The sequence below is a fragment of the Denticeps clupeoides genome, chromosome 1, assembly GCF_900700375.1.
Source record: "Denticeps clupeoides chromosome 1, fDenClu1.1, whole genome shotgun sequence".
NCBI lineage: Eukaryota > Metazoa > Chordata > Actinopteri > Clupeiformes > Denticipitidae > Denticeps > Denticeps clupeoides.
The window spans coordinates 28,759,128-29,047,485 of record NC_041707.1 but is presented as its reverse complement, the minus strand read 5'-3'; the positions used below and the strand labels follow the sequence as shown (position 1 = coordinate 29,047,485).

Here is a 288,358-nt window from a genome sequence, read left to right as displayed (position 1 = left end):
GGAGGGAGAGGAGCGCAGACGTGTCTTCCGCCTCGGTCACTACCTCGCAGGCTGCGCCATCAGAGCGCGCGACAGCGGTTTAATTAAGCGCTTTAATGAGAAGCTAGTTTGGCAGCGGCGGGCATCATCCTTTATTCATGCGTCCGCGGAGTGGAGGAAAATGAGGTAAGCGGTGCTGTTGCTGCATGCGTCAGCGGTCCAAACGTGACATGAAACCCGGCTTACGGGGTGTGACACGCTGCTCACAATCTCTGACATGATTAAAGTAAATCTGCAGAACAGATGACACTTAACAGGGCAGAAACGTGTAGCGTTTCAGGACAGTAGCTCTACTTCCTCTGAATTTTGCACAGTGGACATAAATCACTGCAAATACAGTGGGCTTGGAACACAGACATCCATGATGTGCGTTCTGTCTGGTTTCTCCAATTCTTCACATCCAGCGTCAGTATTTTATAAAAGGTAGGCATGTGTTCTGAGTGGGAAAACATAACCTCGGTCAGGGCTTATATCTGTTGGATCTGGGAGACAAAAAGAAATAAAAGAAAACAACATGTAGAGCTGAAAGATCTAATATGCAGTCAAAAAAATGGCTACAGAAGAGATCCCTGAATTATTCTGCAAAGGAAGAAAACACCTCCTACTGAATTCTGCTGAATTTGCAGTACTGCGGTCTCTGTTTATAATTATCCCTCATGAAATCCTATCTCTCAAAGACAAGCATTTTCCCAGAATGGCAGGACAAAGTGTAACACGATGATTCCCATTTGTTCTGTATGGGTTCTGTTGTTAGGGTTGTGGAGAACAACCTAAGTTTTCATTTTTTTTAATACACATTGAGTAAAATAATGGCATTGCGTGTTTCCGTGGAATATTTATGGGTTTTTGGATGGTCTGTTTTGTTCCTTTTGAAGCCCTGCATGTGTCCTGGCTGCCTTTCTTGATGCAGATCTTTCATTTCAAGCCAAGAGGAAGTCTTGAATTGTGAACCAGGGTTAGGTGAGTTGGTCACTGTGATGCGGGGGAAACCATTTCTATTGAATGAATTATTCCATACCATGCCATGTTTCCCCCAGTCTGCTCTATTTATAGTGGCCCATTAGTGTTGGTCCACTGCAGGCTGATGCATGACGATTGTTGGGACACCGTCTCATGGAGAATTGCTTTTGCTTTGTTGAGTCATCAGAGGCGTGAAGACGCATGTTCTGCAGGAGGTTTGGTTCAGTCAGTAGCAGTGGCTGTTTCAGGTGCCGGAAGGCAGACAGGATCTGATGAGGTCTGCCTGTGACTGTCACCCCATATGGCACCCTGGTAAATAACAGTTGAGCTTAAATCAGCATGGCTTCGCAGATAAGACACGACTCCGAGCTTAACTTCAGCATTTGCATTTGGACAGATCACTTGATCAGAAAAATGCATTAGGACATGTATCTGTGTACTGTAGGTACCAGCAGTCAACATGTTCCTGTATATTGATGGTCCGTTCTAGAACAACCAGTGCAGTTGGGAATTCTTTCCTCAGGAACACTTATTAAATTATTTATTTAGGTGATGCTTGTTGAAGCTAAGCCGCAAATATAAACTAGACTCAATCCTGTGCTGCTTTGTTTTATTGAAAGATTTCTAGCCTCTGTGCCTGCTATTTGATCCAAATCAGTATAAGCTTGAGAAAAATCATGAAACATGAAAATAAATTAGCAACCGCGCCATGCAGGCCATGTCATCCAGGAGCACTGAGATGAGAGATGCTCACTGGGTGAACAGAGAATGCTAGGCTGTGTGTTTTGCTGACCTTGCTGTGGTAAAGCAGCTTATTGATCTATGTTTGGATCACTAGAGTATCACTGCAGAGGGAATTTAAAGAGTCTTGGCCAATATGCTCCAACATCGAGGAAATGCTTGGGGTGTTTGGGGCTGTAAATCACACGGGTTTGTGCTAAAAGGTGATGCCATATTGTGTGCTGCTGTGTCATCATAGGCAGAAAATTCAGTTCTGAAGTTTGATGTTTAGAGCACTTTGACAAGAAACCTGTGAAATGTCCAATGGTGTGTGAGTGGACATTTTTTTTGTGTGTGTGATTTTAATAGCTGGAGTAACCTTTGTAGAGAAAAAGCCCCGCCCTCCATTCCTTTGAGTGGATGAGAACAGAAGTGGCTTAGGCAACTAGCGACTGGTCTAAACCTGTCACATGCTTCTCTGCTGGATCCTATTTTCTCTCACTCCTCTCTTCTCCCTGTGTCTCTCCTCCTCTCCTTCTCATTCTCCCTGCCTTCCTCTCTCAGGAGTCTTGGTGTGAGGATGGTTTCCACCATGTGAGCTCACGTTTATTTTTCTAGCCTTCGTTCTTTTTTTCTACTTCTTATTTTTTCATGGAATTGTTTTATTTTATTTTTTGAGGGATGAATAACACAACTTGTGTTATGCTGACTCCACTCACCTTTTGACCGGGCACTTTCCTCCACTACCAGAGGATCCTAATCCCATCTGTTCCCAGCCATGTACTCATTTGATGACTATGGGTAAGGGACTCAGCCTTGTGGATTTCCCTGCCTGTTTGAGATTCATGCCTCTTGTGCAAACAGCGATTGCTTTCCGCGTTGGTGGAAAGGAAGTTCAGCTTTGCCAAAACGTCTTCGGCAAAATTCCTCGCAGGGTTGTGGAGCCAGCTGTTCTCTCTGCAGAGCGGTCTGGAAATCTGCACGCACAGACCCAGAGAGCAGAGCAGGCGGTCGTTTGCTAGCGCCACCGGCACGAGGGATCTGAAGAGAAGAGAGTAACGGTGGCCAGTGCTGCTGGGGTCATGTAGGGAATAAACGGCTCATTGTGAACATATTCAGGAGTTTCACTCGGCGTCCTCTGGTTCTGGCTCACGACTGAGAGATGTTGTTTTCACAAAAGTGCTTCAGTAGATGGGGACCAGAAAACTTTGCACTGTGATGACATGTTAATGTGAGTTTGCTGTGGCTGGCTTTAAGTGCAGTGTTCTGCTTTCGGCTTCTCTCTTTCTGAATAGCCAATTACCAGCCCTGACCAAGGGTGTGGGTGTGCAAAGGGTGTGTTTCCCAACGTTTCTGTAACCTATCATTTATTCATCTTCTCAAGAGCAGATGATTGCATCTAGCCTCCAAAAGCACCAGAACGCAGCAGTGCTTCTCGGTGACTCTGAGTAAGGCGGAACCAGTGGTCCTTCCTCTGCCACCCAGAGATGTGACCAGCAGTGCCACCAGAGTGTGCCGGCAGCTTAATGCAGCCGCTTTCCTTTAAGCAGCTGCTTTTCCTGTCGCCATGTGTCTACCGCACTCTTCTCTCCATGGCGACTTGGCAATACCTGTGCCTAATGACAAAGGCTTGGAATGATGTGTGATTGTGTTTGTTGAGTGACTGTTGTTCTCAGGCCATTCCTGAGCAATATAGCATTAAGGCATGTTGACGATGTGTTAATTAGCAGTGACAGAGCATATTACTTCCTGGTTTAATCAGGTCTTTCTTTAGCAATAAGCTTAGCTTTGGTGATGCACATGCTGGATTTGTGATAATAAGAAAATGATCATTAATAAGGTATTTGGCCAGAGGAACCTCAGTTTCAGGATCGTTGTATCTGCTGCTATCTGCTGCTAAATGATTCCGAAGCTATTTGATCTTATGGTTGACATCAGATGAATAAACTCTTGAATGTGGCATACTTACAGCTATCCTCACACATGAGTTTTAAAGCTGAAAGAGAAGGAAGGAGGAATAACAGATTTAAGATTTTCAGCACTTTCTAATCATTTATATTTTGAGTTTATTTGTATTTATTTAAAACTTAATAAAGTCTGTGCATAGCATTGACTTTGTTGGTTTGAATTGCAAAAATGGATTTCATTGTCATGCCAGGCTCACAACTTAACTTAAAACTATTTTGTGGCTAAAAATCTTATCCGCGATGGACATAATACAGAGTGCTTTAACGGAAGTATTGGTACATTTACTCAGTCATAAAATCATGATTTATTGATTATAGGTATTTATATTCACATTGTAATATATAAATTGCAACACTCTATGTTAAAGTTTGGTTCGTTTGGGTGTTCAACGTGGTGCTTGACCAAGTCAGTGTTTATACAGAGACCACTCTGAGGCTTATACATGTCAACAGTGGGGACAGGCAGCAGCTGCTCTCATCTGTCTGCATTTCCGAGCCTCGTTCTGTTTACAGTTACTCATCAGTCAGGATAATTCTCCTGTTACTCCTATGTTAGAGTCCCCGAACGTGACCTGCTTTTTTCTGTGTCATCACAGTGTTCAGCCATCAGCCCGTTCACACACTGCTCCACATTTTAACCGATGGCCTATGCGTTCTTTAAACATGCATTTAACCACATTGCCTCAGGGCACTGTTCAATCAATACCGGCCTCCAGTACATTCTGCAGTGCTGATTTGGCACCATGGCAACCGACAAGATGAGCATGGATTTGAACTGTGGTGGGTGGGGCTGTATTTTTTTTCTGCGTTTGTCCAACATGGGACCAAATGTGACTGTGTACACACATATCTTTTTCCATATGATCTTGCAATGATCACTAAACAAGAAGTTAACTGAGAGTTGGCCGGTTGATACAGTTTTCATCTACAATTTTACTGTGAGTGACAATTAGCGTTGTGGCCTTATTCCTCCAAGGCTGTGATTTTGAAACCAGGGTACTGGTTTTGTATGACCTCCCCATGTTTGCACAGGTTTCCCCCAGGTTGTTCAGTGTTCCACAGCCATCAGAAGTCATGCATTCTATGTGAATTGTCCATAGATGTGAGTGTGTGAATGACTGGTGTGAATCACTGGATGTGTGTCCAATGCCCTGTGCCCAATGCCCTTGGATGCTTAAGAGTAGGCAGTAATGGATAGCGATTGAGCGTGAGTTTTTATTGTGGGTCCTCACAAAGATGTATAATGTCCATGTGTATGTGTGTGTGTGTGTGTGTGTGTGTGCATGCACTTGGTGAGGTAATCTCCCTTGGGCTGTAGGGAGCTGGACAGATGCGCACAGTGGATCAAAGGAGCAGACAGATCACGTCGTTCCAGCCTCTCAGTTCCGCTCTCATCTAATATCTAATATCTGTATCTCATCATCCCCTCGCTTGCTCACTCTCTCTCTGCAGCAGTATGGAGTGTTACTATCCAGTGCGCTAATGTGTAACTAAATGGATATTAGATCACATTGGGAGGCTGTCGGGATGATGACAGAGGGAAGTTTACCTATATGGAGTTCTGGGCACTTCTCCCAGTAATCCTTCCAGACTGATTGATAGGCTGAGAGAAAGACAGATCCGGTGTTTACTTAGCATCATCTTGCAATATGGAGCATTTTCATCCACTGCCTCAAAGCGTCAGTGACTCGGGACTGTTCTTTAGTGGCTACAAAACCAGGTTGGTATTTAAGTATTAATTCGTGTGTGTGTGTGTGTGTTTTAATATATTATTTTACAGAACCATTCAGTCACAACTGTTCCTTACAGCATATCGATCTGTCTCCTGTGATCCTTCTGGATTTTGACAGAACTTGCTCAGATCTGATACAAACACGTCTGCCATTTCAAACATATGTGAGGTCTACCCAACTGCAGGGATCCTGCATAGGCTTTAGTTCACAGCATTTCTGAAGAGAGATCGGCCCTGCGGCAGACTCTTCTGCATGGATTGCTGCTTCTTTTGAAATGATGGGTTTAGTGGTTTGTTGCCCTGAACAGATATAGAAAATGCCAGGGTGGGTTTTCTCTCTTGGTATTATGTAATCCTTTGAGCACCAGACACAAGCTTGTCTTTAAAAAGTCTGTGGTCATTATCACGGTGGATCATAAAAAATGTCATGCCTCATGCATTTAAAAATCCATAAATGAGATAAATAACAATAAATTGTGGTGCTTTTACCAAATTACTACTGCAGGAGTAGTCCATTTGCACAGTACATTCATTTAGGACAAATCAGCAGAGAACAGACTGTCCAAGTATTGTCCCTTCTAAACAAAAACATTTCTGTAGCTAAGCCCATAAGCACATTTATTCAGCAGTAAGGTTTACTATGGCTTATCCACTGGGCTGTATTTCAGATGTTAAGACTGGGCTGAGCAGATGTAGCCTCCTCTAAAGTTAAGTGACGTTTTTTGTAATGTAGGGATTGGCTTAATCTGAGCTGCCTGTGAATTCAAAAAAATAATTTTTGTTATCGCTACAAAGGCGGACATTTTCATGTCATATGATTTTATATCTGTCATGTTTGAGAACTGCATAGAAAAAATTGTGTTGAATATTTGACTATCATTAGAACTTCAATACGTGAATTTTCTCTACTCATTTTCTTGAGATGTATTATGTCTGTGTATTATGTTGGTTAATTTATTTGATTAATCAATATATATTTTAAAATAATTATTGTTTTTTACATTGTTATTCATCTGTATTTATTTTGTTCTGAAATATGACAAAATTGATCCTAGCCAGGGACAATTCCTATAAAGATGGATGATCTTTAGGACAGATTCAGGTGATGCATGTTTTGCCTGTGCATTTAAAATATTTTAAAATTGACTTCTACAAAGGCAAAGATGAAAATATCTAAATAACCACGTGGTTCACAACATGTTAAGGCATATTATCTGAATCAGTCATTTGTACAGTTTTATTTCCATTTAATATTTGCTGAGTGTTTTATTTTTAAAAAAAGTCTTCTCCTCATTACTCCCTGTTTGAGCGTCTATCCCACACTTATCTCTGCCATAGTTTAAATATGCATTATGGCATGATTTAATATTAACAGTCAATTATGATTTAATTTATTAAATTCTGATTTAATTCCTTGTTTTGTTTTCAATCAATTGACAGCCCTAGTATATGTAATATTAAATGTTTACAGCATGCATATACAGTTCATTTAGATTTCCATTTAGTGGCCAAGACCTGGCATGTTTATGAGAGCATTTGTGTAAATATTATTCCTTTTGCATTGTGTATGGTCAAAACATCACATGATAAGCTGCTGACTGCTGTGTGTTTGGAATTGTAGGATAATTTTTTCACCTACATTTTTTCAAATAAGCCAAAAATATTGACCAGATGAAACACAACCGGATGGAAATATTTAACATTTTATATAAGAATATTTTTTTTCTCTAAGGAAATTCTCCTTTTTTGTTATTATTTACACAATACATGGTGAATTTCAATGCCACCAATCCACATTTCTTGTGGATTATTTCATATTTATAATAATAGCTCTATGGCTCTTTAAATAGGCTGTGTTCAGTTAAGCATTTTTGAAATACAGTTCACAAAGTCATTTGTAATTAGGCACTGGAAACAATTAAGCATTCCTCTGCCGTCTGCATGTTATACTTATCCACTAAGATAGACTTTCTCTCAGCAGAGATTACAGCGTAGCAAGGGTGTTAACATCTGGTTAATTTTGATTTCAGACAGGAGCTAATGATATTCCTGGAAACGTCCTGTAATCAAGACTCAGAAACACGTTCCATGATCCCCTCCCTGTTGCCAGACATTTAGCTCCACCAAAGTGGTCACAGATACAGGGATCAAAAACTCACTTGCCCACATGTTCGCTTCTTCTGGTAACTATTAATAACTTCCAACTTCCATGATTAATATACAGAATTTTAAAAGCCTTAAAAATATCATTTTTTTGTGGTGATCATATCATTTTAGCCACACATCAGCATGTGTTAAGGCCTGGGAATCCAGGGTTTAATCTCAACATGGTTCTCAATACAGACCTCACTGGATTTTAAAGTATTCCATCCGTGGAGTTGCTGCAGCATTCCATGTGAATCAAAGAAACACTAAACAGATTTCCAGTTGACAGAAATATTTAGAATTTGTAACACTTTGGTGCCAGACCCCATTGAAAGCGAAAAGGTAAAAGTGATTAGATGTCACAGATGACACACCACAGCACAGCACTCAGTGCATTCAGTGAAATTTAGTGTTTGCATGCAACTCCAGTTGTCCTGACAGAGAGAATCTAGCAAGAGAGAAGGGGTTAAACTATCCTAATCTCCTAATACTGCATCGAGTTAGTTCACCGCACTGGGCTTGTATGACTCAAATCAAGCAAAACTGCTTGAACTGTTTTGGCTCCAAAAGTAAAACGATCAACCAAAAGCCTGGTGAGTTCGGGGTTGTTCTGTAAATGCCTGTCCCTGTAAACAATACACTTTATGAACAAAGGCCACTTTGTTGACCTTTGCCAGTGTCCCTGCCAGAGGCCAATGGTAACTTTCCTGGCAAAGGGTGTTCTGGTCTTTTTTTTTGTCCTGAAACAAGTTTAATCTACCCGTACATATTTATGGTAAGGGTGTACCATATCATGATTTCTATTAGGGAAGAAGACAGCATGCTCCGAAAAGAGCTGTTAACTAATTTCATTTACATTTACAGCATTTAATCAGACGCCCTTATCCAGAGCGACTTACAATCAGTGTACACAATGGTAAGCGGGATTCGAACCTGGGTCTTCTGGTTCATAGGCGAGTGTGTTACCCACTAGGCTACTACCACCCTACACAATTTCCACTTTCAGTCTGAGCTGTGTGACCCACTAAGAGATTTGAGATTTGACTTTTTTTGGTATGTAACACAAACTTTAATGGCACCTTACATTATTATTTCAAACCAAATTGACAATAGTGCCCTTAGTGTCTGCCGCAGTCAAATCGGAAAAGCTCAGAAGAGCATTCTGGAAACAAATCAATGGATGTTTTGACTCAATAATTGGAAATTAATCAAATCTTGAGCCTAATCATAAAAAAATGTCTGATACCCCTATCCAGTATTCCACAGGTTTTCTTTAGCCAGTCATATTAGGTTCAGTATTTTAGCAAACCACTACACAATTGACCTTTGTACTGTATTGACGTTCCTTTGCCTTCCAGTCACCCTTTCACATTCTTTACAGCCTGTACAAGGACAAGGTCAGGTGGCAGCACCAACCCCCAACTACTGCAGAAAGCACTCAGCTAATGGAGTGATGGCTAGAAGGAAGAGAGAGCGGGAGAGTCCGTTTAAGAAAAAGCATTTGTGTGGCTCCTTTCTGCATGCGCCCATGTGTGGCTCATCTTACAGGCCAATGCACTCAGCATGCAGACAGGCTACTGTCTCTCCATATGGCTGGATGACATGAGTGCACATAGCCACTCTCACTTGGGGTAGTTATTACGTCAGCCTTGGCCTGTGGGCCAGTGGATCACGTTGTAGAATTTGACATGATGTTTTTTCTTTGCTTCCTCAATTGAGTTGTCACCTAGCATCCTACGTTTTCATCAGTCAAATGCAGCTAAAGCAAGCTGTGCTGCTCTATATTACTACAACTGGTAAGAGTGCAAAAGCTTCTTATCATACATGAGCTCTGAGTCATTACTTACATTTTGCAGAAAACAGTAATTTATGATTCAGATCTATACCATGATACAGTAGTGCATTAGTTCTTTAGTTATTTTTATGGAAGTTATTTTTACTTAATATTTAAAGAATTTGAAACACATTTATTGTGTCTACAGATGTCCCCTGACCGGAGTCTATTTAGCTTTCTGCACTTAAGACTGGTTTGTCTATTTGCACATTCACATATGACTGTCCAGCACCCTTTTCTTTCTTTCTTTTTTGGGTCATAATTTTGAGTGCTGTTACCTCTGATGTGCATGTGAATGACAGATCTCATGATATCTCTGTATTTTAGGATTATTATTTTAGGATCTGAATCATTCATGGTGGTGGGTATTTATTTAGAAGTCCTTCTCAAGAGATCACTGCTTTAGTGACTCATTCTTTAATGAGCTCTGTACAGGCCTAAAGTGTAGGATGAAGACGATGGTGAGAGAAGCCTGGAGCAATAGATGGTGATGGGTAAACAGCTTGAGCACAGTCAGACTCTTTTAAGTTTTAGCACCCTCTTTGCAGCTGGAAACAGCTGGATGTCTACTGGCCTTCTTAGTGCTGGGGCTAGATGATTCTGCTGTGATTGCAAAGCATTGAGAGCGTCCATTATCAGTTCCCCTTTTGGTGCAACTTATATTTATAGCCAGCTATTAGCAGACATGTGAATGTTGTAGGGTCATATGACTTCCACAGCCCCATCTAAGATGTCTGTTCATCCTGAAACTCAAATAAAGATATTTTCAGGATTTGTTTGTACTACCACTGAACAAGTTTTGCTCCCCCTGACAACATACTACAGAAACAACAACATAATTTTCCACCAAAACAGCACTGTCCCATAAAATATACATTTGGGGCTGTGGTGGCACAGCAGGTAAGGAAGCAAACTCTTAATTGGTTACCGTTTCGAATCCCAAGCAGCCAAGGTGCCACTGAGGTGCCACTGAACAAAGTACCATCCCCACACACTGCTCCCCAGGCGCCTGTCATGGCTGCCCATTGCTCACCAAGGGTGATGGTTTACATGCAGAGGACATGTTTTGTTGTGTGCACTGTGTGCTGTGCTTGTTGTGTATCACAATGACAATCACTTGTCTTTCACTTTCACTAAAGCCATGCAGTTCTCTAGACCTCTAAAGGAATTCCATGGTGTCTGGCACTAAGCCATCAGTAGCAGATACTTTTAGTCCTATCATTTTTGAAGTTATACCTCTGTGGATCATAAAGGTGCTGGATTGGATTGAGCTCTGGAGTTAACCCCTCAAAAATTGTCATCTTCCTCAAACCATTTTTGTGCGCAGGGTAGATTTTCTAGCTAAAAGAGGAAAGTGCCAGCAGCAATGTTTAGGTGGATGGTACATTACAAAAGTTTCCCAACAGAACATTGCCCAAAACATCGCACTACCTCTGGCAGCTTTCCTTTTTCCCGTTGTGTGTCCTGGTGCCATGTCTTCTTAAGGAAAGGGACACACATAGGGCCAGGCCACCTTACTCCATTGCTCCATGGTAACAAGTGTTGGTGCTTTTGGTGATAGACACAGGTTAGCATAACCAGCATAGTAGATTCTGATCATTGCAGACAGGAACATCCCAAGATGAAGATGCTACTCACTACCATGTGCCAAGATAATAAATGAAATTCACTTCACTGATCATAATATTATGGCTGATTGGTTTAAACACTTCACAGGTTAAATCTGTCATACTGGACACTACACAGTATACAGTATAAAGAACACAGACTCTGGGGACAGTTCTGTTTTATTACAGCAGTTGTGCATTAATAACAGCATCTTGTACAGTTTTAACTCATTTAAGATTTAACACAGAGCACTAAAGTTTATTTTAAACAGCTTATTTTAAACAATGTCTTACGTTTGACTCTTTTTCTGAATCGTTATAGAATAAGACAGTATAGTCTTATTCTGAATCATTTTAGAATCCTCCACTTTTGCCTCTCCATGCATCTAATAAGCATTTACAGAAACCGTTTGCATGTAGCAGTCATCTTAGAAGCTCATAGCAAAGTGGGTGTGTGAATGATGAGGAGGTGTGAGGTGACAGTGTTGTGAGGGTGCTGTTGCAGGGTGAGTGGTCACACTGACTCAGAACTGGAGCTAGAGCTATCCATTAACCACAGCCAGAGACCACTCCAGCAGTAACGGTGTAGTGATATTCAAAAGCAGCATGATTTGTATAGACGAGTGTGTGTGCAAGTATTTTACAGAAACATAGCTTATCTTATGTGTGTTACGCAATACACTTTTGTCTATTCCCAAATACTAAGGGGAAGTTGAAGTTAACCAGTGATGTAGTAGACCTGCATGTCGGATTTTTGTATGGCATTTGATAAAATGACAAATAGTTCTTCATTATAGTTTAAATGATGGAATAAAAGCCTAAGAGTTTAAATAGATTTGTATTTTGTTTTGGGGGTTTTTTGCCTTTCATCGGCTCACCTCATAGACTGGCTTATTTCCTGTGCCGCCTGAACTTACTTCCAGTGCCGATTCAGTTGTGTGCTCCATGATAAAGCAGCTTGGGTATTGTTTTTTTTTTGTTTGGGTATTGGCTCGGTATTGTTTTTTTCGTGGGGTCAAATGTCACAAAAGTCAAGGTAAGTCAAATGTGATTTCAAAAGTGAGTTCTGATTTCACATGCCATATATTGTGTTTTTAAAATGTGTAATTTATTAGAAAATGTTTTTTGGTGTGAGCTGGTGTTTGGGTTTTGTGTGGACAGGCTGTACTCTCATATTTTGTTTAATATGGCACATGTGAATGTCAGTGATTTTTTTTATTAAGTACTAAATTTAAGTTGCTTCTGGACCCTTGTGAAAGGCTAGGGTACAGTACCGCACTTATGATGTTGAAACAGTCCAAAATCTGCAATTTGAATAACTGAGAAAATGTGATATGGCATCTACATCATTTTGCTTATATTAAGGATTTAATAATCGATTGATGATTGATCAATTATAGAATAGAAATTTCAGTAATTTTGATCAGTTAATGTTTTGTTCTCCATTCCTCACTTGTCTACAAGGCAAAATATATTCTTTAAGCTTTTTAGGAGAAATGCTTACTCCAGTAACATAAAAAAACTGTCCATTCTCACTTCTCTTTGACTAAACAGTTTCAATGCAGCTGTTCCCTTAACCTGTCATTTTGTATCGCTGTCACTGTGACTGTCTGCTGTCCCACTTTTGTGGAAATGGGACCTAATCATTTATGACAATTAGGCCCAGATTTACCATTTTGGTTTGGGCCATAATCCACCTAAAGCAATTTAACGAACTCTCTGTGCTATAAGTTCATATAAATAATGTATAATCTACCCTTTTAACTACTATAGATAAACTCAATAAATTGATAAGTGGTATTATTTTATACAGTCCCTGACAGGTCTTGTCGCTTATCTATTTAGTAGAAACACCTGCTATTAACCTGACTTTTAATTAATCATTTGGTGTTAGAAATAGCTCATGAAAAGCTAAAACCCTAAGAATGATGTTTAATGCATTGAAATTAATTAGATTCACTGAAATGTAATCAAATTAATAATTTAATCAAGACAGAAAGTTTTGTTGCCTATACAGAATTTGAACAAATTTACTGCAAATACTTCCATGAGCTTGAAGGACTGCATCCATGCAATTTGGCAAGGATTCCTGCAATTTATTGATGAAGTCATCAGAAATAGCAAAGAAAGCAGTCTTGCATGCCTCCCAGAGTTCATCAATATTCTTTGGTTTCGTCTTCCATGCCCAATTGTATTTTTTTTAGTGCTGGATTCTGGGCACTGATTTGACCATGGAGGCCATTTCAAGACAGAATCGGACAAACTGTTCTGGTTGACACAGGGACTTCAGGTGACAATGTCTCATGGAGCTCTGCTGCAGTGGAAAAAGGGACTGGATTTTCGAGCCAACAAACAGTCCTCTTGAGCAGTTGTCTTGCGGGGGTCTGCCTGACCTGGGCTTGTCAAAAACGTCTCCAGTCTCTTCAAATCTTTTGTTTATCCTCTGTACTTGACGCTGAGACACATTGAAGGTGTCTGCCACATCAGCAGTGGATCTGGTTACAAAAGCTATTGGGAATAAAATGGGCCATTTCTTGATTAGAAATATATTTCAGCGGCACTTGAGGTAAATTTGTACACAAGCAACAAGACTTTTGTCAGGGACTGTATTACTAAAATATTTTAGAAGTGAATTATTGTCAGTTTTGTTCTCTTTCTTTCTTTTAATACATGAAATCACTGTTGAACTTTATGTTCATGCAGTTTCTGGGTTTAGCCCTTAAACATGTATGATGCTGTTTCTATATACTGCCCATATAGTTCTGCGCTCCAGTTTCACTCTCTTCCCATTCCCTTTCTGTTCCTGTTTTGTTTTGCAATTCAGTCCTTACTCAGTGACAGCTCTGCTCTGCAGGCATGCAATCACCACCATAGATCTACACTTGCAAGATATGCAAGTAAGGAGGGTCAGTCACAGTATGACTATGTATGATTAAATCGCTGGTAAAATGTACTTCATTAAGTTTTTTTGATAGTCATTACTGCCCAGTCACAGAATGAACTGGTCAACTGAATAGTCAGTCATACTGTGTGTGTTTCAGTTGAGAATATAAATATTAGTCTATGTGGTACATCTGAAGAGCAATTGTCTTTCTGGCCTTTCTTGGTTAATTAAATACTGCATGTCGCACTCAAGATTATTTAAAGAAATGCAGAAATTCAGGCCTGTAATTAAAACACCACATCTATCATCAAGTCATCAGCAGATTCTGTTCCCAGAAGGCCTTTCTCTTCCCACTTGTTTGTGCTTAGCACAGTGTATCATTACCATCGACAGCTGGCACACACCCCTCTATCAGTGTTTCCAAACACCTCTACAGTACAGTTATGATACCACCGATTGCCACAGCTAAGAAAAGTAGGGCATTCTGGTGCTGTTTTTTTTTGGTGTGGGACTTCTTGGCTTGTTGGTGTTGCTAGATTTAGCCAGCACCCCTCCCTCTGGTTCAAAAATTGGTACTTTGTGAGTTATAAGTAGATGGCAGTGGGATGGCATCTCAAATCTGTGGTAGTCCGGCCTTAAAGATGCTATTTTAGAGATTGTTTTATGGTAATCAGCCCATATGAACTCAAACCTTTAACGTGGTTGTGAAAGATAGTCCAGGTATTGCCTTCATGTAGAACCTGAAACCCTGTTTTTCTCCTCTACAGTGAGCAGAGCATATGCCAAGCCCGTGCCTCAGTGATGGTTTATGATGACAGCACCAAGAAGTGGGTGCCTGTCAAGCCAGGGCAGCAGGGCTTCAGTCGAATCAACATCTACCACAACACGGCCAGCAACACCTTCCGCGTCGTCGGGGTCAAGTTGCAGGACCAGCAGGTACACTAGAACAGGAGACCTGGAGCTAAATCCACTCGTGGGTCTTGTGTAGTCCAATGTCATTATAACTAATAATGATGGGTCTCAGGAGTCTCTTACTGACCTATGCAAACATGGAGATATTTTCCATTATATGAACAAAATACAGTGGGTACGGAAAGAATTCAGACCCTTAAATTTTTCACTTTTTGTTATAGTGCAGCCATTTGCTAAAACAATTTTCAAGGTTATCAAGTTCATTTTTCCCTCATTAATGTACACATAGCACCCCATATTGACAGAGGAACACAGAATTCTACTGTCAATATGGAGTGCTATGTGTGCATTGCATTGACATTTTTGAAGATTTATTAACAAAGAAAAACTGAAATATCACATGGTCCTAAGACCCTTTGCTGTGCCACTCATATATTTAACTAAGGTGTTGTCCATTTCTTCTGATCATCCTTGGGATGGTTCTACACCTTCATTTGAGTCCAGCTGTACTGATTGGACCCCTGTCTATATAAGTCCTCACAATGCATGTTAGAGCAAATGAGAATCATGAGGTCAAAGGAACTGTCTGAAGAGCTCAGAGACGGAATTGTGGCAAGGCACAGATCTGGCCAGGGTTACAAAAAAGTTTCTGCTGCAAGATTCCTAAGTGCACAGTGGCCTCCATAATACTTAAATGTAAGACGTTTGGGATGACCAGAACCATTCCTAGAGTTCGCCATCTGGCCAAACTGAGCAAGGGGGGAAGAGCCTTGGTGAGAGAGGTAAAGAAGAACCAGAAGATTACTGTGGCTGAGCTCCAGAGATACAGTCGGGAGAAAGTTGTGGAACATCAACCATCACTGCAGCCCTCCACCAGTCGGGGCTTTATGGCAGTGACCCACCGGAAGCCTCTCCTCACATGGAGTTTGCAAAAAAACGCCTGTAGGACTACAGGATGTTGAGAAATAAGATTCTCTGGTCTGATAAGACTAAGATATAACTTTGGCCTTAATTCTAAGCGGTATGTGTGGAGAAAACCAGCCACTGCTCATCACCTGTCCAATACACAATCCACTGTCCAACAGTTAAGCATGGTGGTGGCAGCATCAAGCTGTAGGGATGTTTTGCAGCTGCAGGGACTGGTTACAATTGAGGGAAAGATGAATGCAGCCAAGGATAGGGATATCCTGGACAAAAACCTTCTCCAGAGTGCTCAGGACCTCAGACTGGGCTGAAAGTTTACCTTCCAACAAGACAATGACCCTAAGCACACAGCTAATGAAGGAGTGGCTTCACAACAATCTGTGACTGTTCTTGAATGGCCCAGCCAAAGCCCTGACTTAAACCCAATTGAGAATCTCTGGAGAGACCTAAAAATGGCTGTCCACCAGCATTTATCATCCAACCTGCCAGAAATGCAAGGAGGAATGGCAGAGGATCCCCAAATCCAGGTGTGAAAAACCTGTTGCAAGACTAATGGCTGTATTAGATCAAAAGGTGCTTTCACTAAACTCTGGTTAAAGGGTCTGAATACTTAGGACCATGTGGTATTTCAGTTTTTCTTTGTTAATAAATCTGCTAAAATTTCAACAATTCTGTGTTTTTCTGTCAATATGGGGTGTTAAATGTACATTAATGATGAAAATCATGTAATGATGAAAAATAACTAGCTAATGGTTGCTGACTGACTGCTGAAATTATGAAATTCTGTTGTGGGAATATAATTGGGAATTTATAAATTGGAATTTATTTGCATTTATTTACATTTTTTAATGCAAAGATACAGGACCTGTTTAGGTGCGGTTGTGATTTTTGTCTTTATTGTTGTTGATTGGTGTTGTATAATTAAAAAAGATGAAGTAGCTGAAGGGTTTTATTGACTATTTGATGGATTTTTAAAAATAATTAATGTCTTTCACGACTCCAACACCCAAGTTAGGAAGACTCCAACACCCAAAACCTTGGTTTCACTTCCTCTGTGTGTTTTCTTCACTCACATCTTTCTGTCATTTTTATCTGGCATGATTTTCTGTTTCTGTTCCTCCTGACTGTCTAACTCACTGCTTTTCTTTTCTTCTAGGTTGTGATAAACTATTCCATAGTAAAGGGCCTGAAATATAATCAAGCCACACCAACGTTCCACCAATGGCGAGATGCACGGCAAGTTTACGGCCTCAATTTTGCCAGCAAAGAAGAGGCCACCACCTTCTCCAATGCCATGCTCTTTGCCCTCAACGTGCTGAACTCACAAGAAGCAGGTGGGCAGCTACTGAAATATTACTTCCTGCACAGGAAGTGCCTTTCAAAGGGTCAGACCAGCCACAAAGACTAATTTAAAGTGGCCAAACCCCATGGAATAACAAATGTTATGTGATCTTAGGAGTTCCAAGTAGAGTGAATTTTGAATAGCGGTTTTGGGAGCCATTCCTAAGATTCCATGTGACCTTGGATTCATGGGGACATTTGCTGTATGTATAATGTTACACATTGTGTGCTCTTCTTTGCCTAGTGCTTCCCTCTGCTGGACTATGTAATAGAACTAAGTGTAGTATTGCTGCTGCTCCATGTGTTTCTTTTTAAAACTCATTTATGTGCATATGTATTGCACAGAAGGCAAGAAAAGCAAACATTTTGAAATGATGACTTCTGCCTAACCACAAGGAGAGCTGGATTTAATTCCTGGGTGCTCATTATGTGGAGTTGAGAAAGAGAGTCATTGTTTTTGTCATTGTTACACACAGCAAGCACAGCACATGATGTGTCCTCTGCATTTAACCCATTAACCTTATCGAGCAGTGGGCAGCCACAAAAGGCACATATGGTGGGGACAGTACCTTGCTGTACCTCAGTGGCACCTTGATAGTTCAGGATTTGAACCCTTGACTTTTCAGTTACACTCCCTTAGCCGCTAGCCCACCTCCCAGTTATGCATGTTCTTCCTGTTTTTAATGGTTTCTTCCCATGTTTTAACTAACCTACAAATTGGTCTCCTGCAATGAACTGGCACACTTTCTAGGAGTCCCTGCATGCAACAGGAGTGAATGGATGTGTGGAATTTTCTGTGCACTACTTTGAGATTCAATACAAAGTATTTTTTACTCTTTAAATGACTGGCTTGCTTATTTAGTTGAATGTGTAAGAATGTGTCATTGTTTGATTGGACACTTTAGAAGTTGAAATTGACTTTGTAATGGCATACTCGAAGAAGCACTACTGTACTACTGTAAGAAGAGAATCATGTGGTTAAATGAAGAGGTTTTGTGTGGTAGCACAGGAGCTTCTACGTACCGTCTATGGGATGCTAGTGGACCTTAAGGTTCAGTCAGACTCAACCCTTGGCCTCTCTGGTTACAGATTGCTGCTACTTATAAGTTTTTTTGGATAGGAGTCCGGTAACAGCCCCCTTTCTTTTCAAGCCATCCTATTGGCTCAGGGTGCAGCTAAAATATCTACGGAGCCGCACAGTCTTTGATGGCCTCTAACTGGGGTGAGCTTTTTTTGGGGTGGCAACGCTTGAAGCAAACATTGTAGGGATTTCAGCATGCAGGCCAGAAGTCCTCTTTTCCTGGACCGCTGGTTTACACCTGCCTGCTGTGTCCACCTCCCGCTGACCTGAGTCTGTCACCTGGAACCTCACCCAGGGGCAGACTGCCCCACCTGCCTGACCAAAAGTACTTTTTTTCTTAAAAGATACAGCACTAAGGGGCTAATGTTAAGTCCTGGGCTCTTCCCGGCTCGAAAGATCAGCTCTGCAGTCATAACACTGAGCAGTAAGTACACAAGCTGAGAGTTGGAAGCACGGTGGATGTGTTGATGTAGTCGGCTCTGTGTCTGGATGTAGTGAATATGTGTGCTTGAATACAATCTGGTTTAGTTGTTTTCTGGTCTGTTTCTGGGTGGGTTTGTGTGTGGATGTACTGATAGACGTTATCTCAGTCATGTGCATCATGACATCACATGTATTTCTCTCCAGCCACTAAAAATATTATGCAAGTGCGTGTTGGCACAATTGCTGGAGTTTTAAATGCGGATGATAGACTGGAGAGATAGAGGCATTTGTCATTATTCTTTTGCATTACTAAGCAGATGTTAGAGTGAGAAATGCAGAGCCTGGGTTTGGCTTGTACTATTTTCATTGTTACACAGAAAATCCATTACTCCTTGTCAGAAAGACTCTGGTGAAGCGGCATGTAACATTGATTGCAGGCCACGGCTGTTGTGCCTAATCGTCATTGTAAACAAATATGGCAGCGATTTACTGGCATGATGGCAGACTGTTCTTTCTCACAGGTGGGGCCAGACCTGCCTTGTTACTTGGCCGTAGCTTCAGGCAGATGTCTAGATGTTCTGGATCATGAAGAAAACTCACTAATTGGCTGTAACTCCAAAAACCAGCTTCATCAAGGACCTGGTTCCAAAAATGCTCCTTGTGTTTTGGCGGGAACACATTTGCAGCATTTGTTACTGTGTCCTCCACAGGCTGTAGGCCATTCAGGTTTTTGGGTTGCTGTCTGGCTTTTTGCATTATGCCAAGCAAAACACAGCCTGTTCACTGGAATGAAGTTGTGAGACCTAAGGACCCATCAGCCCCTTCTTCTAAAACCCAATTGGTTATTGAAAATTCTGTCTGCTACTGCATGGGGCAGCAGTGAGGGGGATTTATGCCTGTTTACTGATGTGCACTTAACTTCTAAAGAGACAATGCAATAAGGTACTCATTTAATAATAACACTCTTCAATTTAGTTTTAATGAGTACTATGCAAATGTTGCTTTAAAATAACCTTGATTGTTTTGTATGTGAATGCTGGTCAAGTATCTGCATCATGAAGCCTTATGGAGCAATCCCCAAATGGAAATAACACCCAGAAATGCTCTAGTGTTACCGCACATACTCTTGTTTATTGGCTGGTATTTTGATGCTGAGACATGCAGTGCCTGTGCTCGTAGTCATGTGATGAGAGAGGAGAAACATTAAAATCTCACCTGCACTTCAGTAGGCTTTAGCAGGTGTGGTTTCACTTGTAGTTTTCTTGAAGTAAAAATAATACATCAATAGTAATAACATACGCAAAATGGCATAGCATTTCATATTAGAAATATTTGAATATTTATGTAGTGACACATGTGACTGGAGCACTTTGCTTTTGAATGGTCACTTGGTTGTGAAATTTATTAATGCACAGTTATCACAGCCAGTTTTTCCCTTAAAAAATAGAGCAGAGGGTGTTCTTGTGTGGCATGGGATATATATTTTTTAATCTTATTTGTTTGACTAGCCAGAGCAGGATGCTAGGTGCACTACAGGCAACTGTGTCATGATAGAGAGGTCAGAGTATATGACCTCTTATGTTCAATTGCACCAGATGACCAAATCTAGTGTTAAAATGGTCAAGTTTACACTTTAAACTTCCTTGAATTTATTTAATTGGCCATTCCAATTCCTTCCGCCATCCAAACACTAATTGACCTTTAAATTGGCCATAAGTGTGTGTGAATGATTGGGATGTGTGTGTCCTGTGGGAGTGTGATGGCTCCAGCAGCCTTGACCCTGATTAGGATTAGCAGTCAGAGATAGTGAGTGAGGGAGGGGAGTGTAGTGTATATTAGCGGGATTAAAGATAAGCAGGTTAATCAAAGGAAAATATGTCACTAGGACCAGCTGAACAAAGAATGTCAAGAGATGTAATGGTGACGGTAGATGGGAACATTTCTGATCAACAGTGAGTAGAATTGTTATATATATATTTAAATATGTATATAGATAAATATATTTGTTAAAATGTAAAAATATAACTAATTTCCCTGAAAAGAGGTATAAGAGTTTAATCACAGGTTTAGGATTTAACTGCTTGTTTCTTGAGAAATGTTTAAAATCATGTGACACAACACAAATGCACGTAAAACCCAGCTTAAGTCTCACCTTGAGTTCATCTGTATTCCTACGAGCTCTGCCATCGACAGGGTAACCTATTACCACCTTTATCCAACCCCTGCCTTTATGGACTCCCCAAGAAACACAAGGAAGGAACCCCACTCAGACCCATTGTCAGCAGCATTATCTCAGTCACGTATAACATTGCTAGACACCTGGGCACAATTCTGGCACCTTTGGATGGACACACAGACCATCACATCCACAATTCAGGAGTTTGCCTCCAAGGTCAGGGAGCAGAAACCGGATACAGATAAAACTATGGTATCCTTTGATGTCACATCGCTCTTCACCAGCATCCCCACCACCGCAGCCTTAACAGCTCTAAGAAGAAGACTGGAAGAAGACAGCGCCCTCACCACCAGAAGCTACCTCAACCCAGACCAAACCTGCCTGCTCCTGGACTTGTGCTTGAGCACAACTTATTTCAATACAAGGGCAACTTCTACAGACAGAGATATGGCTGTGCCATGGGCTAACCTGTGTATTGTTGCCAACCTGTACCTAGAAGAAGTGGAGGAGAAATCACTCAACTTCTTCCCAGGGATGACACCAACCCACTGGTTCAGGTATGTGGATGACACCTGGGTGAAGATCAAGAGCCAGGAAGTACAGGCCTTCACAGATCACTCTGTGGACACAAAACATACAATAACCGGCTGGCCTTCCTGGACTGTGCAGTTATTGTTGGGACTGATAGAAAGCTGAACATAGAAGTTTACAGAAAACCCACCCACAATGACCAGTATCTATCTATTGTTAAGCAGGACACTGTACCATAGAGCAGAGAACATTCCCACCACCACAGAAGCCAGAACTAAGGAAGACAGGCATCTGAAGACAGCCCTTAAAACCTATGGGCCCCAAGTGGGGCCTTTAGTGGGCCTAAGTGGGCCTTTAACAAAGCAGGATCCTCCTTCAAGAAAAGGACCACAGAACAACCTGAATCCCAGGGCCAACGGAAGAACCTGGTCATTCCAAATATGGCTAGTGTGTCCTGAAAAGGATTTTTGGGAAACACCACATACCTGTCCACTTCAATCCTGTGAACACACTGAGACAGAGGCACGTCCATTCCAAAGACTGGATACCAAAACAGAAGAAGAGCAATGTAGTGTATGCTGTCCAGTGCAGTTAAGAGTGCTCTGAGCTGTACATTGGGGAAACCAAACAGCTGCTACACAGGAGGATGGCCCAGCACAGAAGGAGTAACACCTCAGGGCCAGAATCAGCTGTTTACCTTCACCTTAAGGACAAAGGACACTCATTTTAGGATGAAAATGTTAAAATATTGGACAGAGAAGATAGGTGGCTTGAGAGAGGAGTGAGGGAAGCTTTGCATGTGCAAATCAATGAACCCTCACTCAACAGAGGTGGAGGCTTCAGACACAACTTATGTCCAACCTATATCTCTGCCCTTTCCTCCATTTAGAGGAAAATCAGGCCCAATTCACAGGTCCACCAGGTTGGCCACATTTAACGGCCCGCTAAGGAGTGAGGTGAAACCAACCTGGAGGATAAATTTGTGGGCACAAGCCAACTTCCCTCAGATTGACAAAGTTCTGTGGATGCAGAATGAAATGTCTCTACATTAAAGAAAGTCCAGTTGCCATGACTCAACTTTCAGACAATTTCACCTGGATGACTTCACAGACATCTGCCTTTTCAAGTGCTCTCCTGTTTAGCATTGAATTTTTTTCAACCTTTTACCAGTTTGTATTCATGAGAAAGTGTGCATGTGTGTGAGACTTCATGTGTGCATTATTGCATATATTTACTTGTGTGAATCATATTATCTGCCATTTGTATGTGTTTGAGGTCAGTGCAGACATGAAACATTGTGTGATGCGACAGACGGGTCCAGGCTAGATAAACAAGTTATCAATGTTGAGCTGCTGCAGCTGTATGTGAAGAGGTTACTAAATAAGTCTGACCTCCAGTGCCAGAAAAAGTGTGTGAGTGGTGGATTACTTACGACAGTAATCTGAGTACTGGATTTGTTTCACGCATGGTGTTGATGTGAAGAACAGATATCAACATGGGAAATGTTGCTGTCTGTCACTGGAGACATCAATTGAAAAAGGCTGGCAAGAGCTGTTAGAGAGTTCAAACTGATCACATGAGCACCTGCATTTAATCGTGGGATGGTGCTGCACTGAAAACAGTTTTGTTTAGCTTGAAACTGAAATAAATTTAATTAAATTCTGTTCTCTGCTCCAGGTCCAGCTGGTCTTCGCCAGAATGGGCCAGTCTCAGATGACACAGAGGCTCAGAGGAGGTAAGAACTTTTCAGTCATGAGAACATGCACACACACACACACAGGTTAGGAATTGGAATATGAGGCCTGAAGAGCAGAGATTGGTACTGATGTTTTAGTGCCTGTATGAGGATTATGGTTATGATTTCCACAGCTGATGTTCTTTAGTGTTCTCTAGTGGTTAAAATAGGTACTGCTTCTTCAGAAAAAAAAACACATTTATTTACATAGTTCCAGCAACTGTGTGCGTGAAATCACGTAACCAGATGTACATTGCACAGTGCATTTACTTAACAACAACCTTGTAGTATGTTCAACAACATATTACAGTATCCATTCTGTTGACATGGTGGATGGATGAATAAATTATTTGATTTGCTTAATTATTTGTTATTTGTTTAGTTATTTATAATGAAATCATGGGATTTTGTGCTTCTGTTCCTTGCATGTTTGCATGTTTGTCCAAACAAAATTTGATGTCTGCCTTGTGGACTTGGGTTTAAAAAGCGATTTTCTGATTGCCTGTAGTTTGTACAATGTTCTCCATATTTATGCATGTATGATTTTTAAAATTTTCATGTGTTTGTGCTGCAGGCAAGCAATGGAACATCATGTGGAGAGGGAGCGGCGGGCAGCTGCATCTGCAGGTAAGGTCAGAGAAGCACTGCAGTCCCAGAACAGTGATTGTGTTGGTATTATATTGGGACCCTGACAAATTCTCCAGTCAGTCTAAGGTCAGGGCAGTGGTGGCCTAGTAGTTAAGGAAGCAGCCCCGTAATCAGGAGTTTGCTGGTTTGAATCCCGATCCGCCAAGATGCCACTGAGGTGCCACTGAGCAAAGCACTGTCCCCATGCACTGTCCCCCTCAATGGGTGCCTGTCATGGCTGCCCACTGCTCATCAAGGGGAATGGCTTAAATGCAGAGGACACATTTCGTTGTGTCACCATGTGCTGTGCTCCAGTGTTTCACAATGACTTCACTTTCAGTCCTGTATGAACAATATATGAATAAATGCAGTGGGGAAGGGGAAAAACTGGGGAGGCTATATTTTTAGAATAAGTCACACGCAAATTCCATCTCTTCTTCTTTTCTTTCCTCTTGCTCGTTCATGTATGAGGCCAGCCCTTAGGGGCTCTGGTTTGAAGGCTGGCCTAGAATACATGCACTCAGCATCACACTGTCGCCATTTTCTTTTTTTAGTCATGTTGTCTTCCACTTATTTTCATGGTATGTTTGTTGGTCTGAGGTTTTGGGGTCAGTTTGGTTTCAGTGCAGTCATTTCCAGGAACCATATCATTTTTTTTTCCTCCAGTAATGAAAATTGGTGCACTGTGGTTGACTGAATTAAAGCTAGATTGACCTTCCAAACTTCCTTATCATAAATTTTTTTAATGCGCTTAATTTCATAATTTCTCACTTTCTCTTATTTCTTTTGTGCCAACTGTTTCCGTCTTTCTCTGTGTGTGTTCAGTATCAACCCTTCAGTTTAAAGTGTCTGCTCCCTCATCCTCATCTTCCACCCAGTCCAATGCCGCAACACCCGATTATCGCCAGTACAGAGCCAACACTCTACCCCCATCCTATATGCAAGGTCCCCCCTCGGCCTCTCCTCCCAGTTCCTCCTCCTCTTCCTCCTCAGCCTCCTCCCAAGAACGGGAGGGAGGGGCGTGCTGCTCCTGTGACTCCCCGAACAGGAAAGCCCAGCAGCAGCTGTCTCAGCTCTCTACCTCCCTGGCATCTGCTTTTTCTCCGATCCAGCAGGGTGTTAATACGCAGGGGCGCAGGGTCCGCCAGATTCCCCTGTCCCCCCCAACCATGTTGCGCTGTCTGCCCCAGCTGGTGTCAGACCCCCAGGTGCTGCCCACGAAACATAGCACCTGGTCTGCCTCATCAGCTAGTCACATGTTTGCTCCAGTACCCTCCTCAGCATCTCCACCAGTAGTTGTGGGCCTGGCTATTAATCAGGTTTGCCCACAGCCAGTTCTGCCTGTGGCACTGCCCTTGCCCTCACTCAACAGCGGGCGTGGCAAAGCTTCAGCTCTTGAGCCCGTGGTGGCAAAGCAGCATGCCAATGGCCAGCCTGAGGAATACTTTTCCCTTCAGCACCACCCACATACTCAGCAACCACAAACTCAACATTACCAAGCCCAGCCTATTCAGCATCAAGTTCAACTGGGCCCCAACCTCCCACACCCCACTTGTTGTGAGGTAATTGGCCAGGCTGCTCAGATACACACCCACCCACCCCTATTCCCCTCCCCTTCCTCCCTCCAGCAGCAACAGCAGACACTGCAGCAACAGCATCCATGCCAGCTGGTGCCAAATTTTGGTGCCACCCATACTCCCTCTTACTCCACCCTCCCTGAGGGGGGCTTGCCCAAGACGGCCCCCTCTCCTGTCATTCAGGTTTCTCCGCCTGTTATGAGTAAGTACACCAGGATTTCACAGAAGGGCAGTGGTCTGTATGATTTATGTGTGTTTGTGGACCAGTAAAGATCAGCAGGACTGACAATATCTACCCAAATCACCATAAAACAATGAACTTAAAAGGAAATAAAAAATATGTGTGTGTGTATTCACACTCCTTCACACACAGGTGTGATGCAGATCATGCTTAGGCTACTACCTAAGGCTTAGGTTGGTAGTAGCCTAGTGGGTAAAACGCTCGCCTATGAACCAAAAGACACAGGTTCAAATCCCACTTACTACCATTGTGTCCCTGAGCAAGACACTTAACCCTAAGTTGCTCCAGGTTGGACTGTCTCTGTAAATACTGATTGTAAGTCGCTCTGGTTAAGGGCGTCCGATAAATGCTGTAAATGTAAAATCATGCTGTTGAGTGACAGCCCACAAGCCTACATGCCTGAAACCAGCATGACAAGCCTGTTCTGAAACTGCTGACAAGCCGGCTTGACCGGCAGCTTGGTGCTATAAAGGGAATCCTGCGGATCCCGGCTGCTTTAGGCCGCTGGATCAGATTTCCGAGTTGAGAACATTGTGTCGCTCTAACTGTGCTTTAACCACAAAGTACCTCAGTTTCCCACATCTACACATACTTTTTACTCAGCTTTTCATATTTGAATTTGGTGTTTGAATGAGTTAAATATTTTATTTTATGTTTTTAAATAATTCGCACACATACCACATTCATTTCACACATTCTTCACATTTCTTAGAAGACAGTGTGACAACTAATATGAGCTAACCTGTGAAATCATAGCAGCTAAGCTAGCATCAGAGCTAGCTCATGGCCAACGAGATGGCTAAGATCATCTGACACCCTTGGAATGTGCAGAAGCTATATATCTATTTATTTTTTCCACAGGTCCACCCCTCCCACCAGGGCACCCTTCCATGCATGCGTCGACAGCGGCTGGCCCGGTCAACCCCCCGTCTGTGCTCATGAGTGGACCCCCTGCTCCGCCACCCCCACCTGGACCCCCTCCTCCCAGCATAGGACCACCGCACACACCCCCTCCACTGTCAGCCCCTGGAGCAGCGGGTGGGCAGTCAGGGCTGGCTGCGGCCCTCGCTGGAGCTAAGCTGCGGAAGGTGCAAAGGGTGTGTTTTCTGGTCACTTCATTGCATCACTTCGGGTTTCTGATGTTATTTTTAATGTTGCATAAAATCGCACCAGCCTTTGTTCATAAAGCTTCTGCAGATACTTGTCTTTGCTGTTTAATTTAAGAGGATGTTTATTTGCACCTAACAACAATTAGGCATCAGTGCTGTGATGTTTATTTCTAATACTTTTCTTTTTTGAAAAAGCCTGAGGAGAACTCCTCGGCAGGAGCCATTGGTAAGAATGATGCCAGTCGCTCTAGTGGCGGAAGTGGAGGCAGTGGCGAGGGGCTCATGCAGGAGATGAATGCCCTGTTGGCACGAAGGTCTGATTAACCACAACATTCTATCTATGATGCATTCATTTTCTTTTCAACGTACACATTGTACAGATAATATTCAGTGATCAACTACACTGCATATTTGTATAAAAATGAACTTACAGCCTGTTTATATGCACTTGTATGACACGTTTTGGTTCACCCCACACAGAAGGAAAGCCTCAGAGAAACCTGATGAGAAAGATGATGGACAAAAGGTCTGTGTGTGTATGTGTGTGTGTGTTCATGCCATTACCGAACTGTCTGTGTAAATAATTATTTGCAGAAAAAATGAGAAAGAAAATGTGACAATAGTTAATAACATTGTTGCAGCAATTGTCATTGTTCCTGTTTTCTATTTGCAGGAAGAAGCAGATGGCTCACCCATCACACGAGGTGAGGACCACAAACCCTGTTTAGGCAGTACTATTGTAAATAAAATGTTTTATGCAGAATGTCTTCACACACTGCTCAGTAAAATAAAGGGGACACTTAAGTAACACACTATATAACTTCAAGTCAATCAGACTTCTGTGAAATAAAACTGTCCACTTAGGAAGCAACACTGATTGACAATCAATTTCACATGCCATTGTGCAAATGGAATAGACAACAGGTGGAAATTATAGGCAAGGAGTGGTTCTGCAGGTGATGACTACAGACCACTTCTCAGTTCCTGTGCTTTTTGCTGAAAACCTATGATGTTTTGGTCACTATTGAATGCTGGCAGTGCTTTCACTGTAGAGATAGCATGAGACGGGGTCTACAAGCCACACAACGCAGTTTGGCAATTTGATTTCCATCTAGTATTTAATAAGAATATTTCATTAATTTAGATCTAGGATGTAATTTTTTTGTATTCCCTTAATTTTTGGAGCAGTTCATAATATTGTGTCTAACATGAGGTCACTAGGTTTGTAAAGATGAGCTTGGCTCATGGTGTTGTTAATTTGGTGTTGTTAATTTGTCAGCCTGTCTGTGATGGGGCAATTTTCCTTCCTCAGACCCTGTGAAGAAGCCATGGGACCGGGCAAATTCCACAGAAAAGTCAACGGTCATGTCAAAGTGGGTGACTACCAGCACCAATACATCATACCCCTACCCATCCATACACACCACTGGAAACAAAAAATCATGAAAATCTTATGATTTTGTTAAAGCATGTGTAAAAATGATAGTGGGTGTTAACAATCTCGATGAAAATGAAATAATTTCAGTATGAAAAAGGATTTGTCATGAGAGAAATTAACTGAATGTAGACAAAACACTCTAATAAATAAATAAATGCACAGAATGACAGACATGAGGCTGCTGAACCACCTTAATGGAGCAGTGCCTGCATGGTTACTTATAATTACATATGAGGCCTTGGTTCTGTTTGAACTGTCTGATGACCAAGATAACAGCCATTAGCAGCTTTTCTTTCTTTTTAAATTCCATTTTGGACCAAATTGCTAGCTGCTAGTTAACTTTGGTATTTTACTTTGACCTCTTATCTCACCTCTTCAGAAGTAAACCGACTGGTGGTACCATTGATGGGGAGATAGACTTTGACCGAATGAAGCAGGTAAGCCGCTCGCTCCAGTTCCTGTTCTGTGACCAAACATCGTATCCATTTCAGTCACACTGAGTGAAATGCTGAGATTTCATTGTGTGACACTTCCGTGTCTCTCAAAGGAAATCTTGGAGGAAGTGGTACGGGAGCTGCATAAGGTGAAAGATGAGATCATTGATGGTAAGTCGTGCAGAACCAGTTACACATTATACAAATGTGTAGGTTTAGCAGACACCAGTCACTTTATCATGCTACTAAGAATTATGGTTGTTTTAGGGCAGGGGAACAGAGTAATTATATTATTACTATGTGTTAGTAAAATATCTATTTTGCATATTAAAGCCAAGAGTTCTTATTGGCCATCACCATTTTGTGTTCTTTTTCAGCCATTAGAAGAGAGGTGAACCGTATGAGCACAACATAGTCCCTCTGGGACAAACTACAGCAGCAGGCAGTTGCCGGGGGCAACAGGGGAGCGAAGGATGGCCAAGCTGTAGCTGAATGTCCTCACAGCATTTCTGTCATGACATGGAGACACTGCCATGACATGTGAATGTGTTGTGGCAAAAAAGAGCAGAGAGAGACAGAAATGTTGCAAGTCAGTGGATGAATGGATGGTTGACTGTAACACTGAATTTTCTATTTTCCTGTATTGAGAGACTGAGAGCCCAATGAACAGCCTGCTGCCATTTATCCATTGAGTCTTACAGAGAAAAATGTATATGGAATTACTTGGCAAAACTATTTTTTATTTTATAATTTTTGTTGGTTATTACTGTTCTAATTATTTTATGTCTATATATATATATAAAGACACTGCAACAAGACGTTGCACGCCATTCATGTCAGCCTTTTGTATTTTATATTTCTTTAATCTTCAGTTTTTGATAAGCACATATGGCACAAGAGGTGCTTACCAGGCATTGTGAGATTTAAAGGGTTTTTATTTGATTTTGCCAGAAGACGCATGAGATCACTGGAGATTTGGATTTAGAGTTTGCACTTGAATTGTGGTTGCTCTTCAATAGTCTTCAGATGTACCTGTATGAACCTGTCTTTCTCCTGTGACTGCTGAGAAGAGAAACTGGCTGTCAAGATTTTGTCAACTATTGGGCCTTTCCTTTCATGAAGTTATTATTTGTTATGAAACTGTTGATAAAAGCTTTTAAATAAATTTGTCAACACTGTGTCAAATGATTTTATGCTGTTTTAACCGTTTCCCTTCTGAAGGTAAATATAACCAGTGCAATCAGTGGTTGATAGCCTGGTTGAAGAGTGTTCAGATCAGGGAACCAAGCCCCACGATGCACTGCTGCTATACTCACCTGAGCACACTTAATCCTTGATCAGAGAAATTATTTTTTTATGGCCATGTGGGTAGACCAGGGTGACAACATTTAAATTTCAATGTAATTGGAAAGGGGCTGGAGTTATATCTGTTTAATTAAAAAAAAATCCCTCCATATATAATCAAAGTATTTAAAACCAACAGATTTACATTTTAATCACAATTAATACAATATATCTGGGCAGTCAAGCCTTTTTTAATAATTCATTTAGCCCAGCCTATATGCACAACACATAGACTATTAAATAAATAAACATTCAAATGTGACAATAGAATCAGTTTGACATTAAACACTTATTTATGGTATTCATAAATAAAATCAGATGTTTCTGGAAATAAACATCTGATTAAACAGTAAGATATAGTAAACAGCTTCAACGGACCAAATCGATTCCAACTTTTTTTTTTCCCTCAGCAGTTTTCTACATCCCTGTAAAAAAATAATCCTGTGATTATGTGAAATTGACTTGGCCTGAGATATTCATAAGTAGGGCTCTGTAGTCTTGTTTCATTAAGGTTATTACCAAATCAGCATGTATCCAATAATGCTCCCTTATGTTTGTGGTTCATCTCTGTGGTTACTAAACCTGAATCATAACTCTTCAGTGTGCTATACTTTTCCTGTTGCGCCAGTGGTGAAGATGGTAACCACTACATGCAATATTTGGCCTGTGTATATACTGTATATATAAAAGAGCAGTTGTTTGTAATGCTGAAATATGTGTTTATTCCTGTTTGGCTAACTTGTATTGCCGTTTGATTCTGGAGTAAGGCCCAATGTTGTCATCAAATACAAAGTCCCACAAAACCCGAACCCAAGATGTGTGCTGTGGCAGATTGTCGTAGTACTCTGCTGCAATCTTCTTCACCTGGGAACAAAAACCAAAAAAATGTAACATGAACAGATTAGATATCCCAAATGCTGTGATATCAAAAGCTCACATAATGACTGACTAAGCTAATGGTGACTTCCTCACAGTATAATGCGGAAGTGTCAAGGTCCAAAAGCTGTAAAGACTGGGCTGTTCATTTAATTTAGTGTATAAACTGAATTGAGTTCACTCCTCTCACTGATCTCAATGATGTTGAGAGAGAAAATGTCCCTTTTTCTACATCGAATGCACTCCGTGTCAATGTGTTACTAGGTGTATGCTTTCAATCAATATTTGCCATCACAACACCATCGCTGTGACTTCCCTCCCCCTCCATTGGTCAGGAGTCCTAGGGGTTCTGAACTAGTCTGACAAGGTGCACAAACAGGGCTGAGTATCGGTCCTCTTCATCACTTTTATCTCAAGTCGCTGATACAGAAACAAAAAAAGGAACAGGGTGTGTCCCAATGATTAAAAATGATTAAAATGGGTTACGCCATGTGCCTGAGCTGCATTGTTGCAAAGTTAACCAGGCTGATGAGATTGCATTCATTTTCTAAAACATTTTGGGATGAAACACTCAAATAAATTACTGTTCACCAACAGCCATTACTACTACTACTACCTTGTCATCACTTCAGAATTTACTTTCAGAATAATTCAACACAATACTAATACTTTTTTTTTTAGAATTAGCTTTAAATAAACAGGCTGTTTTTCTACATGAGGGTCTCTTACCAGAGGTAGTCTACTGCCAGGGATGCTGGGAAAGTCATGGTGTTCCATGTGGTACCCCACATTAAATGTTATATAGTTCAGAAAGCCATAGTATGAATATGTCTCATAACCTTTGATGAACATGTAATGTTCTGCAATGAAATGTCCTGAGATGGGGTGTAGGCCCATGCAGAGGATGGAGCCAGCAATTAGATAGACAATGGGCTTCAGTCCCCAGAGGTAGTAGATGATGGCGTCAACAACAAACTGCACAGCTGCATTCTGAATCTCCAGTCGGGTTACAGGTTTGGGGTTGACAACTAAAGGTCTCAAAGCATAGAAAAAGGGTTGTAGGATAAGCCACACAACCTTCCGGGATGGTGTGCAGAAGAACCAACCCTCCAGGTCGGTGGGAATGTCTACATCCAACTGATCACCCCCTAGGTAGCGGTGGTGGTCAATGTGGTACTTTTTGAAGGAAGCTGAGTAGGGCAGTCCAATGGGCAGATTGGCAAACATAGCAAACCAGCGGTTCCAGCGTGCCTGCTTGTTGCCAAAGGCCACGTTGTGAGAGATGTCATGGATGGCGAGTGTGAGTGAGTGGTTGATGCAGCCTCCAAAGCCATACGCCCAAAAAAACACCCACTTCCACTGGAGGTCTTGCACCAGGTAGCATGCCAGCAACTGTGTGAGAACCATGCCTGACACCACCCACTTCAGCTGAGGGTCATGGCCCATTAAAGACTTGATCTGTGGATATTTTGCTGTAGAAAAATTGAAAAATAAATTAATATTACATTGAAATCTTGAACAAATTGTGAGATGCTTTGAAAAAAACAGTAATTACTTTTTTCATTAAAAAGTAATTAATTATAATCAAATGTAAAATTTGTCTAAATTAAATTTAACTAAAACAAAATTTTGTGCCTATATCAGACCTGGTTGGTCACGTCAACAGGCTACAGTTCATGCAAATCTACCCTTATTTGCATGGCACCCTGATGTAAAGTATTTAAATATTTGTCTAGGGAATTCTGTTAAATTAAACACTCACATTTGAGTTCATTCAATTTCAAGTTGAAATATGGTAATTGGAACTGTTTTGATACCAAAAGGCCCTGTCTCAGCTGTCATAGTTTGAATGGCCCTCATCGCATTTGTCACAGTGTTGCCACATCAGAATCTGTATATACTGCTCAATTTAGCAGAAGTGTCCATGGCCCAGCCACCCTTCTATCACATGCACCTGCTCTGCTTTTTTGGTGGCCCAAAGAGCTTTCCAGGAGGTAAAGCACACAAGATGGCACCATAGCAACATAGACGTGTCAGCTAAATATGCAAACACAGCTTCAGCGGCTTATTAGCAGGACTAACTTAATTAACGAAGTTGCTATAATATCTCACCTATCTCACCAAGACATATAGGCTTTTGCAGAGTAAGAAATCCTTCCAGCAGACTGACCTCTAGTGCAAATATATTTACAAAGCATTTGACGTTGTTGTTGATGAATCTTATCATAGAATTTGTGACAAAACAATTTTGTACACAAAATTCTTATATGCTGCACTGATTCTTTGCTGGAAAGCTGTCACTCCCACTTTAGGTAGTATTAAATGTTAAGGGGTGTTTTCATTCTTCAAGTACAAGGAATTCATGACACAAGACCATATAGCATGCTGGAAATGCCCCTGCATTCAGGCATTCCGCGTTACATTGACCATAAAAAACAGAGGTGTTTAATATTTAAGAAGCACAGGGTACTAAGCATCACACCTCAACCTGTGCGTTCATGGAAGGGCAAATACCAGGAATTTCCCCTGAGGATTCCTTGATTAAGTATTTCATCATTTGAATATGAGGAAAGCAAGTAAAATCAGTGCAGACACAAGTCACCAAATTCATTAACTGCTGCTACAGTTGGGCAGATAGTAGAATGTGGTCCCAGACCACCAAACTATCATACTATTTCTTCTACCAGGTCACCAGACCGCTAAACTGTGAACTCTGAACACCTTTTGCATACAGTTTTATTGCACACTTTATTGATTTTGTATTCTAGTTTTACATACATACATACATACATACTATGTGTGTGTGTGTGTGTGTGTGTGTGTGTGTGTGTGTATATATATATATACTACAGAATAGTTTTATACTGGACACAATAAAGATGATCTGATTTAACATACAGTAAAGCTGTAAATGTCACATATGTATCTAACAATATAATCTAAACAATGCACCAGTGCAGTTTACAGTCCATCTTTACAAATTTTCCTAAGCATCAGTGAAATGATTCAGATGCAGATGCAGGATAAATGTCTCTTAGCAAAGAGAGGAAGAAATTAAGAGGAACCCCACCTTAATAAGTAAGTAAATGCAACATATAAAAAATACACAGCAGTGCAGACCACAACATTTACGTAATTGCAAATTGAATAGTGTGGCTGCTGAGAAGGATGGTTTTGTCCATAAAACAAGTGCTATGTGGAGAGTATAATGTTAGTCTGAAGTGTTTCTATGCCATGTCACACACTAATGACACCATGACAGTGTGTCACTGACAGGGAACTGTGTCTCATTACAAAACAAACCCACTGGCTTTGTCAACAGCACCTGGATAACACTGACATTGTTCTACAAGAAATTACTGTCTGAAGCTGGGATCGGCTTACATCCCAAACAAAAAGTGTTCCCATAACTACCCACGAAGCACGAGACCCTCCGAAACTGTCGTTACTAAAGGACAGTAAAACAGTCCCATGACGGAGATCATGCGACTCGGTCGTCAGAGCCCACGGAGCCGGTTCTATAAATCCCCTGAAACTTTACAGTCACTTTTACCGACTGTGGTAAAGTTGCGCAATGGAAACGAATCTTTCCACAGGACCTACAGCCTTGCCCACGCGTAACAGGTGCGCTTCACCCTAGTAAAAAATATGAAATAAAAGAAATAATAAAAAACACCTGATTTGCTGATGAACTGAATAAAAAAACGGTCCTGAATATGAATTTTTAACGACGAATCAGAAGTGTCCGTTCATACGCAGGCTGCCAGGTTTAACCCGTGTGCATCATTCCTACCTAATATTTCTTTTCTCCGCCAGGTGTGCGGTTGTTCGGTGTAGACCCACTCGAAATCCACGCGGCCGGCCCGCTTTCCCATGATCACAGGCTGCTGCACTACTGCGTGAAAGTGCGGCTACACGCAGCCGCCGCGGCCACGCCCTCCTGCGCGCAGGTGACAGAGAAGGTGCGACCGAGAGCCCCTCCCAAACCGGGCAAATCACGTTGTAAGTCGCTCTGGATAAGGGCGTCTGCCAAATGCAATAAATGTAAATGTATTTTGTATATTTTATACATCTAGTAGTGAAGCCTGTCAATGCAACATTAATATTCATAGATATCGTTTGTAATATTTAACTCGCCTGAATCACGGAAGTGGCTGGTGAACTCCTTTTTGAACTCATTGAAGGGAAGGGTGGGTTGGGTATTGAGGGAATATTGCGCAAGATGTCCAGAAGATGGTGCGCCACAAGGGAAATGTAAAAATATACTCACGTCAACTACTTTTGTCATTTATACAACCAATTTCGGTTAATTATGATTTAGCTGTCTCGAGCATCATTAGATGTAATCTCGGGGTAATATTATCACGATATTTAATAGTAGCCTAGTGGGTAACACACTCGCCTATGAACCAGAAGACCCAGGTTCAAATCCCACTTACTACCATTGTGTCCCTGTACAAGACACTTAACTCTAAGTTGTTCCAGGGGGACTGTCCCTGTAACTACTGCTTGTAAGTCGCTCTGGATAAGGGCGTCTGGTAAATGTAAAATCATAGTTAATAGAAATACATTTATTAAATCACTTTTTATTCACTACTCAATTTTAATTTACTAATGTACATGTTCTATAAAGAAAAACTTTCTGTGGAGCAATAAGAAGACAAATGTACGCCACAAAATGTTCCAAAGAAGATAAAATTAGTAATGTTGATACTGGTTATACTGTAATCGTGGTCGTTTAATCCGGCTCGTCAAATCACGTTGCTCTAGCGCGCCCCTGAGTTCTCGCGAGAGCATGTGAGCAGCGCGGAGTGGCGACGGGAGTTGGAGTGGGCCGGACGGCGTAGAGTTTGTGTTGGTAGCAGCAGCAGGCGGAAGGTGTTTATGTGTTGGGTAGGTGGGAAGCAGAAACACAGCAGGTAATTTCAGAGCGCAAAATGGCGTCGGGCGAGACTCTGTACATCGAGACCGACGGCGCAGAGATGCCCGCGGAGATCGTGGAGCTGCACGAGATTGAGGTGGAGACCATCGAGACCACGGTGGTCGGGGGAGACGACGAGCACCACCAGCCCCTGATCGCGCTGCAGCCCCTGGTCACGGACGACCCGGATCATGTGCACCACCACCAGGAGGTGATCCTTGTCCAGACCCGGGAGGAGGTGGTCGGCGGGGATGATTCGGAACTGCGCACGGACGACGACTTCGAGGACCAGATCCTGATCCCGGTCCCCGTCCCGGCTGCGGAAGAGGAGTTTATCGAGCAGACTCTGGTGGCCGTGGCGGGGAAGAGCTCTGTGGGCCGCATGAAGAAGGGAGGTGGGAGCGGGAAGAAATCTGGGAAAAAGAGCTTCCTGGCCTCGGCCGAGGCGGGCGGGAGGAAATGGGAGCAGAAACAGGTGCAGATAAAGACCCTGGAGGGGGAGTTTTCGGTGACGATGTGGGCTTCGGGTAAGTCTGAATGTGCAGAAGCAGCGTCTTCTCTCGCGCCGCGTTCTTTGTCTGTGCAGCCAAACGCGGCCTGGCCCGGGCGTTGTCCTCCGCAACCAGCGCCGCTTCTCTCGCTGCGGGGCGGCCGATTTTCGGCTCCCGAAATGTGCTTGGGCGTGCAGCCCCCATTGAAATGTTTTTGTTTTGAAGGGAAGCCATGTTTTTAAGCGATGCAGGGCGCCGCCATATTCCCACAGACCAGTATGGCGGCCCGAAAACATGGCGCTGATTCGGTCGGGGAAGATGGCGGCGGTGCGGTGGAGTAGCGCCGCCGCTGCTGCTGCTGCTGAGTAGACAGGCCAGAGTGGCGCACTTTCACACACACACACACACACAGGCAGGGCAGGGGCCGTGGTGTTTTACTCTGGTTTTATCAATTATTTAGCCCAGTAATGCACTTTAACATGTCATGTTTAGGTGTAATGATAACTATAGTAATGCTGTATAAAAGAAGTATTAATTTTCGGGTCTTGTAAATTAGATTAACTAAATGAACATTTCACACATAAAACTACCAAAAATGGTTACAATACAATTACAATTGATGTTATTAATAAGTACGCGGCCTCTAGCTGTCCAGTTTTATAGTTTTTTTGTTGTTTTAGTCGTTTCGTTCACCCCTGTGTGCGCTGGCGACAGCGCCACCTCGTGGACAAACATCTCCATCTTCCCCAGTACGACGGGAAGCCGTTGCTGGGTGTGAATCATTTATTGAATGATTCTCTGGTTTGGTTAATCGTGTCATTCTGCTATATGAAACCGGACATTGATCATTATCTGCAGGTTTTTCCTGCCGCTTTTCCCAGTGATGCTGCTCTGTTGCTGCATTTCTTATTGATCTTCAGAAATTGTATAAAATAGTTGTGCAGATTGTAGAGTGAATGCAGTGATTTCAGTGGTTGTTTTATGTTTGGCTCTGCAGAAGAAGGAGGCCTTTTCTGTTCAAGTACAAATGTGTTTTTGAACAGTGGAGACACTTTAGAATGGTAGCCTGGTGTGTCATAACCAGCTAAACTTTTCATTCCCGATTACTTTAGCCACACTGCCTACAAAAATTGATGGTGCTTCCTGTTAAAACTAAATTAAAGAACACAAGCATTAAGCAACCAGTGGTCCTGTTTCCCCTGAATGATCAAGTGAGTGCAGTGACCTAAATAGTACATAAAATAAGATTTTGTATATCTATTGTGCTTTCTTAAATTTGTAACTGCAAAAAGGCAAAATCATGTTATGGTGCACATTTGAAGCAAAGGACTGACACATTACTGTTACTCACTGTTAAATCAAATTGTTCTCGTGTTGCATGCTGCATAATTAATACAAGAAGTACAAACAAGTCCAGCTAAGCCTTGTTCATGAACAAGCCACTGTTGCCAAGCAACTTATCACCTAAAGCAACATAAGTGCACTGTTTGGTGTGTTGCTGGGTGCCATGATTGCTGGTTGTTTCTTAAAAGAGAAATGGTCTGAGACAGATATACATAATAATAGATTATGAAAATAGTGAAAGAGTTTCAAGAGAGGAAGCGAAAGTAAGAGCAAGGCTGAATTTGTTTGCAGCTGAAAGAGTTTAACTGTGATCAGCACCGACCTCTGTCTTACCCTAACCTCACCACCTTCTCGCTTCCAGATGATAAAAAGGACATCGATCATGAGACTGTGGTGGAGGAACAGATCATTGGAGAGAATTCCCCGCCAGATTATTCTGAGTACATGACTGGGAAGAAGCTCCCGCCTGGTGGGATTCCAGGGATTGACCTGTCTGATCCCAAACAACTGGCAGAGTTTGCCAGGTGGGCTGGAAGTTGACCCGACTTTATACTATGTACATTCACAAATATCATTCACTGAGCACCTGATTTTGCACAGGATGAAGCCCCGGAAGATTAAAGAAGATGACACTCCCAGGACGATAGCGTGCCCACACAAGGTGTGTGTATTTAATATCATGTTACCATAAGCACACACATTAAATTAATCTAAGCTATGAAACACAGAAATGCAGTTTTTAATGTGACTGAGAAGCTGATTGAGGCAGAGAGAAGACTGGAAGCTGTACAAGTTGTCGCTTGGTAGCCTCTGACAGGCATGCATCTCTATGCTAAGTGACTTAACACATGATAAGCATTTTGTGATCATCTCCAGCTCTGATTACAAGATTAAAAGCGTTCAGGTTATATGTGTTTACTTTGTTTTGTTGGTTGCAAGTTTCTGATTGTGTGTTTCTGTTTAGGGCTGCAGCAAAATGTTCCGGGACAACTCTGCCATGCGGAAGCACCTGCACACTCATGGGCCACGTGTCCACGTGTGTGCAGAATGCGGAAAAGCATTTGTGGAAAGCTCAAAGCTGAAGAGGCACCAGCTTGTTCACACCGGAGAGAAACCTTTTCAGGTGAGTCCATAGAACAGAAAAAGTTGTTGTTTGTTAGATTTGAGATTAAATACATTGCACTTTTAATTAGGCGTGTAAGTATGTCAAATACTGCAACCTACTGATTATTAAGATTACTATTTCAGTTAAATAACCAATAAAGAAACAGTTATTCATTACGGTGCACGCTTAGAATCTAAAATATTTATTCAGGATCATGGATTTTTGTTATTAGTTGCAATGCCAAATTCAAGGCATAGGACTTTGGATTAATACATTAAAAAAATTTATTAAAATGACTGTTAGTAGTAAAGATGTAAACCTTCACTGGTCTCATGATTCAATTATGATTATTGATGCATCACAATACATCCCATTCATTTTTCTACATATCATGTTTCAAAACAAATCAGTGATGAGAGTTCACATGAATGTCCTAACCAGGTGTTTTTCTGCTCATTGAATCAAATCAAGGCATCCACACGGGTGTTCAGCACCAGCTTTTTTAATAAATAATAATAAAGTGAAGTGATTGTCACATGTGATACACAGCAGCACAGCACACGGTGCACACAGTGAAATTTGTCCTCTGCATTTAACCCATCACCCTGAGTGAGCAGTGGGCAGCCATGACCAGCGCCCGGGGAGCAGTGTGTGGGGACGGTGCTTTGCTCAGTGGCACCTCAGTGGCACCTTGGCGGATCGGGATTCGAACCGGCAACCTTCTGATTACGAGGCCGCTTCCTTAACCGCTAGGCCACCACTGCCCCCTGGACTTGTTCTGTTCACATTAAGACACATTAATACCGTCTAGTTTTAAGAAACACATCAGTTTTTGTCACCCCCTGGATGGGTGGCATATTCACAATGAAGCCAAGCACTACATAATCATATTTCCTCATTTTACAATTACCATAATGTATGATCATTTTACCCCTTCATTTTATGTCCAAGCTGTTTCATTAGCACAACCAGGTACAGATCACAGCTTTTAACATTTTCTGAGCAACATCAGAATAGAAATTGTGCGTATTTCTCAAAATACAACACAATACCCTTTTTAGCATTTGTAAACCTTTTGTTAAATGGAGCCATATTTCAGTACAATTTTTGGCTTCTTTATTCGCCTCTGTGGAACATGCTTTTTTGCAGCAAGGCAGAGCCACACATGCAATGATTAGTGTTCTTTGCTTATGAATACATTGCCCCAGAGTGCAGTTTATGTAATACAAGAAACATGGGTTGTCATTTCACCAGTGTTACCATTATGATAATACACAGTAATAGAACTGCTCCAAACCCTATAAATGTCTGCTCTATTTCTGTGGTTTTGTACAATGAACCTTGTACCTTTTGGTTCTGCATTACACTGTCCGGTCTTTGCTGATTCATTGCATATTCTCCATGTAACAAACCCTGACCCCTGTAATGTGACAGTTCAGTGTGGCCTTTAGAACCCTAGCCTTTATAGATAAGTTATTTTCTGCATAGAGGCAGCATTACCAGTTTTGTCAATCAGTTCTTAAGGGTGTAATTTGCTGTACAATGTTCAAATGTCACATTTAATTGTAATTAATTATTAAATTAACAAAAGCTCTTGTCTTGTCCTGCAGTGCACGTTTGAGGGCTGTGGGAAGCGGTTCTCTTTGGACTTTAACTTGAGGACGCATGTGCGTATTCATACTGGGGACCGACCCTATGTTTGCCCATTTGATGGCTGCAACAAGAAGTTTGCTCAGTCAACCAACCTGAAGTCACACATCCTAACACATGCTAAAGCCAAAAACAACCAGTGAATGAGCTTACAGTCCATCTGCAGAGATCAGGGTGTTTCGCTGGACGTTGCCTGTTGGCGATCAGCGGCGGAGCAAAGACACTTAACTTCCTAGAAACAGCTAAGAGCAAATTGCATTACAGACTTTTTGATATGTGGAGATGAGAACAGCAAATACTGTTAGATGATGATTCCCTGCTGTCAGTCTCCTCGAAAGATGTTTATTTGGGGGGCTGGAAATGTGACTGGTTTTAAAAACCAACTGGTTATGAAAGTTTCTTCTTGTGAAGATGTGAAACTGTTGGAGCTGCATTTATTGTCAGGCTTCTTCTAGTGCAGTGCCCAAAGAAAAAACCTCAATATTCATGTTTAATTTCAACCCATCAGATGAACGAAATGCCTTTTAAAAATTGGTTCTCTAAGTGTGCATATTGTACACTTATTTTGGCGTAAAAGTTCTGTTGTATAGTTTGTGTGTGTGTGTGTGTGCGCGTGTGCAGATGTGTGAGTACCCAGAGAATGGAATTTATATTGGCTGTTTTTGTTTGGAGATTTTGGAGATGTTGTTATTATTATAATAATTATTATTATAAATATAGTTTGTAGGGATATCTTTTTGTATAATTATAATACACAGTTGTTTTGAATCATGTAGATATTAGCTATGTGAATTAGGTAGTGTTTAACATATTAAAATGTTTTATATTTGTTATTTTGATGCAAAAAGTTCATGTTCATCACTGAATTTTATTATACGGCACATGTCAATGTTGTCAGAGTTTATTTGTATATTGGTTAATCCTCTCTAATATTAACAACCCTTTTCGGAAGTGGCCAATAATAAACTTAAGGTCCCTGGTTTCAGCACTTACCATGTTTGTTTCTTATACACAATTGTACTGACTGCATCTATAAAAATCTAATTCCACATTTAATTTCAAGGCATATATGATGTCAAGGGACATTTCCAACCAACAGTAAGACCAAAAGTAGCCTGCCCACCACTAGCATAATACATTGTATTGAATGAAATACACACCTTTTTGGCAACTGATGTAAGTTAATATTGCCTTAACTACATTTTTTTAAATTATCCAATGTGTTGGACCTACTGGACTTACAAGACCTCATATGCTGTTTGTAATATTAGTGTAACCCCCACACTTGAGAGAAATACAGATGAATGGTATAGCGGAGGGGATGACTTTGAAATTCCTGACAACCAGCTGGTTTGCACCCCCACACTCCTATTGTCCAATCCAGGTCCTACCACACAAGCACCTCCCACTTCAGATCCTGTCACACAGACACCTCCCCCTCAATCTTGTATCACATCTTGTATTCCATACCTCCTCGCCTGGCCAAAGACAACCCTTTCTACAAAGTGTGACCCATATTCTCTGCTCTAAATGGATTATAAACAATATGGAGGTTATATGCACAATAATGAATTTATGATAAAAAAAAACTTCATTATTCTGTGCTTAGTGGGCACTGCCACAGTTTTAATATTATGATTTAAAGTATGCAAATAGGCTTTGACCAATTTATAAGAACTTGCCCCAAAATTTAAAACTGCATGTTTGTGTGTTCAGGATTGAAAAAAAACTGGGATTAAACTGATTAAAGATTTTAAAATTGACAGGGTTGGGTTAATGAACACTACATTCCAAGGTCAAAATTGATTTAGGGGTTTATTCAAATCAGGCAACTGCTGAATTGATAAATTTCCCAAATTGCATATTCTTCATGGTCTGAACAGAAGAATCTGAAGATAATAATAAAATTTACACAATTTAAAATTCCCTTTAGAAAAAAAGTGTCTGGTGACCGAGATCATACACAGGTAGTCAAAATCAAAAATATTCATATGTACAGTACAGTTTTCATAGTCCCAAATGCATTTGCAATAAACAAAAAAAAAGAGGTTTTTGGATTGCACAGGTCATGGATTATAGTCTCAGTAGGGAAAAAAAGCAAAATGCTTGTCTATTTCTCATTACAACAAAGCACTCAAAAAATAAAAGAGAACTGATGCATTAGTGCAATTCTTCCATTGACATGTCAGATAAATATTAGTCTGGAACCTGAGCAATTGAGACAAATTGGATTAAACTAAAAAAAGTCTGCAGATTATCTGTCCAGTGCATTTCATTAAAATCAATACAAAGTCAGCAAAGGAGGCAGCAAACATCAAGAGTGGTTAGCCAGTAGAAGGGGCTCTATGCATCTAACATGGCTTTCAGAATTTCAGGGTAGTTTGGGGTCCCCCAGCCTGTGACCGGGTCCCATGAAGAAGCAGCACAAAATCCCTGACCCTGAACCAGCTCATCAAAACAACTCATGTGGCAGCCCTCAGTCACCTGTAACAATCAGGACCAGAAAAATAAATAACCAATTAAAAGTAGGTAATGAGTTCCGAATGTATAGGCTTAGTTTGATCCTTATAGTAATAATCCATTATATTAATAATGATATAAATTATAGTAATAATGATATAAATGGTTTTTAAAACCCTGATGCAAAGTGTCTTTTCTGTAGTTCATACCAATCAAATGCAGTTACATCATTTCTAATTCGGGGAGAATCACTTACATCAAACAGAGCTTTTCCCTGTAGCTTGTATAGGCGGGGGTTGAGGAATCCAAGAGCAGAAAGGCCTTTGCGGAAGCGTTGGTCATTAATGAGAGCGAGCATACCCCCAACCACTGGGGTAGAGGCCTACAACACAGCAAACAGAGTCTGTACAAAAAAGCAATGTTGATTACAAACCAATGCAGGAAAAACTTACCGATGTGCCAGACACCCATGGGATAGGGACCCTGTTGGAGACGACCCAATAATTATCTGAGAGTGCTGCTATATCCGGATAGGCCCGACCACTGGCGTTGAAGTAGCCATTTGGAGGAAGAGACTGGGCAGTTTTTAAATAGGAGTTCACTGCAGTCACCTTGAAAAATACCAAGCAACATTTTGCACTCCTTCAGATAAACAAAAGAAGGGGTGAATTTGTTGGTCAGCAATATACAGTGGGTACAGAAAGTATTCAGACCCCCTTAATTTTCACTTTGTTATATTGCAGCCATTTGCTAAAATCATTTAAGTTCATTTTTCTCCTCATTAATGTTCACACAGCACCCCACATTGACTGAAAAAAAAAACTGTTGACATTTTTGAAGATTTATTAACAAAGAAAAACTGAAATATCACATCATGTCCTAAGTATTCAGACCATTTGCTCAGTATTTAATAGTGTCACCATTTTGATCTTTTGAGGAAAAAAAATGGATTTGGTGAATCTCGGCCATTCCTTCTTGCAGATCCTCTCCAGTTCTGGCAGGTTGGATGGTAAATGTTGGTGGACAACCATTATTAGGTCTCTCCAGAGATGCTCAATTGGGTTTAAGTCAGGTCTTTGGCTGGGCCATTCAAGAACAGTCACTCAGTTGTTGTGAAGCCATTCCTTCGTTATTTTAGATGTGTGCTTGGGGTCATTGTCTTGACCTTCGGCCCACACTGAGGTCCTAAGCACTCTGGAGAAGGTTTTCGACCAGTATAGCACTCTACTTTGCCACATTCATATTGCTCTGACAAGCATTGTGAGCTGTGAGCAGGTGTGTGTCTTTCCTAACCAAGTCCAATCAAACACAGCTGGACTCAAATGAAGGTGTAGAACCATCTCAAGGATGATCAGAAGACATGGACAGCAAATGGAGTTAAACATTATTGAGGACTATTTAGGACCATGTGGTATTTCAGTTTTTCTTTGTCAACAATTCTGTGTTTTTATGTCAATATGGGGTGCGGTGTGTATATTAATGAGGGAAAAAATGGCTGAAATATAACAGAGTGAGAATTTTAAGGGGCTCTGACTACTTTCCGTACCCACTGTACCTCTGACATTTCATGTCATGGGCACATTTTGCTGTTTCAGCATTATAGCACAAAAGCCTTAGAGGGGCAGAAAGACAATTAGGAGTGAAATTTACAATGAACTGACCTGGTAGTCAGGCATCTCAAACATGTTGCTAAAGCCACCGCCACTGATATAATCTGTAATCTCATGGGTGACCTTGTATGGGTTCTTGAAAGAGGTTCCACCAACTGTAGTTACATAGGGGCTGAAAAAATGTGTTCATATATGACATAGAAACAGCTATATTAATAATATACACATGCAATTCTCTAGTATCTCAACACCAATACTTTTTTATTCTAGTTTTTATTGTTTTATTCTCATGACTCTGAAGGTGATTATTCAGTCTGTACTAGTTTGAATAGATGTAATAAGAACTGATCTGTGATAAAGCTGTGATACAAACCTTGATGCTGGAAAGCTTGGCCTGAATACATTTTCTTTGGTCAAGTGTCGACATCCAGCTCCACTATCCCCTGAAGAAAAGAAAAAAAGATGCTCAAATTTACGGAGGCTAGTTTAGAATCACCTATTTAACCAATGGCATATCTTTGGTAAAAGGGGAAAAAATAACATATATATATGTTTGTAGACACACCTGAGGCAAAAAGCATGGAAAGGCCTCGGAGGCCAGCCTTCATGAACTCATTGTTGATGCGCATCATATAGGCTGTGGACAGGCTGTCCTCATCATCACCATAGCTGATTGTGTGGACCCATGGCACTGAAGACATGTTGCTAAGCAGAACCATCCACTGCAAGAAGGGCTCCTGGGACTCATGACGTCCTGAGCATGAGAAAAAATGTAAACTATCTGACCTGACAAGTCACCTGACATGGTAGTAGCCTAGCGGTCAACATACTTGCCTATGAACCAGAAGGCAACAAAGACACATATTCAAAGGTCCCTGGTGGTCTAGTGGTTAGGATTCAGCACTTTCACCGCAGCGGCCCGGATAAGTATTAACAGCCTTTGCGCAAAAATGTGCATCGACAAACAGCCTTTGTCGATGCACATTTAGCAATAATTACAGATTCAAGTCTTTTTGAATATAATGCCACAATTCCTCTTTTATTAAATGCCCTTATGCAGTGGCCTAGAGGTTAAGGAAGCGGCCCCGTAATTAGAAGGTTGCCGGTTCGAATCCCAACCTGCCAAGGTGCTACGGAGCAAAGCACTGTTGCCCACTGTCATGGTTGCCCACTGCTCATGGGTTAAATGCAGAGGACAAATTTCACTGTGTGCTGTGCAGCGCTGCTGTGTATCACAAGTGACAATCACTTTATTTTTATTTATGTCTCCAATCAGACTGTCCCTGTAACTACTGATTGTAAGTCACTCTGGATAAAAGTGTCTGATAAATGCCATAATTTTAATGTGTATAAAATGAAAAAATAACAGGGCACAACATTAGAATTTAGCAAGGCCAGAGCCTATAACTTTGAGGGATAACCCTAGTCACTGCATACCTGGATTTGTGAAGACCCATGTTGAGATGTTGGCCCCAGTGCTCATGATGTACTCCACATCAAGACTGGCTTCCAGACCAGCTTTACCTCCCCCCTGGGTGCCCACAACCCGGTCCACTGTAGAGAGGTGCTGGAATCCTCCACCAAAAAGGCTCATGAATTCAGCCAGGTCTGCTGGATGATAGAACTGTTCCAGAAACTAGTAGAAACAAGTAGATTAAAATAACCAAAAGGTGTCCTTTGATTTGACCAATGACAATAAACTGACACATGCCATGGTCTCTGTGAACTGTGAGATCCTCCAATTCACATATTTTTATGGGATTGGTTTTGGTTTCAATCATTTATACTTCAATCGCTGTAACAACGTGTGCCTTATAATGTACTTTATAATGCTTTCAACATTCCATACCTGCGCTACAGCCTGGCTGTTATTCTCCACAGAGCCTACATCTGATGCGCTCAGATTGTAGCGCTCTCTGAGAACTGCAGGAGTCACTCCAAGGTGAAACCCTGCCTCTGCAGGTCCTCTGCTGGTCAAGCTTTTAGCAACTTCCTGTTTCTTGGGTGGAAAGCGGTGAACCCCTCCCACTGTTATAAAAGGGGAAAAAAAGAATATCATGTTAGATTCTGCACAGAATGTCCAGCTAGAATAAAGAAGTCCCTTGTATTTGTACAACCTATTAATATCAACCCAACCTAGTTAATACATTTCTATTCTGTCACAACACTTCATCACCATGTTTCACTAAAAGACATGGAGATTAACATTTACAGCATTTCCTGACAAATGAAAAATGCACACCCACCAAAGTCAAGGTGCTGAGAAATGTCCTCATGAACAGAGTACAGAGCTAATGATCGCACTAAGGACTGGTCATCTCTTCTGAAATAGTGGAATTCACTTCCTTGAAGCAAAGTCTCGGCCACCCTGAGAGCAACAGCAAAAAAATATAAGAACCACTAGAGAAAATTAGACCATGGTTGCAATCAAGTCAATGCTTTTTTTCACTGCAAATGTCACTGCAAATTACTGAAAGTCCATTTGAGCCCATGTATTAAAATTGATCTGAAAACATAAATTAGACACTGCTGATACAGTGAGAAAAAGGTTGTAAGAAGACAAACATGCAGATTAATATGTGGTGCTCCATACTCTACAGTCACAGCACACTGTAGAAAGTCTTGCGAAACAACAGTTTGGCAGTTCTGGACATCATGATGCTGCAGCCAGCTGCCCAGCACCTTCTGAGTCAATTCTGATGGGCGCACCAATGATGCCACTTCTTCCAGGCTTAAATACTTTCCTAAAAGAAAAGAATGAGACAAGTTTCCAAACCCCAGGCAATGCAAAGTAAAGAAAGTAAGAAAAAGAGGATCTGGAAGCATGACAGCAGAAAAACAGAAAAAAAGTACCATATTGCTGTGAGTCAGGGTCTGAGATTCTCTCCAGAAGACTTTTCATATGATCTATATTTTGTTGCTTCAGGGCAAACATGAGCTCCACCTTCACATGAGGAGCAGCTCTTCCAACATGGGTCCAATCTGACGGCACCCTGAAACATTAAGAAAAATTAAAAGAAAATGAGCTCATGATTCATGAGTACAGGCCTCCAATTAGGCACTTTGAGGTCAAAGCCTCAAAGTCCTGCACAGGAGATTAACATTTACAGCATTTAGCAGACACCCTTGTCCAATCAGTAAGTCACTCAGGGTTTAGAGTCTTGTTCGGGGACACAAAGGTAGGATGAGGGGTTTGAACTATGGTATTTTGGTTCATAGGTAAGTGTGTCCACCATTAAACTACTACCAATGAATGAAATTAATTCACACTAGAACCCTTTACACAGAAATGACAAATAATGGACCAGCAGAGTGGACTTGATGCTGAAGAAATGGCACAAGATAATGGTGGCATGTAGGTATGATGCATGTTTTTTATTTAAAGTTGCCTGTTGGGGCAGTGGTGGCCTAGCGGTTAAGGAAGTAGCCCCGTAATCAGAAGGTTGCTGGTTCGAATCCTGATCCACCAAGGTGCCACTGAGGTCAGTGTTTCACAATGACAATCACTTCATTTTCCACTTGAAGTTAGACTATAAGGAGTTCAAAGTTCTTAAATGTTTGGGAGTAAATGTTTGTAAGTGAAGAAATTAAAGTAGTGGGCAAGGCTGATAAAAGCCCTTATATGTGCGGTTCATGACATTGAAAACAGTTGTACTCACGAAGTGTCCTGGTCAGCTTCAAGGTGAAGGAGCTCGGAGCAGACAAGCGCGCAGCAGAGCAGCGCGCAAACGGTCACCCTAAACCAGGAGAAGCACAGACCACCCCATTATTCTCCGCTTCCTGACTCGGCTTCAGTCAGGCTACACATTTTAACTAATTTCTTCGGACGAGGCAACACAACGGGCGACATGCTGCAGCGAAAACGCTACAATATGGCAGTACACGCACGCTGTTATAAAAAAAAAGACTAACACAAAAAAAACACAGAACCAAAGCCGCTGATGAGTGGAGCTAAATTTGTGGAACGAGGAGAAACAGCAAATAAAGCGTCCCGCAGATACTCACAGGAGCCGCATTGTAAAGAACAGCGCAGAGTCGCAAAGGAGAAGCGCGAGACTGGTTTGGAGCGCCGGTCACGTGCCGTGATCACGTGATCCCGTCAGCTGCTGATTCGGGGGAGTAAACAAGGAAGCACAGCCAGCCCCCCGGTGACCTACAGCCTGACGCTATTCATACAAGGCAAACGTGTTGTGTTGTTCTCTGATATCTTTTAGAATTAGGTACTTGTAAACTACACAAAAGTTATATAGATTTGAGGAAGTTGCTCGAAACGTTGTGGTCTTTAGAAATGGTTAGAATATTTTTAAAGAAATGTCATTGTGAAACACACCCATGTTGGGCATCCATGAATGGAGCAGTGTGTGGAGACGGCGCTTTGCTCAGTGGCACCTTGGCGTCTCCTGATTCTTTCTGGCAACCTTCTGATTATGGATCCTCCTGATTATGGATTACCCGCTAGGCCACCACTGACCTTGAGCCGTTATACTCTCCTTTATACTGCCGGTATTTTGTATTGTATATATGCTAGTTGTCTTGTCTACTGTGTGGCTTTTACACACAGTATGTAAGATATCGCTTCAGCTCAGGGACTGCACCTAGTTTTGTTGTACTTGTTACAATGACAAACATATTCTGATTCTGGTATACCCCCAACCCCTATGGAACTAAAACAGGGATTAGATTTTTTTTTTTAAAAATTGTATTTATTATAGAAATATTTTATTAAAACACGAGAGATTTGGGGAAAAAAACTATTGGTACAGTAGTGTCTCAGATTAAGACAGCTGCCAAGGGAAGAATATATATATATTTTAACATTTTAAACAGAACATAAATGGATGAGTTAAAAGAACATTGTTCACTAAAAAAAAAATAACATAATGGACATGTTTACATCTTTATATATTCTAAAACAATAAATCGTCCATCTTTAAAAATCCATATAAAATTTTAAACAGTACAGAATTTACTATATTAATTCAGGCTTCATCCACAAAATAATAGTCTTCTTCCTCACTATCATCACAGGGTCCAGAGGGAAGCTCTTTATCAGAAAACATCTTCCACACAACAAAAGAGTCATTTTCCGCTAGAGAATGAAGAGAATTATTTTGTAATTATTCAAGGTTAAATACACAGTTAAATAGATGATGATGTATTCTATAAACACACCTATAAAGCTCCTTTTAGGTTGGTCCATGGATTTTGGTGTTGAAGGGGCTGAATCATCCTATTGAACAAAGATTCATATATTCATTGCAATAATTAATGTATACTGAGGATAAAGCAATGAATCACACAAACAGCAAAGCTTAGAGTATGCAAACGGCTCACTGCCTCCTTTCTACCTTTGAAGAAGCTTTACCCCGCTTTCCTCTCATTTTCTGGAAGCGGAACATATACCTGTCATTGTCATTCCTTAGAGGGCAGAAAAGAGGGAGAGAAGAATTCAGCTTGGGTGTAATTCATTTTCATCTTTGTTCTAAGGGTAAAGAAGTAAAAAGGGCAACAGAGTCTGAGATTACCTGTTAATGGAATGGATCATGCCAGGGCTGACAAGAAGACACTGCGGCGTTTTCACTCCAGGGAGGATGCTGGAAGTGGGTGTTCTGAGGTTCTGCTCCAGACAGCTCTGCCCAGGCCCCTCTCCATTGTGTGAAAATGAGGGCAACTTTATTGAAACAAAAAAAGTAAACAATTCTAAATTGGTGCGACAATATTTTCAAAATCTGATCCCATAAATGAGTAAAAGGAAATGTGATGCTGTCTAACAAAACTGTGGTTGGACTCCTTCATATTTTCTCCTTCAATGACTTTCCTTACATCACATATTGTTATCACATACAGCATTGTTTACCATTTACACTGTATCATCACTTATAATGTGTAGTACATTCGTCAGAATCAGCCTGATACACAGAGGCCACTTGATCTTTGATGGCTCAAGGAGTTGTCAACAAGGAGATAACAACCCCAACACCTGTGCTGGTGGGGGGGCAGACAGAAGGCGGTCAGAACTTTGATGCAAGATGCTCCATGAATAAATTGCTGTACCTTGTCACTGACCTATAGATTTTCCAAATCCTACACACTTATGATTCTATCTAGACAGTGCTCATTCACAGCGTACAACAGCCCGTGGAAGTGAGGATTCCACCTGTGGCTGAATGAGTCGCTGAGATGCTGCCTCCTAATGGCTGGTTCAGTAAGTAACTGAAGTCACCACATCATGGTACTACTTTGTCATACTTTAGACAGGGGATCAGGGTGGAAGTAGCTTGAGGCTAAGACAAAAATTTGGATTCCCAAAATAATTTCTATTTGCTAAATGTAAAAAAATAATGTGTGAGATTTTTTATAGATTTTTTATTACTTTCTTCAAAGTCAAAAGTTTACATACACTAAGGTTACTATGCATTTAAACTATTTGGCAAAGCCCAGATGATGATGATGTCATGGCTTTGGAAGCACCTGGTAGGTTAACTGACACAACTTGATTTGATAGTGGGTAAGGCTGCTCCTGAGTCCATGAGATGAACATGATCTGGTGCTGAATAAACATATCAATACCAGAACAAAGGCAGATTCTGAACATTCTGGCTGAAGCTGGTAAGAGTGTATCACTATCCACAGTGAAACAAGTCCTGTACAGACATGTGCTGAAAGGCTACTCAGCGAGGAAAAAGCCATTACTCCAAAAGTGACATAAAAAGCCAGATTACACTTTTCAAACACACACAGGGACAAAGACCCTAATTTCTGAAGACATGTCCTGTGGTCTGACGAAGCAAAAATTGAACTGTTGGTCATGATGACCATTGTCATATTTGGAGGGGAAAGGGGGAAGCCTTCAAGCCTGAGAACACAATCCCAACTGTGAAGTATGGAGGTGGCAGCATCATGTTTTGGGGGTGTTTTGCTGCAGGAGGGACTGGTGCACTTCACAAAATAGATGGCATCATGAAGAAACAACAGTATGTGGAAATATTGAAGCAGCGTCTCAAGACATCAGCCAGGAAGTTAAAGATGGGGCACAAATGAGCCTTCCAAATGGACAATGACCCCAAGCATACTGCAAAACTTGTTACAAAGTGGCTTAAGGACAACAAAGTCAATGTTTTGGAGTGGCCATCACAAAGCACTGATCTCAATCACACAGAAAATTTGTGGTCAGAGCTGAAAAGATGTGTGAGAGCAAGGCAGCCTAAAAACCTGACTAAATTACACCAGTTATGTAAGGAAGAATGGGCCTATATTCCATTAAACTATTGTGAGATGCTTTTGGAGGGATACCCAAAGCGTTTGAGTCAAGTCATTCAGTTTAAAGGCAATTCTACCAAATACTAAGTAAATGTATGTAAACCTTTGACTTTGAAGAAAGTAATAAAAAAAATCTTCACACATTATTTTGACATTTAGCCAACAGAAATTATTTCGGGGATCCGAACGGGCCTAAAACTGAAAGGGTTTTGTATGATTTAATATCAGACAGTCAAAAAACGTATGTCTTTTTATACAATGTATGTGAACTTTTGGTATGTAAACTGTATTTTTTAACCCTGGATTTTAATTAACAGCCATTTCAGGTTTGAAGAAATTGACCTTGACACACCTTGACAATTTTGTTCTGTAATGGAGAGCTGCTGAAGATATCATCGTGGTCATCTTTGGGCATGTGGTCTAGGAGTTCTCGGATCTGCCGCTTTCTCTTTAACGTGCCTGCTCTGGCAGTGATCTGAGGTACTTCCTTGGCTATGTGTATAACAACAAAAGACATGTACACAACCAGTGACATTGACCTCAAATTATTGACATCAAAGTATTTTCAGTCCTGCTATGATGTCTTTAGAAGTGGTTAGAGAGCAAGATTTTTTTTGGTAATATATTGTTCATTATTGTATATCTCATATTGTAACATGCATTCATACACTCTTAGCTCAATACAATTCAAGTTCTGTAACCTGGTTCCTCGTTTTTCTGTTTGTTTTTCTTTTGCCCGTGGCTGGCTGAGGGCTGTGTCTGCCATGTCTGTTCTTTTGCAGAGTACTGCTCCTGGCACTCCTCAGGGGAACGCGTGCCCACTGCCATGGCAACATTCAGCCAGAATGTGCTGCTCTGCTTAGGCAGGGAGCAGACAGCACTGAAAATGAGAGAAAGATAGGGAAAATGGCACATTTTACTAATTCATATTTTATTAATACTAATCTATTTATTTTATTAGATATATACAATATAAAAATGCAGCATAGCTTACTCCTGAAGCCTCTGCAGTTCACTCTCCATCCATTTATCATCCAGATCCTCTGGTTGATTCACTTTTTTCATTTTCTTTGTCCCTCCCTTGCTCTTGGATGTGTTTCCTGCTTTGAAATTGCTTAGTTCTTGTTTCTGCCTGCTGTGTCCATTCACTAAAGAAACTGTGGAATTATTACCATCTGGAACAGAATTACTGGACACTGCTGGACGCTTTTTCATAGTGTGTCTGGATTTGGTATTGTCCTTAGTTTTTCGCTGAACATCATCTGTAAAGACATCTTCCACACAATCCTCAGCATTAGCATTGTAGGACAAATTGCAGTTTCTGGGGCTGGTCCTCTTCTTTCTGGCATTGGATTGCTTTTTATTACTCCCCGACTCCGCTTTTGTTGCTGTGGGCTTTGTTTCAGTTTTGTTGCCATTATGCACAGAGGTACGAGGCTGTTCAAGAGATCTGGTTCTTACATGGTATTTACTTCTAAGGGGACGTAGGTCCTCTGGGAATACCTTAGAGGAAACCAGGCAAGAGCTTTGGCCTAAGCTATGTTTGTCTTTAGGGTTTGACCGTATTTTGGACACAGGCTCACTTTGAACCCTATTACGAGTTTTGTCTGTGGGCTGTTCACGCTGGCAGCCTTTCCTGGAGTTACTACGGAGACGTCTGGGCTCTACAAGATCCACAGCTTCAGACAAACGCCCCCCCTTCGAATGAGTCTCAGAGTTCTTGGGATCTGAGATTTCTGTTGTGTTGCCTCCTCTGACTCGAGACCGTCCTCTCCAGGAGTTTGTTGCCCTGGTATGGTTTGTATCTGAATTTTGGTTTGTTTCTGAACTGGGTGTGGCACCAACCAATGTTCCTTTGACTTGCTCGATTGGTGGGTCATCAGGTTTGTTTGAATTTGATTGGAATACAGAGCTGTTCACCACAGATAAATCTTTGTCTGTGGAAGGGAGTGTACGCAACTTACGCTGGTATTTAACTTTCCTTAAAGGAGCTGAATCAGCATCATTGTCACTGAAGAGCGAATCTGCTAGAAAAATATAACATATAATCATTTAAACAAACATAATCTATTTAAAAACAAACCATAAAAATAATCACCTTTTTTGATAGTTGAAAGCAGCACATTTTTCAGTTTCTGGTGCTTCGCCATTTTGTTTCCAGTCAGTGACTGCATAATAACAGCGGAATAACAACAACAACAACTCATACTGTGTTCTGTTCAAACATCAATGAATTCTGGAGAAATTATGTTACAGCCACTGACCACATGTAAAACTGAGTAATCCTCCATGACACTGACATTCATGTCATAGTCCACAATGACACGGCCCCCTTTCCAGAATTCCAGTGGGGGCTTGATGAGGCGCCCACTGCGTGACACCTTTACATTGCTTGGCAGAACAGTCCCAGTGGGTGTGGCCACTCCTAAAACCAAGAATTCCAGGTTATAATACAACACACAAACTGTAACCTTTTACAGAGAATCCCTTCAATGCAGAGGATGTCGTCACACAATACTGCACATCCCCACTGCTTTCTGAGACAATGCACATCTTAACTGTATTAAATGTTTGAGGTATGTATACATACATACATATGTGCCATTTAAAGTCATATTATTAATACAAAAGTTTCCCCTTACATTTAAGTAAAAAAAAATATTCACAGGTCTGTGCACTGTACAATTTTCATCTAATTAAAACACACATAAAAAATGACATTTAAGTTTGTTGAAGAATGAAGGTCAAATTGAAGGTCAAAGGTCAAATGCCTGAATGCAGTGTGTAAAAAATATATACTTCAACAGTTAATGTAATATCAATGTATAGTCCAAGCCTACTAATTCCACCAGCTGTACTCACCCAAGGGGGGGTCTTTCTTGGTAACTTGAGATGGCAAATCAGAAACTTCCTTTTGATTTTTGGCTGATGCAGAGATGTTCATCTTTTTAATGTTCCTCCTACTGTATACAGTAAAGAAAGGAGTGACAATAACCCTGATTTGTACCATCTGATTTACCCCATATACATAAAATGCCCAATTTTTTTTTTTTTTAATGTGAAACATCAGTATTTCAGTTTAAGAGTATTAACAGCACAGCTCTAATTATATCACAACATAACTACCAATACACAGCACGAGAAAATTATTAAAACCTCTTGGATTCTGCTATGAATTTCTCCAGGTGGTCATTCCACATCTTGGGGAAGCCAAAGAGGAACTTGTTCAGAAACCATTTTGGGAACGCTGTCATAAAGAAAACAAGTCACCATGACTGATCAGTAAGAATGATGGTAAACACTCAGTGGCACTTGTCAATACTCACGTGTGTTATAGTCTCTAGCCATCTTTCCTTGCAGGATGTATGTGCTCCCAGAGATTGTTTTCACAATGTTGCTGGCAAGTCGCTCAACAATAACGTTGCTGTGCCAGTGCAGTCTGTTATCACTGTATAATGCAGTAATAAAAAGTAAAGTAACAGACAAAAACCCAATTAACAATATAGGCCAGATGTTTTTGGATGCAGTACTTCAGTTAAAAACTCTGTCTGACTTACACTCGAATTCCATCTACCCAGAGTTGGTTTTGGTTCAGCTTCAAGACCCAGTTTCTGAGATGAATTCCATCAACCTGTGTTAAAAATGTATAACAGCCCATACATACAATACATTAGAAACTGTATTGCTGTATTGTTTGAACATTTACTAGCTATACATTAGTACACTAGGTCTGTCATAATGCACTTTAGTGGCATCACTAAATAAAAAAACTGATTAGAAAAAATCCTTTTAGAAATATAGGTCAAAAGTGAGCGCTCAGTCCAACTAATCCATTACAAAGGCAAAAAAAAGTGACTAATTGGATTATTAAGAGAGAAGTTAGTTGCATGCACTCACATTTTCCTCCTCTTCACTGGCTGCAACTGCCCTCCTCCTTAGCCTGTGGTTCATCACAACCTTCTCCTTCGCCGGGATGGAGAGGCGGGGGGACATATGCAGGAGAGGGTCATGCACTAGCTCAGGGTGCTGCATACATTCACCATTGGCTGCCTTTTCTGGCCGTTGTGGAGATTTGCGCTCTGACTCGCCGACTCCATGCATGGTCTCGTCAGCTCTGTCGCTTGCATCAACATCATCTACATTGATGTCGTGGAAGCTTATTTCCCGAAACACTGGCCCGCAATCTAATCCAATGGCATATAAAAAAACATTCATTCAAACAGTCATTGACATTCAAAAAGTCCACTGATCATATGAGCTAAACATACCACCATGCTGAGCTTGGCATAGCAGATTAACAGCTTGATGCTGTTTTTTTTGTGCCTTCATCATAGCAAATATCTTTGCAGGAGAATTTAGGACAGGTTGCAAGACGTTAGAATCTGTGTATTAAGAGAGTGTATGAGTTGAGATCAGTTGTGTGTACAGGAGGTAGTGATATAGAGCTTGAACTTTTGATATAGAGGTTCCACCTTGCAGAGCTGGTCTGAGTTTCCTTTCCTTTATGTGGTTCACATCTCTGTTGTAGTTCAGCAAATTTTGAGCATCATCTGAATGCCAGCATTTGGCAGGGCTGTTGCGTATAACAATGTTTAGACCTTTTTCAGGGTTAAAGCCCAAAACCTCAGCAGGTTTTGATAAACTGTGTGTCAAGAGAGGAGGCGGACTAGCCTTAGTGCTGGGTTTCTTTATGGGAGTGGAATTATTTGAATGTTTGCCATCCCTATAGAGAAGAGGTGCCATATTTTCGCCTACTTTAGACTTCATCCTCGCAAAGATTTTGGCGGGGGATTCAATGATGGGCTTGACTATGATCCCAGCCGACCTCACGTGCGGTGGAAAGAGATGGAGATCGTGACGTGAACGAGTCCTGCAGTCGTCAGTAATGCTGCTCAGATCGGACGGGATGTTCGGCCCGGTTACTTCGCAGTGCTCCGCCGTCGAGTTCATTAAAGCGAAGTTTCGATTCGGCCGTTCGTACGTCCGAGTTCCAGAGTCTTTGTCCGGCGGGGATATGTTCGGGCCGTGATAGAGCCTGCCTCTCTGATCCGAAACAAACATGACTAAGGCGCATGAAAGAGCAGATCGACTAATTAAAACTCGTTGAAATAAACAGCTAAGCAGCTATATGCAGCCCGAATGATCCATTTAGGAGTCGAGTTGTGCTGAACAACTGAGGGGAGGAAAAAAAAGTTTTTATTTATCACTCATACAGAGAACAGAAAATAAAGTTAGAATCATAACAGCAACATAGTGAATTAAATGCTTATAAACGTAACAAATCACATATTTGGTTCTATGCGAGTTTCCGTTTAAATAATTGTGTCCTTTCGGCGTGCGAGTCGAATACGCGTGAAAGTAAAACAGGCCATTGCTCAAACGAGCAGACGGCCGCAGTCAACACTCACCGTCCGATTTTGAATTTCCCACCCGTTAGTGTGTGCGCGTTTTAATTACGCCACTTCCGTAAACAGTTCAGCCCTGCCACGTCACTAAGATGCGACAAGGCTGCTGCTAACATGTAGCAGTCGCTGGGTTTTAAAGTGTAAGTGACATGTATTTAATAACGATGTTTATGTCGTTTCGTTTCCATCAAAGAAGACCGAAAACGTCATGGCGAGGACGCTGCTGCCGGAGGAGATCTGGCTCCACGTGTTCCAGTACCTCTCAGCCACCGACAAAGGGCACGTGCGGACGTGCTGCAAACATTTTAAACGACTCATAGATCACCATTCGCTTTGGAGAGGCGACGTGGTGGTGCTGAAGGCAATGAGCTCTTACAGCCGTATGTACTGGAACGCGCTCCGTCGCAGGAGGATCCGATCAGTGGTGGTGCAGAAGGCGAGTTTGAAGGAGTGGAAGCTGATTGCCGCGTCTCTGCCTTCGCTCAGGTCCATCACAGTTGATCTGTGTAATGACGTCGCTGGGTTCGCCTTCCTCAGACACTTCGCAGAGTTGGAGAAACTCGTAATCCGGAGGTGTCGCTTGCCGACTGGCCTTGCTGGGATGCTGGCGCCCTTGTCGCAGCTCACGCATCTCTGCATATGCGAGGTCCACTGCGTCCCTAGGTCCGAAATCGTCAGCGCGGTGTCGCGCCTCTCCAACCTGACCGTGCTTCATTACCACGAGGGGAACGCCCCCATCCCCAGACAGACTTTTCATGACATGTTGAGGTGTTTACCAAACCTTACAGAGCTCTCGTTGAAATTCTGGACCATGTTCGGCTCTCTTCCTGACAACTACTTTTCCTTACAAAAAACCTCTCCAGGTGAGCATCACTTTGACTTTTACTCTGTCTTTTCACAATGAGGGCCAGGTGTCCAAGTACCACCATTGTGACACTTGAACACATAAGGTTGGTGTTCTGCACATGGAGTATATTAAGAGTAGAAACTACACTGCATGTAAACATAATCACTTTCACTTCAGTGTACCCCTAGAGGGAGCGTGAGTACCATTTATATTAACTTCCACTCATGACAGACACAGGTCTTTTCTATCTCTACACGTATCAGCACCATCTAATGGGAATTCTTTAATCTGCAAGACATTTACATTTACATTTAAAGACAAAAAGAGAGGACATGCTGGACTAACAAGACTGGAACTGCTAAACTACATGGACCCGGCCCTATCGCCTTTTGCTCTGGAGCACCTCCCTACCCTTCAGCACCTGACAGTGCAGTACAGAGATCGGGCGATGGAGCCCAGTATGTGCCACCTGAAAGTGTGGCTTAACAACCTGACTCATCTGACTGGGCTAAGTGTCACTCGTGAGTTTCCAAGCTAACTTTTCTTTAACTCTGTTTCAAAGCTGCACAGTATGGGACATATCTTGTGTAAAATGTTGGCCAGGGGTTGATATTTGTACAGGGATCTGTATCCAGAACATCATTGGTGCCTGGTGTTTGCTTTTACCTCAGGTAAACTGGTTAAGACAATGTGATGTTTCTGTTTTAAATTGGCATGATGATCTGGTCAGTGTAGGTGTATATATTTTGAATTATTTACTTAAATTATAACATTTGACATTTTAAAGAGCTCTTAAATGAAATGAAACAATATGGACACACAGCTAGCACCATTTTTGTTCTGTCTGTGTTTCAGAGGGATATCCTCTCAGCATATATGCTCAGTCCTTACCGGTAACGTTGAAGTGCCTGACCCTTACAAGAGTGATGGCAGAGCCTGAGGCACTGAGGATCATTGGGAAGGCGGTGCCTGGCCTCCAGCACTTTCACCTGGATCAATGTTCCAGTCACTGCAGCTCCATTAAGGAAATTCCAAAACTCTTCCCCTTGCTTCAGACACTCAACCTACGGTGAGGTTTAGTTTAGTTTACAGTTATTTCTTATATATGATTATATATGATTCTTATATATGATTTCTTATATCTAGCTACCTAAATGTAACTGAGGAGGAGTTTCTAAAACTCAGTGAGCTGCAGAAGATGAAGAAGCTGGTGATTCTGGATGCACATCCTGCGTCTACGCCTTATATGTCACAACTCATTTCCAAATTACGGGTGAAGACAAACTATAGAATGCAAGTGATCACTGCTCGGGACACTATTGATCCGGCAGCCTGCTACTGCAGCCTCTACTAAATTACATTTTTACACTTTTCAGGATTGATAATTATCATTGATTTGCCTTAATATACAGTTTCTCTTTTTCTCAGCATTCCTTTATTAACTTCAGATGTAAATAATCATTTATTATTAAAAATTCTCTTTATCAATCAGTCCTCAATTTAATGATATTATAAAACTGAAAATATAAAATGTTGTACTGTATTGTGCAAAGCTGTCCACAGAGGGCAGTACAAGCTCAAGAATCCTCCATTACTCTGCAGTGTCTGCCTATTGTTTTTAAGCTGAGCTCTGAAAGTTCCAGGCATCTTTATAAACTAATAGGAAAAGCAATATGTTATGCACCATTACCACATGCACACTAACATAATGTTTAGTGAAAGTGATTATTTGTCACACTCACATGTGACACATCACAGCACAAATGTGGTCTCTGCTTTTAACCCAATTTTCTTAAGTATTCCCAGTGCATTTTAAACTTTTTAGGTGTCATTATAGAAGTCCATTGTGCATGAATTCTTTTTATTTTCTTGTTGGCTGTTGACTGTTTTAATTTCCCATAGCTGGTGTTAATTTATTATAGGAACAAATGTTTTAAACTTGCACTGTTATTATTATTATTATTTCACATCACAAGTAAGGAGTTGTACACAAGGGTCCATTGTGTCTAATTTTAATGTACAATGAACATACCCACTGCTGAAATTGACACGTGGCAGTAACACATGCTTCAAAGCCCTTACGATAAATGGTTACTCTCAGGTAAACATGATGTTCTTTTGTGGGGTTGAATAGTTTCACTAATTCCCTTGAATGAATTCGTGAATGTAAATGGGAATGAATTGAATGATGTAAATCACTATTCAAATAAAACAAAATTTCTGTGGTTGCAATGGTTCATTATTCATGATACTTCTTGAACATATTTGATTAGTATTGGACATCATGATGGTACCATGCAGTTTGCTTTGTTTAGCAGTCTGGAAAGTTTCCCTGTAAATCTCAGACAGACATAATAAACAGAATTATGAACAACATGTCTGAAGCCAGTCCAGTGTGAAAAGACATTGTGAAAATTTTGTTAAATGGTGGTGGGGATGTACTTCAGGAGATTTCTTGTGAAAAGAGCCAAGGATGAATAGTCACTAATTAAACAGGAATGTAACTGGTTCATTAATGACCTGAAGTCTAGGGAGCTATCAGGAAAAAATATGGAAAATTACACAGTGTGCACATCACTACAACAACACATTGATGAAGCACCTTTTGATTTAATTACAACATCAGCACAGCAACATGAGCGAAGTATGGAGAGGCCTTAGAACCATCTCTGGCCACAAAGATCAGAACTCTCTGCCAGTGGGGGATATGGAGTGGGCAAATTAACTGAATCACTTCTTTAACTGGGTTTGATTCATCCAGAATGCAGTCTTCAACGTTGGCTGTTCCACCCCAGTCAGCTTAACCACTTTACACCTCATCAACACCCCCTGCTCACTGTTTCCCACCCCTAAACACAACCTCCAGTACACATGCAGCACATGGCTCCAGCCTGTCTGTCTCAACATTCCAGGTCCTGCACAGATCAACTGTGTACAGTGATGGAGCACATTTTCAACCTGAGGCTGGGGAGAGTTCGAGCGCTCTTGAAAATCTCTTGTGTGGTACCGGTGCCAAAAACTCCACGACAGCTACAGGCCGGTGGCTCTGACATCACACCTGATGAAGACTCTGGAGGGGCTGGTCCTGGCTTAGGTTCGGCCCCTGGTGAGCTCATCACTGGACCCACTTCAGTTTGTCAACCAGCCTGGCACTGGAGTGGATGATGCCATCATTCATCTACATCATTCCCTCTCACACCTGGAGACCGCTGAGAGCACTGTGAGAATAAGGGTGTGTGTGTGTGAATCATATTCGTTAATTTCTCCAGAAACGGACTCAGGACTTTGTGGACTGGTGCCAGCAGAACTACAACAACAATAACAACAACATTTATTTCTTATATAGCCCAAAATTATACCGTATGTCTTTGACAAGCCCTACAGTTGACACCCCCCACACTTGACCCTTCTGCACACAAGGAAAAACTCCACACAAAAAAAAACACTAGGAGGGAGACAAAAAAGAAAGGAACCTTGATACTATTCCAGGGTAGAGTGAGTCTGCAAATAGTGTCAGTGCACGTTTTGTGATGGTTAGTCCATTAAGAGAAAAAGTTGTAGAGTCCTACAGTTGTAAATAGGTGGAGAAGTCCAAAGTGTAATCCAGTGTCATTGTGTACATTACGTGTCCATTGATGCTACTGGTCCATTTGTTTCATGCTAAGTCCTTGTTTAGCAGTTGCCAGGAGCAGGATTTATTTACTGGTCTCTTCACTGGAGTCTGCCAGTAGTCCGTGCACTTGATTAGATGTCTCAGAGAGAACAAACAGAGGCAGCGACAAAGGGTGGCATTGTACGACTGATACTGAAATATGTGGTTATAGTGGTATATTTGTGCAACAGTGGCCCGATACCCTAACAAAGACAGCCTAACTAAAGTGAATTTGACACTGTCTGTGCTTAACAGGGTGGCTGTGTGATGAAGTGGACTTAATAATTGTCACTGTGTCTGGGACATTAACAGAAGGCCAGAGAAAACAGATTTGTTTTCAGTATAGATTTAAACACTGAGACTGTGTCTGAGTCCAGAACACTGACCGGCAAGCTGTTCCATAACTGCAGAGCTCTATATGAGAAGGATCTGCTCCCAGCTGTGACCTTCTGTACTTTGGGAACCAGTAGTGACCCCACACCCGTTGATCGCAGGGGGCGTGGCGGGTCGTAAATAACTAAGAGTTCACTCAGGTAGTGCGGGGCGAGACCATTTAGATCTACCTCCAGATCAATACTGGAAAGACCAATGAGCTGGTGGTAGACTTCTTCAGGCACAAACATACTCCACTACATCAACTGAACTTCCAATGTATGGACATTGAGGCTATGTAATAAATAACAATAAACAATAAATTGGACTGGACTCACAACTGATGCCCTCTACAGTAAAGGGCAGAGCAGGCTGTACTTGCTGCAGAGGCTCAGGTCTTTTGGGGTGAAGGGCCCACTCTTGAAGACCTTTTATGACTCAGCCATCTTTTATTGTGTGGTCTGCATCTCTGCTGGGGACAGGAAGAGACTGAACAGGCTGATCCAAAGGACCACCACTGTTCTAGGATGCCCTCTGGACACAGTGGAGGTGGTGAGTGACAGTAGAATGGTGGCTAAGCCAATATAACCACGTGTGCAGCTATATCAGATGGAGTGGTTGGACGCAGACCTTGTGTTGGGTCATATAATGCAGCTCTCATCATAGCCTTCCTTGATTAGCTAAATCAGGTCTGTAGAGCTGATGGTGTGATCTATGTAATAGTTTGGGATAATGTTCTGTTTCATCGTTCTCGAATGGTCCAAGCATGGTTTCAGGCCCATCCACAGTTTCTCGCCCTGCACATACCTCCATACTCCCATTTCCTTAACCCTATTGAGGAGTTTTTCTCCACATGGAGGTGGACGGTCTATGATAGGCACCCTCACGAACAAGTCACTCTTCTCCAGGCCATGGATGATGCTTGCAATGACACCACAGCAGATCAGTGTCTGGCCTGGATTCGCCATGCCAGAAGATTCTTTCCCAGATGTTTGGCAAATGAAAACATCCATTGTGATGTAGATGAGAACCTCTGGCCAAATCCACAAGACCGGGTTGATGGAAACATAGATCCATAGTGCAGTGAAGAACACTTCCGTTTACTATATACAGTATTGTTTTCTGTTATTTTTGTTTTTTTAAGTAATCTACAAATCTTATGTTGTGATTTGATTTGATCAGTAAATTCCACGTTGCAGGATTTAAAAAATGCCACTGTGTCTGTACTATTCTCTCTAGTCTTCAGTAAAATAATGAAACCTGAATCACATATTTTGTACACCTATATTTAATGATTGTACTAACAAATACACAATGAAGCTATGGGTATCTTGTGTATGGGTGATCTAAAGTAATGTTCCTATGATATTTCATAATAAATGGGATTTTTAGAAACAATGCTTCTGCAAAAGCAAGGCTTCTCTAAAGATATGAATGCAATATGCCAAGTTTTGAACACTGCACAGCCTGTGTTAAGAATAATGTCTGTTTTGAGTTTTGTGTCTAGAATTTTGAAAAATTACATGAAGGTTCTGTTATTAGTGCAAAATTGATTGTAAAAAACTGAAAGTGCAATATGTGTATATCTACCCACTTTGTACATATGTAAAATCTCACAAATATATATTTTATGTATATACAGACTATGGCAAGCCTATGGCAAGCCAAACAGGAAATAAATAATATATATATTGACAGGGAACTGAATATGGAATGAAGTCTGAATATATGGAATGAAACCCGAATATATGGAATGAAAGTCTGAATATATGGAATGAAGTCTGAATATATGGAATGAAAGTCTGAATATATGGAATGAAGTCTGAATATATGGAATGAAGTCTGAATATATGGAATGAAAGTCTGAATATATGGAATGAAGTCTGAATATATGGAATGAAAGTCTGAATATATGGAATGAAACCGGAATATATGGAATGAAATCTGACGTCACCAAGCCGTTGGCGCCATTTTGAGAATGTTAGTTAGGTGAATTGTGCTCTACCCAAATTCTCTGCCAAAAATATCTGATGCTTTTTCAGACATTTGATGTTGTATACGTCATTTCATTTACAATTGACAGATACCCTTATCCAGAACAACTTAAAATCAGTAGTTACTTGGACAGTCCCCCTTGAGACACTCAGGGTTAAGTACATTTTTTTTTTTACATTTACAGCATTTATCAGAAAATAAAGCACTGACCGTTAAGTATCCTGCCCAGGGACAAAATGGTAGTAAGTGGGTTTCATAGGCAAGTGTGTTAACTACTAGGTTAATAGCACACCATTTACTCCATCACAGAATGTACAACAGCAAAAAAATGGAAAATGTAATAGTATATTATTTAATGAACAGTCTTATTCCAACACATTTGTACACATTTTTTTTAAATCACATTTCAGTAATTTTCATTAGATTTCATTAGTGCATGCTAATGGTGGTCAGTTGCAGAGCGTATATACACTCCAACCAGACAAAGGGAATATGAAACATATTCTTTTGTTTAGAATTAGTTTGTTAAATGTATTTATTTATTGAATTGGAGTTGTACCAATCTTCCAAAAATAAAAATATTGAAGATTACTCATATTAACTGGTTTGTGTTTATTTGAAATGTTGGGCACAGGGAACAATCAATCAGTGTAAGTATTTTGGAATCAAAAAGGACATTTGCCAAGGAATAATGGAATTACTAAATGACAAATTAAATTTTTGTTATAAGGAAGCAGACTCATAATCAGGAGGTTGCAGGTTCAAATCCAAAAATGATAAAAAAAATCACTTTTATGTCACATCTTATCACAAGTTATATTCAGATTCAGTTACAGGTTTATTCTAAAACAAAATTTGTTACCATCAAGTGTTGTGATGCATGATGCCGCAATAATGCATTACAGTAACAGCAATCTTTCTTTTCTCCCACAAGGCACAAATAGCAGTTATAGTCTTACTGCAGTTGAAAATAGGAAAAAGATTAACACTTGCTCCCTTTCTAATGATATTACTACTGAAGTGTAAAGTAGATTTAGGTTTTGCTGTGGTGCTCTGTTTACCCTTTGAGATCCTTGCCACCACATTGTTCCAGATCATTCTGTTTTATGTGGAGTCCAAGGGGCATGACTTTCAACAGTCTCCACAGAGGATAAGATCTGAACAAAATTAAGAACAAATTTGGATGTCATTTTGCTTTCTTTTTTGTCTTTGTTCTGTTTAATGGGTTCAGGATATTCACTCAACTGTTATTAACTCTAATAAAATATAATATTATTATTTAATGCACTCATCTTTGTGAAGTTCATGTATGGAAAAAAATAACTGTTCACATCTTGGTGTTATTGAGAATATGTGTTATGACTGAGATGTCACTCTGAGACAGGAAACTTCAGAAATCGCCTCATCTGTCTCAGAACCTCACACACCTGCAGATCTGATGAATTGTTGTCTTCCAAGGACTCTCTTGGGCTTGGAGAATCTTGGTGGGGGAAAAAAACAAGGTGCCAGGATAATAACAATCTGTGGATGATGGATTTTTAGAGGTCTGAAAAGAAGACTTTTTCCTCAGTAAGGATGCTTGCAATGCTTCAGCAGCATTGTGCTGAGTAGCTGCATTAAAGAAGCCATTTTAGATCATTTAGATCAAACAGAGATGCCCAATCTAAGCTAAACTGACACATTGTCTTTAATTGCTTCATGGTAATTAATCACTGAAATTGTACACATGAAAGCTGACTGTGTGTTCATACAAATACAGATGTACAGGCCCAAGACACACTAAACGAAAAATCCGTTAAAGCTGAAAGCTCATTGAAATCACAGCTCTGTGAGCTCTTGGTACCTGCTTAAAGAACAGGACATTGATCAACTTCAAATACAAAATATTCACTCGGTAATTTTATGCTTGAAAAGAAAACGAAAAAAAAAATATTGCAGCATATGGCAATGAAAATCCAGTTCTTGCTGTTTTTTGACACTCTAGCCACTAGCCATCTTGAGAACAAATTCACCATTGTGGGCTCTTCATGTCGGCCTCTTGACAAAGTCATTGCTCACTTTGATTGTGATGTGCAGGAAATCCACAATAATGCTACAATGAAATTTTAAGTGACCTACACAGGAGAGTTTATAGTTCATTTTCTTTTATATATATCCAGCCGATTGTTTTACGTTACCCAGATGCAATTTGTCCTTGTTCAGAGCCTGCAGCAGTGAAAAATAGAGAAGAAATAAAGAAAACACAGTCAGCCTTGAAAAAATTACAGGTGAGCATAGAGAATGGCTGGATCTCTCTCGCTATAGTATGAGTAAACAACTTCTCCGTTCTTATCAGAAAGCAATTTGTTCCTGCTCAGAGATAAAGTCTGGCCATTCCATCATTATGAAATGGCTGTCTGCACTTCTGGACACATTGGAAAGTGGCACAGAATTCTGGGAGCAAATAAGAGAGGGAAAAAAGAGAGAAAATAGGCAGAGGGAGGCTGAGATATAATGCTGTGCAGCAAACAGCCAAACTATCTTAAAGACATCTGACTCACTAAGCCAGGATAAACGGAAGTAAGCCAGTGTATCACACGTGCACAGCTCTACTGTGCGGTCTCCATCAGTTAAGAGGAGAAGAGATGAGTAGAGCACAATAGAGCGTCTGTCAGGGGCATGTGCTTCTGACAGGGAAGCGCTATGTGTGTGTGTGTTCTGGGATATCAAAATGACAGATACTTATCAGCAGTGAAGGGTCAAAGAGAACACAATTCCCATTACATTCTCTTATTGGCCAGCTGCTTGGGAATAATAAGTCGTACTATAAAGCATGTTAAAGGATTGTGTCTGACTTGTGAATATCTACGCTTTTGTAAATGCATAAATGTAGCATGATTAAGTGGAAATTTATATACAATACTTCAAAGAAAGATATTCTAAATATTTGATCTTGTTTGTTTGTTTTTTGCATTAGGTTTTGTATTTATTCCAATATGTTGGGTTACCTTAATGATGTAACATTTAACCACATTTTGTATAACTTGTGCATGTCATGCCGAGCAGGGTGAAACACAAGGCATGACATCATGAAACGATGACCGGGACTTCAGTTAGCCTCCTTCTATGGGAACTTAGGCAGCTGCCCTCACCGCTTTCTGCCAGGAGGTGGGCCTGGATACAACACAGTACCTACCCTGCCCTCAGTGTTGGAAACCCTGAGCCAGGGGTGAGCAAACGTTTTAGTGGAGACGTGGACGTGGTGATCAATGGTTTCTGCAGCACAGGAACTGGTGAGCAGGACATCTTGACTTCCAGGCGCCACCAGTCTACCTCCTTGTCCTCTCTGTGTTGGCCCCTTGTTGCTTCACACAGGCGGCTAGGAGGATGGTGCAGAGCATGCACCATGACTGGACTGGACATTGCAGGCACTCATGGGGGCTCTGTCTCTGCGTTATCCTCACACCAGCCCTCCTTGATGCTGTTGTCAGTGTTTTGGTCTTCCTCCCAGTAGCTTGCACACACTTTGAAGTGCCATCCCCATGGCTCGCTTTAGATCGTGTTTTTTGCAGGACGGTGGCTGGCGGAACTCTGGCCCACCCATGCTGAGTCCGAATGAGACACCCTCATCATCTACGCTGGCGTCACCATCTACACTGGCATCGGCTGCATGTCTGGTGAGTCCTGCATTCTGTCATGCCAAGCAGAATGATCCAAGTTATGCTGTGTGTATTGAGTTCCATTGTCTGTGAATTCAGCCATCGTTCCAGGCTTCTTTTTGTTTATTTTAATTCACAGTTTGTTTCACAATGTCATGCTTTTATGCCTCATGTTTCACCCTGCTCGGCATGACATTGCAAAGTAAGAAAATTCATTTGGACAGGCATGCAATTAATTTAACAAAATGTTCAATTTCTATTTTTTACCATGATAGCTTTTTCAGGAGTATGATACCAAAAGCTACATTTTGTTTCACTCACTCACTATCCACTAAATTTACCTTAATCAGGATCATGGCTGCTGGGGCCAATATCGGGTCATTGGATGCTGGGTGGATACTCTCCCTGGGTGGGATGCCGAATCAATGTTGTTGTACTCTTGCACAAACTCCAGTCTTTTTTCTACCTTGTCATCCAAATTGGCTGCTGTCAATAAAGTATCTGAAGGTTTTTTTGGAGACATGATTGCCAAAGATTTATTTCTAACAGAAAGAGAAAGAGTGAAAGTGAAGTGATTGTCATTGTAAAACACTGTGGCAATGCACACGGTGCACACAACAAAATATGTCCTCTGCTTTTAACCCATCACCCTTGAAGAGCAGTGTGCAGCCACTATCCGTGGGGCAACCTCAGAACTGAGAGACACAGTTCTCGGTAACCCGATGAAACAAGAATATGTTTACTTCCAGTGAGTTACAAGCAAGCTAGCAATCAGCAAAAAAGATCATAGCTCATTCCAATCTAAGGAAATGACTGCTCTCAGTAGGAAAGGAGCTCTGTGAAGACAAGCCTGAGGAAAATGGATATCTTTGTTTGAGATAAAACAAATTCCAGGCTAGAAATCCCTTGCTCAAAAGTCCTCCTGAGTGTTCTATAGAGAACAAAGAGAGAAAGCCCAGTTTAATTACACTGCACTGTGGCTTTTAATAATTCACTTTGGCAAGCTTCCAGTGTTTTAATTGGATGGGAGATATGACAGTGATTCCATGATGCTGATGTTGAACTTTGACATGGTTTCTGATCCCCTTTATCCCCACTACAAAACGTGCTTCACGTTTTGAATGATAAAGCATAATCATTGCAAACATGGTGCAAGCATGGCTTGCAGTTGCATGAATGCCAAACTCTTTTTGTAATAAATATTTGTTGCAATAAATACACGTCTTGTTTTGATTGTAGTAATTGACTTCCACAGTCATACCCACTCTGACATAACCTTTATGGAAAAGTCCAATGCACTACAACAACATTTCACAGAAAGGAAACCTGTTGAGGTTTTTTGCATCATGCACTGCTCAGCATGTGAACTTTGAACAAATTTCATGTATTCTGCAAAGAGTTATCAGTGTTTTTCATTATTTATTAAGTATTAATTAATAAAAAGCAGTGAGGAAAATGTACATATATACAGATAGTCTTAAATCAGTATTTCAGTGGGGATGGAACCTAAGGCTTTGTGGTTTTCTGGTTCATCAGGGAGTGTGTTACCCACTAGGCTATCATCTATATCTTCAATCACATTGATTTCTCATAACAAATGTGGTATTTTATTAAGCTTTGACAAGGACTTTGGTCTAAAATACACCTTCACAGCCAACTGTTTGTGCCTTGCACCAAACTACCTATTTCTAATTGTTCAGAACTGAATTCATACAGTATAAAATGAAAAGAAAAGAGAGTCAACTGCAATGGTTACTATTTACTTGTTTCTGGGTACATGCCCAGTTGCACCTTGCATATCCTAGAAATGACAGATAAATAATAATAATAAAATTTTAGAACGACTGGAATCACTGGTCAAAATTCCATTGTGATGGTACAGGCTTCCCACTTTCATAAATAGGAAAAAATAAGCACATTCTGAAGCCTTACCACGTGCTCACAAAACGCAGTCACAATATCTTAGATGTCACCAAAAAAACAGCTTCAAGGACAAATTATATGGAGCGAGAAACATATTCTCCTTGGTGTTTGGTTTCTTCAGAAACACACAAAGATGGCAGAGCATTATAAGAACATTCTTATTTTATAACTCTCTTAAAGCACTGACAATGAATTAATAATATTTTCTCTGAGCATGCCTTCTAATGGTGAATTCCTCAGAGAGACAGCAAAGAAACAGAAAGATTTAATGACTTACTACCTTATAAATAAAATACATGGCGCCTGAACAAATGCTTTAAATAGTATATGATGTTTCCCTGCTGCTAGACATAATGCATCCGCAATATAGCAAATGATGAATATGCACTGCTGGAGTGTTTTACATTAAAGCACTAATAAGAAACAGAAAACATGCTCGCAAGCACAAAATAAGAAAAAAAAGTATTTAGGTGAGTGGGACACAACCGTTCCTGATTACCTACACCTGGTTTCACCTGGACTACCTGGTCCGGGTTTGGTTTTCTTTATCTGTCTGTCCCTTTGTGTGTGCGTGTGGTGTAAGTATTGTGTGTATGTCCTGTGTGTAGTTGGCGGGCTGGCATGGCTGCAGGGAAGACTCCGAGGTCAGAGGTTGGCATCATGGCCTGGGTCGGGCGACTCAGCGTCACATGATTTTAGTTATAGGTGTGTTTTGTATTTTAGGTGTTGTGCATGTGTGGCGTGTCCCCTCCGTGTGAGTGAGCCCCATTTCCACTTACCCTTCCCCAAAGTAGACACCTATATGTTTGTTTGACCCATTCTTCAATAAATTGTTTTTTGTTCAAGCATCTTGCCTAGTGGGTAAAGAAAATGGACCTGTAATCAGAAGGTTGCTGATTTGAATCCCAAGCCTAAAAAAAACTGTGAACCTGACCCATCCAATCTGACAAATACTTGCTAAGTGATGTATTGAATAATGAATATTGAATAGTTCATAGTTACACGCCAACACAAACTGTGCACTGTGTATTGAAAATTAATTATCTTTCAAAGTGGCGGGTGTGTTTATAGGGGAGGGAAGCGCAGAGGCAGGACATACTGGAAAACAGGATTTTATTAATAAACAATAAAGAAACGTGGCCCGGTGGCCAAAAACAGGGAATAACGGGGAAATCACAAACTGACCTGCAGGCGTGTGACGATTGCCAGAACTCAAAGTACACACGTTCACCAAAGGTCATAAAAATGTCGCCACTCCCGAAGGGGTGGAAATCCCCCGCATTTAAAAGATGTCTGGATTGGCCACACCTGGCAACATCAGCTGTGGCCAATCCTGACAGGGCCCCCCCCTCCAAGGGCTACGTCCTCTGAGCCCCGGCAGTATAATCAGTGTAGGCGGCGGGCCGAACGGCAGAAACCACAGGGCTCCTGCCCTGCTGTGGCCGCCCCTTGGAGGACCCGGTCCCTCGAGCTGTCTCCACGGCGTGATGGCCCCGGACCCTCAGGCTGTCTCCCCGGCGTGGTCCTGTGCAACTGTTCCAGGCTAATGCCTTCTGGGAACATGCAGCCCCCTCACTGCGTGTCCCTGGTGCCAAGGTGGGGGCTTTGCCAGACCATCCGGCTAGCCCCTTCTGCGCCCGTTGGGACAAGCAGGCCCTCTTCCTGCCTGTCCCAGCTGGGTCCTCATGCCTACAAGGGGGCTCTATGGCACTCCATGTCTGGACCGCCCTCCGTACTGGCTACTGGAGGATCCAGCTCTGTTGCTTCCCCACCCACCCTTCCCTCAGGAGGAGCCCCCAACCCAAACTGCACCCCCCCAAAATTTCTTTGGGGGAGCACCCCCCCAGGCTGGACTTAGGGGTACCTCGTCCACCTCGTCCTGGACCAGTGCAGTCAGGTTAGGAACTCCCTCCCTGGGTTTTGGCTCCGCTGCTCTGTCATATTCTGGTGGACAAAAAGAGGGGAAATGGGGACGACATATGGACACAAATGCCACACACACACACACAGAAAGAGACAGACAGAAGAGAGGGTCGTCTGGCTCACTCTCTGGGCTCTTCGGGACCTCCTGGCGCTGGATGTAGTGGTGGGGCAGAGTTCGATCCCTGGCTCAGGTTCTGGCCAATCAAACTCCCTCAGTCTCTGCAGGAAGTCACGAAAACTCATTCTGTCTGTCTCTCCCTGCTGCCAGAGGGCAGAGCCCCATGCAGACCCAGTCAGACGCGTGAGGATGGTGGTGATCTTCTCCGCGTCTGAAAGGGACGGACGAGCAACAAAGGACATGCCACAGGATGTTATAAAAGACTGGCATGTACTTGCTGCTCCACTGAAGGGTCCCAGGACCATTGGGATGTCCCACACGGGGCTGAGCGCGTCAGTGGAGATGATGGTGGGTGTGTGGCGTGGAGGGGGGGTGGACATTCTCTACAGCAGGCGGGGGCGCTGGTACTGCGCTGGTGTTCAGCTGGGTAACATCCAGGCAGAGGGAAGGCAGGTCAGCGACCAGAGCTGGAGAGGCAGAGCCGACAGCGCAGTTGCTGGCAGGGACAGTTCCACCAACTGTCCTCACACTGCTGGGAGGGACGTGGGTCTCCACGGACCTTGTGACAATCTGGGACGGGCACGATGGGCGGAGCCCATTTTGCGTCTTTGTCACTCTCGTCATCGTCCGTGTCTCCCTCGTCTTCCTCGTACCCCCAGAAGTCATGTGGGTCATCACGGACGTCGCGACGATCTCGCTCGCAATGGGCGGAGCCATCCCGGCCCCGACTGCCCACCAATGCACGTCATCGCTGCTTTCGGCATCCGTGTCCTCCCACCGGTGACTCAGAGGGTCATCCACCCTGCGGACATCCCAGACCCATGGTGTGATCAGCTCCCACTGCAAAAGGTTTTAGGCTGTGGAGGTTTTAATGTAGTCTGGGTTATGAAAAATGAAAAAGTGAATCCTTAAAAAGGATGCCAACTGTCACATAACCAAAAAAAAATTTTTTCGCATTCTCTGTTAACCCCTAAACGTGATCTGTTCTCTCTAATATCTCATAACTCCTTAAAGGATTGTGTTCTCTTTTCCCACATTAAACTGTCTGATCCAGGGTTGCCTTAACATTTTTGTTTACAATTCTACAGGGTTAACCCTACTCAGCTCAACACCCCTGCAGATACCCTGAACGGTTTAATAGGTTATTTTTGATTAACATCTGTAATTGTTTAAATAAAGCCACACAAAGCCTGGTAAATCATTGCTTTTGTCATTGTGATGCACAGTACAGCACACAAATGTGTCCTCTGCGCTTAACCCATCACCTTTAATGAGCTATGAACAGCGCTTGCGGAGCAGTGTGTGCTTCTTTACTTGCTAGTGTACCACTGTCCTTAACGTGAAACATTCCTAAATAGTCAGAAGTGTAAAATCAGTAAGTGATTTGTTTAATAATGTGTGATTTATACATGCTGACTGTGAGAACTGTTACAGTTTTCACATACTGATGATTTTCATAATTGATATGCCCAGTGCTGGTTATTGACAGTGAGACAGCAGAGTTTCAGATTTCACCCACAGCAGATCAGTAGAGAATGGTGATCGGTGTTGTCGGCCATCATTCAGCAGTGCTCTCATGCCTCAGAAGGGGCTGCACAGCATGCATGTGCTAAGTCACTTCAGACTAATGGTCCTGTCAGAGGGAGAACAATCTGCATTCATCATTTCTTATCTGCTGGGCAAAGGAGCCACTGCTTCCAAGATTCATCTCCCCGCTGCTCCGGGGTCAAGGACTGCGTGATTGAGTTGTCGTATGCTTTGTTAGTGTCTGTTGAACCCTTCCACTGGTCAGAAAAAAACACACCCAAAACCTGATGATTATGTGAACATATATGAGGGATCAAACATACGCAGAAATGTTTTTAATGTCTATAATGCCTACACCTCCAATGCAAGGTTGTTCAGCTACATCAACAGTGATACGTGGTTGCAAGAAAAAGAAGATTTTATACTTCATATTGTGAGTCGACTTGTCAACATGACCTCTTCTGCATTTACCAAGTAACAAATCTATTGCTAATTATAATCTGTATCAGATCAGCTGTTCAGCATTTGTATATCGAACCTGAAACTCACCTACTCCTTGAACCGCATTCAAACCACAGTGTTTGCTCAATAGTTTGTTCAATCTGGCAGCAACTACAACCTCAAGTCTTTTTGAATATGATGCCACAAGCTTGGCACACCTACCCTTGGCCTGTGTTCTTTAAAGCTTTCACTCCAAGCTTACCTGATGTTATTGCACATCCACAGTTCACACCACTGATGGTAATAAAGCCTGACCTTTCATTACATTTTTGGTAGCACTTCAATGACATGACTTCTATTAATGTAATTTAATTAAATTAACAGATATACATTGGATAATGGATAAAGAATCAGGGGGTTGCAGGTTCAAATCCTGGAAAACCAAGGTGTCACTGAGTTGCCCTTGAGCAATGTACAACCCCAACACACTGCTCTCATTGGTACCTTTCATGGGTGATGGATAAAATGCAGAGGACAAATTTCATTGTGTGAACCATGTGCTGTGCTTGCTGTGTATCACAATGACAAAAAAATTCACTTTCCTTAAATATCATTAATATTAAATATTATTATTTTTATAACTAATTTTGGACCAGCCATAACAACTAACGAAGGACTGAGCTTGAGTGAAAAAAAGGGCTGGCAATAAAATTTATGATAATTGCAAGTTCTTACATCAGTTAATTTATGTTCGCTGCATCTACAGAGACAATGATTAGAATTATTAATGGATAAAAAATATATATATTACATTATTAAAGATCTGCCAGGCTGAGCTCTAAAGAGAGCTACACTATATTGTCAAAATTATTGGTATCAGAAGACCGTTTGGATGACGAGAAGGCCTGAGTCAAGAAGACCTCAACAGACATGGCACAGGGTCAGCGCCCAGTTGATACCTTTTGGCTTATCTGTTCACAAGCAGCAACACCCTGCATAGATATGCAATTCGTACAAATGGATCTGCTTAAGCCAGTTTTGGAAAGTTTAAATCAGTTCTCTGAGGTGTAAGTGATGACAATAATACTGCCCTATTTATATGATAGATCTTGAACTAATTAATTTTTTAACCATTAAGTGAACTAGGGCTGCATGGTGACATGGCCTGACACTTCCAAGGTCGTGAGTTTAACTCCTAGCTCTGGCCTTGTGTATGTGGAGTTTGGTGCGACGTCCAAAGGTCCACATACTAGGTGAATTTTATGTAGGTCTAAGTGTGTGAGTCAATGCTGTGCGTGTGTGTGTGTGTGTGTGTGTGTGTGTGTGCACCATACAGTGGCCTTGAGCAACTCCCTTGCTTATGCAAATTTATATAGTTACTCAGGGAAAAGGAAGGCTTTCACATCACTGACCAAACTGAAGGGTCCCACTAAGGTGCTATAAAAAGTCTGTAATGATGTGAAACTTGGCATAACACATCATGATGTGCCCTGTGCTACTCCTTCAGTGGTACAAATATGCCTTGCATCCCTTCCCTCTATTTACCGTGACCCTTCCCTCACTTCACTTTCGATCACTTAGCTATAATGAACAGATGGTCTGCACTGAAAGAGAGACACCTCCAATAGTCCAAAATTCAAAGTTTAAAGTGAAGTGATTGTCACTTGTGACACAGAGCAGCACAGCACACGGTGCACACAGTGAAATTTGTCCTCTGCATTTAACACATCACCCTGATTGAGCAGTGGGCAGCCATGACAGGCGCCCAGGGAGCAGTGTGTGGGGACGGTGCTTTGCTCAGTGGCACCTCAGTGGCACCTCGGCAGATCGGGACTCGATTTGTTGCATACACCAATTAAGCAGAGTTAGAGTATAGAATCTTAAGGAAATAGAAAGCTATTTTTCATGGGGCCAGTGACAAAATCCTCAGGTCTCCTCATAAGCCATTGATTAAGGGAGAGTCGTGGATCTGGTGAGAGGTAATCAGAGTTTAATTGGAATAAACAGGCAGCTGCTGCCACATGCTGGGGCTGTCAGTGAGAATTTGTGGTGTTATCACCCATGTGCAGGTGTGACAGGTGTGTGTCTGGCAGGAATTTTTGGAAAGTGAGATTTCGAATCAGCACACAGCTCATTGATTAATTCTGCCTTGTTTTATGACAGCCATGGAAGTGATCAAATGTTAATTTTTGGGTTAAAAGTAAAATAAGTAAAATCTCTCCTGGCCTTTCTCCAGAGAATTCTTAATTCTTAAACCAGTCTTGAGTTGGCACCAAAGCACATTGAGAAGTGTGCTAGCATGATTTTTATTTTTTTTTTTAGGATGAGAGATAATCATTAACAACCCATGCTCAGCTTCATAACTGTAAGAGACCATTCAGCCATAAAGTCTTTTTCTTAACACATTGTACAACATAAACAAGGTGACAAACACAGCTATCTGTCACATTAATGGCATGGTTTCTGGCATCTAGATTCTTTCTGTCTTTCTCTCCTTTGATGGTTTCTAAGTTAGAGTGCATGGTTCTGCAGTGTGGCTTGTGGCCCCAATTGATCTCCTATTCTCCTCTCTTCTCTCTTAATATACCATATTTATTTAGTATTTTGTATTTCTGTATTTCGTTATAGTTACCATTTAAATGAGTGATAATCAGAATAGTTACTTTTTTAAATAAATGGATTACACTGCGGTCTTTTCTTGTTTTATATGTTTGGCATAAATGGAATTGGCCATTTCAATGGCATATTTTATGTTTGTCTTCCACTTTTCAGCTTTAGGGACTACAACATATTAGGTTAGGGATGACAATATATTAAGTAATCCAAAGTATTCAGAATACGTTGAATCACATTTGAATACCTTACAAACTACATTTTGGGGCATGTATTCTTTAATCTGTAACAGAATACATTTTAAACGTAACCTTCCCAACACTGACCACTGCATGCTATGCTCCATTAGTATGATAGCCTGGGATGCTGGCCTGAAGAAATACTTCATGTTCAATTACAATGGTGCAGTATGGGTGGCACGCTGAGGTCCAATGACAGGGGTGTTGTGTGCAAACTTAGGAGTTTAACAGTTGGGTATATGGAGATACTGTTATTTGGATTGAAGGAGAAGATCAGTAGGGAGACTCCTACTGTGACCTCCCCCAGTCTCACCTGTGGTTCCCTGCCTGTCAAAAAGTTGTTCATCAACTGAAAGAGAGCTGGGTGCTTGGGTGATGTTCACAATATGTTCAGGTCATCAACCAGGTCTTTGTTTACATCAGAAGGGTCCACTTCAGTGAGCCAGCCCAAGGGTCTGGGGCTGCCATGCGGGACCACGCCAGGGGGCCAGCGCCAGGGCCGAACCTTCCGGGTATGTGCGGGCCCTGTCTCCGCACGTCCCCTCTGACACATCTTGCGTCGCTCCATGCACCGCACAGGGAGGTGGTCCCAAAGGTGGTCCCGACTGTTCCCGGCACCCCTGTCTGGTGCCTTCTGGGATCATGCAGCCCCTCTCACTGCACGTCCCCGCTGGCAGAGCGGCCAGCTTCCCTTCCTGTGCGGTGCTTTCAGGGCTCATGCAGCCTCTCTCGCTGCACGTCCCTGGTGCCAAGGTAGGGGCTTTGCCAGTCCATCTGGCTATCCCCTTCTGCGTCCGTTGGGACAAGCAGGCCCTCTTCCTGTCTGTCCCAGCTGGGTCCTCATGCCATCCAGGGGGCTCTAAGGTGCTCCACCCCTCTGGCGGCAGACGCAGGCCCATGCCTGGCCCGCCCTCCTCACCGGCTATCGTAGGATTTATTTGGGGGAGCACCCCTCCCCGGATGGACATAGGCGTATCTTAGGGCTTGTTCACCTCAGGTGGGGTCAGGAACCTCCTCCTTGAGGTTTGGCTCTGCTGCTGGGTCGCCATCTGGTGGACATAAAGAGGGGAAGTGGGGGGCGACATACGGACACAAATGCCACACACACACACACACATAGACAGAGACAGACAGAAGTGAGGGTCGCCTGGATCCCTCTCTGGGCTCTCCAGGACCTCCTCAGGGGGCACAGCGAGGATCACGGGTGGCGCGACCTTCTCGCCGCCTGCCAGTGCTGGGTCTTCTTGCCCCAGATCCTGACTGGTGCTGGATGTGGTGGAGGGGCAGAGTTCAATCCCTGGCTCAGGCTCTGGCCGATCAAACTCCGCCCTCAGTCTCTGCAGGAAGTCCACAAGTCTTTCTGTCTCTCTCTGCTGCCACAGGGCTGCACCCAGTCAGACGCGTGAGGATGGTGGTGATCTTCTCCACATCTGAAAGGAAGGGAAGAGCAGCAAAGTACATGCCACAGGATGTTATAAATGATTGCCATGTACCTGCTGCTCCACTGAAGGGTCCTGAACAAGAGGGCCGTCCCACACAGGGCATGGGGGGTGGTGGACGTCCTCTCCAGCAGGCGGCGGTGCTGGTGCTGTGCTGCAGTTCAGCTGGGGAATGTCCAGGCAGAGGGAAGGCGTGTTGGTGACCGGAGCTGGAGAGGCGGATTCCCCGCGTGTCACGTCCCTGTCTAGGGGTCAGGAAACATGACAACAAACGAGGGGAATGTGTGCAGTGGGAAGACACAGATACCAAGCCCAAGTGAAATATTGTGCTGTTATTTACAGTGAGCGGTGAACAACAAACCAAACCAAAAGTGCTATATACAACAACTACACAATTCACAGGAGGACAACACACCATGAAAGGAGAGACAAAACAACTACACAAAGCCACAACTAACCACACTAATCTCTAACACACAATAAAGGCTAATCCAACTAACACAATCCAAAACTCCAACTCCAAATCTCTCCTCTCGCTTCCTCCTCCTCCGGCTCCACAACAATGAGCCCTGAATGGTGGCTGGAATGGTCCTTATGTACTTCTCTGTTCTGTGCGTTGATTGGCTGCCAGTTGACGAGGGAATTGGTGGGTGGAACCGTAATCCAAATCTCCTCCCCCAGCAAATAGCCTAAAAGAGAACACGCACAAAACAGAGCACCCCAAGCCATTCTACGGCCTAAAGGACGTAACACCGCGAGGCAGCCTCGGCAGCGCAGTTGTCCGTGTCCTCCCATCCCTGTTGACATCCCGGACCCAGGGCGCGATCAACTCCCGTGGGCAGTACTCTGGCCATTCGGGCTGGAGCCCCCCATCTCTCCGCTGGTGGTTTCCGCTTCCTGGGTTCCTGGAGTCTCCCAGGGTCAATGTCATCACATGGCTTGCCGGGAAGAAAGCACTCCACTAGAACGGCAGCACCTGGAGCACCTGGAGCACCGCAGCTGGCTTTGTCTTTTGTGGTGCTCCTTCTCTGCCTTTTTCCTCTGCGCTGTTGGTTGGAGCGACATTGTCATGACAGCAGGTTGATGGGGGACAGAGGAGGGACATCATGGGAACAAGGATTTTATTAATAAACACAAATAAAATGTGGCGTGAAAACAGGGGGAATAACAGGGAGACAAAACAAAAACAGCAAGCAGGTATGTGCCGGTTGCCAGGTACAAAATCACGCACAACTCTTGAAATGTAAAAATTAAAAAGGATTCAAAAGAAAAGCTGCATATTTCACACAATTGAAAAGCTTTTTCATTCATTTTCTCTCATCATGCCTTCAGAATATATTTTCTTTGAGTGTTTGATGCCATAATCCCTGTTAACACACCAACAGGTATCCAAAGTGACAATGCCGTAAATCAAAATCACAGAACCAATGACATTTCACAGCTCTTCTGTTGTTAAATCATCCCTGTAATGAAAGGAAATGACAGGGCATTTTTCCCAATGAAGAAGATTTCAGAATTTGTGTGTGAAAATAACAGTAAGATTCAAAATGCATTGTGTTTTTGTTTATGTATTCATGAGCAATTTGTGTTCTTGAATCCTCCTCAGTCCCAAAGATTTTTGTCACAAGTATCTTATCAGGTTCATGGATATGATTGTTTTATCCATTAATGAAATTTACTGGGTGTATGGAAACCAGTCATTTATTTAAAAAATCCATGTGTTTGACACCTCATACCCCTCGAGAGTCTCGTGGTAAATTTGAATAATACACTGCTCTTAGTAATGTGCAAATAAAGAGGGTATCCCCAGAATTATTCAGGAGTACTAACAAACAATCTTAATATAGAGTTGTCGGAACTTTAGGTGTAGTGACCTTATATTTAAAACAAAGGAAAACTCTGTACACCCTCCAGTAATGTATTTTATGGGTTTTATTAAACAGACAGATCTATTGCTATAACGAACCACATAAAACACAGGAGTATAGAAACTAGAGGAATTTTCTTAATCTAGATTAATCTCACTGTAATCTTGGAATTAATCTAGATTAATCTATAGCAATCTAAATTAATCTAGATGAATCTATAGCAATCTAAATTAATCTAGATTAATCTTAAAAAAAAAATTTCCCTGAAGCAAACCCGGTGGCTTCATAGCTGCATCCATGTTTCCACGACACGTGATGTGGTAATTTCTAGAGCTGTGCGATTCATGACTCACCCGGGTTAATTGCACGGATCCTTTAAATGACTCATGAGTCACGAATCTGAGGTCTCCATTGAACCGAATCCTTCGAGTCCTAACTACACCATGTCTAAATTGTAAACTCCAATATATTGGCTTACATGAGTCCGGTTGTAGAGGAAGTTAACCGCCAGGAGCGCTAACCCGCTCTCTGATCCGGGTGCGTACTGACTCAAGTGACTCACGCACCCGGATCAGAGAGCGGGTTAGCGCTCCACTCAAGTGACTCACACACCCGGATTAGTTTAGTGAGTGACTAAGAGGGAGCCGAATCCAAAAAAGGATCCGAGTATTACAGCTCTAGTAATTTCACAGTTTGAAGACTCGTTCTCGCCCCCTACAGTGCAGGTATACATCTGCTAGGTATACATCCGCTGTAATAAAGGTCTTTAGGAAAGAAGAAACTAAAAGACACAAGAAAGAAGAAATATACTTATAAATCTAGTGTAACCATTTAACTCCGGCACAATAGCTTGAGTAGTATAGACCCAGCTCCCAACCCAACTTTGTGAATAGATTAACGGCGATATTTTTTTTATCGCCAATAAAAGTCTCATGTTAACGCAGCACATTTTAATCGCGCGATGAGATTCTCGCGTTAACGCAGCACGTTAACGCAGCACGTTAACGCTGATAACGGCCCACCACTAATAGAAACGTATGTGTCAAGGTTTCATTCATCCCCTTATTCACACCTAATCATGATAACAGTATAATGATAAGATGGTAGATCTCATTTAATTAGATATCAGGTTAAAACATGTACGAGCAGATGTGTCTGCTTCTTCCTCTGGCCTTTCGCTGGTGGTTGCTGGATGCCATGCCTGGTAGTCGGTGATAGGCTATGAAGTTATACGGGGTGTGACGAATCTAGCCGAAGTTGAGCCGCAGACTTTGAGTGTGGAGTCCGAGCGGTGTCAGGTCAAGGGGATTCAGGCGAGAGACCAGGGGGAAAGACCGGCAGGCAAAGGATCTGTCGAAAGACGGAGTGACCAGCAAAAGACAAAGAACTTGAAGGGGCAGCGCTTTTATACTCACTATTTATCCCCTCCTTGGTGATGGCATGGACCAATAAGTTAAGTTTTAGGGACAGATTTGAACACTCCCACTCTGATATGCGGGATGGGTCTGTAAGATTGGGTGTCGCAGGACCATGCTTTTGTTTTGCATAGTGGCCGTCGCAGGACAATGCTTTTGTTTTGCATAATGGTCGTCTACAAGAAATGTGTCATTCCTGTGCCAATTGTTGTGCATGAAGATTCAACACCTCTGTTTTTCATGGCTTTTGTCGGACGGCAACGTGTGAATTGTCGGTCGTCAGGACCGCCAACTCTCTTTGTCTTCCCCAGATGGGAGGCACCGGGGGGCGTGACATCAGAAACAACAGGTTCTGATTGGTCTGTGACAACTTCCTGTAGGCCAATGACAACTTCCCATATGCCAGTGACAACTTCCTGTAGGCCAGGGGTAAAAAGCTTTCTTGCTCAGGGTTTTTTCCATCGGAAGCCGGAAGGCTTCTGAGTCTTTTTCTCTTCTCACATTTTTTCTCATGGCTTTTTCTCTCCCTCTCTCTCTCCCTCATTACTCTTTCTTCTTATTTTTGTTTTCTCTGTAACATTGTTACCTTTTTACATTCAATATTCACATGTAACTACAATAATTATTTACCGGTGTTAATAAATAAGAAACTGTTCATTTTTAACCTCTATTGTGCCATGCCTCTTTCTGCCACGTAACATCAAGTTGGAGTGGTTGAAAACAGTGCTTTTGTGTGGAGGGAGTTTTTCTACACTCTGCTCTCTCACCCCACCACATGGTCTTTTTTACAGGTCTGTGTCCTTTTTTTACGACCATTTTGAACTGTCTTTATGCACAAAGTTTTCTGCAAACACCATACCATCAAAAATTTATTTCTTTTATCTATTAAACAATTCTGACAAGAAAGATACCAAACATGACCTACTTGTTTCAACATAGCATAAAATATCTTTTACACTAATACATAGACCATCATGGTAAATGAATAAAGTCTGAGGTATCAGGGCTGATGAGGGTGGAATGATTTTGGGTCTTTTTAGAGTCTATCAATCCTTTATCACTCGGTCCATAAGTGAGTTCTGTTCGTAAGCACATTGTAACAGGAGAGGGGGGGGGAAGAGGACCCTCTCAGCATTGCGCCACATCATCTGGTCCATTAGATGGCTAACTCTTGTGATCTTTAAATTACAGCGAGTGGTGGTCTTTCACTCGACATCCAGAGGAGGGTGAGATGTGTCTCCTGAGAGTTGTTAATAAATTGGGGCAGTATGTTCAACCATTTGGATTTTGACCTCTGGTTCTGGGGTGCAGGAGGCCTTATCTACAGTTTCATAAACAACGGAGTGTGAAACAGGTTGATCTGGCTTGATATAGTTGTGATCTCACCAGTGTTTGCTTTCTCAGTGTTTCACCAGGACCTGACATGACTAAAATTGTGATGACACATTACAGGATTGTCACACAGTAACACATTGTAACTAACTTCCGAAGCACAGAGGTAGGCAAGGAGCCAAGTGTGAAGATTGGACCCATTTTTAAAGTTCCACAGTAAACGTTGTCAGACCTGCAATTTTGTCTTCTTAACAATCAAAGGTAGGAAGGGAGGCAAGGCTGCATTTGGAGTTTTACAGGCTGAAAACATATGTAACAATTGGGGAAATGGAATAAAACTAATCATAGTTGAAAAATAAATGCAAATAAAAATTGCAAACAAATGTGCACAGATACAAATAGATACACGTGTTACAGTGATGACATGAAGTTTAATGTTTTTTTTTAATACAATAGTCTATTAGCGAAACTCTCTCTGAGACATTCCTTGGCCTGCAAGAAATATTTTGGAAAACATCTCTGCACAGAATCATTTTATACCATTCATCAACACTAGATATTTAATCAGATACTAAACTACTATATCATGAGTGCCAGTTCTATTTAGAAAAGGCAAGCAGAGGACATGACACCTGACAGTAACAGTAACAAAATGAAATAAAACGAGACACTCTTTCTGTGTTTCACCATTTCTTACGTTTAACAAATAATTTTGATTTATGTTATATTTACATGGCTTTAAAGTTGCAGAAACAGGTGATAATTGTCTAAGCATGTGCACAGGGGAAAATTGCATAATACATTTTCTGGAAATTAATGACTGTCATGATCTGGTCCGAAAGGGGTTACTGTTGTCAGTTTCACTGTTGTCATGTGTAATGTTCCCTAATCGTTTTCACCTGTGTAAAATGTATAAAGCTGCCCTGTTCGTTTCTGTTCACCGTCAGGTCTTTGAAGTTATGTTCCATTTTCACCGGTGTCTCGGATGTCTCCCCTGTCTTGTGCTTCACCCATTAAACCCCGGTTTCGTGATGTCAGCGATTTCGTCCTTCCTTCCTCATCACCTCCATGCACTCCCCGTCATGCCTGCATGGTTGTGACAATGACATTTACTCTATCACATTTGGAAGACCAAACTGATTAATCAGTATCTACACTTTATGTCAAGTTAGGCAGGAGTGCTTTATCCACATTTTGGGACTGATTTGCTAAGACTGACAACACCCAACAAACAAGGCGGTCGCATCCCCCTAAAATTATGTTTCTTAAATGTAGGCAAAGCAATATATGAATGGAAGAAAAAATCAAGAATATCTTGTTCTGAATAAAACTATAACCAATTAAGCATAGTAGAGGCTCAGAGTCATTAGGGCTTCCATCTAACAAACCCATAGAGGTTTGGCTGACTTTTGTAAGTGGCTTTAGTAAGCTTCATCTTCTCAGAATGAACATCTAAACTCTGAAGGTATTATAAACACTGTGGGTTGATTGCCACATGCAATTTCCTTATACCATCAACAATTATTTTAAGTATGATCTATTATGGATATTAAGTTCAACAACATAAACTTCAATTGGTTTAAGATGGGGTCAACAAGGTTGCTGTCTGCCTATAATTAGATTCCACATTATCGTATTGGAAAACTAGGGAGTCACTTAACCTTCAATTTTATACATTAATATGTATGTTTTCCTTGTAGCCTGTCACAAGAGACAAATGGGCTTGATTGTTCGTACCCTCAGACTATAAATTACAAATAATAATGTCAGACACTTAGAAAGTAATCTAATGCATGCATCAGTCATCTGTATTGAAACTGCCCCAAGGACAACTGATGCAAGAACGGAAGACTGTTTTGGGCAGCAGTTAATGGCACTATGGTAGTTCTACAGAAAGACCTCATGATATGACATGATTGGGAAAAGTTTTATGTTGATGCCCTAGTAAGTATTAAATTAAAGATTCATTCAGAAGTTAGAATAAATTCATTAATCAGCTGTCAGTGGACATGAACTCAAATTGCAGATGTGTTTAGTGCTGGGCTACAGAGTCAACTTTCTGAAATGTCTACTGTATAATCCTGGATTTGTCAGAGTTCTTTCAACACTCTCATTTACAGAGCTTTACAGGGAGTTTATCCAAATCAGATAATAGCATTACTCCAAAACCAGAAGGGGCTCATCACACTCAAGGTCAGGAGGGACACCTGCTTTTTCATAACAAAGGATGTATGAATACGTAATGCATTCATTGAATATATTAATCACTTTAATTACACAAAATGATTTGTAGTGTAATTGTTTTGAACTTCAGCCTTAAACATTCCACATATTTTATCCCCATTAGTTGATATCAGGGAGATGTGGTTTGTCAGCACCCAAACCCTTTTTCTCCTTGCTCTAAACTGGTAGCAGAAATGAGTGGGTCTGGGATCAAACAAGGACCTAAGTTCAAAGAATTATAATCTATTTTTGATGAGCCTTCATCTCTATGGCTCCCCGTGGCGAAGCTCCTCAGCCGTCAGAAACGAGAGAAGAGGCTTTGTAGGGATTACAGTCCAGCTCTTCTTCATCTCTCTGCTAAAGTTGTCTGAGTTTTTTTTTTCTCGTGCTCTCTCCTTTTTGGAAGGGATGTGGTGAGATGCTCTTCATGCCCACAAATGGATGAGAGCAATGAAATGCTCATTTGGAATCTTATAAATCATATAATCTTTACATTTTACAGATGACAGTGAGGCTACATTTTTTTGTTTATGGATGTGTGTTAATATCCTTATGGAGATATTTAATAATATTTCCCATTAGTTATGGACTGATCCATGTAAATGACATCCACTACAGGCTATATAGTATACATGACTTTCAGCTTCATTAACAGTGCTGAGGAGTGGCCTCAGCTGCAGGAACAGCACATTGTTCTCAGAAGGGTGAAATGTAAGCACTCGCACGTCATCCTCCATTCCTTCTCTTCCCCTGTCTCATTTCAAGCCATTGCTCATGCAACCCTGGAGGAAGACAGTAGGCAGCAAGGTGTCTGTGCCTAAGCATCCACCTTAACTCATCAATCCACCAACAGTGAGCATCACATTGAAGCTAAGAGGTTCAGCATGCAACACGTCCTTATGTCCTTAGGGGCAGTGGTGGCCTAGCGGTTTAGGAAGCGACCCTGTAATCAGAAGGTTGCAGGTTTGATTCCCGATCCGCCAAGGTGCCACTGAGGTGCCACTGAGCAAAGCACCGTCCCCACACACTGCTCCCCGGGCGCTTGTCATGGCTGCCCACTGCTCACTCAGGGTGATGGGTTAAATGCAGAGGACAAATTTCACTGTGTGCATCGTGTGCTGTGCTGCTGTGTATCACATGTGACAATCACTTCACTTTCACTTATGTGGTGCATGTACAATCTGTGGCATTTGGGGCTATTTTTCTACAGAAGTCCAGAATGGTCAAATCAATTTCTACAGAGTGCTGCTTGCTTTTAGCTTGTGTAGTGGTGCAATGGTGGCCTAGCAGGTAGGGAAGCTGCCGCATAATCAGAAGGTTGCCGGTTCGAATCCCAATCTGTAAAGGTGCCAAGCATCGTCATAACATCTGATTGCCATCAAAGGTTTAACAACCCATGTTGAAAGGTAGAAATATTCATGTGGTTGCAATATACAACCCCAATCCTAGAAATGATGGTGCACCATTAAATAACCATTTCAGAAGGGAACCATTTCAGAATCTATATTAGCAAAAATGATATCCTGGAATTTTACTGGGAAGCTTCAGAATCTGGTTTATTCACTAGTATGTGATGACTATGGCAGAAAAGGGATTTGCTTTAGTCTGGGCTTCAATGACATTTGCCTTTACAGACAATATTCAGTCTTCATCATCAGTCGCATTTATTAGGTTTGCCTAGCCATTCGGCTAATGATGACATTAGCTTGACTGAAAGGCATAAACATGTAATGGTTACACAATTGCTGAATATTAGTCAAAGTGTTGTCTTTTAAGTTGGTTAATAGCTGCACAAAACACTTTAAGATAACTTGTCCATAACATTATGATCAGTTCAAAGAGAAGGACAAAAAAGCTATTTCCAAGAATTGCCATTAGATATGTCAGATTCATCTGATCAGGGGACTGATTGCTTCAGCAAATTAGGACAAGGATGGGGTTTTAGTGGATCCCTATGCTTTTGTACAGGCCTTAAATAAGCATTAAACCTCTGGACAAAGATCACAAATCAATAAAAACACATCAGTGAGCGAATTGATCGCTGTCCCTGGAGAGTCAAAACATTTCAGAATGCATGTGCATTCAGTAGCTCAAACAGCCACATTGAGTACCATATGACAAACCCCCCACAGCAATGGCTACTGCCGAAACACTGGCTTTCGGGACAGACAGTGAAACCTCTGCTCTCAACTGCATCCTCTGGTGCTGCTTTTCCCCAAGGCAAACATTTACCATGTTCTGACATTTACTATCTGAGCCAAATCAATCTGTTTCTGACTCTTCCTGAGAGCAAAAGTGCATCTACCAAATGGTCCCATATTGCACCCATAATCACAGAAGACTGCTTGTGGGATCTGGTCGCTCTCTTGTAAACTTTGCTTTACTTGGTACAGTAAAATTAAACTTCACTAACATCTTCTACCAAGTGCCTAGTTTTGGAGTTTAATAAGGTGCAGGGTTGTAGTAGCCTAATGAGTAACACACTTGCCTATGAACCAGATGACCTCAAGGTCACATTTTTAACCCCCACTTACTACCATTGTGTCCCTGAGCAAGACGCTTAACCTCCTGAGGGACTGTCTTTGTAACTACTGATTGTAAGTCGCTCTGGATAAGGGCGTCTGATAAATGCCATAAATAAATGCAAAGATAATAAAAAGGTAAATTAAATTGTATAATTATGTATACATTTCACATGAATGTACTAATGTATGAGTTAATTTTCTTATTCATACTTAAAAAAGAAAAACCTTTTATAAATGTGTTAAAGAATCAGTTGCAACTCACACAAAATGGAAAACTAAATTTGAAATTTATTTATGATAATCCAATATAGTCAGTGAGGGACTTTTAAATATAATTATGGAAGAGAGGACAATACGCATTACAAAACATGGATTTCATCAAACAAGTTCTTGACAATGTTAGTGTAAGAAATGCCTCAGTTTCTTGTGCTGTTTTGAATTTTCCTTCTGGGCTAAAACAGATTCTGCTTTAGGGCCAACTGAAGTATAGAATTAATCATTTTAGGTTATTCATAAAAACATTGCTGGTATACACTCATGTTAAATGGAGGGTGTCAGGTGAAATAAAGTCTTGTCTCTTCCTCTTCAAACATGAATATGTGTTGGGAAAACCAACTTTTAACTTCAAAAACACTGCCGTCAGATCAGATTTTCTAGCAATACAGGGAAGTAAAAAAGTAATACTTCAAAGAAAAGCAAAACAGTAAAATAAAGCCTGTCAAATAAGATGTCAAATATCATCCAAGTTTTCAAACAGTAAAAACATGCATTATGTCACACAGTACCTGTAAAGCATTTTATTGAACACATACAGAAAATCTCTCCCCTTTCCATCTCAGATAATAGCTGATTATTGTCAGGTGTTATGGACTTCTTTTGTAGTAACATACATCTTGTGCTTTTTATACCAAATAAAAAAGTGACAAATCTCTAATAAATCCCTCTTCTCTTGAGTATTTACGAAATATATTTGCATATGATAATAAATTATAATGTCTTTCTATAATAGTATATATAGTACATGTTTCATATGTTTGTATTATAATGATAATGAATAAAGGGTGAGTACATCTGTTTAGGAAAAAATGATCTTGAGATGAAAAACATTTTTTTGGGTAACAAAATCAACAAGGGTAAATTATAGAAGTAAATGATTGACAGGAACAATAAAAGAGCTGTTTTACAATACATTTCCAAAAACCAGCTGGTTAAGGTAACGCATGGTCTCAGGTAGTTCAGAGTTCTTGTACATTTTTTGTGTAAAACCACAGTCACCCATTTTGAGTAATAAAATATCATTTTTTTGTTGGAGTAATCCCAGTTGGTGGTTCCAAAAAAATTGATTTGTTCTGTCCCTTGATATATATAATTCGGTCCTCACAGTCTGTGGTTGCTGCAGAAATGTCAAATTTCTTTAAAGAACTCAAGTCATAGAGAATTGCAGAGGAGGATCTCAAAGTTAAAGCTCCGAGGCGTCTTTTAATCCAAAGATAGTTCTGGTCCCGGAGGTCCTCCGTCATCATTGCAATAAGGTGTAGACTGCCTCCTATCTCCAAAGAAAGCACCATATTTCCCTCACATCTCTAATACTGCTGTGACCCAGGAGCTTGTCACATGCGTGTTCAGCAGTGGCAGAGGTGAATTCAAAGTTTCTTCAAAAGAACTGGAAAAAAATATTTGGGGGGCAGGGGCTAAATTGTCCAGATAAGATGCAGATTGTACCGTTACTGTAATGGTAATGAAAACTCTTTTGGTGGTTGGCTGTCTGAGTCCTTTGTCTGCATGTAAGGGCCTGCAGATGGTCTGTTGTCTACACTTCTGCGTTCACTGTAGGGTCTGAAGGCACTTGTTTCCAGTAGCTTCTCCATTGCCCTGGTGCAGAAGGTTGACACTCATACAGCTTCAAATGGTTTAATATGCCATGGGCAGCTCATGCAAGAAGAAAAGGTTGACACTGAAGAATTTCTATAGGACTATGTTGGAAAAAAAGGTGAAGAAGATGAAAAGCATGGTCAACATGTCAGTTGTGAGTAAGAGAAAGCCCTATGCCCTCTAAACAAAGTTGTACCAGACAATTATCAAAAGGAAACACATTTAACAACAAATAAAATAGATTTAATGCTACAGTATGGCCAGTCCTCTGTTTTCAGTCATGACTTGTCAGGAATAGATGAACAAACAACAGTCGGTCCACAGACAAACAGGTCAAGTAGCACTGATCCTTTGTTGAGACTGGGTCATGTTTTTGATTAAAAGAAGATATGATTTATGACATAGAAATGCCCTTGTTTCATTATAGGGTAGAGGTAAGTGTTCACAGATGAATGTTTGTATTTTTCTGCACATGTGATAGATTATTCAAGTACTCTTAGCACTCTCAGACTGAGCAAGTACAATTATGTCAGACATCAAAATATATCAAAATTTAAATAATCATAAGTGGCCTTCATTTCTTTTCACCCTTACATGGCTGCAAGTGTACATGAAAACAAAATTTAATAAAAAACATTGTCTGTGTGCTTTCACCTGCTGTATGTTCTGCCATTCCTGCAAGCACACTTTTTGTTCTCATGATTTCCTGATAGTGGTGTCACGCATCTTATCAGCAGCCTTCTGAAGCAGCTCCCATTCTGCATATGAATGTATAGTCATGTGTTTTAATCCTTTTTCCATTAAGCATGAAAAAAGGCCTCATCACTGTCCTGGATGAATCTTTGGTTATGTTTGGACTGTCTGAGTCTCCCAAATGTCTGTGGTCCCACCCACCCCCACCTCTTCAATGCATCTGGGCCAGGCACGTCCTTGCTGGGGGGAGGTCACCTGCGGCAACTGAACAGGACTAAGAGCATGGTGAGGCATAATGGCCATATATGCTTGGAAACAGGCAGGGCAGAGGACATGAGGTCTATGGAACAGGAGATAGAAAGAGAAGAATGATATACATGAGACTAAAATTTTTACAGTACCAACAGGATTTCATAACTGTTCTGGATATCACAATTCTAGAAGCTTTCATGAGTATTACTTTAAACAAAGCAGTCAATCAATTTAAAAATAATCACATATTTTGCAAAAGAATAAAGTGTAATTATTCAATTTGTTTATGCACATTTACTGAATGCATACACTTTGCCCAATCAGTCTGGTTTACTACAGGTTAATGTTAGCCTTAATTTAGCTTAACACATTAAATGTTTTACAGCAACAATTCACAGTATACATTTGATAGGCCAACATAAAAGCTTATAAAACAAAATTAAAATGTACTTTTAAAAATCATTTTCCCTGTGTTCTCCCTGTGCAACACGAGTAAAACATTTTAAAGTGAACAGTGCACTGTCTGAAGTGTGATTTTATCACCATTTGTGATTCTTAATCCTTCTTAATTATGGGAAATTTTGAAGGAGCTGTAAATTATGTTGCCTTCATTTATTCATTAATAGCCAGTTACAATGTCAGAATCGCAATCTCTTTCACCACGCACATTAGAGAGTGTCCTTACTGATGAGTCTGTCTGAGTGAGTAGTCAGTGATGGCTACAATAAGCATGTCATCAACACGGCAAGCCCATTAGTGGCGAAATAAGCATGATGTATGCAGAGCACGTACCGAACAGAAGGTGCCCAGTGTTTCACATGCGATTCACTAATGTATTCATAAATAAGTCAGCAGAATTTCTTTCTTCGCTCTCACTTCTGTCTGTATGATGAAACGTTTGGTACTTGTGGGGAAAACATGCATCTGGAACCACTGGCCTGAGAAGAGGAGTACTTACTGCTGTTGGGAGGAGGGTTTTGGCATTCGCCTTCTTCTATATCCACATTATCAATAGCAATGTCTCCTTCAATGCCAGGGCCACGAACTCCCTCTAAAACAATCTGCAAAAGGTAGAGATGGAAATAGTAATTTGGGCACCATCCTTTCACTATTACAAGCTGACATTTCTGTGTGTACTTTTCTCTTCCCAGCATCTATGGCATCTACTACCAGGGTGGTAGTAGCCTAGAGGGTAACACACTTGCCTATGAACCAGAAGACCCAGACCCAGGTTCAAATCCCAATTAATACCATTGTGTCCCTGAGCAAGACACTTAACCCTAAGTTGCTCCAGGGGGACTGTCCCTGTAACTACTGATTGTAAGTCATGCTGGATAAGGGCGTCTGATAAATGCTGTAAATGTAAATGGTGACAGCTGTACAGATGGTTCATATAGTGGAAGCTCATCTGGCCAGCCCCAAAGGACACGTCACTCACCTGCTCATGGACTTTAAATGGCAACCCATGGATGACTAAATCAAGACCTCCATGCACTGCAATCCTTACAAACAATGTTATTCCAGTCGATAATGTACTTGTCTGTGATTCACTAATGATGGAACAAGTAGTCAAATTTACTATGTACCCGATCTTCTTTGTTTCGTTGAATAGATATAATGCTTATACTAGATATTTATCACTTTTGAAATTAAATTAATATGTAATGATATAGGATAGTTTAACTCTCACAGCCCACCACAACAGTGCCATATACATGGTAGTACAGTTCATTAGTGATTAAAGGTTTAAATAAATCCAGTTAACTGATTTTAAGTAATTGTGGATAAGGGCATCTTCTGAAATGTCATAAATTTAAATGCAGTTTGCCAGTTATTTGAAACTGATGCCACATTCTCTTTGTGGCTTTTTTCTTTTTATTTTAATTTAATAATTTAAATACATTTTTTTAATATACACTTCTTAAAAAAAGTAAGGAAACACAAAAATAAGATATCCTAGATCTGAAATAATGAACTATTAAATACTTTGTGCTGACAACAAAATCACACAGAAATTATTGATGGAAATAAAATGTATCAACCCATGGAGGTCTGGATTTGGAGTCTCAAAAGTAAAGTGGAAAAACACACTACAGGCTGATCCAACTTTGGTGTAATGTCAAAATGAGTCCATAGCATCAATGCCTTCGTCTTGCAGAAACCGCTGACACACTCCAGCCACAAGTCAAGTAATGTCTTGCATTAGGAGGAACCCAGGGCCAAATACACCAGTGTATAGTCTCACAAGGTGTCTGAGGATCTCATCTTGGCACCTAATGGCAGTCATGCTACCTCTGGCGAGCACATGAAGGTCACAAACATAACACTGTCAATCAGTGTTGCTTCTTAAGTGGACAGTTTGAATTTACAGAAGTGTGATTGTCTTGGAGTTACATTATGTTGTTAAGTGTTTTTGAGCAGTGCATTTTTCATGAGTGCTGTTAACACTATATGTGAATAACCTATTTTAAAACACCAGATTTAACAAAAAAGTTTTGGCATATTAAAGCAAATCATCTGAAAAACTTTTTAGTTTTTTAAAACATGGAATTTATAAAAAATGTCACATTTATATCACATTGCCAGCATTTAAAATTTGGTAAGGTATGCCACCCCTACAGAACAGCATGAAGAGCCCTCAGTCCACAGCCACATACCACAATCACACTTTAAAGCTTGGAAACTTTTTCAGTTTAGGTCTGATGGCAGCTCACACAAAAAGCTCAATCTGTCCGAAAGGGGTTACTCCGGTCCAGGATCCGGACCGGAGTTTCACTGTGTCATGTGTAATGTCCCCTAATCGTTTTCACCTGTGTCAAATGTATAAAGCTGCCCTGTTTGTTTCTGTTCACAGTCAGGTCTTTGATGTTATGTTCCATGTTCACCAGTGTCATCGGATGTCTCCCCTGTCCTGTGCTTCACCATTAAACCCTGGTTTCGTGACGGCGTGCGATTGCGTCCTTCCTTCCTCGTCATCTCATCACCTCCTTGTCATCACTTCTGTTCACCTGCCTCGTCATGCCAACATGGTTGTGACACAATCCATCTTTTAGTGGCAGCAACAGATATTACAATACTTTCCTAGTCACAATGAGAGTCCTGGCAAGAGGAGCTCACACAATACAACTGAACAGGAGTTATTGCCATCTCAATTGTATCTTGTATTGTGAACCAGGAAAATTAAATGCATCACAGAAGCATTTAATTTATATCTTCTTCATTTACTTTCGGCTGCTCTTGTTAGGAGTCACCACAGCGGATCGACTGTTTCTATTCCCAATATCTCCCCTAGCCTAGTGGCTAACACACTCACCTATGAACCAGAAGACCCAGGTTCAAATCCCATTTACTACCATTGTGTCCCTTAACCCTACTTAACCCTAAGTTGCTCCAGGGGGCACTGTCCCTGTAACTACTGATTGTAAGTCGCTCTGGATAAGGGTAAATCTGGATAAGTGTAAATCTGCTGTAAATGTAAATATAAACAGAAAACTACAAAGTCACAAATCCCACTTACTACCATTACTACCACATTTAACCCTTTAAGTTGCTCAGGCTAAGGGTGTCTGATAAATGTAAAAATGTAAATGTAACCACCTGCATGTCTTCTATCACCACATCCATAAAACTACTACTAGGTCTTCCTTATATGGGATAGAAAAAAATGCTGTTTGAATAGAGGTAATAATTTCCTGGTTCATTTTCACTGGAGTAACCACATTTAAAATCTTTGAATTAAAAAGAAATGTGCTAGGGACACAGGGGCTTTGAGACACAGAGAAGACAAAAAAAACCTCACCTGGAAGGATGATGTTGGGTGGATGTTTACTTTGGCTTGTTTCCAGCGATCACCCTGGTTACCTTTAAGGGTCCAGATTGAACTGTCTGGGCCTGTTTGACCTTTCTGTCGTAAATAGATATTCAGCATCCCTACAATTGATTCACAAACACAGTTAATTAGAATTATACCCAGATAGTGGCCTAGCAGGTAATGTATTTGTAACCAGAACGTTGCGGGTTTGAATACGGTACATCCCTCACATACCAGCGTGGCATGACACTGGATAGAGCCAACCTGGTTTCTTTTAATGTGTTATCATGTACATTAGTTTAGTATGTTCTCCCATTTATAAATGTGCTATGTTATTTCCCTGACCTGCTTCAATCATTTGCCTAATCTTGGACTTTTTCCAAATCAGCCATGTCCCCTTGGGGCTCAGTCAGTATAAAGATAAACAACAAAGAAACCACTGTATAAACCAAACCAATAATGTAATAAAAACTTAATTCCACCAATATTCACGATTATGTAGAGACATTCTAATAATGATATCAAATGCCTTAAACAATACTCTTATCCTCTATAATAAATAATTACAATAACAGGATGATCTTGATATGATCATATGACCATAATGGTATAATGGTGCAGTACCATGTCAATATTGCTTCATTTTGATAATTATTTTCATATAGGCAATGGTATAACCACATGCTATATTATAATGGTATTTACATGATTGCATTTTATTGTAGTACACAGTGCTGTACTACCATTGGTCTTTGGTGGGAAATCAATTGGCCATACGGTGCTTAAAGGTTGTATAGAACATCTCAGTGTATAAATAACTTTAAAACTGTTAAAGGCAAGTGATTGCCATTGTGATACACAACACAGCACATGGTACACACAACGAAATTTGTCTTCTGCTTTTAACCCATCATCCTTAGTGAGCAGTGAGCAGTGTGTAGGGATTTGAACCAGGATTTGAACCAGCAATCTTCTCACTACTGTCCCAATATACAATAATGTTTAGATCTCCTTAATCCATTTTCTGTAGATTTCTAAATTCCACACCTGTTAAAGTGGGGCAAAAACATATTTGACACCCACCGATTGTGCAAGTTGTCCCACTTAAAAAGATGAGATAGGTAAATCATTTTCATCATAGGTTCACTTCAACTGTGAGAGACGGAATGTAAAAACAAATATAGGAAATAACATGATTTTAAAATAATTAATTATTTTTTTAATGGTCCAGAGAATAAGTATTTGGTCAATAGCAAAAGTTCACCTCAACACTTTGTATTGTAGCCTTGGTTGGCAAGAGTTCAAATGTTTCCTGCAGGTCTTCACCAGATTTGCACACCCTTTAGCTATTTTGGCCCATTCTTCCATGCCAATCTTCTCAAGAGCTGTGATGTTTTAAGGCTGTCGCCGGTCACAGATTATCTATTGGATTAAGGTCTGTAGACTGGCTTGGCCACTCCAGAACCTTGTAATGGTTTTTACGTAGCCACTCCTCCGTTGCCCGGGTGGTGCATTTGGGATGATTGTCATACTGGAAGATCCAGCCTCTCTCTCCAGATCCTCTCTCTCTCTCAGATCCAGTCTGCTCTCACTGCTGGAGGCAGGTATTTGTCCAAAATCTCACAATACATGGTTCCATTTATCCTCAATACGGATCAGTCATCCTGGTCTCATCTGACCACATCACATTCTTCCAATCCTCCTCTGGATCATCCAGATGGTCTCTTGAAATATTTAGACGGGCCTGAACTTGTACTGGCTTAAGCAGGGGGACATTTCGAGTGCTGCAGAATCTTAATCAATGACAGTGTATTCTGTTAGTAATAGTAACCTTTGTTACTGTGGTCCCAGCTGTTTTCAGATCATTGACTGTTTGAAGGTGTGGACAGGTAACAATTTCAAACAGGTGCCATTAATATAGGTAAAGAGTGATGGATAGAAGAGCTTCTGAAATAAGAATTTAGAGGTCTCCCAGAATTCTTGCTTGTTTGTAGGTGCTGAGCACTTATTTTCTACACCATGTACATTTACAGCATTTATCAGATAAAATCAGGCTGTGATAGTTTTTTACATTCTGTCTCTCATATCTTGTGGCTCTTTAGGAGATGGTCCTGGCGCTTGCTGGACTTTCTTGGGAACCCTGAAGCATTCTTCACAACACTTGAACTTCTCTCCTTAAAGTTCATGATGATCTGATAAAATGGTTGATTTAGGTGCAATTTTAGTAGCAGCAATACCCTTGCCTATGAAGCCCTTTTTATGCAACGCCATGATGACTGCATGTGTTTCCTTGCAGGTTACCATGGTTAACAGAGGAAGAACAATGAATTCAAGCATCACCCTCCCTTTAAAGCATCGAGTCTGCATTTCTAATTCAATCAGCATGACAAAATGATCTCCTGCCTTGTGCTCGTCAATATTAACAAGAGCATCACTAAAATGATCTCAGCAGGTCTTTTTCTGGCAGGGCTGAAAAGCAGTGGGGGGATAAAGTTCATTTTTATGGCAAAAAGGGACTTTGCAATTAATCAGATAACTCTTCATAACATTTTGGAGTATATGCAAATTGCCATAATAAAAATGGAAGCAGCAAACTTTGTGAAAACCAGTATTTGTGTTATTCTAAAACGTTTGGCCATGACTACTTGTCCCATTCACCCCAACCTTATAGACTTATAAAATCATCCTTTTTAAGTCAGCAGTGCTTTGTGTACTACATTCCAATAAGTCTAGCCCCTATTGTTGGACAAAAAACATTTGAAGCAGGGGACCTACACCTCAACACGCCCTATCTTATGACTTCATTCAGCTGAGCCTGAAAGTAACCATCTGTGGTCATGCAGCCTTGCAGTTAGAGTCCTGTCTCAAAAGCTAGTAAGGTCTCCTTCAACACTGATGGGCAAGACCAGAGAAAGAAAAGGGAAAAAAAGAGCCATAGACAGGGCAACTGTCAAACAGCTCTTTCCAAACAACATGAACACATTTCTCCTTCAAGTGGTTCTACACAAATTCCTGCAGGGCTTAACAGAATCCAACAAAGCTGACAGAATGACAAGAACCACTTCTGCTTAGCCAGACTTGTTATATTAGCACCTCAAGGTGAAAAAGCTGTATGGATCAGGAAAAATATTACACTGCGACTACAGCATGCTTATCAAGTGTTCCCACTACTTCTTCCTGCAAATAAACTGAGTGAAAACAAAGCAGCTGAAAAATGATCTCTTGGTTAGTATAACATATTAAAACATGTTTGAATGTTTCAGAACCATTTATCTTTCAGCAGATAAATTCAGCATTGCAACTATTTAAACATTTTAAATATAATTTATATTAAAATGCTAATAATGAGAACATTTTTTAACTTACCAATGTGTTTGCCATACATGTGGTAGTAGAAACTGAAGCAGTAGGTGGGGTTTGCAGTAACGGTTCCATAGGGGTTTTTGGGAGCAACATTAAAGGAAGGACTTAACAACTGTGCTTTGTCTCCTTCCACCCGAGGACGTGAAGTCTCAATGTACATGTAGAAACCTGCACCATAAAAAAACAAAATAAGACAAAAAGGTGATCATTCAACCCTTCTAATGGTTCAGTAGTTCAGCTTCGTGTTGGGGATGGAAAGTGAAATTCGTAACTTGAGTGTAAGTTAGAGATTGTCATTTCTACCATCGCTTCATCCGTGGCTACGGTACAGTCGTAGCCCCACTCACTGCTCTCACCAAACCCTCAACACTTCCTTTTAACATGACATCAGATGCCATCCATGCTTTCAAGTCCCTGTGCTATCGTTTCACCACAGCCCTTGTCCTCCAACATTCACTTCCCTTTGTTGTTGATCTTCACCCTTCCCAAATTCTCCCACACCACCCCTCTGCTACGTTCCCTCCACTGGCTCCCAGTAGCTGCACGCATCAGATTCAAAATACTGATGCTGGCCTACAATGCCAAACATGGAGTAGCACCATCCTACCTCACATCCCTTATTACACCTCGCACTGCACATCGTATACTCTGAGCCTCCAGTACTGCTAAACTGGTCCCTCCATCTCTGAAGGTAAAAGGAAGACATTCATCTAGACTCTTCTCCGTCATGGCCCCTCGGTGGTGGAATGAACTTCCCCTTGAGGTCAGAACAGCTCAGTCACTGAGCATTTTTAAACAGCAGCTCAAGACCTTCCTCTTTAGAGAATAGTTGTACTTGTAACTTGTAACCTTCTGATTTATGTATAGAAACTACAACAGAGTGAATAAAAAGATTGTATTCATAGTTGGGGGGTCCTAATGAACCAGATTTGATCACTTCATTGATTGTAACATGAAAGCACATTGTAAGTTGCTCTGGATAAGGGCTAAATGCTAAATGTAAAATGTCTGCTTAATGCCTTAAATGTAAATGTTGTGGAAGTGGACGCATCAGAGGTGGGTGCTGGCACTGTCCTCTCACAACGTGGCCCAAACCAGAAACTGCACCCGTGTTGCTTCTTCTCACGGAAGTTCATTCCGTTGCAGTAGGACCTTGAGCTGCTAGTAGTCAAGTGGGCACTTAAGGAGTGGCAACACTGGCTGCAAAGCTGCAACACCCATGCCGACTGCGCTTCCTAGTGGAACAGAAAGTGTAGCTGTCCCCTCAAGATCTTCGTCTCCAGACCTAGTCACACATACTGTCCCCTCGGTACATCAGGCCGTTCTGAATCCTCAGCTGGCTGAATCCCCTTACCTACGACCTTCAACTACCACCCAATATCTGCACATCCAGTGTTCCAGGTCAACAGACTGAAACCCTTCCTCACATCATCCCTCCATCCACCGGATCCGGAATCGCCACGGATCACCGACGAGGGACCTGCCTATATGGTCTAACGAATCATCGACTCTCAGGGGGGAGTCAGGGGTTCAGTATCTGGTGCACTGGGCCGGACACAGGCCTGAAGAGTGTTTGTGGATCCCAAGTAACAGCATCGTACTGACTCCACTCCAGGGCCGTCAATGACAATATCCATGTGGTGTTGCGGCTCACGCCGGCTCTCATTCGCATTTTCAACCAGAAGAAACTTACCTGCCTTTTTGTGTCCAAGCGCACCGGGGTTTCTTGTTTCCTCAAAGACACGCTCACATTTTGGTCCCAGGCTGGTACCGTGACAATGATTTGTAATGGTTCAAGGCTAATTGAGTTTCACCTAAACTGAGTAGTAAATTAATTATATGGTCCACTTAAGCTTTGTTTTGTGTTTTGTTTTCCTGGTCCTAAACCTTTAATGCAGCTTTTCATCAGTGAAAATGGCAACTCAATTTGTGATAAGACACTTATGGGGACACTTTTCTTTGGAGCATAATTTATAGATGGCTCGTCTCTCCTGTATCTGGAGGAAGCATGTATTTTGCCGGTTGAGATAAAGCATGTCACTGGTGAAATTTCTTTACTCGCTCTTCATGGATTTCATCAGTTTCTGTCATTCAGTTGGAGGGGTATGGGGAGGGTGGTAAGGTATTGCAGCTGCTACTTCAATAAGGTAGAGTGTGTTTATAAATGATGTGTACAGAGAATAGTTTTTTCTTAACCTACTGCAGCAGTTGCTCCAAGATGGATTAAGCACTGATATTCTACACTGCAGCACTCCTATTTCAGGTTGTTAAGACTGGAAAATGAAGTAAATGTGCACCCACACATCTATTACTGTACAAACATAATAATTATTATTAAACAGCATAAAACATAACAAGGGCTTAATTTTAGTCTTCAGAATTGATTAACATACAAAAAAGATGACTGTACTAAAAGTAAACTAGTAAACTAGCTGTCTTTTCACCTTGCTTGGATCCTGCAAAGTCACTGCTGGGCCCCGTATTGGGAGTGTATTTGGTGTCCCTTGTGGCTGCACTGTGTCTGGTCCAGTCAAAGTTGTCTGTCTTCTCCTGGGTGAACATGCAGATGGCCTCATCATCGAAACTGCAGTGAAACTTGCCTGAAGCAAGGAACACAAAACACAAACAATGTTAATAATGATAACATGTTATAATAAATGTTATAATAATAAACAATGTTATAATAATGATAACATATGAAATTAATTACACTGATAACAAAATAGAAATAAGAATAAGAACACTGATAACAGAAAAGAAATAAAGAAATAAACAGTACTAAACAGTAGTTTAGATATAAGAATCTCATATAAAAAAGTCCAAAACAGATTTCAGTACCATTACATAATGCTCATTTCCATTACCCTATGTGAAGATTTACTGTACTATTAATACACTGAATAATAAATGTCTGCCTTCATGTGCTATAGAACAGAACAAGATTATTTGGATGAAGAGGGAGTTAAATATAACAGGCTAATCAGTCAACAAGAAGAAAACACACACTTACTCCAGTGGGGGTTGACTGGTGCTGTGAAGCAAGGGAGGAAAGAAAGACAGAAAAAAAAGACATTAACTTTAGCAGAACAACACTATGAAAAACACAGCCAACACTGCACTGTTATATAACAAAGGCTAGACTGACAATACAAGAGACCAGCATTTGTCTCTCAATCATCATTTTGGTGAGATGCTGTTTGGAAAGAGCATCAGAACACATAGTAGTGATGTTAAATGTGTACACACACACACACACTGCAATAACTTTTTCTCAGAGCAACAGATCAAGATGGAGATAATAAATAAATAAGAGATAAATAAATAAATACATTTATTGAAGGATTGCGTTAGAAAAACCCAGAGAAAAAAAGTGAATGAGGAAGTGACTGTGTGACAGAGTGATTGATAGACAGTGATTAAGTTCCTTTTTCATCAGTTACAGAACATTTGTTTTTTTTAAATGCAAAATTTCTAGAACTCTTAACACATTTTTTATTAGCATGGACACACCTGCGGTCTCGAAGCTCAGCTTATTTGTGGAACTCTTTTGAATATTAATCAGAGATGGAATAACAGTGCTAGTCACATGATGTCAGAATGCTGATTCCCTGTGTCACCTCCTGCCGTGTTGCAGCTCAGCCTATTTGTTTGGGACTCCATACATTTGTATAGGCAAACAAGGAATAACAGTGCCACAAATGCAATCCATAAATGCAAATTGTTATAACTAAAAAAACTGTGATGTAAATATGCAAAATAGAGGTCTTTTGTATTTGGAAAATGAATTGCATTTGAGTAAAAGCTATGTTTTGTATTTGTACAGCATGTTCTGCATATTTCCATATCAAGTTTCATTTGTGGATGCCATGTGGACTATAAATAGCTGGTGGCCATCTTGCTCATTGTTGTTAACCCTCCATTGTTGCAAGCTCTTTTTCCTGCCTGACCAATGCAGCAGCCTCCAAGCAGCTGATGCCCTGGAAGCAAAGGAAGACAGGGTCAGCATCCTAGATAAATCCCCTGGTGCCATGTTGGACACTACTTGCTCATTTGTTTTTTTTCACTTTGCTGCTAAGCCCTCCCAAAGAACCTTTGAATTGATCATGATCCACAAAAAACACCTGTTTCTGACTCCTTTTTTGTATTGCCCTTGTCTGCCCTGATGTTGCCAACCCATCACTCTGCTTCTACTGCCTGTTCCTTTACATCTACACCCTGGTAATGGCAGCTCTTTTTGCTACCTCTTATGCTGCACCACCCACAGCAGGACTGGACAGCATACCTGGATGGGTATGATATGACGATAATAACCTCAGCATTGACAGTGTTGGAGATGATATTGGACATTTTTTGTTTATCTGGAGCTGGAAAGTGGAGAAGCTGAGCAGCTTTAAGTACCTGGGGATCTACATCAGTAAAGACCTCAGCTGGACACTGAACACCACACAGCCGGTCAAGAAGGCTCAACAGTGTCTGTACATCCTGAGGAGGCTGAGGAAGTTTGGCATGTCACCCAAGATCCTCAGCAGCTTCTAGAACTGCATTATAGAGAGCACACTGACCAACTGCATCATCACGTGGTATGGAAACACTACTGCAAACTCCTGCAGAGAGTTATAACATCTACAGAGAAGATCATCAGAACTCTGCCCTCTCTGCAGAGCATCAGCCAGATGAGAACTGCCTCCCTGCTCAAAAACTCCACCCACCCCAACACCAGTGCCCTTGGGATGGAGGTTCAGAAGTGTGAAATCTTTCACTTTGCAAATGCACAGTTAATATTTACTATATATTAATATTTTTTATATTAAACACTTAACTCTGCATTTGTATGTCTATAACAAAGAAAGAATTTCATTGCACAGAGAAATGTACACATGACAATTCCTTGAATTGGTCTGGGGAAGAAATTCATCTTACAGAAATCAGACAGCCTATCCTGGACAATGAAGACATCTTCAACAATGTGGAAGCCTTCAGTTTGCAGACCACTGCACGCATCTTGAAAAGGCACTACCGTGTGCCGTTTAAAAGAAATACAGGTACAATGAAGCAACTGAGATATTGAATATGTTCAGGTATGTTCAATTTCATGATCCATGCTAGTGATATATTTATCCATCATTGCACTTTCATCATCACTTCTTGTGACAGCGTCATGTTGAGTGGATGGACACATCACAAAAGGGGGAGGGAGTTTATTACAAAGAACACAACATAACAGGTCAAGGACCCAACAAAGATATGGCAGACCTTGTGCTGGGTCATTTTGCCTTTCTTTGATGAGCTCATTGAGGTGTTGGTGTGACCTATGTTACTGTATGGGACAATGTCAAGTTTCCCCATGCTCAACTGGTGCAGTTAATCCTGTTATTGTACTAAGGATTTTTTTTCAACTTGGAGTTGGAAAATGTATGATAGGCAGTCACAGGTGTTCCTTGTCCAAGGCATGCAATTATATAATTTCCGACAAGTGTCAGGCAGGCATTGATTCATCATGCCAGAAGATCCTTTCTAAGATGCTTAGTAAGAGAAAACATTCATTGTGATGTGGATGAGAACCTGTGCCCAAATCCACCTGACAAGGGTTGATCGCATAAGGGTGACATGGAGTCCTTTAGTTTGTTTTGTGTAAGGCAGGTTTATTACTTTGCAGGTTACTTTACTTTTTGTTATTTTTGAATTTGTTTAAATGATTCCACTTCGTCTTTACAATGACATTGATTAAAGCACCACAATGAAGCAAATTCTGTCTTACAAAATCTAACACCGATAAGAACAACTAAACCAAAACTATTAGTATTTCATCTGAGGCCATGTAATGGGGGAATGAAGAACCCCCTGTGCAGAACAGCTGAGTGGTGATGGTGGCAGGGAAGATGATACAAAAGTGAAGTAATTTAAAGGCAGACTCTGTTTATTAAATGATATTCCAACAAAAAAGTAAGTCAATCCCTCTCTACAACGTCTCAACGTCTCTCTATGTTACATCCCTGGTCTAGGGTCAGGGACATAACAAATGGGACATAGGAGCAGAAACTACAAAACGATGCGACAACACTTTTTACAACCGTTTTACAAACAAGGACACAGAAACAACAAAACACACACAAAACAGGTCTGGGAAGTCTAAGTTAGTCTTGTCTTCTGGTCACAATCCTTCACTTCATAGCACTTCCTTCTTGCTTCACACCAACAGTCTCTTCGCTTCACCAACAACCGCCTTGCTTCACCAACAAAACCCTCCTCTTGTCCCAAAGCAGATGCCATTTTCAGTCCTCGTCCCTATTACAGCCCACCAATCATAGCAGGAAGTATGAGTCCAATCATGGGCTGATGAGGAGCCACCCTGCAACATTACAGCGAAAGAGACAGAAAGAGCGAGAGACACAAACAAACAGAAAACACCCATACTCTGCCACGGGACGTCACACCCCCACCACCAAAAATCAATGTACTATGTTGACTATGCCCCTCAAGGCTTGGTGCTTGGTCCTCTCCTTTTCTCCCTCTACACGAGATCACTTGGTGAGGTCATTTCCTCACATGGATTATCCTACCACTGCTATGCTGACGACACACAACTCCTCTTCTCCTTTCCTCCCTCTGACCTACATGCTGCTTCCAAAATCTCTGCATGTCTAACCGACATCTCGTCTTGGATGGCAACCCATCACCTCCAACTCAATTCCACCAAAACTGAACTAATATTAATTCCAGCAGATTCTTCACCACATCAGGATCTCGCTATTTACCTAGACAACTCACAGCTCTCTCCTTCTGCAACAGCCCGCAACCTTGGCGTAACAATAGACAACCAACTCTCCTTCTCGACTCACATCAGCAATCTTTCCCGCTCATGTAGATTCCTTCTCTACAATATCAGACAAATCCGCCCTTATCTGTCAACCCAGGCCACCCAACTACTGGTTCAGTCCTTAGTAATCTCAAGACTGGATTACTGCAACACCCTTCTAGCTGGTCTACCACTATGTACCATCCGACCTCTACAACTAATACAAAATGCAGCAGCACGACTAATCTTCAACCTTCCCAAATTCTCCCACACCACCCCTCTGCTACGCTCCCTCCACTGGCTCCCAGTAGCTGCACGCATCAGGTTCAAAATACTGATGCTGGCCTACAAAGTCAAACATGGAGTAGCACCATCCTACATCACAGCCCTTATTACACCTCGCACTGCACCTTGTATACTCCGAGCCTCCAGTACTGCTCGCCTGGTCCCTCCATCGCTAAAGTTAAAAGGAAAACATTCATCTAGACTCTTCTCCGTCTTGGCCCCTCGGTGGTGGAATGAACTTCCCTTCGAGGCCAGAACAGCTCAGTCACTGAGCACCTTCAAACGACAGCTCAAGACCTTCCTCTTTAAAGAATATTTAGATTAAATTGTAACTTTGTGGTTGTCGAACTTGTGTACAGAATCTACAACAGAGTGAATAAAAAGATTTATTCATAGTTGGGGTCCTAGTGAACCAGAATTGATCTCTTCATCGATGGTAACTTGAAAGCATGTTGTAAGTTGCCCTGGATAAGGGCGTCTGCCAAATGCCGTAAATGTAAATGATTAACCCAAAACACCTAAAAGGCGGCAGCCAAAACATTGTCCGTACCACGTTTGTATTTAATTTCTAAATTGAAACCGTGTAAAATCAAGGACCAGCGCATAATACGCTGATTTGTGTTTCTCATCTGTGATAAAAACACCAGGGGATTGTGGTCAGTAAAAACTAAAACAGGTTGTGCAGTGGACCCAATGTATACCTCAAAGTGTTGTAATGCTCAGAACTAATGCCTCCATTGGTGCTGTAGTTCACCTGATGCTTTAAGAACTTTTTTGAGAAGAAGCAGATGGGATGATCAACTCCATCTGCATCTTCATGTAACAGCACAGCCCCCGCTCCAACAGCACTGGCATCCACCTCCAGTTTGAAAGGGCACTGGAAGTCGGCGCAGTCGGCACACTTTGCCAAGTTCAAAGTCAGTGATGCATCCTGCAGTCGCTTGAACACAGCAGTCAGAGTGTGGATGTGCTCTCACCATGTGGACGAATAGACAATAATGTCATCTACATAAGCGCCACAGTTTTTAATTCCACAAAGCACTTTAGACATTAGACGCTGAAAAGTCGCTGCCGCATTACGTAACCCAAAAGGCATAACTGTATATTGTAGGAAATTATCCGGTGTGACGAAAGCAGGAACTTCAGCAACTCAGGGAGACAACGGAACCACGAAGCAAGTCTAATTTACTGACAATACGAGCGAACCAACCCTATCAACACAATCTTCCATTCGGGGTAATGGAAATTAATCTAGCCTAATTACTGCATTTACTTTTCTGTAGTCTGTACAGAAACGAACTGTACCATCAGGCTTAGGTACTAACAGACAGGGACTACTCCGTGGACTACAGCTTGGCACAGAGAACCCATGTTCCAACAAATAATCTACCTCAGACTGCATTATCGTACGCTTTGTGGGATTTAGGCATGTTCACCAACATCAATGTCATGTGTTAGCACTGTAGTACATGACATCACCAAACCATGTCTTATATGTCCGAATTAACCTCATAACCTGCTCCCGTTCGTTAAGAGGCAAATGTGACAGATGTGCATCTAAGTTTTGCAAGATCACACTGTTGTGTAATTGGGGCGAACACACACATTTCCCAGATGTAACCCATCCTCCTCAGGAGAAAATATATCCAGCAGGGGCATAGAGGCCACAGATAACACAGCAGCGCCTTTTCCCGGTGGATCTACACTGTCCTGTGTTGCATCACTGTATTTCTTGAGCATGTTCACATGACATACACACACTTTATGTGTTCGCGGTTCGTTTTAGCAATGAGGTGGCCGGTCTCGTGACAATAAAAACTTGCGCGACCATCACTAAAGGAAACGGGAGAAAATCGAAATACATTCCGATCCTGTCGGAAACTCACATCCTGATCTGGTTTTCGTACGACTGAAGAAAACATAACATTATGAGTAAGCACGAATTCATCTGCGCAGACGGCTGCCTGCGCCAACGTTGACACTTTCAGGTTGTTCAGATGAGTGGTAACAGGAATTTAAAAACGCAGTTTTTAAATTCCTACAAAAGGATTAATTCATGAAGCTGTTCCCACGTACTGACTTTACTGGAAACACACCACCTGTTAAACAAAGCTTCTTTCTCTCTGGCAAACTGGCAAGCTCACCTTTCCTAGACTTCCAGAACTTTTGATGGTACAAGTTTGTATGCATTCAGAAGTACACGTTCCGGTACAAGTTCGGTACAAGTTCATTCCGGAACTTTAGGGACAAGTTTGTACGCATTCAGAATTTAAGTCTTTACCACATCATAGTCAGAGCTCGGCTGCACAGAAAGGGAAAAGTAAACTTCCTGAGCCTTCCCCACAAGAACACACTGCAGTAGCAGCATCAAGACAACTTTAGGCCACTATAAAGTTGTTGCTACCTGTTCAAAAATGACTAAAATGTTTTTCAACCTCGTTCTCAGAAAATTGAGCCATATGTCGGCCGACGTCGAAAGCATGTTCTTCCAATTACAATTGCTTGAGTTGAAGCTGATGGTTTAGTTCCTTCTCACGTAGCCCACAAGCTTCTCTGTCAGCCCGCAGTTTTGCTGCTTCAAGCTGCATCTGCTTCTCTTGCAGTGACATTTCCTTTAACCGAAGTTCACTAGCAAAACTCTCAACGGACTCTACCGAGCCCTCAGCAGAGAGTGGACTACCGGATTTACCACACGGAACCCCCTTTTCCACCAACCCGATTTTTGATAAGTCCTTCGACTTTACATTGGCACAGGCAATGGGAATGCCATAGAAGTCAGCTAAACCCAATAGCTGCTCCTTTGTTAACTCTGCTAACAACTCGTCAGAAGGGAACTCAACAAAACCCTCAAAACCTGTAGACAGTCACTAGTAATTCTACCCCCACAGCAAAATATAAATTGAAATACTTGGTGAACCCACCAAATCAAGGAAGAATCCAGCTGGACAGTTCACAAGAAAACCCACATAAACAGACAAAACTCCAACTCACCCAGATGAGAACAGCCGCCAAGGTCCACAGCCTACATGATATACTACCTATGCGATAGGAAATCCCGGACGAGCCCCCAAAATTTGTTACGTCCCTGGTCTAGGGTCAGGTACATAACAAATAGGACATAGGAGCAGAAACTCCAAAACTACGCAACAACACTTATGGCTAACTGTTTATTACAAACAAGGACATAGAAACAACAAAACACACACAAAACAGGTCTGAGCAGGCAAAGTTAGTCTTGTCTTCTGGTCACAATGCTCATCAATGTTAATATGTGCAAGTAACTAAACTTTTACCGTTAACTTAAATATATACTGTATTGTCTGAAAATTAGCACATGTATACATGTCATGGTGTGTACTTCACCATCACACCAACAGAGGGCATGCAAGATCCCCCGCAAGTCTACAATCTACCGTCAAGACAAAGATGAAAAGTACATTTAAAAGTGGCAGTCCATGTGAAGGTCACCCATTCATTGAGCCATATGAAGAAGTGCTACTGGCAATTTTCTGACATTTTCTGCATATGACCCTTTGCTCTTTTTTTGGATTATCCCGGCCTTTTAGTTGGTTTCTCGACTCCTCTCTTTGAATGACCCCACTAACAAATGGACTTTACTGGACTTTGAACTTTTACCTGGCTAACGATTACTCGGTTTGCCTGCCAATTAGAAGGAATTTCTTGACCCTCTGCCCGACCTTGTCTCTCCCCTACAGTGCGCCTCTAGTACTGAATTCTCACCAAAAAATGTAGGCGAATGTGCCACTGGACCACGGCCCTGACAATACATCATTCTGTTACATTTACACATTTTCTAAATGTAGTTTGTTTTCACTGTGTACAGAGAGTGTTATCATTTGGGAAAGTGAGAAAGTTCACCATGATCAAAGAATATGTGATTGGTTTAGTGCTGCACGATTAATCTAATCGCAATCGTAATCGCGATGTCAGTCTGTGCGATTACATGAACGCAAAAAGCTGCGATTTAAATTATTAGTACATGGATTGGATCGGCAACATATCCGATCCATTCTCTCAAAGTTTGCAAGCTGACTGAAGTCTCACTTCAGTCGGATGTGACGTGTTTGGTCACATGACTTTCGATTCGGAGACATATGGTTAGACGCCGCATGACGCGCTGCATCGTACGTCAACGTCGCCGCCATATTGCGAGAGGCTCTGCTGTGACGTGAAGCATATACATGTCTATGGAGAGAAATGCAAAAAAAATGCCTCACTCTTGTGCTGCTTGGGGCTGTACAAACCGCTGTACGCTCCAAACCAGATCCCGGGGGATTACATTTCATAGGTAAGGCTGGACAATTGTTTTGAATATATTTGGCCATTATAAAATCCTGTTTTATAAGTCTTAATCTTAGCTAAGCTAGGCTAAGATAGCGAAGCTATGCATTCCTGTGTTCAAGTCAGCCTCCAAACAACGTTTTGGCTAAACGTAGGCATTAACTATTTAGACTGTTCTTAGCTGTTTAGTTAACTTTTCTCAAACTCTGATGGTTTCCTAAAGAAATTCACCTCAGTTTACAAATGTTAACCTTAGTTAAGCTAGCAAAGCTATGCATCCCTGCATTCCTGTGTTCAAGTCAGCCTCCAAACAACATTTGGCTAAATGTAGGCATTAACTATTTAGACTGTTCTTAGCTGTTTAGTTAACTTTTCTCAAACTCTGAAGGTTTCCTAAAGAAATTCACCTCAGTTTACAAATGTTAACCTTAGTTAAGCTAGCAAAGCTATGCATCCCTGTGTTCAAGTCAGCCTCCAAACAACGTTTTGGACAATGTATGAACTATAATACAGGATTTTATAATGGCCAAATATAATCAAAACAGTTGTTTAGCCTTACCAGGGTTTGTCGTTCGACAGTAATGTAAAAGAGTTTTTTGTGATTTATTTAATTTTGTAGAATATTGTATTTTGAAAGCACTGGGCATTTCAGGTTGTTATAAGTAGTTTGTATGTTTCACTTTGAAATTAAAATTTCACTATTAGTATGCGACTTTTCATTGATATACAAGCAAGTGTCCTTTATCATATCGCAATCGCATATCGCAATATTGATCTTAATAATCGCAATGTGTTTTTCCCCCAAATCGTGCAGCCCTAGATTGGTTTCACTATGAGCAGCATTTGTGAATGTGCTTCTTCCACCATGATCACCGTTTTTAAACCCTATTGATGGAGTTTTCTTGGCATGGAGATAGTAAGTATATGACCCCAACCTATACACACAGGACTGGATTCACCATGCTAAAGGATTCTTTCCTCATTGCATTGCAAGGGAGAACATAGCATGCGAAGTGGATGAAGTTTTCTGAAGACTCACCTAGCACACAGGCGCATATTTATATACACACACACATTTACATTTCATTTACATTTACAGCATTTATCAGACGCCCTTATCCAGAGCGACTTACAATCAGTAGTTACAGGGACAGTCTCCCTGGAGCAACTTAGGGTTAAGTGTCTTGCTCAGGGACACAATGGTAGTAAGTGGGATTCGAACCCGGGTTTTCTGGTTCATAGGCGAGTGTGTTACCCACTAGGCTACTACCACCCAGCACACACGTGTATTTGTGTATATATATATATATACACACACACACACACACACACACACACAAACACACTTTTGCTGTGGTTAATTTGTGTTTGTCTTTTTTTTTCTTTCAGCTTTTATAGGTCTTAGTGGTCCCCTAATACTGTATCTGAAGTCTCTTTTGTTGGCATTTTTCAAAAAAGTCTAGCATGACAGAACTAAAAAAAACATTTTTGCTCATTTTTATATCCAGTCACATAGCAACTGAAACGCTTCACTTGTTTGCATAATGTTTTGTGGAGGGGTGTAACATTCTCTTGGTGGGCAAAGCATGAGAAAAGGGATGTAACCTTTCCCTTTATGACAACATAAGGGGCCAAATTCCAGATCTGGCCATCTGAGCTGTTGCTCTCTGAAAGATGAAGCAGAATGGCCACAGAACTCTTTACACCTATCACCATTTCTAGCCACTGTAGGACCATAGACAGGCTAGGGGAACTGAACCTTTCATGTCATGGGACCTTTAAATGTACAAGAATAAATGAAAAATTAAATATTGTTTTTCTACTATCCTAAAGTATTTTGCATTTATTTATGTAGTGTGTATTCATTGCTAAATTGTTTTTGCACATTGGCTGATTTTGTGTGTTTTTTCACAGTAGTGCTTGATTTTAGTTAAAATAGTTTTGGGTCAAATGTTTGCTTTTGCACAACAAGTCAAAGGTTTTGTGAGTGTAGCTTGGATTTTAGAGTGTGTGTTTATTATTTCTACACAAAGAGATGGTATTTTTAACACTTTAGAAAAACTAATTAACTATGTTAATTTGTTCATTTACAGCATTTATCAGACACTCTTATGTGACTTACAATCAGTAGTTACAGGGACAGTCACTCGGGAGCAATTTAGGGTTAAGTGTCTTGCTCAGGGACACAATGGCAGTAAGTGGGATTTGAACCTGGGTCTTCTGGTTCATAGGCGAGTGTGTTACCCACTAGGCTACTACCACCCTTTTTTAAGAACAATTTGTTCTTAGACGGCCCAATTGCAGACTGTTTATTTTTTCTTAAGGTAAACTACAAAATAGTTGCCATTATATTACTATTGAGTGTTTATTACAGACCTCTGCTACAGGTTGATCAAAACAAAATGTCCTGTAATTCTGTGAGTGTATAAATATGAGAGTTAGATTTGTGTTTTGTTTACAGTTTTAAAATATATCAATGTTCTATAACTAGTGAAAAGGTGGTTGGAAAAAAACTGTAACTAAGGGAGTGACTTGAGTGATTGACTGAGTGAGGGAGTGATTGAGAAAGCGAATGATTGAGTGGAGAGAGAGTGGATGAGTGAGTGAGTAAGAGAATTGGTGAGGAAGTGATTGAGCGAATGAGTCAGGGAATGAGAAAGTGATTGAGAGAGTGAGGTTAGAGCACAGCATGCTCAGCTCAGTGGTTGTGCCTTTTCAGGCTACAATGCCCACGTGAACAGATGAGCGGATCTCTCTCTAATATAATTCACATGCAACCTATCTGCACCCTGCAGGAATGCAGTAACTGACTGAACCTTGTCACAGCTCTGAGCTGTAAATAGCAGGAAAAAGGTTTGGAAAGTGTGGTTGGAAGAGATAGCAGGAGTGTAATGGATCCTAATTTAACCTAGCAAGTCTTTGGTCATAATTGACTGGAATGTTTGTACACACCATCTTGAGTGACAGAGGTAAGGCATATTTATGGAGTTACGGATGGTTCTCTCTATTCATGAGCCTCTCACCCCAACCCAATCAACTCATAAACTTAATTGCTGCCAGTCAAATCCAGTTAGCCATAAAGCAAATTATCAACTTATTCAACATATTTAATTTTATTAAGTCACCCAGCAACAGTTGGCTGTAACAGCTCTGATCAGATGGTGATGATGAAACCAATATGATGCAAAAAAGCAGATGTTCAGGAGAGACTAATGATCACAAAGAATCACAAATTCAATATCTATCGCACATTTAACAAACATTCTCAAAACTGTGTTCACTACATTTTTAAATAAAATATGAATCTATACACCATGTTATTATTAAGTGCCAATTAAGTGTTGAAGTTCTGCTCCCTTCCCTGTAAATCACCCATCTGTTCAGAAATTTAAGAAGGTTGAGAGGGATGTCTGTACTGCAACAAACAGATGTTGCATATTTGGAAACATGCAAGGCATTAGCACTCACACTAATTGATAGGCTCTCTGTGTTCTGTATCTCTCTCTTTTCCATCCCTTTCTCTCTCTGCAAGCTAGATCACAATTAAATACGTAGATACTGGAGGCAAAATCCCAAACACACTCCCAGAAGTGCATTGGGGAATGAAAAAAATAGCTATACAAATATAGCTATAAATACACAAGCAAAATGTGCTTATATTCACACACCCACACAGTGGAAATGCATGCTTACATACACACACAGTGCATCTTTTTCACACATACATATATTTTAATCCTGAAGGGGTGTTTAAAGATTCCTGTGCATATTCCAAATACTGAGACAGATGCATGTAAAATTGACAGATCTAATGCCAGTTGCACTGCAACTCCCTCTGATCTGAGTGCAGCACCCATCCATCTGGATTTTCCTATCTGGTTCCTTAGGCAATAGGCAAACATTCTGTAGCACAGCACCGCTACCACTGGCAAAATTGATATGAGCTCTAAGCATTTCACAAACACAGATTACATAATAATCCTTTCAAATTCCCAACAGTTCAGTACTAAATATTCTTGTTATAACTTTCACTCTGTCATTACAGATTCCTTTACAATGAGGCAGGATTATACCAATCGGCTACACTACCAGTGTTGTGGAACGCACCTACTCTGTGGCAGTTATAGAGACTAAGATGATGGCCATTTTGTAGAATCCAATGCAAGAAACATATTAAGTATTTTGTATCAGAAGAACACAAACTATGTTGGGATCTGTTTTTCAGTTTCCTATTTTTTACCCTTTCTACATTTACATTGTTTATTACATGAGTTATTTCATAGTCCAGTGTCTTCTGTTATGTTCTGTAAGATGGGACATTCTGCAGGACCATGATACTTCTGCAACTTTTGTCTTGTGGAGAGGCAAACACCTCTTTGTTCTCGTGACCATTTGGTAATAATGGTCTGTGGGGGTCAGTCACCTGTTCTTTGTTCTTGCGACCATTTGGTAAATAATAGGTGTGAAGCGGCAGCCATGTGTTTTTGAGATCGCCTGCTCTCTTTGTCTGCCCCAGACGGGAGACTCTGAGGGCGTGACGACAGAAACAACAAATTCTGATTGGTCTGTAGCAACTTCCTGTAAGTCAGATGTATGAAGATTGTTCACTTGTGGTCTTTGGGACTTCCGTGTTCTTTTCCATTGGGAGCTGAGGGGAATTTTCCCATCAGTACCTGAGTCTTTTCTATTTACCTATTTTTCTCATGGCTTTTCTCTCTCTTTCTCTACCTTTTCTCTTTCTTTTCATTTTGGTTTTCTCTGTAACATTGGTACCTTTTTACATATAATGGTACCTTTTATATAATTACATAAATTATTGTAACTGCAATAATAATTTACTGGTGTTAATAAATTAGAAACTGTTCATTCTTTTAACCTCTATTGTGCCATGCCTCTTTCAGCCAGTGGTTGTAGTTGTAGTGGTTTTAATACAGTGCTTTTGTATGTAGAGAGAGATTTTGCTGTAATTAATTCTCCACAGTTTCACAGTTCTATAATGTACAAAACCCATGAGTATACACTGAGTATACACTAAGCCATTTTCCAGTAGTTTGGTAAACACTAACTCCTGGACCTGGATGATAATTTTACAGACTAAATTTCAGATTGTATTCTTGTATCCAACAGAAGTCTGTGTTGACATGCTGACACTATTTGACATGAGAGAGTGGGGAAACACAGTTACTTCCACAACAAAACACTGGAGGATTTGCGTTATATTTATTACCTTTGTCCTGATTCATTTTATGAAACCTGTGTTTTCGCAATTCCCTCCAAGAAGCCACAACAATGTGCAAAAGTAGCACAATGTTATCAACATTAAATCAAACTCTTGAACATCAGTGGAAACATTTGGTTGGCTACCTTTTTTAGAAAAAAAAAAAAATGCAATCGTGCATTGAGCGCAGTCAGGGAAGTCTCATAAAATATACAAATAAATTTAGGGTGTCTGAATGTTGAGTCATGGCAACTGGCTTGTGTTGATTTTCTTTATTCATTTCATTTGCCAGCAAAATAATCAGTGGAAAGTAACAAAGTAGATTTACTGTACTGTACATAAGTAGATTTTTCTGTATAGTTGGTTATAGAGTATTTGTACATAGTTCATTTTCTGAAGTATCTGTGCTTCACTTGAGTAGTAGTTTTGGGCGGAACATATGACTTTCACTTAATTCAATTTGAAAGACCAATACCATACTTCTTACTTCACTACATTTTTATCAAGGGTCTCGTTACTTGTTACTTTTCATTCTGAAATTCCATCCTGATATGTTTTTTTTGTGATAGGCTGTCACCTGGGAATAAACCAATTAGTAATCAGTAGGATCACATCAGATCTGACAATCTAAAAATCATAAAATTAAGTTCAATGCCAGTACTGCATTTCTGCAACATGAGACAATGGATGGAGACAGTGAATCTTTGTGCCATTTTTGCACCCTTGGCCATATCCTGATAAAATATTTACATTTTCCAGAAATATTAAAGGTTCATTTAGTTTGTGTGCATATTGAGGTATGTATCTACAAGTGAAAGTTTGCAATGAAGCTGTCCAAGTTTTTACATAGAGCTCACATACTGGCAAGGCTTGTCTAAATGTAATATATATATATATATATTTTTGCAAAAATGGAGCTACGAAGACATTAATATAATGTTATGTGTAAATAGTTGTTAAGGAGAAAAATTAGCTGTCATCTACATTTACATTTACATTTACGGCATTTGGCAGACACCCTTATCCAGAGCGACTTACAACATGCTTTCAAGTCGATGAAGTTATCAGTTCCAGTTCATTAGGACCCCCAACTATGAATACAACCTTTTTATTCACTCTGTTGTAGATTCTGTACACAAGTTCGACGATAAGAAAGTTACAAGTTAATCTAATGAGGAAGGTCTTGAGCTGCTGTTTGAAATTGCTCAGTGACTGAGTTGTTCTGACCTCAAGGGGAAGTTCATTCCACCACCGAGGGGCCAAGACGGAGAAGAGTCTAGATGAATGTCTTTTTTTTACCTTTAGCGATGGAGGGACCAGGTGCAGTATATGAAGTGCAGTGCGAGGTGTAATAAGGGCTGTGAGGTAGGATGGTGCTACTCCATGTTTGGCTTTGTAGGTCAGCATCAGTATTTTGAACCTAATGCGTGCAGCTACTGGGAGCCAGTGGAGGGAGCGTAGCAGAGGGTGGTGTGGGAGAATTTCGATAGGTTAAAGATCAGTCGTGCTGCTGCATTTTGTATGAGTTGTAGAGGTCGGATGGTACATAGAGGTAGACCAGCTAGAAGGGAGTTGCAGTAGTCTGGATTACTGGTTCTGTCCTTAGTAGATTACTAAGGACAGAACCAGTAGCTGTGTGGTCTGTGTTGACAGATAAGGGCGGATTTGTCTGATATTGTAGAGAAGGAATCTACATGAGCGGGAAAGATTGCTGATGTGAGTCGAGAAGGAGAGTTGAGTTGTCCAGGTAAATAGCAAGATCCTAATGTGGTGAAGAATCTGCTGGAATGAATATTAGTTCAGTTTTGGTGGGTGCACCTGTGTTGTAAAATGTCTTTATTTTTTTGCTGCATGCCAACACACAGGCCATGCCTGGTGCTATATGGTTGATTCATGTACTTAGTACATTGTGACAGAACATCTACCATGCTGTTTCGTGGGCATTGTGTCACAGCGCTGTGGTGTGACGTGATGAAAGACATAACGCAAAGTGGTCAGTGAGTCTCCACCGTTTACTCAGCGAGTGTGGTCAGTGTACACTGCTGCCCCCATGAAGGCTGACGCTCGCATAACAAAACACAACAGTTAAGGAAAGCAGGAGAAAGGATCGGGCGTACTGAAGATCAGGAGAGCTGAGATGAGCAATAGTTGCCACATTTGACTGAGCACTGGCTGAGTAAATAGAAAAAGTGTCAACCAGTTCCGCATTGATGCTGCCACACAACCAAAGTCATGTGACACGTTATACACCTACAGTAATTAACCAATCAGCTTTGAAACCACACCTGTGCAGTCAAATGGCTTCATAACAAAATCTACAGTCAATTGGCTTCCTAACAACATTCAATCAGCAAAAAAAGGCTCCAAGGAACAGGGCACTTGATCACATACGAGGGACAACTGTTACTCTCACCACATTAAAGACAAACCTCAGAAAGAAGATAATAGAAGCTCAAGCTAAGGGGGAAGGCTGCACTGCCAAGTTATTCACAGTGTCTAGGACTGCTGTATGTTGCATAATTGCCGAGCACAAGGAGACAAATTCTCCTTGGCCATGGCCATGAGCACAAGATTTCAAGAACAATAGAGATGAAAATAATCAGAGATTTCAGCAAGGAGCCAAGATGATTGTTGCTGACCTAGCTTCTTCTGGAGTCAGTGTTTCAAGGAACACAGTTGTGAGGACTCTTCATCACGGCCATTATACCTGAAGAACCCCTTTAGTCATTTACATTTAAGACATTTGGCAGACACCCTTATCCATGTTACCATCAATGAAGTGATCAATTATGGGTACAATCTTTTTATTCACTCTATTGTAGTTTTTATACGTAAGTCAGACAAGAAGAAGGTTACTCAAAGAGTGGCACAGCCCCGAGGTTTTCCCGTGAACATTTGAAAGGTAAAGATGAGACTTAAAAGTCTGTTTTGGTCTGATGAAACGTAACTGAAACTGTTTGGTAAAGAAAGGGAGCGGCTTTCAACGCATTAAACATGGTGGTGGAAGCATGACGTTGAGCTGTTTTGCAGCCTCAAGCACAGGAAGCCTTGTTCAGGGCCATGGCATCATGAAAACAATATTCTGTTGAAATTTTGAGGGAAATATGCAGGAATCTGTTCATAGTTTAGGCTTAGGTCATCACTCGGTCTTCCAACAAGACAATGCCTCAAAGCATATATCAAAATTAGTCCAACAGTTTCTCATAGATATATAAAACAAAGATTCTATAGTGGTCATCACAATAATATTATCTCATTTGTGCCCTTTCTTGTTTCAGCTTGTTATATCAATAAAATATCCTAATTAAACTGAGCGGCCATTGTTATTTATAGAGTACTTGTTAAAAAAAAAAAAAAACATTTGATGTTAATGGCCATTTTCATGGATAAATCAAAAGTGTTGTCCAGTGGTTGGCCTAGTGGATTAGGAAATGAACCCATAATCAGTTCGATTCCCATACCTCCAAAGTGCCACTGAGGTGCCACTGAGCAAAGTACCGTCCCCACACACTGCTCCCTGGGCACCTCTCCTAGCTGTCCACTGCTAACCAAGGGTGATGGGTTAACATTTTGGTGTGCACTCTGTGTTCTGTGTTTCACAATGACAATCACTTCACTTTAACCCCCCAATGTTACACCCAAAGTTAGGCCCTTGTTACAAACTGAAGAAGAAGAACTGACATCAGTAGTGATGCTGAACAAAGCCAAATGCACTGCTTTTGCGACCTTCTTCCTCGTCATCTCATCACCTCTTCGTCCTCCTCTCTGTTCACCTGCCTCGTCATGCCTAAAGGTTGTAACAGAAAGACCTGACCGCGCATTTGGACGCAGCAGACGCAGTCCCACTGGGTATGTGGTGATCTGTTTCTGTGTATATGGTGGTGTTAATGTAATCCAGAACAGAGGAAGTGTAGCTGTCTATGTCCGTGAGAGAGCCACAGGTGGCCTGTGAAGCAAATATACTCCAGTCTATGTGTTGGAACCTGTCCTGGAGTGTAATGTCAGCCCCCTCTGGCCACACTTTGATGGTTCTCACTCATGGCTTCACACGGTTGAAGAGGGGGGAATACTTGGGGGTGAGAAACAAAGAAAGGTGATTGTCAGAACGTTGTTTTTAATTCTGCCACGAAGGCTGGCTACGTCAGCGATGGGGAAGTGGGGGTACTCAACTGTTCCGTGAGCTGATCAACAGCAAGAGCAGGAGCGCGATCTGCGACAGGGAAGTGGGGAAATGGGAAAGTGGCGAAACGGTAAGGCTGCAACTCAAAGATGAGAGACACGGTGGTTAGAAGCACCTTGCCGCTCCTCTTGGTACCACTCCAGTGGGGTTCGGACTGGGTTCCGGAACCAAGGGTGGTGGAGACAGAACTTGCACCATGTCTGCTGTGTCATGCCTCCAGCACCCGGCAGCCACCTCATGTAAACGCTGCCGCAGGTGGCTGACCTCCTGCGACAAACATTCAATGAGGGTGGCCTACCGAGCCACTTGCTCACATAACGCGGCATATTCCATGGGGTTAACAGAGGGCTCAGTCATTCTGTCACGGTCCTGGAGAGGGACCAGAACTTGAGCACATGTTGGAAGAAACGGGAAACCCCGGTGCGGTGGGATGCAAGGAGGCAGGTAAGTTTAATATATGATCAACAGCCGGCGTGAGCCGCAACACCACACGGATGTTGTTGTTCTCATTTTCGGTTGAATTGGGGATGGGGCAGAATGAGTGGGAAGAGTTGAGAGGAGAGGACCTGATCAGGATAAGTCTTACTGGTTGGAGATGAAGAAGGAGGCAACGGATGCCAATTGAGTGGCTGGCAGTGACCATCTTGTCGATTTATAGGAGTCACATTACCTCATCTCTGTGTTGCTCCCGGTCACATGGAGGGAATCATGTGACAGTTTGATTATGTGATTGCAGAACAGTCCAAATAAAATTCTGCAAGGAGGCAATGCAATGAGAGGAGAAATTTATAAAAGAATAAAACTTGTTTTTGTTTTTACTGCCGGACTCTCCCAACTGTGCGCCCTTTAACAATAAGTGCAATGGTGCTTTGTAATTCACTGAGGCTAATCTGCTGCCTCACCATTCAAACATGGTCATTCTGCACTCTGCTGAAGATTGCTGTCACTGAGAAGCTCAGTATAATAGTGATACCTGCTAAGCCATTTGTTTTTCTTGCCCGTTTTTAATTTCAGTGTAGGATATTCTACTGCCTCCACAAAACAAGAAGAGTCACACAATTTTAATCGGCTTATTTGGAGCTTATTTAAAAAAGAAATTTTGCAGATGAATTGCCCAACTGACCTTAGTCTTTTTTAGTGGGAACTCTGCATCAATTGAATTAGAATTCTTAACAAGGGTAATATCTTTTATGGGATGAGGGCAGCACTGTAATGTCTGTGGGAACTGCCTTTATTGGAGAGAGAGACTGAAAAAGGAAACAGAACAATCTATTGAATTCTTCCAAAAGTTCCAAATTACCCTCACCAGGACCAAGCAGTTATGGAAAGTGAGTGTGTTAAAAATATAATGTTATTAAAAAAAAATTATATAATGTAATTCATATAGATGGATGCATATTTACTTACCTTTAATCCCAAAACTACATCCCTGTTGTAGTTTTTGTACAAAAACACTTCCAATCAGGAAAACAGGAGCCTGAACTATTCGGACTCAGTGAAACAGTCGTTCTGCAGCAGCACCAGCTCAACTTTCCTCTGTGGAGGCTTTGTGACCAAAGTTGTATGGGGCAAATGACTTCAAAACACCTGGGTCTTTTTTAAATATGTTAAATCAATAAATAGCTCATGTGTGTGGTGACAACACTATGAAAGAAAAATAATCAAAATCAGTTCCTTGACATCTCCAGAGAAATAGTAAGGTGCACAAGTTATTAAATATTAGACATGCACTGATTGCATATTTCACACACCATTAGCATTATATATTTATTCCTTTCTTGATTGCTCTTCCAAAATACTTAACAGCTGTGAGAAGGTGGTAAGCCCTCTGGATTTCTGCATGAATGCCCTTAAAATGGATCCAAACTTCACCAAGTCATAATAGTACACAGTGACTGTAGGAGCCATTTATGATTAACACTTTGGTTATGGTGTGTTGTTTTGTTGATTTTTGCCATTAGGAGGGTGTATTGCACTTGATGGTACAGGTGTATATTTACAAGAGCCTGCACTTTAGTTGACATGGTGTGAAGGGTGGAGGAAACACAATTCTTACAGCAGCCATAGTATAGCTCCACAACATCACACCACCAGCACAGCACAGGGGTTACCAGCACAAAATAGTTGTATATTTAATGAAATATGATAATTGGGAACATCACCTAAATTGGATTGCAAGCATGGACATTCCTTTGATTAAGCTGCGCATTGAGAACGTTCTAACGTCCAGCCCAGAGGCTCAAGTGTACCTCTACAATGACCGTCTCATGTTTCACTGTCACTATGGTGATGCCGTATGAGATGTTCAGCTGTATTAAAATGTTTAAGGAATGTTTGTGAAATCTCATAGGACTGTAAAGTGCTACAAAATGATTTCTGAAGAAAAGAGCCTCTGTTGGTTCAGTCAAGCAAATCATTTACAAATGGAAGAAACGTATCACCTTTTCCACTCTCCCCAGGAGTGGCCACCTCCAAAAGATCAGTGCAATTACAGACTACAGACAAAAGAGCCACAGTCTGACAGCTTGAACATCTTGCACTTGATGATGTTGGAGAGCCTTCCAAAGGAGGAATATTGAACAAGAGTGGCAAAAAAACTTATTTTGTTAACAAGGTATAGCACAACTTCAATCCTAATAGAGAATCATGTCTAAGAATAAAACACTGTTATGGTTTTGCTCAGCAACTGGCATAATTTCTGCATTTTAGAAAGTTTAAAATGGCACATATAACCACTTCAATCTCATTAGATGAAGATTTTTAAGTTATTACATAATGAAGATTTTAAGTATTACGTAACTGAGTATTCTTGATCTCAACTTCAGAACTATTTTATAATCTACTGTAATAATGAGTGATTATGCATCTGACCTGCACCACCAGCAGGGGTCACTCCTACCCAAATTATACACTCAGTCACATGGGACACAGCGTGTGTTCTGTGCAAATGAATTTTTTCATTAAAGGTCCATCTTTGGATCTTTGATCCAAATACAACAAGATATACCTCCAAAATGTGTATTTGCCTGTTAGTATGCAGCCAGATTACATACAGGCTTGTGTTGAAATACATTATTCTACCCTAAAAGCATCCAACATGTCCTCAGCTCTAGAAAAGAAACACTTATGTGTTTCAAAAATTATTCAATGCAATGTGGGCCTTTAAAGCAACTTTGTAAAGAGAAAGACCTGTATACTCACCACTGTACCTGATGATCCTTTCAGCTGAGTCTCCCTCTCCAAGCCGGGTGATGGGGGTCAAGCGTACTTGGTAGGATTCAGGTTTGATGAGCTCAGTGAGGTTGTACGTAATAAGTTCTCCTTTCTGGATCACTCCATCCATTGTGATATCCTGCTCCCACCACCTCTGCTGTCCTGTCTGGGAAGAACAAAGAGGAAGAATGTTAACGCTGATGTTTCTTTCATTTCAAACCACTCCTTACAAGAGTGGAGGTCAACCATAAAAACAAATTATTTTCTCCCCTCTAGTCATCTAATGTTATCAATCATGTTTCACTCAAGTCCTTCTATTTAATAAAATATTTTGATTAGCATCTATTAAATTTAAGCTGACTTTGGCATGAGATTTCCCAAAACGCATAAACTGAAACGTAAACAATGAGCCTAAAAAAACTGAACAATACATCTAATTTTGCATTCTTTCATCATAATAAAATTTAAAGTAAAAACTCATAATGATAAGATTTCTAATTCAATAAGTTTGAATCTGAAATTGTTATGGAAATATAGTCATGGCCAAATACTGGTTTTCTCAAAGATTGCTGCTACAGTGTTTTTAGAATTTTTTTTTTTGGCAGTGGTTTCTGTGGTGTGTAATTAAGTATAATTAAAAGCATTTTATAAGCTTCAAAGGCTTTTATTGACAATTACATCAAGTTTATGCAGAAAAATAAATATTTGCAGTGTTGGACCTTTTTTTCAAGACCTCTGCAATTTGCCCTGGAATGCTGTCAGTCAACTTCTGGGCCAATTCCTGATGCGACCCATTCCTTCATAATCAGTGCTTGGAGTTGGTTAGAATTTGAGGGTTTTTGTTTGTCTACCCACCTCTTAGGGTTTGACTGCAAGTTCTTCAGTGGATTAAGGTCCATGAACCCCAAATTTCAATGTGTTGTTTCCTGAGCTACTTAGTCATCACTTTGGCCTTATGGCACAGTGCTCCATCAGGCTGGAAAAGCATTGTTCTTCACCAAACGTTTCTTGGATGGTTGGGACAAGTTGTCGGAAGATGTTTTGGTACCATTCTTTATTCAAGGTTTTGTCTTAGGCAAAATTGTGAGTGAGATCACTCTCTTGGATGAGAAGCAGCCCCACTTAATGGTCTCAGGATGCATAACTGTCAGCACGAGACAGGACTGATGGTAGCACTCTCCTTTTCTTCCCCCGACAATCATTTTTCCAGATGCCCCAAACAATCAGAAAGAGGCTTCATCAGAGAAAATGACTTTACCCCAGTTCTCAGCAATCTAATCCCTGTCCTTGATGTTTTCCTTGGAGAGAAGTGGTTTCTTTGCTGCCCTTCTTGACACCAGGCAAACCTCCAAAATTTTCCTGTCTGCTGCCATTCCTGAGCAAGCTCTGCCCTGGTGGCACCCCGATCCCACAGCTGAATCATCTTTAGGACTTTCTTGGGAACTTGCAATGCAATAATGACTGCACATTTCCTTGCAGGTAACCATGGTTAACAGAGGAAGAACAATGATTTCAAGCATCATCCTCCTTCAATCAGCATGACAGAATGATCTCCAGCTTTGTGCTCATCAACACTTTCACTTGTGTTAACGAGAGGATCACTGAAATAATCTCAGCAGGTCCTTTTGTGGCAGGGCTAAAATGCAGTGAAAATGTTTTTTCATTAAGTTCATTTTCATGGCGAAGAGAGACTTCTTGCAATTCATCCGATCACTCCTCATAACATTCTGGAGTATATGCAATCCATAATAAAAACAGAAGCAGCAAACTTTGTGAAAACCAGTATTTGTGTCATTCTCAAAACCTTTTGCCACAACTGTACAAAAAAAAAGTATAAAACAAGTATAAATCACATGTTTCAACAAGCAACATTTGCATGTCACATATTTTAAAAAAGGAACATTAATAAAAATGTAATTTTTGCATGATATCTCATTCAAAAATGTCACACAGATGCAGCCAATATTGTTGTCTGTTTTCTACCCTATGTCCATTGGTCCGCTTACTTCAAAGCGCATCAGATCTGGATCAGTCTATGAATGCCAAAGCAACACATGAAACGAATATTCACAGCACTCAGAGTGAGCAATCAAACATGCAAACACAAACAGAATGAAGGTGCCACGCTGACAAGCAAACAGCCTGGGGCAAAGGGAAGTCTTACGCTACACTGATAACAATTACAGTATCTTTGAAAAAAATTGAGCAGATGGGAGAGGGCCCAGTGCTTTAACAGAAAGCCCCCCGGGACGGCAAGCTGATTTTAACTGACCGTGTCAGCATCCTGACCCCTCAATTAGCTGTTATGAAAATGCAGGCACTGTCCATGATGCTCTGTACAGTGAAGGACCCATTCATGCAGCCCTACAAGTAAATGAAACTGTAAATGGAAATCAGTCTGAGCCAACGTTTAGGTCACATCTAATTAAAATCCAGCCACAGCTATTCAACATTCAATTTGTTTCTCTGAGAGATTCGATGCAAATAAATAGCGATTGCAGGAAACCGTGATATGATTCATATTCTGAGGACAGGAGCATACAGAGTTCTAGTCGTTGAGCAGAAGTTTGAGTATTTCCCCATAATTTGAATTTTAAACAGAAGCACTGTCAGCAGGGTGTAAGGGGTGATATCAGTATATTGTGCATGTGCTCTTCCATTTAATCTTGTAAAAATATTAGTGGTATCTAAGGAAGCTAGAAATGACAAAAGTTATTAGTTAAAGGTATAGTTGGGTTTAGGTTTGCTCTACATATATATAAACATTTACATTTAACACAAGTTCTATAATGGAATGAGTAACTGGAGCCAGCTGTAATTGGTGGCTCCATTGTCTCCCAGGAGCCTTCACAGGAGTGGCAGGGCGCTGGGGAGCTCTGGAAGCAGCAGGCTGAGCAGCTTCTAACCTCGCTGGAGTCAAATAGCAGATTATGGCCTATACAGTAGGAGAAGGAAATGGAGCCGGTCGGAAGCCGGGAGCTGGGGAGGTTGAGGGTACTCCCAAGGCAGGAGTACACCTCCACAGCCTCTCTAACAAGATTTCCATCTCCACATCCAATTACTGTTTATTGCTTCTGTTAGATTTATAGGTGTAATTCCATGCCTGCTGATCTCAGAACAGGGGTAGAACTGTACTGTGAGTCTAGAGGTCGATATCATGCAGTGGGATATCAAAAGACTGAAACCATGACAAATGTATATTTTGTTATTTAAGAGAACAAACAGCATGGATATTAACAATAAAATAACTAAAATAACACACAATAAACACATGAACAAATAGTCTTTCAAAGTCCACTTTGAACAAAATAGTCATTCAAAGTCCAAGTCATCTTACTATATACAAGTACACAGAGAGACGAGATTGCGAAATAAATAAAGAGCTTTAGCTCAAGCATTAGCAATGCTGCCTGGTAATGAAGAAACCTGAGAATACTTGTTTATTATTTCTGAGTTAGATAATGATGTGATATGTGGATTTGGTTCAACTGAATAAAACTACAACCCATGTTTGTTCTCAGATCTGATCAGGCTGACGTTGCACATAGTGTTTAACTGCCCATTTGTTTTTTTTATGTGTGTGTGTTCACACTGCAATGTTGTGCTTCCCTTTGTGCACATCTACAACCAAGTTCATTACAGCAGAAAGTCTATTTGGACAGAGCAGGTCTCTTTTCATTTAGCAACAAGAGATTTTACCACTTTACTTCATTATCCTTCTCAGTCAAGTTAAACCATCTGTAAAAATGGTAATTTGTTATCCTGAGCAAAGCCCTCTTTAGGCTAGTCTCCAATAAGACTGTGGTCAAGGCACTGACTGGACTATTGCAGGACATTTTCTTAAGACAGTCCTTGGTTGAGCAGACTGTGAATTTTGGAGTGTTGAAAAGTAAAATTATGAAGGAAAATTCACACAATATTATCACCACCATCCTTGACAGGGATGGTACTGAGGTACTGAGTCAAACTGATTGTGTCAACCATAACATAACATAAACCATAACATATTTCCCACAAGTCCTCCTTTCCTTGTGATAAAAAAGCTTGGCACACAGGGCCTGTTCACTAATGTCATGTGCAATAGATTGGCCAACAGAATGCTTCACTGAAACTGCAGATGATGACAGTGTCTCTGTATCTTTTGAAAAGATTTTAAAACCTTTCTACATCCATTTTCTAACCTGTACTTATCATAAATAATCTTTTATATCTTGTGTCTCTGTCTCATTGTTATAAAAGCAATATATTTAAATGGGCAGGGTTTCCAACTCTCACATATCTGGCAACTTATGGATTCACCATCAGTCTCACAGTCTAATGCTCAGACTTTACATCTAACACATATTCCCAGTCCCTGTTGATCACAATACTACAGAGAAGGTTACTTTGACAACACAAAGAGAGACAAACTATTTTAAACCAACTGCAAGTAACATCTGCTTAGTACTTTTTCAACACTGTTTCCTCTGATTAGTGACTTGACAAAAACCTATGTGTGTAAAGGTGATGGGCATTCACAGGAGCTAAGGTGAGTTTTGAATCCGAATTTGCAGGTAAAAATAACTTGGGTGAGCAACCATAAATTGGATTGTTTTGACGTCTGATGAACAGATACATTTGCATGTTCTTGTATTAGCTAATTAGAAATAAATTGAATAAACACGTCAAATGTTAATACAGACACTGGATAACAACTGTTTAGTGGCTAGACTGAAGCATACATCCAACAAAAAAAGAAAGAAAATGTCCATGGTAAGTCCATGCATGTATGCATTAAAGGGAGTCTTAAAACAAAAAACCGTTGCAGGTTGGCAACAATGAATGGGATGCACAAATATGCAGCTGTTTATTTTCTTGACTTAATTCCTTTCTTTCTGCTTTAATATCAACAGTCATGTTTTGCCAATTGTAATTATTGGAATAAATGCAATGGTGTGATGTACTTCATAATAATCAGTACAACTGAAAAAAACTGAAAGATGAATGAACTTCTTTTGAAAAGACAAAAAGAAATTTACTTACCAAATGACAGAAATTAGGGAAAGATTAAACACACTTTCAGAAGTCACAATGAACATAATTCACCTGCAATATAAGACCACCCCATTTGGATCCAGTTTCCTTATAAATGTGCTAAAAGACCTTCTTGTTCATACATTTAAGCCTTGCAGCTCTGGGGACATGAAGCATATTCTCAGACAGCACTCCAGCTTTCTCACACCCTGCAAACACTATTAAAGCTGAGAGCAGCTGAAGGCCAGGAGAGAGACCACACAGGGTACCGCCGGGAAGAGTGGAGTTACCAGCCATTAGGCATTAAACATCATTGTGTATCTACAGCAGGCTCTGTCTATTCAATGTTTTAGGTCGATTCGATTATAAAAGAGTAAAGTCAGTCCTTGATCAATAAGCGTGTGGCTGGGTTTTTATGAAGACGGATATTTGATCAGAAACAGACGGGGGAAAAAAATGCAGGTAATTTTTTTCCACCTTCATACAAGCTCCTTTTTTTTAAAGTGGGGGGAAATTTTCTGAAATAAATCTTCACAGTGAGCTGGTCCTGAGGACTGCACTTTGGCCCCACCCCCTCCACACACACCATTACAGAAGGAAGAAACTATAACGGGAAATGATGTGTAAGGAGCTTCTGGGAAGGAGAAGAAAGCACAAGCTGCTCCAGCAATGTCCCTGGGCCCAATGCCAGTGGCATTCTCCCAGCCTGCCCTCAAGTGGAACACTATCAAATTTGTATTATATAATTTTCCTTAACTACTCATTATCATAGCCCGAAAATCCATTGGACTGCAGCAAATGTCTGGTGGCCATGCTACCCTCTTCTTCAGCTGGTTGCCACTGGCTCATGGGGGTGGCATATCTTCACTTGTGTTAATCCCAGTGCTGTGGCAGTCTTTGCTAGGATTTGATGTTGATCCTAACTGACGGAGATTATGCCTCTTCCACTGATAATGCTCTCCTTTGCTTTTTGCATACATGTTTTATTTTTTTCCCGGTGGGGCCTTAACCCTGGCATTTTCACCCATATCGTTCTGACCTTTCTTCAAATATCAGCACCTGGAGGATGCGCCTTGTATGGGTTCATCCCCCTTCACCACACACTGGCTAAGGCAGGATTCAGAGTAAGCTCCCTGATCAGTGCTCATCTCTGCCTTGAGCTGTGGTGGGATGGAATCACCTCCACACCATATTCCAGCCAGCTATCAGTGGGGGAGGGAATAATCTACTCTCAGTAAGACACCAGAGCATTATTGAGAAATATTCTTTATTTGATATAATCTCTGGTATATTGAATTGTCCCCTTTTATCCTCTTACATTGTTTAGTTGAAAAATATGTTAACCATAGCACATCCTCAATGCTGCTGGACACCCAGCGGATTACTGTAAGAATACCAGTAACCAGTTTTAAATGGCTGTGAATAAGTATGAGATTGTCACAAATGCCTTCATCTGCAACTGTTTCAGCCAGCTCCAGGAGGTGAATTCCAGTTTCATCAGGACTTTGATCTGAGATATCTCAAATAAGATAAACATTGTGCATTATGAAAACAGCATGTTACTGATGTCACTTTGGTAAAGTCCCATCACCATTAAATTTACAGATGACCTCAGATCAGCAGCCTTCTCAGCCTTCTCAGCCTTTTGTGCCCAGATTCAAAGCAAAATCTTTGGGAGCTTGATTACTATAATTATAACATTTCTGAGTGCACTGGAACCTGGAGGTACCTAAATCTGAAAGCAGGCTGAAGTATTAAAGAATGATTAGTAGTTTTGGATACAGGAAACAGATATCCAATCTGGCAGGATGAGGTTTCAGACACTGTTCATACACACCACGGCCAAGAAAAAAAACTGTCTAAACTGTCTAAAGTCAGGTGGGAGAAAGTTGATAAAAAACAACTGGTTTTAGCAGTAAACTTCAACTCTATGAAATGTAAAAGTGAAATCATATAGTCTCAATCAACAGAGGAAATATTCTGCACACTACTGACCACAGGATATTAAAGTCTGACTAAACAAAAGAGGATCTTGCAATTAAAAGTAATATATTATGTATTTAAACAGAGGGCATTATACTATCTCCCTGTATATGCAAACTCTACATTAAATATGCCATGCTTCATATTACCATTATTAAATTCTGGGAATTCAATGAAACACCAATAAAAGGTTAGATAAACACATACACAGGCATAGTCATATGACCAACCTCAGGCATTCAATAATAAAAAAGAAAAATATATAAAGAGAGAAAATCATAGAAAATAATAGAAAATAAAATTTTAGTTGAAAAAATATTCTGCTATGAAGTAGTTATCCACATTTTGTTCAGCCTTTTGTATTCCGCTTTGTGCGTTGTCGGCTGGAGGTAAAATGTCTTGTTGCTATGGCAACTATTCTCACTTCTCATTCATGTCATCATACTGCAAATCTTGTTGTATAAAGGGAAGGGTCGGGGTGTAGAGAGGACAGAGAGAAAGTAAGCAAGGCATTCCAGCCCATTTTGATGACTCTCTTCAATACAGCAATTCAAGGTCTAGCAAGAGACCACTGCACCCCACCAAAGACCCTGAACAAAACATTTACTTTGTATAAATGGTATTCTGTCCTGCACCTCAATGTGTTTAACATGTAATATAAAAACTCAAATGGTGGCAATTAGGAATAAGGAATCAAAATGGTGTAGTGCCAAAAAGGAAATGAATAGGGAACATTTCATGGTTCTGTTTAAGAACTATATCTGCTGAATGGTCCCTCTGGTTCCTCTAGTGCAGATGGAGGGTGATCCTGTAATGTAAACATGGACTCCTGCTCACCCCAAGGCAGGATGACTCCATAAAGCCCTGTGATAATGTGCAATAAAGCACCTAGCGACTCATTCATAAACACCTTTTTTTTTGGTGTCCAATCACATCCTCAGCCCTCAGGACATGGCAGCTCAGGATTACAACATCTGCTGGGATGTGCTCCCCTCTGCGAACGGAAAAGTGGGCCGGTCTTGAGTGCAGTGCTGGATTGCCCTCTGAAGCGTTAAGTGACTGACTGGTGTTTGGGACTCACAAACACAGGGAAATAAACGGCAGCTGCAGCTCTGAAATTCACACAGAACAGTAATATGTCGACATGGCACCAGCCCATACATGCTTCTGTTTCAAAAACATGTGACATGCAAATGTACCTGTTGGATAGCTGCTGATTAACTGGATATTTGGCAGGAGAGGCAATAAGAGAGTTTATGAGGCAGCGAAGAGGCAGACTGATTTGAAAGATGGACACACACAGTGAATTTCAAGAATGCCCTAGCAGACCTGCAATTGGGTTATCAGAATGCAACAGGGAATATAAGAACGCCTTATAACTAGAGCATACAGAACACACAGAGAGATTTTCACCAGTGATTAGTGATCTCCATACATCTCAGGATCTGGAGTAGCCCCTGCCAGATCGGATCCTGACAGTATACAACTGCCACTGAATAAGTTACCATGAAGTGTGGCATTTGCTTATCAAACAGCTTGTCTGTCCACTTGTCTGTACGAAACATACATTTTCTGTATCATTGCTGTCACAACCTTGATGGCATGAACGGAAGGCAGGTGAACGGAGACGATGAGAATAGATGATGAGGAAGAAGGACGCATTTGCATGATGTCACGAAACTGGGTTTTAATGGATGAAGAACATGACAAAGGAGACATCCAGCAACAGGTGAACGTGTAACACAACAAAGACCTGACGGCAAACAGAAACGAACTGGGCAGCTTTATACATTCGACACAGGTGAAAACAATAAGGGAACATTACACATGACAAACGTGACCCCTTTCGGACCGGATCATGACAGTACCTCCCCTCTTAGGCACGACCCCTAGCGGACCAGGCAAAGCAGTCCATGAAGGAGGGAGGGAAGTCCATACACTGAGTCTTAATGATTCGAGTGGACGATGAGATGAGAAGAGATGAACAGCTGAGATGAATGGTAAATGAATGAATAACTGGTCCAGTATTCATGATGGACGAGTGGCAGAAGTCCTGCACAGACGGCTTCAGGCCAGTGTGGTACCGGCACCTCGTCCGCAGCTGCTCACGGTCAATCTCCGGCTCGCCCCGCTGAATGGCCGCTCCTCACCTTCAACACCACCGGACACGGGACTCTCAGTCAGGCGCCTGAGAGTCAGCGGTCGAGACTCTGCGGAAAATGAAGCCAAGGCTGGCCAGGGACAAGGACAGTGGCGGCGTCCTCAAGGCGAGTCACGGCTCCTTTGGGGCGCAGTCTGCTGCGTCCAAATGCACGGTCAGGTCTTTCTGAAGAAAGAGTGGAGCCGAGTCTCGTTGACGTGTGTCAATCAATGACTAAGCAGCTGGCGGTGGCCATCTTGCCAATTTATAGGAGTCACGTTACCTCATTTTGTGTTGCTCCCAGTCACATGGAAGGAATCATGTGACAATTTTTGGGGGGGTTGGACTTCAGTTTCCCTTACACACTGATTCAAACAATTATAAACCCAAACTTTCTAAACTGTCTAATAATTATTTCCCCAGAGAAAAGGTACAAGGTGGGGCAGACTGTACCGTGCCTTACTGAGGCGAATAAGAACCACAACGTGCAATTCTGGCAACTAAACATAAAAATATTGGTAAATCTGACTCTGAAAGTATCAGTACCATTAACCTCACTGTCCTGCAACCACTTCACGTCACGGTTTTCACGTCACCTGTCAGTGGTCATAATTTTATAGGTGAGAACAGTATGTGGGTCTAGGCTTGTGGGCTACTTTTTCAGTCTTTAAGATGTGAGTGGTAGTAGACTAGTAACTCAATCGCCTATAAAACTAGAAGACCCAGGTTCAAATCCCACTTACTACCATTGTGTCCCTGAGCTAGACACTTAACCCTAAATTGTTCCAGGGGGACTGTCCCTGTAAATACTGATTGTAAGTTGCTCTGGATAAGGGTGTCTGATAAATGCTGTAAATGTAAATATGGGAGGAAACTGGACCACTATTCCTGCAACATTTGATGGTATCCATCTGCCCCTGATGGCAGCATGGAAAAATCATTGAAGTTGAAACATCTTAATTTAGAAGACTGATTGTGGAACACTTCATAAAGAACAGTATGTATGCAGTGTGCCCTAGTAGCTTGGAAAATGGTGTTTATTATGGAACAATCCTCAGCAGAGGATTGTGATTATCACAGAAAAATGCCCTTTTAAAATCTCAATCTCTAGATCTCAAGGAAACAAGCTAAATAAGAGTGTTATTCCAGAAATTACACTCATGCACAATCCCAAACACTACAGCATGTGAGAATACAGTCTCAGCCACCCAGCACACATACACTTATAGACAACCTATACATGCAGCACAAATTCCAATCAACAATGTTAGGCAAGGAAGCATTTTCCCTCCACCAGTCTGCTGCAAGAGTCAAGCAGGATGATGACATAGTTACGATGGGTCTGTAATATGGAATGGAAGGGACCTAGAATCTGGGTCTGATTGGCTGGATGTGATCAGCTGCCACTTTGGATTACACCTCCACTTACTTCCTGCTTGGCATCTTGGGTCAGCCTATCCCTCACGATATGTTCTGGTGCAGAGCAAATGTAGCAGAGAGTCAGCTGAGGTGAAAACAAAAACCAAGCATTGGGGCCGACTGTGCTGACTGCTATTGAAGGAGTGCATTACTCCTCCTAACAGGATCCAGAGGTAAGGGGAGAACAACCAGAAAAGAGGAACAATAATGTGGGAATTTTACACGCTCAGTGCGATTTACTACGCAGTTATTGACAAGGTTCTTTTTCTCTGCATCAAAGCTAATTGTCTCTGTTTATACTTGCAATAATGGAATCTGCAAGGATATGAACATTTCCAAGGCATGGATTGGTCACTGCTGTTTGCCAATGTCTTTTTCATGCCTCATCACAACAAGGTTTGGATTGAATTTGTGAAAAAATAAGCGCCAGCATTTTATTTTTTCAACCAACGTGGCAGTCTGTGAATCTGAGATAGCGGTTTAAACAATGTCATTAAAAGAGATTTAACTCCTATTAAAATAAACTCTACAATCCCTCTAATTAAAAATGAGCAGCTTATGAAATATTTAGAGATGCAATATCTCTATCTACGAATATAAACTTTGCTAAACTGTATTCTGCTTGGTACATTGTTGCCTAAATTAAGTCAAAGACGATGTCTGTTTATCACAGATTCATAGCCGCCTTTGCCAAAGCTGCGCTTAGATCCCAAATGCAGTGCTCTAAAAAATAAAGTGAATTCATTTTAGTGTCTTATGCGATTAACTCCCACCACTACTGTTGAGCAGAAGACTGTCATGCAATGCATTATGGATCTGCAGGCACAGTAGAAGGCCCAGAATCATCCGTAAATGTGATTAAAAATACACTAGATTTATTTACGGCTTGTTGTTTAGACAAACACCAAGTCAATATGAACTCTGCGGTTCTCTGAAGAGTTGGGTTAAAGTGCAAAGAAATAGATAATTGCAGAGTATTGCAGCGACGTTCTTGGAATTTATTGCTAATCAATTTGTAACGAGAATTGCTGGTGTCTTCCTCCTGTAAGTCGCTTTGGATAAAAGCGTCGACAAAATAAAATAAAGTAAAGTAATTTTATTGCAAGATGTTATAAAATATAAATAAAAACAGAGACACATGTGTGGACGAACGGGCCAAAATCACACATGAGCAATGCACTGGGTGCAGGAGTCATCTTGTAGGCTTTTGTGTGAAGTATTAAATAAATGTTTTCTTGTGTCATTCAATTTTATTACACATTACACATAATTTAAGGACATCTATGGTTTCCTTTTTTTGCATATATGGGTTCAATGGATTGTTACCAATGACTTGTGAGAATTTCATGTCAATAGCAAAGTAGTCAGTGTACAGTGTAAGTACAGTGTTTAACAATGTAAATTTACTTTCCACTCAAAACAGCTAATCAAACAGCTAAAACCCCTGTCTAAACCCCTGGCAACAAAAATTGGCCTCCCCACTGTCATGTGACACATTAGTGTTACAAGGTGAAGTGAATGGGGAGTACTTGATGTTAAACTTTGTGTTATCACCACCACATCCTCTACTACACATACTACATTGTATCAAAGTGTCACATTTTCACTGTTGTCCTAAGGAAAGATAAAAAAATATATTTACAAAAATATGAGGGCTGTTCTCACTTTTGTGAGATACTGAATATTTACGTAGAAATTAAAATAAATCTGCTGTATGTGCACTGAATCTGACTTTCATCATCAGATTAGGAAAAACTTTATTCCAAGAAACATTTTGTTTTTGCAATAAAAACCTTTATTTGATCGTTTTTTTCCATGATGAGAACACAATAATGAGCTTAGGAGCTCACTAACTCAGAGGCAGCAGCCAGGCTGACTTAAATTAATAGAGCATTCCTGGTACACATTGTAACAGAGCACTTTAGAAACTGTCAATATTTCAGCAGCACCGACAAATGCAGACATCGACAAGGTATTTGTTGTCAGCACATTCTGTCATCCAATCAAGAGTTCAGCTTCATTGGTATGGCTTTCAAATGAAGAACACAGCCCGTTAGCCCTTTCTCCTCAATGTTTTGCTGCTTGTAATCAAGCTCTTTTCAAAACTTTACCAGTGTGTGCCAGTGTGACATCTAGGCATGCTGATTGCAGCTTTGTGTTTCTGATTAGTCAGATTTAGTTCGCACATCACCACGTTTACATCCTGTCAGTCAACCTGATATTTATTGTCCGTGAAACAAAAAGTTTCAAACACACAATGTCTGTGAAACCATTTTGTTTCACAGACAATAAATGCAAGATTTTTTTTCTCTTGGTATCTGTCCCATGGTCTCTCCCAGAAAGAAGGGTTTGAGAGAAACATAGATTGAGAAAAGTTTGATTGTTATTAGCCTTTGGATGTTCAGTCACATTTTTAGCTCCCCGGTTGGTGGTCAGGGTTCATGTGGTCCTTGTCCTAAAAATGTCATCAATGGAGCTGTGGAGTGGAAGGTCTGGTGCCTTCCACCGACTCAGCAGGCAATGGGGCTGTGGGCTGACAGGTGACCAACTCCTGTGGGGCGACGCTGGAGTGGAACAGGGGGAGGCAGTGCAGTGACACATGAACTGGTGAAAGCTGCTCACAGGGGATCTCTGCAGTCCAGGGAGAGGGGCAGGATGGTCACAATTCACAGTCCTTAAGCTCTAATAGACTCAAATAAAGACTGGAGACAGTGGGGTGAGAGGACTTATGTCTCATCACATAATAACAACACCTAAATGGACACAGACACACAGGTCAACACATGCACAAAGAAAAACTCACTTAAAATAAAACAACATATTTCTATCTATGTCCAGGCATTGACATATTTTTTTATTAAAACTTTATCTTCATAAGCATGGGGGGGCAGAGTGGGACATTAGGAACAGTAACTATCACCACTAGCATTTTTTTTCTATCTTTGTGTATATTCGGACAATTGATGCAAACTAATATGTGCATATTTCTGCACATACATAAAACTTATATATATCTCCTCCTTGAATCAACACCTTATCGTGGTGAAGGAGTTTGAGAACCCTAATTATCCTAGGAGCTATGTTGTCTGGGGCACTTGGTACCCCTGGTAGGGTCTCCCATGACAAATTGGTCTTAGGTAAAGGGTGAGACAAACAACGGTTCAGAAGACCTTTCATGGAAGGAAGAACAAAGAGCCAGTGTACCTGGCCCGGAGGGTTACCGGGGTCCCACCCTGGAGGCAGGCCTGTGGGTGGGGCCAGTGAGCGAGTGCCTTGTGGAGGAAGGAGGAACATGAAGGGTCAGGCGCAATGTGGATCGGGTGGCAGACCAAGGTGGGAGCTTTGGCGGTCCAATCCCCGAACAAGGAAACTGGCTATTGGGACATGTCACCTCTCTGGCAGGGATGGAGCTGGAGCATGTGGAAGAGGTTGAGCGGTACCAGTTAGATACAGTATAGTCGGACTCACCTCGACACATATGATTGGCTCTGGAAGTCCTTGAGAGAGGTTGTACACTCTCCTTTGCTGTAGTTGCTCCGGGTGAAAGGCAGAGGGCTGGGGTTGGCTTTTTGTTAGCTCCAAGACTCTCAGCCTGTTTGTTGGGGTTTACCCCAAGGGATGAGAGGGAAGCTTCCCTTCGCCTTCGGGTCGGGGAATGGGTCCTGACTGTTGTTTGCTCTCATGCTCCAAATAACAGCTCAGAGTACCCACCCTTTTTGGAGTCCCTGGGATGAGTGCTAGATAGTGCTCCAACTGGGAACTTCATTGTCCTGCTGGGGGACTTCAATGCTCACGTGGACAATGACAGCATGACCTGGAGGGCTGTGTTCTGTGTTCCGCTCTGCAGCTGTTGAGGTGGCTGTTGCTACCTGTAGTCACAAGGTGGCAGATAGCAGTCGTGGCGGTAACCCGGTACCCGCTGGTGGACACCAGAGTTTAGGGGAGTCGTCAGGCTGAAGAAGGAGACCTACAGGGCATGGCTGGTCTGTGGGTCTCCAGAAGCAGCAGACAGTTACCAGACAGCCAAGCAGGGTGCAGAAGTGGCAGTCGCTGAGACAAAATCTTGGGCGTGGGAGGAGTTCGGTGAGGCCATGGAGAAAGACTATCAATCGGCTCCAAAGAGGTTCTCTAAAACCATCTGATGCTTCAGGAGAGGAAGGCAGCACTCACTAACACTGTTTACAGTGGGGATAGGGAGCTGCTGACATTAACGGGGGCTATAGGTGGGCGGTGGAAGGAATACTTTGAGGAGCTCCTCAATCCCACCAACGCAAATTCCAAGGAGGAACAAGAGCTGTGATACCTGGGTATGGACTGTCCAATCTCAGGGGCAGAAGTTGCTGAGGTAGTCAAACAGCTAAACAGCGGCGGAGCCACAGGGGTGGATGAGATCCATCCTGGTTATCTCATGGCTATGGATGTTGTAGGGCTGTCGTGGTTAACACAACATTGCGTGGACATCGGGGGCAGTTCCGGTGGAGTGGCAGACTGGGGTGGGGTTCCCTGTTTTTAAGAAGGGGGACCGGAGGATGTGTTCCAACTATAGGGGGATCACACTCCTCAGCCTCCCTGGATAAGTCTACTTCAAGGTACTGGAGAGGAGGGTCCGGTCGATAGTTGAATCTCAGATTGAGGAGGAGCAATGTGTTTTCGTCCTGGCCATGGAACTGTGGACCAGCTCTTTACCCTTGCTGGGTGATGGAGGGGGCATGTATGTCCACGTATGTGTTGTGGATTTGGAGAAGGCTTATGACCGTGTCCTGTAGGGGGGGCACTCCAGAAGTATGGGGTGGATGGCCTTTTGTTAAGGACCATTCAGTCCCTGTACCAGAGGAGCATGAGTTTGGTCCACATAGCCAGCAGTAAGTAGGACCTGTTCCCGTTCAGGGTTGGACTCCGCCAGGGATGCCCTTTGTCACTGGTTCTGTTCATAACCTATTGCTGGGTAGGTTCGCAGCCGAGTGTGAAGCGGCTGGGATGAGGGTCAGCACCTCCAAATCTGAGACCATGGTTCTCGACCGGAAAAGGGTGGCTTGGGAGAGAGGTCCTGCCTCAAGTGGAGGAGTTTAAGTATTTTGGGGTCTTGTTCACGAGTGAGGGAAGAAAGGAGCAGGAGATTGACAGGCGGATTGGGACAGTGTCAGCAGTGATGTGGACGCTGAACTGATCTGTCGTGTTGAAGAGGGAGCTGAGCCAGAAAGAAAGGCTCTCAATTTACCGGTCGATCTACGTCCCAATATGGTCATGAGCTTTGGGTTATGACCGAAATAATGAGATCGCAGATACAAGCGGCCGAAATGCGCACAGTCACCTATGTAGGGTGACTGGGTGCAGCCTTATGGATAGGGTGAAGAGCTCGGACATTTGGGAGGGACTCAGAGTAGAATTGTTGCTCTTCCACATTGAGAGGAGCCAGTTGAGGTGGTTCAGGCATGTCCTGCCAGCAGGAGGCCCCGGGTCAACCCAGGACATGCTGGAGAAATTATATCTCCAGTCTGGTCTGGGAACGCCTTGGGGTCCTGCCAGAGGAGCTGGTGGGGGTGGCTGGGGAGAGGGCTGTCCAACATCAGCAGCATTCATACAGCTCCACATAAGGCCACCATCATATTTCACTGTAGGCACCATGCATTTCCTTCAAGGATGATACCCATGCATGCCATTCCTCTGCAGTGTACGCTGTATGGTGTCACGGGAAACAGTCACTCCAGTTTGGCTTTCTACTGCTTTAGCTAACTGCAGTGAACCTGAGTGCCAATTTTCTTCCACCCTTCTCATCAGAAGATGCTCCTGTTGAGATGTTAAGTTCCATGGACGCCTGGACATCTCTGCAAGATGTTTGCACTTCCATCTTTCTTCAATTTTTTGATCACTTTTGCTATAATGTTTTGACTGATATTGTCACGGCCAACGTGATACTAATGATTTACATTTAGAGCATTTATCAGACGCCCAACTATGTCTGTGAGTGAGTGCCCTACTCGCGCGATGACAGATATGTAAAGCTTTGATCTTCTTGTAGCCCTGATCTTGCTGATCTTTGCTGACCTTCTTGTGTAAAGAAATAATTTCTCAGATTTTGTAACATTTCTCTTCCATGTGGAGCCATTGCTGACAGCATGAAATGGGAAGGCATTTTCTTTGTTAAGTAATGTTCTTTTATTGTCACCTGTCTGCTGGACACCTCTTAAATGAATCCTTAGACTCACCTGTGGTGTAATGCCTCTTAATTCGAATTTTGTAGTCTCAAGTGTGACCTTTTCTCCTAAGACTATAATTGGGGTGTACTAATTTTTGCTTGAAATGGGCTTGAATAATTTTGTTAGGAAAAATCACTTTTTTATGTGTGCAAATTAACATATGTTGTTTGCAATAAATAGCCCACATTTATGGGAGTGTTTTGCAGTATGGTATCTCATAGAAAATAAAGGTTTACCGATAAATGTAGTGGGGTGTACTCATTTATATGAAACACTTAATTGCTTTTAAAATCTCTTAAATTTGGAAATCAGTTAATTAAACAATAAATTACATAATGCTGCTGAAAACAACTTGACAACATTGTAATATAGAGAATCTCAGCTAAAACATGTATCAAATTTCCAGCACACACACACACAGACTCACCTGCATACTTCATCAGAGTGCAGCCTTAACCTCTGCTCTGCTCGGTTGATTTCTCCTGTGCACCTTATCTTATTTGGGCAGCCTTCTCCCCCAAGGCCCAACTGTTAATTAGTTTTCTGCCCCCTCTCCTGTTTTGCTCGCTCCTCTATCCCTACACTACCAGGTGTGCTCTCTGTTAGCCCCTCCAGCCAGGGACACAGAACAGGCCAGCAGGAGGAGACCTGCACATAATGTTCACCCAACAGCCATTTCACGGTTAATATGCCACAATTCATGATTGACATTTCAGGAGTCAATGCAACTCTGAAAATACTTTTGCCTCTGAAATATTTAATTTTATTAATTTAGAATGACTTCAAACATTAACTCTTCATATAGTTTGCTCATTGGATTCACAGCGTCATAATTCCTGCATAAGTCCCCATGACCAACTGAAAAAAAAAAAAAAAAAAAAAAACGCTACCTCATGCTAAAACAGACCCATCATCCATTCTTATGTAGTTAATTTGTTACACACTGACAGTTTTACACTATGCTGTTTATTAAATGCAAAAGCAATAGTGATGTTCATCACATCCAAAAAAACTGTCAGGATTGGCCACAGCTGATGTTGCCAGCTGTAGCCAATCAGGACTGCTTTTAAAAAGCCGGTAATTTCAGCCCCACTGGAGCTCCGACATTTTGGTGAACCTGATGTGACATTGACCTGGCAACACGGGCAAGTTTGTGTTTCCCCTTTTGTCTCACTGTTTTCAGCCATCGTGTTGCAATTATTTGTGTTCCTTAATAAAATCCCTTTCCCAGTATGTCCCGACTCTGTGCTTCCCTCCCCCGTCAGCTCGCCGTCGTGACAAAAACGTAACAGGTCTAAAGCTCAGCACCGTCAGCTAATCCAACAAATCTACGGCCAGGTACACTGGGTCAACTGGACATTGAAGGATTAAAAGTGATTTATATGTTTCAGATCAAACATTTTGATATTTAAATTTTGATTTGTGATTTTACATTTTTCAACAACAGCTGTTGACCAATATTCACACACCACCCTCAGCCCCACCAATCAAACAGCAAGGAGAAGAAAAAATAAAAGAAAAGAAAAAGAAAAAGAGAGGAAAAAAAAGGGGGGGGGGGCAGTCTCATCTCAGTGTTATAGTTTTTTTTTTTTGTATATGCATTAGGATATAACATGCCTATGCTGGACTTAAACTGGATGATTTAAGATAATTAATAAATGGTGATCATAACTCCTTGAACTTTTCCTGATTACCTTGAATGCATCGCAGTTTTTCCAACTGCAACATGGAGAGTATTTCCTTGATCCAAATTCCAACCATTGAAAGAGGGGGGCTTGTCTGATTTCCACAACAAAAGAATAAGTCTTTTGGCCATTAATGAGGCGAAAGTTACCACCTTGGCTTGAGATATCATAAGAATTATATCTGGATGAGGGTTCTCAAAAATAGAGATATGACTGGCATTTCCAGAATATGTGGCCTAAAGTTGCTGGCCCTTGGTGACATTGTAGGTACTTCGAGCTGGTATTAGGAAACATTTTTGATAGCTTATCTGATGAGTAGTATAGACGATGTAGTACATAAAACTGGATCAAACATTGTCTAATACAGACAGAGTAGGTATGAATAGCCTCTAGGCACTGTTGCCAGCTCTCACCTGTAACTGCAATGTTAAGATCCTGTTCCCATGCCCCTCCAGTTTTCTCCCATGAGGGTGAATAAATGTTGTGGATCAGAGTATATAATTTTTATATATTGCCTCTCATGAAGGTGTCCAGCGCAAGAATTTCATCTGCAGCATTTTTAACTGGTAAATGTAGAGATCTTCCAATCTGTAGCAATGTATAGAAATTAGATTTGGGAATATTGTAAATTTTTTGCAATGTTTTGAATGTCTTCAGCTAACACATTCATTTTTGTGCCAGGTTTGAAATGCTGCGTCCGTTTGAGATGGTGAGAAAAGATGGTTATTCAAAAGGGGAGAGAATAAGCTTAGTAGCTTTATACGAAAATGTTTCCTAAAGTGGAGACAAATCTTAAGTGAGTGTTTTACTACAGGATTTAGGACGCGTGTGTACGGCTGCATAGGTGTAGGAGCGCTCATTAAGGAAATAGGAGAAAGCGCTCAATCACGGTGCAATTCCACTAAACCGGGTCACACCTGTAATCCTCTCCTCTTTCCTAAGGGAAATCGCCAAAGGCTCTGTATCTAAATCAAAAAGGAAAGGTGACAGACAGCAACCCTGTCTTGTACCACGATTCAAAGGGAAATAATCTGATATTACAGAGTTAGTTCGTACAGAGGCCAGTGATGAATTATACATTATTTTAACCCATGATATAAATGACCAAAACCAAATCTTTCAAAGACCTCAAATAAATATTCCCACTCAACCCGGTGAAACGCCTTATCATCTAAAGAGATAACGCTTTGTGGCTGGAGAGCAGAGTGAGAAGAATATAACAAATGGTGCCTATTAAAAAATTATTGCCTGCCTGGTATAAAACCTGTTTGGTCCAAGTCAATTATTTTAGGTATCACTGAATCCAGGCGGCAGGACAGTACCTTTTGCATGGAATTTATAGCTTGTGCTATATCTTCGCAAGATATTCCAAGGTCCAAATGAGACAAATCTTCACAGGTAATCTTAGGAATTTCTAAGTGATCAAGAAATGTATGTATTTCAGATGAACTGACATGGACCTGAGAAGTGTATAGTTTGGTATAAAATTCCTTGAATTGTTCATTTATGGTTGTTGGCTGTTACAGTGCCATGTGTCGTGTGAATCTCAGATATTGTGTAGCTAGCCTGAAATTGCTTAAGATGATGAGATAATAACCTGCCGACTTTATCGCTGTGCTCATAGTTTGTGCATCTGGTCTTCAAAAGTAGCCTTTCAATCTCAGCAATAGAAAGATTGTTAAATTCTGCTTGCAAAAGCAGCCTATCCTTGTACAACTTCGGATTAGAGGAACCAGCACATTTTTGGCCTATTTGCAGAATTGTTTTGGACAGGTCCACTAGCTGACTATTATGCATTTTCCTCACATGGGCTGTATATGAAATTATTTGTCCCCTATGCTATCCCAAATAGTGATGAAGGCCAAACCAGGTGTGAGACTGACATCAAGAAAGAAATCAATTTGCTCCGAAATGTGGTCTCGAGATCACGATAGTATGGTATTGACTATTTGTAACAAAAGAGAGAAATCTACTATCAATTAAAAAAATGTATGAATAATGGACAGGCGAAAAAAAAAGAATATTGCTGGGAGGTGGGGTTAGTATACCACCAGGGGTCAAACAATATGTAGGATTCCATAAATGACTGATGGAATGACAGCTGATGCAGACTTGGACACAATCTTGGACAGTGTAGGACCCCCCAGAATTAAGTGATATGTGTCTAGGTTGGGGAGCTTAGCAAAAAAGGTGCAAAAGAACTGTGGGTCATCACAGGTTTACATTTAATGTAAAACTACATTAAATCCAGACAGCTTCCCTATAACTATGACAAACCTGTCTTTGGTATCTGATATTACAGACTCAGTTATAAATGAAACCCCCTTTCTAATCAATATGGTAGTAGCCTAGTGGGTTACACACTTGCCTATGAACCAGAAGACCCGGGTTCGAATCCCACTTACTACCATTGTGTCCCTGAGCAAGACACTTAACCCTAAGTTGCTCCAGGGAGACTGTCCCTGTAACTACTGATTGTAAATTGCTCTGGATAAGGGCGTCTGATAAATGCCATAAATGTAAATGTAAATGTAAATGCTGTAAATGTAATGTAAATGTAAATATAGCTGTGCCCCTTGATCTGTCCCCATATTCAGAGTGGAAGATGTGATCTATCCAGCCACTCTTTAATCCACTCCAGCCACTCTCCTGTAGAAATATCTCAGGTTCCAGGCCTTTCAGATTGGAAAAAACCTGCAATGTTTTATAGGGTGGTGCAAACCTTTAATATTCCATCTTACAAAACGCAGTGAACCCACCCGTTAAGACCAGCCATATCGTGGATAGCCTAATAAATCCCACACATTGAGAAGCAGAAAGGGATAAAGAAGGGGGAGGGAGAGAGAGAAAATAAATAAATAAAACAATAATGATAAAAAAATTAATTCTGAAATGCAAACTTAAAACCCCCAAACCTATGCCGGCCCCACATAAAGCAGGGGACCACATCAACACTCCTAATAAGCGATAAACATGGCACAAAAGTGCTCAGGGTGAACTACCATGCTCTAATATGCACCGCAGAGCAGTAACAGCAAAAAATTATGTCAATTAGGGTAACATCATCAATAACAGGAAAAAGTCAGTAAACAGTAATAACTGATCAAGTACACACCAATAAACCAACTAAAATTTAACATGTACGCAGTCTGAAACTCGGGTGTGATATTTTAACCAGAATTTTGTCAATCGTGAATCAGACCAGTTTTACAGAAAATGCCTAATTAGAGAATACTGTACTTCCTACATGTACAAGATGAATAACTTACTGTTGTCAAAGGATCAGCTGACTTACTTATTCAAAACAGGCAAAAAGAAAAGTCAATCACCACCTGGATGTCCCTCAAAGTGTCGAAAGATGAAGGCTCGAGCCTCCTCCGGAGAGGAGAACGTTTACTTTGAGGATGCCGAACTTCACCCCCTCCATTCTGCGGAGCTGCCGTCTGATGTCATTAAATGCTGCCCGAGCCTTAGTTACATTTATCTTGATACGATGCTTCTCTCTGTAAAGACGCAGGATATTTGCACAGTCCTGGTAGTAGTGGAAGCGGACCACGATGACGCTAGGAGGATTCCCCTGCCTGGGCACTGGAAGAAGAGATTGGTGTGCCCTGTCCAGCAGTGGAGCTTCTTTCAACTCAAAAGCTTGCAGAAGTAGTGCCGAAACGAAAGTTGTGGAGCAGATCTGGGCCTCAGGAACTCATATTATCCTGACGTTGTTCCTCCGTGATCTGGGCTCCATGTCGTCGCGCTTATTTTGCAACATTTCAGTCAGTGTTGTAAGGCGATCTACTTCTTTCTGCAGATGTGTAATATCATCAGTGCATGTTGAGAAGCTTTCTTCCATATTGTTCACTTTAACGCTGAGTCCAGACAGCTCTGTAGTAACAGTCTCCCTGTATTCCTTCAGCTCGGACCTGACCGCTCTTATGTCCGGTTTAATAGAGGCCAGCTCACTCTCTAACACTGTCCGGATGTCGGTTTTTAAGGCATGGACCAAATCCACTTGCAGTGCGGACAGAAGTTTAGCTTTAAAAGACTCGATGTTAGTAGCTAACATGGCTACGTCCGTTACCGCATCTTTGTTTGTCTTCCTCTGAACGATTTACTAGCCATTTCTCCAGATTATATATGTGCAGATTTCTTTCAGACCAAAGCACAAGGGTCAGTTCACCTATGCAATATGCCTAAAATTGTACTATTTAAAACAGGCTCAGCGGAGCGAAACACTAATCTATCTAATCCAAAGCATGCTCAGCAGCGCCCCGATATATCAATTTTTAAGGTAATTAAACTATGGTGGCTAATTTGTAGTTAATTCTCAAACATTCTATATACATTCTGTGCTCAGCAAAAATCCCAATGTTATTGCATTGATTTGTATCGTGCTGAAGCAATAATTTAGCTTTATTTTTGCTAAAGCTCTTCAAAAATGCATCACCTTTGTCTCAAATATATCCTTCATCATTCTCAGCTCTCCAGTGGCTATGTGTGTGGGTGTGTGTGTGCACACACATTTGTGTATGTCTCTCCTGTATTGATTATTGACTTTCTGTTTATCTTTTATGTTAGCCTGCTGAGAAGATGTTTCATGAAAGCCCTGATCTGTTAGGGGACCTGTATCTTCCTGTCCTGTCCTACATGTCCATGACTGTGGTTCAGCTATCTGGTTGTACTCATCTTTATCTTGATAGCTCTCTTGCCCAATCAAAATGTATTCTGCCTTGGTCGGCCCTTTCTTTCTGAATTGAGGAAATGTCTGTGACACATGACACTGAAAAAAATATGTTGCTAAAAAATGTAGAAAATGCAATTCAGGTTGAATGTTCAGTTGAACTCACAGCTAATTTAAATAATAAACGTAAAAACATAAAGAGACCAAAATAGCTCCTTGTCCATAAATCTAGTGCCTTAACAGACTGTTCTCCAACCAGTTTCTCCATCAAATTATTTTGACCAGGATAAATTAGGTTCTAATTCAGAAAGAATGGCTCTGGAAGTACGAAACATATTTTTTACACATGGACAGCAGCCCTACTGAGAATCTTTCAGATTTGCAGGAGAAGACTCAATGCAGTGGTTTGACTTTCGCATTGTGAACATAACATTTCAATAAAAACGAGTAAACCTCTGGATGAAGTAAAGTTGGAGATTGCATCGATTTATCAAAACAAAGCTAAAGGAGGTCCAACCCAATATTCTAGCGGGTAACTTTTTTTGCAAGGTAGCGTAAGTGATAATTCCATTGTAGCTAAAAGGCACTAATGCTTTAACAATGAATTACAACACTAGCCTGTTTTATTTCAACTGAGAACATAGAAATGTTTTGAAGACATTAAATGTTGTTCTATGACTGAAAAACTCTGATTACAAACTTCATCTAACCTTCTCTATCCATTTTACGGAGAGCTTCATGTGGAAAACTACAGCAGTACACCCATGGGATCAACTACAGAGTCATTTCATTATTTATCAGAATGCACAGTTCTCTCCTCATGAGAGAGCTCATGAGAGCCCAGGCTGGGCCAGGCAGCAAACACTCAAGTGAAAATGCCTCGCAGTCCCAAGAGCCTGCGAATCTATATGGGAAGATGCGCTCGGCCGCGCTGAAAAAACATCACCTCATCGCACGCATCCCAGCAGACGCACAGAGTGCAAAGAGAAAAAACAGCCAGTCGCTTTCTGTCATAGTGTGTGTCTGTGTGTGTGTATGTGTTTGTAACATTTCTGAGAAATTTTGCGTCCCTTACATACTTTTGTGTGTTGACATTGAGCACCTGTGGGCGGTCAGTACCAATGACAAACCTTGCAAGAAATAAATCACTCGGCGTGATGTCATTACTAACAGCCCTGGACAGCACCATTCCAGCTGAGCGCCATCAAGTGTGAAGGAGAGACAAAGACCACGGTGATGGGGTAACATCATGTTAGGAAAAAAAAAGAAAAAAAAAACACGTAGTCCTTGCCCAATTCGAACGGTGTCTGGCAAACCAACGAAAAAAGGAATCATGTGACTCCCCTAATATTTATTTAGTTCCAGTCAGACTTCACTAACAGCAACACAAAGGGCACAGAAACTACACACGGTTACGGAGATATTAGTAGCAATTCCTCCTTATAAAGCGCTGTAAGGCTAAAAATTGCAGCTTGAATACAACAAACTAAATATGTTCAGGGCCTATAACGACCGAGACAGCAAATCCTCAGAGATTTCCTGCTAAATCCTGGGACAGCAGGCTGCACCCAAGCAAGAAGTACAAGGCGCGTGCAGTTAATATAGTTGCTAACGTCACATTTGATTTTCAAATAATAAAGCAGCGATTTACCTCCCTGAGGCAATGTTAAGTCTGATTAAACTCCTAAAATAAAGAGAAGAGGCAAGACAGCAGGCTCACATACAACAGGCTGCATTAGAGGTGTTTGTCTGCCTTAACGCAGAAATGAGATTCACTTCAGCAGAGTTTATATATGTAATCCTTCAAAAAATAAAACCACCAACCAGGATGAGATTATTAAACAATATTACAAAAATAATATATAGTGTTCAAATTTTGTGTGTTTATTGGTAAACTGAAAAATGTAGGGTGAAGATTAGAACGCATTGCTACCTAATAATATCAAGAGATCTTCACATTTTATAGTGCTGTGATAAAACCAAGAGATGATATGGATGGATAAAATCATTAGACAGAGACATGCTGGAAACTGTAGACTATATCAATGCTCTGAGGACATTTAACTTTTAGGTTTATATGCAAAACATGTACATATTTATTTTAAACAGAAAAGTTCTCTAAAACACATGAGATATACAACGTGACAAACAACACAACACTTAAAACACACACTCTGGTTTTTATGTTCTTTAGACGTCTTAATGTACTAAGTACTTAGTACTATTCACCCCTGCACTTGCATTCCTTTATTTTGTAAATAGACATTTTGTCCTAGAAGAATAGAAGAAAAGGAAAATGTACTCTCTCTCTCTCTCTCTCTCTCTCTCTCTCTCTCTCACACACACACACACACACACACAGATTAAAAGCAGAGCTGTGTGCTCTGTGTGCTGGGCTGTGTATCACAATGACACTTACACACACACACACTCACCTGCTTGATGCCCAGCCGGTAGGCCATAATGCGGTCCACTGCATTCGGGTTCATTTGTGTCCATTGTAGTTTAAAGCCATATACCCTAGGTTTATTTTGCCACAGGGCAGTGTAGGTGTCATAGTAGAACTCGGGAGGATAAGCCTTACCTGTGTAAAAAAAAGAAGAAAAAAAATTGTAGATAAATAACCAAAGTGACATTAATTAAAGCCTCATTCTGTGCAACAGGCATTATGTTGGCTTGATATGCTAATGGACTTCATTGAAATGTCTTGTTTTGTCTGTAAACACTGTCAATATGGAGAAAACATTATCACCTTTGTATCTGATATCAGTACAATGTCAAACGTTTTAAATGCCCAGGGTAATTAACTGATTCCTCTGGAGCGAAACCTGCTGGGGGATCAAATGGCTGGATAATTGAACGGACACTGTAAAGATATTTTAGGATGCGATGAAAAGAGTGGAGCCTTTTAAAAAATGAAAATAGAAATAAATGGCAAGGCCAGCCTTACACAACTGTTCAAAAGATACAAAACATGCTATCCATGAAGCTGAACGGTGACAAACAATTTTTTTTCTTTAAATGGCAAAGAAGCCTGAAGGGCCGTTCATTCTTTTTCCTACAAAAGCACTAACTTGCTGTCGCTGAGGGGAGGAAAAGTGGGAGCGAAATGCTCATTAGCCACAGAGGAAACAGAATAATGCACATGTAGGCAGCCCAGCCAACATCAGAGACACACACACACACACCTGGCTCAGAGGCCTCGTCTGGGGCGAATAAAGGCCTGTTGGAGAGGTGCACCGTCGCTTGGGTGGGAGCACGCTGGGGCGGAGGGGTAAGTTGCTGATCTCTGCAGGTTAGGGATTAAGCCTGTCATTGGGGGTTATTTTATTATTAAAATGGTTGGAGGAAAAGGCCTATGGGCGAGAAAATAATGGGCCAGCATCATTTACTCTGCTTAAATCTGCAGATAAACTCTGATCCACTGGGGAGACAGCGGGAGGAGCGAAAGGTAAATTTACGAAGAGAGAGGAGGGCGAAATGTACTCCACACAGAAAGAACAAAACAATTTTTTAAGAAAAAAAAATTGCATGTGATTTGCAATTCTCGGCCATTCTCTTGTTGGGTTAGGTTGAATTCTATCAGGCTCATGCCAGGTTATGTCTAACTTTTCAGGCCCAATTACAGCTATAGTAGGCAGCTGCGACACAGCGGGAGGCTTTGAGGAAGCAGCACACAAGCCCCGCCCTGCTAGGGCAGTGGTGGCCTAGCGGTTAAGGAAGCGGCCCCGTAATCAGAAGGTTGCCGGTTCGAATCCCGAGCCGCCAAGGTGCCACTGAGGTGTCACTGAGCAAAGCACCGTGCCCACACACTGCTCCCCGGGCGCTTGTCATGGCTGCCCACTGCTCACTCAGGGTGATGGGTTAAATGCAGAGGACAAATTTCACTGTGTGCACCGTGTGCTGTGCTGCTGTGTATCACATGTGACAATCACTTCACTTTCACTTTCTTTCTCACTTTCTCAACAGAGGTGGCTTAACAGTGGTGGCCTAGCAGTTAAGTAGCAGTTAACCTGCCACGTAATCTGAAGGTAGCCGGTTCGAAATCTGGTCTGCCAAGGTGCCACTTAGGTGCTACTGAGCAAAGCACTGTCCCCACACACTGCTCCCCGAGCAGCCTGTTATGGCTGCCCACTGCTCACCTATGGTGATGGGTTAAACAGCAGAGGTCACATTTCGTTGTGTGTTTCACAATGACAATCACTTCACATTCTTCACTTTTTCAACTCTGCACTCAACAGTTATCATATACTATAGAATTATAGTGATTTTAAAAAGACATTGATTTTTTTAATAAAAAAAAATATATATGGTAAATGTTGTTACTATCATAATATTTGATATTATTAATTAAGATAAATATCATTTTTAGTTGTTTTAAACCATATCATGGTCAGGGGGTTTACGTGGCTCAGTGACTCTAAAATCAAAATCAGTGGAAGGGTAGAGGCCTGACAAAAACAAGCACCCCCACCCTCACTCAACCCATTTCCCACCTCTGTAGCCACTATGTGTGTTATGTCCGTGCCAGCTTCGCCCACCACAACACGCCTCCCCATTAGGGTCTGTGTTTGTGTCTTTGTATTGTGTCATTGGGTAATTCCCAATCCCATATTGTGCACTTGATGTTACCTCTCTCGCCCTTCCGGGTTGTGGGGTCTTAACCCTAGGTCCCTTCGGCATAAATAGGGATCTGCAACTACATCACTTCTATTTTGTTTTATTGTCCATCATTATCATCTGCAACATATTGTGGAATGGAGGATAGGATAGGTTCCCCTTACTGAGCGCTGGTTCCTCTCATGGTTTCTCGTGCCACTGTTGCCTTTGGCTTGCTAACTAGGGCCTTGAAAAGTGCTGTGTAAATTAAATTTGATTGATTCATTGGATACTCACCCCTCATCAAGAATTGTTCAAAACTAAAAGGAAATGATTTTGTGAAGATCATGTTCTTAAGCTGTTAAAATAAAAAATAAGAAATATGTGAAACCTGTCAGTACCCTTTTAAAGAAAACAGCTGGAAACCCTCTTAAGCTAGTGGTTGGTTTTAGATAGATGGTAGTTTTTTTTTTTTTGGTTTTTTTTTTGTCCTAGAGGGGTCTATATTCCCTGCAGTTCAAGAAACGGTCAGCTCATATTTTCACACCTCTATTGTTCTAGCTGAAGGTGTGCTTTGTGTGCGTGTGTGTGTGTCTGTATGCTGTGTGACTCAGTACTAGTTCATGTGTTTGTGACAGGTATTTAATGTGTGTGTAGTTGTAATTTGCACACACAGCTTGAGAGAAACTGATGTGTCAGCATGTCAGTCTTCAAGCACCTTACAGAGCTGCCACTGCCGCAGCAAGTCAATCTGGCCTCAAAAAAAAAATTAATATTTCATCTGGTCAGTGCAACCTGCTGTCGTCATTTGCTTGTGACACAACTTTCATCTCCTGTGAAGAACTCGAAATGACCCCAAACACCCACGCAGGCTTATTTCAGAGAACATACTCATGTTTTTTACCCCATAAAAGCACACAGTGAACATTATTACTGTAACACTCTGGATTTGTGTGACAGTCCTGTCCATAAAGTAAACCCTTCAGAACTTTTCTTCCTAAACCATACTGCTGTGGATACCACCTAAAGACAAACAGGGATTTTCTGGAGCAATGCTTTGAAACTGAGGCATTGCCAAGTAATGGAGTTGAACACGTTTAGTGATAAACCAAATTTTTACTGTTTATAACAACTTTCAAGAAACCCACATTAAAAGATTTACTTTACACTCAAATGGGTTAGAGAAAATGTGAGCTATCAGAATCACAAAAATCAGAAAACAAGAACCCTATTAGATATTTTTTGATGAAATCCAGAGACATAGCATATCTGGAGATATATTAATAATCTGCCACTGAAGTACAGCAAGGAAGTGTCCCCATATACTGCTTTCCGTGGCTGCCCACCAAGGGTGATGGGTTTAATGCAGATGACACATTTCCCTGTGTGCACCAATGATAATCACAGTGTATCACAATGATAATCACTTTGCTTTTACTGAATGCATTATTATTTTAAGGCAAATAATAAACAGCAGTTGTAGGTTTTTCATCCTTAATCACCTTGTTTTACACTGCAGGCTATATAAAGTCTTTATTACCCTAGTTAGGCCTGACACAGCCCGAGCTCAAAAAACTTCAGCCCCAGCCCGACCTGAGCCAACTGTTATGCTGTATGGTGCATTTAAACAAAAGACAGGCACACAGTCTGTGTTTTTACTGCACCATTTCCATACACCCATGACCCTGTGAGCTCTTGCAGTGTTCAGCTTTTTAAAATCCCCGGCTTTGTGTGCACTACAAGGATAGGAAATGTGCAGGTTTTACATGCAAACCACAGGTTGGGAACCAACATTTTGAGGCACCAACATTTTGAGGCACTGAAATTACATCACGCTCTTGACAGATTACCAAAACCAGTGGTATATTATTAAAGAATAATTGGATTTTTTTTTTTTTTTAAGATTTTTTAAAAATTGAATTGACAACAGAGAGGACATCATCTTCAGTCAGCAGTGTGGTGGCCTTCCAAACAGTATTGTTGCTTTTTTGCCTGAATTGTTAAAAATCTCCAGCATTTATTTGTCATTGTCATGTGCTCCTCTTTCCTTTGTTGCATCACTATGCCTAGACTATGGGATGTGACACAGCCATAACCAGATCCAAAAAACACATGGAAGGAAGAGAGGGAGCAGAAAAGACTGCCTCTCTGGTTGATTAGCATCTTGTTACACATATGGGGCTCAACAAACCTGTAACATCCAACTAAATATAAGTAAATTGACACAGATGATGTCCATGTACAACATTCAGACATGGATTTAAGGGCCACAAAAGCCTAAACAAATATCCTAATGTCCCTGATCAATCAAATGTTTCCAATAAAACATCCATTTGTATCACTGCTGTCTATTCCCAGATACACTTTATGTCTTCAGCAGCTCTAAGCGACAGCTTAAAACTTCTCAATCAATATTAACATCAACATGCATTTTTTAAATAAAATAACAAAATGTGGGAAAAGTGATGCGCTGTGAATACTTTCTGGATCCACTGTATGCTGCATGACCAGCTCAAATAGAGGGATATAATTATGGTAAAGGAAAATAGTCAGGTCAGAACTAATTGTGAATATGTGCTGTGGAGATGTGCTGTCTATTTTTTTTCTTAGAATGTAGCTCACAGGTAACTGGGGTGGTAGTAGCCTAGTGGGTAACACCCTCACCTATGAACCAGATGACCCAGGTTCAAACCATTAATGCCATTGTGTCCCTGAGCAAGATATTTAATCCTGAGCATCTCCAGCATTACTGTCCCTTTAACTACTGATCGTAAGTCGCACTGGATAAGGACGTCTGATAAATGCTGTAAATGTAAATGTAACTAGAAGACTGGAGTTTACTTGGTAAGTGATTGTTTAGGTTTTATCTTTAGAGATTTTAGGGCATCAGAAGTATCCAGATATTCATTTCCATTCAGTTACAATAATGATAAAATATCTATGGTGCTGATAATCATGGTTTTTAAGTGGTTAAAAGGGTAACGTCTCAAATATGTTTTAATTTCAGCCTCCCCACAGCACTCTGATGGGCAGGTGCCTGAAAAGTTAATTTGTCTCTCTCAAAGTCAATAAACTGTCACCAGAAATCAAAGTGTGACTCATTGTGGATAAAAGTTATCTTTGTTCTGCCAATGCTTTCAGTGAGCAAGAATCAAATGGCTGTGCACCAATTCAGCAAAATGATGGCAATGTTCTTGTGGGACTCTATAACATGTGACCCATGGAGAGTGTGCAATAATATCACATTAACTAGTTCATCAATCAAAATATTTTGGTTTCATTACATTTGTGATGCCTGCTGACAGCCCCATGTACAAGTGGCATTATGAGCCAAGAAAACTGAGGGAAAAGGAAAAGTGAGCAAACAGACATAGTATGCAAATCAGCAAGTGGGGTGGAAGACCTGCCTCACCTGTAACCAGGAAGGTGCAGCGTCCAGCTCCAGCTTCGTTGGTGATGTCACAGGTATATTCGCCGAAGCCCTCACGATTGAGTGCACGGACGTGATACTCAGTCTCATCACGTGTGTCAAACTGTCCCACTGTCAGCAGTCGTGTGCCCAGCTTCCATTCGTACTTCAGCACGCGGGACGGATGCGCCCGCAGGACACTGCAGGTGAGGGAAAAAGCACGCCCAAGAGCCTGACGAATTTCCGTGTACACTGGCTCCACCACCGGGGGGTCTACAGACAGGAGAAAAGATAAATAGAGATAAGAAAAGTTCAATCAGCTACTGAACAGAAAAATGCTGAAGTATGACAGATGGGATGTCCCTGAAAAGCACATAATTCTTCCTAAAGCCACAAAATCTTTGAGGCAAATCTGAGGAACATGACAAAATATATTTATGATTGTAAGCATTAGAGTGTAGTTATTTCATTTAAATTACTTTCACTCTCACTCACATTGTATTACCACTTACTTTTAAGCAGGGTCACAGCTGCTGCAGTAAAAATGTCATCAGGGTTGTATGTATAACGGTTTTAGGTTTTCATATATCTATCTTTCAATCATGAAATTAGCTTCTTTTTTACAACTAAAATGAGAACTACTTGTTTGCTAAATGTAAATCATCTATCTTTTTTTCCTCATAGAGGACTAGGTATTTCCTGGATGCTGAGTTTGAATGAATTCCTGAATACAATTTCCTGTTTCAAACTTCATCATTATTTAATTTTCTGAACTGCAACCCCTAAATTGACAGTATTTTCCGTACTGAGATACAGGAAAAATATTTTAAAAATTAAATGAGACTGACAAACAAAATAAGAAACTGATTCTTATTTCTTATTAAATATATGCCAAAGGAAATGTCACTGCTATCATTATCCCATGATTTCTAACAAGATTATTTTGAAAATAGTTTTTAAACAAAGCTTGGGTGGAATCACAAAGTTTTGCATGAAATATTATTCATGATGAGGTGCTGGGGAAGTTGCTGCAAGGTCTATTAACAGACTAATAGTTTCTGAACTATTGGCACAGTTGCACAGTCTGCTCCTGAGGCAGATGGTCCAGAGACCTTGTAGAATCTCAGTCCACACAAAAATAGTCCTAGCACCCTCACTACAATTTGCACATCCAAAATCAAAATAAGTTTGATTATGTTTGGATTTGTCAGTAAGAAGATAATGGTAGGAATTTGATTTGACACAGAACATTGAAATCTGTTTTCTTTAAAGCATAGTCTAGGCTGTAGTACAGTTAATGGTAAAGAAGATTAAAAAAAAATGAACAGAAAAAAATGGTTCTTGTAGCATTTTTGATGGAACCCCAAACTAAGTTTCACCAAAGTAAATAAGCAAATCTTCTCTTTCAAAGAAGAGAGAGAAGTCATCTCAAAATCTCCTAACAGTACATCATGCTAAACAGCCAAGATAGGGGACTAATGACTGGAAGGTCATGGGTTTGAATCGATCAACTGTTAAGGTGCCACTGAGATCTCCTTGAGCAAAGTATTATCCCCACACACTGTTCCCTGGCCAGCATTCACAGCCGCCCACTGCTTACAGTTGAAGTTGAGCTTTATTTTCATCTCAGCTAGACAGTACATAGTGAAACGAAACAATGTTTCTCTGGAAGCTGGTGCTATATGAAACATTTGGACAAAGTGCTCAACACAGACAAACTGGGCTACATAAAGTGCAAACAGGGGACACGGGCAGTGTAAGAGTAACATTTAACAAAAAAATGTGCAAAGTAAAATAGTGCAAATACTGTTGTGCAAAATGGAATTCTACATTAATAGATAATATTACAGATATATTACTCACTATAACAGAGTGTGTGTGTCAGTCCAGGGTTCAGTTGTCTGATGGCCTAAGCTATTGAATAGTCTGGCAGTGAGGGTCCGAATGCTTCAGTACCTTTTTCCAGATGGCAGGAGGGTGAAGAGTGTATGTAAGGATTGTGTAGAGCCCTTCACAATGCTGGTGGCTTTCCGGATGCAGCGTGTGTTGTAAATTTATGTTATGGAGGGAAGAGAGACTCCAGTGATCTTCTTAGCTGTCCTCACTTGCCGCTGTACGGTCTTGCGCTCCCAATAGAGTGCAGTTCCCAAACCAGACAGTGAAGTGAAAGTGAAATTAAATGTGAAGTGATTGTCATTGTGATACACAGCACACGTTGCACACAACGAAATGTATTCTCTGCTTTTAATCCATCACCCTTGGTGAGCAGTGGACAGCCATGACAGGCACCCAGGGAGCAGTGTGTGGGGACGGGGCTTTGCTCAGTGGCATCTCAGTGGCACCTTGGCAGATCGGGATATGAACCGACAACCTTCTGATTATGGGGTCTCTTCCTTAACTGGTAGGGCACCACTGCCCAGTGGTGCAAAATGCTCTCAGTAGTCCCTCTATAGAAGGTGGTGAGTATGAGTGGTGGGAGATGGGATTTCCTCAGCTTCCGTGTTGAGAGCCCAGGAGACATTCTCCTCTGGATGAACACAGAGAAACTTTGAGTTCTTGACGATCTCCACACAAGAGCCTTTGATATTCAGTGGAGAGTCGTCCCTCTGTTCTCTTCTGAACATTACACCAGTCCGTCAGTTGTTGCACCTCCTCTCTGTGTGCTGATTCATCGTTCTTATTGATGAGACCCACAACGGTTGTGTCATCGGCAAACTTAATGATGTGGTTGGAGCTATGCATCACACAGCCATGGGTCAGCAGGGTGAACTGCACTGGACTGAGCACACAGCCCTGAGGAGCTCCAGTGTGGTGGTGCTGGAGATGCTGTTCCCGATCTGGACATTCTGAGATCTCTGTCAGGAAGTCCAATATCGAGTTGCAGAGGGAGGTGTTCAGGCCCAGCAGGCTCAGCTTCTCGACTAGGTGCTGAGGAATGATGGTGTTGAATGTTGAACTGAAGTCTATGAACAGCATTCATGTGTATGAGTCCTTATTGTCTAGGTGGGTGAGGGTCAGATGCAGGGTAGTGGCGATGGCATCGTCAGTGGAGTGGTAGTCATTAAGACACGACACTGAAGACTTCTTCGACACGGGTGTCGTGGCCTTGAGACACATTAGAACAACGCCGGTGCCAGCTGGTCTGCACATTCTCTTAGCACTCTTTTTTTGTCTGGTCCAGCAGCCTTTTGTGAGTCGAATCGTGCATAGAAGTCATTCAGCGCATCTGGTAGGGAAGGGTCACTGTCACAGGCAGAGGTCTTAGTCCTGTAGTTTGTGACGGCCTGGATGCCCTGCCACATGCGCCGTGTGTCTCTGCTGTCCTGGAAGTGGCTGTGAATTTTCTGCCTGTGTGCACGCTTTTCTGCTCTAATGGCTCGAGACAGTTTAGCCCTTGCTGATCTAAGGGCAACAAGCTTTGAGCATTCAATGTACATCTGCAGTCATCCACAGCTTCTTGTTGGCTCTTGTGGTGATAAACTTGGTGATTGGTGGTGATTACTTAAATACTGTAACCCAGAGGTGTGGACTCGAGTTACATGACTTGGACTCGAGTCAGACTCGAGTCATGAATTTGATGACTTTAGATTCGACTTGACAAAATGTAAAGAGACTTGCAACTCGACTTGGACTTTAACATCATTGACTCGTGACTTCACTTGGACTTGAGCCTTTTGACTTGACAAGACTTGCTGTTTCCCAGAAAGATTAAAACGTATGTTATTACCGAACGCTCTGTATCTTTCAATGTCTGTGTATATGTGCGTCTGTGCGCATATTTGCTGTCGGCAAGACATCCAATCAAATTAGATCCACGTTGTTTTGAGCCAACAGCATCCATCCAATTAAATTACAGGACAACCAATGCAGTGGAACTCTCAAATAACGCGCCAGTTAGACAAAATGATACGTTTCGTTCGGATATAAAAACTACGAGGTGGTCAACAAAAATCGAATAGCAGTATGCAAAACATGCGGGTCGAAGTTTACAGACGGAGATGCAACAACTTCCAACTTCGTTCGACATTTGAAGTTGCACAAGGAACGGTAAGTTCTGAGTGAATGCCAACGCTTATTTGCTAACTTTTCTTTGCTGTGTTGTTAAATCAGTGAGGCTGTAAACTCACTGTTAACGTCGCAAACTGGTAATCTGTCCACTGCGAGTTCACTCCCTTAATTCGTACACTTATTAAAGTGATTTTTAAACCTGGTAGGATGAGGTACTTATACATAACATTAGTCAATGTACAGTATCGCACACAGTAGACAGCGGTCAGCAGCAACGTGTATTTTAGCCACCTACAAAGACATACAATACATACATATACAAGTCATAACACAATGTTAAGATTGATATTAGTAATAAAAAAAAGTAGTTTGAATACAATTAATTTGTGGCTATGAGGGATTTTCTGACATTAGTTTAATATGCTTACCTCTTACAGATTTGAAGAATACCAGTTGAACAAAAGCATCACAAATAAAACACAATCTCACAATTCCTGGACAATCGTGTCGGACATTACAGCATGAGTCATCAACAGCAGAAAGCTATCACCAATGCAATACTCTCCGACCTGATTATTGATTGCAACTTGCCCCTGTCTATTGTGGAAAACAAAAGTTTTAGGCACTTTCTGACAGTACTTGACAGCAAGTACAACCCAGTGTGTCGCAGAACACTGACATCAAAAACACAGAACCTTGCTGAAGAGAGACGTTCAAAATTAAAATCTCAATTGAGCAACACTGACCATGTTTCAGTCACTGTGGACATTTGGTCTGACCGAAAGATGAGGGGATTCCTGGGTGTCACTGTGCACTGGATAGAGAATGAGGCAGAGAGGATACAGCTAAAGTCCAATCTCTTGGCCTGTGAGCGCTTCAAAGGCTCACACACAGCTGAAAGAATCTGTGACCAATTTGAGTCGATATGTGATGAATACAATATTAATATTAGTGATAATGCTGCTAACATGCGAAAAACATTTACTGTGTGCTTCCCCAGTGAACAAGATGATGGCGATGATGGAGATCATCTTGATGACCCTGAGCTCTGGTGTGACTTAACCCTGGAAGATCAGCAAACAGTAGATGTTGCTATGGCAAAGAAACTGCGCTCGCAGTGTTTTGCACATACTCTTCAGCTGGTGGTGGGAGATGGTTTGAAAGAAACAAAAATGGTATCTCCTTCTCTTTCAAAGTTATCAAAACTCAGCTCACTGCTGCACACAAGCACAACATTAAAAGATGTGTTTGATGCAGAATTTGGGGAACAGAAAAGCATCCCTGCTGCAGTCAACACAAGATGGAACTCAACACTGAGGCAAGTGAAGGCGGTTCTCCAGTGCAATCATCTAAAGCTCTGTGCTATTCTAGAAAAGGCTGGGCACAGGGAGTTGTCATTCAGAGCAAGGGAGTGGAATCTGTTGAAGGTGTTGGTGGACATCTTGAAGCCATTTGGAGAAGCAACTGATTTGACACAGGGAGAGAAGGTAATCACAATCAGTTCTGTTGTTCCATCTGTCTTGTCTCTCAACCACCACCTTGAGAAGCTGAAGCCCTAAGTCTGTTTCCTGAGCAGTCTGGTCAGAAGTCTCCAGGCATCCCTGAACAGAAGATTTCTTGGAATCTTCATCAACGTGAAAATGGCCAGGACACAAGATGGGGTCACTGCTCCCTTTTCAGATCCAGTCTACCTCAAAGCAGCTGCCTTGGATCCAGCCTTTTCTCTGTTGTGGGTGGAGCCCCATGTCCTGGTCAATCGTGATGTCAAGGCAGAGGTGGCACAACGAGTTAAATGTAAATGTTACAGATTCTAATGTAACTTTTTCCCTCATAATCTGACCTAATTGAACAATAAGTGTTCTGTAGTATTTCAGTCTAAGGACTCTATTGTTTCTGCTATTGTTTTTGCATGTTTTGTCAGAATTGATCCTGCAAGATGCTGCAGAGACTGAGCATTCTGTGCCTTTTGTTGATGAAGAAGAGCAAGAGGACCTCAGAGAAGGAGAAGGGCTGTTTGCTGCATACCATAAGAGGCCGAAGAAGGATCTTGGGACTACTCCATCACTGCAGCTAAATCACTACCTTGACATAGCTGAAGGACAGAACGCCCTTTTGTTCTGGGCATTGAACATGAAGACTCTTCCTTCACTGTTCCAAGTGGCCATCAGAGTTTTGGCACTGCCTGCCTCCAGTGCTCCAGTGGAGCGAGTTTTCAGCCATGGTGGCATCATACTACGTCCCCATCGTGCACAAATGACTGACAGACTTTTGGCCAATTTGGTCTTTTGCAAATGCAATGCGGAAAAGGGCTCTGACATGTAAAAAGCACAGCTCTGTTCATTGTTATGTTCATGTATTTGTTATTTGTTACAGGACAGGACAAACTGCTGTGGAACTAATTGAAATGCAATATGTCATGGAAATACAATAGTCACGGGTGGGCTGGACATGGCGGTGAAGGAGGACGCATTCGCACGATCACAGGACAGGGGTTTAATACAAACTTCACAAGACAGGGGAACATGAACACACACAATGACCCGACGGCGAACAGACACGAACAGGATAGTTTTATACAATTATATAAATATACACCAGGTGAACACGATCAGGGAACATTACACAAGACGAACATGAAACTCCGGTCCGGACTCCAGATCCGGAGTAACCCCTGCCGGTCCGAATCATGACAATAATGTTAGCACTTTTTGTTCAAATAATTACAGTTGCACTTGTTTTTGTTTTTTCAGATGCATTTATTCTGTAAAGCAGTGGTTTAAAATGAAGAATATTCTTTAAAAAAATGAGTTAAATGTTAAAAATGAAGTTAATGAAGCAATGTCAGCACCATTTAGCACCATTTATTTCTGCAGTTTCAATTGCACTTGTTTTTAGTAAATACAGATTTTAAAAGCATACACGATCGGTGAAAATATATTATTATTCTGCGGTTGAAAAGACTTGAAAGGACTTGAAACTCAAACTGCAGGACTTAAGACTTGACTTGAGACTTATCAGTCTTGACTTTGGACTTGACTCGACACTTGCCTGTCTTGACTTGGCACTTGACTTGGGACTTGAGGGCAAAGACTTGAGACTTACTTGTGACTTGAAAAGCAATGACTTTGTCCCACTTCTGCTGTAACCTCATCAGTTCATTTGCTTTTGAAGCTGTTCACTGATGTCATGTACTTCTCCAAGTTGACGGTGTTGTCGCCGTTGGTTGCAGCCTCCCTAAACATTTGCCAGTCAGTGAACTCAAAACAAAAATGGCTCCTGCTGCCCAGGCTTTAGAACCAATTTTGTGTGTCTGATGAGCTGTCTGTATGCTGGAATTAGGGTGTAAAATCATGGGTGTACATTCTTGAAAGCAAGAGGTGTCCTCTGCCAATTGTCTCTTTCTCTCTGTGTGTGTGTGTCAGTCTCCCCTTTTGTTCCCTACTTCCGTGTGTCACAGCAGGTATAGAGGCTGCTGAGACACACCCAGTCACCTGTAGGGAACCCACCCAGGTTGAATGCTGCTGCACCACATGCCCATATGGTCTGATTATTCATTAAGGGATCTATCAGCTGAAATCAGCCCTTCCTTTATCGCATTCCATGATTTATGGATCTGGGATCCAAAAGACCTCTCTCGACCAGCGATCCAGGGAGACCTATCTCTTGAGTGACACCCAGAGAGACACATCTGCCCCTCTATTCATACAAAGTTAAAGCAGAACCTGGCATAATTCAAAGATCGGGGATTAACCATCTACAGGTCCCTGAGATAACTATGGAAGGGCCAGAAGACGTAGACTACATGGCACCAAGATGCCCCCCCCCCCTCTTGACATAGTCTGCCCACAAGGAGAACTTACTTACAGACAATGCATGAATTCAATAAAACAACGCACACACTGTTACCTTAAAAACTCACATCATCCTCATAATTACTGGTGCATCTGACATGTTCATTTAACCGTCCTGTTCATTAACTGTTCCTATTTAATTGTAATAGTGTAAAAGGTATTTTATGCTATGGTAGGTCATGTTTGGCATCCATCACTTCATGGTGTGTAAAGAATGTACAATGTAAATGTGTCTGAATGAAATGTAATAGATTTTTGGAGTGTTTGGTCATTAGATCATCATTCAGGGTCACAAAAGGGACATGACCCACTTCCACAGCAATGCGGGAAGTGACGCCAATATAATTCAAAATCATGCTCTCAAACTCTTGATTGTTGGTCTACGCCATGTCCAGGCAGGACCAATACTGGAGATAACAATACAGACCCTTCCAGATACTCCCAGTCATTTGTTTCTCTGCCTTCCAGACTTTTCAAGCTTAAAACCATTCTATTAGTCAACGCTTGACCTGCCTCTGCTCGATCCTCACAGATCAGAAGTCTGTGGCTCAACTTTGGCTGTGTCACCTGGACACATCACCTGTGCCCAATCTTCTGCCCCTCCGCACCGGCGGCATTTTCATGAACTTGACCTGGCAACGGTGTATGTGTTTATATTTTAAGTTCTGGCAAACGCCACACGCCTGCGGGCCAGTTTGTTTTTTGCCCATTATTCCCCGCTTTCGCCCACCGTGCCGCGTTTATTTGTGTTTGCTAAATAAAATCCCTTTCCCAGCATGTCCCGCCTCTGCGCTTCCTTCCCTTGCTCGCGGTCATGACAGGCTCAACTTGTAGCTTATCACTTACCAAGGTGTGGTATGCACCAACCACCAAAACGCATCCTTCCAGCATTAGTGGAGTTATGGGCCTGCATATGGACTTGGTTGGCTGCGTGATCCTCTTGTTACACTTTGTGCTGCCCTGTAGATCCTCTTTACGTTAATTACTGTTCACTGTAAATACACGGAATAAACCTCCAAGACAATTTGTCACTGTTTTGTCTCCCCCCCTAGACATGGGGACGTGACAATTCCTCTATCTACGTTTCATGTAGTTCGTGTAGCAATATACTTGTCTAGAACCCCTAAAAGACATTTTATTGCAGGAGTTGAAATATAAGGTACCTGCACCTTAAAGATTCCAACAGCTCTTTATTAAGATATTTTATTAGTAATAGTGATTTAGTGAATAGTGAAGTCTTTATAGTGAAGTGAAAACTGAAAGATAAAATTAAGCATGAAACTCTCGGCAGATGATTGGTCAAGCAGGTGGAATTATTAATAATTTACTGAACTTCATATTCATAAATTTAATTAATTAATTAATAATCACATAATTGTTTTCAATTTACCCTACACACCAGAGCGGACATGCAGGGACAAGGACAGCAAGATCCCCGAACCTCCATTACAGATTTGGGGAGGGAGGCCACCAGATTTGGGGAGGGGTGTCTAGGTGTGCGATCCAGTAGGGCAGTTTGAGACTGAGTTGCACAATCAATGGCTTGTGACTTGAGTTTAGACTTGGATGTTGTGACTTGTGAGTTCTAACTAATAAACAATGTTTATTTATGTTACCAAGTGGAGGTAACTCTCTTACATTATTTCATTATTTCATGCATTTAAATCCAATGCGTTGCCTAGAATTAAGGGAAAACAGAAGGCAGAACGATTTTCCCTCCCTGATAAACCACGCAACCACACGCACGCGTGCAGCCACTGATGGTGATGGCCATTTGTGCCATTTGTTATTGCATTCAGCAATAAATCTTTCACACAGATAGCTAACAAGCAAACGACAACTTGCAAAAAGTATGCCATCAGGATAAATGATGGCGGTGTTTCAACAGATCAGTATATATCAGAATAGCATACCCTTTTGTGTATTGTGTCGTGCAATCACAGACATGTTTTGGTCTATCATACCACCAAATAAAGGTATGAAACAGTACATAACGTCAGTGTACATGTGGGTAGGGTTAGGGTTCTCTCAGAATTAAAACTACGTGCCTAAACAATGTCCAACTACATCAGGCATCTACAAAAACATAAGGATAGGCCAGTGGGTCAGGTGAAAAGGGGAAATTATCATTTATGGGAAGGTAAAGTTGTGTCCTCTACTTCTAACTCGTCCCGACTGACCGGAGCGGCAGGCACTTGTAGATGGCGGACAGGATGCTGGTCCCACACAGATGGGCCGTTCTTTGGCCCTGGCCTGAGACCGTTGGCGCAAAATCCCTTCATGGACTGTTTTTAGTGGCATGCCGGGAGAAGGGTCTAGGGGGGGAGGGTACTGCCTGTATAAAGCTGCCTTGTTAATTTCTGTTTGCAGTCAGGTTGTTGTTTGGTGATGCCCTGTTGTGTGCGCCATGTAATAAATCCCCTCTCTTGTGATGTGGTGTATATGCATCCTCCTCCCTTGCCATGTCCGGTGAACTTCATATGGTAATATGACATGAGATATTACAGCACAGCCATAGACCCAAGGCTCAAGCTCAATGATCAGCATGTCAATGTCAAATCACAGATCCCGGCACTACTTCAACTGTATAACTACAAATAACACCACAGTTTATCCTTTTAATTTGCTGTTTTGAAATTACCTAGACATTGTTAGGATACAGTTATATAATAGATATATACAGACTCAGCATTTGTATTACATATCCAAATTGGAGCAAGGGTTTAGGAATTAATGCTCTGTAAGAGCTTTTTTCAATGTACCAAATGTAATTGGACAATTCACTCAGAAGGCTGCCAAAAAATAACAAGGTTGCATGGGCCCTTGTCAACCTGTCATCAATTAAGCAGTTAAAAGGTCTGGTGTTCATTCCAGGTGTCGCGTTTGCATTTGGAAGTTGTTGCTGTGAACACACAACACACAGTCAAAGGAGCTCTCGAAGGAGGTGAAACAGACCATCCTGAGGCTGAAAACCTTGGGGACTCAAAAAGGCCTGGACGTCCATGTAAGACAACAGTGGTGGATGATCCTTTTCATGGTGAAGAAAGACCCCTTCACAACATCCACTCAAGTGAATAAAATTCTCCAGGAAATAGGTGTGTCAGTGTATAAGTCTTCCATAAAGAGAAGACTTCACCAGAGTAAATACAAAGGAGTCACCACAAGATAAAAACTATTAGCCTCAAAAATAGAAAGGTCAGAATTGACTTTGCCAAAAAAACTCAAGAAGAAGCCAGCCCAGTTCTTGAACAGCATTCTTTGGACAGATGAGACCAAGATCAACATGTAACAGAAAGATGGGAAGAAGAAAGTTTGGAGAAGAATTGGAACAGCTCATCATTCTGCTCAGATTCAGCCAAATTCAGAATCTGTTGGTATAAAAATAACAACAATTCCTGCATGTTTAATCATATGTTTTTGTTCAACCCCTTGAATTAATCAGAATCACCTTTATTAATCCCGAAGGAAATTGCTTTAAATTAAACCTTAAAGTCTGCAATTCTGTTGTAGTTGTTTTATTTCAAATCCAGTGTGATGGCATGCAGAGCCCAAACCATGAAAATTGTGTCACTGTCCAAATATTTTTGGGCCTAACTCCTGCATGTCTACTAGACCACAACTGACCCGTGTGTTCTGCACATGCTTTACATTCATATTGGGACAAGTACAAATAATAAACTGTAATTTGACTAAACAAACCATTGAAATCTACAGTAAAAAGATGACATGACAATTACATGTTTGTGAAAAAGTTATTTTGCCCAACCGAAATGCCAGATCAGAACTAACTAAAATATGTATATTGTGTCCATCTTTTAACTGAAATGGAGACCTCAGTTGTCAGCCTGGAAAGCTAATGGAAGAAATACAGTGAGCCAAACCAGCAGTTGTCTGCTACAAAAAAACTGCGAAACCCTTGTACCTGAAGTGGTATACACAAGTGGCTACATGGGAGTGCAGGCGTCTGCTGAGGCAGGGTTGAGAAAGTAAGGAAGTGTAATGTTGCGTGGCCCCACTTAGAAATTCTGTGAACCAAGCTTTTCTCTCTCACTCTCTCTCTGAGAATAGGGCTGCCGCTGTGGGCCCTGCACTGCGCCAGTCTGCTTAAGGGGCAGAAAATGCAATAGGCTGTTTTTTTTTCTCCTGGGCCTCAAACCTGTATGCCTGTTAAAATAAAAAAAATGACCCAACTAGCAAACAGAGATTGGTTGATTTGATCTGTCACAACAGCAGTGTGTGGGGCTGCTCTTGTACCTGCAGAGGCAGGTTCTCTCTACCAGAGATGTTCACAAGTAAGTGAAGTGAAAAGTGAAGTTTTTGTACTTGAGTCCAAATCAAGTACATGTAATTTAATTTACTAGCTAAATTTAATTTACTAGCTACTAATATTGTCATTTATTTAAAATTACTGCATGTAGGGAAAATTATGCTGTTTTATGTTTTATTTTATGTTAACTGCTTTTCTGCAATATTTGCAGTAGACTGTGCTATTTTGTACGGAATCCGAGAGTGGTCATGATAGTGAATATTTTTATTGCATTCCTCACAATATTTATTATTATTAGTAGTAGTAGTAGTATATTTGTTGATATCCATCAGGATACACTGTAACAAGTCAGCAGTGGCTGAATCCTAAATGGCTCTGAATCTATCTGAGTTCACTAAGAATGTGGAACAAGCACATCTCCTCTCATTCAAACTGATGACTAACTAATGGCAAACTAATTGTAGCATACAAGATAGTGCGATTTGACCTCTTTTCACTAGTAACATTAGCTAGAAAATTAATAAACAGTTTTTAAAAGACAATACAAACATACCATTCGACTATCTATCCACCAAATATTTCCTTTGTTTGTTTGAATAACAAAACTAGGGCTGCACGATTTGGGGAAAAAGACATATTGCGATTATTGAGATCAATATTGCGATATGCGATTGCGATATGATAAACATACAAACTACTTATAACCTGAAATGCCCAGTGCTTTCAAAATACAATATTCTACAAAATTAAATAAATCACAAAAAAACCTTTTACATTACTGTCGAACGACAAACCCTGGTAAGGCTAAACAACTGTTTTGATTATATTTGGCCATTATAAAATCCTGTATTATAGTTCTTACGTTTAACCAAAACGTTGTTTGGAGGCTGACTTGAACACAGGGATGCATAGCTTTGCTAGCTTAGCTAAGGTTAAGAATTTGTAAACAGAGGTGAATTTCTTTAGGAAACCTTCAAAGTTTGAGAAAAGTTAACTAAACAGCTAAGAACAGTCTAAATAGTTCATGCCTAAGTTTAGCCAAAACGTTGTTTGGAGGCTGACTTGAACACAGGAATGCATAGCTTCGCTAGCTTAGCCAATCTTAGCTAAGGTTAAGACTTATAAAACAGGGATTTTATAATGGCCAAATATATTAAAAACAATTGTCCAGCCTTACCTATGAAATGTAATCCCTGGTTTGGAGCATACAGCGGTTTGTACAGCCCCAAGCAGCACAAGAGTGAGGCATTTTTATGCACTTCTCTCCATAGACATGTACATGCTTCACGCCACAGCAGAGCCTATCGCAATATGGCGGCGACGTTGACGTACGATGCGTCTAACCATGTCTCCGAATCGAAAGTCATGTGACCAAATACGTCACATCCGACTGAAGTGGGACTCGCAAACTTTGAGAGAATGAGAGAATGGATCGGATATGTTGCCGATCCAATCCATGTACTAATCATTTAAATAGCAGCTTTTTGCGTTCATGTAATCGCACAGACTGACATCGCGATTACGATTGCGATTAGATTAATCGTGCAGCACTAAACAAAACACATTACATAATATTCTAAGCATAAAGCTTAGATGCATGGTAATGTGTATGTCTCCATAGGCTGAAAATATGAAGCCCTGGGAGGAGGGGAGCAAAATATACATTCAGTTTGTTACTGTCCTAGACAAAATATCATTAGGGTACCAGGTGCACTGATTAATCCTAAGTGTTAAGTAAGTGATGTCAGTACATACATGTAAAACATGAAATTGAAATTAATTTAAACAAAAAATTGAATTAAATGTTAAAATTGGGAGGGTAACAATAAAGCGCTAATCTATGTGTAACTGTGGTATTATTCTTTACCAAGTGATTCTTGTGCTAATGGAGTATAGCCAGTTTCACATTTAAACTCTTATTAGATTGAATTCATCATTAATCATCATGAGACAGAAATCAGACAGTAATTGCTTTAGCAAAACAGAGTCTATTTAGAGCCCAACAAAAAAGCTGACCAGACAAGCATCTCACTGCTGCATTAACCATGCACCTCGAAGCTGCATATAAATTATGAATCGCCTCAAGATAAAACAGTCATTAATCATGGCATGGTTGTCCGGGCAACCATCAGGCCTCACTCATGTAGGATGTCACATCACTATACCCAATACTCCTTTGTAAATGTTGTCTATAGTACATAACAGTGTCATAAGATCAAGCTTCATAATGACTCTATGAAGGATTAAAGACTTTTCAAAAACAAGTTAAATAGATTTCAGCAGACTGATGTGTGTGGCCACTAATTACTAATCAAGCTTTTAAACAGACAGAACACATCAAGCCTGTAATATCCACATTTAAATGCATGCTGTTAAACGAGGTTAGGGGATGGCTTCAGTCAAACCAGCTTTCTGCCAGCTGCTGTGATGTGACAGAAAATTTAAGAGAAGTTTTAATCTAGATGTTAGCATTATGCCATACTGACATTTATTTTCTCCTTTTCCAAGCTTTATTAAAAAAAATCCACAGAAGCAACTCTCTGGCAAGCATGACAAACTCAAATCTCATTTTAACCATCCTTATAACAAATACCGTTAAACCAGCAATCACAGCAGATTCATAGTGAAACCCAAACAATATCTCACTGTCGAGGTGTGCACTTCACTATCAAGATTGAATTTGCACAGCCAATGAGGCATAGCATTCCACACATTGTCATTCTAAATTTCATGGATCGCTCACAGAAATTGAACGATTCCACAGAAGCGTGTGGCCACTGGGTAAGGTTATAAACTGCAGAGTGAAGTAATAGCAGCCATATCATGTTGCCATCCCCATCACATCTTCTGGTATCATGTCAAACGATCAAACCACAGCAGGTTTGCTATTCTACCTCAGCTCCAATCCTACAACAATCATGGCCCAGAACCCAGCCTACACATCTACAGGAAGAATCATTCTCTGTGAGACAGCAGCATGACTGAAAGACGTGTCAGACTGTTCAAACATAAGCAAACATAAATGGACGAACACATTAATGAATCAAGCATTTCAGTACTTTGTTTTTTAAATGTAAGCTTCTTTGCACTTTATAAGGGCTTGAGATGGTATCTAACTGCTGTTGAACAGCATTTGCTCATTTAAGCTTAGATATACAGGTCTGAAGACATGGAATGCAAAGCACTGATGAATGTCACACTGGACAAGAGCATCAAATAAATGTAATAAATGTTCATGTAAATTAAAAAATAATGCTGCCTAATGATTAAAATAGTCTGATGTCAGAGATATTTTGATGAGTGAGTGGCCACTGGACAGTGGATGAGTGGAAGCAATTAGCTGCAAGAGTGATTGCAGAAACAGACTAAGCCTTTCTGGGACTCTAATCAGAAAACCCTATTAAGGCCATCTGAGTGCAAATGGACATTTATAGGTGGAGGAAAATGCCATACACTGCTCCAAATAATACATAACAAGCAAAAGCATCATCAGTGTCCCTATTTTGTTGATCCCTGAGCTCTGTCTTCATATCTAGTCAACAGTGGCCAGAAGTAGACTATCGATGAATTGGGAGGTGGGAGGCTGCCTTATTCTAGCTTGAAACTACACATCTATAGAGTAGATTTAAAGTGTGCAAGTGACTGTGTAGCTGTGCAAATCTGAACATTATCAATTCTATGTGCATAATACATGCATCACACCAACAGTATTTTATTTCCCAGACTATCTTTTTAAATGAAAGTATTCATTTTAATTTAAATGAATACTAGTGGGGATAAATTAGCTCTCAGCTAATTAGGCTTGAGGCCAGCTCTGAATGTCATGCTTAGTGAACAGTGAGTATTAAACACTGGCATTGTGTCAGCACTCCCATCTTTGGGAACGAAGCAGTCTTCAATAACTGTCATCCCATCCCCCCCTTTTGCTAATCAGAATGCCAAATTTATAGCCTTGCGACAAGGGCCTGCGTCTGTCTGTATCACATTCTGTCACTCCCTTTCTCCTGGCCCCATCCTGTTTTAATCTCGCCACTTGCATGCACTCATCTCATTCTCTCTCACTGCAACAAAAAGGAGCTTCCATTTCTGAAATACTCATTAAAACCTATGGAGCCTTAGTCATGGGGTTTACATCAATATTCTTCAGAACATGCTGGGGATGTAATTACACATCACCAAGAGAGGAGGAAAAAGTCATTGGGTACGAGGGTGTAAAACCAGCAATTTCCAGCTTTTTACAAATGAGAGCAGATAGATCGCCACCAGATTTTTCTGCACCATACTTGACTTCTCTTGAGGCGCTGCAGGCTTGACTTATGAGCACGGGTGCAGTTATTCCTTCATTAAACGTTAATGGTCAATAATATTCACTGCACCCATATAAAACCGGGAGCTGGGTAATTATGGTTTCTTGTCAGAGCTGTCCTGTAGCCAGCGTTTTGCCATTTGGATGATTCTAATTTAATCAACTCCTGACAGCCTGTGATATGTAATGTGTACATTTTGCTCAGTGCTGTGGCATAAGAGCTGAATGACCAAGAAAATAATGTCATAGAAAATATTGTAGAATCTAGGGTTGAACAAATGATGAGAATTTTGTGCAGGTATGCTGTTAGAGACCATTAGAGGTTCGCAAGAGAATGTGTCCCCTGAATTGAAATCTTTCCAGAACCATCAGGACAAGGATTTTGTGGAGGACATCAGTGATTCCGCATGGCCTAATGAAACAGAATCAGCCAACTGCAGAGCTTAGAGACAGAAACAGCAAATGAGACAAAGAAAGAGTGAAAGGGTAGAAGAATCGTTCTCCAGAGAAAATGATAACACATTTTCCAATGACCTTGCATCACCTTCCTCGCACTCAATCCCTCTTACGCTCTCCCCCTGCAAAAGCTTCAGAAGAAGGTGAAAAATTAACAAGTGTGCCAGTTGACCTTTTCAGAGCAGCAGCATGCTCCTGTTGACCCAGCATAGCTGCCATGGCCATGACTGAATGTCAGCCACCTACTGAACCCAACCAATTGCTGTGTGCTTAATTGTGTAACCAGCAATTTTGACAGCAATTGCCAAAGCAATGAAAGCCATTAATCCTGTCCAGGAGAGCATCTTGGACTGACAAAAGTTGGACTCTGGGATCAAGAGTGTCATCTGAGTGCACTCAATTAAGAACCAGTGCATGTGGGTAACCCAGACTCTTGGTAAAATCGTTACTGGGTGAGACAAGATGACTCAGCATTTACAATAGTGTGCATTTATATATGGGTTATATATACAATATAGAGAAAGCGACTCTATAGCAAGAGATCAATCCTAGTCATAGTAGCACATCTCTAGATATCAAAAGTTTTTCCGAAATCCCTATTTCACTTTTTAATTGTTCAGGAAGGACTATTTGAAAGTGACTGTTGGGAAGATGGAAAACCTTTTATTAGTTTTACTACTGCCTAAAAATGTTTGTATAACTGTATAACTTTTGGTCTGTATAAGGGGGCATCTCTTAAGATGTTGGTCTTACTTGCTGATAGTTTGCTACTCTCCTACTAATTTGTATTGTTTATCAGTACCCTTGAGGAGGAGATATGTGGAGGAAAATAGAACAGACGTGAAGATTCTTACTAAACTTTCAGTATCTAAGTTTACTGAATAACAAAGATCCTGATATATATATATATATATATATATATATATATATATATATATATATATATATATATATATTTTTTTTTTTTTTTTTTTTTTTTTTTTTTTTTTTTTTTTTTTTTTTTTTACAAAAGGAGTCATGCAGTGGGACCATTTTGTGTCAACTGCATCCTCTGGCAGACTGAACTCAGTTCGAAAAAGACACTCCGCAGAGGTCAAGGTTGTCCAGTTCTTTTTAGCGCTTTTCATTACATGAACTGCAAGCTATTAAACAGCAGCACAACAACATGAAGTCTAAAACGAGGGGGCGGGGAATTTCACTAACACTGAAACATGGGTTGTCATGGTATCACAGCCATAAGCAGACCTGTCCAGAGCTATTGTCATCACACTGTATGGGGAAGGCACTTTCAGCGTTCACAGCTCCCCCCCACTCAGGCTGTAGGTCCTTTTTATTTAAAAATTATTTTCACACTCTTGTTGGTTAAGCGCATCTGGCTGCATGGCCATTCCGTAATAACAGAAAATGATGCTCAGAATTTAAAAAAGCAGGCAGAAAAAGGAAAGCACAAGGGACTGGTCAACAGATGGTCAATCAGGTTGAGGTAAAAAAAAATGTTGAAAATTAAAAAATGTTAGTTTCATTACCAATATAACATAGCCACGCTAGGGGAAAATCCAGGGTAATCTCAGTGTTGGCCAGATTTGCTCTCTCTCTCTTGCTATCTGAAGCTGCCTCACTTTTTTCATTTCTCTCCTTTGCTAATCCCTCTTTTCCCTCCTCTCACTTCCTCTCTCCCGACCGATCCTCCCTCCCTCACTTCCTGTCCATCCAACCTTTGCTCTCTTCTCCTCCCTGCAGAGCTACTTCAGCTATCATACATATCACCACACGTTATCCACTGGCATACATTTGTGACCTGGTCTTCAGCAGGCCCGGGATTACCTCCAAACACACATACACACGTTCGTCACTATAATCATCCCACTCTTCAGAGGAGGAAAAGAACTGGAGTATATTGAGGAGGAAAAGGGTTTTTCTTTGCTTGTATTACATAAGAATATGACTCCATTGATAGGTTGTGACTCATCAGAATCTCATTCTGCTGTGCGATATGAGGCACTGGACTCTCTTCAGCAAGATGCAGCCCCTCCACCCCCTCACCCAAAACACATTCTATTATAGGGTCTGTGGAACCAATGAGAGAAAATATGTTCCAGACAGACCCCTTTGATAATGCTGGATGAACCTAACCCACACCATTACCCTCTTTGAGGGATGGAGCGATTGCCTGGAGACAGGACAGAATGGAACATGTTAACAGCAGGGCAGGAGAGAACAGACATGCGTAATGCAATGTCAGACAGATGGGGACCAAATTACAGTATCGGAGTGTCAGTCAATGCGCACCACACATATAAACTAAGACTCACTTTCTGCGGTGCGCTGATGTATGAAAAGCAGCACATTTACAGAGTCCAGGTACACTTCAAGCATCAGCACTTCCTAAATGATTCATGAGATACTTGACAGCACTAGACAATCATATTTCCACATTTCCAAGAGAAGTTTGACATACACGCAGCGTGAAACATACTACATACCTACAACTAAGAAACATACGGTCAAAATGTAATGAAATGAATTGCGGGTTCAAATTACCACCACATTTAGATGTTTGCTCCAGCCAGCAACTACAACAGAACGCACCCAGAAAGAACACTAATGTGCAGTATCTTGTCAGTGGATATTTGCTGAGCAGTTGTCATGCCGGCGAACTGACGAGGGAAGTAAGCGCAGAGGCAGTACATACTGGGAACAGGGATTTATAAATAAAAACATATCAAAATGGCACGATGGCCAAAAACAGGGAAAAAGGAGAGAACTTAAATCCGGAGGAGTGTTGCGATTGCAGAACTGAAAACTATAAACATCAAGTACATCGTTTCACAAAGCTGTCAGTTCACAAAAGAATGTTGCCGCTCTCGACGAGCGGTTGCATGGCACCTTTTAACTCCTGTCTGGATTGGCCACAGGTGATGTCTCCAGCTGATGCTAATCTTAACAGAGCCCCCCCTCCAAGGGCTACGTCCTCGGAGCCCCAGCAGTACCATCAGTGGAGGAGGTGGGGCAGACAGCGGCAACCACAGGGCTCCTGCCCTGCAGTGTCCTCCCACTGGCGGACCTGGACCCTCTGGCTGGCTCCCAGACGTGGTCCCGCATGGCGGCCTCGGTCCCTCCAACCTGCACACAGAAAACCGTTCCGGGTATGTGCGGGCCCGGTCTCCGCACGTCCCCTTTGATGCTTCCTGCGTCATTCCCTGCCCCGTGCAGGGAGGCGATCCCGGACCCTCCGGCAACCGTATACGGCACCCCTGTCTGGTGCCTTTTGGGCACATGCAGCCCATCTCGCAGCACGTCCCTGCTGGCAGAGCAAACAGCTGGACTTAGCCAGACCCCGGCTGGACTTTGGTGCTCATCCACCTCATCCTGGAGCAGTGCAGTGAGATCAGGAACTTCCTCCCTGGGGTTCTTCTCCGCTGCTCCCTGGGGTTCTCCCAGGATCATGGGACGCGCGACCTTCTCACCGCCTGCCAGTGCTGGATCTTTTTGCACCGGATTCTGACTGGTGTTGGGTGTGGTGGTGGGACAGAGTACAATCCCTGGCTCAGGCTCTGGCCGATGGAAACCTTAGTCTCTCCAGGAAGTCCCGATAACCCATCTTGTCTGTATCTCCCTGCTGCCAAAGGGCTGCGCCTCAGCCCCATGCTGACCCAGTCAGACGCGTGCAGATGGTGGTGATTTTGTTGCCGTCTGAGAGGGACGGAAGAGCAGCAAAGTACACGCCACAGGATGTTAAAGACTGGCATTTACCTGCTGCTCCAGAGAAGGGTCCTGGGACCATGGGTATGTCCCACATGGGGCTGGACATGTTGCTGGAGATGGTGGTGGTGTTCACATCCTCGCTCTCGTCGTCCGTGTCCTCCCACCGGTAGTCCCATGGGTCGTCCACCCTACTAACATCCTGGACCCAGGGTGCGATCAGCTCCCAAGGGCAGTACTCTGGCCATTCTGGCTGGAGCTGGCGGAATGCCTCCATTGCCACTTCCGGGTTTCGCAGATTCTCCAGGGGTCAATGTCATAACTTGGCGCTGCTCGCCCACGGCTCGACCCCCACATCACCGGAAGAAATCGCTCAAACAGTACGTTGGGGTGGTATCCCAGTCGTGGCGTGTCTCGCTGCGGATCTCCCAGACCCCACGGATGACCATCCAGCACTCCTGGCTGGTGCCCGCACTTGCCACAGCTGACTGAGTCCTTCTCCATGTCTTCCTTCTCTGCTGTTTTGTCTCTGCGCTTTTGGTAGGACATTCTGTCACGCCAGCGAGCTCACGAGGTAAGTAAGCGTATAGGCGGGACATACTGGGAACACGCATTTATTAATAAACACAAATCAAAATGGCACGATGGCTGAAAAAGGAGAGAACTTAAACAAACCCACAGGCATGTGGTGATTGGCAGAACTGAAAACTCTAAACGTCAAGTACATCGGTTCACAAAGCTGTCAGTTCACAAAAGAATGTTGCCACTCCCGACGGACGGCTGCATGGCGCCTTTTAACTCCTGTCTGGATTGGCCACAGGTGATGTCTCCAGCTGACACCAATCCTGACAGCAGTGTTCTTAATTATTTGTTATATAATAATATACTCTTACAAAGATAGAGAAATGCTGATCTAGTCACCAGTATTACATAAACTAATTTCCAATGATGGCTATTTTATGGTATAGTAGTTGCCCATTAAATCGAAGGGTGTATTTCCATGCAAAAACTGTTACAAACTTGCGTGTGTGAATCACAACAACCAAACCTCACAGACCTACCTAGATCTCTTGAAATGTGCATTTCTGCAGCTTTTTCCATTAATCTATGTATTATTTATATAGAATATGTTGGGGTGATATTATATTGCTGCTAACTATTTTAAAACATATCGGCCATTGTCACAGAAAGTCAGCCTTATTGATTAAAAGAACAAAACCAATAAAAAGAAAAATCTCAAGGGCTGTTATGCACAGAAGCAGACTTGCAAGACATGCATACACATTTTTAGACACCTGCTGTAACCATATATGTCAGACAAATTTTTGTTTTTGTTTCTACTGGAAAAAACATTAAAGGCCTTAGGACTCATATTTTGAAGTATTTTACAGGAATTTAAAATAGATGTAACCATTTTCGCAGTCAAGGAAAAAATAGAAGCAGATGCCTTGTATGGGTTGAAATACGAGTTGGAGTCAGAGTGTGCTATTGGTATAAAAGGTTTCAGTCAGATGTTTTCAATCGTCAGGACTGGCCACAGCTGATGTTGCATTTTGGTGAACTTGATGTGACCTTGACCTGGCAACTTTGTGTAGTTTTGGAGTTCTGGCAATCGCCACATGCCTGCGGGCAAGTTTGTGTTTTCTCACAGTGTGTCTCACAGTTTTCGGACATCGTGCCGTGTTTATTTGTGTTACTTAATAAAATCCCTTTCCCAGTATGTCCCGACTCTGCACTTCCCTCACCCACCAGCTCGCCGACGTGACATTTTTCTTGTGGCCCAGGCCAGTGGGGGCTCTGCACCCAGGCCGGATGGCACAGGAGTCAACAACTGTGAATTATCTTAATTTTCTGCTCTAACTTTCATATGAGTTCATTTTTATGAACAAGGTCAATTATTAATGCAAGATCTCAAATGGATACAGGGATCAAAGTGTTTTATGGTGGTTTGTGGCCAAAATCTAGTGGCCAAAAGTAGTATTGCATGTTTTGTCAAAAGACAGGGTACGATGAAAATCTGTAGCTTGCTCCTATAACAAATTATTCTAATTAATGACACATTACAGTCTCTGTCCTTAGCTCCTCATCATCAAAGTCTGCAAAATGTAACCATTTCATATGCCATTTGTGTGTTGCTATGTCAAAGTCCCTTTAAATAATTTCATTCCAGCCTGAGGAGAGAATGCAGAATTCATCACGTTGCATTAACCTCTACACCTGCACAAATTGAATCCTGCAGTACTAATGATTAGGGGGAAGCAAAAGACTGACAGTATATTTTGAATTGTGGGGCAATGGGGTAATTATAACTAATGACGTCCGTGTGCTCCCGTGATTTTCATACCATATTTCCCTCAAAAATGAATCACTGTGTTTAAACCCACACACTGGGAAGCATTAAGTGTTCTCTGGCCCCAGCCAAATAATTAAAATCAGTAATCACAACCCTCATATGTACACACAACACGTTCAAACACACACAATAACCTGTATCTACACTTACTTTATACATTTGAACACATTAATCAATAGTATACTCATTTCCCTCCATCCCTTTCATTTGAGTATAATCATTATTTTCCAATGCACCCAAATTTGTGGACAGCTTGAGCCATGTTCCCTCCTTCTCCCAACTAACAGCACTTATGCTGATGTATACTGCCCATCACTGCCTCATGTATACTGCCCCAACAGAAGGATGTTGAGCTGCCACATGCCAATGACATTGTGGCAATGCTTCTCTAATATATATTTTTGTTCTTTATATTTTGTCTGGTCAGTATGTTCTTTCCATTCACACACACACAAACACACAGCGCAAAGTGTAACTTACACTGCACTATGAGCTCTATGATAGCCTCGCGTGGTTTCACGTTGAAGCCGTTGTACTGACTGGTCTGGCAGCGGTAGGAGCCACTCATCTCACGTGATACATTCACGAAGCGCAGGACACCATCGTAACTCTCTGTCTGCATGCTGCCGTCGGGCATCGGGGCTTCTTTGTCAGCACGAGACCAAAGGATTATGGGTTTGGGTTTCCCAGAGACAAGACACTGTAGGTCCACGGTGTCCCCCTCCTGTGTCACCAAGGGGGACTTCCCTCGCGGGACCGTCAGGTTGGGTGGCACTACAAGAAAAAGTACAGAAAGTGAAATAACTGTGTTGTGAGGACTGGAGTCCCTTTGGGGACACAGGAATGGAAGAGAAAGAGCACAGAACAGCATGAGGTACATTTTGCTGAAAAGTGTCATGTGACATGTTATAACCAGAAGTATTTTCTGCTTGTGGGAAATCGAGATGCTAATTCAGTGTTTTGAACCGTGAAGGCATTGCATTGCATGCAGCAAAAGAATTATTGTTCCTTACACTGCATCCCAGAAACATATTTACATATGCATTTTGCAGTAACAACCAGGAAAGGTTTAAGCCTTGCAGAACTCTGAATGGGCTTTAAATAGGACACCCTGGGTGGGAGGGTCCAGAAATTCTCATCACAGCAAATGCCTAAAAAATAAAAATTCCAGCGTCACACCTGCGCTACTAAAAATAGACACCAGCTCAGCCCAGAGACTTCCTACATTAACCATGAAGCTTTTGGTCTATGTATAACCCAGAAGACATTATAAGCAATGGATGGGACACATCCTCTTTATTTGCCAAAGCCTCTACATGGCAGATAAGTTCAATTGGCCCCTGCCTTGCCGTCTCCTGTCCTACTGGACTGCTGCTGACAAGCAATTCTGTATATGTTTAAATATTGCAGCAGACCCGCAGATGTGAGTGCTGTTAGTCTTATATGTGTCTTTGTGATTAACAGCAAGACTCCAGGACAAGGGCAAAAAGCAGGCAGAGGCGATGCAGAGCAGCAGCAGTACAGGCTTTTTGAATAAATGGTCTTTATTTTTAATCTGTATTCCTCTTTGCTGCACCAAAGGCCAAAGTCCTTTACAAGGAGTTGGCTGTTTCTGCTGAGTATTTTCAAGACTGGAGCACTTGACTAAGTTGTGAATGGCTGCTTTTAGTGATTAAGTGATTTAATATACATGAACTGGGTGCCAGAACTCTGCTCCACAAGACACTTAGGAAGCTACACTGGAACAACAAAGTGGCATGATCTAGAAGTGCATTTGTAGGTCAATGGAACCCGCTGTTCCTTCTGCAGAGTTTGGAGCGAACTCCAGTTTTACTCCAGTCATTCGTGGATATTGTATTTCCCATACAGAGGATGGCCTCATCTTAAAACCCATTTAGCTAATGCCATCATAATGTTTATGCGCCTTAATGCACACGGCATGTTTGTAATATCAATACTGCAGAAGTAAGATGCATTACCTTGCATATAAATGGTGCCCAGTGGTGTGTGGACAAAGAAAAAAATTGTACTGCTGGAACGCTATATTACATTTTGTTACAATAAACTCATGTTATCAGTCAATAAATAATTGTTAAGACTTTGATTACAGCATTTTAACATCCCACAAATCATTACAGGCCTATCCAGATCAATTAGTTCCCATTTAGTGCAAAATGCATGGATGAGCACAGTGAATGATTTTCCAGCAGCAGGCTGGTGTTGACATTGGACCCTGCAGTCAATATGCAAACATGCTCTCAATCAAATAACACATACAGGGTGGTGTTTGTTAGTTTGCTATTCTTCTGTCTTGGTTCTCGTGTTTCAGATATACACTCCCCTGGGCCAGATTGGCATTATCCATAACAGAAAACGGCTCAAACAGTGCATTAATCTCAGTGTGTCTGTGTGTGTGTTAGTTTGGGAATGTGTGGAAATAAAAGTCTTAACTCATAATAAATAACCTAAGTAGCTTTATCACAGATTCCAGCACTTTCTCCCAAATCCTGCTTTAAAATCACAATTATATTTTCCCCAGTTGAGGCCGGGATAAAAGTACAGATCCAACATTGTGCTGCCATTTTAAAACACAAAAGTAAAAAGTTAGAAAAGCCGGTCTGAGTGGCCTGAAGATTTAGGGCCATTTAGAAAATTGTTCTCCTCATACAACTGTAGCTCCATGTGACTCACCTGTGGTGGAGGAGATGTTGACGTCGATGCTGATCTCTTGGATGCCTCCATTCTTCAGCGAGGCCATGCAGGTGTAGGTGCCAAAGTCAGTGAACTTGAGGTCAATGATGTCCAAGTTGGTGGTGCCAGGGGCGACATCGGGGTCAGTCTGTGTGATGACCATCCGCTCTGAGCTGCGCAGTGGACGTCCGTTTTTCAGCCAGCTGAACTGCAGCTCCTCTGGAGGCATGGCCTCCACCTGGCACGAGATTTTCACCTCACGCCCAATCTGGATGTTATCATCATTGTGATAGGGGTCAGGGGTAATCCAAAACCGTCCCTTTTTGAGAGCTATGAGATCAAGGAGAAAAGGGAACAAAAATGATAAAAAATATTTCTGAAATTCAAATGTCTGGGTCAAATTGCTCATTCTCATGAGTTATTTGCTGATGTTTAACTTCTTGAAGCTACAGATTCCAATTCCACATATTCATTTTTCCATGTACATGAAAATATTGGACACTACAACCTTTATAGTTCTATAAAATACTATACACTGACTATTATCTATTATACTTCATTGTTATGTTTGTGTAATGGTAAGGTAGTTTTAAGAGCAGGATAGCTTTCAGTGTGGAAAAGGAAGACTGAAAAGAGTTAGAAGAGGATGAGGAGATGAAGAGGAAGGAGGAAAAGTAAGAAAAAAAAGAATTACTGATGTCATCAATTATATCAGTTATAATAGTCGATAATGAGATCAACCGTGGAATGACCCTGATGGAAGCTGGCCAATGGATTCAGCCTAACCTGAGCTGTCATAAGGACATTTCAAAATTAGAATTTTTAATACAGTTACAAAAAATGTGCTTAAGTCATATAAGTAAAAAATGAAAAAAAGTAAATTGACACACAATACCAGTCAAAAGTTTGGATTCACCTACTCTGTGGAGGTTATGGACACTAAAATGAAGCCATTGAAGAAACAAATTTAGTATTATTGAAATAGAGACAGGAGAAAGCAAAGTATGTTTGATGAATCAGTTTTCTGAATCAGTTGCCTCTTTTTACCTTCATGACTGCTTTGTTAACTATAATCATCATCAAAGACTGCTTCATGAGATCCTCATTAACATGAGAAAATTATTAAAAAATGTGTTCTACATAAACCTTCAGGACTGTTGAAAAATGGTGAGAAGCCAACCATGTTATTTCAAAGTCATGTGTCTTCAGTTTTGTTCTTTAATATAAAAAAAAGTTGGTGTCTCCAAATAGTTGGTGTCTCCAAACAGTGGCTCCAAACAGTGGTGTCTCCAAACAGTGGGTGGTAGTAGCCTAGTGGGTAACACACTCGCCTATGAAGCAGAAGACCCGGGTTCAAATCCCACTAACTACCATTGTGTCCCTGAGCAAGACACTTAACCCTAAGTTGCTCCAGGGAGACTGTCCGTGTAACTACTGATTGTAAGTCGCTCTGGATAAAGGCGTCTGCTAAATGCTGTAAATGTAAACTTGTGTTTTATTTGGTTTTTGAATATCATTATGCTAAACACATGGCCTTCACAGTCCCTGTCCAGTCCCTGTGTCCAAATTGTGGTCAGACCATGGGCTGTTTCTTCAGAGCAAGGCCAGAATATGCTAATCAGTAATGCTAATCTATACTTGCAATGAATCTATAAAAAGAAAAGAAGTCGCCTTTATTTTTCATGCAGGGGTTGGGGTGGAAATCCTAGAAAAAATACTTTATTACATATAGTATCATATCTTCAGTGTTGTCTTAAGGAACGATCTTGTGAGAGTTGTACTCACTTTTGTGAGATACTGTACAATGGCATATAATTAATAATCTAAATTGGTCTTCTTAATCATTTTTAGACTTCCAGCAATCTTTGTGCACCTGAGGTGTTTTGTACCATTTCATATAGATTTTTAGATGGATGGAAAACAGGCACACTGAAAATGTGGCCCAAGAACATCACATCTTCTGCTGGGACTGTATTATATAAAGGCAAAGGAAATGAAGCACAGGAAAATGAACCGTTAAAATGAGTGATGTGATTTTCATTAGGGCTGACCTAATGGTGGTCAGAAGCGACATGCAAGAACACAAATTTTAAATCAATGGAAATGTTCAGGTTGAGAAACTCTAAGATTACTCCCTGTGAGGGGAGAAATGACTGAGAATGATTGTTCAGTACAGCAAACAGGGTTGTTGCATGTGTGCTCTGCAAGGGGTGTGCTGAGGCTGACAGACATGCTGCGGAAATGCTTTGCCTGCAGTCATGTGCTTTCGTTGCATGCCCTCATGCGTCCAAGATTCTGCCCACAGGTGGCTGTCCATCAAAAGATCTGACACTTTCTATGCAGACTATGGAGACCAAACACTCTGATTCCCTAATCTGTTATCTTGTCTCATACTTATAATTAAAATTCTTGGAGTTATTTTAACACATCTGCCCTCAGTCTGGATTAAGCCTAGAATCCATTTCACACCACATGATTTCTGCAATAAATGTTTATAAGAGCTCCCTATTATGAAATGCAAGAGGGATGTCTGTGTATTGCAAAATGTCAGAACATTATTTTATAAGAAAGTTTGTACTACCACATAGATAAAACTCTGGTCCAACCTTAATATTTTGGTTCAGCTTTTCAATATTAACTACAGACATAACAGTATGTTATACAGTACACAAACCCATCTAATATTATTTTTCATTGTTTAATTTATAAAGATTTACCTCAATTTCACTGTTTGTGAATGATGTAGGGACATTGTACAAAAGAAACACCAACAGTTGGCTCATACTACTTTAATACTTTACTAAGCCAATACTTTAGTAAGGAAGCTAAAACTAAATGTATTGGTGCATTATCAATGAATATATAAACTGATGAATAAAGGCATTTGAGTCTTAATGCTTAATTATGTTTTTGTAATATGTACATTTAAATATTGAAAACTAGTGAAAAAATAGATTCACTATATTCTATATTATATTTGTGTATATCTGAGTACACTGCATGCATACAGGATAATATTGAATTGTGAAAATCTACATTTCATTCTAGTATAAAGACCTCTGTACACAGATTGGCAGAATGCAAAGATAGCAAAAACAGTCATTATGAAAATCAGGTCAGAGCTTGGCTTCAATCTATTCCTTCCTGAAACCCCTATTCCTCATCCTGCAGCTCCTGATTTAGCAATTACTGCTTTTAAAAAGACACCTTTTACAGAAAAATGGGCCATCGCAAATTGAAGTATTACTAACGTCATGTTTTAGCAACGGTGTTTGAAAAGAATCTGTCTACTCTGGCCTCGTAAATTTAGCACACAGAACAAAAAGTGAAGGAATTAATTTTATCTCCCTTCAGTTTTTGGGGCAGTGCCTGAGATTTATATGCGTGGGGAAGGGGGGCCTGCCCTCCTACATTCATTAAAAAAGTAATAGTGAGCACTTACTGCCTACAACGACCTGTACAGTCTTTTAAAACACGTTTTTCATATAAACAAAAAATCGCATACAATTTCTCTGTGGTATGGATGTTATGTCACAGCAGGCTGACAGAAGGATTCATCTCACAGGGGAATTCAGACTTCACCTTGATTAAGAATACCATAGCTGCATCATACATAATGCTAGCATCCCTGGATGTAAAAATAGATGCACTGTCTCAACAAATCACAAGAAGCTATAAAATTAACGACCTCTGGGTAACAGGCCATGCATGTGCGACACACACACACAGCAGATAGCCTACAACATTACCAAACATGGTCCACCACCTTCAGCAGGGTAATTTCTACATGTCAGAATGTGACTCGTCACACCCGCCCATTGAGAGTATATTACTACAAACTCACAACCTACTCCATTAACCTTCCAGCGGAAAATAACCTGCTTCACTGACTTATGAGCCTCTATACACACAACTCTCAAAGACCAAAAACCTTATTGGCAATGTTGGTTTGTTTGATTCCCCTCTCAACCTGCATAACGTACCATTTCCTGCCAGGATCTGTGTGGGTATTGATTCAGAATTAGCAGAAATAGCAAAATACCAAAAATGATAAAGGTGCTTAAGACAGATCCTATTCATACCCAAATCAAAAGCCTTTCCAACCTTCCTGCAGCACAGGGACTGATTGAATTTGGTCAAGACCTGTGATCTACAGCTCAGTGCAGAAATAGTCTTCTTAGTTATATTTTTCAAATATTGACAAAACGTAGCATGCAAAAGTTTGGGCACCCTTGCTTAAATGTCTGTTACTGTGAATAGTTAAGTGAGCATGCCACCTAATTATATGATTAATAACATGATATATAATCTGGTAAAAACAGTACAGTCATCAGGAATGAAAACATTTTAAATTCATGCTTTGGTGGAAAAGAACAGCATATTGCCCTTTTGGACCACATTGTTATATGAAGAAAATAAACACATGAACAATTCTACCATACATTCTGTGATGTGCACAGGCTGTCAGCTTGATACTTGCCAAAAAGAATTCTAAAAGTCAAGATAAAATATTTTATCTTGTCTAACTAGATATTTTTCATAGATAGACATTTCATGGGAAAATAAGTAATACTCAGAAATCCTATATCGGTAAACTGTCTGTCATATCATAAATGTTTATTCCTCAGTGAAGAAAATCATGCATGTTGGTCACAGCCCATGTATTACAATGTAAATGGTCCCTGTGAGGAAAATAAAGTCATGTTCATAGGCAAATTGAACATGTGATGCCATCGTGACAAAGTTAATTGTAGTCATTTCTGAACAAGATGTGCCAGAGAAGAAGAAGTGGGTAGTGGAGGTAGCCATTCAGATCTAGGAGTCATCACAATCTGGGCTGAGAAACACCACTCTAAACAGCAGCTGCTTTTGGTCGAGCCATTAAAGTAATGCAATTCTAGACTAACAGATAATGCACATCCTCTTAAAACTTTTCCATTTCCCCTTTCCAAAAGATTCAGCCTTAAAATTCTGCTGAATAATTTTCCCTTCCATTATTCTGTTTTCGGGATCACACATGCTCTGAAGCTTAAAAGCTGAAGGTTCACTGGGAGAAAAAAAAAATTCAGTCCAGGGAGACCGATGGAGGCTGACAGCGTCTGTCCGCTAGTCCTCTCCCTCAGGTCCAGGAGGGAACAAACCAGCCGCTATGCCTAAATCTGTCTCTCATTTCAATCCATTTTGGAAATGGATATTAATGGAAATGAAATGAAATGTGAGACAAAAAATATATATTAAAATATATTTAAAAAACACTTGATCATTTAAATAATAATGTGGCAATACAGTTGGGATATAGATATACTTCTTCCCAATTTTGGTCTTAACTTAACACCCGCAATACACTTTGGTCAAACATCCATTCCATGTAGTTACTACATTAGAGGAGGCACTGCTTGCTGGAGTGTTAAGGTTTTAATCAATACTGTGGCCCACTTTAGCTCAGCAAGGACCTCTGTGAATAGCACATGAAGACGAGAAGGTGTGAGCCTCATCATTATCAAAGCGGCTTTTACAGACAAGCTATTACAAAGTGACAAGCTGTGCAATCTGCCCGGGAAATTTGGCAGTCAGGTTACAGCATGTCTGGCACTTGATGTGGATATTTAATCTCAGCAGAACAGTTGTGTGGTTTGCCCACAACTCCCCGAAGGAAGGGGGGCCAAGGGGCGAATAAAGTTTGCTGTTGAAAAGGAGAAAACAATGACCACTAGGAACAAGCAGGTGCATGAACCATCCATACAGTGACTGTCTCCACATAGTGGCAGTGATAGTGATGATCCCTTTTGAGGTGATGGTGATTATAGTGGTACTGATGTGATATCTGAAATGATCATGGTTTTAATGGTGATTCTAGTAATGTTTGGAGGGATGATAATGTTAACCATTCATGGTCCTGTGAATTTATATTACTGTGATGTTTTTTTATGTGTTAATGATAATGATAAGCTAATATTTACTATGCTGAATATTCCTATAACTATTAATATCAATGACAGTATAAATCACAAGCTAATAACATTAATTGTTGTGGTAATAGCAAGGAAAACTGATTATGCATCCGCCGATGACTAATACAGATTAACAGTGGCAATGATCCAGTTTCTAGTAGTATTGGTAAATATATTCTTGTAATGATGGAGACAAAACTGACTATAATTAATGCTGAATTTTTTTTATAGTAAATGTTGATAGAATTAATGGTTGTGGTAGTGATTATGCCACTTACAGCAGGGCTCCAGCCATGGACAGGTGTTGCTAATTAAGCGTACATGGCTGGAGCCCCTTTATAAGGACCTGTTCGGCAACAGACATTTATGTGGTTACTTCCCATACCTGGGAACCTGTGTTTTTCCCATACCTGTGTTTTGGTGTATAAACCTGGCAAACGCCACACGCCTGCGGGTTAATTTTTGTTCTCCCCTTTGTTTCCCCAGTTTTGGCCCTCATGCAATTTTTCCTTTGTGTAATAGGTCCAATTTGCAAGATGTCCCATTTCTGCGCTTCCTTACCCCATCAGTTTGAGGACGTGAGAGTATCATAGCTACTCATGGCATTGTGTTACATTTTTTCATATTTTAACATAAAATTATGTATGCAAATTCTATTTATATTCTTTCCTAAATTAAATAAATCAGTTATTAATTCATTCTCAGCAACACACAATGTTCTAAAAGAATGGATAATATAAGATAAATAGATAATATAATAATAAAATAAAAATATCCCCTCTGCTCAGTAACTGCTGAATCCTAAAACATTTGAATGAGTTTTTTCAAAAGCTTTTGAAAAACAATCACTAGGATGTAGTCATTGTGGCTTCTCAATTTCTGCTATTCCCACATTTTATATATATATGTGTGTACATTACAGGCCAAAAGTTTTGGCACACATTCTCTATCAATGTGCTTCTTTATTTTCATGACCATTTACATCGGTAGATTCTCACTGAAGGCATCAAACTATGAATGAACACATGTGGAGTTATGTACTTAACAAAAAGTGTTTCAGCAGGTATATGCACTTCTCCCGACCCTCCACACATACCCCGGCAACTTCAGCCCCTCCCACTTGAACAGAATAACAACCCACGGGCCAAGTTACTCTGCTCTGTCCTCAAGCCACAATACACTGAATCTTTCACTACCATGGCTCTTCACATAAGGTTTCTTGCGTTGGTGCCATGACAATGTCAATGTCTTAATGAGAATTGGAAAGGTATCTGAGAAGTAACAGTACAGGTGGCTCATCAGTGGGGAGAGACGGACGGAATAGGTATTCGGGACTTCCTGGATAGACTGAGGGCGGAGTTCGATTGGCCAGAGCCTGAGCCAGGGATCGAACCCTGTCTCACCAGCACATCCAGCGGCAGTCAGGATCCGGTTCCAGAAGACCCAGCACTGGCGGACGTTGAGAGAGTCGTTCCTCCTGTGATCCTGGCTGTGCCCCCTGAGGAGGTCCCTGAGAGCCCAGAGAGGGAACCAGATGAAATTCTCTTCTGTCTGTCTCTCTCTGTGTATGTGTGCATGTCTCTTGTTTCCTTATGTCGCCCCCACTTCCCCTCTTTTGTCCACCAGATTGCAACCCAGCAGCGGAGCCAAACCCTGACCAGTTCCTGACCCGACTGCACTGGACCAAGATTAGGTGGATGAGCCCCAAGGTACCCCCTATGTCCAGCTGGGGCGGGTGCTCCCTCAAAGTTTGTTTTTGGGGGGGGCAGCAGGGTTGGGGGCTCCTCCTGAGGGGAGGGTGGGTGGGGAAGCGACGGAACTGGGTCCTCCGGTATTCTGTAAAGAGGGTGGGCCAGGCATGGGCCTGCGTCCGCCTCCAGAGGGGCGGTGCACCACAGAGCCCCCTGGAAAGCATGAGGACCCAGCTGGGACAGGCAGGAAGTGGGTCTGCTTGTCCTAACGGACTCAGAAGGGGCTAGCCGGAAGGGGCACCAGGGACATGCAGCGAGAGGGGCTGCATGTGCACAGAAGGCACCAGACAGGGGTGCTGTAGGTGGTTGCCGGAGGGTTCAGGATTACTTCCCTGCATGGGGCAGGGAACGACGCAGGAAGCGTCAAAGGGGACGTGCGGATACAGGGTCCGCATGTACCCGGAAGGGTCAGCCCTGTTTTATGTGTGCAGGTTGGAGGGACCGGGGCCGCGTTGAGGGACCACGTTGGGGAGCCAGCCTGAGGATCCAGGGCCGCCATGCGGGACTACGTCAGGCAGCCAGCCTGAGGGACTGGGGCCACCATGCGGGACCATGTCTGGGAGCCATCCAGAGGGTCCGGGTCCACCAGGGGCAGGACATAGCCGGGCAGGAGCCTATCATGCCCTGTTTCTTTGTGTTTACTAAGAAATCCTTGGTTTCTAGAATGTCCCGTTTCTGCGCTTACTCACCTCATCAGCTCGCCGATGTGAAAGATACTGCCACAACTGCTAGGTGCAGAGTATGCAGGACTAATGAACACCCTAAGATCAGATCCACAATATCACTTTATCCAGCATCCTGCTTGTTCTGCCTGTAGAAATCTGATTCTGCCTGTGAGGAATACATGGCAGAACTCGTAAATGTCCCTTTGAATCTCTCTGGCATCTTATCTGGTGGAGACAGACCACACTTGACCACTCCAAGGGGCCATATCATTGTTATTATTGGGCTAATGGTGTTGTTGTCCTGTTGAGCACAAGGGTGTCGTAATACCTATGTTAGCCCAGAAAAGAACATGTACAGAGAGTGGAAATAAGTGCTTCTGATAGCACAGTTTTGTTTTGTTTTTGCTCAGGAAGATTATCCAGCAAAGAGTTTAGTTAATGAACATGTAGCTGAATAATTCTAATTATTATTTGTCATTTTGAAAAGAGCACGGCGTACAGTGCACAAAACTAAATGTGATATCTGCATTCACCCCTTGTAGGTGCAATAAGCAGCCAGTGAGGTAGGGTGGGCGATACCTTGCTCTGTCGGAGGAATCAAAACAACTAATTTCTGGTAACAGGGCTACTTCCTTAGCCACAAGGCTACCACTGCCTCTCATTCTGTATTAAGAGCTGTTGTGTTGTGGGACAACAAAGAACTGCCATTGCCATTTTCTTTGCCATTGTCCTCCCTGGAGTGGGACAACAAAGAACTGCCACTGCCATTTTCTTTGCCATTGTCCTCCCTGGAGTAACAAAGTGAGAGAGAATGCAAAATATAACAAAAAATAGTTAATTTCTGAAATACTGATGGTGCATTGGCCAAAGACCTGAGAAATGTCAGTTCTCTGTGATTCTTTGATTCTCTGGCACCAAGCTGATCTTCCTCTTTGGCAAGACATCTGACTACCTCTTTCTACCAATGCCAGTTCAGAATGAGGAGAGGCTGAGTGCTGGGGGGCTGGTAAAACTCCCTTCCCCATGCAAATGTGCTTTTCGGGGCTAACCCAGTGCAATGCTGACATCCAGAGAGCTGACACATGTAAAGAGATTTCTCGCTCAGACATGCTCCCCAGATGTGCAAAGAGCTTTCTCTGCAGGCCAGGGATCTGTTTTGATGAGGGGGTGGGGTGGGCCACAGTGGAGTAACTTTCAACAGCTGCTTTTAACTTTCAACAAAACTGCATCCACTATAAAAACTATACAAAATATGAGAATGTTTGCTCCTCCAGTCTAAAACCCTGTCTGCTGGTATGAGGACAACTGGATTGTGTGTAAGTATTCTATACTCATTCTGTTGGTGTTGGACTACAGTGAATGTGAAGTGACGTGATTTTCATTGTGATACACTGCAGCAGAGCATATGGTGCACACAACGAAATGTGTCCTCTGCTTTTAACCCATCACCCATGGTGAGCAGTGGTCAGCCATGAAAGGTGCCAGCTGAGTAGTGTGTGGGGACGGTGCGGGCTCGGTGGCACCTCAGTGGTACCTTGGTGGATCGGGATTCACAACTTTCTGATCATGGGGGCGCTTCCTTAACCGATAGGCCAACACTGCCCCAGCTAGGCCACCACTGCCTCATCTTCACGTCCACAACAAACAAGATCAAGGCCAGGATAAAGAACATCAGACAGAGATCTTAGTGGCTGTTATTAAATTCTTGTTCTTGGGCTTTGAATGTCCATGAGATCAATGACTAACTTGATTATGATCTTTCTATGTCCTACTGGAGAGGGTTTCGTTTAATTGCAGTGAAATTACTTCTGGATGCATTTCTAATCCTTGTAAAGGACAACATGAAAGTTTTATGGCACTCTTGTGAACATTCCCCAAGTGGAAGTGCTACAGAGGCAATTATTCACGAGATGCAGTGCACAGTGTGTGTGATCTTATTGCTTATACTTGTGTCAGGCTGTAACCCTTTAATAATGAAACTGTTTTAGAATAATGCATGACCACAAATTTACTTTATCACAATGGAGTGCCCTTCAAACAGGTAATTAAACCAAACAATACTGAAGTTGCAGTGTTGCTTTTGAGGGGAACATTATCTCAACTCAACACCACAATATAATAGGCATTATGAATTTGAGTCTTGGAGAACAATTGTGAATGACGATGTGTTGATATGTGTGTGCATGCTGTGTATTAAAGCAGACATTTTTTCTATGCATAACAGCATGATATTGAAATGATGTGCCACATATTATAGCAAAATACATGACTGGCCAAAGAAAAATCATTTAGTTTGTGTGCTAATATGTTTTCCCATCTGACATGCTGAGAAGAAAAGTGGCTTAAACTCTTTAAGACTTCTTCAGCTTGATTGGCAGACCCAAATGGAGAGTGGTGAGTGTCGGCTGCCTTAGGCCATTTTCTGTTCTGCCTGAGTGCAGTGCTGCATTGTTGTGATCTTTATTGTATTTCCCCTGAGTATAATCATTCCATTATGCTCTTACCATCATAATCTTTAGCTAATTCAATGTACTTGGATAATAAAGCATTTTGGAAAAAACACTGACAGTGATTAGATGAGGAACGCTTAAGTTGATTTATTTATTAAATTGCCATGTCTTGCAATCCATTTACTCAATAGGGTAAAAGACATTTGACCTTGCAAACAGCACATAACTCCAGTGGGTTATAAAACATTCAGGCTGGTACCTATACTGTACCTCTAACGATGATGTTGGTTGACTTCTTAGCTGGGTTTCCAACATTGTTGCTGGCAACACAGCTAAACACCCCAGAGTCTTCTACTGTTATGGAGCGGAGAGTGAGGGTGCCCCCCTTCAGAACACTGTTTTTGGGGAGACCCTCGGCATTGCGCACCCAGGTGAGAGTTGGTGTGGGCTCCCCTCCAGAAGTGATACACACCAAGGTGACAGTCTGTCCTGGGTTGGCCACAATGGGATCCTCCACAAGGAGCTTAATGGTGGGAGAAGCTGAGAAACCAGATCACAGAACAGGAAGCGTTAACAATTTACAGACATAAAAATTTTAACCAGTAAGTACTTATAACAAAAAATCTGTGTTGGTGAATAAGTAAAGGAGGTCAGTTGGTAATGGTGACTTTCTTCATCACTTCATTTGTCAGGTCTAACAAAGAAAATATAAACACTGTGCTGGTGAGTTTTTTTCTCATTATGTATTTGGTGCAGTGAGCACCAGTCAGATGCTGTTTTATTACTGAGCAGATCTAAATCACTGGTAATCACTGCTCCATTCTAAACCCAAAATAAAAACGTTATTTTAAAATCATCTGTAATAAACTGTACTAATTAAGACAAAACCAAGAACAATTTTTATTTTCAGGTCCCAATATGCTATTTGCACACTCTGTTCCAATCAATCTGGGCTAGGCTGATTTCCCATTAGCCAGACTTATAAATTTGCTGAATTTCTGAACAGTTTGTAAAGACCCATGGAACAAAATAACACTATCTTTTTCTTAAGAGGCCACAGTCCCTTTAATGAGTTACTGCCATCTTTTAGGCACAGAATAGGGAGTAACGTTTATATGACATTTAGATATTAACGTGTGTAAGTGATAGCACCACTATAGACCTCTAAAAACATTAATTAAAAATGACATAATCTTAAAACATATTTATTAATAATAACACAAATTATTATTATGTGGATATAATCATTTTAATCTGAATATTTTCATACTTATAATACCCAAATTACAACATGTCGACCATCCCAACTGCTGCTGCAAGTGTTCTTTTTGCTGGTAATTTCTTTTTACTCAACCAACCAGTGGCATATTAATTCCACACACTGCCTGGAGACTTTTTTTAGCACTTTTCATAGCCAGCTACATTTGAAAGCGGGTCCTTTTTCAGAGGAGAAAAAGCTGAAAATCTAGCAATACATAATGAAATGATAAAATGTTTGGTGAACAAAGTGTATAAAATTGTGGAGAATCAGCACCAGCCCACACAGAAAAAAACTGACAAGGCCTGTCCATGTTGGGTTCAACCAGCAATGTTCAAACAAAAAAACAGCAAGTGAAATAAAAAAGGAGAAAATAAAAACACCTCCCAAAAGAGCAAGACCATGCTGAGCTATGTGTTCCTTCAACCATGTGATGGAGTCAGGCAATGACTTTTTTTCCCCCCTTATTACTATACAGCCCAATGTGTGGCCAAAACCTGACTGAGAAAAATGGCTTGTGGGTAGAGAAGTGTGCACTATGAGTCCGCTGTCTCTAATGAAAGCTTTAAAGGTCATCTCTTCATCTATGGGCGAATGTGAACTCCACAGGGATGGAGAAGGCCTGTAGGGTGTTTATTTAAGAATATGTTGTTGTTTTTTTTGCTCTTCTCCACCTCCTGCTCAGACTGAATTACGTACAGTGGTGAGAAGAGCATGTTCATATCCTGTTAGTGTCACCTTGGGGGGGGCTTCCTGAGCAATCAAGCAGTGACAGGAAGAAAAGTCACACAGTTACTGTAATGGAGCGCACACACGCACATACACATTAAGACAGGAAAAACATTTTGATGTGTTTGACAAGAAGATTAACATTTTACACATTGAAATAAATCAGTTTGTTGTCAGTATGTTCTACAGTATTTTGGTCCAGTCACTAGTGACGACATATTTTTATGTTTATTTTTATTTTGTTTTATAATTATGAATTACTTCATGAAGGACTGTGACTAGAGGTTACTGCTACTTAGGGCTTGTAATGATTGTAGATTGCTTGGATGCTCCAGGAACCTACAACATTTAACTGGAGAAGCAGGTTCTGAAACCAGAGCATCATATTTATAAAAAGTGATGGATTACATATTTTTCATGATGTTACAATGATTAACAATTAAATGATATAATTCACATTAAGACTCATTATGTGCCTCATTACTTAATCATCGGAAAAAATGTTCAAGTCTAAAAAAATGCAAACTTTATCATCTCTCATGATCCGGACCGGCAGGGGTTACTCTGGATCCGGAGTCCGGACCGGAGTTTCATGTTCGTCTCGTGTAATGTTCCCTGATCGTGTTCACCTGCTGTCTATTTATATAATTTGTATAAAACTATCCTGTTCGTGTCTGTTCGCCGTCGGGTCATTGTGCGTGTTGATGTTCCCTTGTCTCGTGAAGTTTGTATTAAACCCCTGTCCTGTGATCGTGCGAATGCATCCTCCTTCATGCCATGTCCAGCCCACCCATGACATCATCTTATCAAAAAACTGTGAAAGAATAAATAAATGAATAAATTTAAGTCAGACAACAGTAGAACAATCCAGTGGACGTCTATGAGGAGCTGTCTATGGAGTTCTGAGGTTTTAATTTGAGCTGGATTGAATCTACTCTGTTCTCCTTGCACTGGTACTCACACTCAACATATGCCAGCATCATATGCGTTCTCAATTGCCAGACATCATAAAATTTACCTCGCACACTGCTACTTTAAACAAGATTGGAAACTAACGTGAAGACTCAATCAACAAAGCACAATGTTCTTGGATAAAATGATTGCCACGCATCAAACAAAACTTTCTTATTATTGCATCGTCATTTTTTTTTTCCAATTTGAAAGCTGATACAATGGAAGCAATGTATGACTCATTTATTTTTATTGTGTACATGTAAAACTGCTTAGACAACGCTGGACTGCTACATAAAAAAAATTCTCAATCAATTGATTGCACATTATTCCATACAATGCAGACAGACATGTTAAGTGGAGAAAACTTGTAATAATGTGACCTTGTAATAATGTGACTGAAAAAGGTTTTGAAAAAAACTCAACTTGGAGTCTTTTCTAGAACAGCAGGAAGGTTCTTCAGATTCATCAATTGTCTTTGCCATGATTACTTCAGACCAAGTAAATCAAGTCTACTGGCACCATTTCCTCCCATTATTTTGTGCCTTTGGATAGGAACAACCAAGTTTGGATATTCAGTCATGTGAAAAATTAACAATTCACAGCACTTTGACTTTTAAGACACAAATTCACTGGCGTATATTTGGGATGGGTACAAGGCAGATGGTTCAGACAGATATTTGGCACATTTCAAGCCATATATTTCTCATGAAAATGAACAGTCATTGTATGAGGGGCGGGAACTGGCACTCACCGGTCCTGTTGGTGAGACGGAAGAGAACACTCTTATCAGGGATGCCACAGACATTGCGGACAGAGGCAATACAGGTGTAGTTGGCATAGTCCTGAGGTCTGAGGTTTTTTAGTTTTAGGATCTTGGTTTCCCCCTGCATCAAACACCATGGATATGAACAAAAATGCTAAATTAGAAAAGATAAAGGCAGAATTCAAATTAAGTTCATAATTATAAAAGCATTGAAACATGAACATATTAATACATAAAATATTAATAATACATGTCTTACCTAGTTCTAAGATAGCACGTTGCAAAATCCCTAGATTCAGATGAGACTCATCTGAATGAACTACTAATTCACAGTCTGATTGTCACGTGATTCCTTTTACGTGATCAGGAGAAACGAGGTGACGTGACTCCTTTAAATAGGACATAATGGGTGTTCCCAGGTCCCTCAGTCTTAGAAGTCCTTTGTTTGGACTGCTCGACTGAGCTCTACTCACCACCACTTTTCCAAGTAAGATGGTTCTTTTTGAGATTGTTCCTTGTCTGTTTTCCTGTCCTGCCTTCCTGCCTTCTTGTCTCCTGTTTTTGTGTTTTTTTATGCGAATGTCAACATCCGTGGATGTTGCAACTTCACTGAGGTTGCAGATTAATGTTCTGATAATTTAATTGCCATCCTTGCGCTTTCTCCATACCAGGGTTTTCATTTTCACATACAGGTGCTCACTGTTTTCGTGACACTGATATAAATATAAAACAGAATATATATATATATATATATATATATATATATACACACACACACACACACACACACACACACACACACACACACACACACACTGTTTCCCTTCTTTTGTTTGATCTGTTTGACTTGGTTTTCTTTTTTATTGGGGTCTATTATTGGGGGATTGTTTGAGCTGTTTTATTTTGTAACCTTTTAAGAAAAATGTTATTGGTCATGCTCTTATTCCAATAAACAAAGTAAAAAAAAACAGAATATCACATGGTCCTAAGTATTCAGACCCTTTGCTCAGTCTTTAGTAAAAGCACCCTTTGATCTAATACCGCCTTGAGTCTTTTTGGGAAAGAAGCAACAAGCTTTTCACACCTGGATTTAGGGATCCTCGGCCATTCCTCCTTCGAGATTCTCTCCTGTTCTGGCAGGTTGGATTTGTAAACATTGGTGGACAGCCATTTTAGGTCTCTCCAGAGATGCTCAATTGGGTTTAAGTCAGGGCTCTGGCTGGGCCAATCAAGAACAGTCACAGAACAGTCACACTCCTTCATTATTTTAGCTGTGTGCTTGAGGTCATTGTCTTGTTGGAAGGTAAACCATCGGCCCAGTCTAAGGTCCTGAGCACTCTGGAGAAGGTTTTCATACAAAATATCCCTGCATTCACCTTTCCATCTGCTGTTACCACCATGCTTCACTGTTGGGACTGTATTGGACAAGTGATGAGCAGTGCCCGGCTTTCTCCACACATACAACTTAGAATTAAGACTAAAAAGTCTTGGTCTTGGTCTTGTCAGACCAGATAATCTTATTTCTCACCATCTTGGATGTTTTTTAGCAAACATGCGGGCTTTCATGTGTTTTGGCCACTCTGCCATAAAGCCCCGACTGGTGGAGGGCTGCAGTGACTTTCTACAACTTTTTCCCATCTCCTGACTGCATCTTTGGAGCTCAGCCACAGTGATCTTTGAGTTTTCCTTTACCTCTCTTCTCTCCTGGCTCTTTTCTCCTGATAGCTCAGTTTAGCCGGACAGCCAGTCCAGAGTCCACTGTGCTCTTAGGTAAGTGCAGCTCTTAAGTGCAGCAGAAAATTTTTGTAACCTTGGCTAGATCTGTGCCTTGAAGGTCTTATATAGACAGGTGTGTGTCTTTCCTACTCAATTCATATCAGTATAATCTGACACAGCTGGACTGAAATGAAGGAGTAGAACCATCTCAAGGATGATCAGAAGAAACTGACTGCAAATTGACAGTTAAATATATGAGTGTCACAGGAAAGGTTCTGAATACTTAAGACCATGTGACATTTCAGTTTTTCTTTTCTACACAAATGTCAGCAATTCTGTGTTTTTGTGTTAATATGGGGTGCTGCGTGTTGATCAATAAGAAAAAAGCTAAGCTGATGACAAAGAAAAGAGGTCTGTCTCAATTAACCAATTTCAAATCATGATGAAAGTTCACACTATAACCTACATCAAGAGCTGATGTACAATGAATATGATATATGGTGAAATATACAATGCATAACTAGACTACATACGTTTATGTGGTCAGAGTGATGACATGATATCTCTATCAAATTTCAAATTTATACCATAACAAATCTGTGAATGGGTCCCTCTGTGTCCTGTTTATAGAAATAGTAGTGGTGGCATAGGAGTCTATTGGTGTCTGCATCTCATATCCTACAGCAGAGCGTCCCACAGCTTCAGCTAACTCCAATGAATGTCCAGTGAGCTTCATGGATTTAATAAGACATCAACTAAGAATCCCGAAAAAAAACTCTACTTACTGACACAACTGAAACTTCTCACAAGGTTGCGTGAACTATATTGTAGGCTTACATAATTACCAAGCTTTGTTCATGAAGGAGGTGACAGCATTTCATTTTCATGGCCTGCCACTCACTTGTTCCTCCAGTCTTGATACTTTGATGTCTTTGAAAAGGGCAGAGCTTCCGCATGCTGGTCTCTACATTTCCTTTTTTGGGGAAAAGTGTAAATTCTAATCTTGCATGTCTGACAGTCTGCAGGGACTAGCAGGAGAGGTTGGGGAGAGGTTGGGGAATGGCATGTTTCTCTTGACTAATTACCAACACAAATGTGTTGAGGGGTTTGAAATGCCACGCTGGGCTCAATCTATGCATGGCATCAGTTGTAACGAGCTGCATGAAACCAGCCTTTGTGAAGCTGTCAGATCCTGTATGGTCCCCACTGGACCAGATAAAATTCCTCACGTCAAAATGGTCCTTTCTTTCTGCCTCAGCTACTCATCTCTTACTGTTATATATCCTGTCACCTCCTCTCTTTCTTTCTTTCTTTCTTTCTTTCTTTAATATACCCTGAAACCCAGATTTCAGACAAAAAACTAAGTCAGGTTTTAGTTTACTGTGCTGCAGATTTTGTGACTATTCATCTGAAAGTGAAGTGACTGTCATTGTGAAACACTGCAGCACAACACACGGTGCATACAACTAAATGATTCCTCTACTTTTAACCCATCACCTTTGTGACCAGTGGGCAGCCATTAAAGGTGCCCGCGGAGCAGTGTGTGGGGACAGTACTTTGCTCAGTGGCACCTTGGTGGTTCAGGGATTCAAACCTAGGCCATCCACTGCCCACTTAAATGTAACAGCATGAAGAGAGCACGAAGGACAAGTGGACGACATTGTGAACAGGGAGTTTATTAAATAACAAAACCAAAAAGAAACAATGGCCAAGCAAACAATAAACCAATGTAGGCGTGGTTTTAGTTCTCAAGGCGATGATAGACAGAGGTAAACACTGGCATCACAAACACGGGAACACACAGCAACACCGGGTACCTAATGAGTGACAGGAGTGAGAACACAACATAACTCAGGTACACTTCCTAACTACATGGAATGAAAAAAACATGTGAGTAATTAGCATCAACACAGTGAGCTGGTGCCACCTGTAGGATACCAAGGGCACCCTGACATCACATTAAAATAGAAAACAAGAATAAATGTTCCATTCCATTTCCATGTAGTTTCATTGTATGTCATTTTCAATTGTATTTACTAATGATGTTCAACTTATCATTATTATTTTTTATAACGTTCAATAAAAAAGAAACATTCAACTTTACACACTTGGCATGTGCACTAATATGATTTTATGTTTACATATCACATTTATGAAATAGGCAAAACTGCCAAATGCAGTTTTCGTGTTCACACTTTCTTGCCTGCAAAGAGTTGCAACTGAGCCAGCTAACTGACCGTAACACTCCATTCATTAGGTTCTTTTTGATGGTTTTAGCTTGTCATTTTACTCACAGAAAACTAAATATTAATTAGTTAACTAAAAAAATTTCCACTAGATAGATATTAGAAACATTATGACTTAAGTCCACATAGTGAGAAATTGAACTACCACATATCAGTAATTCAAGTTAAATATTTAATCTAATTGGAAAATGACTTTAAGTTAAACTCTTATATTTTACAATCCAAATCTCTACTTGCATTCCACAAAACATAAACCAACTTGTATTTCAGTTAGGTACTGGTAACTATAAGTAAAAATAAAATATTGTAAGGTGAATGTAAAAAGCACACAGAGAACATCCACACAGATCTCATTATGATCATACAGCAACCCTTAATTTAGGAAATGTGCCTCTGTCTAATTTTAAAGAAAATAAAAGAATTTATTGGAAAAAATTCAATGGCTTTTCACATAGGAAGTGTTTCCCTCTGATTATACTAGAACCCCTTAGTTTGGAGAAATGTGTCATTAATGGGACAAAAAAAAGAAAATTGAATTTATTAGTCTAATTATATAAAACAACTGATTGTCATCACTGTATCATCCTCATAATTTGCAACAACAAATGGACTACGCGGATGAACTATATACAGCTCAAAGAGAATAGATGTGGTCTTCAAATATTATAAGGGCTATTTACTACAAGACTAGAGGGAAACATGAAAATTATGTGGGATAAGAGCACCGGGAAATGTCTGGACTGTGACAATACATCTCATCCCAGGCAAGACATTCAGATCAATGCAGAACAACTCACGAACACAGGTCTTAATACATAAACACACAAAGACACGTAAAAAGGATATGAACAAACAGACCAAAGTAAAATGACAGAATAATGACAAGACACAATGGCCATACATTTATACTAATACTAATGGATGAAAACAAATCATGGTAATCAAACAACATAAACTGTCAGGATTGCCTGCAGCTGGGCTCCACACCTGAATCCAATCCTGACGCCCCATAAATGCCGGAAGTTTCCGCCCGTTCTGGGTCGCTGGCATTTTCGTGAACTCTCTGCATGAACTTGACCTGGTTTCGTTTCATGTGTTTTGAGTTCTGGCAATCGCCACACGCCTACGGGTTAGTTTGAGTTTTTCCCTTTTATTTCCCGTTTTTGGCCACCGCGCCATTGTTTATTTGTATTTCTTTGAGTTTGTTTATTTGTTGTATAATAAAAACCCCGTTCCCAGTATGTCAGACCTCTGCGCTTCCTTCCCTCGTAAGTCCGTAGTCGTGACAGAATGCCAGAGACCCCCCCAAAAGCGCAGAGGTAAAAAGCAGAGGAGAAGAAACGCCGCGAAGGACACAGCCCGGCGCGGCGAACGCGGACACCAGGGGAGAGACGCGCCGCCCGTTCTGGTGGAACGTTTTCTCCCCGAGAAGCCGTGGTACGCGGCGCCGCGTGATGACGTCACCCCCGGGAAACTCCCCGAAACCCGGAAGCGACAACGCCGGCGGGTGAGTGGGCGGAGTGAGGACGTTGGCGTCGGCAGCAGCGAGGAAGTGACGTGGGCAGCGAGCGCAGAAGATGCGACCCCCACGATCTTCGCCATGTCGAGCCAGGAACTCTGCACTCTGCTGGCAAGGCTCCCCGTGGACTGGGACGACACAGACGACGACGAGAGCACGGGAGACGAGAGTTGGGCTCCGCCCATCGCGCCAGTCTGCGATCGTCGCAAGGTCCGTGGGGACCCACGTCACTTCCAGGGGGGTGAGAAGCGGCAACAACGGCGGCGTTCCTCCAGCGAGGAGGTGGGCAGCCTCCAGCCCGAATGGCCAGAGTACTGCCCATGGGAGCTTATCGCGCCATGGGTCCAGGATGTCCGCAGGGTGGACGACCCTTGGAGTCACCGGTGGGAGGACACGGATGACGAAAGCGATGATGACGTGGATTTTCGGTGGGCGGTCGTTGCCGGGATGGCTCCGCCCAGCGTGCGCGTCCGAGATCATCGCGGCGTCCGTGATGACCCATGTGACTTCCGGGGGTACGAGGTGGACACGGACGACGACCAGGATGACGCCGTTTGGGCAGTCGGTGCCGGGATGGCTCCGCCCATCGCGCCCATCCAGGATCGTCACGAGGTCCGTGGAGACCCACGTCCCTCCCAGCAGTGTGAGGAAAGCTGGTGGAAGAGGGCGACGGGAGGTCGCCAGCCAGCAACTGCGCTGCCGGGACTGCCTCGCAGGGAATCCTCCATTCCTGCTCCAGTCGCCGACCCGCCTTCCCTCTGCCCGGACGTTCCCCAGCGAAATGGCAGCGCAGCACCAGCGTCCACACCTGCTGGAGAAGACGTCCACCCCCCTCCACACCACACACCTACCACCATCACCAGCGACGTGCCCAGCCCCATGTGGGACAGCCCAATTGTCCCGGGACCCTTCAGTGGGGCAGCAGACACTGATAAGACCACCACCATCCTCTCGTGTCTGCTTGGGTCAGCATGGGGCTGGAGCACAGCCCTCTGGCAGCAGGGAGAGACAGACAGCAGTTTTCGGGACTTCCAGCAGAGACTGAGGGCGGAGTTTGATCAGCCAGAGCCTGAGCCAGGGATCAAACTCTGCCCCTCCACCACGTCCAGCGCCAGTCAGGATCCGGGGCAAGAAGACCAAGCACTGGCGGGCGACGAGAAGGTCGCACCTCCCGAGATCCTGGCTGTGCCCCCTGAGGAGGTCCTGGAGAGCCCAGAGAGGGAGCCAGACGACCCTCTCTTCTGTCTGTCTCTGTCTGTGTGTGTCTGTGTGGCATATGTGTCCGTATGTCGCCCCCACTTCCCCTCTTTGTGTCCACCAGATGGCGACCCAGCCGCGGAGCCGAACCCCAGGGAGGAGGTTCCTGACCCGAATGTGCTGGTCCAAGGCGAGGTGGACAAGCCCCAAGGTACCCCTAAGTCCAGCCGGGGGGGGTGCTCCCCCAAAGAATTTTTTGGGGGGGTGCAGTTCGGGTTGGGGACTCCTCCTGAGGGGAGGGGAGGTGGGGAAGCGATGGAGCTGGGTCCTCCGGTAGCCAGTGAGGAGGGCGGGCCAGGCATGGGCCTGCGTCTGCCTCCAGAGGGGTGGAGCGCCATAGAGCCCCCGGGTAGGCATGAGGACCCAGCTGGGACAGGCAGGAAGAGGGCCTGCTTGTCCCAACGGACGCAGAAGGGGCTAGCCGGATGGTCTGGCAATGCCCCCCCCTTGGCACCAGGGCCGGGCAGCGAGAGGGGCTGCATAGTCCCAGAAGGCACCAGCCTGGGGTGCCTGGAACAGTCGCCGGAGGCTCTGGGACAATCTCCCTGCGCGGTGCAGGGGGTGACACAAGACGTGTCAGAGGGGACATGTGGAGACAGGGCCCACACGTACCCAGATGGATCGGCCCTGATTATTGTATGCAGGTACGGGAGTCCGGGGCCGCCATGCGGGACCACGGCAGGGAGCCAGGCCGAGGGTCCGGGGCCGCCAAGCGGGACCACGGCGGGGAGCCAGGCCGAGGGTCCGGGGCCGCCACGCGGGACCACGCCGGGGAGCCAGGCCGAGGGTCCGGGGCCGCCACGCGGGACCACGCCGGGGAGCCAGGCCGAGGGTCCGGGGCCGCCACGCGGGACCACGACGGGGAGCCAGCCCTAGGGACCGGGGCCGCCACGCCTGACCACGCCGGGGAGCCAGCCCGAGGGACCGGGGCCGCCACGCCTGACCACGCCGGGGAGCCAGCCCGAGGGACCGGGGCCGCCACGCCTGACCACGCCGGGGAGCCAGCCCGAGGGACCGGGGCCGCCACGCCTGACCACGCCGGGGAGCCAGCCCGAGGGACCGGGGCCGCCACGCCTGACCACGCCGGGGAGCCAGCCCGAGGGACCGGGTCCTCCAAGGGGAGGATACAGCAGGGCAGGAGCCCTGTGGTTGCCGCCGTCCGCCCCGCCGCCTCCACTGATGGTACTGTTGGGGCTCCGAGGACGTAGCCCTTGGAGGGGGGGCTCTGTCAGGATTGCCTGCAGCTGGGCTCCACACCTGAATCCAATCCTGACGCCCCATAAATGCCGGAAGTTTCCGCCCGTTCTGGGTCGCTGGCATTTTCGTGAACTCTCTGCACGAACTTGACCTGGTTTCGTTTCATGTGTTTTGAGTTCTGGCAATCGCCACACGCCTACGGGTTAGTTTGAGTTTTTCCCTTTTATTTCCCGTTTTTGGCCACCGCGCCATTGTTTGTTTATTTGTATTTCTTTGAGTTTGTTTATTTGTTGTATAATAAAAACCCCCTTCCCAGTATGTCAGACCTCTGCGCTTCCTTCCCTCGTAAGTCCGTAGTCGTGACATAAACTAGACAGAGCAGGCATGAAACTCAAATCTCCATGGAATACGTGGGACCGGCATGCCAGAAAATATCCGGAAAGTGGCACGCTTAATATGAGAATAAATGTGCCAATCCATTTTAGAGCTGTAAATCTTGGCCCAAACCAGGGACCGGGTCGGGTCAGCAAGTACCTTTACCTTTCTGAATAATTAGCTGCTTGTAAATTTGTTTCGGTGATTGGCCAAAGTGTTTCAAGTTTAATTTGTTTTATTGCATTTGAACATTTTAATTAAATTTGATTTGATTTGCTATTCTCGACCACTCGACATTAAATGAGTCATTTGAAGCACAAAGGGGATGTCAAAATGGATGCTGAGGAGCTGAAATAGATGCTAAGTGTCATAATCTGAATATTAAGTTTTCAACCTGCTCATTTCTCTACACATTTCCTTTCCTTAGTGATTGTAGTATGCACTAAGAAAGCCAGGGTTCTAAAAAGCTGTACTTTTTAGGCTTGAATATAGCTCTAATACATTTATCCTTGAAAGACCATGCCTTTCATCAAACTATGCCAATTACATATTACTTCCTACATGGTACTGTCTGATGAAAAAGAACATTTACTGTTAACCAGTTAACTAGTAGGCACGTGTCCTTGTCGTATCAATGTCTAATGTGTAGAAACCTCTGGATGCAACATGCAGAACAATGAGTCCCCTAATAAAATGGGCAGCTGTTGAATTTATGGTCAACTATCTGGTCAACTATTTGGAGGGATAAACTAGAAGAAGAAGAAAGTGAAGTGATTGTCACATGTGATGCACAGCACACGGTGCACACAGTGTGGGGACGGTGCTTTGCTCAGTGGCACCTCAGTGGCACCTTGGCGGATCAGGATTCGAACCGGCAACCTTCTGTTTACGGGGCCGCTTCCTTAACCGCTAGGCCACCACTGCCCCAACTAATCTACAGACTTAGATTTGGCACAGATGAAGCTAGTCAACACTAGTTTTGAAAAAATGAATTCATGCTATGAAGGCTGTTGAACTTTTCCCAGACCCCAGTCTCACCTGTGTGAAGAATGGCTCGTAGATCTCCACGCCCTTATCTGAGCCCTGGGAAAGGAACTCCCTGCCACGCCTCCAGCTGTACCGCACCGGAGGGTTGGAGTTGGCGGCACACCGAAGGAACACTGTCCGCTCATAGTAGAACTGTTCCTTAGCCTCCCCAATGCTCTGGTGAACCGTGATTATGGGGTCATCCAAGTCTGCAGGGAAGTGAAATGATTGCCCTTTTAAACAAGTCGCCTTTCCAATTTTTTAACATGAATAAATACATTTTTAAGGATGTTGTTTTAATTGAACAGCACTGTGTCAGTGCAGGTGACAGAATTAAATGATTTAGTGAGTTTCTCTGTACTAAAGAAAATCTGAAGGCAATGTAGAGGCATGGATTTTAATGACCAGAGTTCACTTGGGGCCAAACCGGCTGTCGCTCTAAAGGGTAATCAAATCCTTTGGCCAACGGCAGCAGTCCTCATGATACATTAATAAAAGAGTCTAGGTTAAACTCTATTACAGTTTATTTAGAAATCATCAAATTAACAACATAATACATTATGTACATAATATTTTATACCATCTTCTGATTGAATTCATCTTCTCATCGTTCCCTAATATAAACTCTGTGCCCCATTCAGAACAAGCATAGGCCAGAAATATAATACATAGATGTAAATAATGTAATTTCATACCATCCTAATATCCAGGAAGTATTCACAGCGCATAATTTTTCCACATTTTGTTATCTTACAGCCTTATTCTAAAATTGATTCAATCAATTTTATTTTTCCTTGAAATTCTACACCCAACACCCCATAATGACAATGTAAACAAAGTTCACTTTAGGTTTTGGTAAATTTATTAAAAATAATAAAACAGAGAAAGCTGGAAAAAGTTATTCGGTGTGAATACTTTCCAGATGCACTGTAGTGCCATTATACACAACATTACTGGTGTTGAAATATTAATATTTAAAATGTCATCATCAAAATTAAATATTTAAATAATAATCAGTTGAAATAATCATAGAGATGTTTCATAGAGATGCACCATGTGCTTTTTACAGTCATTTACATCATTTACATTTACAGCATTTAGCAGACGCCCTTATCCAGAGTGACTTACAATCAGTAGTTACAGGGACAGTCCCCCTAGAGCAATTTAGGATTAAGTGTCCTGCTCAGGGACACAATGGAAGTAAGAGGGATTTGAACCTGGGTCTCCTGGTTCTTAGGTGAGTGTTTTACTAGGCTACTAGGCTACTACCATCCTATGACAGTCCACCTTATGACTTTAACTTAAATTAATAACCACCACCTTGTTATACTTCATATTTTTGGATCTCTCAAATGCCAATCATCTGCATGCTGCAAAATGTTGCTTATGCTGATGAGCTGTTTCTGATGGCTAATCAAACAGCAACATCTAAAACTGAGGAGTCAACAAAGACATTGTCTCACTGGGTTGGTTCCAAATTCAGACCTCACGGTGGGAACCCTCAGCTTCTGCCTAACACAGATAAGCCTGTATCCAGAGGCCTGATCTCTGATCTGAGGGTAATGACTGCACTCCCTTCATACCCATCATTCTAACAGTGTTCAACTATATTCAGAGCAGTAAAAACATACACACATAAAACAAACACTCACAACATTATCAAGAAATGTCCTTCCTGTTTCCTATCCCAAATGGTCAGAATATCATTGTCATGAAAATCATATCATGAAAATACACATAGCACATGGGAAACAACATTAATCCTGCTAGTGCATTTTTGTAGGGTCCAGGTCACCCAAGCCTAATAATCGGCACCTGTGGGTGACCCAATACAATGGAACTGTTGAACAAATTTTCCAGGAAGAGGCTATATATATTTATGAGAGGCAACTGGTTATATAAATATATCAAATCCATTTTTCCAGGGTGACTACCTACTAACCATGTTTACTAATCTTTACATTTGGCATGATAAAAAGTGGAAGGCACTGTATATCCCTACAGACCATTGTCTATTTCTGAAACTGCTTTACATCAAAGCATTCTCATTTCATTTTATAATCATCTGCCATGTCTTTGAACACGTTCCAGAGCAATAATTACTCTTCATCTTGAACTCTATTTTTATGATCCAATACCCTGTATTAATCAATAGCTGACTGTTGTACCAATCTCATGAAAAAAATACTGGCACTTTTGATCCACTGCTAAACAATATACTGTATATACGTTTTTGTAGAAATAAGAACACAAACTAAAAGTACACAGGATGGAGCCCCAGCCAGCTGTCAGTCTTTTTCCCCAAATGTGTAATATAGACCCAATTTAAGCGGAGTGCTGATTTATTCAGAAAGTGCTCGCAGGCATTCTTCACAGTAGGTTTACTTCTCTACCAGAGATTAATTTAATCTCTGCTGCATTTCCCTATTGTAAACATGAACTCTGTTTGGTCGCCACTTTACTCACAATGTACATTAATAGAAAGTAGTTTTTGGCAAAAAAACATAATGATGCCTTTTTTTTCAGTTTTTATGTTGTTTTACTATCATTGGTAAGTAAGGTACCTGTGGATAAAAGGAACATTTGAAAGGTGAAGAACAGAGATTGGTACAACAGTCTGGTCTCTCCTCAGGTAATATCTGCATGCATCTGCATGCCTTGTATGACTGCAAAATGTTTGTGTAAATGATGGAGGCAGAGGAGGCATAACCACTCACAGTAGACGTCCACACGTATGGACTTGATGGCCGGCGAACCCAGTCCGTTCTCTGCCTTGCAGTAGTAGCGACCACCCTGGTGCCGTTGGATCTGGCTGATCCGTAGTGTCTCATTAAACACACTGGAGTCCTGAAAGCGATCAGAGGCACTGCCAGCTGTCTTTGTCCATCGAATCTGAGAGACAAAGAGTGAGAATGGGTGAGACCGACAGATTCAGGAGCTCATAGGACAATGAAACTACTGACATTTCTGTTATGTTGCTGTCTGAGCATATTATACTCAAAATAACTCACAGAATTGCTGAGAAATAAATCAAGGCCAATCCATACCCATCCCAATGTGCAAATTAGACAGTCAAAGTGAAAGTGAAGTGATTGTCATTGTGAAACACAAGAAAGTGTCCTCTGCTTTTAACCAATCACCCTTAGTGAGCAGTGGGCAGCCATGACAGATGCCCGGGGAGCAGTGTGTGGGGCCGGTGCTTTGCTCAGTGGCACCTCACTGGCACCTTGGCGGCTCGGGATTCAAACCAGCAGCCTTCAAATTACAGGGCCGCTTCCTTAACCACTAGGTCACCACTCCCCCAAAATCTAAAGTTACAATGACATTTAAAAGCTTGAAAGCTAACACCTGGTTAACAAGACCAGTGCTCTCGCCACTGAGCTATGACACAATTCGATTATCAGCAATCAGCCTGTATTTCCACAAGTGGACACAAGCAAAAGTTCTAAAAAAAAACAGAAAATATCAGGGTCATGGGCGGTGGAGCATATCCTGGGACAATTGCTGCAGGGCGTGGCACCAGCCCACCATAGGGGAACTCAACACATTCTCAACACATACTCTCACACTCAACACACTCTCACAAATATTCAATTTGAAATAAAACATCTCAGAACATTTTTTACTCAAAACAATGCAACTACATGCTCTCATAACTAAAAATGTAAAATATGTGACATTACTTTATGCAGGTAACAAATCAAGGAGGTAGTTGTAGAGTGTGACACTGATGTATCACAGATTTGCTATTCCACAGAGAAAAAAGCATTGCACCTGTGGCTAAATGGGTTATGGATCCACTCCCAGAACCAAATCTCACATTCAAATCACAGAAATGTAGCAGCTGACATGAAAGCCCAGGGTCACTTAAGCTAGCCACAGTTCAGGTATACTGTTTCGATCAATTGAAGAAATAAATGAACAGATAATTCAGGTTATACCAGTGTCACAAGTGTGAAAGCCCCAGTGTGAATAAAAGCATTAAGGTAATCGCTGAAGTCAAATACAGTTGGAATGGACATCTCAAATCCGCACAACAGAGGACTTCAACAAAACCTTCACACGGAATTCTAAATACATGAGATATTGGAAGACCCAGCAGCAGAGACGAGAGCCGGCAAGTCAGTCATCCGTATTCCAGCTGTACGGCCGAGCCAGAGGGGGGAGGGGGGCATAAATGAACATGTGGACCAGCTGGGAAAAGTGTTTGTCTTCCTGCTTACAGCAGGTTGCTGTCGGAAAATAGGCACAGTATTTGTTATTAATTTGTTCCTTTATTAATTTTTGAGCATGTTTGTTTGTCTGCCCCCTCATGTGTAAACGCACACTCTCTCTGTGCCAGACGCACGGCTGAGGGCAGCAAATTGCCCATTCAGCCCTGGCATGGCTCTCGCCGGGGCGCAAGTGAAGGCCTCCTGTGTAGCTGACCTACATTAGTAACAAAACCCCTCTTCATCATCCCAAGACTTCAACCAGAGATGGAAGGCTGTGTGTGTATGTGTGTGTGTGCCAAAAGAGCTTTTAAAACTGCAACAGAGCTGAACTATGAAGAGCCACACTGGGAAGTATATTTAGAGGGCTTATGAGTGTGCATGTGTGTATCTGGGTGTGGATGATCTAATTATTCCATGTTTCTAGATCATTACACTGAGTATATTTAAGGTATAGGTGGAATTTGTGTTAATCCAGGAGATGGTGTGTTAGCATACAAGTATGAGTTTTCTATATGAATGGGTGTGTATTGCATCAAGCTGTCGTTTTAGACTTTATATGTCATGTAAATACTAATTTTAGTCTAGACAAGTTTCCAAGTTTGAGTGTTTTATTTTTATTTTAGTCAGAAATATCCATGAATATTTTAATCTAGTTTAGTCAACAAAAAAAAGAAAACAATTTTAGTCAAATTTTAGTCAATGAATTTTTAATCTCTTTTTTAGTTATTATATTTACCCCAGTCAATATAGTACAATATAGTACCCAGTAGAACAATAACATTTTCTTTAAGTTAAACCCGTCATAGCTAAACCCATCCTCATAAACACACATACACTAAAGAATACACTACATCCATTCCAGACACAGAAGACACTCTGATTTTTTCCATGCTTTTTGACCACACATTTTGTTCTCTGGTCCACTTCATTGTAAAGAACGTGCATCCAAAGATCACTTTGCCGTTTTCTCCCAGCTCATCTATAAGAATTATCTTGAAATCAAATTAATTCCCCAATTGCATATTGCGAAATTGACATCATCTGTTCAACTGGATGAGAGATACAGAAAACAGAAAACATGGTATAATAACACAATTAAACAATTAAAATAATGTCTTGATTTTTCATCAACAATATTACATGATACATTTCATTATAGTTAGTCACATGACCAGCATTTACGTCTTGTCTTCATCACATCAATAATTTTTGTTAAAGAAAATATTTTGTCATAAATTTTGTTGATGAAAACAACACGACAGGTGTGTTTATATTTCAAATGTGCATGCAGATGTGCACCACTGCGGTAGAGAACACTGTTGTGTCTTTGTTGCATGTGTTCTCATGAATACTTGAGTGAGACTGTGTGTGAAAACATTCATCCAGGTCACTACTTATTTGGACATTGACACAGGTTTTTCTCATTTTACATGTTTACTAAAAATGTATCATCATTCTTTGGACAGATGAAACTTTGGACAGGTCAACCTCTACTTGAATTATGGCAAGAAAAAAAGTGTGGAGATGGCTTGGAACAGCCCATGATTTAAAAAAAAAATGACAAGGAGAGTGTAATGGTTTGGGCACTGCACTGTACCACTTTACCATTGCACATATGTGGTTTCTCTGTGTAAACATGTCAGTGCACATAAGTGTGTTTATGTGTGTTGTAGATGGGAGTGTTGATATCTGTACATAGGAGCGTCTGTGTGTGAGTGTATTAATGCTTATCACTGCAATAACAGCCCGCTCAGAAGACTTAGGAGACAAGAAACATATACAATCGAGGGGCTGAATCGATGACAAATCTAATTATACTATGCAGCAGTGTGTTAAAAATGAACAAGTGTTCTTAGCATTTTTGACTTAAACTCCAGTTTCTGAAAGTATTCCTCTTTACCTCATATCCCATTGTTGTTGAGTAATAATATTGCAGTAACTGCACAAAGCTGTATATCATATATTTGGTCTGTTTGTATGTGATCACCCTATGGGAGAAGGAAAGGAGAGAAACCAATAAGGGACTTCTACAGTACACAACTAACGCAATTAGTAAAATTACAATTACAATTGGATTGCTATTCTGCTTGTGGAGGCACAAAAACTCACCCAGGGCCCTCTGATAACAATTAGCAAGTCTAGATCTAAGGAAGCCTTGTCAGTCCATGTGTGTGAATGCAGGTATGTGTAAACGTATACCTTAGAGAAAGCATGCGGGTGTGTGTGTGCAGAAGGGAGGACCATTTACAGCAGGATGGAGTCAGGACCTCTGAGCTGTGTGGGATGAAATCCATTTCATGCCCTGCTGCGGACAGTGAAGGGGGAGCTCATGTTTGCACGCATATTGGTGTTGGTAAGGAATAACACACTAGAATTCATCAGACTTTGCTATGCTAGCTTTCTCCTCAGCCTCGAAAAGAGAGAAAGAGAGGGGGACAGAGAGAGAAGAGCTGCTGGTTAAGTAAAGGTGTTTCACTAAGTCCCAGCAAATATCAGGGACATGTAACTAGTAGAGCATGTAGAACAAGTAGAGCATGAATTACACCTTGTGTTTAACTAATTCACACTTAAAACCTGAATCTGTGCACACTGAGCACTGGTCTACTAACTGCGCTGGCAACTTCATAAATCTCTAATCATCTACTGAGGAGGATTCTCTTAGATTATACGTCATATACGAACACTGGGGGGAGACACTGGGCACAGGGCGGGAACTCACATAGGGCAGAGCACACACACACCATTCACTCACACACTAACACTTAGGGTGGAGAAAGGAAACCAGAGATGCATTAACCAACATGGGCAGAGCATGCAAACTCCATGAAAATCCCACAAGGTTGGGATTAAAACTCCCATGGAGGTGTGAGGCCACAATGCTAACTGTCATGCCACAATGTAATGCACAACCTGTACTAAATGTTCTTATACTTGTGTGTGCACCAGTTACAGGTGTTTAATGTGATACATGCCAAGGGGTGGAATACATATGACCAGTCAGTTTTTGACAATGATGTGCTGAAATTGGGATAAATTGGGATAAAAGATCTGAGTGATAATATTGGATCTTAATGCTCCAATATTAATAGTCCAAGGGGGGACAATCTCCATGCCAGCAACATGGCCAAAGTGTCCTGATTAAGGGATAGCCTACATAGATTTAATGCTATTGTCATGATCCGGACCGGCAGGGGTTACTCCGGATCCGTAGTCCAGACCGGAGTTTCATGTTCGTCTTGTGTAATGTTCCCTGATCGTGTTCACCTGTTGTATATTTATATAATTGTATAAAGCTATCCTATTCGTGTCTGTTCACCGTCAGGTCATTGTGCGTATTTATGTTCCCCTGTCTTGTGAAGTTTGTATTAATCCCCTGTCGCGTGAAATCGTGCGAATGCGTCCTCCTTCATTGCCATGTCCAGCCCACCCGTGACAGCTATGAATGGTCATTCTGAAAGAATACAGAAATAAATGATTTTCAATTAAGATACTTATGAATATTTTACAATGGAAAACTGTTTAGCCTCAACTAAATAATTGATCCTGATCCCTCCGCCTTGCATCAGGAGATAGACAAAGGTCTATGATGCAACCCCTGCCTCACAGTCAACAGATCAGCATATCAGTGCACACCCACCTGATCAGAGTGCTGCTGTGACGTGTGTGCCTGCCTGTGTGCATGTGAATGTGTATGCGTCCGTTTTTGAGACTGTGTGCGAGGGAGAGCTGTGTGTGTGTGTGTGTGTGTGTGTGTGTGTGTGTGTGCTATTTATAAACACTGCCTCCACAGTCTGTCATAAAGCAGGCTGTGCCTCATGAAGCCCACTCACTGTCTGTGGGACCAGCAGCACAAGGAGAGAAATAGGAAGAAAAAGTGGACACAGAGATGTAACAACAGTGGAAATGACTACAAGAGAACAATGCAGGAAAGATAAGTAATGAATGTAAAATAGAGGAGAGATGGCAGAAAAAGAGCGAAAAAAGGACAGTAGAAGGAAGCAAGGGGGAAAACAAAAATGTGCATATGAGCAGCTCTGCTAGAAAAGAACAGAAAAACAAAGATGGAGGCGTAACTTTCACCCCTCATGGTGACAGTCTCTCTCGCCCTCACCCTCTCCCCTCTTAATCCCTAGCTGGAAAAGGAGATGTGGAGGGACACTGTGCACAAATGTCTCACACACGGAACCCCTCTGAGCCTCATTCGCCAAACAGGGGCTTGTCACCTCCATCCCAAGAGGTTTCATTCTTAACTGCCTTTTTGAAGTCCAGCCCTTTTTCTACTCATTTTAACACCACGATCATTCTTGATTTAAATAAGTGGGTTTTTCTGCCTTAACACCCATTACTGCCCTGTCATCGCCATGGCACCCAGATCACAGCTCATCAGCATCACCACCAGTGGCTATATTTAAAGAGAGAGCGAGGACGAGAGAGAGAAAGAGAGAGAGAGAGAGAGAGACTGGTGCTTGGCTGCAATTCAAAAATAGTTCCCTTGTAATTTTTTGAGGGAAAAAGCATAGATTTTCCCTAGATTCCCTCTGTGCTCCTCTGTAAACCAATGCAATGCAAATGAAGCCCTGCAGAGGACAAAAACATCTAAGGTGACTGAACTCTAATGAATTGCAGCATGCATTAGCACCATGTATCTAAGAGATAAGCCGGGAAAGGCTATGTAGTTCAACCAATAGATGCGGTGGGCCACTCTCTAATCAGCAGCTCTAACACCCAGGTTGCAGGCATCCAGACAAATCCCAAAGTTGAGTTCCATCACAGTAAAAGCCACCCTGAAACAGTATGCTATCAGATTGCAATCAAATCACTGTGTTGTCTCCCTTATCTCAGGCTCATGTAATCAGCAAAACAAGGCTGTCCTGTTTTTGAAAGGGTTTCTTGGTTTGGTATGTTCTACATGCATGTAGACATGGCAGGCATGCTTGGCATGAACATGTGCTGCTTGTGTGTAAAGCTCTCTTCATGCAAATGCAATTTTAGCATCAATGTCAATATCAATTAATTGCGCAGCATGAAGAAAACATTCAGCAATTCACATCATGTTCATTAAACCACGTACTTATATAAGTGTATTTTCTGACAGAAAGGCATTTGTTCTCAGTGACATGCTGATTGATTATAGGATGTGTAGCTATTTGTGCCTGTGCACATCTGCATGTTTGCGTGTGTGTGAGACAGAGACAAGCATATTAGAGAGAACCCAGTAAATAGAATAAAAAATGACCATAGAGAACTGAGGAAGAATAAAGTGGTGTCAGGACATTCTTACGCCTGTCAGCTTCTGATAAGGCCCACAGTAAGTTCAGTAGTGACTTCAGAAATTCATCTAGCCTGTGTATGAGTATGTGTGAGCATGGAACAGAGGCCTAAGGATACTCATTTAACTTAACTAGGCTTCTGTGGAGGGTTCAGCCAGAACCACCAACAACACATCTATAGGACCATCTACAGAACCATATTCAAATTAATCCATTATTGTCAACAAATATTAAAGTGTGATTCCAATGGACACCATAAAAGACTGATGATCCTCTGATTGACTATAAACTAAAACATTAAATAGTTACTGAAGTTACAGAATTCAATTATGACAGAATTAATAAGCATAATCTGAAAGTGACAGGAAATAAAACAAAAATACAGACTGCAACACCACTATAAAAACATCAAACCAAACCAAACATAAAATGCTTAAGCTTCTTGGGGGAAAATGGCTTGTTATTTCAAGACTGTCCAAAGGATAAAACAGATAATTATTGTATGTATGCTCAACTGTCAAGGTAGTAGGTGCCGGCATAGACATGGAAGACATAATCACTCAACTGATACATATAAAAGGGGATTTATTACAAACATGGAAACAAAGAATGTATGGGAACACTGGACAGGACACATAACACATGCAATGACCCAATGAAGACATGATACAAACAAGGTAGGTTTATACAGATAACAGAAGGCACAAACACTCAGGAATTGTCAGTCCTTAACATTACAACCTTAACATTAAAACCTACCCAGGATACAAGTATAATGGATTTTATCCCTATCATTTGTGGAATATGAGTATAAGTAAATGAACTTGCAAATGCTAAATAGTTTGATTGATGTGACATGATTGTTTGCACATAAATTTTCAATGTGGTGTCCGTGTTTAGTAAATCCCCTGTCCTGCATTTGCAACCTTTCTTTTTCTGCCCTGCACTGATCCCTGACAGCAACTAGAAAGGGATCTGCTGCACACTGCTTCCCCTCTGTCTGTAGCACTTCACCTCAGTCTGACTGGCAGCAGACAGGAAAGAGCTATTTTAAATAGCCGCAATGGGCAGCAAGTAGTGCAACCATCTTCTGAGAGACATCACGCCCACGCCCAGCCTGTGCCACGCTGATGTGCCTCTCAGCATGAGGGCACCAGAGGTAGCCCTACCAGCAGCCTTGCTGCTCCACTGTTCATTCTGAGACAAGTGTGTGTGCATGTGTGCAGATGTGTAGCCAGGAAAGTGAGTTAATGTCTAAGTGTATGACTGCAAATGGTCGGTATACATTTATTTGGTGTAAACATTTTGTGTCAAGTGTTTTTGCTTCACTGGTTCAGCTCAGTGAAAGGCAGCTGAGTGGCAGGCTGAGCAGAAGATTCCACTGGAAAATTCAGCTGACCAGGCCGCATCATGCAGCAGAGATATCAGCAACACTTCTTCATTACGAGCCACTGCTGCTTGTCATGATGTAGCGAGTGTGTGAAAACAGCCTGTGGTGTTTGAAGTCTTATCTCATTACTTCCCAAAGGCCACCATCCAGCCCCTGAAATAAATGAGAACCTGGAGGAAGGAAACTGTGCTGCAGAGAAAGAGAGAAATGTGGAAAGGGAAAGCAAGGTGTGTGTCTGGGTTCCTCCACATTTCTCTCTTCTCTCTTCTCTCTTTTCACAGGGCTGGCTGTTACTAGGTCATTTAAAGAAAATGTTTCTCATTTTGCTGGCTTCTTAGTGCCTACTTTTTGTTGAATAACTAGTCCTAATGAGGTTTTCAGACAGTATATATATATCTGTGTTGGGCAACACCTTCACTAGGAGAAACTGGCCATTCTGTCTGTTTGATTATTATTTAATTGTTATTTATTAAATTAGACTGGTGTACCTAAAATTAAAAATCAGATGTGTATCAAATACTAATTTTCCCCACTATATACTCAAGTCAATCTACATGGACATCAGAAAAAAATAATCTATTTGTTTAGTACTATAAGCTCAGAAAGCATTTGTGAAGACAAATAAAAAAAAAAAGAGTCATGTTGCACTCATGGTGTGAGCAGTAGTGGATCAAGACAGAGCAAATGCTCAGGCCTTTAAAGAAAAAAATCGCTCTACACTCCAAATCCATCTCCTCCTCACTCAGTCTTGTGAGTGAGGCCGTTCACATACACTTACGGTTACTAAGAAAATAAACTAAGAAAAGCACCATCTTTTCACCTACCTGTATCATAAGAATTCATTTACATACATTTACATATACAGCGTTTATCAGACACCCTTATCCAGAGCGACTTACAATCAGTTGTTACAGGGAAAGTCCCCCTGGAGAAACTTAGGGTTAAGTGTCTTGCTCAAGGACACAATGGTAGTAATGGTAGTCTGCTAAATAACGTAAAGTAAAGTAAAGTAGTAAGTGGGATTTGAACCAGGGTCTTCTGATTCATAGACGAGTGTGTTACCCACTAGGCTACTACCACTCTTCCCTCTACCTCGTCCTTTATAACAGCCTCTTCCTGTACCTCCTGCTTCTAGGCTGTTATAAAGGACGTTTGTGTTTATAGTTGTGCAAATATGGGCTGGTGGTTTATTCCTTGACTAAGGTTTGGTTAAATTGCAAGCAATTGCTGTTGCATTTAAGCAATTGCAAGTGGATGCTGGCCAATTTTGGCTGTTTAAATAGTGTTGTATGGGTCTGATGTGTATAGACACATTATTAATATATCCCTGAAAAAATAAATATTTATGTTGACTGATTGCAGTGTCTGGGTCCACAGGGACGTTGGGTGTGTATATTGTGTAAGAAGCACAGAACGTTATGTGCCTGGAAAGAAAGAGCTATATTTCATTGGCAGAGCTGACTGCTGGGTGTATATATGCTGCGTCTGGTGATACATGTATACATTATATAGTGTATAAGCTGATCTTATACAGGTACTAAAGTGGTGCTGAATATCCCACAGGAGCGCTGATTCATAATAGCAGTACTGTGCACAGCTGTGATTTGCCCTGTGGCCAACTCACTCCTCTCTCTCCATCTTTTCCCTCTGTTTCTCTGACCGACTCTGGAATTGCTCTTTCTTTCTTTTTTGTGGGTGTTTTCTCGTTCAAATGCCGTGCCGCATCATGGCCCAAAGTGGTGGCCTGCCCAGCACTTGGCAGCTAAAAAGCGCTCACCTGGGAATGACTGACGTGTTCCCGCGGGGAGAGGAAGTGTTGGCGGAGCAGACGTGTCAGCTTGGCTGAGCGAAGCTGCATTCTCTGAGGCAGGGCGGGCCACAGAGGCTAACAGAGATTAGTGTCACGACTGCACGTCTGTAGCCCATGTGCCACCACAGCTTCCCCAAAGGAGCAGCTGGTCTGTGTGTTTTTCCACTTTAATGGTCTTGCCGCCAAATATCCATCCATTTCAAACATGACTCACTTGTCAGGAAATGCAGCATTACTCTCAGCATAATCAGCTTAGTATTTCTCTGATACCGCTGCAGAACAGCAGGAAGTATAATGGTTAGTCGAGACCACGTAGATGTGTTTATTTTCAAGCTGTTTCCGTCTCTCGTGAGAAGCATGGAAAAGAAACAGAGGCTCTCTTGGCCCGAGCTGGAGGGTTTTAATAACTTTGATATTAAAGAGCGCAACAGCTGAGATATAAACATACATGCTTCATCTAAGGTCTTCATCCGCAAAGCCTCCATCTGTAACATTTTATAACACATTTTCCTCCTGATGCTTCAAACGTTACATCAGCTCATGTAATATCACTTTATTATGAGCTGAAACAATAACACAGTTTCAAGACCTCATGAATACTGCTGCCATCTACACTAATTGAAGTGGTTTTAAGTGGTTTTTGTGTATTTTAACAATTTATGTTGGACAGGGGTGTCTAAATGCTGCTCAGGTTTTATAATCATTATAAATACAAAAAAACATAAAAACATTTTGAAAAACATTGACTTTTTTCAGAACAATTCTCATTCTCAATACCTGCACATAAATTTTCATGTTATGTTTTATGTTTAGCGACTGGAGAAAAATTTGTGAATCTTGTCCTTCAAATCAGGCTCTCCTCATCTGTCACAGCTCATCGGTATTATTGGGCATTTCTCAAAATTCCATTAAAAATCATACAAATAACAACTAGTGCGATTTGTATTATGATTTTTAGTAATATAAAAATGCACTATTTATTTAGCATAGAGTAAAAAAAGTCTAAACTTATGCTGTGTTGTCCTATATGAGAATCAAGGATTAGTTTTTCTTAAGTTGTACATAGGTTCTGACATCAACTGTGCTTCTGGTCATGTGCTCAATTAAACTTGATACAGACTTGATACAGAAATCTTGCTTAAAAATGTCACAGCTATCAGCCAAATCAATGGTTTGGCCTGCCATAAGCTTAAGCAGGAACTGTAAGTAAACATTTAAATGAACTGTTTTTCCTTCTTGACTATAAAGGGGTTTTATGTTGTGGATGCAGTATATTTATGCAAAAGCAATACTATTCAACTGTGCATGTTAAAATGTTGTTGGGTTGTTTGAGGCTTACATGCAAACCTTTTAAAGACATATAGATTTTCATATTGAGGATAGGTTTGTCTGTGTAACTATACTGGCTATTGGGGCTTTGGCATTATTTTATCAGTCATCCCACCAGACATACAAATGCATCTAGAACACTTGGCTAGGGAACACTTAGGTAAACTTACCTTCCCAGCTTCTAAAATTACAATTAATGACCAAAATGCCAAATACACACTGCTCAAAAAATTAAAAGGAACACTTAAACAACACAATGTAACTCCACTTCTGTGAAAACAAACTGTCCACTTAGGATACAACACTGATTGACAATTTCACATGCTGTTGTGCAAATGGAATATTGGAAATAGTGGAAATTATAGGTGACCACAGACCACTTCTCAGTTTCTATGCTTTTCTCACATGTGACAGACGTGACAGAGTCTGGAGATGCTGTGAAGAACATTGTGCTGCCTGCAACATCCACCAGAATGACTGGTTTGGCAGTGGCTCAGTAATGGTGTGGGGTGGCATTTCTTTGGGGGCCGCACAGCACTCCATGTGCTCTCCAGAGGTAGCCCGACTACCATTAGGTACCAAGACAAGATCCGCAGACCCCTTGTGAGACCATATCCTGGTGCGTTTGGCCCTTCATCCTAATGCAAGACAATGCTAGCCCTCATATGGCTGGAGTGTGTCAGCAGCTCCTGCAAGACGAAGGCATTGATGCTATGGACTGACCCGCCTATTCTTCAGACCTGAATCCAATTGAGCACATCTGGGACCTCATGTCTCGCTCCATTCACCAATGCCAAATTGCAACACAGACTGTCCAGGAGTTGATGTATGCTTTAGTCCAGGTCTGGGAGGAGATCCCTCAGGAGACCATCCGCCACTTAATCAGGAGCAAGCCCAGGCATTTTAGGAAGGTCATACAGGCACGTGGAGGCCACACACACTACTGAGCCTCAGTTTGACTTGTTTTATGGAGATTAGGGCTGCAACTAACGATTATTTAATAATCAATTAATCTGTCAATTATTTTTTTAATCATAGAATCGGATAAAAAACAAAAAAAGCATTCATTTCCAACCCTTTCAAAAACAGAACCAAAATCTTTAGAAAGTGCACAAACATGTTGCTCCTTGATCTGTTATAATAATAATAAAATAAAATAAAAATGGACTAACACAAAAAAAATACACATGTATGCTTTACATCTGCCAAATATAGACTTTTTTTTTAATAAAGTGCCACCTGAGCTGCCAGAACGAAAAATTATTTATAAAAAAATAAAGAACAATACAAATCAGAAAATGTAACAGGATTTGTTTGAATGTCAGAACTTGTTCTCTACACTACACTGCAGATGCACACACTCACAAACTCTCACACTGACACACACAGCTTTTCTAACTTAGTAGTTTTGTCCTGATTTCAGTCCAAATCTCTAAAAAATCTTAAATCAAGATGCATTTACTAGACACATGAAATAGCATAAGAAATTGTCTTGTTTTCTGAAAAAACATCTCAATTAAGTGATTGTTTGCTTAAAACAAGCAAAATTATCTGCCAATGGGGTAAGAAAACTAATCTTAATGATATATAATCTCAAAGAACTTTTAAGCATCACTTAATTTTCTCATGCCATTTTTCTTGTCTAGTAATCTTGATTTAAGATTTTTTAGATATTTGGACTGGAAACGAGACAAAATTACTAGGTAAGAAAAGCTTTTATTGCAGTGTAGCTATACATGACAACAGATTGAAAAATGAATGGTCCAAAAAAGGCTAGTGAATAAAAACACGACTTTAGTCTTTTAATGCAAAGTAACTATAGCACCCCTGCTTTACTACTGTTATTAACGAGCTAGCGCTAACTTGTCATGCTTGTCAAGCTGTAAACATTTACATTTACAGCATTTATCAGACGCCCTTATCCAGTGCAACAATCAGTACTTACAGGGACAGTCTCCCCCTGGAGCAATTTAGGGTTCAATTAAGTGTCTTGCTCAGGGACACAATAGGCGAGTGTGTTACCCACTAGGCTACTACCACCCTCCGTCGTCCAAGCGGAGACGCAGAGAACAGTCCGAACAATGTTTCGTCCCCCCTCCACACACGTAGGTGGCGCTGTAAGTCCCCGTCTAGTTCTCCTCCGCGGCGAGTTAAACACCAGCACCAGGGACATTACGTTCCTCACTTCAAAACTGAACAAAATTAGGATTCTGTAGCGACTTACCCTGCTGCTGAACTCCCTTCCTCCTCATCAAACACGCGTTTCAGGTGCTGGATCATTGCCGTGGTGCTCCTGTGCCATGTCGCTTTTGCATATTTTCGCACAGATTTCTCTGCCTCCGCCATGTATCTTTCTTCTACCTCCGCTCGTTTTTTTATTTTTGCTCCGCGCTGTCTATGAGGCACCAAATTCAACTAGCATCTGTGCGCGAGAGAGAACGAGTGTGTTCACTCCGCTCCGTGCTATTTTTTTAATAATCAAACGTCTCTGCGTCGCGCGACATAACGAATCGATTAGGAAATTGGTTGCCAACTCTTTTAGTAATCGATCTTTATCGATTTAATCGATTCGTTGTTGCAGCCCTAATGGGGATTACATCAAAGTTGGATCAGCCTGTTGTGTTTTTCTGCTTTAATTTTGAGAGTGACTCCAAATCCAGACCTCCATGTGTTGATAAATTTGATTTCCATCAATAATTCTTGTGTGATTGTGTTGCCAGCACATTCAACTATGTAAATAGCAAAATATATAATAATAATATTTCATTAATTCAGATCTAGGATGTCATTTTTGTGTTCCCTTTTTTGAGCAGTGTATATACTTCCAATTTGCAATGTAGTTTGTCAACAGTGTACTACAAAAAAATTATAAATAAACATTATTTAGAACAATCTTTTTTTTCCAGTCGGCCTTTGTGAAACAGAAAGAACTCAAATTCATTAAAGTAGTAGTAGCAATACAAACTGTACTAATACCTGTCAACAAAGCATTAAATATGTATTTAATATTGCAGAAGCAACCATAAATTCAAGCAGATTGTTTACAACATCACTGGATGTGTAGCAGGGGCACCAACAAAACACAGGGCGCACAATCCCACACTATTAACTCACAACTATGGTCAATTTAGAGTACGCCAAGGGCAATGAAAGGCACCCAGGGAGCAGTGTGTGGGGACGGTACCTTGATCAAGGCTACCTCCATGATACCTTGGTGGTCCAGAAATAGAACCCACAACCTTCCAATTACAAGTCCGCTTCCTTACCCACTAGGCCATCACTGCCTCTAATGTGAGCTTATACTAATACAAAAAATGACATAATATCACAATATTATTGTTTATTAATATACAAAAATATAAATTCTCAGATCCAAAGCATGGGCAAAAAAACCTTGTCAGGATTTGGGATTAATGGCAGGTGTAAGTAGAAACTGATTCTGTTGGTATAGCGTAAGAAAAAGGAAACAATATACTGAAAATCAAAAGACTGATATCCAATATAGGAAAACAAAAAGAGATGATGATTCCAGGGACACCCACCTGTGGCCTGGGATGGCCAGTGACCAAGCAGGTCAGCTCAAGTGTCTCTCCCTCTCGGATGGTATAGACCCTCTCTGTGTAGCGCTCCTCTTCAACATTACAGGCGTGGCCCAAGTGAATGATGCGCACCGACGGGGAAGCTGGGGACAAGAGGGGTAAATGATTAGGCAGCAGTTCATAACAGGACTAGTATCCCGATCACATTAAATAAAAAAAATTAAAACTCTGTCCAACAGGTGCATATTATTTTCAATGCCAGCAGACATCCAAGCACTTTTCTCTTCCCACAGTCTCACATTGGCTTTGCCTGTCTGCTGAACTGTAGAGACCCAACACCACTAATTTCCCACCTGAACCACCACAAGTGCAGCGCTGCACTTGTACATCAGTAATCTTTGGTTATGAAGCATTTTGCAAGGTGCCAAGGGTAAAACTCGCTTATGCTGCAGTATTGCAATTTTCTCACTGACGCGCTGTCAGAATCCTGTATGGGTGGATTACTATACTCAGGTGCTCCTCTGAGATGCGCTCTTTTGTTAACAGCAAAAAATGGGAGATTTGCTCTGTGTCATCATTACCTTCTTCTAAAGAAAAGGTAACTGAAGCAGGAAGAGAACAAGCTTCTAAACACAGCGACAAGTAATAAATACTGGAAGACACAAAAGGTGGAAAAGGTGTTTCTGGCTGATGACTGCTGAACATCCTTTTGACAAGAACAAGGTTAAGAGTTCTCCACTGGATGCCAGAACAGAGAGAAAAACAATGCAAATACAAATACTCCGCACCAGCTGGCTGCTCCATACACTGCCCCACTTTTAATCTGCCTATTTTTAGACAGCGACTCATTTTTTTTCTCCCCCCAAATGACACCACTAATATCCCATTGCGTGACGTCAAACATTCCTTTAGCAGCCCCACGCAGAACAGACCCCAAAGGATGATGCAGTGATGATGATGTGATCTTCCAATCATAATCACCGCATTAGAACTGGCTGAAATTCATTGGAGATCTGAGAAGCCAGGCATCTGCTGCCAGAGAAGCATCACCACGGTAGCAGATGGGAAAGCCTTTCAAAAACGAATGGTGCCAAATAATAAATGAGCCTTTTTTTTTATTTCAAAAGCAGACATCTTTATAAACATTTTAACTAAACAACCCCATCAACATCAAGCTGGAAAGCAGAGGGTGCCCACAACTAAGCTGCAGCATCAAATTTTTAAAAATTGTTAAATGTGGCGTAAAAAGTTGCAGAAGCTGAGTGCATTTTACTTTTATGGCAAACTGTATAACATTTCTCCATTATTCAGTTTGACATGAAATGGTACTTTTTGGTATCAAAACTAATTAGAATTCAAGGTATGGCAAAGGTTGAGTTACAGAATGCTAATGTTTGTTGGATTGCTTCCTGCCCACATCAGTCAGATGGAAAGTGTGCTTCTGCCAATTGTTGAATGGCTGAATGGCTGGTGCGACCATGTTGCAGTATAATGGAGCTGGTGTGAGATAATGGAGGTTTGAAGATGGAATGTTGCCAATCAACCCCTACCCAGTGCCCCCGTCTCAGTGTCAGCTGTACAATCTGGCACAAACACAGTATAACTGCACTCACACCTGCATGTTGTACAACTGCTTTCAGCTCATGTTCCCAAATATTTGTTCAGAAGCTAATGGAATTAAGTTCGGTGTCATCGTGATTGTCAAAGCTAAAACTGGAGAGCAAAAAAAACTGTTTTTTGATGTAGAGGTTGTAGTGATAGATGGGTATTGTTCAAGTGACTACTGTAGTCCTGCAGCAAATTAGACAATTCGCTTGTGCCCATTTCTTAAGGAGAAAACACACAACACCTTTCAATACAAGTCAAATCAGAATGAAGAATACAAATCTAATTGGGAATAAATGTGTGCAGAAACTAAACAGAGAGGCAAATTTCCTACACAGCTGCAGGTCACTTTGTTACTATCCCTTCATATCGCCATGAAACAATGTATGAATCAATCAGTCTGAATCGTGAAATATCACAAATAGTCATTATTTAAGATTATGTTATTATCATATATAATGATTTTACACAGATTATTAATTTCTAAAGGCAACTAATCCTGCTCAACTAATGCTGACTTCTTCATTCAAAAGAAGTGTCAAAGGTTATTCCATCCAATTACAATTTAACTATTGCTTTCACCCTCAGCATGGTATAAATGCCTCATGGAGAAAAATAACATTATGCTAAATTGTTTAAAGCGGAGGCTATAACAGAATGAGTCCACTAATATATGTCACAGAGGGTCTGTGATCAAACCTGTTCCTTCTGTTCAGGGAGTCCCAGTAAAGCAGTAATCCTCTTCTGTAGTCTTTCTCACTCTCTCTACCCCTCTCTTTCTCTATCTACCCCTTCCTCCCTCCCTCCCTTAGTCTCGATCGTTCTAATAAAGCACCGGGAAGGGGGATAATAGCCTTGATTGGAGCCACAGGCTCACTGATAATCACTTAGATACACATGGCAGGACATTTGCTGGAAACAAACAGCTCCAGCCTGGTTCACAAATTCCATGCCAGTGGATTAACCCCACCAACCTGGCAACCTCATACACCCACACCACGTACAGTACAGAATTATAATGCTCCCTCAGCAGGGACATATGAGAGGGTGGATACAAGATACAATGAGGGTAGGCATGAAATTACATTGTGTCTATTCTCCAAAATTTGTTCCCTTACTCCCAGAGTGCCTCAATGCAATGACATAGAAAATGACTAGGGGACAGGATATCTGTCTCTGGCAATGAGCCGATAAGGGCATGTAACTGGGCAATGTTACACAACTATGCACACCAAATGTGTTTCTAAACCTTTGTGAGGACCCTTGATATCAACTGTGCAACAAGACTTAAACCTACCTAAATCCCAGATGATTAAATTGTTATCTCTTAACAATAACCATTTTAATTTTTAATCCCAAATGATCCCTAAAATGTAATGCATTTGTCTTGTTGGGCCCTTGTTTCAACAACAAAAAATAAATTCTAAGGCAGAAACATTGTAATGGCACACCAGTGCCAGCTGGTAGGCACATATGAAACATTTGAGAACATATGAAACCACTAGCTCAGGGAGGTTAAGCGCAGCTCAGAAGCAAGCCATTTTGATGAGGCATCTAATTGTCTGATTTTGCTGCCAGAAATCCCAAACACGCAACCTGGCAAATGGCAGGAAGCACAGGAACCCAATGGAACCCCACCCCAAATTTTGGCAGGTCTGCAAGGTGGAAAACTGAAACAACAAATTTCTGAACAGACTTTGTTTACAGCAAGAATAAACCTGCTTAAAAGAAATCTTTTGTAATATTACTTATGGACACAAAAATAACATGTTGCATAGACTTCATGTAAATATCCATCCTATCTGCCACACAATGTCAGAACTAACCTCCTGCATTTTTGATCCCCTCAGACATGTGAATTTTACGATATGCAATGCCCTGATGCCTGAAAATAATTGTGTACTTAGCAAATCGTCAAAGGGTTCCATATCAAACTGAAATAAATCCATTACTATTTAAAGAAACAGATTTTTTATTTCTGCAGAGGTGACCAGCTCCATGCACTTTGGTAAATTGGGGTGTAACATTCACACCATACACTTGCTTTGGCAGAATCTGTTATTTCACATCCGTGACTGAGGTCCTTTTTCCCCCAATCACTCAGTTTAGGTGGCCGACCAGCTCTAGGAAGAGTCCTGGTGGTTTTGAACTGTGCTTATTGGAACCATCAAGATCAAAGCCTGCCTGAGTATAACAGAAGATTCACATAGTACAAGTCTAGCGTTCCAGACACGATCGCCACTGAAATAAAAATGCGAGTATTGTGTGTTCTTTTTTGCTGAGAGGATGTATTGTCCTTTTCACTGTTGCTATCCTAATGCAGTGAGAGGGTGACATTCAGGTGTCAAATATTCTGGCACAGGCCCGGTACTGAAGGTTCTGCCTATCTGGGCACAGGGCTCAGGTGTACTTCCATCCCATAATAATCAGTGCGTCAGTCTCTCTGTTGTGGTAGGAGCCTTCTGCCAGCCCTAGTGAGATGACACAGGGAATTCCACAAACCAGAAAGTTGGATGACTCAAATAGAAAGTCTCTAAAGGCAAATATGTATAGCTCTTTAATAGCATCGTAGTTAACCCTGAATCAATTATTGGTGGTCAGTATAGATTATCTTTTCAAATTAGACAGTACACAGTAAAGATGTTCCACAAAACAACAGGAATCTAAGCCAGTGTTCCCAAAAGCAGGCCAACATGGGGGAAAGTTTTCAATTTAGCAAAAAGGCTTTTTATTCCAATTCCAAGGCTTTTTATTGCAATTCCTTCCATCATGTAGCTGTGCTCTGGTGGCAGGCAGTTTACATTAAGTGCTTCTGAGATGCACTGCAATGCACCATTTATTTTCTACTTAAAGCTTGAAAATATTCTAACAATTCATCTATTCATAACAATGTTTTGAACACAAAAATGTTTAGCCTGAACCACCAATTCATTACATATTCAGTGGCACGTTGGGGAAGCTAGATGCTATGCCAGCAATCATCAAGACAATCATCAAGATCCACCCATGGACATATCACATGAGAAATGTCAGTTTCCTTAAACCTCTAAATCTAATTTTATTATAATGAATATGTGTTTCAGAGTCATTGCTCATTCCTATAGACCATTTGGCTCTACCTGAAGCCTGCAAATGGTTCTCCCTCAAGGAAGAGCCTGGAAGCAGCACTGGATCATCAGCAGTGTGCCATGAACAGCTTGAGCAGACTGGGCCAGAAAAACAACAGAATGCACACTAAAACAACGATGAGTCAACACAAGCAGTAGAAGGTTGGAAGCGTAAATCCAGTTTTTTGAGCCGATAACTGTGCCAGATTGTGATGTTAGACATCACCTCCACCCGTTCAGGGCATATGGTGCAATATGTATTTTTGGCATTTTCATGTGGCACCAGCCTGCCAAGCTTCTATAAGTGTCTGACTATGTCCGACGTGAATTCAATAATGTAAGCACAACCTGTCAGGAGGTGCCATGTTTGGTCAGAACCATCTGTGTGCAAACAACACCGATGCTATCATACAAGGCTTACCTACATATATAACATGACATATACCACCTGCATGATATTGAGTCCCCCTCATGCTGCAAGAACCATTCATTAAAGAATGGGCTTCAAAGTCATTGGCACAGCCAAATCCTATTAGGCCTCTTTATGCATTACTTAGACTTTTTCTCTCCTTTGTATTGTCTTTGTCCCAAGTTGTGCCACTATAGGATGACACAATTGCAGAAATTTCCCACATCAGTGCTGACCCCCAGGGAAGTCTGTCCTTATGGAACAGAGTAGTGACTGTAGCAGCAAAACTGCCGAGAGCAACGACAGCCAAATGCTCAACAGAACATTTTCAGGCCCTAAACACCAAATACAAAAGAAAGCCCTACTGTACCACACACATGGATCCTTTTATAAAGCCAAGCTATAACATTCTGTCATGATCCGGTCCAGCAGGGGTGACTCAGGGTCCGGAGTTCGGACCAGAGTTTCATGTTAGTCTTCTGCTATGTTCTCTGATTGTGTTCACCTGTGTATAATTATATGAGTGTATAAAACTGCCCTGTTGTGTCTGTTCGTCTTTGGGTCAATGTCTGGTGATCTTTCCTTGTCCTGTTAGCGACGTATTAAACCCCTCTTTCATGACGTTGTGCATATGCGTCCTGTTTCCTCGCCATGTCCAGCCATCGTGACACATTCTAACTTTTTCTGAGGCTCAGTGACACCACAGGCATAGGGAAATGTCCTGGACTGGAAAATTATTTGAAATTGTGACCATCTGTACTTAATTGCCCTATCTGTTAATACATGCTGCACTTAAAGGGAACCCAATCTTTAACCCCACACAGCCAAAAGGACAAGACCAAATACAGTAACTATCTGATGAGTACTTAACTGCTTTAAGTACATAAATAATTTTTTCATAAAAAATACAATTTCAACAAGGTATTTTTCATGCAAATATGCAGATTGTTTATCAGCAGTTAAATAAAAAAATGCTGATGCTGGCAAACTAGTGAATATGACATTAGTAAACACACCAGATGTGCTACATCTGATGCAGCATCATCTATTTATTGATGATAAGAATTAAGTTTATGCAAAAAAGAATTAACCTTAACTCAAAGTTGTGCTTATCAGGATTCAGTGTCCACCAGACAGAACTGATTAATTAATATTCAAATGAGTCAGGAGATCACATCATTTGATCCCTTCTGAGTTTTGCAATTATTGTTAAAGTAAAAGGTCAGATATGAAGGCTGTGGTTAAGTTATCAACTTAAGGTCAGATATGGTCAGGAAGTACATAAAATATAAAAACTTTTAAATTAAATCATCATTAATTTGTGCACTTACATGAAACAGATAAAGACTCAATCTAAAGGAGTGTTTCTGATTGCGTCAACACAACTGCTGCCACGTACAACTGTGCCAATCCCAATTACACCTCATCATCTCCCAGCCCAAGCTGCTTGTTAATGCTGATGCCCTTGATTGCATAAGGAATGCTCATCTTACAAGGGCCAACTGTGAGGAACCCGCAGGCTTGCCATGGCCCTGGCCCACATTTCCTTCACAGCTTAGCTTGCACAGCAGAGCAAAAGTGTGTTAAAAAGGTAGAAGGTAGTCAGGTGAAGTGCACTTTAACAAGGAAATCAGGACAAGAGATTCTGCTTTCGTAAAGGCTGGGAATGATAAACCACAACTATGCATATGCAAATTGTGCGCACACACACACACACACACACACACATTTGTTTTTATTTCTTTGGAAGACCTAGGAATGTGTTTTACAAATGTATAACTGACAGCATGTGATATGCCGGTTAAAGCAAAGCGTTTCTATCTTCTTTTCACCAACTTTTCTTCACTTTCAAGTTATGTAAGGGCATCAAAGTCTTTAGATTAAAAAATAAATGTTATCTAACATTGTCATTTGTGATATCGGTTTATGAAATTATAGATAGAATTACTAATTATTTTTAATGTGTCACATGATCCCACTCACGTGACCGAGAGCGCCGCGGAAACAAGGTGACGCGACTCCTTTAAAAGGGCAAGGCGGCCGCTCCCAGGTTGCTCAGTCATTGAATGCATTTGTTTCGACTCATTGACTCAGCTCTACTCACATCCAAATCTCCAAGTAAGATCGTTCCTTTTAGTTGCCTGTTTTCCTGTCCTGCCTCCCTGCCTTCATGTCTCCTGTTTTTGTGTTTTTTTACATTGTGTCGACATTCGTGTATGTTGCAGCGTACGGCTGAGTTTACATTCACAGATGAATTTACATTCGGCTGAGTTTACATTCACAGATGTAAAAGCAATAAATGGTTCATCAGAATACTATTCCTATCCCTTGTTACCAGCCACCAAAATGTTATGACAGGCTATGCAAGTCAGGATGGTTCTGTAACAAAAACTCTGGTCCTCACTAAAATTTTAAATTTTATATTCACACACTTGACTCATTAAAAATTAGTGAATGAAAAATGACAAAGGCTACACAGTTACCTCATACCTCCAAAGTGAAACTGAGCTTCAGCTGAGAATGTGCAGAATTTGCAGGCTCTCCCCATCTTGGCATGAGTTTCTTTCCATAGTACAAAGGCATGCATGCTAAATGAAATGGTGATGCTAAATCTGGTGGCACAATCTTACAATTCTTACAATCTGCTTACTTTCAAAACAGGCCAGGTCCAGTGCATTTAAGTTCGGGGAAACAATTTCCTTCTGTAGTAATATTACTCTTGCTGGACTTGTCAAAATGTGGCAGACTGGGCCTGTTTGAATACAATACCTTGATCATGGGTAAAACAGTAATGAAATTTGGGAAAGCTGCTTAGGGCTTTAGCAATGAGTTAATCCTTTAATGCAGCATGCTGTCCACATGGAAGGTGATGATTAGATTACAGGTTTGATTCACAAATGAATGTGGCAACATTCACTGGATATGAGCATGGAAAAGACTGAGTAGGAAAAACTGCTACCTACTGAAAATTTTAAGCTGATGTAATTGCTTTGACTGCACAAAAGTACAATTCTGAACTTCCATGTTTGTTGTGGAAACATCACTCAACATAATCAATACAGAAGCTGCAAGGATTTAGTTTTTAATAAATAATTCATAGATTTGTCATTGAAGTTTGCCTCCAACAAAATCTAAGTGCTACAAGAATGAATAATGTGCTTCTTCATAAGACTCTGGTTCCCACATATTTCACTTGTTTTGGAGTGTCTGTTCTTAAGGGAAATGTCTATCTTTCTTAACTTTCTTTTTCTGATAGCCTCCATAAGAAACCCTGCTTAAGTGGCAATTAGATAAAAACATTTCTACTCTTCATTTCTTAATGTGTTAAATAAAGTCCATTAGCTGGAGTGGCTGCTCAGTCTGGCTTCTGTAAACTAATTCTAATACATATTTAATTGGCTTTGAGTTTGCACATAGTGTATGACAGTATTCACAATAAATAGGCTACTTATACATGCACAAATACTGATAATAATATCACTATAATATATCACTATGAAAGTTACTCAGAATGAATATACACCAAATAAAACTGAGCTCAGACTTAAGCCTTCTTTGTTACTGAATATAAATCAATCAAATGTTTATGGCTCAACCAGACAATTCTGTGGTCAATAAAAAGCTCATAAGCTTGAAAGAATAAAATCCTTGAACACAACCACTTTAGCAGCAGGGCCAGTGATGCAAAAGAAACAGGTTGGATATTATGTTGTAATGAAAACTAAGAAAAAGCTGTACACAATTTTATACAATTTAATTGTTGTCAAAAGTTTATGAACACTCATCATGAATATGGTACTTTTGAATGGTTCCTTATCTGTAGTGGAGTGAGAAAATCCACACAATATATGCATACATCCTCTTTTAAATAAGTGGTTCTGAGGCTTATACAAAGTCTGAGAAAAGCACCACCCCCTCACACTGCTCCCCAGGCACTGTCATGGCTGCCCACTGCTCACTAAGGGTGATGGTTTAAAAGCAGAGGACACATTTCACTATGTGCCCCATTTTCACTATGAGCCCCAGCACTCTTGTGCTGCAGTGTATCATAATCACTTCGCTTTTTACTTTCGTAAAAAGACCAAGCCTGCCATAAACTAAACATGGACTGAGATAAATAAAAATTGTACACCAAATGAATGTTTTTTAATCATTAAAGATTATTGTGTACAGTGTCATATCAGCTGTGAACACCAGTGCAACAGAGATTGCCACAGACCCGTCTGCTTAGTCAGGCTGCTGCAATCGCATCTCTAATGTGGCACAAGAGGCACATGATTGTAGCACTTGCCATATTTTGCAAACACATGCAGAATGCCACTGACTGTAACCCAGATCTGGGGTCTTTGCCCTGCCTAAGGAGTTGGGCTTATTACATCGATCTGTCCACATCGCTGACTTGAAGCTGTCAAGTGACATGCCCCAGGACTGGGGATGACAAATCGGCCCAGCTGTGAGAAAACAATGATGCTCAAGAAAAAGAAGAATGCTGATCTTGATACTGTAGCATCAGCAGTTTTTCAAATGTCTTGAGAATTATAGAACAAAAAAAAAATCTGATATACCCACAAAGAAACAAATGCTCTCAAAACACAGAAGAAATGAGAAGCTCAATCTGGCATAATCAGCAGAGACCCATGGGATATGCTAGTTAACAGAAAACAGCAGGACCAGACAACATTACTGGTTGGGTGCTATGGGAGTATGCTGGCCAGTTTGCAGACATCTTCACAGATATCTTCTACCGGCCCATAGAACTGACACCCATCATTATGAAGTGCTTTGAGAGGCTGGTTCTGCTGTTCACTGCTGTTCACTCTGCTGACACATGACTGTGCTGCACAGTACAGTTCAAACCACATCATCAAGTTCGCAACAGTAGTGGGGCTCATCACCAACAACGATGAGTCTGCCTACAGAGAGGAGATAAAACATCTGGTGGATTGGTGCCGAAGCAACAACCTGACAAGATCAAAGAGATTGCTGTCAACTTCAGGAAGAAACTGACTGTCCCCACCCCACTGCACATCGATGGATCTGATGTTGAGATCGTCAGCAGCATGAAGTTCCATGCATTGTGATTTTATTCAATTTTTTTGCATTAAATTGCTATTATTGCACTTGTGCTCAGGCTTTGGCAGTGATGTGTCAGGTGATGTGTTTTTATAAGTGGAAGCTAAGGCGATAAAATGGATGCTAGTCTGAGGTGTGGAAAAAAACTTTGACCATGAAAAATTACATAAAAATGTATAAATGACTGATAACACGTGAAAAGCATGTTGATAGAGTCATGTTGGCAGGCCACAAACTTGTCTGGCTCAGGTCAGTACAGGAATATCTGGACCAAAGCCAATCAGAGGTGGGTCCTGCCCTTCACAATCTCTGATTGGTTTAGAATACGACATAGACCTAATATGTTTGTTGCATGAACCACATTGAGTTTACGTCAGATTTTGTTTGTTGCACCATTTAGAAATTAGGTCCCATGTGCGACCAAATGTGTCTCGGCACTTATATTGGGGAGATATATTGGTTGGATCTGATTATTTGGGGGGTCATGAACCCCCTAACCCCCCCTGTAAATTATGCCCCTGACCTCAATCCTTTCTTCACTATCAGTTCAGACTGTGCCTTCCCAGGCTATAGCTGAATCCTCCCTTCTGATTGGAAACTATGTCACCTGTGTTTTTCTGACCCCTAAGTCCACTTTCCCATATTGGAAAATCAGAAATTACATGGCTGCAACTTACATAACATATGCTATTTTAAGGGCACTAACTAAGAGCTGATACAGACAGAAAACATCATAAAAATTTCTCACCGACAAGCACTGGACCAGTGTTAATAGGTTATGTTCTGTGCAACATAATGAGGACTGCAATCCCCAGCATGAGCAAATAGGCTTTACTGATGTAATGGTGGGAGAGGCGATAGCAAACACAGGATTCCAGGGCCTTGCCGTTGTCTATGTTCTAGAGTCCAGGAACTATGAGACTTGCAGCTCCACAACCTCGCCCTGGAGCTGAGCTGTACCCCAGGAGCTAGTTATGCCTCCTATAGGGTCAGTCATTAAATAATAGCTTTCACATGTGGGTCTACACAAATCATCACACAGTGAATCAAAGTAAACTGACGGGGATTAGACATTCAGCTAGGCACCAGGATGTGTTAGTTACAGGATAGTTACAAATATATTACATTAAAATAAGCTTAACTTATCTTAGTTATGACCATCACCCTTGACTGGTCATGCAAGTGGAAACTGCCTGTGTATTAGCACTACCTGTCAAGCCTTGTTCTTTTTTGCAGATGACATTTCCAAAGCATGGTTATCAGATTGAGACAGGGAATAAAGATGGCCTGAGGCAGGACACCTGGAACACTGTTTTATGTTTTAGGGTCCACAGGAATGTTGGTTTCCCTTTTCCATATTCTAGTACAGATTCAGTCAGCATGCTCTAGTCAGAAATACACTTCCCATCACTGGCCATTCAAATCAATGGACAAAGCATCACACCCAACTCATGGTTGTACAGCCAATGGAAGTCTAAGCACAACTTCAGAAGCATTCATTAGAGATGAAACTGTGTTATTTTTTAGTTATTAACACCCCTGCAAAAATCCAGTTACTGGAGAGGAGAAAAACCCATCATAGTCAGAAGCTCACAGTCAGGTCATGCAAATTATAGAAGCGTCTCCAAGATGTGTCAGAATCAGTGGAGCGCTAACAAATCCTGTGCCAGGCATATTTCACATTACTCCTCAAGCATAAAAAACTTGGAAACAGTTGACAACACACCACAAGATTATGGCATTAATCTTCCATGACAAAAGGCCATTGGGGCTAGAGGAAAGTGCAAACATAAGAGAAAAAATTGGTCAGGTGGAAAATATATTTAATAATACACCCATTCATGTCTGTGCAGGTCAGTTCAGAGAAGTGGCACTGTGTCATCCATTGGCCAGATCACATATTAGACCACATAAAAAGGTAAAGCAAGGGACCTTTTAAAACATATCCATTGCCTCAGCAGACATATTTATAAAAATACAGGAAACTGTCAGATCTGTTAGTCGTTAGCAATTAGCATGTTGTTTGTAAAGAGCACTTTCATGTCTTTAGAACCTATTTGTGGTTCTTTATTGGGATACATATTAGGAAATAAATTGGGAAATTATATATATATATACACACACACACACACACACACACACACACACATACATATATATATATATATATATATATATATATACATATACATACACACACACACACACACACACACACACACACACACACACACACACATATATATATATATATATATATATATATATATATATATATAAAAAATGGCAAGCCAAACAGGACATAAATAATATATAATGACAGGAGACTGAATATATGGAATGAAAGTCTGAATATATGGAATTGTCACGATGGCTGGACATGGCAAGGAAGAAGGACGCATATGCATGACGTCACGAGAGAGGGGTTTAATACATGGTACACACGACAGGGGAAACATAACCAAACAATGACCCGACAGCAAACAGACACAAACAGGATCGCTTTATACACTCAAACACAGGTGAACACGATTAGGAAACATTAAGAACATGAAACGCTGGTCCGAACTCCGGACCCAGGAGTAACCCCTGCTGGACCGGATCATGACAGGAATGAAAGTCTGAATATATGGAATGAAATCTGACGTCATGTAGTAACACTGCTAATAATTCGACCAACATTCAGCATAGAACTACTGATGAAGAGGTTAATTTTTATTTACTTACTTACTTACTTTCTTACTTAATTACTTATTTATTTATATAAAGGTGACTGGTTTTAGCTCCTCACACAAAGGCACATTTCTTTTATTACAGATTTGTTTTTAACAATTGTCATGGTGTACTTAGTCTGATTCTGTCAAAAAAGAATTCATGTTTGTAAATAACATTTGGTAATAAGATCTGTACAAAAGTCCTTCCCCTAATTCTACATCACTCAAACAGGCATAAATGCACCAGATGAAACACAAAAATGGCACTAAAAGGCCCAAAAGGTGCTAAAAACAAACAAAATAATCCCTGTCTCTTACACAATAAATATGATCTGGGCATGATATTTGAAGAAAGGAAAAGTGCTTAGGTCTTAGCAGACATAAGTGAACATGATTTTTTTCCTGATAGTGCTGCTTAACCCTTTGGGGAAATGCTGATATGCACAGGGCACTTTAGAGGGAGCTCCAGTGAAATAACTGAAAACATGTTTTATATTCTAGTTTCTTCAAAATAGCCACCCTTTGCTCTGATTAGTGCTTAGCACACTCTTGGCATTCTCTTGATGAGCTTCAAGAGGTAATCACCTGAAATGGTTTTCCAACAGTCTTGAAGGAGTTCCCAGAGGTATTTAGCATGTGTTGGCCCATTTGCCTTCACTCTGCAGTCCAGCTCACCCCAAACAATCTTGATTGGTTCAGGTCCAGTGACTGTGGATGCCAGGTCTCCACTTTTTGTTAAGTACATAACTTCACATAGTTTTGATGCCTTCAGTGAGAATCTACCGATGTAAATGGTCATGAAAATAAAAAAACACATGGAATGAGAAGGTGTATCCAAACTTTTGGCCTGTATTGTATATATATGTATAGAAACCATTAATATACATGTGTACTCAATCACTATCCATAACCACTTCCCCCAAACCAGGGCTTGTGGCATGGTAATTGTGTTCATCTATTTGTTAATTTCTTTCCTTTATTGGTTAAACTCTTGATTTGTCAGGTAGAGTCAGCACTGAGCACAGCACTGAGTAGGAGAAGTGTGGCAATCAATAATACACTAAACAAGAGTGCAGCATGCAATAAACAGATTTTCCAACCACTGTTTCTTTTGCTAATTTATTTCTAATTTTCCTTAAATATGAAATATGCTGAGATGTGAAAAATATATTTTTTTTATCACAGTTTACTTACTTAATATTACTCTCAAGGTCACCATTCAATATGGGTTCTGGTGTTCTTTTATACTCAGTCCTCAGCCTTGTGCACATACAAGAACACAAAATTGTAGCAATTATATATCAATTTAATATTTCACATATTATCCAAAGCAGTGGGACCCAAACATAACCAGATCTATTTTGCAATTAGCAATATAGACACATTTCTTTCAATAAGTTGAAGGACCCTACTCTTATTAAAAGGAATTTAGTATCTGAAATAATAGCTTCTCATTATTTTAAGTACAACAAACAATTTTAGACAATAGCTTTAGACAGAAGCTAGACAGAAAAGATTTTGAGTCTATAGTGATTTTTTTCATCATAATGGCATAAATAAGCCTATATCAAACATCAGAGAAAATGAAAATATTAAACAAAAAGAATGATAATATGAATCATGTTATTCAAATGCCACTGCCTGTATACTATAAACATTTAATAATAACACTATTAATACCAACTAAGAACCTTTATGTTACCCAGGTTACATCATCGCTCTCTGGATTCATTATAGCAGCATCACCAGACTACAGCCCAATCCACCAGACTGTGAGAAAGACATTTCCAACAAGCCATTAGACTCCTCAACATGCTACACCCTCCCCCACACACACAAACACATAAACACCAAACAAGCACACCTGGACTGTGAACTATGAACTCTAGTTAACACTTCAGAACACTATTCTATAACGCTATAAGTCAAAATGAGGCTCAGTAGTGTGTGTGGCCTCCATGTCTCTGTCCTCCTATACAACGCCTAAGTATACTCCTGATGAGGTGGCAGATAGTCTCCTCCCAGACCTTGACTTCCCCTGTCTCCTGCCTGGTCACATCAGCCCAAGCGCCTTATCCAGAGCACCCTACAGTAGTTACAGGGACTGCCCACGAGGAGCCCACCAGGAGCTTTGTCTTATGGTTCATAGGCAGGTTTATTACTCACTAGGCTACTAACACACTGACAATTTAAGCATTTTAAGTGTCATAATCATCTTGAATTTTTGTTCCCCTGTATTAAACCCGTTTCATGACGTTGTGCGTATGTGTCATCGTCATGTCCAGCCATCATCCCAGATCACTTGTCTCGCAATGCCAAACCAGTGTGACATTTGGAAGATTTTGGTACATTCTGTAATATAAAATAATTTTTTAGACTTGCTTTATATCAAATGAAGTAAAAAAAGTATCATGTTACTGATTAGGGCTGCACGATTTGGGGAAAAAGACATATTGCGATTATTGAGATCAATATTGCGATATGCGATTGCAATGTGATAAAGGACATTTGCTTGTATATCAATGAAAAGTCGCATACTAATAGTGAAATGTTTAATTTCAAAGTGAAACATACTAACTACTTATAACAACCTGAAATGCCCAGTGCTTTCAAAATACAATATTCTACAAAATTAAATAATCACATAAACTCTTTTACATTACTGTCAAACTACAACCCTGGTAAGGCTAAACAACTGTTTTGATTATATTTGGCCATTATAAAATCCTGTATTATAGTTCTTACGTTTAACCAAAACGTTGTTTGGAGGCTGACTTGAACACAGGAATGCATAGCTTCGCTAGCTTAGCTAAGGTTAAGACTTATAAAACGGGATTTTATAATGGGCAAATATATTCAAAACAATGTCCAGCCTTACCTATGAAATGTAACCCCCCGGGATCTGGTTTGGAGCGTACAGCGGTTTACATTTACATTTATGGCATTTATCAGACGCCCTTATCCAGAGCGACTTACAATCAGCAGTTACAGGGACAGTCCCCCCTGGAGCAATTGAGGGTTGAGTGTCTTGCTCAGGGACACAATGGTAGTAAGCGGGATTTGAACCTGGGTCTTCTGGTTCATAGGCGAGTGTTTTACCCACTAGGCTACTACCACCCCTAGCAGCCCCCCCTACTACAGCCCCAAGCAGCACAAGAGTGAGGCCTTTTTATGCACGTCTCTCCATAGACATGTATATGCTTCACGCCACAGCAGTATGGCGGCGACGTTGACGTACGCTGCAGCGCGTCATGCACCATCTACCCATATGTCTCCGAATCGAAAGTCATGTGACCAAACACGTCACATCCGATTGTGAGACTTCAGTCAGCTCGCAAACTTTGAGAGGATGAGAGAATGGATCGGCAACATATCCGATCCAATCCATGTACTAATCATTTAAATCGCAGCTTTTTGCATTCAAGTTGGCTGACATCGCGATTACGATTGCGATTAGATTAATCGTGCAGCACTATTACTGATCATGTCAAAGATAAAAAGGAAATTAATCTGAAGCTCAGAAAGGCTACATTGCCATCTCCAAGCCATTCACAGTGTCTTGTACTGCTGTATATGGCATAATTGACAAGTCCAATTCTGTAAGAACAAACCTGGCCATGGTCATAAACACAAGATTTCGAAGACACTGGACAGAAAACCAATCAGAGATGTCAGTAAGGAGTCCCGGACATCTGCAATGATGATTGTTACAATGTTTCAAGGATACCCAAAACCCCAAAATACCAAAAATACTGGAGTGGCCCAGACAGAGCCCAGACCTCAATCCTATTGATGCTCAAAGTGAATGTTCAGGCTCGGAAACCATGCAATTTGGACCAGATAGAAAAATTGCAATGGAGGAATGAGCCAAAATCCCTTAGGAGATCTGTGCCAACCTAGTGAAGATCTACTGTAAGAGATTGGTTTCAGTTGAGTTTCAGAAAGGGTACATTATTGACTTTTAATGTCTAAAACAAATAACAAATATTTGTTGTTGTTACAGCCATTTGGCGTGGCGAGGTAGGTGAACGAAGGAAGTCCATACACTGAGTCTTTATGAGCACGAGTGGAAGATGAGATGAGATGAAGAGACGAGATGAAGAGATTAGATGAGAAGAGAACATGACTAAGATGAATGAAAAATGAATGATGACTGGTCCGGTATTCACTATGGATGAGCGTCCGCAGGCGCCCGTGACTCCAGTCAATTTCCGCCTTGCCCCGATGAATGGCCGCTTCTCACCCTCAACACCACCAGACACAGGACTGTGAGGCAGGTGTCAGGACCCTGCAAAAGATGAAGCCAACGTTGGCTGCGTCCAAATGTTATCGAGTCTTTCTGTCACAACCATTTGGCATGACGAGGCAGGTGAATGGAGATGATGAGAAGAGATGACGAGGAGGAAGGACACATTTGCATAAAACCGGGGTTTAATTGGTGAAAAACAGGACAGGGGAGACATTCGGTAACTCGTGAACATGTAACATAACAAAGACCCTGAGGTGAACAAACACGAACAGAGCAGCTTTATACATCAGATTGGGAAACATTACACAATACTAACGTGAAACTAACATGAAAGCAACCCCTTCCGAACGGGATCATGACAGTTGTTAACTGTATTTTTCATGGAGTGTTGTCTAATTTAGGGGGCTATTAACTGAATTGATCTCAACTATAAGTCTATTTGTAAAGCCAAATTCATTTAAACCCAATAGTGGCAATATATTTTATTACATACACTAGTCAAAATATAAAGGGAACACTTAAACATCCCAATGTAACTCCAAGTCAATCACACTTCTGTGAAATCAAACTGTTCACGTAGGAAGCAACACTGATTGACAATCAATTTCATATGCTGTGGTGCAAATGGAATCGACAACAGGTGGAAATTATAGGCAACTAGCAAGACATCCCCAATAAAGGCGTGGTTCTGCAGGTGTGGTTCTACAGACCACTTCTCACTTTCCTATACTTTCTGGCTGATGTTTTGATCACTTTGGAATGCATGCAATACTTTCACTTTAGTCAGAATCTACAACCCACACATGTGGCTCAGGTAGTGTCAGCTCATCCAGGATGGCACATCAATGCGAGCTGTGGCAAGGTTTCTCAACGTATTTTCTAGATCTTGGAGTCACTACCAGGTAACAGGCCACTATATCAGGAGACGTGGAGGAGGCCGAAGGAGGGCAAGGACCTAGCTGCAGGACCGCTACCTCCACCTTTGTGCAAGGAGGTAGTGCAGGACGAACACTGCCAGAGCCCTGCAAAATGATCTCAAGCAGGCCACAAATGTGCATATGTCTGCTCAAGTGTCAGAAACATACTCCATGATGTGGTGTTGGATTTTTTACATTATGTATTTGAAAGTAACTTTTAGTAAACTCAAAGTACATTTAAAATAAATTATTTTTTTTACTTTTACTCAAGTAGATTTTTAGATGGGTCATTTTACTTCAGTAGAATTTAAGCAAAGTAAAGCTTCTTTTACTAAATACATTTTTTTGTACTTTTTCAACCTCTGTTGACGCAACCTGATCAAGCACACACCAGGCACACATGCACACAGTGATGGAGAGACAACAATAACGGACCAAGAACACTGGTCCGTGTACTCCACCAGTGTTAGAGGGAAAATGGGTGTTGGGAATCACTGAATGCTACAAATTGTACTGTAATTTATTGTAAGTAAGTTATTGATGTTATTATTATTAAATAGAAGAATTAGCACATGTTTCTGAATACATGTTTTTCTAAATAATAAATTAGAATCAATCAGTTACTCAGTACTTTAGTAGTTTCACTAGATTCTTTTGTACTCTTACTTGAGTATTATTTAGGAGTAACACTACTCATAATTTAAAACTCTACTCTACTCTACTCTACTCTACTCTACTCTACTCTACTCTTGTGTTTTGCATCATATTTGTCTATTTTAAAAAGTGGTATGTTTATGTCCCTGGCTGTCTCATAAAAATGAATTTCAAATGTACCCTGTTTGCATAGGTCTTAAAACAGTAACTTCCATTTAGCGTTTATTTGCAGATCACAAAATATAATGTATTATTTTTTTATTGGGGTGGCCAGACTTGCGTGTGAAAAGGAATGGAATATCTGAAGCCTCTGTGAATTGCTAGGTGAAAATGTTCACCGTTTGGCATTTGAACTGATTTGTGAAATGTTAAAGTTCTAATGTAGACAAGTTTAACATTATTTTCTGCAGGCGGTAAGGTGGAATGGGGACCACCGTGACACATTTCTATCACATTACCACAATGTAATAAAATATGGTTCTGGCTGAATTCTGCCTGTGTTAAAGACCAAATATAGTGCATTTATAGCCATATAGTGCATCTATAGCCTGGTTTGCAGGTGGAATGAAAGCCTAACCCATGCTAAGTTTATGAAGCTGGCCATGGATAGAATGAAAAGAGGGAAAAGGTAAATGGCAAACAAGCAGCTCATCATAGTTCTAACTGGCCTACTTTCTCATGTTAATGGTTTGCAGAAGGGCAAAAATGTTTAAGCATAATGACTGGTAATCTGCCCTTCTGACTAATCTTCTCCTCCATGCTGTTGTCACAAAATTCCTATTGTATTGAAATGTCGCCGCATCCTGTATACTGCTACAGCTCAATACATTATTCATGAGGATTGCTTATGATTATTGATAAAGCGGGTTGCAGAAGACAATAGAGTTTTTCGATCCTGTCAGCATGCTGGACAAGGAAAATTGTCCTGTTTAATGAAGAGCTCTCTTGCAGCTGCTGCAAACACCACACCTATACTGGGCATATGGATAACACCAAAAAGACTGTCAGCCTGAGGCTGAATGGCACTGGCTTGGTTGTGGGATGGGTGACATACAGACATAGGTAGACATATCTTTAAATGCTCCACCACAAAGCTGGGTCGGACTAAAGAGTGACCTAAGTGCTGCACTGGTGCACTCAACATTTCACAGGTCTGTAAGGAAGTGGAGGACAGATGTAATGTTGTGTTACAAAATTCACATTTTGGATAATAGAATGACCATGATGTGGCAAATGGCAGCTCATAAATCATAAATCCAGAGAATTAAAAATATCTGGCCAGATGCAATCTCCAGGTCTCAAAAAGAGGGCATGTCTAGGTAAAAGAGGATGTCTGGTCACCTCAGCCACAAGTCAATTGCCACAGGTGGCAGTACCACAAACTTCACCTGACAATACATAAACAGATTAAAAAAAAATAATGCCATAAAAAAGTTGTTTTACAGGTCAAATTAATATATTCATGCTATTTTATACAGTAAAGATCTGAATTTAGCATTTATTCTGTAATCTACAGGAAATTTCAAGTTATTGAGAAATATATTGTGTATCATGATACAGGGGTGGTGGTACTCTAGTGGTTAACACACTCACCTATGAACCAGAAGAACCAGGATCAAATTACACGTACTACCATTGTGTCCCTGAGCACCTAACCCTAAGTTAAGTGGGGACTGTAAGTTGCTATGGATAAGGGTGTCTGATAAATGCCATAAATTTAAATGTAATGTCAATATATCCAAAACATTTTGCAATGTTGTCATATTGTCTGCCCTAATGCATAGCATACTTATAGATCATGAATAATGTGAAGTGCCTAACAGTGAGCCAAAGGAAGGCTGAAAGTATCCTGGTGGTTACACACTTGCCAATGAACCACAAGACAACAAAGTCACAGGTTTTAACCCCACTTACTACGCAGTAAAAAATGGCATGTCAATATTTCAAAGTTAATCTATTTTAGCCTAGATCGTTACATTTCAGTGTAAATTTCTGCAGAGAAGAAGTGAAGATTTAACTCTACACAGTGTGAATTAGTACCAGCATACATTGTCAACCCAGATCAGTAGGGGCATTAGTGGGCATTCACCAACTATTAGGTAGAAGATGGGGTATATTGATGGGCCTCAGGGAGGATGCTAGTTTAAATGACTTGCGTCTTATACGACATGGAAGCCACTCCTTAGTAAAAGGCTCATGAAAGCCCACTTGGAGTTTGCCAAAAGACACCTGAATGACTTTCAGACAATGAGAAACAAAATTCTCTGGTCTTATAAGACAAAGATTTAACTCTTTGGTGTGAATGCCATGAGTCACATTTGGAGGAAAACAGGCACCGCTCATCACCACGCCAATACCATCTCTACAGTGAAGCATGGTGGTGACAGAATTATGCTGTCAGGATATTTTTCAGCAGCAGGAACAGGGAGACTAGTCAGGATAGAGGAAAAGATGACTGCAGCAATGTACAGAGACATCCTGCATGAAGATGACTGCAGCAATGTACAGAGACATCCTGCATGAAAATGACTGCAGCAATGTACAGACATCCTGCATGAAAACCAGAGCGCTCTTGACCTCCAACTGGGGTGACGTTTCATCCTTCAGCAGGACAATGACCCTAAGCACACAGCCTAAAGGAGTGGCTTCAGGACAGCTCTGTGAATGTCCTTGAGTGGCCCTGTCAGAGGCTACTCTTTCCAAAATACAGACTTGGTGCAGAATTACAACATTTGACCAGTCACAATGAGATTTCTCCAGTATGTGCCATTTTGGCGTGTGTAGCTTTAAATGCAAATGAGGATGAGAGAGGGCATCATAAGGCAAAACAAAAGCAACACAAGGTAAAAATTCCAGTGTCAGTGGACATGATGCCACAGAATGTTCAGGCCTCAGTGCACAGGCATATAAAGTGCAGACTTCATGCATGTGTGCGTATTAAGCATTGTGCCAATTTGCTCATCAAACCAACTTTCTCACCCTGTGTAATTAATGAAAATGTAATTGATTTAAGTAACAAAATATATCATATTATTTAAGACAAGTGGGATATCCACAAAGAGTAGATTTAAAATATTCTAATTTATTAAAAAGGAACAGGGTAACTGTTGGATTTTCCCAATTTTTTTTCAATAACATGTCAATCAGACAGTCAGCTCTTCTTTTGTAAAAGGTCAACTAAATAATTTCATGTTTGTATTATATCACTGCAGAATACAGTCCCTGACAAAAGTCTTATCTATTTTGTAGAAACACCTGCTATTAACCTGACTTTTATTTAATCAATTGGTGATGTAAATAGCTTATATGAAAAGCTAAAACCCTACCAAATTATGTTTAATGAATTGAAATGAATTAGTTTCACTGAAAAAAGATTTATCATTTAATCAAGAAATGTTTTGTCACCTATACAGAAATTGAACAAATTTACTAAAATATGTCAGCAAATTAAGTAGTGGTGCTGTAAGATCCAAATTTAATATCTTGTATGACTTCCATGAGCTTGAGGGACTGTATCCTTACGGTTTGGCAAGGATTGATACAATTTATTGATGAAGTCATCAGCAATAGCACAGAAAGCAGTCTTGCATCAATATTCTTTGGTTTCGTCTTCCATGCTTCCTCTTTCATCCTACATGCTCAATGATGTTCATGTCTGGTGACTGGGTTGGCCAATCCAGGAGCATCTTGATCTTCTTCGCCTTGAGGAACTTTGATGTTGATTGAGCACCATCCTGCTGCAGAATTTGGTTGGGAATATAAAAGGTAGCTAAGATTTCTTGGTATTTCAGACTTTTGATGTTGTCTTCCACCCTGCAGATCTCTCACACCCCAATACTGGAAGTAACCTATCACGACTACGGACTTACGGGGGAAGGAAGCGCAGAGGTGTGACATGCTGGGAAGGGGTTTTATTATAAATAAACAATAAACACAAATAAAGAATGGCGCGGTGGCCGAAAAGGGATATAAAGGGGAACAACAAAAACGAGTCCGCTGGCGTGTGGCGATTGCCAGAACTCAAAACATAGAACCGAAATTCAAGTTCGTGCACCAAGTTCACGAAAATGCCAGAGATTCCGAAGGAGTGGAAATCTCCGGGTTTTATGCATTGTCAGGATTGGCCACCAGTGATGAGCCCAGCTGCAGTCAATTCTGCCACCAAACTTCACTGTTTTCTGGGTGAATCTCGGATCCATGCGGACTCCAGTAGGTCTCCTGCTATATTTGCAAGGACTGTGGTGTAATTTAACAGATTCAGATTAATCCACATTCTGTCACTTTTCCAGCATCCATCCTTTTAGCAGGCTGTGGGCCTTGGCAAATGCCACACAGTTTTTCAGTTGTCTTTTGTTTAGTGCAGGCTTTTGGGCACTAATTTGACCATGGAGGCCATTTCGAGACAAACCGTTCTGGTTAACACAGGGACTTCAGGTGACCAGGTCTCGTGGAGCTCTGCTGCAGTGGAAAATTGGCTGGCCTTGGATTTTCGAGCCAACAAATGGTCCTCTTGAGCGGTTGTCTTGCAGGGTCTGCCTGACCTGGGCTTGTCAAAAACTTCTCCAGTCTCTTCAAATCTTTTTTTTATCCTCTGTACTTGACGCTGAGACACATTGAAGGTGCCTGCCACATCAGCAGTGGATCTGGTCTTCAGCCTCTTGATAATCAACACTTTAGTCTCAGGGTGAATCTTAGGCATGTTTGAAGAGGTCTAGTTGCAGTTGATGTGAAGGTCTAGTGTACTGGGGTTCTTTTTTATACACACCAGAGACCTAATTTACCATTATTAGTCACAGGGGAAGCTCACATGACAAGGCGACAACACTTATGTCTTTGCAAAAACTGACTCAGTGAGCTTTACCAAGCTTTGAATATTAGAATACATTTTGACAGTTTCGTTTTGCACTGAAACATTATTACAAAAGCTGTTGGGAATAGAATGAGCCATTTCTTGTAAAAAAAATCTTGATTAGAAATATAATTCAGCGACACTTGAGGTAAATTTGTACACAAGCGACAAGACTTTTGTCAGGGACTGTACATAATTCAATATTTGTGCATTGTTTTTCCACCTGCGATCACTGTGTGGACAAATGTGATTTGTAGTTGAACTGACCTGAATTTTCTATTTTATTGTGCAGAACAATAAAGATGATCTGTCCAGTGCTAGTAGATTGCCTTTCAAATTCCATTATATTACAGGGTCAGTCCCTCTGGGGCAATTTATGGTAATGTGTGTCGCTCATGGTAGCAGGTGTTTTGAGTGGGGTTTGAATTATGAGCGCCGTTGTTGTGTACCATGAGTTTATTGACCATTCTGTCCTCTGTGTAATTAAGGCTTTGAGAAGGCACAAATACAGCACCCCTAGTTTACAACATCACTCTTCTCCTTACTTATCTAGTCAGCCTCTCAAGCTTTTTCTGAAGAGGTTCTTGTAGTCAGCAGTTTAATCTGATTGGACAGAGTTTTCACATTCAAACAAATTGTCTTTGAAACCAGACATCTAAACTTTTTATCACAGAATCCATCCAAATAATTCAGGTTATCCAAATGATGCATCCACAAATTATGAGAACAAAGTCCAAATTGTTGTCATTCATTTCTATTACAGCTGTCCAAGGAGGCCGGCTTTTCCCATATGAATTTTCAGCAACATTTGCAGAGTACAGTCAAAGTATCATCACAGCTGTTAATGACAGGATAATGAGTCAAGCAGCTTGTGAAATTTTAATTAAGAAGAGAATATCAGAGTAATCACGTGACATCCACGGCAACGGGCTCACGTCTACGCCGATTCAGAAACATGGTGCAACTGAACTAATAACAAGCGCAGCTTAGCTGACGCCGTCCAGCGCTGAGCTGAAAATAAATAAGAACAGTCATAAATAAATAAAAGCAGCACGCATCACACTACATCCCCACGAGACTGCTTATCTCCCTGCACGTTTGATTATTAATAACCAAACAGATTCTTGGCCTGGCTGTACCACCAATTCACACCGTGCACTGAACCACAGAATAGAGCATACCCACTTTGCTCAAACTAATCAGCACTACTTTATCCTCATTAACTCTCATTAACACTTATTAACACTCATTGCCAGAAAATCTACAGTTAATGGCTTGATAAATGAGAGAGGAATATCCATGTTGCAGTAAAAGAAAATGTTCTGTGGCCGTAAGAACACTCTCTCGGGACATTGAGGCACCCAACAACTTCACATAAATAATTACTGAGAAAAAATTAGCACTGGTCAGACCTCAATAAGATACCCAAGTATCACATAACCCAGTCAAAAAGGTAATTTTATCAGGAGGACCACTAAAATAAAATCCTATAACACTTTATAGGAATTTTAGTCCAGATAATAGCCTGAAATGCTAAAAGTCAACATAAAACTCATATAGAGGCAGAGCTCTATCAGCACAATATGCAAAGTGGTTAAAAAGCCTTTTACAATGTCAGCTCCTATAACAGGAGTTGGTAAGCACTTTTTTAAAAGGTAATATGCATCTGTAACACGCTGTCAGGAATTATGTAGGCTATAAGTGATATTGAATGGATTAAGATGATGACAGAAGGCCTTCAGAACATGATGGCTTCCGAATCTCATGGATGGTTGATTTTGAAAGACCTCTAACACAGGCATCAATAATGGAAGAAAAAGACCCCATGTTATTTTTACCCTGAGCAATTATCCTTATGTAGTTGAGAATGTATTTTTCCAATTGTTTTGCAGAGTGCATAGAATGCTATGTATTTGATGCACAGGAGACAGTTACTTACAATAGTGCATCATGCCGCTATCTCATAGTCAAAACAGAGAAATAAGAATCATCAGACACACAATAAACCACATTTGTAAACCTAGCTCTACTGGAAATAAAACAGGAAAACAGGGAAAAAAATAATAATTCTTCATGCCAAATTCATTAGAAATTTTCATCCTAATCTTCAAAGATAAAATCTTCTAAACTTTGTAGTTGCATTCTGGATCTTCTTCACCTGAGTTGCTGAGCTGCTCTGCATCTCAAATTAAGCCCTGGTGGGTTGCAACAGTTTCTAAGAAACACAGGTTTTACTCATCCGCAGTACATGTACGGTACCTGTGAGTCATACTACCAAGAAACAAATTAAGCAATAAGAATCTCAGGTACAACTTCTAAAGGTCAAGGGCAAGCAAAACACAGGAAGTTGACAAACTTCCATATTTATGACTTTATTTTTGACTGCTGCATATGGCTGTTTTATTCTATATTGCAAAAGTTTTTTTAAAGCACTCTTCAAAAGCATAGTGTAATGAGCTTTAGCAGTTTCACAATTTAAACATTACTGAAAGCCTGTGACTTATGTGCATAATGAATCTATAAATGCAGTAACGGAAGCTCAAGCAAAGTTATTTTTACCCTAAGATTCAATCCACACATAGGAAAGTAAATTATATACTTGATATAATCATCTGTATTTTAATATTTAGGAAATTAAATTGTAATAATTGTTTCCTTAACTACATTATCAGGGCTGACAACTATGATACATTGACCATTAGAATAAACCATTAGGAGGGGTGGTAGTAGTCTGATGTGTGGAAGTACTCACTACAATTGTGTCTATATATATATATATATTTTTTTTTTTATTGGACAAATAATCACAAACCCTGCACTGACACCATTTTCAGCCTCACTCTACCCTGGAAGGGGTTCCCTCTCTGTATCACTCCTTCCCAAGGTTTCTTCTCCTCTCTCCTAGAGTTTTTTTGTGTGGAGGTTTTCCTTGTGTGCAGAAGGGTCAAGTGTGGGGTGTGTCAACTGTAGGGCTTGTCAAAGCCCATTGAGACATACTGTATGTGATTTTGGGCTATATAAGAAATAAATGTTGTTGTTGTTGTTGTTATAAGCAAGAAACTGCACCAGGGGGACTGTAACTGTGACTAATTGTAAAATGCTCTGGATAAGGGTGTCTTCTAAATGCTGAAAATGTAAATATGTAAGAGTCACAAAGTGAGCTTCAAACTGTCTTGTATTCACCAGTATGCCCTGAATGTTATTATCTTTCACACCTGCCAATTGTGAGTTGCTTATTTGTGTGTTGCTTAGTTCAAAACTTCATAGACGTTGGCAGTGCATTTAAGGTATGCAAGCAGTTTTTGTCAATCAAAATAAAAAAAAGTAACAAGTTCACAATTTCCCACAAAAAAAACACAGGAACTTCAGTATTCATGCACACCAGTATACATCAATATGCTAACATTTTGTTACAACTGCCTTTAGCTCTCATTCTCCATACACATTACCCATGTGGTTGCATGACTGAAATTCTACTACTACACCTTGAGGTTGCATATTCTGTTGTACTGATCGTGGAGATTTAATGAATTCATTGAGATCCAGTCTTCTAGTGTCACTTAGATAAGAGGATGCTGATATAATTGGCGATTTTAAATATTTCCTTTGGCTGAAATCATGTGAATACAACACTTGGCCATGCTTTGCCAACATTTGTTTTATTGCATCTTTTTATGGGGTTTTGGCAGCTTTTTGTCAATTATGGTTGCATATTTACATTTACAACACTTGCAACAGATAAAAGCTTGTGAGTCGTAATTTTTATGAAGACTTGGTAGTCCTGGCAAGCCTTATCTGACACTTAGACATTCTAAAGTAAGAATGTAGTAATTGCTCTTAAGAGGAAAAATCTGGGTAACTGTGTGCCCCATCTGCCTGCTTCACTGTGCTACAGACAACCGTACACATACTACACAACAACATGCCCCATCAGCACTATTTGAGACACGGACAGAAAGTAACTGATCGACTCCAATTGACTCTTATTCTAAAAATAGGCCACTAATCTATTCTTGAGGGGATTTGAGCACAATATGCCCAATATGCCCCGTAATACCCCAACCGAGATCTTCATTACTATTTGGTCGTCCACTTCATCACTAATCTGCAATAACAGAATTTTTGTCTGTTTTTCAGCAGATGGGCTCTAAAGGCTGAACTCCCTGATGGTTCTGATTAATGGTGCAGGACAAACAAGAGGTCATCTTTATGGCTGTTCTGTGTTAGGGTAATTGAAAATTTTACATTTTAACTCCCATGTAGAAGGAAAGTAATTCCCAGTTCTGTCTTGCAATCCAGATCCAGATTACCATTGCCAACAGAAATACAGAAAATCTTCAATACAGTACAAAACAGTGTTACATTCTCTATTTACTTAGCTATTCATTATGGTCATCCTTTCCTATATAAACAAATGGTCAGATAGTTGCTTAATTCACAGCACTCAGATTACTGCTTCCATCTATTAATTCATCACCATTGCAAGTTAAAACTCAAACCAGAATGAATGCTGCAGGGAGAGAAACAATGACATTAAACATATGTTGCTGTATACAGTCCAACAAACAAATAGTTCATAATTTGGAAGTGCCATTCAGAAGCCTTTCATCATTATTGCACATTCGTGTCAGACACCACAAAATTTATAGTCAGAGCCTCAAAACCCAGACTCTCTTGGTAAAGTGAAGAGAGCCAGATGGTGATGCTAAATACTGTGTAAAAACAATTTATGTATTTTGGAGAAATACAAAAAGAAATGGATTTTCACGTGTCCTCCTCGATACCTACTGCACGTTTTAGCAGCTCAATTTATAATGGAACGGGAGAATATGCATTGAACTGTTGATACAGTAATTGAGTTCCACATAAAAACAAATCATAGGAATTGTAGGTATAGTGCACCCAGATTATTTCCCAAAGCTCTGTTTCTCAATAAACTGTGAGTTTTGAAAATGGAAAAAGCACTTGGATGGCCCTGGCTCTGTAGGAAGGACTTTGTTTTGGGTGAGTCAGTGCTGAGTTTAGAATTTTTCTTTCTTTAAATCGCTTTGGGCCTCTGAGCAAACTTGTGTTCAGCACCTTAGCTGTGCTCATTGTGATATGACACATGAATTATGGGGAGAGGCCCATGAAGTGAGCTGATACTCATTAAAAAATAGAGATTTCTGTGGTCCCCACAGACTTCATCCCAATACTTTTTCTTATGAGCCTAAATATGACCAGTATTGAAGTACGACTGCGTGTCCTCTTCATATAGGACTGTGGCTATATAATGCCTGACCAACAAAGTTCTGTGCATAAGACTTCGCTGACGCTTTGTGTTTTTCAAAATATGAAGCCATGAATAATGATTCTGGCCTGATGGTATAACTCTACCACCCACGCAGGTATGAACACGACTATCACATTCTCCATTCCTTCGAGGCCTATTCACCTTCTGCATGGCTATGTGTTTCAAAGAAGTGAAAGATGACAGTGGAATGTTGAATACTGAGTGCACTGAATCAGGAGTCAATGTTCATGCCATGTCAAACTGAAGTTTGTGCTCATGGGAAAAAAACAATCTAAGTCTTATATATATATAGATATATAGATAGATAAATACACAGGAATTTTATAGCTTTCTTGCTGAAACAAGGTGTCTTGAAAGGTTTCCTTGTCAGTGCTTAAATCTGATCTGACCCAAAGATCTCAGTGAGTTCCCAAAGATATTTTGAGCAGTTGGGTGATTATTGTGACTTACGTAACAAAGAATACATTAAGGGGTAATACTAAAGGGGTAATACTAAAATTTATCTAAGTTCTATCCCAGGACTTATCCAAAAAAACTAAAAATTGTTGTAAACCACAATGGGAAAAAGAAAATTGAGAAAGACGTTTTGAATTGGAGCCTGATGTGACTGACACACTCTGATGACACTCTTGACTATTGACCAGCAGGACCATTATGAGTTGCATTAGTTCTATGGCAAACAAACTGTTAGAAGTGATTTAAATTGATTCCCATTTATAGTTGGGCAATTATTTAGGCACTTGAGAAGACTATGATTTACCAATAGTCATCTGATTTGTTACACCATGAATTCCTGGTTTGAGCATTAAATGGATGGGTGCTCACTGTCAATGGATGGGTGCTATTGATAAGTTATTAAACTGTCCAAATGCTGCTGTGCAACAACATAGCCAAAGAGGATTATTCAATCAATGTCAGAAGTGGCTTAATCAAAACACACATACACACAAAATGTATTCAAAATGCATTTTTGCATTTTGCCCTTGTCCACTATCACAAACAACATCTTCATATAGGAATCCCTAGCACTGTGGTCTTTGTATGTTTCTGTCGTTCATGTCTATGTTTTTGTTCTAGATTCCTCTCAGTACTTCACATAGCAAAGAACTGATCCTGACCAATCAACTAAATCAGACCTCAATCAAAATATATATATGTCTAGCAATAAAAATTAACAAAATGTCCAAGACGTTGTTCCTTACCAACATCCATTGCATTGCAATTAAATCTAGTCTATTGAATTAAGAGACTTTTCTTATGTCTGTTCAATCATTTACATGCAAATTTCTCCAAGGGACAAGCCATATTTTAAATGAAAAACGATACAAAATGATCTGCAGTTTCTTCAGTTGTGCAGGATCTGGATACACCACTGGATTCAAGGATACACTGCATCATATTCTGACGTTGGTAATTAAAATGTACCAATTAAAGAGTTAATACCCAGTTCTATTCCACCTGTGAGTAACTTCCAGTGTGCAGGGCGTGATATAACATGAAAAAAGTCACTTGCACAGTTTAGGGGCCCTTCTACAGCATACTCAGGTCAATTTGGGTCTAATGACATCTGTCTCTGTTAGAATTAAAAATTCTACTGAAAGGCCCTGGATTCTTATCAACACAAAAACATTATTCATCCAAGGTCATGCTACCAGGTTGTTCATTAGAAGCTACAGAAGACCACAGACTTACCGTACACTCCCTGGCAATGGACACCTTCAAGAACTAGGATGAGCAGCCACAAGAGCCCGAAAACTAAATCCATCTTCAGGTTAATGTCACCATGTCCAGCCCGACGATGACAGATTCTTCTCCTGAGGATCCGCTGTGAACGCGCACCAACTATCTGCTCATCACTGTATGGTGGCGCCGATTGTGGGCAGTTGCGGGTTATACTGGCATCGGAATAATAGCCCAGCTGAAAATACTGGACAAAATATATCAATAATAAAATATACGAAAACGTATATATATATATATATATATATATAAATCACAGTGGTGACTGGACGTCTACTACGACCGGCAAGTCAGCTGACTGGGCAGAGGTCTCATTTTTAATGAAAGCTAAAAGCGGGCACGTTTTAAAAGTGACAGAAGGAATGGGAGGGAATAAACACAGATCTGATTTGGATGGTTGTCCGGCAAGCTCTACTGGTACCCGGCGCTGCTTTGTAAAATCCCGGCTCTCCCATTGCTGGACTAAGAGGACGCCCAATCAAGGATCCATTTAGATGAATGACGATTCCTCCTGAATCATTACACCAATTCTTCCGAGGACGGCAAAAAAGACAAACGTTTTTCCTGGATGGCGAGACGAGTAGCCGTTCAGCGGTGAAAATGTGGCTCCGGAGACCGTGGCCGGTACATCCCCGGCGAATGTGAACAAGTCCCCTAAATTCGCATGAAGACGGAGGCTTTTCGCCTGGAGCAAAATAACGTAAAATGTATAGCAAACGGGACTGTGACAGTCTCGTTTCCACTCTTTTAAAGAAAAAGGTTGTGTGCCGAGGATGGATGGAGGAATGGTCATCCACGCTGCGCCATAAGTGCTGCGCCGGAACGCAGAGCTTGCCGTGAGTCGTTCACGAACGAACAGCTCTTTTTGAACGGATCTTTTTTATGAACGAACTGAGCATGATGTTTACTTGAACACGTTTCTTCATTCGTTAGATTTTTTTACGAAGTAAACAAAACTTACTGAAGGATTAAATTGATGGGTAATCAAAATATTTTAGTATACTTTATATGGTGTTCTCGGAAACGCAATTCTCTTAAACGTGCAGATGTACATTTTACAGATAGTATGTGTATGTGTGATAGTATGTACAGATTATATGTGATATACATCCTTAATCATTTTATCATAATCATCGCTAAATTATCATTAGTTGCAATCAGCCCGCAGTATTTCATTTAACTTGAATCCGGTTGTGCTCTGAATGCTCTGGATCTTTGTGGCGAATCGAACCAAAAGGAACCGGATCGCTGAGAAGAGCCGGAATGGCAGTCACCGCTACGCAGAACGCAGAGCCCCAGCTGGCCGCACAGCGACGTCAAAGGCTGCGTGAGCGCCGCGAGCTCATTAGTATGAGCAGCACTAACACACCGCACCGTGCCCAACACACGCAGCTACACCACACCGTCACAGTCACCCACAGATTTATTCAACAGAGATACACTGCGGGCGCCACAATCATTTCCTTTTGGGTGCCATTTTGTAAAATTATTTTTTCATTTGAATACTTAATCATGATCTGATGAAGCACAGCAGAATCTGATTCTAGGAACGTGATCTTCAGGACAGAATTAATATAATTTGCATTCAATCATGTATAAAATGTTTAATATTTATGTTTGAGGAAGACTAAAGCAGAAGCACATGCCATGTTCACATTTGTAAAAGCAGGAATAACAAATAATAGTTAACAGTAATAGTAAATTTGGGGTCCGGTACAAATTGTCTCAGCCCGCTTTTACACAAGCTTACTAGGCCATTTTTGTGGACCAGGTCAGAGCCAATGGCCCATTCCTGTCATTGGCCATTTCCGCCTGCAGGAGATGAAGACACACTGCCCCCCACAGGCGAGAGGGAAAAGATCAATCAGCTCTGCAGTGTCCTGATTCTAACCTATCCCATGACTACATACATCTTATATTCTGTGGAGTTGTATGATGAAGGATAATTTGACTACAACATATCTGAAGAATGATTACTATATATGTATTCACACACACACACACAAACACACACACTTTAATACTGTGCACATATATATATATATATATATATATATATATACACACACACACACACACACACACACACACACACACACACACATACATACATACATACATACATACATATATATTAGCCTAACCTTGTTAGCCTAGGTCCTTAGAAAAAATGTGGGAGGTTAAGATCACTGTCATGGACACAGTTTTATGGGGACAGTATAATGTGCTGAGTAATAATTATTATTATGTGTCACTATTATATTTGTGTGACATCACAGTAAATACACAATATAACAATCAGTGCTACCTACATGCAGGGGCCGTCCTAGCGTGTTTGCTGTGTTTGTGGCGCCCTTACACACAAACACACATATACAAAACAATTTAAGGATTTTACATATTTAATAGTGAACACTGTTGTCAGAACCATACTGAATATAACAATTTAGAAATAGAATCCCATACAGACAGCACGCTCCCCAAAGCCCTCCTCCAATTACCCAACCACCTTCCCACCCCCCACACCCAATCACCTCTTCTCACACACAGACACACACACAAACCTTGGATATGGGTGTCACCCTAACTCCCCAGAAAAGGGCAATAGAAAACCAATTGGTGCCCATGCAAAAATGTGCTTGCATAATGTCAGAGCAGCATGTACGTTTTAGGATTACAAAAAATAAATAGAAAATAAAGAATTTAAATATAGATTAAAGTTGTAAAAAAAATTCAGATACCCATGATGCCGCCCCCACCAAGATTCTGCCCTGGGCAACGGCCCATGTCACCTATATAAAAAAAGTACTGCCTAAATGTATACCATATTACAGAAGTTAACATAATGTAACACCTTGTTTTGTTTTCCTATTAGTTCTGAAAATAATATTCAGCTATTGTATCTTCACTATGAGCATTGCTGTTGTTTGTAGTGTTTATGCATGCTACAGAAATGCCACTGTGTATTAAGAAGGTTGACAATGTTCCCTTGGGCCAACAGCCACATTCTACATTGCTTGTGACTTGAAAGTAACAAGGAAGGTTTAATCATTGCACTAAATGAAAATGCATTTTAACTCTTATAGAATTAATTAAAGCAATATGTTAACAGAAAACATGAATTTTTGGTGTAACCAAACATTTAAATGTATTTCAGCATCCCACAGTCACTATTTTGCTAGTCGTGCATGCTCATGAAGTTCATTAAGGAAGATAGTTCCAGTTTGGCTGGACAACATTTAGTTTTGGGCCTATTCCATCATTGTTGTTTGGTCCCATACTTGAAATCATGGTCTTGCTGAATCAAGTTTCTCTCAAGCTTTTGCACTTAAGCTGACGGAAGAGTGTTCTTTTGATGAATTTTGCTTTATTTGTATTCTGTTTGCTTGTTCTCATAAGGTGATGTAAAGTTGTTAGGATTGTGTCTGGCACCCCACCTCATTCTAGAAATGATTTATTAAGAGGAATTATGAGTGTTAGAGTTTTGTTACAATTCTGTTGCATCAAAGGTCATTATTCAAATTAATATTAAATATATATGCAAGTTACAATTAACTTCATCCTTTCCTGAGTATTATTGAATAAATCATGGTTAGTTTACTTTGAGGAAAAACTTCTTAATCATTTGGAAAATCTTCATGGCACAAAGATATTGGTTAATTACCACTGTTCCCAATAAAAGAGCAATCACAATGATTGTTGTAACCCCTGCTTCAACTGAAGGGAAAATTAAAAACACATGCATCAGTTCTGCTTGAAGAACATCAGAAGTCTTACAAAGGGTGCTGGTCCCCAAAATTCAGTGGTAGGAACAAGGTTATCGTCTTAAACTTAATTGTGTTCCCTGTGCTATGAGCCACATTCATCACAGAATATTATGAGAAAGTTGGGTAGTGCAGGGTGGAAACGTTTCCCTTAAGAGATTATGAAAGTGTTTGTGCAGGTTGACTGATGCTGTCCTCCAGGGCATTTTCAGCTTCAAGGAGTGACTCTGTGACCCATACAATATTTTTGCTTGATTGTCAAGCATGTGGGGCTGTGTGGATTCGCAGAACTACTGGGGAGCGTGGACAGCTGGATATGTGTACTTTTTTAAAGAAACAGGAGGAGGCAGGAAGAGAGGCGGAGCAGAAGAGCTCTCTGAGTACACAAGACAGCTGGGCTGAAGAGGCATCATTGGACAAGCAATCGGTCAGCAACATCAGGGTCAGAGCAAAAGGCAGGGCAATTCAGAAGAATAGTCAAGAAGCAGTTGGCTTGGAGCAGAGAAAAGGGCAAGCAGCAACAAAGGGAAAAAACACAATGAGGTGGTGTTTGGACATTTATAGTGCACGGCGATCCCGTCTGCATCTGCTTCCAGGTCAGCGTCACCGCGGGCCCCCTGCAGTCGCGGTCACTCTCACCTTGTCCCACAGTCTTTGATGTAGTCAGTCTCAATTAAGCCATTGTTACTATAGCGTTACTATTGATGTTTTTTAGTGAGGGTCGGCTGAAGTCTTTATTTGGATGCCAGACTGCCTAAGACCTTTCACATTAGGACTCTGAATGCAAGACACATTAATTTATGATTTGTCAAATAGCATTTTCAAAGTACAGGTTTTTCTTTTAGTGCAAATTTTCAGATGATTCAAATCTTGGTTTTCACCTGCTCAAAAAAGAGAAATGTCAAGGCAAAAACACACCTACTGTCACAACTGAAAGCTGGAGGGGAAAGAAACGCATAGCATTATCCACGAGGAACGCGGAAGTGGGTGACGCAGCCCAGATATAGCCTGGCGGAAATTACTCTGCGTCCCTCAATCATTCATAGAGAACAAATCATTGTTGAGAGACATGACTCCACTCCCTTCGACTCCAAAACCAAGCAAGCCCGATCCTTATACCTGTCTGCCATCCTGCTGTCCTGTATTTTTCTGTATAAACCTGGCAAAAAATGCATCTACATTCATGGGTGCACAGCACAAGCTGTTTCACGTTTGCAAAATAAACTGGTTGAGACTCACCAGTAAACACCATGACAGTGCAGAGGCTGGACATACTGAACAAAGGGATTTTATTAATTGTCACACAAGAAAACACAAGGGCCAAACACAGGAAACGAAGGACAATTAAAACAAACCCATAAGGTGTGTGGCGATTGCCAGAACTGAAAGCACTGTGACTGCAATAACTGCAACTGCCACTGCAGGTAATATCTAAAGAAAAAAAATGCTCTCAAAATAAGTAAAAATGTATGTCCCAGATATAATAGAATGTTTTGGAGTGGGGAGTGGGCACTGGAAGAGCTGGGGAGGATGACCGGAGGCGCTTGCCCTGAGGGAGGGAGTGGCGGGGAAGGAGGCAAGGGCATGAGGCTGGAGTTGACCGGGGCAAATGAGAACAGGAAGACGGCTGTCTTGAAGATGGTCCGGGAGCGTTGGTTGGATGGGAGGGTGTCCTTGGCTATGGGTGGCAGGAAGGTGGGGTAGCATATACATATCATCGTAGAAAAAGGGGACAGGCAAACTCAAGGTCAAGGACAGGCAAAAGTGGTCAAAATCATGAATCAATCAGGCGTTTGCAAAGAATGCTAGTAGATTGGGTGGAGTACCTTGTGTGGGAAGAATACGCGCAGAGCTCCTTGCGTGGCTTACACCTCTCCTGCGCATGCTAGTGCGCCAGCCTCCATTGTGTCCCTGGGAAGGGGAGCCATCAGGGGTCACTCGTGTAGACAAGTCTTTCCGGCGGGCAGAGGAGGTCTGAGAAGGGGCACACACTGCCCTGTGGTTTGTCACTTTAAAGTCCAAGCCGACCATCGGCACCGGGCAGCGCCAGTCATCAGAGAAGGAGACTGGGTCTGCCTCTCCATGAGGGACCAGCGCCTCAACCTCCCCTGCACTAATCTCACCCCACGCTTTATCGGCCCCTTCGTTGTTGTGTCCCAAGTGAACCCAGTCTCATTTAAACTGAAACTCTGTGTACTCACCCTGTGTTTCGGACCCCTGCACTCAGACAGTGCTGTTCTACTGATGGCCTCTGTCATCATACAAGTGGTTAAAAAAATTAACGAGTCAAGTGTTCTTAGCATTGTAAACCTACTCTTAGAAGTACATTTTTTTCAAAAAGCTACTCAAGTAAATGTGACGGAATAAATGTAATTCGCTTCTACCCACCTCCGATAGAATGATGGGTGCATTTTTTAAAAAAAATGCCTTTGTCAGCTCAGCAGTATGATATAATTAGTAAAATATTGAGACATTTAGCCTACATTTGCACTAAAACTGCTGACTGAACTGACACGAACGGAGTGGAGTGAGGGAGAATGGACGCCGAAATATATAACAAAAAGCTAATTTATTAGACAAAAAAGAATAACAAAACCACTGTGTTTGCATGCTGAACTGTTCCACAGTATCACCCTTGGCTCCAGCATTCACAGGAAGCTGCATCAGCATGCTCCTGCAGGATGTGTCCACTCCCAGGCTTTCTCCCAGGGGCACCTGACATTCTCATTGTAAAAGGTCACTTCCCGACACAGCAGACCTCTAGAATGCGGGCCTGGGATCTGGAGGAGAGATACCAGGAAAGCCACAGATAACTTCCAACCGTATTTACAGGGACAATGCACACACATTGGACTTAGTAATGGAGGAAGACTCTGAAGAGTTCTGGATCAAGTGGGTTTATTGGGAAGCAATCAGCTTCAATCACATGCACCTGTACCTGTATTCTAAGGGGAGTCGGAAAAGTGAACAATGACACATTGCATGATGCGCAGTTACTCCAATCCTAGTACTCTGGAAATGGGGAGTCGTGTAATGGGGGGGGTGGAGCCTGCACAGACATGGCAGAACTGAGAAATATAGGGAGGTCTTACTCCTCTGGAATGTGATGTGACCTATATTGCTGTGAGCAGTAGGAAACAGTTGCTTAAAACTTAAAAACACATGTTTAAATTTCAGTATCATATACCATTATGTTTTATGATTAAGATTTATAATGCAATTTTATGTATCTACTTTTGAATCGTACAGCTCTAAAAAAAAAAAAAAGTAATCAGCTCCCAGAATGTCTCCACAACCCAGACAATAACAATTGTTATTTACATCTTTCCCTGCACACAATGTCCTTGTAGTGGAGGACAGAACACAAAGAGGCACTCAAGGGACTAAATACGGTTTTATCTCACCATCATCAAAAATGAGAACCTGCAGCTAATTCACCTTCACACATGCTCCTCAACAAAAAAGCAGGTCTGCTACAAAGTAGCTATACTCAGGATCATTTTGTAATCTCCCGTCAATCTTATTGAAGGTCCTTCTCCTATGATGGCATTCTGATTAAGTGCTGCACTCAGTTCATCAAGTATAAATTCATCACTTGGCCAAATTCTATGCATTGGACCTTTCTGTGTAGTTTTACAAAGAAATAACCTTTGCATGCAAAACGGATAGGCATTTCCAATACATCTATTTTCCAACAGTCTCCACAACCACAGAAATAGAGAAACTCAACATTATCAGTTCTGCACAACACAGATTTGCTTTTGTCTTTTTTAATAATGTCTGAATTCAAACACACAGGCAATGAAAATTGATTTCTTTGACATTCACTCCATCTTCTTTTCTTTCCTTTGGTTATTTTTCTGTACATTGCTTTCATTTGTGTTTTTAATGTCTGAAATCTGAATACATGAAATATTTTTTAGTTATGAACTCAAATGATTGGCTTGGCAGACCAATATGCTTATGAGGAGCTGCAAAGGATCATTGTGTGAAAAGTTGCATCAACTGGAGATTGAGGACGCTGGTGGCCAATGTGCTATTTCAGTAGCAAAGGCGTTAGATTGCCTAACAGGCATTACTTGCAGCCTAACAGGCATCTGAGACTCAGTAGTTTCTGGTGATAAAAGCATTCATTCCTTCCAAGTAATGACCTCTCAAGTGTCATTACTGAAGCACAAACTCTGACATGATTGGAGGAGACGAACAGGACTGACCACCTGCACACTGATTAGTGCAGTCCCATGACCTAAAGAAAGAATGGGAGAGAAGAGCAAAGAGAGAGAGAGACAGTCACTTAGCAGACCAAGAGGATAGCAGGAAGAGAATCAGATGCTGTCATAAATAATCTTGTCAAAGATGTGATATGAAATCCTCGACAACTAAACATTTCTCGAAAGGCCCACCTATAAACCCTAGCCATGTCTAAGGGTGAGCCATAACATTTGCTAGAGAATGTCATGTGGTTTCATTCAGTTAAAAGTGGAGCTCTTCTTGTCGTAATGTCTTGAGGTGCCACAATAAAAAAAAATTATACTCTACTTAGAGGACACTGAAACTGAGAGTTGGGAGTTTTTTCGTTTATTTTTTCCTGTGGCTCCAAATCAATTACACCTTTCCCAGCAACGAGAGTGAAATCAGTCTCTGCATGAGAGGCCAACAGTCCTCCAGTCTATTAAAACAATTTGATAGATTTCGGTGATTTGTATTAGGGGTGTAACGTGAGCAGAAATGTAATTAAAGTCACCGTCCAGAATAGGAAAGAAACTAATCAATTAAAAGCAGTCATTGCTTGGCTTATATTGCGTTATAACATAATCCATTTAACAATAAAATGTTACCTGATGCTACCGGGCAATAATATAGCGAATATACATTAAATTCTTATTTTGTCATAACATGATGTAAGTAAGTAAATGTGCATGACTGTGGATGAACGGAGCTCTGTATCCTTCAGCTTCTTTTAAGCATGCTTATAAAAAGCTTTGTTCATGGATTGTAAAGATGATTCAGATGATGAATGTAGGGCTGTAAATGGAACTGCACCCTCCTATATCAATACAATACTAGCTAGCTACACTCCTGCATGCCCTCTCAGATCTGCAAATTAAATGAGACTAAAAATTCCCTCTTCACAGTGTCTCCGATTCCAATCAGCTCTCCTTTGTTGTCCCTGGCTGGTGGAACAACTTGCCCTGCTCCATTCGACTAGCCGAGACTACTACCACCTTTAAGAAACAGTTGAAAACCCACTTATTCAAAAGGTATTTCAGACAAAACTAACACTTAGACACACACATGTATACACATTGCAAAGTAAAGTAAAGATGAACTACATGTAACGCTTAAAATTTTCTCCTGAACCAGCAAATTCTCTATATGCTACATTCCATCACAAATCCAGGGGCAAAATGAAGTTTCCTTTAAATTTTTGTTATAAAGCGTGATTTACTTTTCAAATTATTTCAATGGAAGAAAAAAACATATTCAGTGAACATTTTGAATTGTAGAATATTATTTGTCACAGTTAGTACAGGGCCGCTACTCTGCTACAAAGAAGAATCTATTAACTCCAGTAGCTGAAGGCAGTAGAGTATTTTACATATTCATATACATACACACTCATTTACATATTCATAATTCCCCTATGACCTTTACTTGGAGCCATGTTTTAAGTGCTCTAGGATAAAGACATTTAAAGAAGCAATCACTACCTTATCTCCCCTGGATTCTCAAAACGCAAACACATTTCTTCCTCCACCCAGTGCAGTTATTCATTGTAGTTTAAAACTCAGTTCAAAATCAATCCCTGAAGGAGAGAAAATTGAGAAATGCCAGTTCATTGAGCTAGAGGTATTCAAAACTCTACCAAACCTCTCTACAACCATGTTCAATCCAGAAAATGCATAGCACTGCAGTAAAAGGTCCAGTGACTACTGAATAGACAGACACAAATAAAAGCTTGCCTGAATTCATAGTCGTTTTGGTAATGAAGAATAATGTGGTACCTCGAGTCTATCTGGGCATGATCAGGGCAAGCCAGCACCCACCGGGGTATAGGAAATGTGAAAACGTCCACAGCGTATCCTCTGCATATTACTGTACTGTATTATCAGATGTATTATCAATTACCCAATGAAATGTACGTAACAAAAAGTGACCTCTGATCAATTTCTCACAGGGTTACATTTCATCCAAGTACAACACCATCTGATTCTCTATCTATCATATTTTAAAACAGGTGAGAGGAATAAATTAACAAAACAAATGCTTCATGAAAAAGAAAAAACTTAAACGTTCTGCCACCAATGCCAAACAACACATCAGACAGACTATAGAAAGTGCCACAAAACTAAACTTAGCTCCAACTGTACAATGAAAAAGGAGAGCAGTGGTTTTATTAATTTACACTCCATCCTGCTTACGGAAAATGGTTTTAATCCTTCAGCCTGAAAAATGCGATGTAGAGATTATATGTTCCTCTTCAGTGATTGCCTGAAAACAAAGTGGCTCCAAAAGATTCAAAGCTTCACCACAACATGAAAATAACCCATCTGTTATTATGGAGTTGCCACTTGAATAAATGGCAGGGTCCAGAAACTGGCCACTGTAGCATAGATGAACAATGGCGTGTGAAAAGTGAAATGATGTCTCATATAAACAAGTTTACACCGGCTACAAAAGCTAATTGAGTGCATGGAAGCCTACAATTCAAGTAAGCACCCACCGATTTGGAAAAGTAGCTGTGCAGGGAGGTGGAGATTTATCTATTCACTGCCCTTATACATTAAAAAGTCTTGTGACAATGATTATCAACTGCAGACCCATAGATTCTCGGTGGATTGAAGCTGTAATTACAGTCCAAATGAGCCTACACAATATTAAAAAAGGGATTCTACTGAGGTAGATAAAAAAGAGAATATTCAACAAACATTTAAGTATTACAAAATGTGGTCCTCTGAGAACCTAGTTGTTCAAAAATCATTTGTGGTGTGAAAAAAGCATCAGCAAAGTGCTGATAAATTAATCTGGCAATCATTAGGCTACATTGTCCATTTAAAAATGAAAAAAAAATTAAATGCATGCTGTTAAATGCCTTTAGATATAGAGCCGTGCATCCATCTGAAATAAGCAGTTTAAGAAACCTATGGGGGAGTAAAAAAAACTCTCCCATTCTGCAGAAGCAATAACATGTCCAGTCCACTCCAGAGGTGCGGTACTGTCAGCAGGAAGCAATCGTGCCTTTACCCCTCACTCAGAGAGGCTTCTGAGAATGCATTTAGTTCATGATCCACTTTTATATAAAATCACTGGTAAAGAGTGAGACAAAGAATGTTTCAGAAAACCTTTCATGGAAGAAACAACAAAGAGCCAGAGTACCCAGCCCGGAGGGTTACCAGGTTCCCATCCTGGAGCCGGGTTGGGACCCGTGAGCGAGCGCCCGGTGGCAGGGCTTTCGCCCATGCGGCCTGGCCAGTCTCAGCCCGAACCGGATACATGGGCTCATACAACTTTGGACCCACCACCCGCAAGAGGAACATGAAGGGTCCGGTGCAATGTGGATCGTGTGGCAGACCGAGGCGGTAGCTTTGGTGGTCCAATCCCGGACAAGGAAACTGGCTATTGGGAATGGAACGTCGTCTCTAGCGGGGAAGGAGCGGCAGTTTGTGGCAGAGGTTGAGTGGTTCCGGCTAGATATAGTCGGACTCACCTCTACATTGGCTCTGGAACCCAAGTCCTTGAGTGAGGTTGGACACTCTCCTTTTCTGGAGTTGCTCTGGGTGAGAGGCGGAGGGCTGGGGTTGGGGGGAACGCCTTTGGGTTGGGGAATGGGTCCTGACTGTTGTTTGCGCTTATGCGCCAAAATACAGCTCAGAGTACCCACCCTTTTTGAAGCCCCTGGGATGAGTGCTAGATAAAATGCTGTAAATGTAAATAGTGCTCTGACTGGGGACTCCATTGTCCTGATGCTCACGTGGGCAACGACACGTTCAACGTGGCCAATGACAGCATTGGGAGGAACGGCCCACCAGATCTGAACTCGAGTGGTGTTTCATTATTGGACTTCTGTGCAAGCCACAGTTTGGCCATAACGAACACCATATTCTAACATAAGAATGCCCAATTGGTACCAGGGCAGCCTAGGTCGCAGGTCAATGCTTGACTTTGTAGTCGTACAATTCCCACCTCCATTTAAATTTACATTATAAGTCGCCCTTATCCAGAGTGACTTACAATCAGTAGTCACAGGGACAGTACCCCCTGGAGCAATTTAGGATTAGTAAGTGGGATTTGAACCTGGGTCTTCAGGTTCATAGGCGAGTGTGTTACCCACTAGGCTACTACCAAGTTCCGAGAGCACTGGGGGACATTGAGTCTGAATGGACCTTGTTCCACGCTGCGATTGTTGAGGTGGCTGTTACTAGCTGTGGAAGTTAGGGGAGCCATCAGGCTGAAGAAGGAGGCCTACGGGGCATGGCTGGTCTGTGGGTCAGATACAGAGGTACAGGTACCAGACGGCCAAGCTGGGTGCAGCAGTGACAGTCCCTGAGGCAAAATCTCGAGCGTGGGAACAGTTCAGTGAGACCATGGAGAAAGACTACCAATAGGCTCCAAAGATGTTCTGGCAAACTATCCGATGCCTCAGGAGAGGAAGGCAGCAACTCGCTCACACTGTTTACAGTGGGGATGGGGAGCTGCTGACGTTGACTGGGGCTATAGTCGGCCGGTGGAAGGAATACTTTGAGGAGCTCCACCAACGCGCATTCCAAGGAGGAACCCAAGCTGGGATACATGGGTATGGACTGTCCAATCTCAGGGGCAGAAGTTGCTGAAGTAGTCAAACTGGTATACAGCAGCGGAGCCCGAGGTGGATGAGATCATGGCTATTGATGTTGTAGGACTGTCGTGGTTGACACATCTCTGCAACATTGCGTGGACATCGGGGGCAGTTCCAGTGGAGTGGCAGACTGGGGTGGTGGTCCCTGTTTTTAAGAATGTTCTAACTATAGGGGGATCACACTCCTCAGCCTCCCTGGAAAGGTCTACTCCAAGGTACTGGAGAGGAGGGTCCAATCGATAGTTGAATCTCAGATTGAGGAGGAGCAATGTGGTTTTCGTCCTGGCTGTGGAACTGTTGACAAGCACTTTACCCTTGCTAGGGTGACTGAGGGGGCATGGGAGTTTGTGGATTTGGAGAATGCTTATGACCGTGTCCACAGGTGTACCTTATGGGGGGAGCTATAGGAGTATGGGGTGGATGGCTTTTCGTTAAGTGCAATTCAGTCCCTGTACCAGAGGAGAAAAAGGGTGGCTTGCCAACTCCAGGTCAGGTTCTGCCTCAAGCGGAGGAGTTTAAGTATCTCAGGGTTTTGTTCACGAGTGAGTGAAAAAGGGAGCAGGAGATCAACATGCGGATTGGGGCAGCATCTGCAGTGATGCGGATACTGAACCGATCTTTCGTAGTGAAGAGGGAGCCGAACCAGAAAGTAAGGCTCTCGATTTATCGGTCGATCTACGTCCCAATCCTCACCTATGGTCATGAGCTTTGGGTGATGACTGAAAGTACGAGATTACAGATACAAGTGGCCGAAATGAGTTTCCTCCATAGGGTGGCCGGGTGCAGCCTACATTTTTCTCCTTTCTTGCAGTGTTACAGTAAATGATGAGGTTGAATTAAATCACTATAATCAACTATAATAAACTTCTTCTCCATCTTGGATGCCTTGTTCCTATTGGTTGTGTGTTAGTGTACAGAGGTTCGATGTAGATTCAGATGGGATTCAGAATGCAGGGCTCATCAGAGTGCAGGGCTGAGCTGGATGTGTTCGGTCAAGAATGTGCTCAGTTAATGGAAAACTTTAATCAATGTGATTGAGAACACATTTTCATTACATTTTAAGAATTAGCTGCCATTAAAAATGAATTACTGTCTGCAATTGGCTCATGGCTGTATTTTGGAAACCCCTGCTTTATAGCATTTGAAGTCTGCTTTGTGGCCGCCATTCTTCTACCTGTTGTGGAATGCTATTGCGTTTCTCGTCAGAGTGTGCTGTATTGCAGACATCCCAAGTCTCCTGAAAGTTACAGGAGTCTCCCATATATTGATAGCGGTATCCTAATGCCCACAAGTAATTGTCATTGTCCAGCCTTTTTTACACTTGTCTGGGTGATTAAACATTCATCATGTTGTCGTCTTCTACATGCATATTTGTGCTAATAAATAAAATTTTACAAGCAACACACCAGCCTAGTTTTTTTTATACATAGAACAAAAGTAAAAAGAATATATTCTGTGTAATCTACATTTTACATGTCTAATAGAATTTGCGGCTACTGGTGCTTTCTCTTTTGTGGAAATGTCTCTTTTAGTGTTAAAGGTTGCCGACCCCTGGTCTAAGAGACAGGCTAGTGGTGAAACAATGAAACAGTTAATATTTACGTCATTTATCAGACGCTCCTATCCAGAGCGACTTACAATCACTATTTACAAGGACAGTCCACCCCCTGGAGCAATTTAGGGTTAAGTGTCTTGCTCAGGGACACAATGGTAGGAAGTGGGATTTGAACCTATGACTCCGTAGTCTTCTGGTTCATAGGCAACTAGCATCCCATCCCAGTTTGGCAAATGTGCTACATTATTGGAATAATACAGATCTAACACAAATTTGAAAGGTGGTAGTAGCCTAGTGGGTAAGACACTCGCCTGTGAACCAGAAGACCTGGGTTCAAATCCCACTTACTACCATTGTGTCCCTGAGAAAGACACTTAACCTTAAGTTGCTCCAGGGAGACTGTCCCTGTAAATACTGATTGTAAGTCGCTCTGGGTGAGGGCGTCTGATAAATGCTGTAAATGTAAATGTAAATTTCTTATTTTCCATGTGCTCCGCATAAACTCTACACAACTCAGTTTAAACCCTGCTGAAATTTGAATTTGAACCATAAAAATGCTAATGTTGCTGTAATTGCTTGCCTGTTCCACTTATCCTGCCACAGTTACCACATAGGCCTTCAATTATCAGAGGATGTTTCCTTGCTCCAGAGAAGTGTCCATCTCTAATTAATGAATTAATCATTTTACTTGAGTTTAACAGTGTTTCTGGTACTCTGGCCATGCATACATTTTAAAGCTATTTGCCATAATTTACCTGCACCATTAAGCCAATTATTTCAAATGGGCCATGAATTCAGAACAGGCCCATCTCACTGATTAATATCTCTAAAAGCCATCTGAACTGCTCTATTTCACTCCCTTGATAGAAAACAATCTTATTAGACCCTGTTTGAGTGCACAGTTCTGTTTCCATTTGGTAACCAAGTCTATTTCAATGGACATTCTCACCAGATAAATGAATGCATTAGCTATCTGTCTAGAGTGAATTTACTGGTGTTGTACTATATTTGTCAGACATTACCTCTTTCAACTGATTAATGTGAAACTAGTGAACGAAATAGTAATTCTGTTGTATTTATTCAATAATAAGCCATTATTACATTAAGCCGAGGTGGCCTAGCGGTAAAAACTGATTTGAATCCCGATCCGCCAAGGTGCCACTGAGGTGCCACTGAGCAAAGCACTGTCCCCACATTCATTTTATTCATTTATGGAACTCAAAATAATGTTAGTGTTGCAGTGGTGATACAAAGGTCACATTTTTGTGCAATGTAGATAAAAATGAATGTAGATTAAAAAAAAACATAATATTAGAATCACATATGCCACATATGCAATGGTAGAACTGGTACTGAGAGTGCAGGGGTGCCGAATAGTCTCTAATTTGGTGCCATGTTTTGCTCAGTATTACCTTGCTACTGTTAGAAATTACTTTTAAAATCTGTGGGAAGGTCAAAGACAAAGGAGGCACTTTTGAAGAAATAGTTTTTTTCCTTAGGTAAATGAGTCTCTTGGTGACATTGGTAATTCTAGAAAACTATGATGTGCTAATAGGAGACTTAAAGTTCCCCAGCTCTCATTAGAAAGTACATTTTAATTAGCCTACTATTGGCTGGTGCTTCACTCTTTAAGTCACAGATGTGCAGAAATGCTGTGCACAGCTCCCGGTATCGGCACTGTGGCTGTGGGAGCAGCAGACCAAATTGAATTTGCTTGGCAAGCCCAGCACTGCTGAGCCTCTCACCTGTTCATTCATGGCAGGTTCATTAATCAATGTGGACTGTGGTGAGATGGGGGCAGAGAGTAATCAAGTGATTGCTTTCACACAGTAAGATGACATACATCATAACTTCAACGAGAATTACCGGCATGCATTTTACATGCTTCCCTGTGATAGCATGACTGTGTTTATGCATGCAGTATAAAAGTCCTTGTCTCCACATGTGAGAGATGTGAATGAATAATGATCCAGGCAGTATATTTAACTTACTTTTTTTCAGTTCAAATGGAGGTCATACCTGATTGAAAATGCAAACAATATTTAGATGTTATCTAATCTAGATGAAACTATTTACAGCAGCAAGCTATTAATCCATCCTCAGGACACAATTTGCAATTATATTACTCTTTCAATGACAAAATCCTTCTGATGTTCTTCTGAAAATACTTGTTGTGTTATAAATACACTGTCAAATAGATTTTTCATTGATTATTTACCTCATGGTTTGTGTCATACCTTACAGATTGTGTGATAGGATGTTATGGGGAAAGCCCTAAACGTTTCTGTTTACATGATGACATTTTCAATATGAACCCAAGAACCCATATTCAAGAATCATCCCTGATTTACCCACCGTCATGTAGGAGACTACTACTTCATCTACAACATCTACTTCACTGGATTTTCTTTTTTAAGTGGTAAAGCTTGTAAGCTTAGGGACAGTGGTGGCCTAGCGGTTAAGGAAGCAGATCTGTAATCAAAAGATTGCCAGTTCAAATCCCAATCCGCCAAGGTGCCACTGAGCAAAGCTCCGTCCCCACACCTGTCATGGCTGCCCACTGCTCACTCAGGGTGATGGGTTAATTTCACTGTGTGTGCTGTGCTGCTGTGTATCACAATGACAATCACTTCACAATCACTTTCTAACTTGTATATCAGTTTAACCCTTGGGAACTGAAATGATAAATAGTTTCACATTTCCCTTCGTTTTAACGTTGAGGTTAGTAAAAGGGATTACAGTGACATTTTTAAGGTGCTTGAAAAATTTCTTTAGAACATATCATTGCAATGGACTGCATTGACTGCTGCATGCTGTCTCTTGGTGACATTGGTAGCTATGTTGTGCTAATAGAAGGCTTAAAGTTCCCCAGCTCTCATTAGAAAGTACATAAAAGCTAAATGCCTTTAGCGTTGAGGTTAGTAAAAGCATTACATTGACATTTGTTTAAGGTGTTTGTAATGTTTCTTTGGAACATATATCATTGCAATGAACATATGAATTCATTCTGCTCAGTTCCTCTGCTTGGTGGAGAGTCGATCGCATCAAGACCAGGGCAGACAAGTAACTCACACAGCATCCCGGAGACAGAGTTTGGGTCTCCACCCGAGGCCTGCCTATGCCGCCCAGTCCCCGAAAACTAGGACCCTGTTTCATTGGACTCGGTGCATCAACCCGGTTGCGTATCAGGTGGCCATTCCACGCACTCTGCGCATCAGCCCAGTCTTCCAGGTGTCCCACCTCCGCAAGGCTCACTCATCCCCTCTGCAACCCCCCCGTCCCTGTCACCGTCTCCGTGGCGCATCAACGGCTCTCTGGCCTACACGGTCCATCGCCTCCTGGACGTACGGTGGCAGGGCTGCGGCTTAGAATATTTGGTGGAATGGGAGGGCTACGGACCGATCCTGGGTTCCTCAGCGGGATATCCTGGATCCGGCCCTTCTCCTGGATTTCCATGACCGCCACTCTGATCTGCCAGGCCCTTCAGGTGCCGGGCCTAGGAGGGGGGGCTTTCACACCTCCAGCCCACCAGAGAGCACCAGACCAGCCAGGGAGACGGCAACCCGGAAGCGGAAATGAGAGTGGGCAGCGCAGAGTGTAAAAGTCAGGTAACCCCGAGAAGACACTGCCCGCTCTTTGAGTTGAATTCGTTCCCAGAGATGCTAGCCTTATATCGTTCCCAGAGACGCCCAGCTGACTAGAATCCATGACCATGACCTTTGCCTGTCCCTGACCTCGAGCCTTGCCTGCCCCCTTTGTTACGACGATTTCCTGACGGATTCTACATCGAGTTTTCTAGGTTCACCATATGCCAGCCAAGACTTCAGAAGTTGGAGATCATTGCTGCAGTAGGTAGAGGAGCAGTTTCTCAGACACCGTAACAACAAAAGCTTCTGGATTTTTTAATGAAAAAGTATCATCATGGACACGTAATGTACACCATGACACTAGACTAAACCCTACTCTGCTGGACTAAAACCTACTCTGCACAGTCCAGTACCTCCAAATGTGGACAGATGCTCTATACTACATTTTGGATTTCTCCACCTGTAGGACTTTTTCTCTTATTGGACAAATCATCGCAAAGTATGCACTGACACCATTTGCAAGCTCACTCTACCCTGGAAGGGGGGTCCCTCTCTGTTTCATTCCTTCCCTAGGTTTCTTTTTTACTGTCAGCACACACATAGGCTTTTTACATGTTAATATGACAAACACACTTCTTGTGCTTCTAGTCAGGCATGCGAATAACATACCCAGTGTCAAAGATCTTGGCAGAAAAAGCAGAGCCAAGGAGATGCAACAAAAACAAAACCTGATCGTCAGGATGACAAAGAAGCCCACACATGACTTTATGTCATGTCGCCGTTTCATTTTTGCTTGGACCGATGTTAGAGGTGTACAAGTTGCCTTGAACCAACAATGCTCATCATTAAACTTAACTTTTTGTTGAGTTTAAGGTGTGTTGAAACTTGCTACCCAGAAGCAGTCCTGCTTCGTTTGTTACAAACCAAACCAATTGTGAGGGCTCTTTCTCCACATTTCCCCAAGGTCATGCATTCTGAGTCACAGGGGGGTCAGACAGTTTGGCTCATCAGCATAATATTTTATATTATTCTCACTGAAGGCATCAAAACTATGAATGGGCACACATGGAGTTATGTACTTAACAAAAAAGGTAAAATAATTGAAAACATGTTTTATGTTCTAGTTTCTTCAAAACAGCTACCCGTTGTTCTGATTACTGCTTTGCACACTCATGCATTCTCTTGATGAGCTTTAAGAGGTAGTCACCTGAAATGGTTTTCCAACAGTCTTGAAGGAGTTTCCAGAGGTGTTTAGCACAATCTCGATTGGGTTCAGGTCCGGTGACTGTGGAGGCCAGGTCTCCACTTCTTGTTAAGTACATAACTCCACATGTGTTTATTCATAGTTTTCATGCCTTCAGTGAGAATCTACCAATGTAAATGGTCATGAAAAACACATTGAATGAGAAGGTGTGTCCAAACTTTTGGCCTGTACTGTATGTCACAGGCGTTACTCATGGCTACAGCAGCTGAAATCCAGGCTACTCTAATAGCTTTTTGTGGGGAACGTTTTCCCTTTCTGTAAAATACAGCAATGAGTGACAATAAAAACATGAGTGACAATAAAAACACTCACGTTTGTTGGTCGGGGGTAACTGCGGTTGAAGTAGTGGTGAGGCATTGCTCCTCCCAGCACGCCTGAAAGGAAAAAACCCGGCCCACTTGTGTCGGGGTGACAAAAACACAGTTTGGTGAGTTAACACATATTCATAAATACAAACCGCATCTTTCGCTAGCCTTCTTTTCTTTAGCAGGCATCTTATGAACACATTTCTTAAACTCTTCTGATATAATTAATTCCCGCAGTTATGCTTTTTCTCAACTCCTTGGGCCAAACTCCACCTATCAAAAGCATTCTCTTTTTCTTATGCATTATAACATTATATTTCAGGTCTGTGTGTGTTCTCACATGCCCTGTGTATCTGATCAAAACTCTTCATGTTTGTGAGTCAAACTTTGCATTGAATCTGTATATTCTAATGTTTCTAACGTGGTTGTGGAGAGATATTGTTCCAGCTCCTTCTTGACCATAAAAGGTTGAGTATTTACTCAGACTGTCTGATCCTTGTGTCTGAATGGTTGAGCCCTAGGGTTTACAGCAGGGTCACATTAGACAGCAGTAGATATTGAACATTTTATCCAAAGTGCTGGCAAATTCTATGACAGTGCTGTTGTTTTTGCTTCCATGCAGGCTTCCAGGATCCTGCCATGGTGCTTTTACAGTGCATTAAAAGTGTCTACAAAATTCTCATAATAATGCTGATTATATTCTAGCACTTTTCCAGTTAAAGTCATGCCCACTTTCATGCAAGGATGCTCGCTCTCAACTCATGGTATGCTAGTTACAGTGCAGTATAGCTACAGTTTTTAATAGATGTAGTATAGTGAATAATCGCAAATTCAATCGCAATTGTGATATTTGTCAAATAAATCATGATTTGATTTTTTCTTAAAATCATTCAGCCCTAATCTTAAGTGTCTTGAGGAGGTTCATCCACAGGTTGTGCTGCTTCCAGTACCAGCCAGTCAACTTTGTGTCAGACGTTTGCATTTTTATATCCATTTAGCAAGAAAGGTTTTGTATCTCTAACAGATAAAAAGTAGTTCACCCATATCAACACTCATATCAACATTCACTTGTCACATCTAAAATCAGTTACTATGCAAGCTATGCAGGACTTTTGGGTCCTATTCTTTTCACTCAATTACAGTCTGCACACAGCCTTGAGCAGAGGGCGGGTGGTAGTAGGTGAGGGTGGTAGTAGCCTACTGGGTAACACACTTGCCTATGAATCAGAAGACCCAGGTTCAAATCTCACTTACTACCATTGTGTCCCTGAGCAAGACACTTAACCCTAAGTTGCTCCAGGGGGACTGTCCCAGTAACTACTGATTGTAAGTCGCTCTGGATAAGGGCGTCTGGTAAATGCTGTAAATGTAAGTGCATTTGTTTGGTGTTTTTTGCCCAAAGCAGGTCTCCTCTGTTCCTTGTTTGAACTCACTGGCCTCAGGTGCATTACACTTATGAGTCAGAGCTCTGTGAAAGTCTTCCTCAAGCACAGCTGGATATGTTATTTCTCACCCTCTTCCTCTCCTGCTCTTTCACAAACACGCCATGCCAGGCATATTATTATTACCAGTCTGTGGTGTGCAGTGGGTGGACTTGACAACAAGTGTGTGGGGTTGAGGTTATAAATGTTTATTGGCCTGCAAGCACCAAGAGAGAGTTTCTGTGAGATTGCTTCCTCCAGGATCTGAATATTGCATTTTTGAGAAGTCACTGGAGGGGATTGAGATCATTAAACTGAATATACACACATTTCTCCTTGAGACAATTTTTAGGCCTTCTTACGGCATTTCTGTTCACCTTGTCGAGATCTTTTGTATTGCCCTTGTTTTTCCCCATGATTCTCTAATCATAGAATATATAAATAAGAGAAGAGAAGGATTCCAATTTTATGTAATTGAAATGAAAAATGAATTTTAATGAGAACCCGTGACCATAGTCAGGTGTACAACAATATTTTGGGAAGTGGACAGAAAGGTCAGAAATCCCATAAGCAGCAGGCTGTGATGCAATGTGTGTTCTGGCACATTCAATAACAAGATATCCTACAGTAATTTTTATAGTATTTCTACTTAATGTAAAGCCAAAGTTTTAATCATTGTTTATTCATTGAGTTTATTCACTGTTATTCAATGTATTGTTGTAGCTGTCACACCTTTGAATGTAAAAAAACAATGTTACAGAAAATAACATATACAACAAAATACAGAATAAAAGAAAGGAGAAAGGGATAGAGAAAGATAGAGAACAGCCAGGAGCCAAGCTACAGAGGTCGCCTGGTCCAGGAGGAACAGGAAGAGGCAAAGGCCCAGAAACTGGGGGGTGGAGGGTGTGGAGGAGGCCTGGACAAAGACACAAGCGGAGGACCACAAACAAATGGCTGGCCTTTCACACCTCTTGCTCAGGGGGAGGCCATTTGACAAAGCTATGGAAAACACAGAGGTGATGAACCTCTACGCAAGACAAAAGGGCAGAATATCATGGACTTGTGACTTCCCATCTTACAGTAGTTTTCTTAGAAATGTTTATATTGCATTGATGAAAATAGTAATTTCATATGTATTCCTTTTGAAAGTGAAAGTGAAGTGATTGTCACTTGTGATTAGCGCTGTGCAATTCATGACTCACCCGGGTTAATCACATGGATCTTTTAAATGACTCATGAGTCACGAATCTGAGGTCTCCATTGAACCGAATCCTTCGAGTCCTAACTACACCATGTCTAAATTGTAAACTCCATCACATAAATACATCTTATAATCATTAAAACATCAATTACTACCATAAAAGTTACATAACTTCCAGTTTCTTGGCACGACCACGTTTAAAAATGAGGTCTATCCTGCAAACCTACAAACGTCCCGCAAAGTTGAATCCTTGTAGTGGACTCCTTGTGTCAGTCAGAGCCGAAAACAGCCCTGCAGGCGAATCTGAATCGGTCACAGACGGGTTAGCGCTCCTGTAGCACAGACCAGAGTCATGAGGGAATCCACCGGTTACCTTCCTTTACAGCCTAATACTGACTCAAGTGACTCATGCACCCGGATCAGAGAGTGGGTTAGCGCTCCTGGCGGTTAACTTCCTCTACAACCGGACTCGGATCAGAGAGCGGGTTAGCGCCAATACTGACTCAAGTGACTCAAGTGACTCACGCACCCGGATCAGAGAGCGGGTTAGCGCTCCTGGCGGTTAACTTCCTCTACAACCGGACTCGGATCAGAGAGCGGGTTAGCGGCAATACTGACTCAAGTGACTCACGCACCCGGATCAGAGAGCGGGTAGCGGGTAGCTCCTGCAGCCGAATCTGAACTGCTCAGACAGCGGGTTAGCGCTCCTGAATCTGAACCGCTCAGAGAGCAGGTTAGCGCCAATACTGACTCAAGTGACTCACAGACCCAGATCAGTTTAGTGAGTGACTCAGAGGGAACTGAATCCTAAAAAGGATCCGAGTATTACAGCTCTACTTGTGATACACAGCACAAGGTGCACACAGTGAAATTTGTCCTCTGCATTTAACCCATCACCCTGAATAAGCAGTGGGCAGCCATGACAGGTGCCCGGGGAGCAGTGTGTGGGGACAGTGCTTTGCTCAGTGACACCTCAGTGGAATTCGAATCGGCAACCTTCTGATTATGGGGCCGCTTCCTTAACCACTAGGTTCACTTGATCAAATCTTTCACACCATGTGACTGAAGTCACCTTCAGCAAAATCTGTGCTTTGCATTTGTTTTATTTTCTAAAAGAGATAGAGGGAGACCAACAGTCAGATGAATAATATTGGAGCTGTCTGGATGCACATTTAAAATTTGACAGGCCTTCAGGCTTGAAAGGTAAATGTTATGAAAGAATTCTATTAAATAAGTCGATTTCACTCCCCAGTCAGAGAAAGCAATCATAAAATTCTGCTCACGGCCATTTACAATTGTAATATATTGAATTTAATTTCAACTCAAAAGTATACTCAAAATGTACCAGAGGGAGAAAAACATCAGAGCATAACAGCAGTTATAAAGAATGTAGCTGTGGAATTAATTTAGCCTCTGCTGGGTGTCCCCATACAATGACTGAGGGCACTTTTGGTGCTTTCTGTCTCTTATTCAAACTGTCAGTCTTAAATCCCACAATGCCTTTTGGTAAGGATAGAACATCATGATACAGGTACAGTGTCTGCCATGTAAATAGCTTATATACACCCAGTACAAGTAAAAACAGCTGTAGCTGATGCACAGCAGTCCTTTCAGTCAAACATATAATTTTTTATGGAATTGTTATACCACATAACATTCATTCACTGGTAGCATAGCCTCGAACTGTGATTCAAATATTCATCTTTGTAGATCCCTAACCATCCCATAATTTTATTTTATTTTTTTATGTATTTTGCTCTTGTACCAAGACCTGCAACATAAAATAAATATAGTTGAGATACTTGCTTATGCCTACTACCAATCCTGGGGCATATACCACCACCAAGGAATCTCCAGGCATCTCGTTCTTGTGCTTTTCTGTCCATTGGTTTAAATTCACAGTGTTTCTGGAATTAAATTAATTTTTTTTCTAGCAAACAATCTTCAGATTATAAATATGTATTCTGCTCTGTGTGTTAAGAACATAAGAATGTCAGGAGATCATTCATCTCATCAAGCATCTCAAGAAATCAAGGGTTTTTGTCAGTTCTGCAACTTCAGGCATCAATTCCAGCGAAGTTCTCAGATCTCAAGAAATCAAGGCTTTTGGACAGGTCTGCACCTTCAGGCAAACTATTCTAGGGAAGTTCTACTTATAAATTAAAATGTTTTCCCACTAATTTCCAACTGTGGCCAAGGCCATGGGTCCTGGAGTTTCACATTGTTCTGCAGATCAGTATCTTCAACTTTAAATACTTAGAAAAGCCTTTAACATTGACCTTGGACTCTTAGCCTATCTATTTTTCTTTTTCATCTGTGCATGTAAACATGTCTACTTTCTCCCAACAACTTTTGTTTATATTAGTGGTGGGCCGTTATCGGTGTTAACGTGCTGCGTTAACGTGAGACTCTTATCGGGCGATAAGAGTCTATTAATCTATTCACAAAGTTGAGTTGGGAGCTGGGTCTATACTACGCAAGCTATTGTGCCGGAGTTAAATGGTTACACTAGATTTAGTATATTTCTTCTTTCTTGTGTCTTTTATTTTCTTATTTTCTAAAGACTTTTATTTTGTTTTTGAGACCCGGTATAGTTCTCTTGGACACATGGCGTGAGTTGTGAGAGGTGCGTGGGGTTTGTGTGCAAAAAGTTATTTCTTTCATTTTAATTTATGTACATATTAGAAATATTTTGCATGTGTGTTATTTTGTGAATATTTTTTCATGTTCTTTTAATACTGTATATTGTGGGGCACTGTGTATACTGTGTATACTGTGGGGCAGTGGTGGCCTAGCGGTTAAGGAAGCGGCCCCGTAATCAGAAAGTTGCCGGTTCAAATCCCGATCCACCGTCCCCACACATTGCTCCCCGGGTGCCTATCATGGCTGCCCACTGCTCACTCAGGGTGATGGGAAAAAAGCAGAGGACAAATTTCACTGTGTGCACCGTGTTGTGCTGCTTTGTATCACATGTGACAATAACTTCACTCACTTCACTCATTGTAGAGAGAGGTGCAGAAAGACGTGATGTTCTGACGCGACCTTGCATTTTTGTACAGGAATGCAGTATTGTAAATTGTGAATGCTTTATGTTAATGTTCAGTTCTCTTGGACACATGGCGTGAGTTGTGAGAGAGAGAGGTGCAGAAAGACGCGATTTGTGACGCAATGTTCTGATGCGACCTTGCATTTTGTACAGAATACACTTTGCACAGAAAATCTCTTGGGTGTCAGCTCATCATTTGCGGTTCAAGAAATAAAATCAAAAAGTTACACAATGCAGAAGAAGAACCGCTACACTATGATGACTTTCACCTTGATATTTTAGCGCAGATGTATACCTAGCCGAATTGCACTGTAGGGTGTGAGAATGAGTGTTCAAACTGTGAAATTACCACATCAAATGTGACGTGGTAACATGGATGCAGCTATTTAACTGAATAAACAGTTGGTAAAAACAAGTACATCTTATTGAAAATAATTTATTTTCATCACCAATTATCATAGTAGAACAGCTTTCTCAAGCAGTTTGTGATGCATTTTGGAAACAGGAGATGAGCCCCTGGTCTAATGCGCCACCTGGCTTGAGAAACCCGTTCTCAAAGACTTACTTTTGGTCATTATTTGGGTAGCACACATATTCTGAATGCTTTCGGCAGAATTCAAATGAGCCATTTTAATCTAGATTAATCTACATTAATTCCAAGATTACAGTGAGATTAATCTAGATTAAGAAAATTAATCTATGCCCACCTCTAGTTTATATGCAATGGTAGACCTTTTTCTTTTGGCTTTCCACTTAATAACAGTAGAAAACTACCTTGACTGGTTTGATGTCGTCCCTTCCGAAGGGGCGGAAATGTCTGGCTTTTAAGCGCTGTCAGGATTGGCCACCGGTGATGAGCCCAGCTGCAGTCAATCCTGACAGAGCCCCCCCTCCAAGGGCTACGTCCTCGGAGCCCAAGCAGTACCATCAGTGGAAGCGGCGGGGTGGACGGCGGCAACCACAGGTCTCCTGCCCTGTTTTATCCTCCCCTTGGAGGACCCGGCCCCTCGGGCTGGTTCCCCGGCGAGGTCAGGCGTGGCGGCCCCGGCACCCCAGGCTGGTATCTTCTGGGACCATGCAGCCTCTCTCGCTGCATGTCCATGCTGGCATGGTGGGGGCATTGCCAGAATATCCAGCTAGCCCCTTCTGCGTCTGTTGGGACAAGCAGGCCCTCTTCCTGCCTGTCCCAGCTGGGTCCTCATGCCTACCAGGGGGCTCTATGGCACTCCACCCCTCTGGAGGCGGACGCAGGCCCATGCCTGGCCTGCCCTCCGTACCGGCTACCGGAGGTAGCTTAGACCCCTGGAAGAGACCCCACGGACCTCGCGACGATCGTGGATGGGCGCGATGGGCAGAGCCCAACTCGCGTCTCCCGTGCTCTCGTTGTCGTCGTCCATGCCGTCCCAGTCCACTGCACTTGCTGCCCACGTCACTTCCTCGCTGCTGCCGACGCCATCGTCTTCGCTCCGCCCCCTCACCCGCCGACATTGTCACTTCCGGGTTTCGCGGATTCTCCTGGGTGTGACGACATCACACAGCGCCAGCGCCAAAAACTGTTTAAACAAAGGAATGAACATCAACTTGCCCGCAGGCATGTGGCGGTTGCCAGAACTTAAAACACAAAACAGAAAACTGAAGTTCCACGAAAATGTCATCCCTTCCAAAGGGGCAGAAATGTCTGGCTTTTAAGCGCTGTCAGGATTGGCCACCGGTGATGAGCCCAGCTGCAGTCAACCCTGACAACTGTCCTGTGAAAGCCTCAGAGGTCAAAGCATATTCATGTATTAGAATGCCACAGTCCAGACCTAAACCTATTAGGAATATGTGGCAAGACTCACTTCATCTCTCCGAAGCTATTTTGCACAGTAAAATGGAACAATATTGCAGTCTCTAGATATGCAAAACTGGTACATATACCACAAAAGACCAACAACTGCAATTTGAGTGAAAGGTGGTTTGATAGGGTGCTGATGGGGCACAAAATACTGATAAAACACTGACCAATGTTGAACAATGCAGGGGAGATGATAACTGTTGCACATATGTTTTTGTTCATTTCCTCTGCATACAATTTGTTCATGTTTTCCTGAGAGTTCATTGGCTTAATACAAGACCAAAACCCATTTTACATTTTTTTTTCAAAGAGTGTCAGTAATTATGATTATGAACACTTAATGTCAAAACAAATTGCTCATAGACCCTTCAACTGTGCAAGGGCTAGCCTTTCTTTTGAGAAATAAATGGTTGCCATGGGTGGCATTCTTTTGGTGTACTGAATGGTCTACAAAAATAGCTGAATTGCATGAAGCAGATTTCATAGCTTGTACACTGTCAAAATTCTCTTCACAATGCAAGACATGCTGATACATGCCTTATGGTGAAATTTGCTATGGGAAGTGCTACATAGGAATCGTCACAACAGAGATGAATCAAGAATATACACATTGTCAGAACTGGGACAGCAGGATAGGTCATTACAATTAAGTAATAGCTATGATGAGATCACTGTTTGAGGTGGACTTTTAATTTGAATCAAGCTGAACAATCTGTATTTATGATACAGATATAATGCCGGCTAGGGACCAGGCAGAAACACGATACATATATAGTCAAACATCAGGTGAACACAATGAAGTAATCATTAATCAACATGAAAAATTCAGCCCACAGCATGGAGCCAATGCTGAACCTCACTGTTACATATGCATAGTGGGGTGTCATGGGTGTGTTGGGTGTTTTACTGTGTTCTGAGTTGTGAGTTTTGCTATAATGCATTATGGGTATATGAAAGTAATGAAAAAATTCACAAAAACATGTTGAGTGCCGAGTGTCCACGGATTTAATCAACAGCAGCAAGTTGTTTTGTACCACCTCCTTTTCTGGCTCTGGGACCGCTGGTTTTTAATCTTTAGCAACTTAACTCACGGGCGTCAGCCTTGCAGTTTCTCCAGACCAGCATCTGCGAGCTTTGCTGAACAGAGTAACGTATGCTGCCTACTTCAACGCTCCGCAGAGCATTATATTATGCTGCCTTGTTTTCCGCCAGAGGAGACAGCAACTGGGTGAGTCGGTCTATTATTACGTAACAGACCTGAGGGGACTGCCGTGTTTCTTTAAGTATGGGGCAATGGAAGACGAGTTTCTTTGGGATCCATGGGCAGAGCATACGAACAATCCCAGAATCCATGAAAAGTTTGTTATGTCCTCAGACGATGTGGAACTAGCTTTTCACACAGAGTCAGCAGCTAAACTAGCGTGTCACCTAGCACCCATGCCACCTCTTCAGCGTGCCACCTCTTCAGCCTGTGTCCACGCTTACTCCGAGAAGAAACACCTGACCACAGCCTCGTCGGCTGTGTGGAAATTGTGGATACTTGACACATAACCATAGGGCCCCTAACTGCCCAGATAATGCCCAAAGATGCTCACAATGCGGAAAGTATAAACATTTCTTTGCCGTTCATCTGCATACGGCCCTCCACTGAGGTCATCTTCTCTAGCACCACCCACCACTATTCACTCTGTTACTGCAGATTCTCTCCCATTCCAAAAGTGTATGGTATGGTTGGATGGTGTTCCAGTGCCATTGCTGTTGGATAGAGGGGTTTCACATGCCTTATTGAATTTGTCCACTGTCAAGCAGTTTTCCCCATCATGGTCTCCACCCTGACTATGAGCTCCTGAGTGGATATGGGAATTCCAAATTAGACATGGTGGGTGCTATTTCTCTACCTCTTCAATATCAGAGCATGACATTTCCCTTTTTTTACTTTTCATGTCTCTCGTCACAGTGCTAATTTAGTGGGGTTGGACTTGTTCAGCATTCTCGGATTTTTGCTGGTGGATGTGGATGGTGGCACCATCCTCATGGTGGGCTCACCCTGGCAGCAGAGCCGTCTCTGTTCACTGGGCTGAATTGTCTCACTGCATTTAACCACCAGCCTCTTCTCAAACCTGATGTACAGTACAGGCCAAAAGTTTGGACACACCTTCTGATTCAATGTGTTTTCTTTTCATGACCATTTACATTGGTAGATTCTCACTGAAGGCATGAAAACTATGAATGAACACATGTGGAGTTATATACTTAACTGAATAACTGAAATAACTGAAAACATTAGATTAGATTAGATTCAACTTTATTGTCAAGTACAGGGCAACCAAATGCAGTTTAGGTCTAACCAGAAGTGCAATAAGCAGCAAGTGCAGGATGAAGGTCAAATAAGTTATGTATATACATAAGGAGATATGTGCAGGAGATGGATAAATATGAACATATTTATATAAAAAAAAGTGTATAGTCAGAATTCTATGTATAATGTAGTGTAATGATTATGTTCAAAAATCTGCAAGATTAGGTAGTACAGTGGTTATCAGGAGTGTATGGGTGGGGCAGAGGAGTTCAGCTAGGAGACAGCTGACAGCTGGGAAAAAAGCTGTTCCTAAGTCTGCTGGTTCTTGTCCATGGTAGCCTAAAGCATCTGCCCGAATGCAGGAGAGAAAACAGTCCGTGGGCCGGGTGGGAGGAGTCCTTAAGAATACTGCGAGCTCGACGCAGACAGTGCTTCCTCTGGATGTCCTGCACATGCTCTGAGTACGCGCCCCGGGATGACGTCTGGTCCAGCAGCCCTGCGCGCGTTGATCCGGCTCAGTGCACTGCAAACATCTGAGGAGGTGAATGTGATGGGCGAGTGGTCAGTAGAGGAGGAGATCCTGACAGCAGGTTGCTCATTCAGAAAACATTTTTTATATTCTAGTTTCTTCAAAATAGCCACCCTTTGCTCTGATTACTGCTTTGCACACTCTTGGCATTCTCTTGATGAGCTTCAAGAGGTAGTCAGCTGAAATGGTTTTCCAACAGTCCAACAATGTGTTTAGCACTTGTTGGCCCATTTGCCTTCACTCTGCAGTCCAGCTCACCCCAAACCATCTCAATTGGGTTCAGGTCTGGTGACTGTGGAGGTCAGGTCTCCACTTTTTGTTAAGTACATAACTCTACATGTGTTCATTCATAGTTTTGATGCTTTCAGTGAGAATCTACCAATGTCAATGGTCATGAAAATAAAGAAAACACATTGAAATGAGAAGGTGTGTCCAAACGTTTGGCCTGTACTGTACACCCTGTCATTCAGCCATTGTGTTACTTTCCCTTGACTCTCCTTGATTAAGTCACTTCAGAACTCAACAACCTTCTTGAGCTGGGCATAATTAAGCAGATTGATGGCTCACCCCGAACACAGCACCAACCTGGTGCTGGCACAGAAGAAGTCTCAGGGGTTCTTTGCCGCAGTTTTGAGGGTACTGTTTTACCTGGATGACTTTGCCTAACCCCTGCATCACATGATGGGCACTTGGACCTGGCAGACCACAATCTTACATTGAATGGATACAAATGCATCTTCACTGTGCCAGCAGTTTTTTATTTTTGCACGCCTTTGCATTCTATCATGGAGGCTGTTCTACACCTCCCTAAACCCACCTTTTCTGTCCAGCTTTTATCCTTTCTGGAAGTGACATGCTATCTGCTTTTTCCCCCTCAATACTCTACCATCACAGCCCCTTTGTGTGCACTTCTGAAAACGGAGGCCCCATGGGCCTGGTCCCCAGCCTGCTCCTCAGCCGCCTGTGCTTGCTCACTTTTAGCTGTCTTGCTCCACTTTTCTGACCTCTGATGCACTGGGTGCTGCCCCTTCTCAGTGCTAGAATGGTACTGAGTGCCCCATTGCGTCCCTGTCTCTGGCAGAGGAGAAATATTCAGTAAAGGAACGGGAGGCGATGGTCTGTGTCTGGGCATGTGACCAATTGCATATGTATTTGTATGGCTGACATCTCACTCTTCACACAGACCACCAGGCCCTTACAACTCTAGTCACAACGTCAGCCATGGGTAACAGGCAGCTCCGGCTCCACCGCTGATCGGAGAGTCTCCTTCAGTATAATTTCACACCGCTGTTTACCCCGGACTGGAACAATGTTGTGGCAGACCTTCTTTCCAGGGCCACTCCTGACACCCCTCCAGGCCCAGCAACGGATACACTGGAGCCGGAACTTATCCACATGCTTCATGAACCACTCCGGGCAGTTGGACCTCCAACTGGGTTCTACGCAAGACCCAGTGCTGTCACAGATTTGCACTTTCATTCAAGAGGGGTGGCCACGCACAGTCCCCTACCATTTAATCAGATTAAAGATGAGCTGTCCTGCTAGAATGAGGTCTGTATGTCACGTGCATTATAAAAGTCAAGCAGCACTGCTGTGACTATACATTTTACCTTTAGGTGACGTCATCCGCAAACACGGTATTAGCTTTCATTGCTACGCTGACAACACACAGCTGTATCTGTCAGCAATGCCAGATCAGAGGCAGCAGCTGAACAGAATAGAGAATTGTCTGAAGGACATTAGACAATGGATGCTCACCAACTTTCTTCTGTTAAACCCTGACAAGACGGAAGCTCTTGTTATAGGGTCTCAAGCAGCCAGGCATAAACTGGCTGATTACATCATAACCTTTCATATATCATAGCCTTTCTATTTCACCAATTATTGAAGTTTAGGATCTAGGTGTCATCATTGATGCAGGTTTCTCATTCAATTCGCATGTAGATAATGTCACTAGGATAGCATTCTTTCACCTTAGAAATCTTGCAAAAATTTGAATCTCAGTGCACAATGCAGAAAAGTTGGTCCATGCATTTATTACATCAAGGTTAGATTACTGCAACGCATTACTGTCTGGATGCTCTAGTAAGTGCATGAGTAAACTCCAGCTAGTACAGAATGCTGCAGCCATAGTTCTAACTAGAACTAGGAAATTTGACCACATCACCCCAGTCTTACAATCACTGCACTGGTTACCCATCAAATTTAGGATTGACTACAAAATCCTACTTTTGACCTTTAAAGCTCTAAATGGTCTCGCCCCACAATACCTGAGTGAACTTTTGGTTCTTTACGACCCGCCACGCCCCCTTCAATCAACGGGTGCGGGGTCACTACTGGTACCGAAAGTACAGAATGTCACAGCTGGGAGCAGATCCTTCACATATAGAGCTCAGCAGTTGTTGAATGGCTTGCAGTCAGTGTCTGGGACTCAGACACAATCAGAGTGTTTAAATCCAAACTGAAAACCTATCTGTTTTCTCGGGCCTTCTGTTAAAGGCCCAGACACTCATTTCACTTCACTTTGACACAGTGTAAATGATTAAATCCAGTTTATCACACAGTCACCCTGTTAGACACAGTGTTAAATTCACCCTAGTTAGGCTGTCCTAGTTAGGGTACCGGGCCACTGTAGCACCAAGATACTACTATTACCACATATTTCAGTATCAGTCATACAATGCCAACATCTGCAGCTGCTTCTGTTTGTTTTCTCCGAGACACAGACTCAAGCACACAGACCACTAGCAGACTCCAGTTAAGAGACCAGCAGATAAATCCTGGTTTCTGACAACTGTTAAACGATGACTCAGCATGAAACGAACCAGAGGGTCACCAGAGCCACCACCACCGTAACAACTACAGCTTTAGGGATCTTCAAATGGACCAGTAACATCATAATGGACTGGACTACACTCTGGACTTCTCCAACCCTACAACTGTAGGACTTTTTTTTTCTTATTGGACAAATCATCACAAACCCTGCACTGACACCATTTGCAGGCTCACTCTACCCTGGAAGGGGTTCCCTCTCTGTATCATTCCCAAGGTTTCTTCCTTCCTTTTTTTTGTGTGGAGTTTTTCCTTGTGTGCAGATGGGTCAAGTGTGGGGGGTGCCAGCTGTGGGGCCTGTCAAAGCCCATTGAGACATACTGTATGTGATTTTGGGTTATATAAGAAATAAATGTTGTTGTAAAAAAAAAATGTTGTGTGGTGGCCCGACAGATACATGGAATTTGAGGTGAAGGACTGCTCAGCCTGCTTCGTCAGTGGAAAGACTAGTCCTCCCACCGGACCATGGCATCACATTCAACATTTCGTCACTAGTGACTCGGACCCAGGAAAGGGCAGTTTCACCGTACCCAGTCCATCTCCACTTATCTCCACCATCTTGGCTTACCTCAATGACTATGTTGGCATTCTGTGTAGTCCACCCTGGTTGCCTAGATATATTATGTTGTTGGTTGTTCTTCCTGGGGGGAAGAAGTGTTACATATGCACAGTGGGGTGTCAGGTGTGTTGTGCAGTGTGTGCTATGTGTGTTCTAAGTTGTGGGTTTTGCTGCAATGCATTATGGGTATACGGAAGTAAAGAAAAAACTAAACAGAAATGTGTTGAACAGCAGCAAATCTAACACTTCCCTTGTATTGGTGTTTAATCCAGTTTCACTATTTACACCCCCAAATCACTTTTTCACTTGACAATACACAATTTTGAAAGATTGCTTGTTATTGTTTAATATGTTTGTGGTTTGATTTGACCAGCAGTATGATGGTTCAGTTAGACTCAACTCTGCTTTTTCATTGCTCATTAAACGAATATAACTAAAATAGATGTAGATGTGGTAGACGTTTTCAAAATCACTCTGAAGATAAGAAACATTTGTAGAAAAAGTAACCATCAATAAGTGTCATAAATATGCAATCATAAATACAAGGACCTTAGAAAGATAATAAAGGAACCAGCAGTGTAACCATGACAACTGGATTCACTCTTCAGGAAAATTGCTTCAGATTGGGATCTTGTTCTGATTCACAATCAGCTGGCATAACATTTTTTGACAGATCCATGTCTCAGAGTGAGAGGGAAACTCCACTGACATATCCAACAGCCCACCAGCCATCTGCACAGGCAGCTGCCTTGCAGGGCTGCAGAGGTGAAAACTTTTCCCATATCACTAGCTCTGGAGCTGCCTACCTGACCATTTTCCTGTGGAAATAGCTCATTATAGTTCAGAATTCTTCATGTATAGGATGTGAAGACAGTGGTTCTGCAAAAAAGCTAGACCAACATACCGCAAACTAGTGACTGACCCTTTTTATGTCGTTTTTGGCAATGTCGTGATAAAAATGGGACAATCCACTCTGAAATGTGTGTTAAAGGATTTTTACACAGTTCACAGAGGCAGCGGTTCAGGATTAAGACTCTTTTAGTATTCATGTAAATTTGTCAAAACGACGTCTGTGAATGGACTGTATTGTCCATATGATAAAGACTTTATTTTAGAGTGGTTATTTAAGAGAGGGGGGGATCTGCGCATGCACTCAGATTCCCTCCGCTATACATTCCCTACATTAATTACATTCCCTAAGTTATATATTGTATACATCCATTATACATCCCTACATACATGACCAATGTTACACCTTTCCTGCCGTATGAAAGAAATATATATTTTGTGAATAATAAAAAATATTTTTGTGCAGTAAACAGTAACCAAATATCCTCAGATTTCAAAGGCCTATTCAGGGTGATGTCTCGGTCACACCGATGTAAAAATATTGGCAGTTTTGTATAGCGCCACCAAGAGTTCCCAGAAAGTGTGAGCTTCTAGTTTTCCATATTGTGCTCAGACACGGTTCATCAAAATCATGTGAAATTTGGGCAGGATGTCGTCAAGAGGTTCATTTTGAAGCACTAATAAGGACTTTAATCAAATGTTGAACTGTGACTTAATACGATGTAAGTGTTAGTAAGTGGAAAGACAGTTTAACTTAAGTTTAACCTCCCTGTGCTAAAATTCATAAGAAAATATGTTTTGTTTTTCAGATCTCACATCTCAAACTTTTATGCCCAGATCTTTACCACAACATCCCCTAAACCGCAAAATTGTTCTGCATCAAGTTAAGCATTCCACTTGTCAAAAATCATATTTCTGTCTTCGAAGGTATGGCTGTGAAGATGCTTTAAATTGACCTCTTATTCTTACCTCTGAGGGGGCAGAGATTGGTGGCACTTTACTTCAGGCATGGGCAAACTTTAAGCTCACGGGCCACATTAACTTTTTTTAATCTTGTCAGAAGGGCTGGGCCAGCAGCAGATAAATACATATTAGACATAAATATAAAAAAAGTCATTACAGTGTTAATATTTAGACTGTTGCTGATCAGCCTTCACTTTGGATAAAGGCTTGCTAGACTAAGAAGGAAAGGAAATGTGCAGGGAAATGGGTGGGTTGGATGTAAATAGTTGAATGTTGCGTGTTGAGATTTGTAATACATGGAGGTAAAACATAGTTTAGTATAGGTGGCCGGTTAGGCATTGTCTCCATCTCACATTGCCAGAGAGTAAGAGCAGTCACATTCTCGCTAGTCAGTAAGTAAAACAAACAGTGCTGTAGTACTGTTGCCGGCTACCATCTTGTGCGAATAAAAAGCCCTTATTCCAGTGAAAGCTCGCCACATTATTCAAATGAGTGCATGCACACATTTTTGTGTATACATATATTAACATCATGGACCAAGTTTTCCCACAGCCCGGTTTAGTCCATTTCAACTCCAAACCTCCTCATCATTTTTGCGTCTTTCCTACTAGTCAAAACGCATCACCTGACAGCTTATTTACCGTGCAAGTCAATGCAAAAACCTGTTGGGTTCTTTCAAATATCTTCAGCTTTCAAAGATCTTTGCACACCCCTTCTTTACTTCCAGGTTTTCATACAACTGAAACTGCCTGCTTGTCACTGATTAGGGTTAAACATTGTCAGCGAGTGGAGGCATGTTTGAATGAGTGGCTAGATAAGAGAGGAGATGCTCTGGCTCGGTGGTGCCTTCAGGGATGGTTGCAGGGTTCTTGCACATCTACAGGTCTGACACATCTCTCACTCTGCTAGATTCATAGCATCAGGATTAATAAAGAATAATGTTAGAACAACATACTTTAAAACACCAGACATAAACGTCTTTCACAGATTTATTTTAGAAATCAGTGAGCTTCACTGAGGATATCACCTTCCTGGTCACCACCATAATCATCTCACCCCTCCTCCTGGGTTTTCCCTGGCTGGCTGTCCATGAGCCGCACCTATCCTGGTCATCGGGCTTGGTGCTGGAATGGGAAGCCCATTACCGTCACCGGTGCCTCCAGCCTCAGCCTTCCCATTCACTGGTTCCCATACCTGCTATAACACTACCTGCACAACACAACCTGGCCTCTGTCTTCAGTCCATCCAAGGCTGCACAACTATCACCTCATCTACCAGGCAACATGACCATCGATTTGCTTTCTGAAACTACACCACTCAGAGGACACCTATATTCCTTGTCCAAAGTGGAGCATGTGGCTATGGAGCAGTTTGTGGCAGAGGTACTTCACAGTACCATCTGTCCATTTCACCGGCTGCAGCAGGGTTCTTCTATGTATCTAAGAAGGATGGTGGTTTAAGAACCTTCATTGATTACTGAGGACTCAATAAAATCATCATTAAAGGACATCTCTTCCCCTCACCAACACCACACTTTACACCCTCCACCCCACCAAGCTGGATCAGCACTCCGCCTACATCTTGATCCACATCCGAGATGCCAATGAGTGGAAGCCCGCCTTCATCACTCCCACCGGACGAGAGCCTTGTCATTCCTTTTGGTCTGTGCAACGCAGCCACCAATTACTACTTTCATCTACTCACCGTCACTCAAGGCTCATGTCCAACATGTGAGATCTCCAACGGACCCAATCCCTTATCTGCTGGCTGTTTTCGTGGAAGTAGCTGGCCAGGGACATTCAGGCCTATGTTGAAAGTGAAAGTGAAGTGATTTTCATTGTGAAACACTGCAGCACAGCACACGGTGCACACAACGAGATGTGTCCTCTGCTAGTTTCATACCCATCAACCTTGGTGAGCAGGGGGCTCACCATGACAGGCACCCAGGGAGCAGTGTTTGGGGATGGTGCTTTGCTCAGTGGCACCTCAGTGGCACCTTGGCAGACCGGGAGTCGAATTCAGCAACTTTCTGATTACGGGGCCGCTTCCTTAACCGCTAGGCCACCCCTGCCCTCACTGTGGATGCCTGTGAGATCTGCGCCCGGGCCAACCACTTCATTCCCTTGCCATCCCTCGACACCCCTGGAACCACCTTGCCCTGGATTTCGTCACCAGACTGCCAGAAGCTGAAGGCCTTAACACCATCCTGACCATAATGGATTGCTTCTCCAAGGCAGTCCACTTGGTCCCCCTGCCCGGTCTCCCACAGCCTGTGCCCAGAGTGAATCTTTCACACTCACCCAAGTGAAGGTGTCTGACTATCTGACACCCCAAAAAATCCTATGACCTTAGACTCATTACTGATGATCCAAGTAGCACCACCAATTTCAGACAAATAAGATTGTCTGGCTTGGGAAGTGATGACTGGAGAGACTGCAGCAGTGAGTGAGCATCCACAGAAAGTTATGGATAGCTCTTCTGAAAGATACCCTAAGTGGGGGAATGAAGCCCCTACTAACTTAGATCAAATATTTCGAAAAAAAAAACATCAGTTTTCCAAATACAAATGACCTGCACAAACTCAAGCAAAGATATTATTATATGATATGCGCTTGAAAGTGGAAAATGTAACAAATAAACACAATATCTTTTTCATGCACTTACGTTTTCATACTCTTTGCTGAGAAAAGCTCCACTTCCACCCCACACTACAAATCAAAATAAGTCGACACCAACAGACTCTCAAATAGACCCCCTGGTGATAACAAATCTGGATCTAGTTTTTATTTAGGTGAATATCTGAGTAGACAATATTTACAGAAGCCAAAAGTGCAGACTGCTATATAGCATGATCCGATTTACCATTTGAAATGGTAATAGCAACAACTAGAGCAACAACTATTGAGATAAAAACCCAATAAATACAGAAGTTATTTCTTGTACCAGCACGCACTGTGCAGCCACATGAAATTAGCTGCTGTCAGAGTGCAGCTCTGGTTTGTGTTTGCCTTGCTGCATCATTGAATGTAGAAAGTAATACGCTGATTTCCAGTTATTTATATATCATCCAGTCATGGACCAGTTTCAGGATCAGAAAATATCTACATTTATTAACTTTGATATTTATGAATCAAATTTCAAGGATCATACTAGTGGGTGTAACTGGCACAAGGAAACATGCCTCAACTAACAAGTTTTTTTTAATGCAGTGTTGTTAATCATTTACATTTGCAACATTTATCAGACGCCCTTATCCAGAGTGACTTACAATCAGTAGTTACAGGGACAGTCCCACTGGAGCAACTTGAGTTGCTGGAGTCCCCATGGAGTTAAGTGTCTTGCACAGGGACTGGATCTTACGGTTCATAGGTGAGTGTGTTACCCACTAGGCTACTACTCTACAAATACAGGTCAATCACGAACTATTGCACTGAGGAGTATGATGTCAGACAGAAAGGAACGAAGTATGAAAAATATGAAAAATAAGCCCACTGTGTGTTCTGATTCAGTCCAACACCGCCGCCTATCTTCCCGGCCGATTAATTCTCTGGCGCGTACGTGACGGACGTTTACAGACAGTTTTTAATCAAAGAGGGTTCCAAAAAGAAGCGAAAGACCACTGACATTTGTATAGTGTCACATGATCTAACTGAAGCAAACGATTGGTTAAAATAATTTAGGAAGCGAAGGAGTAGGTCAATGTCTAGCCTTACTTACTTACGATTTACCTTAATGTAACCTGAACATTATGGAGGTTTCA

General features: G+C 41.5%; 7 protein-coding genes across 18 annotated transcripts in view; 3 read left to right on the top strand and 4 right to left on the bottom strand.

The window, feature by feature from the left end:
• evla (Enah/Vasp-like a) overlaps window positions 1-29,625 on the top strand; it is a 29,834-nt gene extending 209 nt beyond the window's left edge. Inside the window, exons 1-15 of one of the 7 annotated variants that reach the window (XM_028996340.1) lie at window positions 13-165; window positions 2,284-2,313; window positions 14,656-14,824; window positions 16,881-17,058; window positions 22,954-23,011; window positions 23,586-23,638; window positions 24,464-25,417; window positions 26,318-26,553; window positions 26,761-26,879; window positions 27,046-27,091; window positions 27,239-27,269; window positions 27,878-27,938; window positions 28,383-28,440; window positions 28,551-28,608; window positions 28,815-29,625. In XM_028996340.1, the coding sequence (XP_028852173.1) occupies window positions 161-165; window positions 2,284-2,313; window positions 14,656-14,824; window positions 16,881-17,058; window positions 22,954-23,011; window positions 23,586-23,638; window positions 24,464-25,417; window positions 26,318-26,553; window positions 26,761-26,879; window positions 27,046-27,091; window positions 27,239-27,269; window positions 27,878-27,938; window positions 28,383-28,440; window positions 28,551-28,608; window positions 28,815-28,852 (2,094 nt within the window). In that variant the 5' untranslated portion in view covers window positions 13-160 and the 3' untranslated portion in view covers window positions 28,853-29,625. Of the gene's footprint in view, window positions 166-2,283; window positions 2,521-5,113; window positions 5,407-14,655; window positions 14,825-16,880; window positions 17,059-18,269; window positions 18,571-22,953; window positions 23,012-23,585; window positions 23,639-24,463; window positions 25,418-26,317; window positions 26,554-26,760; window positions 26,880-27,045; window positions 27,092-27,238; window positions 27,270-27,877; window positions 27,939-28,382; window positions 28,441-28,550; window positions 28,609-28,814 lie in introns of those variants that run through there. The other 6 variants (XM_028996315.1, XM_028996323.1, XM_028996306.1 and 3 more) reach the window with 6 other exon arrangements.
• Window positions 29,626-29,891: 266 nt separating this feature from the next.
• degs2 (delta(4)-desaturase, sphingolipid 2) lies at window positions 29,892-34,647 on the bottom strand. The gene is made up of 3 exons (XM_028996405.1): window positions 34,451-34,647; window positions 31,387-32,129; window positions 29,892-30,645 (listed from the first exon to the last, which is right to left on the bottom strand). Exons 1-3 carry the CDS (start codon window positions 34,530-34,532, stop codon window positions 30,502-30,504), a joined length of 969 nt encoding a protein of 322 aa, XP_028852238.1. The 5' UTR covers window positions 34,533-34,647; the 3' UTR covers window positions 29,892-30,501.
• An 810-nt stretch (window positions 34,648-35,457) lies between these two features.
• Window positions 35,458-41,156, top strand: yy1a (YY1 transcription factor a). The gene is made up of 5 exons (XM_028996393.1): window positions 35,458-36,105; window positions 37,775-37,937; window positions 38,014-38,074; window positions 38,378-38,536; window positions 40,129-41,156. Exons 1-5 carry the CDS (start codon window positions 35,595-35,597, stop codon window positions 40,309-40,311), a joined length of 1,077 nt encoding a protein of 358 aa, XP_028852226.1. The 5' UTR covers window positions 35,458-35,594; the 3' UTR covers window positions 40,312-41,156.
• A 45-nt stretch (window positions 41,157-41,201) lies between these two features.
• Window positions 41,202-48,337, bottom strand: tpp1 (tripeptidyl peptidase I). Of its 2 annotated transcripts, XM_028996361.1 has the most exons (13): window positions 48,244-48,337; window positions 47,898-47,975; window positions 47,092-47,231; window positions 46,832-46,982; window positions 46,485-46,606; window positions 46,088-46,266; window positions 45,676-45,874; window positions 44,804-44,992; window positions 44,612-44,681; window positions 44,290-44,410; window positions 43,081-43,239; window positions 42,885-43,010; window positions 41,202-42,652 (listed from the first exon to the last, which is right to left on the bottom strand). In XM_028996361.1, exons 1-13 carry the CDS (start codon window positions 48,252-48,254, stop codon window positions 42,512-42,514), a joined length of 1,686 nt encoding a protein of 561 aa, XP_028852194.1. In that variant the 5' UTR covers window positions 48,255-48,337; the 3' UTR covers window positions 41,202-42,511. The 2 variants fall into 2 exon arrangements, 1 of the variants encoding a protein (XP_028852194.1); XR_003751253.1 differs by lacking the exon at window positions 41,202-42,652 and having other exon boundaries at window positions 43,081-43,270.
• A 588-nt stretch (window positions 48,338-48,925) lies between these two features.
• mis18bp1 (MIS18 binding protein 1) lies at window positions 48,926-57,674 on the bottom strand. Of its 3 annotated transcripts, XM_028996284.1 has the most exons (17): window positions 57,229-57,674; window positions 55,971-56,541; window positions 55,767-55,880; window positions 55,396-55,682; window positions 55,056-55,129; window positions 54,825-54,946; window positions 54,655-54,745; window positions 54,361-54,461; window positions 53,763-53,923; window positions 53,597-53,666; window positions 52,493-53,525; window positions 52,200-52,378; window positions 51,851-51,990; window positions 49,764-49,909; window positions 49,587-49,656; window positions 49,411-49,468; window positions 48,926-49,327 (listed from the first exon to the last, which is right to left on the bottom strand). In XM_028996284.1, the coding sequence occupies exons 1-17, from the start codon at window positions 57,229-57,231 to the stop codon at window positions 49,218-49,220; spliced, it is 3,330 nt and encodes a 1,109-aa protein (XP_028852117.1). In that variant the 5' UTR covers window positions 57,232-57,674; the 3' UTR covers window positions 48,926-49,217. The 3 variants fall into 3 exon arrangements, with proteins under 3 accessions (XP_028852117.1, XP_028852099.1, XP_028852107.1); XM_028996266.1 differs by lacking the exon at window positions 57,229-57,674 and having other exon boundaries at window positions 55,971-56,666; XM_028996274.1 differs by lacking the exon at window positions 57,229-57,674 and having other exon boundaries at window positions 52,493-53,522; window positions 55,971-56,666.
• Window positions 56,950-59,982, top strand: LOC114799594 (uncharacterized). Of its 2 annotated transcripts, XM_028996374.1 has the most exons (4): window positions 56,950-57,766; window positions 58,068-58,271; window positions 58,606-58,819; window positions 58,897-59,982. In XM_028996374.1, exons 1-4 carry the CDS (start codon window positions 57,112-57,114, stop codon window positions 59,102-59,104), a joined length of 1,281 nt encoding a protein of 426 aa, XP_028852207.1. In that variant the 5' UTR covers window positions 56,950-57,111; the 3' UTR covers window positions 59,105-59,982. The 2 variants fall into 2 exon arrangements, with proteins under 2 accessions (XP_028852207.1, XP_028852216.1); XM_028996383.1 differs by lacking the exon at window positions 58,068-58,271.
• Window positions 59,983-87,261: 27,279 nt separating this feature from the next.
• mdga2a (MAM domain containing glycosylphosphatidylinositol anchor 2a) lies at window positions 87,262-250,602 on the bottom strand. Of its 2 annotated transcripts, XM_028976757.1 has the most exons (18): window positions 249,704-250,602; window positions 219,145-219,284; window positions 204,307-204,481; window positions 201,602-201,798; window positions 192,242-192,374; window positions 188,820-189,089; window positions 177,733-178,062; window positions 175,522-175,815; window positions 152,102-152,371; window positions 146,526-146,674; window positions 120,967-121,144; window positions 99,995-100,015; window positions 99,429-99,584; window positions 96,988-97,152; window positions 93,610-93,740; window positions 90,769-90,871; window positions 89,766-89,898; window positions 87,262-88,966 (listed from the first exon to the last, which is right to left on the bottom strand). In XM_028976757.1, the coding sequence occupies exons 1-17, from the start codon at window positions 249,774-249,776 to the stop codon at window positions 89,810-89,812; spliced, it is 2,874 nt and encodes a 957-aa protein (XP_028832590.1). In that variant the 5' UTR covers window positions 249,777-250,602; the 3' UTR covers window positions 87,262-88,966; window positions 89,766-89,809. The 2 variants fall into 2 exon arrangements, with proteins under 2 accessions (XP_028832590.1, XP_028832580.1); XM_028976747.1 differs by having other exon boundaries at window positions 87,262-89,898.
• Window positions 250,603-288,358: the final 37,756 nt, after the last annotated feature.

Bases quoted from the DNA above. Each gene is read 5' to 3' on its own strand.
- degs2 (XM_028996405.1), bottom strand. From the start codon at position 34,532: ATGGGAAAGCGGGCCGGCCGCGTGGATTTCGAGTGGGTCTACACCGAA. The intron at 32,130-34,450 runs GTAGGAATGATG...ATTTTTCTACAG, and splicing joins GCGGAGAAAAGAAATATTAG to CAAAATATCCACAGATCAAG. The intron at 30,646-31,386 runs GTAAGAGACCCT...TTTTGTTCCCAG, and splicing joins CTGGCAGTAGACTACCTCTG to GTGAAGAAGATTGCAGCAGA.
- yy1a (XM_028996393.1), top strand. From the start codon at position 35,595: ATGGCGTCGGGCGAGACTCTGTACATCGAGACCGACGGCGCAGAGATG. The intron at 36,106-37,774 runs GTAAGTCTGAAT...TCTCGCTTCCAG, and splicing joins GGTGACGATGTGGGCTTCGG to ATGATAAAAAGGACATCGAT. The intron at 38,075-38,377 runs GTGTGTGTATTT...GTTTCTGTTTAG, and splicing joins CGATAGCGTGCCCACACAAG to GGCTGCAGCAAAATGTTCCG.
- tpp1 (XM_028996361.1), bottom strand. The intron at 46,607-46,831 runs GTATGGAGCACC...TGTTGCTCTCAG, and splicing joins CAGTGTGCTGTGACTGTAGA to GGTGGCCGAGACTTTGCTTC. The intron at 45,875-46,087 runs GTATGGAATGTT...TGTTTCTACTAG, and splicing joins ACAGCCAGGCTGTAGCGCAG to TTTCTGGAACAGTTCTATCA.
- mis18bp1 (XM_028996266.1), bottom strand. From the start codon at position 56,559: ATGTTTGTTTCGGATCAGAGAGGCAGGCTCTATCACGGCCCGAACATA. The intron at 55,881-55,970 runs GTGGAACCTCTA...CTTAATACACAG, and splicing joins ACTCAGACCAGCTCTGCAAG to ATTCTAACGTCTTGCAACCT. The intron at 55,683-55,766 runs GTATGTTTAGCT...CCATTGGATTAG, and splicing joins ATGCCAAGCTCAGCATGGTG to ATTGCGGGCCAGTGTTTCGG.
- LOC114799594 (XM_028996374.1), top strand. From the start codon at position 57,112: ATGGCGAGGACGCTGCTGCCGGAGGAGATCTGGCTCCACGTGTTCCAG. The intron at 57,767-58,067 runs GTGAGCATCACT...TTACATTTAAAG, and splicing joins CTTACAAAAAACCTCTCCAG to ACAAAAAGAGAGGACATGCT. The intron at 58,272-58,605 runs GTGAGTTTCCAA...TCTGTGTTTCAG, and splicing joins GACTGGGCTAAGTGTCACTC to AGGGATATCCTCTCAGCATA.
- mdga2a (XM_028976747.1), bottom strand. From the start codon at position 249,776: ATGGATTTAGTTTTCGGGCTCTTGTGGCTGCTCATCCTAGTTCTTGAA. The intron at 192,375-201,601 runs GTGAGACTGGGG...TGTTTGATGCAG, and splicing joins ACGAGCCATTCTTCACACAG to GGGGAAACCAAGATCCTAAA. The intron at 121,145-146,525 runs GTGAGTGTGTGT...TGTTCTTCCCAG, and splicing joins ACCGGCTGGGCATCAAGCAG to ACAGGACAGCAGAGGTGGTG.